General features: G+C 38.7%; 7 protein-coding genes across 11 annotated transcripts; 4 read left to right on the forward strand and 3 right to left on the reverse strand.

Annotated features, from left to right (window-relative positions):
• The first annotated feature begins 47,195 nt into the window (after positions 1 to 47,195).
• gpx2 (glutathione peroxidase 2) lies at positions 47,196 to 48,240 on the forward strand. Its single transcript, XM_059521108.1, has 2 exons — positions 47,196 to 47,424; positions 47,641 to 48,240. Exons 1-2 carry the CDS (start codon positions 47,203 to 47,205, stop codon positions 47,992 to 47,994), a joined length of 576 nt encoding a protein of 191 aa, XP_059377091.1. The 5' UTR covers positions 47,196 to 47,202; the 3' UTR covers positions 47,995 to 48,240.
• Positions 48,241 to 55,263: 7,023 nt separating this feature from the next.
• On the forward strand, positions 55,264 to 56,164 carry LOC132113300 (uncharacterized). The gene is made up of 2 exons (XM_059521109.1): positions 55,264 to 55,430; positions 55,548 to 56,164. Exons 1-2 carry the CDS (start codon positions 55,303 to 55,305, stop codon positions 56,071 to 56,073), a joined length of 654 nt encoding a protein of 217 aa, XP_059377092.1. The 5' UTR covers positions 55,264 to 55,302; the 3' UTR covers positions 56,074 to 56,164.
• Positions 56,165 to 56,549: 385 nt separating this feature from the next.
• On the reverse strand, positions 56,550 to 58,281 carry LOC132113336 (uncharacterized). The gene is made up of 4 exons (XM_059521133.1): positions 58,064 to 58,281; positions 57,448 to 57,571; positions 56,650 to 57,189; positions 56,550 to 56,561 (listed from the first exon to the last, which is right to left on the reverse strand). The coding sequence occupies exons 1-4, from the start codon at positions 58,279 to 58,281 to the stop codon at positions 56,550 to 56,552; spliced, it is 894 nt and encodes a 297-aa protein (XP_059377116.1).
• A 5,998-nt stretch (positions 58,282 to 64,279) lies between these two features.
• Positions 64,280 to 111,360, forward strand: orc3 (origin recognition complex, subunit 3). The gene is made up of 20 exons (XM_059520840.1): positions 64,280 to 64,440; positions 64,544 to 64,598; positions 64,682 to 64,773; positions 64,872 to 65,004; positions 65,779 to 65,883; positions 66,069 to 66,217; positions 66,583 to 66,722; positions 68,437 to 68,596; positions 68,683 to 68,796; positions 72,997 to 73,130; positions 73,215 to 73,278; positions 79,884 to 80,000; positions 81,558 to 81,637; positions 82,215 to 82,342; positions 89,396 to 89,481; positions 108,424 to 108,518; positions 108,606 to 108,747; positions 110,584 to 110,700; positions 110,794 to 110,873; positions 111,054 to 111,360. The coding sequence occupies exons 1-20, from the start codon at positions 64,405 to 64,407 to the stop codon at positions 111,157 to 111,159; spliced, it is 2,133 nt and encodes a 710-aa protein (XP_059376823.1). The 5' UTR covers positions 64,280 to 64,404; the 3' UTR covers positions 111,160 to 111,360.
• A 1,128-nt stretch (positions 111,361 to 112,488) lies between these two features.
• tfb1m (transcription factor B1, mitochondrial) lies at positions 112,489 to 138,452 on the forward strand. Of its 2 annotated transcripts, none has more exons than XM_059520847.1 (8): positions 112,489 to 112,579; positions 113,399 to 113,553; positions 113,704 to 113,855; positions 115,008 to 115,116; positions 116,161 to 116,312; positions 121,743 to 121,862; positions 137,029 to 137,156; positions 137,718 to 138,452. In XM_059520847.1, the coding sequence occupies exons 2-8, from the start codon at positions 113,421 to 113,423 to the stop codon at positions 138,001 to 138,003; spliced, it is 1,080 nt and encodes a 359-aa protein (XP_059376830.1). In that variant the 5' UTR covers positions 112,489 to 112,579; positions 113,399 to 113,420; the 3' UTR covers positions 138,004 to 138,452. The 2 variants fall into 2 exon arrangements, with proteins under 2 accessions (XP_059376830.1, XP_059376829.1); XM_059520846.1 differs by lacking the exon at positions 112,489 to 112,579 and adding an exon at positions 112,613 to 113,186.
• LOC132113049 (claudin-20) lies at positions 129,683 to 136,961 on the reverse strand. 2 transcript variants are annotated; one of them, XM_059520848.1, is made up of 2 exons: positions 136,765 to 136,961; positions 129,683 to 132,824 (listed from the first exon to the last, which is right to left on the reverse strand). In XM_059520848.1, exon 2 carries the CDS (start codon positions 132,718 to 132,720, stop codon positions 131,989 to 131,991), a length of 732 nt encoding a protein of 243 aa, XP_059376831.1. In that variant the 5' UTR covers positions 132,721 to 132,824; positions 136,765 to 136,961; the 3' UTR covers positions 129,683 to 131,988. The 2 variants fall into 2 exon arrangements, with proteins under 2 accessions (XP_059376831.1, XP_059376832.1); XM_059520849.1 differs by lacking the exon at positions 136,765 to 136,961 and adding an exon at positions 133,207 to 133,789.
• A 193-nt stretch (positions 138,453 to 138,645) lies between the features above and the next one.
• On the reverse strand, positions 138,646 to 219,370 carry tiam2a (TIAM Rac1 associated GEF 2a). Of its 3 annotated transcripts, none has more exons than XM_059520841.1 (28): positions 219,201 to 219,370; positions 188,580 to 188,664; positions 186,576 to 187,683; positions 181,338 to 181,818; positions 181,044 to 181,213; positions 179,821 to 180,045; positions 177,497 to 177,682; positions 176,626 to 176,772; positions 175,903 to 175,947; positions 172,238 to 172,282; positions 171,054 to 171,221; positions 169,882 to 169,986; positions 169,683 to 169,761; positions 169,509 to 169,598; positions 169,118 to 169,330; positions 160,551 to 160,642; positions 146,752 to 146,937; positions 144,799 to 144,867; positions 144,143 to 144,268; positions 143,396 to 143,504; positions 142,259 to 142,438; positions 141,822 to 141,940; positions 141,620 to 141,728; positions 141,253 to 141,311; positions 140,837 to 140,933; positions 140,657 to 140,738; positions 140,411 to 140,568; positions 138,646 to 140,060 (listed from the first exon to the last, which is right to left on the reverse strand). In XM_059520841.1, the coding sequence occupies exons 3-28, from the start codon at positions 187,674 to 187,676 to the stop codon at positions 139,459 to 139,461; spliced, it is 5,043 nt and encodes a 1,680-aa protein (XP_059376824.1). In that variant the 5' UTR covers positions 187,677 to 187,683; positions 188,580 to 188,664; positions 219,201 to 219,370; the 3' UTR covers positions 138,646 to 139,458. The 3 variants fall into 3 exon arrangements, with proteins under 3 accessions (XP_059376824.1, XP_059376825.1, XP_059376826.1); XM_059520842.1 differs by lacking the exon at positions 219,201 to 219,370 and adding an exon at positions 200,261 to 200,529; XM_059520843.1 differs by lacking the exon at positions 175,903 to 175,947 and having other exon boundaries at positions 219,201 to 219,369.
• Positions 219,371 to 227,709: the final 8,339 nt, after the last annotated feature.

The following is a 227,709-nucleotide window of genomic DNA, read 5'->3' on the forward strand; positions in this document are numbered from 1 at the left end:
CAAACACACACACATACACTGATGTACTTTCTGCTCTCTGCAATGAAGAAAACGCTTGCTTTCCTTTGTGTATGTCTGATTCTGTTGATAAGCATCCTGACAAATGTGCTATTATGTTTAAGAGAGAAGCTTTTATGAAAATGCCTAAATATCCTATGCTAGTAGAGGGGATATTGATTGAGTTTTTAGCTGATTCTGGGGCTGCACGGTCAGCTATACGGCCATGTGATTTGCAATGCCAACCACAATTAACAGGCGAAATTAATGAGTCCATATCTGCATCAGGGCACGTAATTTGTGAAAGATTCACAGTGCCTCTGAATTGTGAAACAGAGGGGGGCGAGGTGCTGAGGCATGCTTTTCTCTACACCCCTGCATGTCCAGTGCCTTTGATGGGGAGAGATTTATTGTGCAAACTAAATTTGACACTGATTGCAGACTCTGGGGGAGTCCGAGTGGCAGAGAAAGAGCAGATTTGCTGTCTGCAAGCAGAACCAAAATGGGCATATGAATGACACATCATAAATTCTGATTGGGCTGGAATGATGTGTGAACTGGCTAAAAATCTAACAAAACCATTTGACAGAGAGATCATGTTGCCTGACAAATTGCATTGCTCGTCACATGTTGTAGTACAACGAGATTACCAGTATGAAAAAGACTGGTTTGAGGGAGGAAAAGGAGAAACTTTACGTTTTGAGAAAATGTTTTGGACAGAAAATGTGTCTGCAGTTTCAGTTTGCCTGACAGAAAAACAGCTTCAGTTTTACTTAATGGCAGAGGATTCGGTGCCTCACTTATCGATCTCCAAGGCCAGCAGACAGGGCCCAGATTAGAACTGTTTGTGAAAAGCTGTGTTTGTATTACAGACAGAGGAAGATAGGGGAGGGGGTGAAACACAGTGAGAGTCTGGGAGTGTTTATGTCAGAGTGCAAGCATGAATTCGAGGTAGAGAGAGTTGTGGTACCCATTGACAAAAAGGAAAAGGGAAAATCATTGCATGACAATTATTTGTGCCTCAGATATACATCCAGCATTAGCAGAAGTGCCATCAGAGTTATGGGCATAACACAAATATGATGTGGGTTTAATTAAAGGATGTGAACCAGTTGTGGTCACCCCAAAATCTGATTACAGACCAGATTACAGATCTAAACCTAGAGGGAATTCTTGGTATAAAACCAGTATTTGAGTCACTATTAAAAGAGGGAATAATGGTGCCATGCAATGATTCTCCAGTTCGCACTCCAATTTTTCCTGTAAAAAAAATAAGGGATGAGGGTCAGCCCACAGAGTGGCGATTTGTACAGGATTTACAGGCTGTGAACGCTGCTGTCAGGCAAAGAGCTCCATCAGTACCAAATCCATACACAATTTTGTCACAAATACCACAAGATCCAACATTCTTCTCAGTGGTAGATTTGGCAAATGCATTTTTAGCGTGCCAATTGATAAAGACAGCCAATTGTGATTTGCATTTGAATTTGAGGGCAAAGGTTACACCTGCGCTCGAATGCCACAAGGGTATTGCAACGCCCCTAGCGATTACAACGAAACCCTAAGAAGGAGTTTGGAACCTTCGACCCTGACAGCAGGTACAGCTCTGTTACAGTATGTGGATGATCTTTGCATTAGTGCTCGTGATGAGCTTAATGTGTTGGCTTCTAGAGAATTCGTAGGTTACTCTGATCTGACATTGATGGTGCCTCATGCAGTGTCCATGATTTTGCAGGAACAGAAAACATCACACTTCTCAACAGCACGATGGTTAAGATATCATACTATTCTGCTTGATATGCCTAACATCACTGTTAAGCGATGCACAACCTTGAATGCTGCTACTCTCCTTCCAACAGAAGAGGATGGGGAAGAGCATCATTGTTGTTTAACAGCACTTGAACAAGTGTGTACGCCACGTCCAGACCTGTCTGACGTGCCACCCAAAAATTGTGAAAATGTCCTCTTTGAGGATGGCTCAGCTTTTAAAGATCCACAAACAGGCCTGAATAAGGTTGGTTATGAGATAACTGAATTTGAAATTGTGGCCTCTGGCACATTGCCATCGAATTATTCAGCACAAGCAGCTGAGCTTGTGGCATTAACAGAAGCATGCAAACTAATGACAGACGAATGTGTAACGATTTACACAGATTCACGCTATGCATTTGGGGTTACTCATGATTTTGGGGCGCTGTGGAAACAGAAAGTTTTAAAGTCAGATGGGCGACCAATATTAAATGCACCCTTCGTGGCAGATTTGCTAGACGCTATTTTGCTGCCAGAAAAGATAGCCATTTGTAAATGCGCAGCGCATACTAATAACAAAGATTCTGTATCTACAGGAAACGCCAGAGCAGACGCAGCGGCGAAGGCTGCGGCATCTCAGGAGACAAAATCATCAGAGTGTACTTTGTTATCTGAAAATAACCCTGACATTTCTTCATCTTTACAGGGCATGCAGACATTTGCGACAGGGCAAGAGAGAGAGAAATGGAAGCAGTGTGGTTGTACGATGGTGAATGGAGTATGGATGAGTGGAGATGGCAAGCCTTGTTTACCTAAAGACTTCTTTCCTCACTATGCTAAATCGATGCGTGGTCTTTCCCAGGGGAAATGATTATGCAAATTAAAGAATTGTGGTTTACAAAGGGGATCAAAATTTATGCAGAAATTTTTTGCAAAAGATGTGTCATTTGTAATACACATAACGTGGCAAGAGGTATAAAAATGTCTCAGGTATCCCAGCCAGCCCTGATGGATTTCATTGAACTGTTCCCATGTGAAGGGAAGGAAAAATTTGTTTGGCAGTTGTGGACATGTGGTCCAAATGGGTAGAGGTCTTCCCAATGTCCAAACAGGATGCAGCAGCAGAAGTAAAATCTCTGCTGACTGAAATAGTCCTGAGAGGGGAAATTACATGAAAAATCAGTTCAGACAATGAAACACATTTTATGTAGGGGCAATAAAAAAATCAAATTGGCTAAGTGTTTTGAGGAAACTGGACTCACATGGATTAAGGTGCTCCCAATCGTTCTCATGTACATGAGAATGAGAAAGCGATCCAGAGTAAACCTGAGCCCTTTTGAAATTCTCTTTGGCAAACCACCATTTGTGATTATTGAAGGGGGTAAAACAACAACTACCATCAACACAGCTGTGTGAGCATGACACGTTGGTCTGGTTTCATAGACAGGGCTTAGCCTAAACCAGGATTAGGCCATAGTTCAATTAGGACATTTAAGTAATTTTTATAAACATGCCTTAGAAAAAAACATTACTGTTGTGCATCTTGAGACAAAACAAAGGCACTGATATATTTTAAGATCAATCAGTACAAGTTTCTTTCATTTGAAACAACTCAGACTTGCATTTTAGTCTAGGACTAGGCTTAAGCCTTGTCTGTGAAACCGGGGGGTTGAGTTATTGCAAGGAAATGTCTTCTCTGTTGTCTAATGTCTGTGTTCAGGTGAGAGCTGCTCAGGGGAAGGTTGCTGAAACACCGTTGCATGACCTGAAACCAGGAGATTTAGTGGTGGTACGTGATCTGAGGAGGAAAAGCATGAAGGCGAAAAGGTGGCTGGGATTGTTCCAGGTGCTTCTGACCACTCACACGGCTGTGAAGGTAGTAGAGAGAGCAACGTGGATCCAGGCCAGCCACTGCAGAAAAGTCCCACCTGCATCTGAGGAAGAGGAGCTGAGGGAGTAAAGATCTGGAGCCACACACGTCAACAAGGCCAGGAATCCAGCCTAAACATCAAGCATCCTTATCAGCGGGAAGAGAAAGGTTAAGACTGAAAAACAGCATCAAAGTAGTCTGCGCACAAGTGAAAGATAACTATGTGCATCATAGTTGGGTACATCATGTTGTTTTCATATTTCAGACTACAGTGACAACGTTACCTATATCATCACCCAGATGAGAATGGCCTTAAAAGAGCCTGAGCATACACATAATGCTGCTAAATGATTTTTGCTGCTATTATGTCTACCATGTATTTTTCCTTTGATATCCAGCTCAGTACAGAGACTGGTGAAGTTTAGCGTTTAACATCAAATGGTTCAAATGACTGTGTACAATGAAGACGTTATCATGGATTTGAATAGGGAGAAAACTATTGATGAAGGGACAAACAGTAGCGGAAGCTACAGTGAAATGTGTTAAATGTATGAGATTTATGATATTTTTTTCTTTGAAGTAAGTAATGTACAGGCCTATCTGAATCTATACTGTTTGCTTGCTTGAAATAGGGTCTGTCCCCATATAAAAAGCCTTTTTCTAACTTCTTTTAAAAACTTGAGAGGGTGGTCATTTATGAGAAAATCGGAGATGAAGAGATAAATGTGATGATATGCCTTAAGTTTGCTTTATTTTGAATTATGCTTGTATTCTTGAATGCGAATTTTTTATTTTGGATTGTGTTTGTATCTGTGACGTGACTGAGGGTCTGACTTATGTCAGGAATGCAGTAGCAGTGACTTACTCGTTTAGCCCAGCGACCAGAGCAAACATAATGTTAAGTGTGTAGTGAAAATATAACCAGTAGTAATGAATTTTTATGCTTAAGTGATCAATGAATGATAAAAAGGGGGAAATTGTGGTGGAAAAATTCATTTGACATTGCTTCCGTATACCCATATATGCATGTGTTTTTCTTTGAATTGTTGTGTGAATTTTTATGGCCTAAGAGCAATGGCAAACAGGTGGTTCACGGAGACGTGTGGGCTCAGAGGGATGACACCTGGGGGGGGGACAGATGTCTGAGCGTCCTAAATGTGTGAGAAACCGCCCATAGAGAGTGTTCCTTGTTATGTGTTGAAATTTACAGCTGCTAAGACTTTGTAACCTTGAAGCAGCAAAGGGATATAAGTTTGAGGACTGCCCTCTTCCTGGGTCGGTTTCACTCTGCAGAAATCACTTGTATTCTGTACGACTGTCTGACCTTCTTTATAAAGAATAAAAGCTTTCTTTTTAATTATACCTGAGAATGAGTCTGTCTCTTATGCAGATGAGAGTTGATTTAAATTTTGCCACGACACCAACTACCCCTATAAACGGCTGAGAGAGATACAAACCCAAGTCAATTGCTTTTGGAGATCCTGGAGCCAACTTGCTGGTCCAAACCTGTTTGTGAGGAACAAGTGGCATACAGCAGAGAGGAACGTTGTCGTTGGAGACATCGTGTGGCTATGTGATCAAAATGCACTAAGAGGGCAGTTTAAGCTTGGAAAAGAGTCATCAGTATAAACTCTGATCAAAGGGGCATCGTAAGGGATGTAAATGTTCGGGTGTCTCCAAACTACTATGTTCCTGTCCAGAATTCAACGGTCAAAGAATCTGCATCCTGTGAAAGGAAGAGGGTCTGTCAAGGTACTGTGCTGCATAGAGACGTTAGACGCCTTGTCGTTCTTCTCCCCATCGAAGAGCAAATGAGGATTGAGTAAAGGCTATAAATTGGCACGGTTGCTAAGCTGTGCGATCTTTCAAGTGGACTCTGAAAGGTCGAGTGGGAGGTGTTGCGACAAACCGCCCGTTACCCCACCTTCCCTCATTAGTACCAGGTGAAATGAATCCGCAATCTGTTGCACGTGCCTGGGCTGGATAAAGCAGCGCACCGGTTTAATTATTGTATACACGGGGAACTGACGCTACGCAAAGAGCAGTGCTGACTCAAAGAAAAATTAGTATTCGAGCTTGATATCGCTGTGCGGGAGCTGGTACTCACCAAAGAACTCTGAAGTGACAGCCGGTAAGTTGAAGCTCTGGTGGTTGAAGAATGCTGCGTGTTTCCTGCATGCTGAAATAGTAACCGCTATCAGAGTAAATGGATGCATCATTCAATGGCACTCTGTAGATCATGCTGTTGGTTTGAGTAGCATATCTTTAATTCATGAAGTGGTTTTATAGTGGGTAAAAATGTGTTGGTATCTGGTATATTTTTGTAACCCAGTAGAATATAATTATTCATTTTATGGGTTATCTCAATTTATTAGTTTTATTTAGTTCTAATCCAGAACTAAAATGTGAATTAAATATACATCTCAATATAATGTGTGTATAAGGTGTTTGTTCCTTTAAGAGCGGTCGTGCATATTACAAGTTTGATTGTTGTGTACATGTGGAAAAACGTGGCATTAACCATCATTACATTTACATTTATCCATTTAGCTGACTTACAATTGCTATATATATGTCAGAGGTCACACGCCTCTGGAGCAACTAGGGGTTAAGTGTCTTGCTCAGGGACACATTGGTGTCTCACAGTGGATTCGAACCTGGGTCTCTCACTCCAAAGACGTGTGTCTTATCCACTGCGCCAACATCACCCCATCATGTTAGGTGTTTCTTATTTTATTGGTTAATGTGAGTTAAGTCCCATCCTCGCTGGTGTTTTTGTGTAACTTGAGTGGTTGTTGTAGAGACAAGGGTTGAGTTTGTCAAGTGCGGGAGTTGAGAAGGAGATAACGTTAGAGTTGTGAATGTGAGAGACGCGTTTGCGTTAAAAGAGAGTGATTTGATTGATGATTTACAAGTTAAAAAGATCTTTAACTCTAATGTAGATCAGAAGTGGAGCACTGACACAGAGATGAATCGCATGTGTGTGTTTCTGTGAGATTGCCGCGAGGGTTTTACGGAAGGTTCCAGTGTTGTTAATCTGCCGTGTCAGGCGCGAATAGACTGTTTGGGTGAATTATCCGCGCATCTGAACGCGTAAGCTAAAACAACAGTTACCAGACTAAAGACAGTTATTTCCTTTTTCATCGACGGAGACATTGAGGACCAGATAGCGCCCCAAATACCCCAGTTATTTGGGGTTCCTCTGGTGCCGTGGGAGCTGCATTTCGTTCGGCTGACGAGCGAGAGAGAGGACGAGGATCGGCGCGGGTGCGTTTCATTCAGCTGACGAGCGAGAGAGAGGACGAGGATCGGCGCGAGGCCTGCTTCAGGATTCGCGGAGTGCGGTATTGTCTCACGTGGAATTTGAGGTATCTGTTTGATTTGTTTTGTGCTCAGGAGAGTGAAGGGGCCATTTGTCAGTTTCCCGGCCACCACGAACACGAGCCACGTTTCAGGTCTGCAACGGGGTGGGTTGTGTGAATGACTGGTATGTGTGGGCCCACAGCATTGTATATTGGTTAATTTAGTATTATTCAGTGCTCTGAAAATAATATGTGAATACTCAGAGTATATGTTTTTATACTCTGTGAGTTATTGTATGGATTCATCCTATTGAGTTCATTTGTTCAACCTATACTGAGTATATTTGACCTAGAGATTAATTTCAGTACGTCTGGCATCCGAGATATTGCCCTTCAAGGGTTAATTTGTGTCAGTTTTAAATGCAGTATGATTGTGTGAACAATTTACATTCTGAAATTCTGAAATTCATTGTTTGAGCCAGTTAACATTTAATAATTCTATTCTAATTAAATCCTCTATTTGTTTTGTACTTCTAACAGTGTGTTATTCTTTCAGAAGGGTTTATGTTGACTTCATCAGTTAACAGGCGTAGGGATTTATTTTGAGTAAATCTCCCAAAAGAAAAGTATTTATTTCAGTGACATCAGAGGGGCCTTGTAATACAACATCTCTTAGGCACTAGTTTATTGAACCTGGTGCTGTCCCTTATTAGACCTTTAGAAAAGGAGGAAGGGGGCGCTACATAATTTGGGGGCTCGTCCGGGATCTCCCTCTGCAAGTCATGAAATAGTTTGCTGAAAGAAAAAATAAATAAAAAATTAAGGTCAACACATCACTGTAACATCATAATTAACGGAAAAGTGCATAAAGTGTCATCATGGCTCTAACAAAAGACACCAGTCTCCAAGTAGAGTTGGCCAACTGGTGCAAAGATGCTAGCATTGATGAGACTCATGCTTTAATGCTGTTAAACGTACCTGTTCAAACAGAAGTGGCCGAAATTGAAGAGGTGATGGAAGCAGTAAAAGCCCTAGGGAGAGTTCCTAGGGAGAGAAGGACCTACCTCACGTTCTCTGTTGGTGTTGTGTGAGTGCAGACAAGCCATTGATCACACACACCTTCCTCCAGAAGTGTTACCTGGCTTATGATAACTGAGGGTGATTGCTCTGGAAAAGAAAAACAATGACGGATTGTAGAAAGCCTGAAGGGGCCTGCATTGGAGATCATAAGAGCAGTCCGGTTTTCTAATACTGAGGCTAGTGCAATTCAGTACTTGGAAGCATTAGAGAGCACATTCGGATCATCTGAGTCTGGTGAGGACTTGTACTTCAAGTTTCGTCTTATGCGCCAGAGCGATGGAGAGACTCTCTCTGAATTCCTGAGAAGGATAGAGAAGATACTCAGCAAAGTAGTAGAACGTGATGGATTGTCTTCAGGACTCATGGATAAAGTACGAATTGAACAGCTTATTCGAGGGGCAGTGAACTCGGACATGATATTGCTCCAACTGCGACTAAGAGAGAGAAAGAACCACCCTCCTTCTTTTCTGAGTCTGCTGAAGGAGATACATGAGGCAGAGGAGAGTGAGGCATCTCGACATGAATTACTATGAAGATGAAAGAGCCAGCACCTCTGTCATCCAAGAACTCAGGGCCGAGATTGAAGAGTTAAGAACCCAGATATGTGGAGGTAAGTCCAAAACAGTGTCTACTTCATCCCTGGTAATTAAACCTAAAGAAAAGCAGATAAAGCAGAATGAAAGAGCTGACAATGCTGAAGTCCAAGAGTTACGAAAACAGGTCCAAAACCTGCAGCAGCAGTTGGTCATGATGAGTGTTAGCTCTACTCAACTCTCACCTCAGGTTCCAGACATGCGGCCGAAACCCTCCACTTCTTCCACCTCCCTGAAATTCAAGTTATCAAGAACAAGAGAGGATTACTTTTGTTACAGATGTGGAGAGGACAGACATATTGCAACGAAATGTCAAGCTCCACCAAACTCTGATCAAGTCATTCAGAAGCTGATTCAATCTTTGCGGCAAGCAAAGAATGAGAAGTATGAGATTCACGACAACAGCAGAAAGGCCCATGATCAAGTCTGTTTCTCCAAAAAAGAGTCACTCGGACATCAAGGGGTTCAGCAGTCTTCCCAAAGGCCTAGTTGGACCGGCATCAACCGTGGAAGTGAAGCTTAATGGACAGGTATGTCAAGCCCTGTTAGACACTGGATCACAGGTGACAATCGTGTTTGACAGCTGGTTTTCCAGAAATCTTCCAGATGTGCCCATCCACCCCCTGTCTGGATTGTCAATATGGGGGCTCAGTTCAACTAGTTACCCATATAAGGGGTATATAGTTGTCGACGTCACCTTCCCTGCTTCTGTTAATGGTGTGGAAGAATCACTGTCCATTCTGGCCCTCGTGTGCCCTGATTCTCAAGGTCCCCCCCAAGTCCCAGTTATAATTGGTACCAATGCCAGTTTCTTCAAACGACTATCTGTGCTCAGTCAAGGTATGGAGGGATCAAGTGTTGCACATGTTTTGAAAACCCAGACCCGACACACTGCTATTCATCTGCCCCAGCTGCGAGAGAATGAGAAACTCTCTGACAAGCCTGAAGGAAAAGTGCTGTGGAAAGGACCTGGTGATTGTGTGGTTCCACCCAGAGGGGAAGTACATGCCGTCTGTCAAATGGAAACTGACAAGCCTCTGGGAATTGAGATCTTCATTGTAGACACAGCTGAGGACGACAGTCTTCCAGCTGGAACATTCATTACCCCTCTAGTACTTCCATCTTCCGCAGTAGATGGGAATACTATCCAAGTCCCAGTCCATAATGAAACATCTAAGGAAATTTCTATTCCTTCAGGAACAGTAGTCGCTCATGTGTATCCTACAGACACAGTCACAGTGCCTTCCGTAGACTCCAACAGTTCCAAAGTCATAGATCCAAAGTTATTTGATTTCGGCGAGTCATCTATTCCTGAGGCCCGGGAACAGAGGCTGCGTCGGAAGTTGTCTGCCAGAGGAGATGTGTTTTCCACCAATGAGTGGGACGTTGGACTACGAGACAGCAAGCCATTCAGAGAACGATCCAGACGCATTGCTCCAGCGGACATCGAGGATGTACGACGCCATATTAAAGAACTGTTAGCTGCAGGAATCATTAAGGAGTCAAGGAGTCCATATGCATCGCCCATAGTAGTTGCACGGAAGAAGAGTGGAGCAATCAGGATGTGCATTGACAACCGCACTCTAAACACTCGTACAGTCCCTGATCAGTACACCACTCCCCGGATCGATGACGCCCTGGACTGTTTGGCTGGTAGTAAATGGTTCACCGTACTGGACCTCCGCAGTGGGTATTATCAAATAGCCATGGCGGAGGAAGATAAAGAGAAGATGGCGTTTATCTGCCCCCCTGGTTTCTTTCAGTTTGAGCGGATACCGCAAGGGATTACTGGAGCTCCAGCCACATTCCAGCGGTTAATGGAGAAAGCCGTTGGTGACATGCACCTTCTCCAAGTAATAGTCTACCTCGACGACATCATTGTGTTTGGACGCACCCTTGAAGAGCACGAAGAGAGACTATTAAAAGTCCTAGACCGTCTGTGAGAGTGTGGCCTGAAAGTCTCGATTGACAAGTGCCAGTTTTGCCAGTCCCAAGTCCGTTACATGGGGCACATTGTGTCAGCTGCTGGAGTATCACCGGACCCAGCCAAGATTGAAGCAGTAACTCGCTGGAAGATGCCCACTGACCTGAAGTCACTCAGATCTTTCCTGGGTTTTTGTGGGTTTTATCTGCGTTTTATTAAGGGTTATTCAGCCATTGTGAGGCCGTTGACCAAACACACCAAAAGATATCCGCCAACATCAGGTCACAACAAGAAGGCATAGAATGGAACAAAGTACTTCAATGAATTCGAACCATTTGGAGAGCGCTGGGATGACGCATGTACATCAGCCTTCCACAAGATCATTCATTCCCTCACACATGCACCAGTACTGGCTTTTGCCGATACAACCAAGCCATATATCCTTCATGTAGATGCCAGCATGAATGGGTTAGGTGCTGTACTGAATCAGGAACACCCGAATGGTTTAAGACCTGTGGCTTACGCAAGCTGAAAACTGAGTACATCCGGACAGCGTTACCCCATTCATCAGCTGGAGTTCCTGGCACTTAAATGGGCTGTTGTGGACAAGTTCCATGACTACCTGTATGGTTCCCAGTTTGTGGTTAAAACGGACAACAATCCACTCACATATGTCTTGTCCACTGCAAAGTTGAGTGCAACAGGTCATCGCTGGTTAGCTGCTCTATCAACCTATAACTTCAGTTTGCAGTACAAGCCCGGAAGTCACAACATCGAAGCGGATGTGCTGTCCCGTTATCCCTGTGAATCCAGCCATGATTCTGACTGGAAAGAGATAACTAAATCCGGGGTGAAGGCCATCTGTCAATTAGCCATAGCTGAGGATAGCGAAGAGTCATCCGTGTGATTGGTAGACCAGCTAGGAGTGTCACCTCAGAGCATTTCTGAGGTTTTCTCTTGTCCTACAGCCCTTGGTATTTGTCCTATGGAACAGCTGACTCAGGTTGAGTTAAGGAAAGCACAAGAGGAGGATGCTGTAATTGGTAAAGTGAAGAGAGATGTGGAGTGTGGGAAAATACTAAACGTTGCTAAGAGTTCCGATTCCACCTTTGTGCTGCTACAGCGTCAAGGTCCCAAGTTGAGGATCCAAAACCAACTTCTGCACCGTGTCACAAAAAGTTCCTGTGGGAGGGAAAAGAAACAACTCGTCTTACCTGAAAAGTACCGGTCTCAAGTCCTGCGTTCCCTGCATGAGGATTCAGGCCATTTAGGAGTAGAGAGAACTACAGAACTCCTGAAGGATCGCTTCTATTGGCCTAGAATGTCTGCGGACATTGAACATTATGTCAAGAATTGTGGCCGTTGTAAAGCCCGCAAGACATTACCCAAGAAGGTTGCACCTTTACATCACGTGACCAGCAGTGGGCCTTTCGATTTAGTGTGCATTGACTTCTTGTCTATTGAACCAGATTCAAGAGGCCTGGGTAATGTCTTAGTAGTCACAGATCACTTCACTCGTTACGCCCAAGCTTTTGTAGCAGTGGTGAAGATACTGTGTGACAAATTCTTTGTTCATTACGGCCTACCATCCCGTATCCATTCAGACCAGGGGCGGGATTTTGAAAGTGGTCTCATAAAGGAGCTGCTGAGAATGCTTGGGATACGAAAATCAAGAACTTCACCCTACCATCCCCAAGGCGACCCACAGCCTGAAAGGTTTAACCGTACGCTTCTTTCCATGCTTGGTACGCTGGATCCTGCAGAGAAGAGCAGATGGAGTCAACACGTTAATCGATTAGTACACGCCTACAACTGTACTAAGAACGAGGCTCTGGGCATTCGCCATATTATCTACTCTTCGGAAGGGAGGCTCGTATGCCAGTGGATCTGTGTTTCGGGACGTCACCTGATGGGGTGGGAGCCAGTAACCATCACCAGTATGTGGAGAGAATGAAGTCAGAGTTGCAGAGAGCATATCAGTTAGCAACTGAAACTGCCGTGAAAAGTGAAAAGAGGAACAAACGGTTGTATGAAAAACAAGTGAAACATCATACTCTGGAAGTGGGAGATCGGGTGCTGACAAAAAATCTGGCATTGATGGGCAAGCACAAACTCGCTGACAAATGGAATTCTGTACCATACCTGGTGATAGAAAAGCTGATGAACTTACCTGTATATCGTCTGAAACCTGAATCAGGGATGGGAGGTGTAAGGACTTTACACAGAGATCATCTCTTACCTGTTGGGGGTGAAGTGAGGTTGTCCGTTCCTGAAGTCTCAAGGAAAGTTTCTGCGCCACAGGAGACCAGGCCAAGACCTGTGGGGAGAAAACATAGGAAAGAGTTAAGAGGAAGGAATGTGACACAGAGTGAAGTTGCACCCAGGACTGAGTCTGACAGTGAGGAGGATGATCTGTGGTATTGCTACCCGGATAGGGTAGAGAGACTGCCCATGCCAGAGAGTGATGCACATGATGGATCTGCTGTGGAGGAGGACACAGTTGACTGTGAAGGTGAATTGAATAGACCCCATGAAGAAGCTACAGAACCGACGTTCACTGAAGAAGGCCATGGAGAACTACCAGATCAGAGTCCAGAAGGAAGGGGAGATCCCGGTACAGTTAATGCTGCCAGAGAGGTAGTACAGCCTGTCCATTCCCGCCCCAAAAGAAATAAAAGACCTGTAGTCAGACTGAGCTATGAAAGTTTGGGCCGGCCCATTAACCAACCTTTCACCCTAGTTCATAGAGGAATGGTCATAAATGTTGAAGGGGGGAAATCAGAAAAGAAACCCTGTAGCAGAGTTTGGTGTCACCCTATGGCACAATGTACTCAATGGGCACGTGTGAGTGCTCATATGGAGCCCAGAGTCACCGTCAAAGTGTAGAGCTGTGATCTCATGGGGTCATGAGATGTTTAAGAAGGGGGAGCATGTAACCCAGTAGAATATAATTATTCATTTTATGGGTTATCTCAATTTATTAGTTTTATTTAGTTCTAATCCAGAAATAAAATGTGAATTAAATATACATCTCAATATAGTGTGTGTATAAGGTGTTTGTTCCTTTAAGAGCGGTCGTGCATATTACAAGTTTGATTGTTGTGTACATGTGGAAAAACGTGGCATTAACCATCATGTTAGGTGTTTCTTATTTTATTGGTTAATGTGAGTTAAGTCCCATCCTCACTGGTGTTTTTGTGTAACTTGAGTGGTTGTTGTAGAGACGAGGGTTGAGTTTGTAAAGTGCGGGAGTTGAAAAGGAGATAACGTGGACTTCCGGTTTGAACGTCATCGTGATGGCAGCACTGTGAACGGGCTCCCAAGGAAACCTACGAAATGTAAAACTCTACCCCGTTAAGACAACGCAATTTAATTCCTGGAGGAAGAGAAGTGAGGGGGTAAGCGAAATACACCTAAACTAACGTATTGACGGAGCAACATAGTGGGTGCTTAAACCTGAAAATAGCGCTAGCTTCCCTGCTAACGTTAATGTGATTCACCGCTCGACACGAGGCCGTATACTGGTGGACTGTTACTGCTCGGTGGGACGATATGGCAAGCATAGACGTGGTACTTCAGGAATTGATGGACTTTCGCCAAGAAAACAGCGTGAGTTTGGCGGAAATTAAGGAAGAAATGTCTAAGATGAGCGCGAGAATGGACGAGGCTGAAGGGCGGATTGAGAAGACGGAGGAGAGGATTCAGAACACGGAGGATGTCATGACGGAAATAATAAAGTTACAAATAAGGATGGAGGATAAATTAATGGACTTGGAGAGCCGTACAAGAAGAGAAAACGTCCGCATCTATGGTATACCCGAGACAGCAGAGCGGGACTCTCCAACAATGAGTGATTTTGTGGAGAAGCTGCTGCGTGACGGTTTGGGGCTGTCCCAGGACGAGCTTGACATAAGCATCGAACGGGCGCATCGCTCTTTAGGTCCACCACCGCCGGACGATGCACCCCCGCGCTCGATTATTGTGAAATTCCTCAGCTTTAAGACCAAAGAACTTTTGCTCCGCAAGGCATGGCAGAAAAAAGGATTCACATGGAATGGCAAACAAGTAAGTTTAGACCATGACTATCCTCCTCTCATCCTAAAGAGATGAAGAGAATATGCGGAGGTGCGCAAGATTCTGAAAGAGCAGCAGATCCCCTTTCAGACTCTCTTTCCAGCTAGGCTGAAGGTGAAATACACTGAAGAAACTAAAATTTACAACACAGTGGCGGAAGCTACGGCAGATATGTCCAGGAGAGGCTATGCGGTGAAGGTCATCGGATCGCCAGAAACAGCGTTGGAGCAACTGAAGCAGCTGACCTGGACCAGAGTTGGTAGAGGAGCGGGGAGCAGCGCTACGAACAAGAGGCGAGACCCCATTTACAAAGAAAAGCTCAGAGCCTTCAAGAGCACCTCACCTACGCCTTCGGGAAATTGAGGTCTACCCACTTTGTTGTTCTCTTTAATCAAAAGCAAAAAAAAAAAAAAAAAAAAAAAAAAAAAAAAAACTATTACTTAGTTTAATGGTGTGTAAAAAGTGGATAAGTAAGGTTTTTTGGAGGGTGCTCTTCTCTGTGAGGCCTCAGCCATTAAGGGTCTCCTCCATTGACTGATGAAGAAGTTGCCTTTAAAGGCGAAGCAGGGTCCATCTCAGGGACCCCTACCTTGGAAGTTAGAACTACTTCAGTTTGATTTTTGTTTGTTTTTTGTTTTCATGCCTTTTGTTCACGTGTTTCATGTTCAATGTTTACATGGGTGTGCGGGGAGCCTATTAAAACGCGCGTACTTGACTTATAATTTAGATGAATAGCAGGTCAGTGAAAATGGTATCAATCAATATTAATGGCTTACATAATCCGGTAAAAAGGTGGAAAGCCTTATCTAAATTCAAAAGAGATAAAGCTCAGATTGTTTTTATGCAAGAAACACATCTGTCTGATAGCGAGCATAAAAAATTGAACAAACTTGGTTTTAAGCATGTTTTCTATTCTTCTCACAGTTCGGGAAGGCGAAGAGGTGTGGCGATCCTGGTGCACGGCGCTCTAAATTATGAACATTTATCAGAATATAAGGATAAGGAGGGTAGATATATAATGGCAACTGGTAAGATTGATGGTATTATTCTGAGTCTCTTAAATGTGTATATTCCCCCAGGAAGCAATTGGTCCTTGTATAAACAGATCCTAGAATTAACAACAACAAGGAGTCAGGGAATTTTACTATGCGGGGGGGATCTAAACCTCACATTAAATGCTAAATTGGATTCTTCGAATGGGAAAGGTGATGCGAGAAATATCGGAGGAAAAATGGTACATCTTATGGACGAAATAGGATTAGTTGATGTGTGGAGAGATTGTCATTCAACGGATAGGGAATATACCCACTATTCCTGCGCACACAATGTCTATTCAAGGTTAGACTATATCTTCATGTTCAGAAATGATCTCTTTAGGTTAAAAAATTGTGAAATAGGTCCCTGTACTATATCAGATCACAACCCAGTTTATGCTAACATCTGCCTGAACAGAAAGATTAGATCTACCCTATGGAGGTTGAACACAAACATTCTAAATTACCCTGATATCAAAGAGCGTTTGAAGAAAGAAATAGAGGAGTATTTAGAATATAACGATAAGGACGATATGTCACCGGGAATAATATGGGACGCACTTAAGGCAGTGATTAGGGGGAAAATAATTGGTATTTCCTCCCACCTGAAAAAAATAGGTCAGCAAAAACTCCGGCACTTAGAAGAAAAGTTATTAGATCTGCAACGCCAACATTCAAGGTCTCATAATGGTAATACTAAATCGGATATAATAAAATTGAAAAAAGAAATAGATGATTTGAACACAATAGAGGTACAGAAAAAACTCATGTTTATAAAGCAACATTATTATGAGGTAGGGGGGAAATCACTGAAACTCCTTTCCTATAAGCTTAGGAAACAGCAAGCAGAGAGATCCATTCATAAAATTAAGAATCCCCTAAATGATCAAATAGAAATTGACCAGGAAAAAATTCAACAATGCTTTCTTGATTACTATAAGACATTATATTCTCAACCTCATATAGACAACAACCAGGACATCAATAGCTTTTTGTCTGAACTTGAGTTACCAACAGTGACGGAGGAACAAAATAAAAAGTTATTATCTACAATAACTAAAGAAGAAATCCAATTAGCAATTAAAAGATTAAAGGGAGGGAAGATGGCAGGGGCAGATGGATTCGGTCCGGAGTGGTACAAAACAATGCAGGTTTTTCTGGTCCCAACGTTGCTGAAAACATTTAATTGGGTGATGGCAAATAAGATAGTCCCAACATCATGGAGGGAAGCAATAATCTCTATCATCCCAAAAGAAGGAAAGGATAGATTGCAGTGTAGTAACTATCGCCCAATTAGTGTTCTGAATATAGACTATAAGTTGTTCACCTCTATTATGTCAAGAAGATTAGAAACTATTTTACCAGGATTAATACATAAGGATCAGACGGGTTTCATTAAACACAGACAGACTCAAGACAACATTAGGAGGGTTTTACACATAATGAGGTGGGTGGACAAGCAAAAATTAGAGACCTTAGTTTTGAGTTTGGACGCCGAAAAAGCTTTTGATTCAGTGAGGTGGTCCTTTTTATATAAGGTGCTTGGAAAATTTGGTTTTGATAAATCTGTAATTGAGGTTATCTCAGGGTTATACAATAACCCAACTGCGAGGATCAAAATTAATGGAGACCTCACTGAATCATTCATATTGGAGCGCGGGACTCGACAAGGGTGTTGCATCTCGCCTCTCCTCTTCGCCTTGTTTATCGAACCTTTAAGCCAGTGGATCAGGCAGAGAGAGGACATAACTGGAGTAGGAACAGTAGGAGGGGAGCAAAAATTGGCACTTTTTGCTGATGATTTACTTTTAACTATATCTTACCCCACGCCGGTTGTTCCTAAAATCATTAAACTACTACTAGAATATGGCTCTTTTTCAGGGTACAAGGTTAATGTAAATAAAACACAGGTATTAACTTTGAACTATGTCCCTCCAGAAGAAATCAAGGATAGGTACAAATGGAAATGGGAGGCAGACAGTATCAGATATTTAGGGGTGGTACTGCACCGAGACTTCACTAAAATGTTTGAAGTTAATTATGGCCCTCTGAATATAGCAATAGAATCAGATATTCGAAGATGGAATACAATTCCTTTTTTGGACCTACATTCTAGGATTGATTCAATAAGATTAAATATTCTCCCCCGAATGCTCTACTTATTCCAGTGTTTACCAATTTTCATACCTCAAAAACAATTTGCAGAATGGGATAGAATGCTGTCAAAATATATTTGGAAAGGGAAAAAATCCAGGGTTAAGTATAAAACCTTACAATTGAAGAAAGATAAAGGAGGTCGTGGTCTCCCATGTCTTCGAGAATATTATTGTGCGGCACAGTTAAGACCATTAATTTGTTTATGTTCTTCATATTACACCGCAGGATGGAAGGATGTTGAGGGGACAACTATTGAAACAATACCAGTCGGAGCTTTATTAGCAGATATCAAACTGCAGAATAAGACTAATTTATCAGACAAACCCATTTCTTATGTAATGATAACAGCTTGGAATCAAACAATTAAGATTTGTGGTCTGGAAGACACTTCAAAAATCCTAAAATGGTGTGCATACGATTCAGATTTTACCCCGAATCAGCATGACGACAGGTTTAAGAACTGGATTCTAAAAGAATTGACTGATTATCACTCATTTGTCCACAAGGGGGCATTCCCATCTTTTGAATCCCTGCAAAGAAAACATGGTCTAGACTCTGCTGACTTCTTTAGGTATCTTCAGATCAGGCACTACTTTAATCAGGAACTGAAAGTGAACTTAAACGACCTAGGATTTGTGGGTACATTTATATCATTAACCACAAACTCAGGAGCACACAACAAAATTATATCTAGGTTATACAATAGCATCCTGCGGTGTAAAAAAGACAACACTCATTATGTTAAAGAGAAGTGGGAAAAAGAGGGTAATTTGATAATCACTGAGGAATGTTGGGAACAAATATGCAAGATACAATGGGTTACAACTGGATCTAATGTATGGCGTGAATTTTGTTGGAAAAATATAATGAGATTTTTCATCACCCCTGTACAGAAGAGATATTGGGGCATTGGAGATGCTTGTTGGAGATGTGGGGGGGGTGGTGCTAACCATTTCCACATTTTTTGGGACTGCAAAGTTATCTCTCAGTATTGGTCCAGAATTCATGAGCATATACAGAATATTTTTGCATTTGTTTTTCCATTGGCTTTTGATACCCTATATCTCAGTAATATATCATCGGATAAACTGGACTCGAAGGACAAGAAACTTCTGTACATCTTATTGGCAGCAAGTAAAAAGGCTTTAACAAGGAGATGGCTTAAACCAGAACCACCAACAACTGAGGACTGGATAAACATTGTTTACGAGATCTTCATAATGGAAAAACTGTCCTTTTCACTCAAAGTGCAGAGGGACACTTTCTATAAGATGTGGTCCAAGTGGACGGAATATGTTAAACCGGTTAGATCTGAATTTCTGTAAACACTGCTGCTTCTTACTAATTGTACAATGATTTAAAAGTTTAAATGAACAACATAAATAGTATGGATGTAATTTGTTTTCCCCGCCACCCGCACTTGAGTTCTGTTGTTCTTGTGTTAAAAAGTTAAAAATGGTAAAGCAATGTAATGTACTTCATGTGCCCAACAATGTGTGAAATTCCACATGCTTTTTCAATAAAAGATAATATAAAAAAAAAAAAAGAAAAGGAGATAACGTTAGAGTTGTGAATGTGAGAGACGCGGTTGCGGTAAGAGAGTGATTTGATTGATGATTTACAAGTTTAAAAGATCTTTAACTGTAATGTAGATCAGAAGTGAAGCACTGACACAGAGATGAATCGCATGCGTGTGTTTCTTTGAGATTGCCGCGAGGGTTTTACGGCTGGTTCCAGTGTTGTTAATCTGCCGTGTCAGGCGCGAATAGACTGTTTGGGTGAATTATCAATGCGCATATCCACGCATCTGAACGCGTAAGCTAAAACAACAGTTACCAGACTAAAGACAGTTATCGCCGTTGTTTCCTTTTTCATCGACGGAGACATTGAGGACCAGATAGCGCCCCAAATACCCAAGTTATTTGGGGTTCCTCTGGCGCCGTGGGAGCTGCGTTTCGTTCGGCTGACGAGCGAGAGAGAGGACGAGGATCGGCCTGCTTCAGGATTCGCGGAGTGCGGTATTGTCTCACGTGGAATTTGAGGTATCTGTTTGATTTGTTTTGTGCTCAGGAGAGTGAAGGGGCCATTTGTCAGTTTCCCGGCCACCACGAACACGAGCCACGTTTCAGGCCTGCAACGGGGTGGGTTGTGTGAATGACTGGTATGTGTGGGCCCACAGCATTGTATATTGGTTAATTTAGTATTATTCAGTGCTCTGAAAATAATATGTGAATACTCAGAGTATATGTTTTTATACTCTGTGAGTTATTGTATGCATTCATCCTATTGAGTTCATTTGTTCAACCTATACTGAGTATATTTGACCTAGAGATTAATTTCAGTAGGTCTGGGATCCGAGATATTGCCCTTCAAGGGTTAATTTGTGTCAGATTTAAATGCTGTATGATTGTGTGAACAATTTACATTCTGAAATTCTGAAATTCATTGTTTGAGCCAGTTAACATTTGATAATTCTATTCTAATTAAATCCTCTATTTGTTTTGTACTTCTAACAGTGTGTTATTCTTTCAGAAGGGTTTATGTTGACTTCATCAGTTAACAGGCGTAGGGATTTATTTTGAGTAAATCTCCCAAAAGAAAAGTATTTATTTCAGTGACATCAGAGGGGCCTTGTAATACAACATCTCTTAGGCACTAGTTTATTGAACCTGGTGCTGTCCCTTATTAGACCTTTAGAAAAGGAGGTAGGGGGGCGCTACATTTTGTTTAACAATTTAATATGCCTGGTTTAACTTTGGTTATTCACGATTTTGATCGTTTAGATACTTTTAAATACTGTGAAATATTGCTTGGAATTAATTTGTGTATACATGACTTAAATTCTCTGACTACATGATTAAAAAATAAATTGTTTGATTATTAAATGGCAGATATGGTTAAAAGCACAGGTTAGTTTATAGTCTCTGTGTTAGAATCCAGTAAATTAAACTACAAATGTGTTTAAAGTTATTAAAATCTATTTATTCTGTATTTAAAATGTAAAGCTAATGACATTTGAACGCATTGTTATTGAGCTGGGTAATATCCGCCAGCTTTAATGTGAGATTTAACAACTGTGCAATATAGTAGGTCTGGTGAAATATTCATGGTTTAAATTCATGGTTCATTAACTTAAGCTACTGATATTTGTGTAAAAAAGTTATAATTGAGTCATGTTAAATCTGTTAAGTTATGCATTGTATTGGGTTTGTTGGGAATGGCCTTCACCCCGGATTTAGTTATCTCTTTCCAGTCAGAATCATGGCTGGATTCACAGGGATAACGGGATAGCACATCCGCGTCGATGTTGTGACTTCCGGGCTTGTACTGCAAACTGAAGTTATAGGTTGATAGAGCAGCTAACCAGCGATGACCTGTTGCACTCATTTAGTGGATGAAAGAAATTCACATGGCCTATTCATTGAGTCGAATCCAGTTTAATTCTTCAAATAGTGAGACCTATCTTTTTCAAGTGTGGGAGAATGCACAGTTAGAGAAAACACTTGACACAAACCAATATCCCAGAGTAATTAATTTACTCAAACAGTACACTAACTGAACTGCTGTGAAGAGAGAACTCAAGATGAACACAGAGCCGAGCCAGATAATGAACGAAAGATGGATTCTTTCACAAGTCAAGAACCAGTTGCATCGGTTTTCGGATCACCAGTAGTTCTTTCGGACAGTTCGATTCAATAAACCGGTTGAAGAAAACAGTTCACCGGTTCTTTTGCGCTTGACATAATGGCATCATTGGCGATGATTGCCCTTGATTCATGCCTTCTGTTTACCCGCGCTCATAACATTAGCAAAGAATCAGTTCAGAATCAATCACCAAAAGAACCAGTTCGGTTCAGACGCTCTGTGTGTCATTCTGCTTCACGCTGAATCACACAAAACATGCGCAGTATCATCAGCTCCTCGGTTCTCAAATCGGACGCGTCTGACAGAAACGGTTCTTGACTCGAAAACGAGTCAGTCTTTTGTTCGTTATCTGGCTCGGCTTGGTGTTCATCTTCAGTTCTCTCTTCACAGCAGTTCAGTCAGTGTACTGTTTGAGTAAATGAATTACTCCAGGATATTGGTTTGTTTGAACTCAAAGGGAGTGTCAGCCACATTAAAAAAGTTAACAGCTTAAGTCATTTGTGGATTAATGCGTATTGGAGACGCGAACCGTGTAAAACAATTCAGTTTGATTTGGTGAACTGGTTCAAAAAGATCGGGTTAGGACTTCCGCTTCCGCCCACATGGAGTGAGTAGCAGAGGCAGTAGCGGTTTTAGGCACGGGCGAACCGGGCAGCCGCCCGGGGCGTCATTTTTTCGTGACACATTGGGGGCAGCAGCACGAGCAGATTAAAAAAATAAATAAATCCTCTGCGTCGCGAAGCAGTTTTTCATCATTTATATCATTTCACTGTGTGTGGAATTGGCAAATTGGCGCTCCCTGCAGCTGCCGGCGCCCCTGCTTGCTGAAAATGTACCATGCACAGAAGCTGTGTGTTGTGAGAGAAGTGTAAAAGGGGGTGGGGCGAGGGGTGCGGGCGACATTTCACCTCTGGGTCTCTCTCAAATGGAACGGACAGGTGGTGGTGGTGGGTATAACTCTTTGTTAGCCTTTTTGCTATGATGCTTGCTATGCTTATACAACAATAATTTGGTTTCAACTCAATCACGAGATCTAATTTATAATATTGTGCTTTGCAATAAAACTGTTACAAGTTCAGTAATCATTTCCATCAGTTGGTTTAACGTTAGGCCCTGTAAATAACCAACGGCATTTTCAAATACGTAGGTTAAAGACGAACATTTGCTATTTATTTGCTACACAGTATGCTAAGTATAGTTTCCTAAGTATAGTTTTACAAGTCATAACTAAAGGTGTCATGCATAGAATTTGAGGCAGTAACCAAAGAGCTAATGGTTCCTCCATGAAGGTTAGATTAATATACAAATTTTGGTTGAAAAATATCCTGAAACCCAAAAAGTTTTTGGTGATTAAAAAATAAAATCCCATTATTTTTGCCTATACATATAATTAAAGTCATTTTATTTTTTAAACAACTGAGTCCCAGTGACCATAGCATAACATGAATAAAATATAATTTTTCAATAATTGTTTTTTTTACCATTTGTTTCTATGCTCTAAACAATGTGATGAAATGGGGGGGGGGGACTAAAACTAAAAATAAAATGTTTTTTTTCCAGGTATAGGAGGATACAGCGTATAATGACAGACATTTAGTGTGTAAGAGCATGAAGAGTAACCCTTCTATTATGTTTTGAGTCAATTTGACCCCAGGCTGTTTTAGCTTTATAAAACATTATCCTATGGTCTTTTGATTTCAAATGCAATTCAATTGCAATTTCAGGGGCACTTCTAAAATATTTTGGAGCATCCTCTGCCACTGGTCAGGATGAGCCAACCACCTCCCCCGCTACACAGGCCTCTTCTGGAATGGTCTCGACCCTTCAGGATGAGCCAACCACCTCCTCCGCTACACAGGCCTCTTCTGGAATGGTCTCGACCCTTCAGGATGAGCCAACCATCTCCTCCGCTACACATCTGATATTGAGGATGAAGACCTCTTTGCCTCTACTTCTCCCCAGCATGAGCTTTCAGGTGTGCATATCATGTGTGTGTGTGTGTGTGTGTGTAGGCTACAAGACAACTGGACAACTGCAATTTAATGTAATTTTAATATTTCTGATCATTTATGAGTAGGACTATGTTTTTTCACTGCTATGTGTTTTGAGTAATATGCCAATATGCTGTCTGATAGAAATGCCTGGAGCTGAACCCCCACTGAGCCCCACTGGTGAGGATGAGCCTCTGTCAACCGACCCTGCTAACTGGCCCTCACATCTGACTGACAGGATTCGGACTGAGCTGGTTCGCAGAGGACCAAGTAAGGTGCCACCTGGCTTTGTTTTCTGTAGGAATGAGAGTGATGGGAGAAGTTGCCACCACCAATATTTTAAGAAGACATTAGTAAGTGGTGAAAAGATGGCAGAAAGTTGGCTGATTTATTCAATTAAGAACAACAGCCTCTTTTGCTTCTGCTGCAAATTGTTTTCCAAGAGGAACATCAATTTAACAAGTGCAGGAATGGCAAATTGGAAACATGCAAACAATTATCTCACATCACATGAAAACAGTACAGAACACCTCAATTGCATGAAAGCATGGAAGGAACTGTCAGTGAGGTTAAAAAGTGGGACAACTATTGATAAGCAGGAGATGGCACTTCTGGAGGCTGAAAGGGTGAGATGGAGAGCAGTGCTGACACGTCTCACTGCTATTGTGCAGTCACTTGCCATTCGAAATTTGGCTTTAAGGGGACACACAGAAACACTGTTCACACCATCAAATGGGAACTTCCTCAAAGAGGTCAAACTTATGGCCAGGTTTGATCCCATCATGAAAGATCACCTTAACCGTGTGGAAAGAGGAACAGCAAGTCATAACAGCTACCTAGGCCATCATGTGCAGAATGAGCTGATTGATTTGTTGTGCAGCAAAATCATATCTGCTATAGTGGATGACATCAAGCAGGCAAAGTTTTTTTCAATAATTTTGGATTGGACCCCAGATATAAGCCACACAGAACAGTTGTCAGTGGTCAATAGAGTGGTGTCACTGATGGAGAAGCCCCATATCAGGGAACATTTTATGGGATTTTTGGAGGCAGAGGAGTCCACAGGCCAGCACTTGGAATCCATGATCCTGACGAGACTTGAGGAGTTGGGAATTCCTTTTGAAGACTGCAGAGGACAGTCATATGACAACGGGGCAAACATGAAAGGCAAAAATAAGGGAGTTCAAGCCAGACTCTTAGAAAAGAATCCCCGAGCTCTGTTTGTGCCATGTGGGGCACATACATTGAATTTAGTTGTGTGTGATGCTGCTAAGGGATCTGTTGATGCTTTAAGTTACTTTGGTGTCCTGCAAAAGCTATACACATTATTTTCAGCCTCCACCCAAAGATGGGCCATACTAAAGAACCATGTGAGCATCACCTTAAAGATGTGGGCAGAAACAAGGTGGGAGAGCAAGGTCAAGAGCGTTGAGCCCATGAGGTACCAGGGAGCTGCCATGAGAGAGGCTTTAATTGAGGTGAGAGACCACACCAAAGACCCTGCTATAAAGGCTGAGGCCCAGTCTTTGTCTGAGGAGGTGGGGTCGTACCGCTTCAGCATCTGCACGGTTGTTTGGTATGACATGCTATCTGCAATACAGCATGCCAGCAAACTCATGCAGTCTCCTAACATGCATGTGGAGCTAGCCGTGAGTCTTTTGAAGAAGACTGAGCGAGATCTCCAGAGCTACAGGGCAACTGGCTTTGTGACTGCACAGATGGCGGCCAAAGAGATTTGTGAAGATATGAATGTGGAGGCTGTATTAAAACAAAAAAGGCTGAGGTCCACAAAGCGCCACTTCTCATATGAATCACATGATGAGCCTTTCAGTGATGCACTTAGAAAGTTGGAGGTTGAATTCTTCAATGTTGTCGTTGATGCAGCCACGTCAGCCATCAAAGAGAAATTTTCCACATTGGAAAATGTGGGAAAGAAATTCGGAGTTTTGACCAATTTCCCAAGTCTTGCAGACGTGGAGCTGACAGATCAATGCGAGGCACTTGCCACCACACTGCACTTTAAGGGGCACTCTGATTTGGACAGTAAAGAGCTTGTGCAGGAAATTTAGAACTTCCCTGACCTGCCATCAAAGACCATGAGCCTCCTTGAGCTTATCACTTTTATGGATGATAAGGATCTATCGGAGATCTACCCCAACTTTTGGACTGCTCTCAGGATTGCACTTACTCTGCCAGTCACTGTGGCTCAAGCAGAGAGGAGCTTTTCAAAACTGAAGTTGATCAAGTCATACCTGAGGTCCACCATGTCCCAGGATCGGCTCACTGGACTTGCCGTCATCAGTATCAATCACTTAATAGGGGAGCAGATTGCATACGATGACATCATTGATGATTTTGCATCAAGGAAGGCAAGAAAGGTCAGGTTTTAGTTTGTTTTCTGTTCTTTAGTTTGTTTTCTGTTCTGGGCCTATGCCCTCTTTAGTGTTTTTTCACATTTGTGTGATGAAGAATTTGTGTTATTTAGAATATTTATGCTATATTTTAGTTGTATAATATTCTTAATATTTTTTGTTGATAATAATATTGTTGCTCTCTGCTTTTGTTACTTATATATCTAATTGTATATATTTTTGGCATATTAATATAGTGTATATTTATTTAAGTTCTGATAACTTATACTCATATTTTGTGCAGAATGGTGTTCATTGTCCTTTGGCAATGTTGGAGGTGGAAATTGTGCACCTTAAAAAGTGTGTTTGCTGTTTAAATTGCAATAGTTAATAACTTAAGTCTGGCTTTCTAATGAAGGATTTGTGCAATTGAGAAATTACCACTTATGTTGTTATAATAAAATATAACTGTTTGTGCAGAACTTTGTTTGTTATTTTTGTGTGTGTGTGTGGGGGGGGGGGGCGCTCGAAAGGGGTCTCGCCCAGGGTGTATTTCAATGTAGAACCGCCATGAGCAGAGGTAATGTAATTTATTTATAAAGCACAATTAAAAACAAAAGGTAGTTGACCAGTGTGCAGATGGGAGTTTTACTTACTCAAACATGTTCTGAGGGCAGAAAGGAAAGTGATTGGTTTACAGATTCAACCAATGAAATTTTACATCAGTCAGTTAGCATTAGCATTAGCACTGCTCTCAGGGCAGGAGTACTCGATATTACTGTTATTTTTAATGAACTCTGTGCTGCTTTCAGGGCAGGAGTACTCAATATTCATATTACTATTATTTTACTAAACTATGTGCTGCTTTCAGGGCAGAAGTAATCAATATTCATATTACTGTTATTTTTAGTGTATGATATGCTGCTCTCAGGGCAGAAGTACTCAATATTCATATTACTATTATTTTACTAAAATATGTGCTGCTCTCAGGGCACGAGTAATCAATATTCATATTACTGTTATTTTTAGTGTAACGTATTGCTCTTAGGGTAGGAGTACTCAATATTCATATTACTGTTATTTTTACTGAACTATGAGCTGTTCTCAGGGCAGGAGTAATCAATATTCATATTACTGTTATTTTTAGTGTATTATGCGCTGCTCTCAGGGCAGGAGTACTCAATATTAATATTACTATTATTTTACTAAACTATGTGCTGCTCTCAGGGCAGAAGTACTCAATATTCATATTACTGTTATTTTACTAAACTATGTGCTGCTCTCAGGACACGAGTAATCATTCATATTACTATTATTTTACTAAAATATGTGCTGCTCTCAGGGCACGAGTACTCAATATTCATATTACTGTTATTTTTAGTGTATTCTGTGCTGCTCTCAGGGCAGAAGTACTCAATATTCATATTACTATTATTTTACTAAAATATGTGCTCCTCTCAGAGCACGAGTAATCAATATTCATATTACTGTTATTTTTAGTGTATTATGTGCTGCTCTCAGGGCAGAAGTACTCAATATTCATATTACTATTATTTTTACTGATCTATGTGCTGCTCTCAGGGTAGGATTACTTAGTATTCATATTACTGTTATTTTACTAAAATATGTGCTGGTCTCAGGGCACAAGTAATCAATATTCATATTACTGTTATGTTTAGTGTAACGTGCTGCTCTCAGGGTAGGAGTACTCAATATTCATATTACTGTTATTTTTACTAATCTATGTGCTGCTCTCAGGGCAGGATTACTCAGTATTCATATTACTGTTATTTTAATAAACGATGCACTGCTCTCAGGGCAGGAATACTCAATATTCATATTACAGTTATTTTTACTGATCTCAAGGCAGGAATACTCAATATTTATATTACAGTTATTTTTACTGTTCTATGAGCTGCTCTCAGCGTAGGAGTACTCTATATTCATACCACTGTTATTTTTAGTGTATTATATGCTGCTCTGGGGCAGAAGTACTCAATATTAATGTTACTGTTATTTTTACTGAACTATGAGCAGCTCTCAGGGCAGGAGTACGTGATATTCATATTTTTAAGAGTAATCAGTTTTTTTTAATCATTACATTTATAAATCAATTGACAATTTCTTCATTATTGAATGATCTTTTATTTTGTTTTCCAGTTACCTGGAGGAGCTGGCAGAAACAGGACAAATCATAGGAGCTAACACTAAAGAGGCATCTGATGCTGCTGATTGCAAAATGATGCAAAAATGGAGATGAATGAACATGAAATAACAGCTGCTCAATGTGAAACCACGCACCTGAGGGAATTTACCGCTGATTAGCGAACCGGCTTTACTGATGAGATGCACATTAACGATCGGCCACAATCGACCCCTAATATATATGTATATATATATATATATATATATTAGTATGTTGAAATACTAAAATGTTTACAAGAATACTATTTCAGAAATGCTCCATCACAGTGATTGGATGCTTAATAAGAACAAAAAGACCAGAAAAGCACGTAAACATTTGAAATGGGTCATTATTATGGCAGTAACAGGTATGCAACACAATTTTTTTACATTTATAGGCCTACAATTACATACTTAAAAATGCAAACCAAGTAGCTTTGTTTGCCTCGTGTAAATAAGAGATTGCATTTACTTATTAAAGCTAATCTCCACATTTTTAATAACACCCATCATTTTGAGAGATACAATTTAAGAAAACCATTTCAGCAATATTGGGTCTATTTTTCTTTTAAACCAGAGATTTAAATAAATGATAAATATTATATTATTACATTTAAATATATTATTCCAAGAGTATGACATTTTATTTAGAGCAGACAACCATGCAACTGCCCATGTCTGCAGTGCGTTCCTAGGTTCACACATCTATCTTCTCCATTGTGAATAAATCTTCAAATCCATGAGTTATTACTGAGGTGTCATGTAAATAATTCTTTACATATGTTCATATGAATAACAATTGCCATATGAATTGTGAGAGAAGTCCTGAGTTGACTTGGTGATACATAAATGTGATTTCAAAAGTTCCGGGTGTCAATCTATGTGCAACCACTTAATGTTCTCATAGGCTGTTGCAGAGAAATTAAGCCCTGTAATTCTAAAAATAGCCAAAATGTTTATTTATATATATATATATATATATATATATATATATATATATATATATATATATATATATATATATATATATATATATATATATATATATATGTAAATGTTGTTTCAATGTCTGTTGTACAGATTATTTGTGTAAGAACAAAATTAAATGTTGATTGAAAATAATCAGTTTACAGGTCCAATATTACAATAAAATAATCAAGCATAATTATGACTTCTTTCCTTTTTTAAACAATTACAATTACAATCAAATCCAGTGAATTAAATGCATGTACAATACACAGGAAGAATTCGCTGCAAAAGGTAGGTGCATCATTAAACTGCTGCAGTTTGAACGTGCTCCCTTTAAACCAGGCCCTAGGTCGCCTTGCAAGATATCTTCTCAAAGCCAGTTTCTCAAAGTCTCCAGAAGTGTTTGCAACATTCAACCTCCATTTGAAATGCATAAACAGTCTGGTTTCAATTTACACTGATGATTATGAAAAAATAAGTAAAAATATAAAGGTAAAAAAAACCATTATTTTACCTGAAGTCTTTAGTTTTGGACATTGAATCATGAACATTCTCATTTTCATATATTTCCCGGACCAATTTCTTTTGTGGAGCAAACTTGCAAACCAGGAACATTACATATAGAAATTTAGCAATGTAAGCAAACATAATTACTAGTAAAATCATAAAAATCACATTTCAACTGCCTCAAAATTGACAATTTCTTAATAACACATAATACATCCTTAAACCCTGCCATTTCTACAGCCTACTGTACTCTGTTTGGCCTCAGCTACAACTACATTGTATTTGATTGAGGGCAGATTAGAGTAGTAGACGTTTGAAGGACAGCCGATGATGTCCATAGGCTGGCATTATGCAAACAAACCTAACAGGTAACTGGTAACATGCAGTGAGATTGGAGTTTCTGACAATCATTTCAGCACAGTAGTACTTTTACGAGACAAAACTTTATTTGTTGTGCAATTTGATCTGTAAACCTTTGCAGACCTTTTTACATTTACAAACAGCTATATTGCAATTCATGAAAAATAATATTTGAGGGGAAAATAATATGGGCACTTATATCAGCAATAATATGGGCACAAATATCAGCAAGATTCTCAAATAAAACTAGAGGAGCTTACAAAGAAAGTCCAGAAATTTCCTTTCTCCAAGAAGGGACCACTGATGGCTTCTGCCTTTTCCAAGAATTTTATTCTACAAAGAGAAGAAAAACTACATGAAACAGTCACAGCTGTAATAAAAACAAATGCATGGGCCCTGAGAGCAGCATATAGTTTAGTAAAATAATAGTAATATGAATATTAAACAATCTCGCCCTGAGAGCAGCATATAATACACTAAAAATAACAGTAATATGAATATTGAGTACTCCTGCCCTGAGAGCAGCGCATAGATTATTAAAATAATAGTAATATAAATATTGAGTATTCCTGCCCTGAGAGCAGGGCATAGATTATTTAAATAACAGTACTGTGAATATTGAGTACTCCTGCCCTGAGACCAGTGCATAGATAATTAAAATAATAGTAATATGAATATTGAGTATTCCTGCCCTGAGAGCAGCACATAGTTTAGTAAAATAAAACTAATATGAATATTGAGTACTTCTTCCCTGAGAGCAGCGCATAGATTATTAAAATAATAGTAATATAAATATTGAGTATTCCTGCCCTGAGAGCAGCTCATAGTTTAGTAAAATAATAGTAATATGAATATGGAGTACTCCTGCCCTGAGAGTAGCACATAGTTTAGTAAAGTAACAGTAATATGAATATGGAGTACTCCTGCCCTGAGAGCAGCACATAATACAATAATAATAACAGTAATGTGAATATTGAATACTCCTGCCCTGAGATCAGCTCATAATTTAGTAAAATAATAGTAATATGAATATTGAGTACTCCTGCCCTGAGAGCAGCTCATAGAACAGTAAAAATAACAGTAATATGAATATTGAGTAATCCTGCCCTGAGAGCAGCTCATAGTTTAGTAAAATAATATTAATAAGAATATTGAGTACATCTGCCCTGAGAGCAGCACATAGTTTAGTAAAATAATAGTAATATGAATATTGAGTACTTCTGCCCTGAGGGCAGCACATAGTTTAGTAAAGTAACAGTAATATGAATATAGAGTACTTCTGCCCTGAGAGCAGCACATCGTTTAGTAAAATAACAGTAATATGAATATGCAGTACTTCTGCCGTGAGAGCAGCACACAGTTCATTAAAAATAGCATAAATTTAAATATTGAGTACTCATGCCCTGTAAGCAGCACATAATTAATTAAAAATAACAGTAATATCAATATTGAGTACTCCTGCCCTGAGAGCAGTGCTAATGCTAATGCTAACGCTAACTGACTGATGTAATGTCAAGGAGAGTTCTTTTTTCGCTCATATCCGTTTCACAGACAGCATGGAAGCATTGGAAAAGCATGTTTTACTCCAGTTACCTCATAACCAGCTTTTGTGTAATCAACTGATGAAGCAGTCAAGTCAAAATGCATGCTACATAATATTTAGTCCATGATTACTTGTTCTGTGCATCTTTGTTTGCTAATTATCTTATTAAATGTTAGAGATGTTCATTTTTTTTTCATGAAAACACATGGTAAATGAACTTACCTTGCAATAAATGCCTCCCACGAAGCGTCAGTAACGTATCTGTCTGAAGTATTCCTTCCACACATTCAAATTTCCTGACTCCGCCTCTGCTTCAATTTCATTGGTTGAATCTGTAAACCAATCATTTTCCTTTCTGCCCTCAGAACATGTTTGCGTAAGTAAAACTCCCATCTGCGACCAATGTGCTGTACAGTTTGAAAACATACAAAAGCAAATGTGCAAAACATTTACACAATACTATACAGATATCTAGCTACTCTCATAAAACAAACAATAAACTTACTCAGCTATTTGATTTAGACAGGAAAGTCAGAGAAAAAAGATGAGTTTGTAAGAAAGATTTAAAAGATACCACTGTGGAGGCAGTTCTAATATGCGAAGGCAGACTATTCCAGAGTTTCAGTGCCAACACAGAAAAAGAACGATCACCCCAAAGTTTGCATCTAGACCTTGGGACAATTAACATTTTCTGGTCAGAGGACCTAAGTGATCTTGATGGAGAGTATATCTGCAATAGATCTGAGAGATAAGGTGGTGCCAGACCATTTAGAGATTTAAAAACCAACAACAAAATCTTAAAATCAATTCTATAGCGAATAGGCAACCAATGTAAAGAAAAAATAATCGGAGTGATATGGCTCCGCTTCCGAGATCCTGTCAGCAATCTGGCTGCGGCATTTTGAACAATTTGCAAACGTCTCAAAGTCGACTGATTAATTCCTGCATACAAATCATTACAGTAGTCTAAACGTGAGGTCACAAAAGCATGCATTACTCTCTCTAGATCCTCAAATGACAAAAATGACTTGACTTTTGTCAGGGTTCTTAATTGAAGATGAGAAATGCATCATTTAGATGCAGAAAATTTACATCCAGCCAGGTTTTCAAATCATTCAGACATGTTAAAAGAGGCCCTAATGAATGATTATCTTCCTTTTTTACAGGCATATATATCTGCGTAGCAGTGAAATTATATTTTGTGTTTTTGAAAAATAGTATCAAATGCAGCGCTCAAATCAAGTAACACCAAAACTGCTGCCTTTCCAGAATCCACAGTCAACAAAACATCATTAAGAACTTTTAAAAGTGCAGATTCTGTACTGTGATGTTTCCTAAAGCCAGACTCAAATTCTTCAAAAAGCAAATTTTCATTTTAAAAAGATTCCAATTGAATAAGAACTGCTTTCTCTAGTATCTTTGAGAGAAATGACAATTTTGAAATAGGTCTAAAATTATTTAACTCATTTGAGTTCAGACTAGTATTTTTAATTAAAGGCTGCACCATAGAATGTTTAAAAATATCAGGCACAGATCCTGATACCAAACAGCTATTTATTATATTTAAAACACTAGGACCAACTGTATCAAAAGCCTGTTTGATTATCTTTGAGACTATATCAAGTGGGGAGTCTGATGGCCTTAACTGATCTACTATTTTTTTTCAAACTAGGAAAATCAAGAGCATCAAAGTGATCAAACACCACAGGAACAGAGAAAGGGAGCTCCTCAAATAAATAAGTGATAATTGCTCAATAGACCAGTCAGTCGTCGAGTCTTTGCTGCTTATATTTTGACATGAAACCGATCTCGTGCAAAAAAGTTACATCAACGATCCAGCGTAATACGAAAACGGAAAGCGGCGAAAGAAAAATGGATGAATATATACAAGACGATGACTCTACTATCTCACTGAGAGCACTTAGAACAGAACTGCATACACACCGAGAAGCTGTGATTAAGGACATTAAGTCACAAATTGAAAACCTACATCTGGAAGTGCAAAAGTATCGAGAAGAAATGAAAGAAGACATGCGCGCGCTGCGAGAGGAAATCTTTCCTGAGCTGGCCGCCTTACACAAAGCGCAGGCCGAATCGGCGAGTGAGTGCATGGAAATGGGTAATGCGCTGAGTGACACGATGGACAGGGTGGCAGCACTAGAACAGTTCCACGAAGTCATGACCAAAGAACACAAGAAAATGTACGAAAAATGTATGGATTTGGAGAATCGAAGTCTGAGAGAGAATTTACGATTCGTTGGGGTTCCAGAAGGAGTGGAGGCGGGAAACCCGATGCGTTTCATTAAAGACTTGCTGTTGGAGTTATTCGGAGCCAATGACTTGGGGGATTCCAGTATGATTGAAGACCGTGCGCACAGGACTCTCGCGCCAAAACCGAAGCCGGGAGAGAGGCCCCAAGCAATACTTGCTTGTTTTCACTATTATTCTGACAAGGAAAAATTTTGCAACTGTGGAGAAATAAAGGCCGTCTTTACTACAAGGGATCACCGGAACACATCTTCTCCGATGGGATTGGCAAATCTGGGGTTGGCAAACTGCGCACCGTGTTCAATCCAGTGAAGGCCAAGCTGCGAGCTGCCGGGATAAACTACAGTTTGTTCTACCCAGCCAAACTGGTTCTGATTCATCAGAAATCTTTTTTTTGTATATTAGAAGATTATTAAATATTATATACACACCTAGTCCCAATCCCTCCCAACCCGAGGTACTTATTTCTATGGATGCAGAAAAAGCGTTCGATAGGGTTGAGTGGGATTACCTCTTCACCACTCTGGAAAAATTTGGGTTTGGTTCTAATTTTATTTCATTTATTAAATTGTTATATGCCCACCCCCAAGCTTCTATACAAACAAACAATAATAACTCTAGTCATTTTCAATTAAATTGCTCTACAAGACAGGGATGCCCTCTTTCACCCCTGCTATTTGCTTTAGCAATAGAACCCTTAGCAATTTCTTTACGTGCGTCTACAACCTACAGTGGAATATAATGAGAGGGGGAAATGAACACAAAGTTTCATTATACTGTATGTTGACGACTTGTTAGTTTACATCTCCAACCCCTTACAATCAGTGCCAACCATTATGTCAATCTAAGATAAATTTGGGAAAATCTCAGGGTATAAGATTAATTTTTCAAAAAGTGTTATGTTTCCGATCAACCCTAAGGACCAATTTGAAGCAATTTCCTCCTTTCCTTTTAAAATAGTAAACTCATTTAAATACCTAGGAATTACCATAACTAAATGTTTTTCTATGCTTTATAAAGAAAATATTCTTAAGTATTGTAAAATGAGTATTTTACCCAAATATGTATTTGTTTTTCAGTGTATCCCAGTTTACATTACTAAATAATTTTTTAGAAATTTGGATAGAATAATTATCCAATTTATTTGGAATAATAAAACCCCCAGACTCAAGAAGATATATTTACCGAGGATCAAACTGAAAGGAGGGATGGGTCTGCCACATTTCCAATTGTATTATTGGGCATGTAATTTAAGAGCACTCTCATTTGGCTTACAGGAGGGGTCAACAGAGTGGTGTGATATGTAAAATAAATCATGCTCACCTTCCTCTTGGCCAGCTTTAATTTATTCAGCTTTGTCTGCCCCCACTCTAACTCGACTAAATAATCCGGTGGTTTCCAACTCTCTAAAAATTTGAAACCAGATAAGAAAACACCTTAAATGGCGATGTGCTCTATTTTAAGTCCTTTAATGGCTAATCATTCATTTCCCCCTTCCCAAATTGATTCAATATTTCAGACCTGGTTCAAAAAAGGAATATGTTCCTTCCAAAATGTGTTTATTAATAAATGCTTTCCAACATTTCAACAGTTACAACAGATATTCCATCTACCTAATTCATATTTTTTTTTATATCTACAAGCTCGCAGTTTTGCTCAAAATAATTTCTCATCATTTCCTAATGAGCCAGTACTCTCTCAGATGGACTCACTGTTTTTACAGGATCCATTTATTAAAGGAGGAATATCCATTATATATAATAAATTGTCACAGTTGGAATGCGATGTTTCATTAGAGCATTTAAGAACAGCATGGCAAGATGATCTTGGAATAGACATTGCAGACTGGCAATGGAAAGAAGCACAGGAACGGGTTCACTCTTCTTCTTTGTGCATTAGACATGGTTTCACCTGTCTAAACTAAAGCTCTCAAATATGTTTTCTTTGGTGGACCCAATATGTGATAGATGCAGTCAAACACCAGCTTCACTAGGACATATGTTCTGGAATTGTCCTAATATTCAGAATTATTGGATTTCAGTTTTTCAATTACTATCAAAGGTATTGGAAAAACCACTAGATCCAGACCCAATTCTGGGTATTTTCGGTGCCAGTAGTGACATCGTGGAGCTCTCTAAAAATCAGTGTATTGTGCTTGGAGTTATTACACTCTTGGCACGTAGATTGATTTTAATTAATTGGAAACAAAAAAATCCACCTCACTGCTCTGTCCTGATTAAAGATATTATGCACCACCTTTAGCTTGAAAATATTAGATTTTCTTTAAAAAACAAGACTGACCAGTTTTGTGCAGTATGGAAACCGTCTCAAGGTTACGCATGTAACCCTGGTTCCTTGAAGGAACGAGACGCTGCATCAAGCGCTTTGGGGAACGTCCCTGACGAGACCGACTCTGAATATCGTGTGCAAATCTGTCCATCGGAAGGGCGTGACATCACGGGCGGGGTGACGTAGCGACCAGGAAGCTATAAAAGCACGTGCCGTGCAGCTGGCTTCAGCTTCGAGTAGGGAAGCAAGCGCCGGCAGGGGTGCCGGGAGTATGGCTCTGCGACGCAGCGTCTCATTCCTTCAAGGAACCAGGGTTACATACGTAACCTTGAGACGTTCCTTTTCAGGAACTCGAGCTGCGTCAAGCACTTTGGGGAACGATGTGCCCATGCTGCCAGACTTCCAAATCCCTGCCTAGTGTGTATCCGAAGAGCACAGCTAAGGCGAGAGAACAGAAGAGCCTGGAGTGGCTCACATGTCAAGGTCATAAAATCTGACAAATGTAGAGGGCATGGACCACCCCGCAGCGTTGCAGATGTGCAAGAGGGATACACCTGCTGAGAAGGCCTTAGAGGCCGCCATACCCCAAGTAGAGTGAGCCTTGGCTCCCAAAGGAAGGGGAAGACCAGAGGACTCATAGGAGATGTTGATAGCCTTGACTATCCAATGACTTAGGGTCTGCTTGGAGGCAGGAGAACCCTTTTTAGGAGGACCGTGGCAAACAAGCAATTGGTCGGATTTTCTCCACAGGGCAGCTCTGTGGACGTATGCGTCCAGTGCTCGCACTGGACACATACAATTTAGCTTTTCCTGGTCTGGGTCCCGAAAGGGAGGAGGACAGAAGGCCTGCAGTACGATAGGTTGTGGTGTAACAGAGGGAACCTTCGGAACATAACCCGCTCGAGGGTATAAAAACTCTTTGGCCATACCAGGGGCAAAGTACACCTTTAAGGTGGAGTGGGTTAACCTTCTGGAGTCTAAGGGTATTTTTGGGGCCTGGAGAAGTTTTGTCATGCCCTGACATTTGTGCTTTTTTCAGTTTCTTATCAATATCTGAATGGGTAAAGTCTAATCTCACTGTAAACAGCACAAACTGGGCTATAATAATATGTAAAATGCATGTATGTACATGATTGTGTTTTTGAGAAAAAAAAATATTATGCGTGGTTAGTGAAAAACTAAAAATGTTAAAACACTTGAAAAAGGCAAAAAAACAGATAAAGAACAATGGTTCCCGGGATTTTTGAGAACTGGAGCTTGTAGCCTAGAATTTTTCTTTCTAAATTATGTGAAAATCATCTTGTTTACTCACTCACAGAAAACAATATATTGATTTACATTTTCTAAGACACTTTTTGTTGGTAAAAGTCATATGCGAGTAGGCGTCAACTATCATGAATATCATTGTGATTTACACCTGAGAAGACAAAGGCCTGCATAATGAGCTGCATAATGAGCCTTTCAGTCATCTGTGTGGCTGAGAGGGAAGATTTACAAGAAAGAATGTGAGAACAGAATAAATCTATATAATTTTATGTTTGTAGTTTATTTAGAATATATTTAATTATCCCACAACATAATTTAATATCCACTTGGGGGAGCAGTTAAACAGTTTATAAGGAACAATCAAAGCTGACTTTCAAACAAATTTTTTGGCATCAATACTCCAGTCACACAATCCTTCAGAAATCCTTTTAACAATCTTATTTTCTACAAAAAAAAAAACATTTATTGTTGTTATTATTATAATTATTATTATTAATGTTGAAAAGAGCTGAGAATAATTTTTAGGTTTTTTTAGGGGGAATAAATTAAAAGAACAGCATTGTTTTTACATTTGTTAGCCTACAGTTATTTATTTGTTACATTTATATTATTTACATCAAGCTTTTGAATGGTATAGTAGTGTATATTGTTATTGAAACTTCATAATGTTTCACTTGATTACTATATATTTAGTCAGGAATTATAGTTTGGAAAAAGTCTTTGGAAAAAGTCTAACTAGTAAAATGTTTACACGTTATGTGAAAACTAGTACAAGTATATAAATAAATAAAAAGAGACTTACTCATGTTTATGATCTCTGCTGAATAAAGTGCTTCATTATTTTTTTTTCTGAGGAAATCCATTTCTCAAATCCTCAACCACATGACATCTTTTTGGGGTGAATTATGTCTTATTCCTCTTAACGCGAAGCAAACAGTAAAATAAAAACTTGAAGAACAGACTCGCTGCTTTTTCTTCTGTTATGGGCGTATTCAAGCCGCGCGCTTTAGTTTGAATCTGAATAGCGCGTTCGGCACGGGGGCGTGGTCACATTAGATATAATGAAGGGAGACATGAAAAACAGACATCGCGTTGTTTTCATATGGATTACTTTATCACAGAAAATCTGTTTTCGGCGGCACTTGTTTAGTTTAAAAGTAGACATGTCAAGCTTTCTATAGATATCTCTCTCATGTCTCTTCGTTGAGTATTCACGGAGTTACAGTTCATTTTAATGACGTGTTTGTAAATAAAGATCAGCGCAGACAAAGGCTGCAGACAGCACACCTTGTTTGTTATCTTTATTTTATAAGTGCACAAAGTTTGTTGTTATTATGTCTGTATCCAAAAAAAAGTAGACCCTTTAAAGATTCGATTGATGTATTGCTCTTATCTGTACGATTAAAACTGAAAGTGTAATTTAAGATCTTTTCGGGGGTTATCAGGAGAAAATGACTCAAAACGCGTATCCGTGTTAATCGACTTCAAAGGGTTAACCCCGCAGAGAGCCTAGCTTGTAGAAACTCCAGAACTGTACCAACTGGGCAGTTAACAGGGTCAAGCTGGCGGTCTCTGCACCATGAAGTGAAGAGTTTCCACTTCAGGGCGTACAGTTTCCTCGTAGAGGGAGCTCTGGATTGGAGGAGGGTCTCAACAACCTCGGTTGAGAGACCGGATTCTATGAGCTGTGCCCCCTCAGTTTCCACAGCTCCGGGCGAGGGTGAATTATCGTACCCTGCGCCTGTGAGAGTAGGTCTGTCCTGATCGGTATCTCCCACGGAGAGCCGTCGAGGAGCGAGACTAGATCTGCGAACCATACTCGGCCCGGCCAGAATGGGGCTACTAATAACAGATGGACCCCGTCCCGGCGTACTCTCGCCAGAACTCCCGGGAGCAGAGCGATAGGGGGAAATGCGTACAGACGAAGCCTCGGCCAGGTCTGTACCATAGTGTCTAGTCCCAGAGGAGCTGGATGAACTAGAGAGAACCAGAGGGGACATTGCGATGTCTCCTGAGTAGCAAAGAGGTCCACCTGAGCTGTTCAAATCACTCTCCATATCTGCTTCACCACCTCGGGGTGAAGTTTCCATTCCCCGGGCCTCGGCCCCTGCCTCGATAGTGTGTCTGCTCCCATATTCAATCTCCCAGGAATATACACTACCCTGAGCGAGAGGAGTTTGCCCTGGGACCACAGAAGGATCTGGTGTGCCAGCTTGTACAAAGGGCGTGAACGCAGACCCCCCTGGTGATTGATATAAGAGACCACTGATGTGTTGTCGGTGCGCACCAACACATGGTGACCTCTCAGGTCTGGGAGGAAATGTTTCAATGCTCGATAGACTGCTAGCATCTCTAGGCAATTGATGTGCCATGTCAGATGGCAACCACTCTACAGACCGCGGGCAGGGTGGCCACTCATGACCGCACCCCAACCGGTGAGGGACGCGTCTGTCGCTAGCGTTACACGGCGACAAGGAGCTCCCAGCACCGGGCCCTGATTCAAGAACCAAGGTTTCTTCCACATGTCTAAGGCACGAAGGCATCGCCGCGTGACCTTGAAAACTCGAAGTGGATTTCTCCTCGGGGAAAAGCCCTTGGACTTGAGCCACCACTGTAGGGGTCTCATGTACAGCAGGCCAAAAGGTATCACGTTGGACGCAGCTGCCATCAGACCTAACAATCTCTGGAATTGTTTGACAGTGAGTGACTGGCCTTCTTTGACTCTCTCGGCTGATGTGAGGATCGACTCAATCCGAGCAGGAGACAGACGTGCCTGCATCGTGGTCGAATTCCACACTACGCCTAGATAGGTGGTTCTCTGAACTGGAGAAAGTACACTCTTCTTGGCGTTTAGTCTCAAACCCAGCTCCCCCATGTGTGCGAGAACGACCTCTCGATGTTGAACCGCCATCTGCTCTGATTGAGCTAGAATCAACCAATCGTCGATATAATTTAGAATGCGGATGCCCTGCATACGGAGGGATACCAGAGCTGCATCTACATATTTCGTGAACGTGCGGGGTGAGAGTGCGAGGCCAAAGGGAAGTACTCGATATTGATAAGCTTTGCCCCCGAAAGCGAACCTCAGAAACTTCCTGTGTTGTGGAAGGATGGATATATGGAAGTATGCGTCTTTGAGATCTATTGTGACAAACCAGTCCTCGGATCTGATTTGAGCTACAACCTGCTTGACAGTGAGCATTTTGAACTTCAGTGGCATAACTGAGCGGTTCAGGTGACGTAAGTCTAAGATCGGACGTAACCCCCCATCCTTCTTTGGAACTATGAAATACCGGCTGTAAAACCCGGATTCCCTGTCTAGAGGAGGGACCACCTCGATGGCCACCTTCCTTAATAGGGTATTCACTTCTTGTTCCATAACCAGAGCCTGCCGGGGGCCGACTACTGTCGGTGTAACCCCGTTGAACTTCGGTTGTGGATGACCGAACTGAATGCAGTAGCCTTTTTCTATTGTACGCAGGACCCAATGAGATACATTTGGCGGTAGTTTCCATGCTGCTAAATAATCTACTAAGGGAATTAGTCTCTCGAGACTGACCTCTGGTATAAGAGGCCCCCGAAGGGGCGGCGAGGACTTCCGGGCTTCAATAACAGATCTTAAATCGGGCTTAGCCCTGGAAGCCCCCGACTCAGAGCGTCACTGAGGCCCTCGGTCTCGGTCTCTGCGCTTCCCGGTATGAGGAGCCGGTATGTGGCGTGGTCATCTCCCGCCCAGATGCACCACGAGAGCGACGAGAGAGGAAATTCTGGAACGCCGCCGCCTGTTTACGTGCCTCCTGGAACCTGTCGACGACAGTATTGACTGTGTCGCCAAACAGGCCAGAAGGCTGAAGCGGGCGTCCAGGAAGCAGACACTGTCTCGTTCTTTTATCTCTGACAGGGTCAGCCACAAATGCCTCTTCGTGGCCACTAAGGCTGCCATAGACCGCCCAATTGCGCGAGCGAGTCTCTTTAGTGGCGCGGAGGGAGAGATCAGCGGTCTTTCTAAGTTCTTCAACATCTTCAGACTTAATCCCCTCTCCCTCATCGATATCTCCCAGCAGGTCAGCTTGATAACCTTTAAGGACTGCCATAGTATGAAGGCAAGCCCCAGCCTGACCTGCTGCCACATAACCTTTGCCCACCAGCGATGATGTAACTCTAAGAGGCTTGGTGGGCAATGTCGGAGCCTTTAGAGACGATGCCGATCCGGGTGACAGATAGCCCGCGAGCGTCTGTTCAACCCGTGGCATAGCTCTATAACCCCGCTCTCCCAGCCCCATCACGTTGCCATAATATAGTGAATCAGGGCCAAAGAGGCGGGTCGAATATGGGTGATTCCACGATCTCGATATCTCATCTCATCGACAGGGATGGCGAATTCCCAGCAACCGTCTCCACATCGACCTCCTCGGAGGAAGAGAGGTGAAGAGTTGATCCCTCACCCTGGGGGGAAGAAACCGACGAGCGTGCTTCCGAACCCAGGGTTTGGGCGCCGGATCTGGCAGATGAGGAAGGAGATAAGGACTGGCCCGTCTCCATTCCCTCTGACAGATCCACCTGCGAACCCCACGAGCGCAGCAGCCGCTCTGCCTCGGCAGAAGCGGGGCCAGCACCGCGGGGAACGCTGGTGAAGGCTCCCTCCTCGAAGAGAGCCCTCCGGGATCGAAGCGTCCGCATTGGCAATCGTTCACAATGCGGGCAGTCGGCCCTCTCGAGAGCAGACTCAGTGTGCTTCGATCCCAGGCAAGCCATGCACAAACTGTGTGTATCCCCACATCGTAATGTAGCGAGGGCAGGGAGGAACACACAATCTATAACGTGGCTTGGAATCGCCCTTAATATGTTTGGTCTTTGCTTTTACTTTTGGCATATTGAGCTGTTTTAGCGATCTTTTAATGGCTAAGGGACAGACAACAATAAATAGGACCAACGGGACAGACTTTTGACATGCACACACAGAGCGCTTGCTGACAGATGCGAAGCTGAAGCCAGCTGCACGGCACGTGCTTTTATAGCTTCCTGTTCGCTACGTCACCCCTCCCGTGACGTCACGCCCTTCCGATGGACAGATTGCACACAATATTCAGAGTCGGCTCGTCAGGGACGTTCCCCAAAGCGCTTGACGCAGCTCGAGTTCCTGAAAAGGAACTTTTATAAATTATTTTAATAAGACAGCAATAATTAAACCCTAATCTCACAATCCCCCCCCCCCTTTTCTCTCTTTCTTCTTTCCTTTTTTCCCTTCTATATCATTACCTGAGTTCAAACATAAATCATTTACATATGGAAGAATTTTATTTCACATTGTATCAGCAAAGTGAATTTTTTTGGATTTTTTTCTTTGTGCCAATGTTAAAAAACCAATAAAGAGAATGATCAAAAAAAAAAAAAGATCTGGTTAGATCAAATGATTTGTTCGCGAACCGGATATCACAAACTGCTTTGTTTTGAACTCTCTCACAACAGACAAGGAAGAGAAGACAATGCTGAATTAAGTCGTAGTTTTTGCTATTTTTGGACCAAAATTTTTTCGATGCTTCAAAAAATTCTAAATGACCCTCTGATGTCACATGGACTACTTTGATGATGTTTTTCTTTCCTTTCTGGACATGGACAGTAGACCATTCACAGTTTCAATGGAGGGACTGAGAGCTCTCTGACTAAATCTAAAATATCTTAAACTGTGTTCCGAAGATAAACGGAGGTTTCACGGGTTTGGAATGACATGAGAGTGAGTTATTAATGACATAATTTTTATTTTTGGGTGAACTATCCCTTTAAGGAAAATAACTTTCTTACTGTACAATACTACTCAGAGAATGTAGCTAAAATCTGCATGATTAGGGACTTCAGTAATGAGCAAACAATGAACAACTTCAAGTATGATACAAGTAAGACTTTATTAACTACATAAACGCTTAAACTAGTCTAACATACATGTACGCATACAGTGAGCATAGGAAAAATGGTTCAAGCTTAAGCAGTAAGAAAAGCGAAATAAAGACATGAAGCTATGCTACAATTTGATATTCAGCAGATCTACAGTTTGAAGGAAACATCAATTTCCTAGTTCAAACACACCTTTGTAAAAGGTGCATATGATACTTAATGTATTAATTAATAAGTGGAGGGAGTTTTACAACCTTTTTTCCTCAGACATATGTTTCACATCTGGTCTTTGGTTGGATGTTGCTGAAGAAACTATTAAAGATTCTGGTAACACAAATACCTTCCATGGATACCAACATACAGTATAATATAAAATTAACATTTAGACCATTTAAAATGCAGCCAAAAGATACCAAACCCGGTATACCTCTGACGTCTGTTAAAAATAGTATGCAATTCTAAAACGTTAAGTCTTCTTCACAAACAGGACTTCGCCAAACCAGGATCCAGCAGCCTTAATGAGTACATCCAGGTCAGTCATGAACCCAGTAGCCCAGCTTATGTGTTTACGTCAAGGAGATCGGCCCATCGAGGACTATGTGATGGACTTTGTTGAGTTGGCGCATTTAACCAACATGGACGAGGTATGCCTCATGATCTTTTTCAGAGAAGGGCTGTCTGAGTCACTCAGTTTGATCATGCCATTGCAAACACCTCACGGGACACTAGAAAGTTATATAGATCTGGCACTTCAACTAAGTGGCTCTGCATTTACTGTGGTTGTTGTGGATGATGAGATGGCCAAGATGGCCACCAGCCCAGCGCCGCTGCACAAGATGGCCACCAGCCCAGCGCAGCTGCACAAGACGGGCGCCAGCCCAGCACCGCTGCACAAGATGGCCGCCAGCCCAACACCGCTGCACAAGATGGCCGCTGCAGTTGACTTTCCAGAGTCAAGTCAGGTCCCCATCGACTTTCCAAAGTCAAGTCAGTTCCCCATCCCCGTCGACTTTCCAGAGTCAAGTCAGGTCCCCGTCGACTTTCCAGAGTCAAGTCAGGTCCCCATTAATCAGGTCCCCATCGACTTTCCAGAGTCAAGTCAGGTCACCTTTGATCAGTCCCCGTCGATTTCCCAGAGTCAAGTCAGGTCCCCGCTGATTTCCCAGAGTCAAGTCAGGTCCCCGTTGATTTCCCAGGGTCAAGTCAGGTCACCGTTGATCAGGTCCCTCTTGAGTTCCCAGTGTCAAGTCAGGTCATCATTGATCAGGTCCCCATTGATTTCCCGGAGTCTAGTCAGTTTACCGTTGACCGTCCAGAGTCAGGTCAAGTCACCACTGACCGTCCAGAGTCAGGTCAAGTCACCATTAACACCCATGAGTCAAGTAAAACCACAGTTGATCTTCATGAGCCAAGTCAATTCACCAATGATCTTCATGAGCCAAGTCAAGTCACAGTTGATCTTCATGAGCCAAGTAAAGTCACCATTGATATTCATGAGCAAGGTCAAGTCACCGTTGATCTTCATGAGCAAAGTCAAGTCACCGTTGATCTTCATGAGCAAAGTCAAGTCACCGTTGATCTTCATGAGCAAAGTCAAGTCAACGTTGATCTTCATGAGCAAAGTCAAGTCCCCGTTTATCTTCATGAGCAAAGTCAAGTCACCATCAATCTTCATGAACTAAGTCAAGTCACAGTTGATCTTCCTGAACCCAGTCAAATCACCACGGATCTACCAGAGCTTCATCACGTCTCAGCTGAACATCCAGAGCCTCATCACGTCTCAGCTGAACTTCCAGAGCCTCGTCACGTTTCAGCCAAATTTCCAGAGCCTGGTCAAATCTCAGCCGAATTTCCAGAACTCTCGTCCCATCCTGTCATGGCCATGGAGGCCATCCATGAACTCACCGTCTGCCCTGGCATGGCTATGGAGGCCGTTTGGGAACTCCTTAACCACCTCATCACGGCCACGGATGCTGCCATTAACCTGTTTATGATCTCGGTTTATGTCACGATCATTAGCTGGAGTGCCCATGAACTTCAGTAGAGGGCACTCCACTCAGGGCTCACTCAAGACCCATCATGAACTCCATTTCCCACAAGGCCTCATATCTGGGACTGATTGCACTCCCACCTGCACCTCATTTCCATACACATATAAGCTGCTCTCACACATGGAATCATTGCAAAGTCTTGTTTAGCCCCATCTAGCATTTCAGAGCGTTTTCCCTGTGTTTGTTCTTCCCGTGTCTGATCTTGGATTGTTTAACCGACTCTGATTCTCTGCTGCCTGCCCTGATCTCTGCTTGTTACCGTTTATGATGCTTGATATCCCTGACATACCTGACGCCGCTCCTGAATTCTGCCTGTCCAACCATTCTTAAATAAAGCACTGCAATTGGATCCAAAAGACTCTGACTCTCTTCGTAACAGGAGGTCCTCATCAATGTCCCTTTCAAGGAAAGTTTGTTCACTCTTCGGACATGTTTGCAACACCTCCGGGCAGCTTATTCAAGACCAAGTCCTCATATCTAAATGAATGTGGGAGTCCTGAAATCTGAAAAAACTGCTTGCTGAACTCGCTATTAAATCACATATTTCAAATGAGCAACAAAATTGGAAATTACTTGCCTCATGAATGTTGTTTGATATGCTCAAATAGCATTTAAACAATTTTCAGGCTAGAACAGCAAAATGTCATAACATGCTTTGATTTATTTCATACAATGAAACTATGCTGTGGTTTATTTGTACATTGGATTACTTCCGTTTCTGTATAGTAGGCTATTATTATGAAAAGCTTCAGTTTATTTCTTTTTTTATATATTGTATTTGTTTTATTGTTAGTTTTCTGTTCTGTTTTTATTGTATTACTGACTGTTTCAATTCACTGTTGTTTGTAAAAGTGAATTTTACAAAACACTGTTGCACTAGTAAAAGTGCTCTGAAAGAACAGATTAAGGGGTTGAGGGTCATTTCAGGGTTTTTATGAACATACTGACAAAAAAACCCTGACACAGTTACTAGAGATGACACTGAATATTAAAGTACACAGAAATGCAAACCACCTGACTTCACCCTCGCTTTCTGTCCACACTACTCTCTTACACAGTCACAAACACTGAGATATATCATTTGTGTTACATTATTGCATGATAACAAAGTAACTAATTACCTAATCAGTTTGCCTTTACTTTGTATTTAAAGCAGTGCACCATGACTTATTGCTATACGTTAAGAGGTGTTGTTTTCTTATGTCACATGGCAAACATTATGTGCTCTCTTGTTTTGGTTTTTAATTAATTTATTTATTTATTTTCACTTAGTAAATAACTGATTTTGTTAAGCTGTTTTGATATGTTGTTTTGACATACTGCCAGCATGCCACCTTTAAAGAGAACATTTTTTAAGAAAAATAAGGGTTTTGGAAAGTATCCAAATGCTTTTTACTTACAAGTGATACTGTAAGATGTTCTGCAGGTGTCTTGGCTTTGTCTTCTCCAATAAAGTTTGTGTTTTGAGAGATCTTTTGCAAAGAGAAGACTTTTTCTCCAATAGCAGTTGGTTTCTGTATGCAGGCTGAATGTAAGCACTTATTCATACAAAAGATTAATGAAACTGAAGCTGTGCATGTATGCATATTTGCACCACACTTGCACAAAGAAATGAATGGTACCAACTAAAAAAAAAAAAACATTTAAGTGGCACTATACATTGCATGAAAATTTTAGACATACAGTGTAGGCATTCTAAAGATGAACTTGTGTAGTCATCCATTTTTAATAACATTCAAGGTAATGGAGACAGAGATTTATAAATAAACCATGGCCCAGAAACTGATACACTTCGTAAAAAATCTACAGAGCTTAATAGAGTGTTATTTATTCTGTAGCAGGCTGGGTAATAATCTTTCCATTATAATATTAACATTTTGTTATTATGCTTATATTGAATAGTTCAGGAAAAACTACATTGTTTCATTGCTACAGTCTTTTATTCCAAATTCTGAGAAGGGTATCTTCTCAAAGGTTGATGTATCACATATCTGTCTAAAGCACCTGAGATGCATTATACATGTGATCATGTGACCTGTATTGTCAAGATTAAAGTAGAAAAAGACACTGCTGATGTCATTGTGACAAGGAGAGCAATAGTGAACAATGACATTTATAGCGAAGACTTTTTATGATCTGCGTGCCACTACACTGGAAGGGGAAACAGTAGATTTCAATATTTTCAGAGGAAGAGTGGTGTTAATTGAGAATGTGGCATCACTTTGAGGGACAACCACCCAGGACTACGTACAGCTTAATGAGCTCCAGAGCAGGTATCCTCACCGGCTTGTGGTCCTGGGCTTTCCCTGCAACCAGTTTGGATACCAGGTTTGTATATGATTACGTGCAACTCACTGTTTCGATTACATTTAGTTGTAGTTTATCTAAAAAAGTAATTTGGTTCATACATGAGTTTGGTGTCACATAAATGATAAATATATCTGTTCATGAAAAGTTAGCAGTGTTTCAGAATTTTACAGGACTATTGTACATAATTTGGATTAACATAATAATTATTGCATTGTCTTCTTTCTCATTTTCCAGGAGAACTGTTCTGATGCAGAAATTCTAAATTCCTTGAAATATGTACGTCCAGGTGAAGGGTATAAACCTGCATTCACCATTTTTGAGAAGTGTGTTGTAAATGGGAGTAATGCACATCCTGTCTTTTCTTACTTGAAAGACAAGCTTCCCTATCCAGATGATGACACTATGTCATTCATGCAGGACCCTAAATATCTGGTCTGGAATCCCATCAGTCGGAATGATATTTCATGGAATTTTGAAAAATTTCTTATTGGACCAGAGGGTGAGCCCTTCAAGAGATACAGTAAAAGGTTTCAAACTATCAATATTGAACCAGACATTCAAAGACTACTGAAACTGACGAAGAACTAATCAAAAACAAGTTAACTGATCATGTTTCATATTTAGTCATGTGTTAATTCAATGTGGCAATATTGGCAATGATTTTTGATTTACATTATCTTCCATGTTAGCAACATTGTGGCATCATCTTAATTTCTTTTATATTCCTTAATGAGAGTGACACACCAAAATGTAACAGGGTTTCACTTGATATTGTAAATATGAAAGAATTATGGATGGTGCCATTAACAAATTCTCTGCAATGGAAGTACCTTAATAAAATATTGATTGACACTTTGTTGGTTCTGGCTTAGTCTCTGTTCTGGGGCAGTATGGCATCTCATGAATTTGCTTCACTCATTTTACAGAATGTCTCCTCTGTCTTATTAATGTGACATCTGCATGTGCTTTCACATTGTTCATGATGAGGAATGTGACATGAGCAAGAGTAGAGATATACTGTGGTACATACTGTATCTATACTGTAGATTACCTTTCCCAGATAACATGGTGACATTGATACTATGGCTACGTTCACACTGCAGGCTGAAACGACCCAATTCCGATTTTTTTGCCCGTATGCGACCTGTGTCTGATCTTTTCATGACAGTCTGAACGACACAGATCCGATCTTTTCAAATGCGACCCAGGCCACTTGGGTATGTGGTCCTAAATCCGAAAGGTATCCGATCTTTTGAAATGCGACCTCCGTCTGAGCGGCCAGGTCACATGTATCCGACCCATACATCATTGATACGCTACAAACGTCATAATTCTGCATTGAAGTAGGCGGGAATGAGAAAATAAACAACAACTATGGCGGACGATGCTGCTTAAATAACTTTAATATTGCTAAACGAGCTCCGCTGTTGACTACACTGTTGTTGACATCCATGTTTTTTTTTTGTTTTTTTTTTATTTTATTTTTTTTTTATTAACATTCATTCAAAAATACAAGTATGACAGAACATATGCCAAGTAGAAGAGCCAGGGGTTCAAGGATGACCAAACAATTACAAAACAAAAAAGACAGAGTAAAAAAAAATAAAAATACAATAAGCTAAAATAAAAAATAAATAGGAAAACAGATTACACAAACAAAATCTTCCTCTTCCCTCAAAACATAAAATGATAGTCAGATAGAAATTATACAAAAACATCAAAAAGTGAGCATACATTCAAAGTTTTTGTTGCCTTTTTGTTACAGGAGGTAGATAAAGATTTTATATAAATTTTAATATCTTCTAGAAAGTAAGAGAAGTGGGGCGTGACTTTCATAACCTTACATTTGTGGATAAAATATTTTGCAAGCAAAATAATTAAGTTGCAGAGAAAGTAAACATTTCCATATTGCTTCTCAAAAGTGAAAATTCCAAACAAAACATCTTTAAAGAAAAGCTCAAAGTCATTGTGTATGAAGTTTACAATGAATTGGCAAATATCTTGCCAAAGTTTTCTTATATAAACACAATGCCAAAAAAGATGCAGGACAGTTTCCGGTTGTGAGTCACAGAAAGTACAGTTCACATCTATGTTTAATTTGAATTTCGACACAATAAATGTTTTAACAGGATAGTACTGATGAATAAGCTTAAAAGAAATCTCTTTAACCTTATTTAACAATAAATACCTGTTAGGAAGCGCCCAACCTTTTTCCACAAAATATTTTTCACTGATCTATTCCATTTTGAAATAGCTTGAGGAGTGGAAACACAGTTATTTAGAAAAAGAGAGCGAATATTTCTGTTATTTTTCAATGTAGATTTAAAACATATCCCACCTACATACGTGTCAACTGGGTCTGGGAGAGGCATTTCAGAACTTGTCAAAGCACTGTTATAGCCCTTAAATAACATGATTACACCATTCGGGATAGCACCAAATACAGTGGCAAACTGTTTTGGAGTAAAAGGAAACTTATAGTGAGAAAGAAATTCTTGATAAGTAAACAGGTAACCATTCTGATGAAATAATTGACTAATTCGATTGATACCATTCTTAAACCAGTTTTCAAAATATAGGGACTTATGTTTATAACAGATATTCTTATTATTCCAAATGAAGTAACTAGTTGGAGAAAAATTGTGTTTGAAAATCATAGACCATGACAAAAGTGCTTGTTTGTGGAAATTAGAAAGAGCAACAGGGATCTTCTCAATACTGTAGTCACATAATAATAGAAAATTCAAACCTCCCAACTGTGAAAAAATATACTCTGGTATAATATTCCAAATACTAAATGGATTTTTCAAGTAGTTCCTCAACCAGTTGATTTTAAAGGTATTATTTAATGTTGAAAAATCAACCAAATTAAGACCTCCATTACTGTAGCTGTTGGATAGAACAGATTTTTTGACGTAGTGCGTCTTATTTTTCCATACAAAGTTACATAATTTTTGATCAATCTTTTTACACATCGCTTTATCAAGTTCTAAAGAGATAGCTGCAAATGTTAGACGTGAAATGCCTTCTGCCTTGGAAAGGAGTATCCTTCCTTTTAGAGACAAGTCTCTCTGAAGCCACTGATTGAGTTTTCTTTTAGTTTTCTCTAAGATGGGCAAGAAGTGTAATTCACATCTAAGTTTAGGATTTTTGGATATTACTATTCCAAGGTAAGTTATTGCCTCTTTAACTTGGATATTACATATAGTGGAAAAAGAGAGTTGCTTAACTGGCATCAATTCACATTTGTGCATATTATGAAGAAGCCCAGAAGCATTGGAGAACATTTTAATAATATTAAGAGCTAAAGGAATCTGGTCTGAATTTTTAAGGAAAAGGGTAGTATCATCAGCCAATTGGCTGATGATGATTTCCCTCCCCATGATACTAATCCCTTGCAAGGTACTATTCTTAATGTGACTGGCTAATAATTGAGTAGTCAATATAAACAAATATGGTGAAATAGGGCACCCCTGACGTATTCCTCGTTGCAGATCAAATCTTGGAGAAGTACCATACTTAAGCTTAATTGAAGAGTTACCATGTGCATACAAAGTCCCCGAAACCAAATTTTTCTAAAGTTTTAAATATAAAATCATGTTCTATAGAATCAAAGGCTTTGTAAAAGTCCAGAAAAAGCATATAACTATCATCCTTCACTAACTCTGAATAGTCTAACAAATCAAGAACCAACCGAATATTATTTGAGATGTGTCTGTTTTTTAGAAAGCAAGATTGCGTTTCGTCTATTATATCCTGTAAAATAATTTTTAAACGTTTTGCAAAGATTGTAGCAATAATTTTATAATCACAATTTAAAAGACTGATTGGACGCCAATTGTCTATTAGTACTAAGTCCTTTTTAGGCTTTAGGGATGAGAGTTATTAAACTTTGACTTAGGGTAGGGGGGAGAGATTCCACCCTAATGCTTTCATATATAACCTCTAATAAGAAAGGGGCCAAATCTTTTGCAAAGTTTTGGTAAAATTCTGAAGTAAGGCCGTCTATGCCTGGTGATTTATTAACTTTTAAATATTTGATTGATTCAAGGACCTCAGCTAATGTAATGGGTCGATCACAAAAATCTTTGTCAAGAGCACTAATATAATTAATATTGTCTATAGAGTCCATAAAGGATATAGTGCTGTCATAACAGAATTGACTGCTATAAAGATTCTTATAGAATTCAGAACAATGTTTCCAATTTCTTTTGGGTCTTCAGAAATAGAATTACCGATTTTCAATTGATGAATATTATTTTTAGTTTGGGATTTTTCCAACCTAAAAAAGTAAGCCGTATTTTGTTCTCCTTCTTCAAGCCAGCGTCTTCTGGACCTTACGAAAGCACCTTCAGCTTTTAATTTATAAAGTTCATCCAATTTGTGCTGATGCTCGAAAAGACTATTACTTTCCTCCACAGATAAGCTATCAGGGCATTTGGATGATAGGTATGCAATGGTTGAAATTATATTCTCTTCTTGTGCTCTTTTGAGTTTAGCAATTTTACCACAATAACTTCTGAAAAACTTGCCCAATTCAAATTTAAGCAACTCCCAATGTTTGCCATAAACGCGTTCCGCTTTAGCTTTAGTCCAAAATAAATGAATTAATTCATTTACCTTAAGAGTAACGGTTTCATGCTTAAGTATAGAGCTATTAAGTTTCCAATAGGAATTAAAAATTTTAGAAGACGATATTGGCTGTAAATCAATATGGATTTGTATTGCTTTGTGATCAGTTAATGGGGTAGATAAGATATCATTATTCAGATTGCCTTCATGTGTACGGGAAACTAACCATAAATCTATTCTCGATTGCTTAGACCTTGACTTATTACACCAGGTAAAGGCTCTGGAATGAGGGTGTTTAACTCTCCACGCATCAATCAGATCAAATCTTTCCATCAACATTTTTAGCTTTATATTTGTATTAGTGCAAGAACCAAGAGGCCATCTGTCAATTATATTATCTAATGTGATATTAAAGTCACCACCCAAGAGTATATATGCATCAGGGAATTTGGCTAACCAATGAACAATTTTCTCTTCTAACTTATCTAAAAGAACATCGAAGTCCGTATAAGGAAGTTTACCAACAAATACATTTTTGTATTATGTTACTACATTCAGTTCTCAGTTCCTTTTTCATTGATGCTGTAGATTCTGCACAGTGTTTTATATACCATTTAGATTTAAATAACGACAGTAACCCTGATTCTGCAGCAGCACAGATGAAAGTAACCAGTTCTTACAATCCAGTTGCTTTGCCCCAAGAGATATTTTGTGAGCCAAAACAGCAAATGCCACCCTGATTTCACACATCATCTCAAAGACGACCACTGCCAAACGTCTCTCTTAAACTTAAGATATTCTTTTCCTCCCCTCAATATACAACATAAGAGACAGCTCCAAGTCTACATTTTTGAGTGTACAAACCCCGGCAGACCGTTGAGAAGCATGACAACAAAAAATGTCATTTCCCCACTGGGATTTCCAAAAACGCATATCCTCAGAGATGCTGTGAGTCTCTTGAAGAAAACAAAAATCTGTTTTATATTGTTTGGCAAATAAAAAAATGGCTTTCCGTTTTAAATTGTCCCTTAGTCCCCTGGCATTGAGTGAAGTTATTGAAAAAGACATCAAAATAACAAGATTGAAAAAAAAAAAATAATAATAATAATAACTTGAACAAGTTCCTTAGAACAAAAAGTTTAAAGACAGTCACTGACTGTGGTGAGAACATAGCACCACATCAACTATGACTGCTTTGGAGAAAAACGGACGAAACATGACTTTTGGCCATCGACTCAAAACATGACCATATAGTCCTGGTAAAAAAGAAAGAAACCAAGAACATGTATAGGCCTACATAAGCAAGAATATTAACAGGAAGCCTGAACTCAAAAAAGATCAATCAGCCTGATGGAAAAATCTCCTTTTTCTCCACGAAGGCACGACCAGCTACAAAGTAGGCAATTTTTCCTGCTTTCAGTGCCTCATCTACTAGTGGCCACAACTTCAATCTGTTTTCTCTGTCGGCCTTACATAGATCCTCTCTGAAACGCAGACCACTTTCCCGTAGAAACGCGGAATTTTTGGCTGCCGCCCATACCGCTGCTCTGAGTGTACGCGAAGAGAATTGAATGATTATACCACGGGTAGAATTCACTTTCTTCATACCAACACGATGCACTGTGTCAATCACATCCGGTAGATGATCACTGTGTTCTGGCAGTACTTTCTGACAGATGCGAATCACTTCTTTCCTTACATTTTTCTCATCGATGTTTTCTGGCACGCCGTGTAATTTCAAATTCCAGCGTCTAGAGTATCGCTCTAGTTCAGTGATGCGTGACTCCAAAACGCCAATGGACTATATGCACGGCCACTTCCTGGTTTAGATAAGTCAGCTCAGTCATTTCCGGTCAACTGTCCAAAATCAAGCGGCCGTGAAGATGTCTTTCTACACTCGCTGCCTTCAGGATTTACCTCAAGTCAACATCAATGATGTACACCGCCTTATTCAGGAAAACTCCAAGGCTTCGTCCAGTAAACGGGAAAAAGGATTTAAGCTGTACATATTCAGTTATATTCATGACTATGAAGGTAAGTTATCGATTATTAATACTGCTGTTATGATGTTGTTTACGAGATAGGATCGCTAGCAAACATCCAAACAGTTAATGTTAGTTGTCAGCATTTAAATGTACAATTACGTGTCTAGGTACTCTCCCGTGATTGCCAGGCTCGACATATACACTAGTATGTTGTTATATAACATGAAACTTTAAAATACCACAATGTTACTTCGCTGCTGTCTGTAACTTTTTTATTTTCAAAATTTACACAATTTATATGAGCGAGTACACCATGCATCAATTTTCTAAACCGTGTTTTTGTCTTATCCTGAATCACTACGTTATACACCTATAATAGTGTTTATATTGGGACTATTTTAGTCCAGTCGGCTTGTATCACTATGTATGGACTGGAGTAAGTAACCACATCCCTGCGTGACTCGCCATAGACATAAACGTAGAGAAGTAGCTCCGGCTACAATGTTCTTCCGCAAGACGCATGCATTTTTATTAACCGCTTCAAGTACGAAAGGTTACAGATTTTCCCTTTTGAATGATATTCTCTTATCTGTATGACTATAAATAACAGCAGGCAGTATAAGATGTTTCCACTGCTGAGGAAAAATCCAAGTGCATGTGTATTGATATTCCTAGTGTTGTAATTGTTTTGTTTCTCAGTTTCTGACAAGAACGAGGCAGGAGAGGTTTCCGTGAGGGCAAGATGCTTCAGGTCTATGAGGAAAAATGAGAGACCACACAACTTGAGTGTAGGGGAATGAGATCAGATTCAATGTAATAAGGTTTACAGTGTCTGCTCTCTAGGAATTAAATGAAAAAAATAAAATAAATTAATAAATAAATATATATATATATATATATATATAAATAGGTAAATGTAAAATACTTTTTTTCAGAATGGTTTATGATCACTGTAATCGACACATTACATGAACCTTTAATTAACACTGTGTGCATGTCTTTTATGTATGTTTTCAGGAGCAACCTGTATAATGCTGCCTGTAACCTGACCTGTTGCCTTCCAGACATGTCAGTTCTACGGGTGAAGGATATTTACGAAGGCATGTCGAAAGAAACTGCTCCTTTAATAGCCACCATGGGGATTTCAGGGGATGTGCCTTTAGTTGACAGCGCTTTTGGAAAAGTCCAAGAAGGAAGTTTACTGTCCTATCAACTTCCAGCATGGAGCCCTCCAAAGACCTGTCCACATAGCACTGCACCACCACGACCATACTTACCCCTGGATGGCTACTGTCTAGGTCCCTCAGAGTGCTGTTTTGTGTTGACTCACCATCAGCAGATGCACATGACTTCTCTAGCAACAACAGAAGTCATGGCACACGAAATTGAGATGGGCACAAGACAACAAAGCACAATGAGGGAATGGCATTTATTGAGAAAGCCACGTGTAACCTCCTCTAGATTCAGGTAACTGTAAACTATACTGTGACATTCAGCACATTTTGTTTTCTCATTTAAATACTCATTTATTGTCATCTAATATAAATACTAAAGTTATTTTTATGTGTATCAATTTATTTCTAGAGAAGTTTGCCATGTGAGAGGGCAGTCCTCAGCGGCGAGTCTAGCGGTGAGAATTTTGAGGTCAGGCTATCAGTCTGCAGAAATGAAGAGGGGCCTTCAGATGGAGCCCAAAGCTATTGAGGAATACTGCTGCATTCAGGAGGTAAATCACTACCCTTGTGGTTTTATCATCCAACCCGATGCACCTTGGCTTGGCTCATCACCAGATGGGTTGGTGTACGACCCTAAAGCTGATCCTGTGTTTGGACTGGTAGAAGTGAAGTGCCCAAATTTGAGAAGCTATGTGGACTGTGCCTACCTTAGGGTCTCTGGTGGAGTGCTACAGTTCAAACAGTCTCACACTTACTACTGGCAGGTGCAGGGCCAACTTTTCATTTCCGGGATGAAGTGGTGTGATTTTGTTGTGTTTACTGAAGACGACATGTTCATACAAAGAATATACAGAGATGAGGGAGTCATTAAAACAATGAAGCAAAAGGTTGATTACTTTTACTTTTACTTTTATCTTCCAACACTTTTGGCTTGAAACTTTTCAATCCATTCAATCAGTTTCCATCAATTTGTACATATTTTTTGGCCCATGTTTTATTTTGAACTGTTTCCACAAATGTACTGGATCTGTTGTTAACTGATTAAATTACGTATTTTCATAAACATGTTATTTGTTTGTGTTCTGAATTTATACTTCATTAGTTAACAAATAATGAAAAGTTAAACACAATTAACAAAGAGTACAAAACAGAAATAATGTAAAAACAACAAAAGTAATTATAATACAGTTAATCAGATTTTTAGTGAATAGATTTTAAATTTAAACTATGAGATGAATGATATATACAGAGAATAAATCTAGAGGCATGTTTAAGATATATTTACAAGGATTAAGAGAGGATAAAAACAAGAGGCACTTTTACTTAGCCCAAGCTTTTACAAGTGGCCCACTCTGATAATTTAACAGTAGGCATGCAACTGCATAAAGCTGATTTATGTTACCAAACATGTTTAAGGGGATGACTGTATCAAAGAATTTAAATTCCTTCAGTCTACGAATTAGGCGCTCAATGTGCACTCTAAGATGTGCAATAGATTGGGTCTCCCTGACCTCGTGCTTTGGCATCTGAGGTCTCCCAGCGAGGAATGCTGGCCTGTACACTTCAGCCACAAGGAAGCCTCTGTCGACCATAATTGCCATATCTGGCCTAAGCAGAGTAAGAATACCTGACTCTACAAAGATCTGTTTGTCACTTACTGAGCCGGCAAAAAGGGAGGAAACAAAGGTTACAGCGCCATGGGGGGCCATGCCAATCATTCCCTTCAGGGTACAGTGGGACTTATAGTTTGAGTATACCTCACTCTGAAGTAAAGGGGAGGAGGGTGTTTGACACCGGAGCTCTGTGCAGTCCAGAATTGTGGTGGTGTCTGGGTAGTCTTCAAACTCTGATGGCAAGTGTTCCTTAATTTTGTCTTGAGTCATCCAAATGCATTGTGAACCAAGAACAGAGAACAGAAAATTGCTCCAGGTCAGAATGATTCTGCTTACAGTAGACTGATGCACCCCATACCGCTCAGCTAGGTCCCTCTGCTTCAGACCAAGGGCAAGGTAGTTCAGGAAGAGGAACAGTTCATCTATTGCCTGTAAGGACTGACAGATCACAACACAATTACATGTATATGTAATTGTCAAAACTAGTAGGTGTACAGTACAACAACAGACATCTGATGGTGTGGAATTTATTTCCATTCATTCTACATTCGAATTCTAAAAGTAGTGTTGGTCATAATGTGAACATCCTGGCTTCAGAAAGTAAAAGTCCAACCATGTATTGAACAAGTATATGATAGGATGCATAAATTCTGTAGCTGGAGAGTTTGGTCATAATAGCACAGACAACAGACTTACCATGGAAGCACTTTGCTTTTCAGATTCAACGTTTGCAGTTCCTGTTCTGGTTACCCGAACCATGAATCTCAGTGGTGGTTCAATCACCTGCCAAAACCGCATCAGATGATCATAAGATGAAAACCTGTAAATAGTGAAATGTGAAAATGTCAAAGCATTGACATTTCTTGCATTTAGCACCATACGTATTATTACATTTATACACACCAGGTCAGAGGTGAACCTGAAGTAGGAAGTGACTTGCACTGGTCTATTTGACATGCTGATTATATTTAATCTTCAATGTTTGTGGTTTGGACACCCTAGTGCAAAAAAAACCTAAACCAAAATGTTTTTAAAATAATTTATTTCATACTAAGTATACTACAAATCGATATTTACTGACATAATGCTTGAAGCTTAGGATATAAATATTACAATTAAACTTTATTTGGAGTACTTCTTTAATGCACGATGCACATTAAGCCTAAAAAGTGTTTTAATATTAAATAATTTTATTTTAAATATAATTAGTAAAGATAGTATGATCACTGTATAATATCAGTCTTTAAATGCAAGATATTTAAAGTGTTCTTAAAGTATAATGCGTTTTATTAAATTAAATATGTCTACATACCTGGTGTAGAAACGGATGTCACTGTCAGAACCTGTAAATCGCTGCAGCCCAAAACGCTGTTTGAGTGACATCTGTTCCATCTGCTGCCTCACATGGTCGATTTCTTCGCGAAGCCTTTCGTTTTCTTCCAGAACCGAGTCAACAAACGCGGACTGTGGTGCTGTGCTGTAATAGTGGTCGTTGGTAGATATACGTTCATAATATTCCCCAGTTTCCATACTCTCTGGTCTCGTTCTCCTTTCCCAAACCCCAAGCCTTCTCTCTCCAAGAGAGTAATTATTCCAAGGGAACAGTACAGGTACGGCACCAGACTTCAGCCTTCGCCTCCCGCCGACTTCAGCAGGCTCCTTGAGCTCTTCTGGCACAAAGTTCCGACTACACACACGCGTGTATGGTGAGATATAATAAAATTGTCTCTTCTTATATTTATTATCCATTTCTTTCGTTGTTGTACGTCTGAAGGTAAAGTGTGAAAACTTATGACTGAATTGAATTTCGCTGAGGATGAACACTGAGGGACACAACAGTGCTCAGCTGACGTTCCCTCACAGCGCTGAAATTTAAATGCCTTTTTCATTTCTGTTAACCTAAGTTATTACTTTATTTTCACGTAGATATTGAATAAATAATAAATTAAATAAATAAGTTCTAGTTCAAACTTTATCTATAAACCACTAGAGTCTCAAGGAGTTGGATTTGAAGGTGCTGCCCACTAACCTAAAAGTACCACAACATCAAATGACGTTCCACCGGAAGTTCACGGGCTGACTTATCTTTATGCGGAAGTTAAAAAGAACGCTCTGTGGATATAGTCCATTCGATTGCTCTCCTTCAGAAGCGATGACTCGACCTGGGAAACTTTGGTCTTCACCTCATTCACATCTTCACATACCGAGTTCAGCTTTTCTTTTAAACCAGCAATGTGAGAAGTATTCGCCACAAGCATTGACTCCAGTTTATCAGACCTCATGTTGATTAGCTCAGAAAGTTTTGTGATAATGTCGTCAGTGGACTCACCGCGGCCTTTTTTGGGGGGAGGTTTCAGAGGAGTAGAAGGAAGCGAGGGGAAATCTTCTACTGACAACATTGAAAATTCCATCTTCTCTTCAGGCCCATAATAGTCGTGACAACTGTCAAGTAAAGTGTTACAGGCAGCAGCAGAGTTAGTCATCTCCGTGTCAGCAGCCATTTCTTTCTTCTTCGTCGCAGAATTCTTTCTTTTCTTATCAGCTGACTTGTTTCTGAATAGACTGTGGTAAACGAATAGCACTAAGCTTCAAGTTAAAACGTAAATTGATAAATAAATGTCCGTTTTATTGCTCAGATTTATTTTTGTTGATGGGTGCTATAACTCAACACCTGTGCTCACGGCGCCATCTTGCGCGCCCCCAGGTTGTTGCTTCTCAACGGCCTGTTGACATCCATGTTAAGCTACTTCCGCAAACAACGAGTGACGTCGTTGGCCGTTGAGTACTCTTCTGCGCATGTGGATCACTTCTGGGTCATTTCATGTTCACAAAGGAGATCACAAAAGGTCGCATTTAATTGGAAATGTGAACGGCCTTGCAAAAAAATCTATTTTTTTTTAAAAAATCGGAATTGAGCATTAAGCCCTGCAGTGTGAACGTAGCCTATGTTAAGCTTTCATCCAAACTATCATCTTGGTTGAGATTGACATTTCAGTACACACACAAGTGGAGAAAAGGATACTGCGCTAACATCGATTTGTTGTTGTTACAAGATCATGTAAGTATATCTATGAGTTACCCAATTAGTGGGGTATTTTCAACTGCTTACCCTGATTAGTTTTTGATACACTGGAGGCTTGGTTTAAGGATGGGACTTTGAGTAAAGCAGCAAAAAATAAAAAATAAATTCACCCATTGTGTTGTTGAGCTTGGTTTAAGAATAAATAAATGTTTAAGGTTCTATATTGTATTTCTTATTCATCAATTTCTATGTTAATCAAAACATTTACAAATTAGCAAGTTAGCATTTACTGAAGAAAGTTGTTATTGCTGGTTAAGTTTCCATTACTAAAAATATTTAAATTAAAAAAGATAATTGTGAGTTAAAGGTATTATTGAGCTTACTCAAATATTTTAAATTATTAACAAACTTTTTCCTTCACTTTCCCATGGTACACAGTAATCACAAATCAGGTAACATGGTTGAAAATGCCCATCTGATATGGCCTTGCCCACTGATCCTATTACTGTCTTGCAGAGAACTACTGAATACTTAATACAGTAAATGTGTTTCCCTATCACTCATACTCTCCTCGTATGCTTTGGAGAATTTTTTTTTTCCCCGAATACTGAAGCCAATGGCTCAGCAGTGGAGCCCACCAGAGCTGGCAAGAATGGGCGGGCATCTGGCTATATAAGCGGCAATTCACCATTGGATCTTAAGATTTCTTCTCCTTCAGCAGAGATGACATTCTACATTGATCTATGAGACTCGAAGCCTCACACTGTAGAATTGCCTTCACAACGAATCAAGATGAACCAGCGACCCTCTAATCAGCTGATTCACCGCCTCCACTGCCTTCAGCAGCAGCAGCAGCAGCAATCCCAGTTGCCTTCAATAAGACAGCCCCGCATAATCCTGCTAGGCAGATCGATGCAGAATGCTGGCAGCTTCGCACTTGTTTGTGCGTCACTGAGCCCTGCCTCCCCGGCTCTTGTGTTTATCTCCTCCCAGTTACTAGGAGAAAGAAATGGTGAATTTGTTTATATGAGTGATCAACATTATGGGCCTGGGCCATGCCCACCCTGAGGCTGCACTCACTGAAACAGACCGCTCTCACTACGAGAGTTCATGTCTCGCTCTGCTTTGCTCACCTTCTTCATTGACTGCGGCCTGTCCCCTCCCCTCGTCCGCTATGATCTGAAAGAAAGCACACAGCACTTTTGATCTTCCTGAGTGTTCACTCATAAAGATCATCAGTACTCCCCTTATAATGAGCAGTTTGATTTTTTAGGCGGATTAAAAGAGAATGCTGTTACTAATGATTATTATCACTGACAGCTTAAAATTGGATGCGTCTGGGCCACACCCACGCTGAGGCAGCGTGCACTGGGGCTGATTGCTCTCGCTATGAGAGCATTAAGTATAGTAAAGCTTTTTTAAAGCATTTTCAAAAGAGAACAAAATTTCCTCTTTTGAGTGTGGGGTCCCCATATGGCAACCAGCCACTCAAATTAATCCAACCATTTGTCATGAGGGCTGAGCCCTGGCAGGCCATCCCCGGAGTGCCAGGCTGGGATTTGGGGATAATAAATTAGGTTATTCACTGGAATTCGCTCGAAGACCCGCATGATTCAGCAGCATGGTTCCCTGCTCGGTTTCCCTCCCTCTCAAGGCATTTCATTAAGATGCTGGGCCTCATGGCCTCTGCATCTCTGGTACTTTAGCTGGGACTGCTTCGCATGCGGTCCCTTCAGTGCTGGCTTAAACCATGAGTTCCATCCCATGCCTGGCTTCTCGGACGCCTTAGTGTCAAGGTGGACCTTGCCTGCACAGTAGCTCTGGCCCCTTGGAAAGAGTCTCAGTGGATGGAATGGGGTGTGCCCCTAAGAATAGTCTGCAGAAGAAAGGTGGTCTCAACAGACGCGGGTTTAGGGTTGAGGAGCGCTGTGCGATGGCAAACCAGCTTTAGGAGATTGGTTGAAAGAGGAGGGTCAGCTTCACATCAACTGCCTGGATATGCTGGCAGTATGTTGGGCTTTCACACCTTTCTGTCAGACCTAAGTTCTCCGCCTGGTGTGCAGCCCGTGGAGCAGACCGTGGCGCAGACCCAATCTGCTGAAAAATATCTCTCATAGGCTCAACCAGCCTCGCCCCATCACTGTCCCAACATAGGATCTGCCCATGGTGTTGAGGGCTCTTAAAAGCCCTCCATTTGAGGCGCTACAGTCCATTGATCTTAAGACTGCTCTGCTACTAGTTCTAGCATTGGTAAAGCATATGGGAGATCTGCAGGCGCTATCTATGAGCCACATGCCTCGAATTCGGGCCCAAAGTCTCTAAAGTTTCCTGAAACCAAGGCATGGTTACATACTTAATTGTTCGCTTATCCATTCAGAGCACAGGTAGTAACTCAATCATCACTTCCTCCTGCAAGACCAAGAGTTGAATTTACTCAATACTTGATTTACTCAATACTTGATTTACTCAATACTGAATACTTAAATTTATTTACTCAATACATTTTACCAAATACTTAGTCCCTCTGGTTCCCCCTTGGGGCCTTAGGACAAGTTCAAGTATTAGTCGTTGCATAGCACGATGGGATTGTATTGGCTACCTATAGCATCATAGCACACCCAGAATGAGTGAAGTATCCATAGGGAAGTACTTGATTACTAATGTATCCTCGGTTCCCTGATGGAACGGAACAAGTACTGAGTACTTTTCCATGCTGTGTAGCTGCATGACTCAGTTGTCGCTTCATTCAAAGTAACCTGAGGATCCTATGGCAAAGTGCCAGATGTCAGATATATTGTGGCAGGCTCTGGCGGGCCATTGGATCATATTTTAATTCACTGCATGAACCAATGGCCATGCAGTTACACTGCATTATTGAAAGGCTTCAATATTCTGATAAAAATTTGTTTTTTCCCCAAAAGCGAGATTACATTAGTAACCAAGTACATTCTTCATTAGAAGGCAGCATCTTAGGGAGGCTGTCAACCAGTCCATCTGAGGCTTCTATGATAGACTCTTTCTAAGCTTTAAAAGCTTTAATGAGATGGTCTAATAAGTTCACATGTCTGTGTCATGAAGGTTTTCATATTATACTTATGATAAATGTTTGTATTGTCTGCAGTGCAAAACAGTATAACAACTGTCTCTGGTCTCACAGTGGTATACATCATGGTAAGTTTAGCTTTTAGGTAAACTTTTTAGGTCGCAGGTAACATTTTGGTTACCTGCGAAACCCTGGTGATCATCATGACACTAAACATCTCTCACAAATGTGTGCGATGATGCCCAGCTCACCGAAGTATACATGTCCTGAATAGAAACTCCCCTGAACACTGCTCAGGAAGTAGCCATTTCCTTTAGTTGGGTCAGCTCAAAAACCTGGTGGAGGTAGTAAATTTGTGTCTTTGTAACACATTGCAATGACAAATACCACCCAATGTTCTGATAGAAGGTTTTTGGCAGTTTCTTGGAGTTGCTTGGTGGGCAAAGACCGGGGGAGCTGAGAGGTTGGCTCTGAATATATGAATTATAATGAACTAATACTATTAACACTTGATTATGGATGTATAGTATTTCAGTTCAACAAAACTGAAGGTTATTAACAGCTGCTATAAGATCCCAACTGCAGTTGCAACAGGAGAAATGCCCTTAGAATACAGAAGCCATAAATTACTAGGTCAGGAAATAATCAAAATCATTCAAAAGCCATGAAACAATGCTGAGAAAAATAAAAAATTGAAAAAAAAGTACCTAAAATAAATGTATATTCCAGCAGTACCTTAGTAATTCACCAATCGTTAATACCACAACCCACTTTAGACATGAGACTGTTCATGAGAAATTCAAAACAATAGTTATGTTCATGTATATTAAGATGCTGTAGACGGTGTGGCATCCACAGGGCAAGATTTTAATGTTAAAATTAAAGAATTTCAGATAATCCCTATCAGTAAAATGGAGAAATGATTGCAATCCCAATGGCATTCGGTGTGGGTTGAGCAGACTAGACCACTGAGAACATGTTCTGACTCAGGTTAATCTTTAATGACATTAGAAACAGGTACAGAAAGCAGAGCTGATGTGCTGACTGAGATCCTTCAGGCGTTTTTAATTAAACAACATGTAAAGGAAGATGACGGTTTTATAAAGAAATGTTTGGAAAGGTAGAGTAAGGAGAAATATAAATGATTTTTTTTTTTCATTCAAGACATAGATTTTCACATACTGCACTTAATAATACTCCAAACAAAATTGGGATACATAAGACAGGGCAATTTAAAAAATGTAATCAAGACGAAACCATAGAGCACTTTATGATAATGAAGAAAATGATTGATTTCCATCTTAAAACAAAACTGAGCTGACAAACATTTCACAAAGGAGTTCATATGATGAATGATAAAAATTTTCTGAAATAAATAAATAAATAAATTAATTAATCAATTCAGAAATAAGAATTAAGGAGCAGATATGAATCCTTGAGCCACACTACTACACAGCAGGAGGCGCTAATGCTGCTGAAAATTGTGCCATAAAATATTAAGAAGAAGAAAAAAGCGGCAGCGTGAACGCGTGGTGTACTGTCTTATGGAAGTTTGTTCGCTGTTGATTTTTGTTTTTGAAGGACAGAAATGAGCGAAATTCCTCTAACTTCATCGGTGTCAAAGGTAACGTCGAGCAGGCATTCATTAATGCATACGTGGCTGAAGTAATTTGTTTAGAGTAATGATATGATGATACTTATTCAGACTTATAGATTATGTTTTTCAGGGATGTTTTGTTTTTAAGTCAGCCTCTAAAAAGAGAAAGCGACATGTGGGAGTGGGTGAGTAATTATAATCATTATTATCACTTCACAAATACTTATCTCCATTATCAAGCATTTTCGTCTTATTTATTGGTATGTAGGTGGATATTTGGTGGATGATAGTGACGATAACGCCAGCGATCGCTTTAAGATCTGTCAGAAATTGTGGGAAACTGTTCAAATGAACACAGAGGTAACTTACATCCTCCGCTTTATGCCTCTTTATGTAACCTTTTAATATGCTCGTCTATTAATATGTTTTTTCCCCTTGATAAATATATATTTTCACAGGTAATACAAGATCAGTTGAATAAAAAGGTGCTTGACAGTCTTGCAGAGTTCATTAAAAAGCATGGCCTCGGCCGCTCATCTGATAACTGGAGACAGAGAGCCAGTGAAATCCCCACAGCTGCTTTAATGCTGGGTATGTCACGGTTTTATTTGACTTAATTATATGTTTCCCAGCACAACTTTTGTATAATGCACATGGAAGCTCCAAGAGTTGAATATTTAGAAAACAGATGAAGCGTGATTTGTGAAAAAGTTCACAATCATATATGGTCACGTTTGGTTAACTGCTTTATCCTTTGATTCTTTTAATCTTGGCAATATCATATATATATATATATATGTGTGTGTATATTTTTTTTTTTTACTAAAATATTCTCTCTCTCTCTCTATACACATACACAAGTCATGCAGAGTATTATGATGATATTTAAATAATTTGCCAGAAAAGTGTTGTTGTTCAAGATGACTCTTATAAAAAAATGAACCTGATACATATTTCTGTATTTCTTTATTGTATTTAAATGTTATAAGCAAACAAATGTTTCAAATAGATTAGTTGTTAAAAATGCTACTGAGGTTTGTTAGATCCATTAAATTATACCGTTACAGTCTGTGATTTTTGAGTGATAAAAAAAAAACTGTTCACTGTATTTTGAAGTGCGCATGATAACAATAGCATACATGTTGATTATTGTGATATGTTTTTGTATATTTCACATTCTTAATTAAATGATAGGTATTACAGGAAGTTAGATATCTCGAGTCATCCTCTCTAGTGGTAGGCACAGGTGGGTATAATAGTAATTTAAAGAGCTGTAATGGGGAAAACAAAATACAGCACATGCAGCACAGCCCCACTATTGGCTTTGTCTATTATTGAACTGTAAAACCTTTTATTGTCATTTAGGGGTAAATGTGCCAGATCATGCCATGACATTTCGAAGTCTGTGTAATCTTCTTCAGGATTCTGTCACACCCTTTGTGGTGTCTGTTCATGCCAAAGAATGTGCAGGTGTGTATTTTTTGCTCTTACTGTGTATAAATGTTTGCTCTTATATACATCTCAGTGGAAGATTGGATAGACAAGCTTTATTCTCTACCCATCTATGCAAAATAACCATTTATGAAGCTTACAATGACTAGCCTTATCTGCATATAATTTGCATATTTTCATTCAAACGTGACCCTTTTTGACAGCTGTAAAGTTCTTGATTCAGAAGGTTCTAGAGCAGCTGATGGAAATAGGAGTGTCTGTGGATGAAGAACAGGAAGATGATACAGCTTTACCTCAAAGGACACAGTGTACAATAAGTGCTTTATGTCAGTGGTACAAGACTGTTGCCAAGGTAGGAGAAGACGAAAACATAAACTTTGCTTACCTACATTAGAAAGACAGAAGGTTTATATTTTGAAACAATGCATTTGGGGTACTACTTGCTGAAAGATCCATGGTAATGTAACCTCAAGATGATGCTCTTTTGATTAAATTTTTTTCCTTTTGTATTATTTATATTCTTTTTAATGCAATTGTACTGTATTGAAGTTAATTGAAGTTCTAAGTAGAATAAAATGCTTATTTCAGATTTAAAATCTAAAAGCAAACAATGTTTGGTTAGTTGTAGTAGACTTTTGAAAGAGATCCTGTGCTACTATTTACCTAACTTTGGTGTGGCAAGGTACTTTGTCAATCTGAATAATTTGTCTTTTGTAGAAATGCACCCAAGTTTCTCCTCAAAGGAAAGAAAACTCGACAAATAGTGACTTGCCTCAGAGTTTGCCTGTTGTCGTGATCTTCAAAGACTTTGAGGCATTCAACCCACAAATTTTGCAGGATTTTATCCTTATTTGCAGGTGGGACTAGTAAAATGTGCATAAGCAGTATGTGAAGGGTGATAGAATAATATTGCCACAGTGCTTGCAAGGTGTTTTTTTTTCTTCAAACTCATGCCCTCAACTCTCCAACTCCATATATATACAGGTCCTTCTCAAAAAATTAGCATATTGTGATAAAGTTCATTATTTTCCATAATGTAATGATAAAAATTAAACTTTCATATATTTTAGATTCATTGCACACCAACTGAAATATTTCAGGTCTTTTATTGTTTTAATACTGATGATTTTGGCAAACAGCTCATGAAAACCCAAAATCCCTATCAAAAAATTAGCATATCATGAAAAGGTTCTCTAAACGAGCTATTAACCTAATCATCTGAATCAACTAATTAACTCTAAACACCTGCAAAAGATTCCTGAGGCTTTTAAAAACTCCCAGCCTGGTTCATTACTCAAAACCGCAATCATGGGTAAGACTGCTGTCCAGAAGGCCATCATTGACACCCTCAAGCGAGAGGGTAAGACACAGAAAGAAATTTCTGAACGAACAGGCTGTTCCCAGAGTGCTGTATCAAGGCACCTCAGTGGGAAGTCTGTGGGAAGGAAAAAGTGTGGCAAAAAACGCTGCACAACAAGAAGAGGTGACCGCAGTCAGTGATGGTCTGGGGTGCCATGTCAGCTGCTGGTGTTGGTCCACTGTGTTTTATCAAGGGCAGGGTCAATGCAGCTAGTTATCAGGAGATTTTGGAGCACTTCATGCTTCCATCTGCTGAAAAGCTTTATGGAGATGAAGATTTCATTTTACAGCACGACCTGGCACCTGCTCACAGTGCCAAAACCACTGGTAAATGGTTTACTGACCATGGTATTACTGTGCTCAATTGGCCTGCCAACTCTCCGGACCTGAACCCCATAGAGAATCTGTGGGATATTGTGAAGAGAAAGTTGAGAGACACAAGACCCAACACTCTGGAAGAGCTTAAGGCCGCTATCGAAGCATCCTGGGCCTCCATAACACCTCAGCAGTGCCACAGGCTGATTGCCTCCATGCCACGCCGCATTGAAGCAGTCATTTCCCGACCAAGTATTGAGTGCATAACTGAACATAATTATTTGAAGGTTGACTTTTTTTGTATTTAAAACACTTTTCTTTTATTGGTCGGATGAAATATGCGAATTTTTTGAGAGAGGAATTTTGGAATCATCAGTATTAAAACAATAAAAGACCTGAAATATTTCAGTTGGTGTGCAATGAATCTAAAATATATGAAAGTTTAATTTTTATCATTACATTATGGAAAATAATGAACTTTATCACAATATGCTAATATGCTTCCGCTACAAACAGTAAAGCAGTTTTCAGTGTAAGCCTTACAAAGCAGTTTCAGTTAATGGATGACCCATTTTCGTTTTTGAAAAGCTGCACAGATTCTCCTTTTTCTCTCTCTCTCTATTTGAAAGTTTGTTGGTTGAAATGTTCATTGTCAAGGCCATGGCAAATCTCTTAAGCATCATTTAAATAGAACCTAATACCTGAGATCACTAAATTTTAAGATGATTTTCTTTTGCATGCCTTGAAAGCAGTGGTATATCTTTTTGTTTGTTTTTGTTTAGCAGAAAATGCTAATAATGTTGCATGCCTGAAATTGAAAAGTGGATATAATCATGGTCTGAAAATCCTTACATTTGTAATTTTTTAATTATTTTTTTATCTTAATCTTATTAACAGTCGATACACTCAGGAGCTTCCCTTCATCTTTATTTTTGGCATTGCCACGTCTCCAAGTGCTATCCAGCACAGGCTTCCCCACTCGGTGTCGTCATTGCTCTGCATTGAGGTCTTTCATTCTCTCTCATGTACTCAGCATTTAGCCTCTGTTTTTGAGAAGGTAAATAACCATTGAGATTTGTAATGCAAGTTAATGTCAACAATTTTATTCCGTATGTTCTTCTGATGTCAGTTTTTTTTTCATAGCTTATTCTGAACTCTCAGTTCCCATTCAAGCTCAGCAGTAGGGTGATCCAGGTGCTGGTTGGCATCTTCCTCTATCATGACTTCTCTGTTCAGAATTTTGTTAAGGGCCTACAGGTGAGCTGACAAGTTTTTTTTTTCCAGATGGCTTTCCATCGTGCCATGTGTAATGTTTCTTTATTGGTTTGGAATGTTATTGAGAAACAAACAGTGGTGCTACTTGTTTGGCTTTTTTGCTTTCTGCTATTGAAGCATACCTTTTTCATTATTATGGAGACTGAAAGAAGCCAAAACAAGTCCCATCACTGCAGTTAATTTCAAGAACAAATAGACACATGGCAGTTGCATCAGTTGATCTATATGAACAATTTATGCTTGGACACAGATGATTGAAACTCAATTTTGGATTTAAAATATGACTTATGTAATTCAGTTTTTCCGCTGTAATAATTACTACCAGGTTTTCAAAACTTCTGCAAGCATAAAGGACAGGGGTGCATGATAAATATCAGCCAATGATTAATGCGCATCTCGTCAGTAAAGCCGGTTCTCTAATACCATCAGTTGCGTGATTTCACATAGAGCAGCTGTTACTACACGGAGCCATTGTTAACTGACAAGCTGCACATCCACACTGGTAATGATAACTGGCCGATATTTATTTATTTACCCCTTATAAAGGATGATGCATTCATGTGATCTAAATAAAAATGTAATTTGATTGTTACAAATTAATGTTATGCTGTTTAAAACAATTAATGTGAATGTGATGTGAGAATGTTTAAAGGAGACCTATTAGGCTCCATTTTACAATATACAATAAAAGTCCCAGGTGTCCCTAGGATGTGACTCAAAATACCCCAAAGATAATTTATTATATCATTTTGAAAAAACCTATTTTGTGGAAGCTGAAACACGTTATTTTCGTGCAGATCTCTTTAAAGGGTTAGTTCACACAGATAGCAAATTTATGTAATTAATAACTTACCCTCATGTTGTTTCAAACCCGTAAGACCTCCGTTTATCTTTGGAACACAGTTTAAGATATTTTAGATTAAGTCTGAGAGCTCTCAGTCCCTCCATTGAAGCTGTGTGAATGGTATACTGTCCATGTCCAGAAAGGTAAGAAAAACATCATCAAAGAAGTCCATGAGACATCAGAGGGTCAGTTAGAATTTTTTGAAGCATCGAAAATACATTTTGGTCCAAAAATAGCAAAAACGACGACTTTATTCAGCATTGTCTTCTCTTCCGGGTCTGTTGTGAGAGAGAGTTCAAAACAAAGCAGTCTGGATATCCGGTTCGCGAACGAATCATTCAGTTCACCAAATCGAACTGAATCGTTTTAAACGGTTCGCATCTCTAATACACATTAATCCACAAATGACTTAAGCTGTTAACTTTTTTAATGTGGCTGACACTCCCTCTGAGTTCAAACAAACCAATATCCCGTAGTAATTAATGTACTCAAACAGTACACTGACTGAACTGCTGTGAAGAGAGAACTGAAGATGAACGCCGAGCCGAGCCAGATAACGAACAAAACATTGACTCATTCACGAGTCAAGAACCGTTTCTCTCAGACGCGTCCGATTCGTGAACCGAGGAGCTGATGATACTGCGCATGTGTGATTCAGAATGAAGCAGACCGACACACAGGGCGTCTGAACTGAACTGATTCTTCTGGTGATTGATTCTGAACTGATTCTGTGCTAGTGTTATGAGCTATAAGCTGTTAAAAAAGTTAACAGCTTAAGTCATTTGTGGATTAATGCGTATTAGAGATGCGAACCGTTTAAAAAGATTCAGTTCGATTAGGTGAACTGAATGATTCTTTCGCGAACCGGATATCCAGCTGCTTTGTTTTGAACTCTCTCTCACAACAGACACGGAAGAGAAGACAATGCTGAATAAAGTCGTCGTTTTTGCTATTTTTGGACCAAAATGTATTTTCGATGCTTCAAAAAATTCTAACTGACCCTCTGATGTCACATGGACTACTTTGATGATGTTTTTCTTACCTTTCTGGACATGGACAGTATACCGTACACACAGTTTCAATGGAGGGACTGAGAGCTCTCGGTCTAAATCTAAAATATCTTAAAGGAACACTCCACCGTTTTTTGAAATAGGGCTTATTCACATTATTTCCTACATTTAGATAGGTGGGCAAATGCATTTTTGTGTTAGTGCATGCATTGTTTTAGTTTGACTGGGTCGGTGTTAGCTTAGCTTAGCACAATGAATGGAATCCTTTGTTGCCAGCTAGCATGGCCTGAGTAAAAGTGATCAAAAAAAATAAAAAACCCACCTAATTACTTCTTGTGGCCTGCGTATTCACAACGAGTACAAATAGCGATCCAGATTAACACTAGGCGATTTCCTAGGCAGATATTGACTTGGGACTATATTATGGGGAAGCACAGGCGAAGCACTGCTACTTAGGCGAAGCACTGCTACTTCGGAGCAGAGATATCACGCAACACATGAAATCCCACGAATTCCGTCAACATACCGGCGTGAATAGTAGCTGCCTGGCTATTTTCCTTACAGTACACGAATGGCGATGAACATGGCTGATTTTGAAAGAGACAAAGAGGGTGACTTCTCAGACAGTCAAGAACCAGAGAGAGTAGGACATGTTTTTGCCATTGATGACCAGGCTCAACACGTCAGATCAAAATGAGCGTGCCCGAAGTTGTGTCACATCTACAGAGGATTTCACGACGCTGATCCATTCTGCAGTACTCGATTTTTTTTTTCCCGGTGTGACAAAGTGAACTGGAAAAAACGCCCCACGCCGAATGGACCAAATGGACGGCTGTCCACAGAGTAAGTGATTATTTTAATCATGACGCATGTATAGATCAACCCATATTATACCTGTATTCACATAGAGTTGATGTTTTCAGGCAATATAGGTTATATAGGAAGAGAAATAAAAGACAACTTACATGTGCACTTTGTTCTTCCTGTGCTTTGAAAATAGATGGGACGGCCGTATCTTTCAGACGTATTACCGTCTTTCTCGACCCATATTCCATTTTTTCAAAGTAGTCCTCTGGTGCAAAATGTTCTTCGCAAACACGATACTGCTTTATTTTGTTGAGAGGTGTTGAACTACAGATCTCCAGAGCTGCTAGCCATTTATTTCTCAGTTCCACATTAGATGGAATTCTGTGAAACATTACATTCGTGTATGTCCTTTGCTTGTTCTCACAACCTTTTGCTATGCAGGTAATAACCATGTTTGCTGTAACTTCTCAAAATAAATAATCCAAAAGCGAAGACACTCGGTGCAGGTCACGCCCGTATGTTCTTCTTCTGTTTTTTTGACGCGTTGCACGCCGCTATGTTGACGGAATTCGTGGGATTTCATGTGTTGCGTGATATCTCTGCTCCGAAGTAGCAGTGTTTCGCCTAAGCAGCAGTGCTTCGCCTGTGCTTCCCCATAATATAGTCCCAAGTCAATATCTGCCTAGGAAATCGCCTAGTGTTAATCTGGATCGCTATTTGTACTCGTTGTGAATACGCAGGCCACAAGAAGTAATTAGGTGGGTTTTTTTATTTTTTTTTGATCACTTTTACTCAGGCCATGCTAGCTGGCAACAAAGGATTCCATTCATTGTGCTAAGCTAAGCTAACGCCGACCCAGTCAAACTAAAACAATGCATGCACTGACACAAAAATGCATTTGCCCACCTATCTAAATGTAGGAAATAATGTGAATAAGCCCTATTTCAAAAAACGGTGGAGTGTTCCTTTAAACTGTGTTCCAAAGATAAACGGAGGTTTTACGAGTTTGAAACAACATCAGGGTAAGTTATTAATTACATAAATTTGCTATCTGGGTGAACTAACCCTTTAAATGCAAATAAGCTGCTGCTCCCCACTCCCTTTTCCAGTATAGGGCTGTGCCTTTACAGCTCGTACCTCAGATTTTCTGCCAAAAACATCTGTTTGGTTTTGATTGTCATCTCTTTCGCATTGAAATCATGCGTTTTAATCCAAATCAGTTTAATCTTCTTGTATACGAGTACCACAGTCTATTGACGGTTTATCAGCATTCCTCCTCCACCCCATGTCCCCACTTTGAGTTCACTTTACAACAAGACGGGAAAAAAAAAAAAAAAAATCGCAAATCTGTATCGGAATCGGCCAAGTTTGTTTGTAAAAAAATCGGAATCGGCCATGAAAAAAATCATGATCGATGCATCCCTATGTTTGATTAAAGAGACATGCAAAAAGTGCAGTGTTGGGGTGCCTCCAGAATCAGGGTTGGGAACCACTGCTCTAATGAAACCCTTCTTCTTACAGTTCTCCATGTTGGAGCACTTTAATAGCCAGCCTCTCAGTGTGCTTTGCTGCCAAAAACAAGAGGCCTTGCTTTCTGCCAAGACATTGAGCAAGAAAAATGTTGAACGAATCCGCCATCTACCCTCGTTCATGAGGTATACACATAAATGTTCACTCCAGTAAAGGGATTCAGTAACCGTTCTGTAGCTACACAATTAAGTGAATGTATGTCTTTGTAGGTATGTGGAGACTCAGGAGCCCCAGGAACAGGTGCAGCTCCTTACCGATGATGAACATGTCAAGGTAACCTTATCATTCCACAGTAATCCATGTAATTGACTAAAATATCACACATCCAAAACACACTTTTTTTCTGTTCCTCTTACAAATTCTGTCCAGTATCAGCTCAGACTAGCATAAAACTATGGCATCTTTGCAATGTAGCTTTGGGTAAACAGGATAACTTTAGGCAATGTCAATGGCTAAACTACCTTAGCATGCTCATTTTTCTGAATAGTAGTAACTAGGGCTGTCACTTTTTATTCGATATTCGAATATGCATTCGAACATGACGTGAAATATCCGTAATCGAACTATAAATAAAATATCCGGTTTTTAAAATGCCATGTGTAGCGCATTAAGTATATTAGACCGTTTGTTTTTTCTTTCATTTTTTGCCATCTTATCCAGTAGAGGGCACTCTAGACGTATTGTAGTGTAAGCCCATGACCAAATCAAGCGAATAAGAGCTAATAGCCAGGCACGTCTGTGCGCTCCGAACATGTGTTCTCCACCGCGAGGAACATTGTAAATAAAAAGAGACCCGCACTTAATCCAGATCAAGTTGATAGACTGGTGTTTCTTGCAAACAATATTAACCCTATCAAGTCGATTAATGCGGATACGCGTTTTGAGTCATTTTCTCCTGATAACCCCGAAAAGAACTTAAATTACACTTTCAGTTTTAATCGTACAGATAAGAGCAATACATCAATCGAATCTGTAAAGGGTCTACTTTTTTTTGGATATAGACATAATAACAACAAAACTTTGTGCACTTATAAAATAAAGATAACAAACAAGGTGCGCTGTCTGCGCTGATCTTCTTTTACAAACACGTCATTTAAATGAACTGTAACTCCGTGAATACTCAACGAAAATACATGAGAGAGATATCTATAGAAAGCTTGACATGTCTATTTTTAAACTAAACAAGTGCCTCCGAAAACAGATATTCTGTGATAAAGTAATCCATATGAAAACAACGCGATGTCTGTTTTTCATGTCTCCCTTCATTATATCTAATGTGACTACGCCCCGTGCCGAACGCGCTATTCAGATTCAAACTGAAGCGCGCAGCTTGAATACGCCCATAACAGAAGAAAAAGCAGCGAGTCTGTTCTTCAAGTTTTTATTTTACTGTTTGCTTCACGATGAGAGGAATAAGACATAATTCACCCCAAAAAGATGTCATGTGGTTGAGGATTTGAGAAATGGATTTCCTCAGAAAAAAAGAATGCAGCACTTTATTCAGCAGAGATCATAAACATGAGTAAGTCTCTTTTTATTTATTTATATACTTGTACTAGTTTTCACATAACGTGTAAACGTTTTACTAGTTAGACTTTTTCCAAATTATAATTCCTGACTAAATGTATAATCAAGTGAAACATTATGAAGTTTCAATAACAATATACAACACTATACCCTTCGAAAGCTTGATGTAAATAATATAAATGTAACAAATAGATAACTGTAACAAATGTAAAAACAATGCTTTTCTTTCCATTTATTCCCCCTAAAAACCCAGAAAAATATTCTCAGCTCTTTTCAACATTAATAATAATGATGATAATAATAACAACAAACTTTTTTTTTTTGTGTAGAAAACAAGATTGTTAAAAGGATTTCTGAAGGATTGTGTGACTGGAGTAAGGATGCCAAACAATTTGTTTGAAAGTCAGCTTTGATTGTTTCTAATAAACTGTTTAACTGCTCCCCCAAGTGGATATTAAATTATGTTGTGGGATAATTAAAAATATTCTAAATAAACTACAAACAAAATTATATAGATTTATTTTGTCCTCTCATTCTTTCTTGTAACTCTTCCCTCTCAGCCACACAGATGACTGAGAGGCTCATTATGCAGCTCATTATGCGGCCCTTTGTCTTCTCAGGTGTAAATCACAATGATATTCATGGTAGTTGATGCCTACTCGCATATGACTTTTACCAACAAAAAGTGTCTCAGAAAATTTAAATCAATATATTGTTTTCTGTGAGTGAGTAAACAAGATGATTTTCACATAATTTAGAAAGAAAAATTCTAGGCTACAAGCTCCAGTTCTCAAAAATCCCGGGAACCATTGTTCTTTATCTGTTTTTTTGCCTTTTTCAAGTGTTTTAACATTTTTAGTTTTTCACTAACCACGCATAATATTTTTTTTCTCAAAAACACAATCATGTACATACATGCATTTCACATATTATTACAGCCCAGTTTGTGCTGATTACAGTGAGATTAGTCTTTACCCATTTAGATATTTATAAGAAACTGAAAAAAGCACAAATGTCAAGGCATGACAAAACTTCTCCAGGCCCCAAAAATACCCTTAGACTCCAGAGGGTTAAGAAATGAAGTAGGCTAGGCTATATGCCTTACTCCTGCTGCTGTTTAAGTTGTCATGTTATTGTTTGTGCCTGTTCTTTATCTTTTTTTCTTTTCTTTTTTAATTTAGCCTAATGTTGTGAAATATGCATAGTGGCACTTCATATAAATTGATATTCTAAGTTGATAATCTGCTGTTTCAAACATTAAAAAAAAAGATTAATCCAGATAGTCCTGTTCATGACTCACTGTTAAACATTTGTGATTCAATCTCCATTAGGGGCCGTTCACATATCGCGTCTTTTGCGCGCTCATGTTCGTTATTTCCAATGTAGGTGCGCAGTATGCCCGCTCATTAGGGCTGCAACTAACGATTATTTTGATAATCGATTAATCCGTCAATTATTTTTACGATTAATCGGTTTATGTACTTAGATTTTAGTTTTTTCCATTTTTTCCTCCAAGTAAATTATTAATAAATGGTCTTTATCCTTCAGCATAGATTTTTAAGAGATTTTAACCATTTTGCACATATCCATTTTGTCATATCCTCATCAAAAATATACCTGGAGTTGTTTTATTGTGTTAGTAATCCTTTGTCGAACTCTTCTGCAATCAGAACACTGACCCATACTCTAGCAAATTTCACAAGGAGATTTCAAATAATGTTTTCACCATGGCAGTCCTTAGAGCTCCTAAAGTAGTTTAACATCCCGAACGAAGCTTATTAAGGAATCTTTCAGAACATATTTTCACGAAGAATAAGGATAAAACAGAATAAAATTGCAGTGCATTGTATTTTATTATTTACTGGGAAACAGCTTTATAGCTTTTGCTGTGAAATTGTAAACAATCCTTCGAAAAAGGTGCCAATGGCATGAAACCTGAATGGAACTCACAATTTAAAGTAAAATCCATCAGAAGGTTGTCCAGAAAAAAAATTGGACACACACAAAAAACCTGCTGTGTGAAAAAGAGCAGTGAATACTTAGAAAAAAAGTGCATTTCAAATATCTTTAAACATTTACCTCTCTCATTCAGTCATAATTAGGCTGCACGACTGAATTTTGAACTGGTAAACGACAAACTGATCACAGAACATGTTTGTAAAGCTTTAAATGTTAACTGTTAAAAAGCAATGTTATCAGCTTTTACGACAAAACATTTGCAAACAACATTGTACTGGAGAATCTGCACAAATGAAAGTCTTAGAGGCCGTTCACAAATCGCACCTAAAAACGCGTGGAAAACGCTAGGCGCACCGCTTTCTCCTTCTTTCCAAAGCGCTCGGGCAGAAGCGCCCCTGAGGCGTCTGCCTTTGCTAAGCAACCATGATGTGCTCTCTCCTTGAAGACGCGGAAATTTCAGCAAAGGATAAATGGATTTGCAGCTCAAAAATCGCTTGCAGTAGCTCTGCTACTAAATTTATTTCAAAATGGAAATCCATATACAACTATGATCAGCTGTTCCTTTCATCTTGACTGAGCTTTTAACGTTGTTACGGGAAAGGATGAAGCTGATTGGTTAGTTCTTGTCACATGACCCGCGATGCGCTTGCAGCATTCTGAAAAGTTGAAATGTTTTTAACTCGATGCGGTGCGGTGTTAGAAATAACGAACTTGAGCGCGCAAAAGACGCGATATGTGAACGTCCCCTTAAACAGTTCAGTAGTGCAGAGTTTACAGGTTACTCTTCTTTTTTGAAGGCTCAAAGTAAAGTACTCCAACATCACGCTGAATGCTGCAGAGACGCTGTTCGGGAAGCACGTGACATAAAACGAGGCTATTGGCTATTCGCTACTTCTCCTGCTGTACTGGCTGAGTAAAACCTCCGGTGGCTCATTACTGCCACACTTTGGTCACCGCAGATTTGAAATATGCACGAAATGAGCCGCTTACGGCAAATAAGTTATTTAGCAACGAATCGATGACTAAATTAGTTGACAACTATTTTAATAATCGATTTTAATCGATTAAATCGATTCGTTGTTTCAGCTCTAGCGCTCATAATGGAAGCGACGCGCATGCGGTGCATGCGTTTTTTTCCAGGCACCGCATTGAGTTAAAAACATCGTGTTCGAATTAATATTCTAATATCGAATAAAAAGTGACACCCCTAACTGCAAGCAATTTTCAGTGCTGCAAATCCATTTAACCTTTGCTTCCGCGTCTTCATTGAGAGATCAGGTCATGGTTGCTTACCAACAGCAGACGCCTCAGGAGCGCTTCTGCCCGAGCGCTTTGGAGAAGGAGAAAGCGGCACGCCTAGCGTTTTCCACGCGTTTTTAGGTGCGATATGTTAACGCCCCTTAGGCTACGGTGTTTTGTTTTGTTTTTTTTTCTGTGGGGGAGGGGGCGTGTGGTTGGAGTGGGCACGTAGATATTCGAATATATTCGAATACATTGCAAGATATTCGATATCCGTTCGAATTAGATTTTTCTAAAAAGTGACAGCCCTAGTAGTAACTAATACTTGTGTTCAGTCTCACCTTAAAAGATTTCCTCTGCATCAGGTCAAGCGTGTATTCTAGGCGGCAACCAGTTGGTAACCCTCTTAGAAAGCAAGGTTATTATCCGATTATTAAATCGCAAGATCAATGTCAATAAAATTTCACTCAACATCTAAAAACTTTAACACTGTGTTTAAAGTCTGAATGCCTTGTTTAATGTAATGTCTATAGATGAGATCCAAACTGTCAATATTTGTTGAATGTGTCTTTAATATCAGTTATGTTACTGATACTCAAGTTTTTAATCAAAAATAAAAATAGCATTGCTGTGATGCAGTGATGAAACAATAAAGTGACTTCTCTATGCTTAACTGCTTCTTAAAAAGGCAGTGGGGTTTATGACTTGTTCTAAATCTCACCCAAAAACTACTGGCTTTAGGAATTTGTTCCCTCATTTTATCAGGAAACATAGCACTAATATTAATGTTTAAAAGCATTGCTAATCTTTTTTTTGAATCCTATTTTGAATATGCACATTTATGATAAATGGGTAGGTTCTGTTTCAGAGTTAGCTTACTTTAGCGCATGTATATCTACTACTGTGGGCATGGCTGATTGTGCTCAATATTATATATTACAAAAGAATTATGTAATATACTGTATAAAGATAGATATATAGTTGTATGATATGTTAATTATAAAGCAGCACTAATATAAGTAATGCGTAATGTAATATATTATTTTAATATGAATAGTATATTTATTTTATTGGCATATATAAGTTATCTGTATATTTTTGTAAAACCCCATGACAAGGTAATGTTTAATTTACTATTTTATTTCATTGTATCATCCCACACATCATGGATCTGTATTTTCTATAATTTATATGATAAAAATACATATCTGATATTTATTATATTATTAGCATCAAACAAACAATATAATTCTTATTCTCAAGGATTAAATATTACACAGAAAAAAAAACAAAAAAATATTGCACAACCAGCAGTTAGGTGGCGATATGAACCATGTAAACAGCTTTTGAACAGTAGAAGTGCACTTTTTCTAAGTGTCCATTTCCATAGTGACTTGATTCATCACTCTGTTGAGAATGTCTTGCGTGTTAACCAGGAACTTACTCTGGGGTGAATGAACTTGCTCCCAGATGCATTATTGAAACCAGCATACCACAAGTAAGCAAGGTTTGGGTTAATCAACCAAGAGTTTAGGGTTTAGCAGATGGTAAGTTAACCTTGCTTTCTGAAATACACTCTGGGTTGTGTATAAGAGTTGTAAGTTATAATAGGTCACATGAGGCTCTCTCATTCATATTTATTGAAAGGGGAAGAAAAAAAATTATGTAAGAATCTTTTGAGTATAAAACATTTTTGTAGAACGTAATTTTTTTTAAATGAATTTTTAGTCCTATAGTAAGTATAGGAGACCTGTGCGGCCTTGCAGAGTTTTGCTTAGTGTCTTCAACACACCTGAATAAACTAATCAAAGATTTGAAGGGTTTCTAGAAAGCTGCAGGCAGGTTAGTTTTAATTAGGTTTGGAGCTGAACTCTGTGGGACTCTGGCCCCCCTAGAACCGGAGTTTGCCACCCCTGCTCTTTATAATTATTACTATTTTGGATATTATTTTGTATATGTTTGTATTTTTAGTTATTTTCATGTATTTTATGGTGACTTTTTTTTAAACAAAACTGTTAAATTATAGTAAACATTATATTGAAACAATATTGATTGAATTGTTTGAATGATGCAATTGAATTGTTTTTGATGCTGTTGACGACATTAAATCGTAAATAAATACTCATCTTTTTTTGTGATTCATATCTTTTCAGGACGTATGTCAAACATTACTGAAAAACCTTCATAAATACCACAAGAATTACTATCCCATTCTACAGTGTCTGCACTCTTTGACCTCATCACTGCCTAAGTTTCCTCTAGGAAAGCATGTAAGTACACCTTTTGATAACCCTATTTTACACTCTTTACATTATAGTAATAACAGTAAAATGTGCATGATTATATGCAACTAACCGTAAACCAAACCCTATAATCATAACCATAACAGTTTAGTAGAACGCCAACAAAGATTTTTAACACAGACCATTGCAGTCTGTCAGTCTTATAATGGAGGTGGATAGGAATCACGGCTAAAACATACATTTAAAAAATAAAAAACATACACTAACAAAACCAAATTAAACCCTGGGGCTTGTGACGATACACTGATGTGTAAAGACATAAAACGATCAGTCTGTGCAAGAAACTGAACATTTTTTTTTTTGATTGCACTTACTTGTGAATATAATAATACAGTTGGGTTGAGTATTCTCAATTATTTGAAATGAGTGGACCAGTGCCCCCACCCCACTAACCTCACGTGGGGTGTGAGAGAATGCAGCGGCACGATTGGTCTTAAACGAGCCCATGTCACACCTCTCTTTATCTCCTTGCACTGGCTACCGGTCGCATCTCGTTCAAGACATCGATGCTTGCATATAGAACAACCACAGGCTCAGCACCTGCCTACCTCCGCTTATGAGTGATGCCTCATGGTGGCACTAAATCACTTTCCAGAACAAATTAGTTCACTGTTTCTGACTGGTGGAGTGATTTACCCACCCCTATCCGGAATGCTGAATCCCTGAGAATTTTCAAGCTCTTTCAAAACTATTTGACTTAATCCTATAAAAAAAAAAAAAAAAAACTTTGTCTTTCTATTATTACGAGCACTTCATGTGTCTGTTTGCCTCTTAAAGAAGAATTGTTTTATGTATTCTCCAATAGTAATTTGCTTTAAATAAAAGCATCTGAAAAATGACTTCATATAATGTAATTAATGTGGGACTCTCAAGGGAAACCCTAACCAAACATGCACAGCACAAAAACTCACTAAAGCTTATAGAAACATAGCACTTTAAAACCATTCAGGTATTTCTTTGGCATTCTCAAATAAACTTCTGTGGACTTACGGATTGATAAAGTGTCCACTGGGTGTGGTTTTTAAAGTTTACCCGTAAGAATATCCCCAGAAGTAGTTGGTTATCTTGGTATGGCTGACAGCTGTCTTTTTTTGTGCTGCTTAGTTATTTGCATAAAGGTAAACTTTGTGTCACACTGCCGGAAACACGCATTGACAAAGCAACCTGATGGTGGTTTTCAGTGGAAAGCTGGTGACTACCGGCAACCAAGTGAGCGTGACTCACATTTGCATTCATGCCTCATGAAAAATGTAAATGACAAATAATTTAAAATGTGATTCTTCATCCCAGCTTTCAACTTGCTGGTGATAAGACGTAGGCATGACCAGTGACTTGAGAAAGTTGACATGTTTAACTTTATACAATAGAAGATGTATATTCAGTTAAAATGAGTAGGATCATGCCACTTTGCCGTGTGAAAGTTTGTTCGTTTTGATCATTGATATAGATTTTTTTCACTGTATTTACAGTAAAAAAAAAAAAATTGCCAGTGTTTGATGCTCAGCACATATATTGTGCTTATAGATACGAGAACTGCATGTATCCTGCATTGAGAAGAATTTGTGGGAGACAGAGGAGTATGACTCGGCCTTGCAGCTTCTGAGGTAACTTAGTCTACTGTCTGGTCAGAAATAATTTTATAATTTTTTTTAATGATGCACAGAATTTTTTACAGACTTTTAAATAAATTTTCCCTCCTGGTGGAATGACCTTCCCAACTCAATCCAAGCAGCTGAGTCCTTAGCGATTTTCAAGAATTGGCTTAAAACACATCTCTTCCATCTCTATTTTACCCTTTAACTCTAGCACTGTCTATTGTAATTCTGTTCTTAAAAAAATTTTTTTTTTTACCCTTTTAGACTTGTACTCTATTCATTTGCTGCTTGTTTTCTTAAAAAAAAAAAAAAAAAAATATTTCAAACTATTCTAATTTTTTTTTGTGTTCAGACCTCTAACACTAGCTTACTGTTTATATTACATATCTAGTTTATATTATAAAAAACATTGCTACGTGTACTGCTTTAAGCTAACTGAGACTAGTTATGGCACTTACATATCATTGCTCTTTTGTTGATTTTGATCATTCTCAATTGTAAGTCGCTTTGGATGAAAGCGTCTGCTAAATGATTAAATATAAATGTCAGTGTCACTCTTCACTCTTAGTTCGTATTTTTTTTGCAGGATTCTAGCAAAGGATGAGCTTGTTGCAGCTTTACGGAAGTGTGCTGAAATTCTTAAATCTGCCAAGCGAATGCAAAATGTTCTGCAACAATTGGAAGATTTCATTGGTAGATTGGAAGCACTGCAAAGTAAGTCAGACACACTGTTTTCTCCAAGTTGCTTTTTTGTTGATAGGAAAAAAATTATCATCACTGTTTGTGATCCCATCCAGTGTGTTCAAGAGAACACTTCTGGAGAAACTGGTTAAGAATATAAAGTCAGCAGCAGATGCCTTATGTTTGGGATCTAAACTAAGGCAACGTTACACGACAACGATGTAGTCAAAAACTTAAATGTTTTCCCCTGGCATTTTAAACACGATTTTAAAACAATTAGCATTTACACATTTCTTTGAAAATGGCAAAAAATGCTGTATTGCCTATGCCAGGCCAGTAGTTGGCACTAGTCACCTTGTTAGTTAACAGTACCTGTAGGAAAGTGACAATATGTTGTCTATAATATGTCTCTGCTGTTGGTTTTCATATTGGTGAAGTGAGTCCACTCTTTGCAGAAGAAGCATTAGCAAACTCTTAAACCGCAACAACAGTACAGTGTGCTCTGCCATTGTTGTGTATGTTTGTTCGTGCTTGCCTTTAAAATTTTTGAGAATTACATAAATATTGGAAATTGGAAAAGTTGCTGCTTAAGTTTTTATAATAGCAATTTGCATATACTCCAGAATGTTATGAAGAGTGATCAGATGAATTGCATAGTCCTTCTTTGCCATGAAAATTAACTTAATCCCAAAAAAACCTTTCCACTGCATTTCATTGCTGTCATTAAAGAACCTGCTGAGATCATTTCAGTAATCGTCTTGTTAACTCAGGTGAGAATGTTGACGAGCACAAGGCTGGAGATCATTATGTCAGGCTGATTGGGTTAGAATGGCAGACTTGACATGTTAAAAGGAGGGTGATGCTTGAATATTCTTCCAAGATTGCACCTAAATCAACAATTTATAGGATCATCAAGAACTTCAAGGAAAGAGGTTCAATTCTTGTAAAGAAGGCTTCAGAGCGTCCAAGAAAGTCCAGCAAGCGCCAGGATCGTCTCCTAAAGAGGATTCAGCTGCGGGATCGGAGTGCCACCAGTGCAGAGCTTGCTCAGGAATGGCAGCAGGCAGGTGTGAGCGCATCTGCACGCACAGTGAGGCCAAGACTATTGGAAGATGGCCTGGTGTCAAGAAGGGCAGCAAAAAAGCCACTTCTCTCCAAAAAAAACCATCAGGGACAGATTGATCTTCTGCAGAAAGCATAGTGAATGGACTGCTGAGGCCTGGGGCAAAGTCATATTCTCAGCTGAAGCCCCTTTCCGATTGTTTGGGGCATCTGGAAAAAGGCTTGTCCGGAGAAGAAAAGGTTAGCGATACCATCAGTCCTGTGTCATGCCAACAGTAAAGCATCCTGACACCATTCATGTGTGGGGTTGCTTCTCATCCAAAGGAGTGAGCTCACTCACAATTCTGCCCAAAAACACAGCCATGAATAAAGAATGGTACCAAAACACCCTCCAACAGTAACTTCTTCCAACAATCCAACAACAGTTTGGTGAAGAACAATGCATTTTCCAGCACGATGGAGCACCGTGCCATAAGGCAAAAGTGATAACTAAGTGGCTCGGGGACCAGAATGTTGAAATTTTGGGTCCATGGCCTGGAAACTCCCCAGATCTTAATCCCATTGAGAACTTGTGGTCAATCCTCAAGAGGTGGGTGGACAAACAAAAACCCACTAATTCTGACAAACTCCAAGAAGTGATTATGAAAGAATGGGTTGCTATCAGTCAGGATTTGGCCCAGAAGTTGATTGAGAGCATGCCCAGTCGAATTGCAGAGGTCCTGAAAAAGAAGGGCCAACACTGCAAATACTGACTCTTTGCATAAATTTCATGTAATTGTCGATAAAAGCCTTTGATACGTATGAAGTGCTTGTAATTATATTTCAGTACATCACAGAAACAACTGAAACAAAGATCTAAAAGCAGTTTAGCAGCAAACTTTTTGAAAACTAATATTTATGTAATTCTCAAATCTTTTGGCCACGACTTTACATACCCAATACGTACAACGTACGAACATGACGTCACCGTTTTCAAAGATTCCCATATTGGGTGTTTACACGGAAACAATAAAGGTGGTGTTTTCAAAAACTTGCACTTTGAAGCCGTTTTCAAAAATATGCGTTTTCAGTCCTCAAAACGCTGTTGTCGTGTAAACGAAGAAGAAAAATGTATAAAAAGTTTCCTGTTTTTGGCTGAAAACGTTGCTGTGTAAACAACCCCTAAAGCATGTCTGTAAATTTAGCAAATTGTTTTGATTGACAGTCTTTGTACATCTTGGTGTTTCCATCCAATAATGCATTGCAAAAAAGCTGTTTAAGACACGAAAAATGCTTTCAAATGTATGTGCACTTGTATTATCAGCACATTCTCAACTCTAGTATGCATGGCCGTTGGAACTAGGGGTGCTGAGGGTGCTGCAGCACCCTCCGCTGCAGGACCAGGTCTGACATTTCCTTTGTGCCCCTCAATCTTCCCCAAGATACTTAATTTTTGTGATCTTTTTACGATTAATTATATATTAAACTGAACAGAAATATAGCCTAGTGTGTTTGTATTTTATTGGGCATCCCTATTTCTCCCCCTCACAATCGCAGAATTTCATGTGAAATGTTCACACGATATTACCGTAATTTTACAATTTGACTTGTAAAAACCATTCAAGTCCTCGTCCTTTTTATGAGCCATTTTTCACTTCTCAAGACGGACCCCGGCAATCACATAAGCACAGCTGTTTAATTGCGCTCAAACCCCTGTAGCCTAATGTAATCTATTAAAGGGGTCATATGATGCTTTTTAAAAGTGTTATTTTGTGTATTTGGTGTAACAGAATATGTTGACATGCTTTAATGTTCTAAAAACACATTATTTTTCAAAAACTGTATATTATTGAAGGTCCTCTATGCCCCACCTTTCTCAAATGTGTCATTATCTACAAAGTCCCTCCTTCCGACAATCACAGTCTGCTCTGATTGGCTAACTGACCCAGTGCATTGTGATTGGCCAAACACTGCAAGCACTCGTTGGAAATGTAACACCCCTTTCCATAATCGTGTGCTGCTGCTTTCAAAATAAATGTAAAGACTGTTAATAATGTCCTTCGTTTAACCATCAGTTCAAGCTGAAAGGGGAACAGAGTGGCGTCACTGACACATTGATGAAGCTTGTATGTGTTTGCAGCCCACACAAGCCACGGACGGGACAAAACCACTGACTCCTGACCTCTCTCTCTCTCTCTCTCTCTCTCTCTCTCTCTCTCTCTCTCTCTCTCTCTCTCTCTCTCTCTCTCTCTCTCTCTCTCTCTCTCTCTCTCTCTCTCTCTCTCTCTCTCTCTTTCACTCACACACACAAAACTCTGCATTTGAACAGTCAATAGCAAATACTTAAACTAATGTCAAAGCATGCTTACTAGGGGTGTAACGGTACGTGTATTCGTACCAGACCGTTTCGGTACAGGGCTTTCGGTACGGCGCACATGTGTACCGAACGACCGAATGCAATATTTTGTGTGCGGAACTAAGGTACGTTTTCGTGTTTCCAAACGAACATATTTAGTGACGGAAGTCTCTGCGTTCAGCGCAAATCCCGCCCTGCAGCTGATTCTAAGGCCGGTGACACACTGGCTGCGTGGCGTGAGCGTGTCGTTTCTGCTGCGTGTCAGTTGCGTGACAGCTGCTTCGCGTTTTCTGTGTCTTTACCAGTGTTTGGAATAACGCCGTTTAAAAGAACGGCGTTAGGTAACAACATTATTTTTTCAGTAACGGGGTAATCTAATTACTTTTCCCGTCGTTACAACGCTGTTAACATTACTGGACGTTAAATGTGGTGAGTTACTATGCATTGATTGAATAAACTGTATAATCCAAACGTGGGTTAATAACGAGATAAGCGATTATGATTGGCTAAGGCAGAGTCAATCAGAGCCAGTGTTTTTACACACATGCCAGCACATGCACCAGCGGCGGCACACACACACACAACAGCTAAACAGAGATTCGCAGCAGCAGCAACAGGAGAGGCGGGCAGCAGAGATGGCGAGTCAGGAGCAATCCTATGAAAAGTTGCTATTTTCAAGGTGGAGATATAAGTACGTGCATGTAATGTGTACATTATATCCAGGAGCGAAGACTTTGTCGACATCCGTTGTAAGCAATCTAATTTAATGAGGCATCTCACAACGACACGCACATCTACAAAGCTAGTGGCCAAAAACACTTTTCTTACAAAGATAATACTTGAAGTGCAGGATAAAACTCTGGCTGTCTTGTTAATAAATAACAAAAGTTATGTATGTAACACCTGTCTGTTTTTTTTTACAGTAACGCAAATAGTTACTTTCCCTGGTAACAAGTTACTTTTATTATAGAGTAATTCATTTACTAACTCAGTTACTTTTTGGAACAAGTAGTGAGTAACTATAACTAATTACTTTATTAAAGTAACGTTCCCAACAGTGGTCTTTACACACCAGAATCGTGCCTGACGCGGCGCGCTGCTGCTACTGTAGGTGACATAGAGGGAGGCCGCCGACAGACCAGGATCTTGTCTTCACTACAACAATATCTATACTTCATGTTGAGCATAAATATAAAGCCTACTGATCAAGGACACCGTCAACAGTATTGACGGCAAAATAGACTATGTTTGACAGGTGCAATATGCCAGTGTGTCACCGGCATAAGGTTTTCAAAAGGCATCACGCGAGTGTGAACATCACTACAACTAGGAAAAAAACGTCGGCATTTAAACAGACCTTTGCTCTTAATTCTGATCGGTCCAATGCTATAACGAAATTTGAGCAGGTCTAAAAACGGAAACTGTTGATGCTGCACTTTACACTTTGGAAAAGTTATATTTTTTAAATATGAGCAGGTCTACAAGCTGGGATTGGTAATGCTGCACTGTAATCATAGTTATTTAGTTATATTTTTAATTATATTTTATTATATGATATTGGTTTGAGGCTGAGAGTATTTTATTTAGTGGAGAACTTTGCAGCAGTATTTTATTTCTTATTCTTTTTTTTTATTTTATATATACTTTATTAAAAAGTATTTTTTTTTAAAGTGTAAACAAATTGTTAAAAAAAAGTTTATAGTAATAAACAACCTGCAGTTTAATGTTTGCATTTCTTTCCCTTACTGTACCGAAAATGAACCGAACCGTGACTTTAAAACCGAGGTACGTACCGAACCGTGATTTTTGCGTACAGTTATACCCCTAATGCTTACAGTAGCTTATTCAAAAGTGTCAGATTGTTGTAGCAAAGTCAGAATTACCTCGTCTCCTAGGTTCATGAAACGATCGTCCATAAAATGCTTTGCTGTTTTGTTGTAAGTAATCTTAAAGATTCCTACATCTACTTTCGGAAGGCCAAATAAAGTCCTTTAGCCTTTAACCCAGATACATACAACATCTCCCTGACATGACTGCTTCAACACTAACTGCGGTTACTGAAACCATGCCTTTTTTCCTCTGTTTTAGGGGGGCGTGGCGTGGCAGAGTCTTAACTTTGATAAAGAACATACCTTATTTTCCGCACTATAAGAAACTAAAAAAACGAGAGTGCGCCTTATAATCCGGAGCGCCTTATATATGGATCAAGGCGCTCTGTCAAAATGTTGACATTCCCTTTAGCACAGCTCCATCTAGTGGATGCATAACGCAAACCCAGTCAAACATCTGACTGCAGTATCTTCTATTCTATGCGCCTTATAATCCAGTGCGCCCTATGTATGAAAAGAGTTCTAAAATAGGCCATTCATTGAAGGTGCGCCTTATAATCCGATGCGCCTTATAGTGCGGAAAATACGGTTAGTCTTTGCGACTTTACAGATCTTCATACACCAAGAGCTTGTTACACACCAAAGAGAAAGGAAAAATTAAAATCACATTATATGACCCTTTTAACTACATACATCATATTGTTTTAGGCAAGTAGCCTCCATATTATGACAAAAATATTTCATTAAGACTGAATTTGAATTTAACCTGATCACATTTAAAAAATGACTTAAGTTTAATAACACAGCATGTCCTTGGTTATTCTAACACAAACAAATTATACAGTAAAAAGAACATTTACATTATCAAAGAATATCACTGAATTCAATCTAGCATGTGTAAGCACTCTAAAAAACTGTTATTAGTAATGTCTGTGGTGTATGATGAATTAATCTCTTATTTACATCACATGTACATCTGCACTTTGTTGTTTCTGAGAGAATTCACCAAAGTGCACTGACCAAAACTTTTGCTTATCAGTGTTGATAATATTTATTAAAATCCTGTTAAATAATAGAAATAATAAAGAAAAAATTATTGAACTAAAATCACAAAAGCACATATATATATATATATATATATAGGTTTGCATATAACTCTGTCTTCATTTGTGTTAACTTTTGTCTTGAATTTGGGCTGTTAAATATTAGGATTTTGTCAAAAATCCCCCACCATGACCCTGCAATGCAACATCAGGCCCCACCCCCAGATAAAATATGTTCCCACGGTTATGCTAGTATTTTGCAACGTTAGTAAGCAGCTCAGCTTTTTCCCTGCCAGCTGATTAACATTAAAAACATGGACAGCTAATCAGAATCCATCCTGTTTTAAGTGGCAGATCTGCAGTGCACACTTATAATATTCAGAACATTATTAATTGGTATTATTATTGTTATAGTATTGAGTAGATATAAAGGTTTCTTAAAATTATAGTGTAACAATAAATTAGTTTTTTTTGCCTCTAAGTTGGTGGGCATTGTCATGTCTTTCACTGGGGAGCATGTTTTATATTTTCTGAATGTGTTTTTTGCCATAATCAGTTTTCTGCATTATTATGTAAATTTGGGGTGAAGTTTTTTTTTCTGTAATAAGAGGGGATGCAATAATGCACTTTTATTTCCTGTAGTTGTTAAACTTTGTAAAAATGGAATTTACTTTTAATGCTGCAATTGGTTTATTTAGTATTGTTCATAATGTTTATAATTATAATTTGTTATAATTTGCAAAATAATTGCAAAAAAAAATGCATAAATCCATCACTGGATACAATAACCTTAGTAATACATTGCTTTGCCTCTCAGGTGTCTCTTCAGAAGATTCCTCTGGAAATGGGATTGTCTCAGGAAAAATGGAATATCAGAGAACAGATCTCTTTCAGCTTCAAAAGGCATAGTATTTGTGGTTTTGCTTGGCTAATTTGGATGTTATTTACCACTGATTTATGTTTTATGAATATTTTGAGTGTAGGGGAGGCCAAGTGAATTGACAATTGCGGTGCTTCATGGGAGTGAGTGGAGCTAAGAGTGCTTTTGGTGTGCTTGATTCAGCTTTGTGATTGGGGGAATTTTTTGAACAGCATCATGAGTAATGTACTTTTCACCCCAAATTCCTCAGTTAAAGATAATTATATTAATGTTGATGTTGGTTTGCTTTTGTAATTACTGTAGCATCTCTGGTTAAGTCTGGAATTCAGCAAGTGCATAACGTTTAGCGTTTTAAAATCTGATCAGTTTTCAAAAGTTGTGTAGTGTCTTCCAGTCTTCCAATAGAATCCAAAGATGCTGTTGTTTCTTTTCAAAGTTTTATTCATCGCATAATCATTGCAAAATAATGATATTAATGATTATATAAACAACAGCCATACCTAGTATTGTAAAACTTCAGTGTTAATGTAGTACTGTATACTAGCAATTCAACTAGCTGGAACATCTACAGGTGCATCTAAAAAAATAGAATATCATGGAAAAGGTCTTTATTTTTTGTAATTTCATTTTAAAAAAGCAAACTTTCTTATATTCTAGATTCATAGCACACAAACTGAAATATTTTAAGATGTTTTTTGTTTTGTTTTAATACTGATGGTTACGACTTAAAGCTTAGTAAAATTAAAAATGCAGTATCTCAAAAATTTGAATTAAATTTTTTTGCTTCATTAATTTGATTCATTTTGAGTATAAATACTGGGTACCTCTTGGGCTAGTTTAAAACATGCAACCATAATTATGGGAAAGACTACTGACTTTGCAATGGTCCAGAAGACAATCATCAACACCCTCCACAAGGAGGATAAGTCACAGAAGGTCATTGGTGAAAGGCCTGTCTGTTCACAGAGTGCTGTATCAAAATATATTCATTGATAGTTTACTGGAAGAAAAAAGTGGTAGGAAAAGGTGCTCAAGCAACAGGGATGACCACAGCCTTGGGAAGATTGTCAGTAAAAGTTGATTCCAGAACTTGGGAGAGCTTCACAAGGAGTAGACTGAAGCCGGAGCAGGAAAAGGGCTATAGCTGTCACATTCCTAGAACCAAGCCAATCCTGAGCCAGAAAAAAATGTAAGAAGCATTTCACCTGGGGTAAGGAGAAAAAGAACTGGACTGTTGCTCAGTGGTCCAAAGTCATCTTTTCAGATGAAAGTAAATTTAGCATTTCATTTGGAAATCAAGGTCTGGAGTCTGGAGGAAGAATGGAAAGGCACAGAAACCAAAGTCCAGTGTGAAGTTTCCAAAGTCAGTAATGATTTGGGGTGCCATGATGTCTGCTGGTTTTGGTCCATTGTGTTTCATCAAGTCAGAATCAGAATGAGCTTTATTGCCAGGTATGTTTACGCATACAAGGAATTTGTTTTCGTGACAGAAGCTCCGCAGTACAACAGAATGACAGCGACAGAACATAAAACACATAATAAAAGAATATAAAAATACAAAAAATACAAGTAGATAAGGAATTACAATATACAAATTGACAATTGTAGGCAGGTATATTACAAAAATGCAGTTATGTATGTACATGTATATTATGTGCAAAATTTAAGTGTATACTAAGTATGTGTGTTAGATAAATTAAGTGTATGTGTATATAAATATAAAGTGTAGTGTGTTCAGTGTGTATCAGCTGTTCATAAGATGGATTGCCTGAGGGAAGAAACTGTTCCTGTGTCTGGCCGTTCTGGTGCTCAGTGCTCTGTAGCGTCGACCAGATGGCAACAGTTCAAAGAGGGAGTGTGCTGGATGTGAGGGGTCCAGAGTGATTTTGCCAGCCCTTTTGCTCATTCTGGATAAGTACAGTTCTTGAATAGATGGGAGAGTTGAACCAATGATTCGCTCAGCAGTCCGGACTACCCAATGTTGTCTTCTGAGGTAAGATTTAGAAGGTGAGCTGAACCAGACAGTTACTGAAGTGCAGAGGATGGATTCGATGATGGTGGAGTAGAACTGTTTCAGCAGATCCTGTGGCAGGTTAAACTTCCTCAGCTGGCGAAGGAAGTACAACCTCTGCTGGGCCTTTTTCACAATGGAGTCAATGTGATTGTCCCACTCCAGGTCCTGAGAGATAGTGGTGCCCAGGAACCTGAATGACTCCACTGCAGTCACAGTGCTGTTCATGATGGTGAGTGGGGGGAGTGCAGGGGGGTTTCTCCTGAAGTCCACAATCATCTCCACTGTTTTGAGCGTGTTTAGCTCCAGGTTGTTGAGAGTGCACCAGACAGCCAGCTCTTTAACCTCCTGTCTGTAAGCAGACTCGTCACCGTCCTGAATGAGGCCGATGAGTGTGGTGTCATCTGCAAACTTCAGGAGCTTGACAGAGGGGTCCTTAGATGTGCAATCATTAGTGTACAGGGAGAAGAGCAGTGGGGAGAGAACGCAGCCCTGAGGAGCTCCGGTGCTGATAGTACGGGTGCTGGATGTGTATTTTCCCAGCCTCACTAGCTGCTGCCTGTCTGTCAGGAAGCTGTTGATCCACTGACAGACGGAGGTGGGCACGGAGAGCTGAATTAGTTTGGGCAGGAGGAGGTTTGGCATGATCGTGTTAAAAGCCGAGCTGAAGTCCACAAACAGGATCCTCACATAGGTCCCTGGTCTGTCTAGGTGTTGCAGAACATAATGCAGTCCAATGTTTACTGCATCGTCCACAGACCTGTTTGCTCTGTAGGCAAACTGAAGAGGATCCAGCAAGGGTCCAGTGATGTCCTTCAGGTGGGCCAGCACCAGTTTTTCAAATGACTTCATGACTACGGATGTTAAAGCCACAGGCCTGTAGTCATTTAGTCCTGTAATTTTGGGTTTCTTTGGGATGGGGATGATGGTGGAGCGTTTGAAGCATGAAGGGACTTCGCACAGCTCCAGCGATCTGTTGAAGATCTTTGTGAAGATGGGGGCCAGCTGGTCAGCACAGGATTTCAGACAGGCTGGTGTAACACAATCTGGGCCTGGTGCTTTTTTCCTTTTCTGCTTCCGGAAGACCTGGCGCACCGCATCCTCGCTGATCTGTATTGCAGGTGTGGGGGAGAGGGGGTATGCAGGAGGTGTGAATGGTGAGAGTGCTTGATTGGAGAGGTGTTCAGGTTGGGTTGCAGAAGTTGTTATTGTTGTGAACGGTTGTGTGGAGAGGTGTTCAGAGCAGGTGATGGGTGTTCTTTCAAACCTGCAGTAAAACTCGTTCAGATCGTCTGCCAGTCGTTGATTTTCCACAGTGCTGGGGGGTGGTGTCTTGTAACTGGTGATCTTTAGACTTTTCCACACTGATGCTGAGTCGTTGGAAGTGAACTGAGTCCTTATTTTTTCAGAATAATTCCTCTTTGCCACTCTGATCTCCTTTTCCAGTGTGTATTTAGCCTGTTTATACAAGACATTGTCCCCCTTCCTGTAAGCATCTTCTTTGGCCTGACGGAGCTGTCTGAGTTTTGCAGTGAACCACGGTTTATCATTGTTGTAATTTAGTTGAGTCTTGGTAGGAATACACATATCCTCACAGTAACTGATATATGATGTTACGGTCTCTGTGAGTTCATCCAGATCGGTGGCAGCAGCTTCAAAAACACTCCAATCAGTGAGGTCAAAACAAGATTGTAAATCCTGCTCTGCTTCATTAGTCCATCTTTTTACGGTCCTTAATACAGGTTTAGCTGATTTTAGTTTCTGCCTGTAGGTCGGTATAAGATGAACCAGAAGGTGATCAGAACGTCCCAAAGCTGCTCGTGGAACAGAGTGATATGCATCCTTTATTGTTGTGTAACAGTGATCCAATATATTACCGTCTCTGGTGGGACAGGTAACATGCTGTCTGTATTTTGGCAGTTCACGGGAGAGATTGGCTTTATTAAAGTCCCCGAAAATGATTAAAACAGAGTCCGGGTGTTGTTGTTCTGTCTCTGTGATCTGCTCAGCGAGTTTCTGTAAAGCCAGACTTACTTGCGCTTGCGGAGGAATGTAAACACTAACCAGAATGAACGAGTGAAACTCCCACGGCGAATAGAACGACTTGCAGTTGACAAACTGCATTTCTAGATCAGGACAGCACATCTTCTTTAACACAGTTACATCTGTACACCACCGTTTATTGATGTAAAAGCATGTCCCGCCGCCTCGCGATTTCCCCGTTGATTCTGCGTCGAGATCCGCTCTAAACAGCTGAAAGTCCGACAGATGGAGCGCGCTGTCCGGTATGGCGTCATTCAGCCAGGTTTCCGTGAAACACAGAGCAGCAGAGTGTGTGAAATCCTTATTTGTCCGAGAAAGCAGAAGGAGTTCGTCCGTTTTGTTGGGTAGAGAGCGTAGATTTGCCAGATGGATGCTAGGCAACGGCGTTCGAAATCCGCGCTTCCTGAGTCTGACGAGCGCGCCAGCTCGCTTTCCCCGTCTGCGCGTCCTGAAGCGTTTGATCAGCGCCGCTGCTCCTCCGATAACAATATTCAGTAAAACGTCTGAATAATTGAAATCCGGGAAAACATCTTGTGGTGCGTTCTGCCGAATGTTCAGCAGTTCATCCCTGGTGAAACTGATTGCAGGAATATAACTAAAGACAGGACAAACTATCAAAAAGACAAAAACATATGCAGAGCACGTCACGGAGGCAGCCATCCTGTACCGGCGCCAAGTTCATCTCCAAAGTCCAAAGTCAATAGTCATCTACCAGGAGATTTTGGAGCACTTTATGCTTCCATCTGCTGACAAGCTTCATGGGGATGCTGATTTCATTTTGCAGCAGGACTTTAGCGGACCATTTAGCTGAATTTTTAATTTTCCTAAGCTGTTAATCATAACCATCAGAATTAAAACAAAAAAACTCTTGAAATATTTCAGTTTGTGTGCAATGAATCTAGAATATAAGAAAGTTTATTATTTAATTATGTAATATTTTAATTACAAAAAATAAATAACTTTTCCATGATATTCTAATTTTTTGAGATGCACCTGTACTAACAAGGAATGTTTGGCAACACCAAGCAACAAGCCAGCAATTCCTATTAGTGATGGCCGATGTAACTCAATTGCCTTATCATTTTATCGTCAGCCTGTGAGATTGCGGATCATTTTTATAAATGATTTACTTAGTTTCATTGCCGGAAAGTGAACCAACTCCAGTGTAAGGCTAAAAGCAGCTTAATGTATTTAATATGAGTGAATTTGTATTTAACATGATGATAATTTAATAAAAACTTAATGCTTACATTTCCTCACTTATTCAAACAGCAGCTACAGAAAACAAGCAAAGAACATTTACATTGCCAAAGAACCTTATCACTGACTTCAGTCTAGCACGAGTTTATGCACTTTTAAAAACACTTCGGTTATAATCAGTGAAGCTATCGACACTGTGATGAATATATCTATTAAACATACAAACCTACATCTGCACTTTATTGTTTATGATGAGAGAATTCGCAAGATAGCTGAATTCAGGCAGCTAGTGCACACAATGTACAACAGAACTCATCTGTTTCAGCAATGATTCATCTGAACTCCTCTGATTGGCCACTGCAATCATAAACACATCAGAATTGTGTGTGATTGGTTAAAGTGGGGAAAATATTTATTCGATCTCCTGCTGATTTTGTATGTTTGCCCACTTACAAAATGAAGCATCTATAATTTTTATGATAGGTTTATTTTAATGGATAGAGACAAAATACCAACCAAAAAATCCAGTAAAAAATTATATAAAGGTTAAAAATTGATTTGCATTTCCGTGAGTGAAATAACTATTTGATCCCCTAACAAACCAGCAAGAATTCTGGCTCCCACAGATTGGTTTTGTGCCCATATAGAACACTGATTATTTCTGTCACTTTGAGTTACTTCTAATGTCAGCTCATTAGGTGTATAAGACACCTGTACACACAATATTTATCTCCCATTCCAGCCTCTCCCACCACCATAGGCAAGTCTAAAGAGCTGTCAAAGGATGTCAGAGACAAGGGGGCCTATTTTAATGATCTAAATGCAAAGTGTAAAGCACACGGCGCAGGTGCAGTCAGGGCGTTTTAACTTTTGCTATTTTAACAACGGAAAAAACGGTTGGTTATTTACATGGCGGAATTTAGCAAGCGCAAAGACAGAACACATCTCCAGAGAGGAAACGGAGCTGCTCGTGTGCGAGCAAATAGATAGCCTAATTCTGATACATGCAATGACCAACCATTATGACATGTAGGCATTTATTTATATATATATATATATATATATATATATACACAACCCGAATTCCGGAAAAGTTGGGACGTTTTTTACATTTTAATAAAAAGAAAACTAAAAGACTTTCAAATCACATGAGCCAATATTTTATTCACAATAGAACATAGATAACATAGCAAATGTTTAAACTGAGAAAGTTTACAATTTTATGCACAAAATGAGCTCATTTTGATTTCTGCTACAGGTCTCAAAATAGTTGGGACGGGGCATGTTTACCATGGTGTAGCATCTCCTTTTCTTTTCAAAACAGTTTGAAGACGTCTGGGCATTGAGGCTATGAGTTGCTGGAGTTTTGCTGTTGGAATTTGGTCCCATTCTTGCCTTATATAGATTTCCAGCTGCTGAAGAGTTCGTGGTCCTCTTTGACGTATTTTTCGTTTAATGATGCGCCAAATGTTCTCTATAGGTGAAAGATCTGGACTGCAGGCAGGCCAGGTTAGCACCCGGACTCTTCTACGACGAAGCCATGCTGTTGTTATAGCTGCAGTATGTGGTTCTCTTACGAGAGCTCTCTCGTACTGCGTCTTAGCTAAGACGCTACGGGAAAAGTCTCTTTTCACGAAATACTGAAGCAAAAAATTATCCTTAATTTTGTATTTTTGTAAAGCGCATTTGCAGCAGTACACAGCCATAGGCGAGACGGCTCGTTCGCTCATTGGCTTGTTCTGCGGCAACTGCACAGCCTATCGAGCGCGGGCTGATGCAACATCAGACCAATAAGGGCGCTTCGCGCCCTTCTTGCCACTTCCCGCCGAAACGGGTGTGGCCCAACCTATAAAAGGAGCTCGAAAAGGCTGACTCACCTGATTTTTCATCTCTTCAGCGAAGCTCACGCATCGCTGGATCACGGAGGAAGCAAGCGCCGTCTGAGAAAGCACATCAGCAGGACGAGCCATTCTGAAGCTGCTGGCATCGCCGCCTTCCATTGCCGTTCCTGCTGCACTATCCGGCGCCTATATCCTTTCAATCCTGTTATATACAAGCTGTTCTTTATGTGTGTGTGTGTGTGTTCGCCCTGCGACACACACTCGTAAAAGAGCTCGCGTCTTTTTTAAGATGCCTTCCTGCGGCTCGTCAGAGCCCCACTCAGCGAGGGAGACCGATACGTCATCTGTGTCTCCTGCCTGGGTGAAGATCATGCAGCGCTCGCTCGCTGACGGCGGATGCCCCCACTGCGAGCTGTTGCCATGGTGACTCTGAGGACTCGCCTGGCCTTTTTCTCTGAGCCTGCATTCTCCGCTGCGCTGAGGCGCCGTAAAAGCATCGCTTCCAGCGGATTCCGGAACCGTCTTCAGCTCAACCGAGCTCGCCGGTTCGCCCTGCTTCACCGGCCCCCACTGCATCGCTTCCCGGTGGGCAGCGCCCGCTGTTTGCCGGCGCGTCGTCCGAGGAAGTCGATCTCAGGGCCGCGTCGGGGGAAGAGGACACGCGCTCTCTGCTAGCTTCGGGCAGTGAGGGCTGGGCGAGCTCCGAGGATCTCGCGCCTTCTGCTCAGAACCCCAGCAGACGAGCTGACATCGAGAAGGAGCCGGGGCGAATGATCGTGTTGGCCGCGATGAGTCTCGGCCGCGAGTGGTTTGCACCAGCACCCCCCCTCTCGTTCCCGGCTGGATGGTATTTCCCTTTCGGATGAGTGTACTTCTCAAAGCCCGCCTCATTTCTTCCTGAGCTTCACGAAGAGGTGGCGAAGGCTTGGAACGCTCCATATTCAGCACGAACTCGTTCGTCTGTCTCACTAGCATTCTCCACACTGATGATGCTAAAAACAGGAACTACCACTCACTTCCGCCGGTGGAACAGGCGATAGCGACGCACCTTTGTCCGCCCTCTGCTGGACGGCGGCAAAAGCGGTGTTGCCATCTAAAGCCTCCTGTGTGACGCTGCGTCGGCGCTACTAACGATGGCTGCTTCATCGAAGCGCAGGTGTACGAGTTCCGCTGTGGCCGAGCTCTCACCCAAGCGCGCCGCTGTTTCAGTTCCAGGAATTGTGACTGTCTCAGCGTTTTCTGCAATGCGCAAGCCTGCACAGTTGCCCGCTTGCCTGCACACAAAAGCCGTTATCACAACAGCTTCAGCAACGCAGCTCGAGACCCCCGTTCTCGCTCTACTGGCCGTCGCGCCGCGGGGACCGCGGCAGAGGATTACGGTGAGGCCGGGAGCCCCGAAGCCATCCTGGAAAAGCCATCTACGCATGCTGCATGACGCTGCGTCGGCACTACACACGATGGCTGCTTCATCGAAGCGCCAGTGTACGAGTTCCGCTGCGGCCGGGCTCTCACCTAAGCGTGCCGCTGTTTCAGTTTCCAGAGATTGTGACTATTTCAGCGTTGTTTGCAATGCGCAAGCCTGTACGGTTGCCCGCTTGCCTGCACACGAAAACTGTTATCACGGCTACCCAGATATTTCCCGAAAAAGGTGTAATTTCTGGTGTCCCGGCCACGGCCGATGGTGCTATAAATGTAGTGACGATGCCCACTGCTCAGTGCCCATCTCCGCATATAAGCACAGCCCTTCACACAGGGCTCGCGCCTATAAAAGCGACTCAAGTCGATCACGCGCACTACATAGTAGACGTGCCCACTCCTCAGTGCCCACAATCACTATGTCACACGCGTCATGTGGTTTCTGTAAAAACGAAACCCGTGCACGTTCGTCCGGCCACGGCCGATGGTGCTATAAATGTAGTGACGATGCCCACTCCTCAGTGCCCATCTCCACATGTAAGCACAGCCCTGCACACAGGGCCTGCGCCCATAATGTCGACTCAAGTCGGTCGCGCACACTGTATAGTAAACGTGCCCACCCCTCAGTGCCCACAATTACTATGTCACACGCGTCATGTGGTTTCTGTAAAAACAAAACCCGTGCATGCTCGTCCGGCCACGGCCGATGGTGCTATAAATGCAGTGACGATGCCCACTACCCAGTGCCCATCTCCACATATAAGCACAGCCCTGCACACAGGGCTAGCGCACATAAGATCGACACAGATCGGTCGAGCGCGCCGCATAGTAAACGTGCCCACTTCCCAGTGCCCACATACACTATGTCACATACGGCGCGGGGCTTCTGTAAAAACGAGGCCCGTGCACGTACATTCTGCACAGGCAGACAGCGAGTTGAAAGTGGTAAAAGTGCACACATGCAGCCCACGGTTACTCGCAGATATATCGAGTCCCACGGGACCCGCTCAGCCTCCCTCCAGTCGGTTAAGCGCCGGAACGGGGTCGAGGAAGAGCGATCTGCCCGCTGTGATCAGCGCGCTCCCCGCCTCAGATGCGCAGCACACTCGAGCGCCGCCGTTGCCCAGTCAACAGAGCGCGTTTCGCATCCAGCCCTTAGCCATTCATGCAAATGCATGGTCAGTGCTTCCAGGGGTTTCGGATTGGGTGCTAGGCATTATAAAGAGAGGCTACACGTTACAGTTTTCTCGACGCCCACCGTGCTTTTCAGCGCGCGTCGAAACTACGGTCAAAACAGAAGTAGCACACATACTTCGGGCCGAAATATCAAAACTGTTGAGCAAAGGGGCTGTAGAGCCTGTGTCTCAAAGCGAGGGGGGGCTGTACAGCAGATACTTTCTGGTGCCCAAGAGAGACGGGGGTCTCCGGCCCATACTGGATCTAAGACAGCTGAACAGGCATTGATGAAACGCAGTTTCAAAATGCTCACGACCAGGAAGCTCCTCGCGCAGATTCGCAGAGGGGACTGGTTCATGTCAATAGATCTGAAGGACGCGTATTTTCAAATACAGATAGCGTCAAACCACAGGCGATATTTGAGATTCGCCTTCGAGGGCCAGGCATACCAGTTTGCAGTCCTGCCATTCGGCTTGTCCGTAGCTCCTCGTACGTTTACGAGGTGCATGGATGCAGCGCTCGCTCCTCTTAGACTCAGAGGCACACGAGTGCTGAATTATTTGGACGACTGGCTGGTTCTGGCCCGATCATGAGCGGAGCTCATGGACCACAGAGCCGTTTTACTCGATCACCTCGAGAAGCTCGGCCTCAGTGTCAATTGGGTGAAGAGTTCGCTGAACCCCAGTCAGACGATCCTGTTTCTGGGTATAGTTCTGAACTCGTGTTCCATGACGGCGCGGCTGTCACCACAGCGCGCGATGGGCATTCAGCGTGCAGCGAGTTCTTTCCGCTGTGGCGCGACTGTGTCGCTCAAACACTGTCAAAAGATGCTGGGTTTCATGGCCTCAGCATCTCCGGTTCTGCGGCTGGGCCTGCTCCGCATGCGCCCCCTGCAGTTCTGGCTGAAGGCTCGGGTGCCGCGCAGAGCGTGGGCGTCTGGCCGGCTGCATTTCAAGGTCGATCAGAGCTGTGTTGCGGCTCTAGCACCTTGGACAGCGAACGGCTGGTACCGATCAGGTGTAAGCCTGGGGACTTCCCCGAGTGTGAAAATGGTGTCGACGGACGCCTCCACTTCGGGATGGGGAGCGCTGCTCGAAGGCAGACCGTCCTTTGGCCTATGGTCAGAATGGGAAAAGCTCCATCATATCAACTGCCTGGAAATGCTGGCAGTGGAGAACGCGCTGACGCGTTTTTGTCCCCATATCAAGGATCACCACGTCATAGTCCGTTCGGACAACATGTCCGTGGTGTCCTACATAAATCGCCAGGTCGGTCTCGGGTCCCGAAACCTGTGCAGGCTGATGGAACGCCTCCTGATTTGGGCTCAGCGCAACGTGTGCTCGCTGAGAGCAGTGCATGTGCCTGGACTGCAGAATCTGGGTCCAGACAGGCTGTCCAGAGGCAATGTTCCTACGGGCGAATGGTCTCTACACCCGCAAACAGTCCGGCTGTTGTGGCAGAGATTTGGCATGGCGGAGGTGGACCTCTTTGCGTCCCACGAAGACGCTCACTGCCCCGCGTTCTTTTCCAAGAACGAAAGCGCGCTGTCACGGAGATGGCCGTGCTGCCCGCTTTATGCGTTCCCTCCCGTCTCCCTCCTTCCGCAGGTGATAGAACGGGTGAGAGAAACGAGATGTTCAATACTGCTTGTAGCACCTCTTTGGAAGAACCAACCATGGTTCCCAGATTTGATGCAGTTAGCAGATGTCGCCCCGTGGCCGGTACCATTGAGGAGAGACCTCCTCTCGCAGGCCAGGGGCTCGATTTGGCACCCTCAACCGGAGTTGTGGTCCCTCTATGTATGGGCACTCAATGGTTACCCGCTGATCTCGCAGTGAGAGTGCTAAATACCATCACTCAGGCTAGAGCTCCGTCGACACGACGTCTGTATGCCTCGAAGTGGTCGGTGTTCTCCAGCTGGTGCACAGCTCGAGGTTATTCACCCCTTAGTTGTGAGGTGACGGAGGTCCTCTCCTTCCTTCAGGAGCTGTTGGATAAGGGCAGAGCCCCATCCACGCTCAAAGTTTATGTGGCTGCCATAGCGGCGTTTTCTGAAACGGCGTCTGGTCAGTCAATAGGAAGGAATGATTTAGTCATCCGGTTCCTCAGAGGAGCTAGGAGGCTGAATCCTCCCAGACCTCCGTCAGTCCCTATGTGGGACCTCGCGGCGGTTTTGGAGGCCTTGAAAGGTCCCCCTTTCAAGCCTATCCAATCGATTAGCCTTCAGCATCTGTCGTTCAAGACAGTATTCTTGTTGGCTCTCGCTTCTGTGAAGTGTGTGGGTGATTTGCACGCGCTCTCGGTGAGCCAGTCGTGCTTGGAGTTTGGGCCCAATGACTCAAGAGTCATACTCAAACCTAGGCACGGTTATGTGCCGAAATCCCTCAACACACCGTTTCGGGCTCAGGTTATTGCCCTGTCTGCCCTGCCGGTGTCAGGGGAGGATGGAGACTCGAGTCTTCTTTGCCCTGTCAGGGTTTTAAGAGCTTATGTGTCTCGCTCTGCTGCTTTTCGGCAGACGGAGCAGCTATTTGTCTCGTTCGGTGGGCGTTCCAAGGGAATGGCTGTTTCGAGACAGACTCTATCCAGATGGATAGTTGACGCCATAGCGTTAGCTTACGCTTCCAGGGGCCTTCAGTGCCCGTTGGGCGTCAGAGCACACTCCACAAGAGGCATCGCCTCGTTGTGGGCGTGGTCTACTGGGATCTCCTTGCAGGATATATGTATGGCGGCAGGTTGGGCCTCGCCGTCTACATTTATCAGGTTCTATAACCTGGAGGTTCCCGCCTTGCAAGCAAGGCTGCTGTCGGTATAGGCGAATCAGGGCCCTGAGGGGAATTCTGAGTTCACGAGCGCTATGCGCTGCCGACTGTTATATGGGCAGTATTGCGTAAGACCCGCATTGCCACATTGGTCAGGCCTTGCCTCGGCTGTGTGACGTCATATTGCCGCATCTACGGATGCTGCTAGATATGGGACGGAGGGCTTTTTCCCTTTTCTGTCCTGGACTCTCTGTGAGTCCCTCAGGTGACTGTGCACTGTAAATCCTGGGCGTTGCTTCAGGTTTATTGGTGTGTGATCCCTGCACGCACGGCGCTTTACATTGGGTTCCCGTAGCGTCTTAGCTAAGACGCAGTACGAGAGAGCTCTCGTAAGAGAACGTACTCGGTTACTAAACGTAACCTCGGTTCTCTCTAGAAGAGCGAACGAGTACTGCGTTCTCTGCCGTGCGCACGATTCACTCTGGTTCGCTTCGGCGATGAAATAAATCAGGTGAGTCAGCCTTTTCGAGCTCCTTTTATAGGTTGGGCCACACCCGTTTCGGCGGGAAGTGGCAAGAAGGGCGCGAAGCACCCTTGCATCAGCCCGCGCTCGATAGGCTGTGCAGTTGCCACAGAACAAGCCAATGAGCGAACGAGCCGTCTCGCCTATGGCTGTGTACTGCTGCAAATGCGCTTTACAAAAATACAAAATTAAGGATAATTTTTTGCTTCAGTATTTCGTGAAAAGAGACTTTTCCCGTAGCGTCTTAGCTAAGACGCAGTACTCGTTCGCTCTTCTAGAGAGAACCGAGGTTACGTTTAGTAACCGAGTACGTTTTGCATTGTCCTGCTGAAATAAACAAGGCCTTCCTTGAAATAGACGTTGTTTGGAGGGAAGCATATGTTGCTCTAAAACCTTTATATACCTTTCAGCATTCACAGAGCCTTCCAAAACATGCAAGCTGCCCATACCGTATGCACTTATGCACCCCCATACCATCAGAGATGCTGGCTTTTGAACTGAACGCTGATAACATGCTGGAAGGTCTCCCTCCTCTTTAGCCCGGAGGACACGGCGTCCGTGATTTCCAACAAGAATGTCAAATTTGGACTTGTCTGACCATAAAACACTATTCCACTTTGAAATAGTCCATTTTAAATGAGCCTTGGCCAACAGGACACGACGGCGCTTCTGGACCATGTTCACATATGGCTTCCTTTTTGCATGATAGAGCTTTAGTTGGCATCTGCTGATGGCCAGGCGGATTGTGTTTACCGACAGTGGTTTCTGAAAGTATTCCTGGGCCCATTTAGTAATGTCATTGACACAATCATGCCGATGAGTGATGCAGTGTCGTCTGAGAGCCCGAAGACCACGGGCATCCAATAAAGGTCTCCGGCCTTGTCCCTTACGCACAGAGATTTCTCCAGTTTCTCTGAATCTTTTGATGATGTTATGCACTGTAGATGATGAGATTTGCAAAGCCTTTGCAATTTGACGTTGAGGAACATTGTTTTTAAAGTTTTCCACAATTTTTTTACGCAGTCTTTCACAGATTGGAGAGCCTCTGCCAATCTTTACTTCTGAGAGACTCTGCTTCTCTAAGACAAAGCTTTTATAGCTAATCATGTTACAGACCTGATATCAATTAACTTAATTAATCACTAGATGTTCTCCCAGCTGAATCTTTTCAAAACTGCTTACTTTTTTAGCCATTTGTTGCCCCCGTGCCAACTTTTTTGAGAACTGTAGCAGGCATTAAATTTATTTAGCTAATTAAGTGGATAAAAGTGTAAAATTTCTCAGTTTAAACATTCAGACATTCAGGGCTGTAGAGGTCCTTTCTAGGTGCTGATATACCATCTGGGCTGGTTGCATACTGGATCCGGGTGACTGCAGTGACCATCTGATCTGGATACAGACTAGATCTGGTGGTTACAGTGACCTCGGGATAAAAGAGAAACAGACTAATATTAGCATAGATGCCATTCTTCTAACAATGCAGCAAGTACATCAGGTGTTAGGGGAAGTTTTCCCGGTTCCGGTTTTCCTAATTAATGCAGCCTACGGATTTGAATATTAGAAATGTGTTAGTGAGTTGTGTGTAAGCCAGGTTGAAGAGATGGGTCTTTAATCTAGATTTAAACTGACAAAGCATGTCTGCGTCCCGAACAATGTTAGGTAGGTTATTCCAGAGTTTGGACATGAAATAGGAAAATGGCCGCAGTTGATTTTGATATTCTATTTATCAAATTGCCAGGTGTTAAACCATTCAGGGCTTTATAATAATAATAATAATAAGAAGAAGCAAGATTTTAAAATCTATATGTTTAATTAGGGTGCCAGTGCAGTGTTGACAGAACCGGGCTAATATGGTCATACTTCCTGGTTCTAGTAAGAACTCTAGCTGCTGCATTTTGGACTAGCTGGAGTTTGTTTATTAATCATGCAGAACAACCACCCAATATGTAAATGCAGTTTTACAAATGCTAGAAATGTGACTTTCAAAAGAAAGATTGCTATCAAGTAGCACACCTAGGTTCTTAAATAACTAAGAATTGACAGAGCAGCCACAGAGTCTTAAGCCTGGAACACACCAAGCCGACGGTAGGCCGTCGGGCAGTTTTTGTGCGTCGACCGACTAAGTTTCCTCAATGTGTTCCTCACCGTCGGCTGAAATTGGTCCTCGTCGGCTTTTCTTCTGCCGATTCGACATGTTAAATCGGCATCGGGCCGTCGGTGAAAGAGGCAACTCTGATTGGCTGTTCAGCTTAGTGAACGAGTCAGTGGACGAGAATAATAGCAAAACAGCGAGCAAAGTCAAAACGGTACAGATAGAGGCTGTTCTAATGATATGTCATCTTACCTGATTGTTTCTTGGTGAATATTTCAATATTAACACGAGAGGAGTGGAATAAAGAAAGTGTTTAGCAGGATTAATATTCAAAACAGTAAGCAGGCACTGCTTTGTTTACGGTTTGTATAACTTCAGCCGGCAGCATCAGTTTCCCTTTTTGAATGACAAATATAGACGTATATATCTGCAGAAATAGACAGTTGTCTCATTTACACGCAGGTGCAGAACGCGCATTCTTTTTACCCCGACGCGAGGCGACAACACAGTTGGCTTTCATCAGCGCTAGTTCGTCGGCGTCGGCTTGGTGGGTTCCAGGCTTTAGACAGTGTTCTAGGTTATTAAATGCAGAATTTTTAGGTCCTATAATTAACAAATTACTTAACCTGGATGGGAAGTAATTTCTTTTTTATCTTGACTATGCATTCCATTAGTTTTTCAAATTGGTATGTTTCTCCGGGCTGTAAAGAAATATAGAGCCGAGTATCATCAGCATAACAGTGAAAATAACACCATGCTTCCTGATGAAATCTCCCAAAGGTAACATGTAAAGCTTGTAAAGTAACGGACCTAGTACTGAGCCTTGAGGTACTCCATACTGCATTTTTGATCGATATATCTCTTCATTCATTGCAATGAATTGATGGTGGTCAGATAAATATGATTTGAACAATGCTAATGCACTTCCATTTATGCCAGCATAGTTTTCTAGTCTATTCAAGAGAATGTTGTGGTCAGTAGTGTCGAACGCTGCACTAGTTTCCAATAGCACTAATAAGAGAGATAATACCACGATAGGGCTGCACGATATTGGGAAAAAATGACATTGTGATATTTTATTTTTCTGCGATATATATATATTGCGATCTAAATCTAAATCTAATCTCTCGCTCTCTCTCGCGTGCGCTCTCTCTCAGGCGCGCTCTCTCTTATGGTAAGCCAAAGTGGTCACAAACGCCTGCTCGGGCATCTGATTGCACATTGACACGTCAAAAGCGTGCGATTTTACTGCAGAAACGCGCGTCTTTGACGCGTGATTTACCATAAAAACGCGCGTTCTTAGCGTGCGCTTTGGAGTCACCAAAAACGCGTGTTTTTGACGTGCGTTTATCATAATAGAAACGTGTAAGCAGGTCTACCAAACTGGCGGTGCAAACGTCTTTTGAAGTATCCAAACAGGCGAAAGAAACGTGCGCTGAAAGCGTGTGCTCACTTCATAGGGCAGAAGTCTGTAATGATTCGTCCGCTATATATGGGCTATCACGGTAAGGCATTGCTACAGCATACATATTCTTTTTTTCCACTCGGTCATAATGAGGGATGTTATGTCGTTTAAATGACACATTTTAATTTAATGTGGTTAAGCTTCATTAAAGAAATGGGTCTGGTACACTCTTTATTATAGATCAGTGGTGTGGTACAGTTTACACGAATGTTGTTGATTTTAGCTGCTATCTAAAGTTACCTCTGTAGCACCAGCACAGATGACCACCACGACATAATAACTCTTGGGAATGTGATATTATGTGGTGGCCACGAGTTTCATGCGTAAACAAACCTGCGAGACCATACCAACACGGGATTGTCAGAGTTGGATTCATTAAAGGCAGGGTAGGTAAAAAATTTATAAACAACTTTCTTCCAAATTTGTTTAAACTTTCTATATATATCAATGCATAATTAAAATGTAAGTATAGTATAAAAATCGAGTGACTAGACCGTTTAATCTGTATTAAACACAGCTCATTTTTCCATTCGGGACGAAACATAGGATTGGCTTAGGCGACTGTCACTCTATCGCAACCATGGCAACCACCCTTTTGCTACACATGACCTGCCCACTTGCGCGCGCACGTTTGATTTGAGGAATTCAAGAGGCACGGATCCTAGGAATACCAAAACAATGGCAGAGAAACAGCAAGCAAAATTCACAGTACCGGCCTATGCAGTTAGTGAAGGCAAACCAGGCAAAAAAAGGAAGACAGTAACAGTACAAGAAAAGGCAATGAACAAAAAGTCTTTGGATAAACAAAGAAATAAAACGCGAGTTAATATCGGCATGGCTTTCCAGCGATGGCGAGAACTGAGGGAACTCAAGGGGCTGAAAAGTGACTCCTTGATGGCTTTATTTCTGCTGGACAGGTAAATCTTTCTTTTTGTATTTTGATCATACATCAAAATATTTTTGTTTATTTTTTCATGAAGCATGTGTCATTAGCACACTTAGCTGCGTAATATAGCTAACATAACATTACATAGCGAGCCGTAGTAGAGGCTTTGGAAGGAGCCCAGAAGGGAGGGGGTGAGGTGAATGGAAATAATGAGCTGTCTTTAAAACAGTCGTGAGAGATCTACAGACACTCGATTTTTATACTTTCTTTTTCAGAGTACTTACATTTTAATTATGTATTGATATATAAATAAAGTTTAAACAAATTTGGAAAAAAAGTTTTTTATACATTTTTTACCTACCCTGCCTTTAATGCTTTATTTTGAATTAAGAGATTATTATATTATTTATAATATAAATTATTTCATTATTAAATTATTATATTAACCATAGGCCTTGGCTACCGGGCTGTAGCGAACGTCAGCATTCAAATGAAGTTTATCATGAATAAATATTACATAAAGTGTATAATATAAAATAGGCCTACAAGAAAAATATTTGATCATTGTGTTGTGAGTCTGTTATTTGATCGTCTTTTCCCCGTAATATTTGTATATTATTATTTTCCTATAATTATTGGTTATATTTTTATATTATATTCATTCATATTCATCTTTTCCTTTGATTTCGATCTCTTTACTTAACGTTCTGAATGCTTTTGTAAATAATAGCGTACTGTAAATGGTCGACATGCAAATCATGCTTTGATTATGCTGACTGGAATTTTTGTTGGTGACCTGGTGACCAACAACAACAAAGAAGTCTTACCTCTGTGCTTGCCAGCAAGTCATGTTTTGCTTGGGGGTCAAATACTTATTTTACTCACTGAATTCAAATCAGTTTCTAACCTTTATATATATATTTCTTTCTGGATTTTTTGATTGATATTCTTTCTCTATATGTTAAAATAAACCTATCATAAAAATTACAGACCCTTAATTTCTTTGTATGGTGGCAAACTTTCAAAATAAGCAGGGGATCAAATATTTTCCCCACTGTATATAACATGCAACTCTGTAAAAATGCGGAAAAAGAAATATGATGGAACAAGTAAGCTTTTATATTAATTAGATATTATAATTTTTATTGTGTTGGTCATACTAATAATCATCCTGCTATCTCTTACTGTCGTCTATCGACACAACCATAATGCCTAGCAAGATAACTTCATGTATTATTGCTTTCAATAATACATTTTACACTGGATGTGGCACAATGCGTCTCAGACACATACAGTAAATAAATACCTCATTTTTTCTGACGTACTCCATGTGATTGTGCTACGTTCACTGTAGATTGCCTCAAATGGCAACACAACATGGTATTTAATTTTTTATCGAGAATCCACTAGTATATGTACCGGACTACTGAAATTTTGGTATTGTGACCACGCAAAATACTAGATTATAGAACCATGCTATAAATGAAGTATTTCATTTGGCAAAATAACATTGGTGAATTTAAAATTAACCATGGCCATTCTGTGCGCAGACTCTGCTTGAAAAAGAGTCCCGAAGAACAAAGAGAATGAATCCATTCGAAGTGCTTCGAAGTCAGGTGATAGAGTTTATTGACAGCCTTGTAAGGTGAGTAGACAACATAAATGAGCAAGATTTATGTACTTCTCTCAGAAAATCCTGTATGCAGTATAATATTTCTAATTCTCTCTTCAGAGAATACTTGACTCCAGCAGAACTCCAGCCACTCAGTGAAGTGTGCTACTACAGTTCCTCTGGGGTCCTGAGACAGCGACTCAATGTCACCCCACGAACATCCATTCAAGCTGCTCTCAGTCATCCTTTCTACTATTTGCAGGTAACTGACCACTCATTTTGACTATTCAGGGTATTCAGTTAAGGTATTCATATAAAATTGAAAGAGACACAGTACATACAATTCTACACTTTTTCATGAACCATTATGTTGCATTGCAGAGCTTCCCAAACTCAAGCATAAAGCCCAACCCCAATAAGTGGGCATGCATAAATGTTGCATTCAAATTTTAGGTATGCATCAGGCTGCCTTATCAGTGGCGCACGAGACGCCATGACAATGAAGGTGTCATTGAATTTGTATGTTTTTATTAGCTTATCCAGTTGAACTCACTGGATATGATGCTTCTACATACTTCATTCAAAATATTGCGGGAAAAGAGAACATCAATGTGGAGATCTTCTTTACATAAAAACTGAAACCACATTTATCGCATTTTGTAGAGGGACATCTATCACATCTATAGCCATGTAAAATAAGTTCAACTTTTTAAAAAAATGTCTCGAGATTTTATGGCCATTTTTCCCCATTCCACATGCATCTCATATTTAAATGAAAAAGTACTCTTAGTGATTGGTTTTCGGTCCTTTGTATTAAACTATACATGCACACATTATGCTATTTTGTATCTAATAGTTTAAGCAAATTAATTAATTATGGAATTGGGCAGAATATCTGATGAGAAACTGAAGTGCAGAATGTTTTCATCAAAGTTTCTGATCGGTATTGAAGGTTAAGAGAGACTAAATCTTGAACACGCATACAGTGCCTTCTAAATGTGAATTGTGTCATTGTTTAGGGTCACGTTAGCTTATAGATAACCTTAAAAAGTTAGTTCACCCAAAAATGAAAATTGTGTCATTAATAACTCACCCTCATGTCGTTCCAAACCCGTAAGACCTCCGTTAATCTTCGGAACACAGTTTAAGATATTTTAGATTTAGTCCGAGAGCTCTCAGTCCCTCCATTGAAGCTGTGTGTACGGTATACTGTCCATGTCCAGAAAGGTAAGAAAAACATCATCAGAGTAGTCCATTTTGGTCCAAAAATAACAAAAATTACGACCTTATTCAGCATTGTCTTCTCTTCCGTGTCTGTTGTGAGAGCATTCACAACACTGCAGTGACGCTGCTGATGTACGACGCTGCTGACGTGTTATCTTTGATACTGGGTGCACCAGAAAACACGTCAGCAGCGTCATACGTCAACATTCACAGCAGTCGAACTTACAACAGACCCGGAAGAGAAGACAATGCTGAATAAAGTCGTAGTTTTTGCTATTTTTGGACCAAAATATATTTTTGATGCTCCAACAAATTCTAACTGACCCTCCGATGTCACATGGACTACTCTGATGATGTTTTTATTACCTTTCTGGACATGGACAGTATACCATACACACAGTTTCAATGGAGGGACTGAGAGCTCTCGGACTAAATCTAAAATATCTTAAACTGTGTTCTGAAGATGAACGGAGGCCTTACGGGTTTGGAACGACATGAGTGTGAGTCATTAATGACATAATTTTCATTTTTCGGTGAACTAACCCTTTAAGGCCAACATACATAAAGCTTTCAACCATCAATTTAGATTCTATGAGGACTTGAAAACACAGATTGAAAGTGATGCCTTTGTAAGTCTGCCCAAACCCATGTATTAAAGGGAAAGTTTACCCAGTAATATTAATCATTTAATCACCCTTGATTATTTTCAAACCTGCATGACAAATTTTTTTTCTGTGGAACATGAAAGATCTTTTGAGAACAATTCTCAGTGTTTTTCCTCCTCCATGCAATGAAAGTATTGTTAGGTGTCCAACATTCCTCATATACTGTATAGTGGTCTATTTGTTTTGTTACCGTTCTGTTTTTGCTGCAGGATGAAAGCCTGAAAACTAATTCTGGGACCATCTCCAGTGCTGCACCAGACCTCTGCATTGTATACAAGCTTCATCTTGAGTGTGGAAGACTCATAAATCTATATGACTGGCTTGAGGTATAAACATGCTTTAGCAAAATCACATGTAGAGGTGGGATATCTTTTTCTAACAGCGTGGATTGAACCTGTCATTGTGTTTGACATTTTCAGGCTTATGTAACTGTGATGTCAGCTGCTGAGGACCAAGGTACTAATTCTGAGGAGGGCGGCAAATATGACAGTCTTAAGCAGTATCCTTTTAGCTCATTCATGAAAAAGTGTTTCTTATTTAATTGTCTTTTATAAGAGGTAATGTTAAAAATAAAAGCTTGTGACTCATAAATGTACAAATTGTTAATTGTACACTGTTACTTGCCTTTAAAGTTGTTTATAAAACTATTTTTGTTATGTATTGTTCTTAACATTGACAGTGCTCGTTTCATTCAGGCTGTTTCAGAGATGGAATTTCTTGGTTTTGTTAAATCAACAAAACAGAAGACTGACCATGTGGCAAGACTGACTTGGGGAGGTTGTTAAAGAAATGCAAAGCAAAGCACTGTTTCCTGTGCAGAAGAGACTGGTCTGACATGCATGAAATCATTATGTATTTTGCATCACAACTGTATTTTGTACTGTCAGCTGTATTACACATGCTACTATAACCCCCACCCTCCCCCTCTTTTTATTTTTTACATTTGTTACCGTTGTGGTTATTTGGAATAAATATAATGCAGTGTTTTAATGTCTCTGTCAAATTGTAATTCACTAGATCTGGTAAGTTTTTATTTTATCAAACCTTAGCTATATGAGATAAACATGTCAATTAGTTTAAAAAGCTTTTTTTATTTTATTACAATATTTGAAAGCGACAGACATGATCATATATTATAATTCACAATTTAAAGAAATGAATGCATAATGAAATAAATGCATAAAGATCCACACTGTTAACAGTTAGTAGTAGCCATGACACCACAGAAATGCTGTAGTGCTGATTTGAATTATTTTATTCCGAAATTCATTTTTCATTCGGATAGAAAAGTGAGCAAATTATTACATACTCAGAAATTATATTTTCATTTTAAAGTGAAAATTCATATGCTCCAGCACTTAAAAGCTGCAATTAAACCATATAACCCCAGAAAGCTATATTTTATATATATTATTTAAAAAATATATATTTTTTTACAAATACAATTGGCTATGGTGACTAAAAATATCTGTACTCCCCTGTTTAAATGGCAGCTTTTTGAGATTTAAAAAAAGTAAAATCATGTCAGGTCTTTTCCCATCTGTAATGTAAAATAGAAATTGACAGGACTCTTTGTGAGGGTTGAGAGGGTTGAAAAAAAAGAAAATAAGAACCTAAAATTACTTGGCTGCACACCCTTTTATAACATGTCATGTTCTCTGGAATGATCAAGTCACTTAAAATCTTACTATAAAGTAATTATAATTCTCCGGTAATCATTTAAGTGAATTAAAAAATAAAGTTTCTGTAGGAGTTTCTTACCATTGTAATTGAAATAAATAATCACACAGTCAAGGTAGAAGAAATTGCTCCGTCAGAGCCCAGATTATTAGAAAGTCTGGTTCCAAATGTCCATGATTTTGAATGATTTCATATGATTTGTGACAGATGATGGGATTATTTAAAACTGTACACTAAGGTTAATTAGTCAAAATATAATTTAAACCTCACCTGATCTATGAATCAGATAATAATAATAAAAACAAAAATAATAATAATGTTTTTTAAGTGTTCTGTGATTCTACATTATTATAATTATCACGTTTGAGGGTCAAACGACGTCGATTTACACATCTTCAAGGGCACCAACACATCCCCGCCCCTTATGAACATGATTGGTTAGTTGGTTCGTTGTCGGCACTCCATTGGAGGAAATCATCACAGCGTCAGGGTAACCGCCTCCAATGTAGGAAGACATCTGCGCTGGTGAGGAAAACGTGTTTCCTGTTTGTGTCGTGTTTTAGCCTTAAACAGTTTTGTTCTTATCGAAGATAGCCGTTGTTTAAATATGTGGCTGAGTAAGAAGTAAAATAAAAAAAAAACTTTTTCCACGCGATTTAAATATGTGTTAAACAAAGAGTAACATTGTCTTGTTTATTAGCATGTCGCAGTCTTCAATGCTTAGAGATTAATTCTAACATGTACAGTCTTTATTATATATCTCCACCAAGGGACGTGTGTCTTAACTTAAATACAATTACATTGTTATTCACTGTTTCATCTCTAAGTGCTCAGAGCCAGGGCAGATAACGTTAGGCACTGTTGTTGAATTTACGTTGCTGAATTATATTCTGTATTTTAAAATTAAATTACAAATATTTTCATAAATTGGATAAGTCCTGCACACGCTATGCTTTTTACGTTTAACGCTAAAAGTATCAGTTTTGGTATACAGTGTATGAAACCGACAGTTTGATTCAAAGTAACTGCAGGTCAGAAGATTGACCACAAGGTGTTGTCCTAATATCACGAATCTCCTGTTAATCTCTAGCTCCAGATATTTTGGGTGGTAGTTGACAAATAACATAGACATGTGAGTGCCATGTGTTGTTGCAGGACTGCACTCTCTCTGCTCAAATGTTCTGTAACTGAGGAAATTGTTTTTCTTCCTTACACTATGTATTGAAAATCTATCTTTGTACTGAGGCATTAAGAAGTGTTATTACACTGAAAATCTGGGATATTTTATAAGTAAACAGCAATATTTTAAAAGACAAGTACTTAAAAGGCAATTCTGTTTTTCAGTTGTCATTTTAACTGAAGGGAGATGGCAGCTACACAGAAACTGTCCTGTTTTCGGTTACCTCCTCTGCCTACCATAAAGGAGATTATCAAACTATATAATCTGAGAGCAGAGAAACAGCTCTCTCAGAACTTCCTCCTAGACATGAGACTCACAGGTCAGTCCAACTGTTGTAAACTCCCTTCAAAATTTGTTAACAAGACTATATAGATTTCAGTGAAGTAGCACACTGTTTATGTGTGTTTGTGAAGTGTGGAATGTCCGGAATGTAAACAGCAACCTTAAACAAAATGCTTATGAATTTCAGATAAGATTGTCCGGCAGGCGGGAAACCTGAAGGATGCGCATGTGTGTGAGGTGGGACCTGGACCTGGGGGCCTCACCAGGTCTATTCTGAAAGCTGGAGCAGCAGACTTACTAGTGGTGGAGAAGGACACACGCTTTATTCCAGGATTACAGGTATACAAATAAATAGACTATTCTATAGAGTGATAAATTGGCCATTTCAAATATTAGACTATTTTGAGATTATTGACATTGACCAATAGCTGCTAGACTGGCAAGCAAAAGTGTTTATTCCACTTACTATAAACCGGCTGATCAATGAATATTGTATTTTTTCTGTTTTCAAATTATTATTTTGTGAATTGTAAAGGAATGTATGTAAAATAAGTGGTAACATTAAATTTGTTCTAAAACTAACTTTCATTACATATTGCGGCATCACGCTAACCATTAAATTGTTAAATACTGGTATCGGCAGTGGTTTAAAAAAGAAAAGAAAAGAAAAGAAAAAGGAACAAAATGGTGCATAAAAATACTGAATGCAACTTCACCTATATTAGTCTACCAGGTACTTTATAATGACAGATGCTTTACACTAAAGCAAAGGTTTTTAGTTACTAGTGGCTGATATCCAATAAACACTATAGGTTTTATCATTATTATTATTTTTTTTAAATAACTATATCTATAATAGCTATTTTTAATTCTAATTTGTAATAATATTTCAAAACATTGTGAGCCTTGGTGAGCATTTGCCAAGAGACATCCCTCAGAATCTACTAATCTACTATGTGAAATTATTTGTATGAGCATAAAAATATTAACAGTTGATAAATAAACTGAACAAATTTCACAGATGTTTAACAAATGGAATAATGAGTACAATATCAATATCAAAAGAAACAGTAAGTGTGTAGTGTGACCACCAGCTGCTTTTAGTTCTACAGTGCATCTCATCTTAATGGACTGAGAAAGATTAGACAATTCTTGCTGTGAGATGTTACTTGACTCTTCCACCAAGGCACTTGTTTTTTTGTCAGAATTAGCTTTAGCTTTATTTGCCAAGTGTGTTATAGACACACAAGGAATTTTTATTTATTTATATTTTTTAGGAGCTCTTGGTACATTCATACAGTATATGACATGAGAACAGAAAGAACATTTAAATAAGATTAAAGAAAAATTATAATAATGTGGTATGAATCTGGAACAGAATATTTTTTTATGTATGTGTTTGTGTGTTTGTCTGTTTCTAATTTTATATCATATAATTAGGCTGAGTAAGCATGTATATTGAAGTATTTGTGTCTTCTTCTGTTTGTTCAGCTCTTGTCTGAGGCTGCTCCTGGAAAAATGAGGATAGTACATGGAGATATTCTCACATACAGACTGGAAAAAGGGTTCCCAGCCCACATTGCTAAGACATGGGAAGATGGTAAACATTAAAAGTGATCTCAAACACAGTTCAATAAATAGCTAGTACTTCACTGTGGAACGATTTATGTTATTTCACCCTCGGCAAATACGAGCACAACACACTTGTGTCACAAAATGTCTTTGCTGTTTATCCTCTATGGATACTGGTGGATATTTTGAGTTAAATAAAGACTTATTTTTCTGAAAAGAAATTTGTGACACAATTATTGGCACCACTTAATTCAATACATTGTTCAACTTACCTTTGTATAGATAACTTTGAATGGGACCAGTTACCCTTGGCAAACTGTAGGCACTTGAGCCAATATGTTGGCACAGACAGTCATGTCTTACCACTTGCTGTAAGTTTTCCCAATCACTCAGGGGAACATGGAAACATACCTTTTCTTAGATGTTTATTTCTAATTGTTTCTAGGGTTGCCAATAATTTCAAGACACATTTTTTAAGAAAATTAATATTTATTTATTTCACATTTATTTATTTTATTGGTTATAATTACCAGGGGTGCCATTTTTATGTGTTGTACATATTAAATATGTTAAAATAATTTGTTGGACAAGTCTAATTAAAAAATTCTTATTTGAAATAATAAATCATCAGAGAAAATAAGCCTCTTTATGTTTTCCCCCTGAACATGTCCAAATGCTGCAGCTTAACTTGTTGGTAATCTCCAAGCTCTCGTTTCACACCTTTGTTCATGTCTTTGTGTTGGTTGCCAGTTCTTCCTAGAATTCAGTTTAATAAAATGTTCTTATCTGACACAACTGCAAAGGGCCTGGCAAAGCATTAAACCCAGAACACCCCAGACCTTGCCCCTCTGTTTAACACCTATTGCAGCAACTGTCTTATTCACAAACAAACAAGCTTAAGACAACCTGAATGTACTTTATTCAGCCTTTTCTGGGTGATCAAGGGCCATCTTAACAAAGGTCAGCTGCCCGACGCTGTTTGGCAGTAACATAATTTGTGTACTTTGTTGTTATATGTGCGGCCGTAAAGAACATGAAAGGTTCTTTATGAATATGTGTGTTTGTATTTCAGTACCCCCCAACCTGCACATCATTGGAAATCTGCCCTTTAGTGTGTCGACTCCTCTCATTATAAAGTGGCTGGAACAGATGTCGAACAGAACTGGGTGCTTTATGTTTGGACGTACAAGGCTTACACTGACCTTCCAAAAAGAGGTGGCTGAAGTAAGTTTGTTTTAAAGAAGTAAGGTCTACAAATGTAGTTGCTGTCCAACTGGAGTTTTGTTGCTTGTAGTCAATCGTAGACTAACTAGTACCGCCTTATTTTCTCTTTTCCATTTTAGTTTATGTTCCTCATATTCTGTACTGTGAAAACACACTGTACACACTTTCTTAACGACCAATTATAATGTTGCCTTGACAAAGCCAACATGGATTACTGTTTTACAGATATTTCAATGTGCTATAATTCTTCTAAATCTAAAATCTCATGCATGCTGGAGTAGAGTTTCTTTTGGGAGAAAAATGGAAATATGGATGTACTACATTCATCATGTAAGCTACCAGTGTCAGATATGTCACTTCACTGCCATTTCCATGGCCTGATAGGATAATTCAATTCAATTAAAGTATTTTATAGCGCTTTTTATGATACAAATCGTTGCAAAGCAACTTCACAGAAAGTTAAGTTTCTACAATATTTAGTAGTAGGTGACTTACAGTATAAGTGGTGACTGTCAGTTTATGTACATTTGGCAGAAATGTACAGAAAAATCAATTAAAGACATAATCAAACAGACGGTGAACAATGTTAACAGCAATTATTATATGATGCAATGAAACTTCTTGCAATATTTGGTAGTTCTGTATGTTGTTTCAGGGTTGGCATCATCTCTTCTCAGGTGTTCTGGATCCAGACTGAAGCTTGTGTAAATCCTAGTTACATATTTACATCCTGTGGCAAAAACAGAGAAACAAATAGAGCATAATAAACTATTTCAGAGTTTGGGAGCCAAATTCGAAAAAGCTCTACCTCCTTTAGTGGACTTTGTTATCCTAGGTACTACCAAAGAGTTTTGTGACCTTAGGGTGCGTGATGGATTGTAGCGTGGTAAAAGGCTCGTTAGGTACGCAGGAGCTAAACCATTTAGGGCCTTATAGGTAAGTAATAATATTTTGTAACTGATACGGAACTCAATAGGTAGCCAGTGCAGAGACTGTAAAATTGGGGTAATATGATCATATTTTCTTGACCTGGTAAGGACTCTAGCCGCTGCATTTTGGACTACCTGTAGCTTGTTTATTGAAGATGCAGGACAACCACCTAGAAGTGCATTACAATAGTCCAGTCTAGAGGTCATGAATGCATGAACTAGCTTTTCTGCATTAGAAACAGGTAACGTTTCGTTGCTTGGCAATGTTTCTAAGATGGAAAAATGCTGTTTTTGTAACATGGGAAATATGATTTACAAAAGACAAGTTGCTGTCTTATATAACACCCAGATTTTAGAAATCCGTCTAGTTGCAATTGTAATCTATGAGATTCTGTGTACAGTTTTTTGGTCCAATAAGTAATATCTGTGTCTTATCCAAATTTAATAGGAGGAAATTATTGGTCATCCAATCTTAAAATTTTTTACATTTAGCTTAGATAATTTAGAAGTTTCCTCTGGTCTTGTTGAGATATATAGTTGAGTATCATCAGCATGATTGTGGAAACTAATCCCGTGTTTTCAAATAATATTACCAAGGGGCAATGTGTATATTGAAAATAGCAGAGGATCTAGGACAGATCCTTATGGCACTCCATATTTTAGTGGTAATAAATGAGATGACTCATCATTTACATTAAATAAACAAAGTGGCAGTGATCGGACAGTTGAGCGAACACAACTTTTTCCAAAATTTTAGACATAAAAGGAAGATTTGAAATGTGCCTATAATTTTCCAGTACACTAGGATCTAGTTTTGGTTTCTTAATAAGAGTCTTAATAACCGCCAGCTTGAATGGTTTTGGGACGTGACCTAAAGATAACGACGAGTTAATGATATTGAGAAGAGGTTCTTCTGCTACATGTAACAACTGTTATGCAGAGATAAGTTTATTTAGCTCTTCCTGTCCTATAGTTGTAAAGCACTGCAGTTTATCTTTGGGTGTGATGAATGAAGCTGAAGTATTAGACGCTGTAGAATCTACTGGTTATTTTCAATGAGTTTTGTTTTTAGAGCCTGTCTATAGCTGGGCATACCGTTTTTCCACGCAGTTTTAAAAACTTCCAAGTTAGTTTTTCTCCATTTTCCCTGAAGACTACGAGTTTCTTTCTTGAGAGAGTGGGTATTACTGTTGTACCATGGCACAGTATGTTTTTCTCTAACCTTTTTCAGTTTGATGGGGGCAACAGCTTCTAATATATTAGAGAATATAGTGCCCATGTTGCTAGTCATTTTGTCTAGTTCACATGTATTTATGGATACACAGAGTAGTCGAGATATATCAGGCAGGTTGTTGTGAATCTGTCTTTGGTGGCTGGAACAATAGTTCTGCCTGGACGATAACGCAAAGCCATATAGTTTATATCAGTAATGTGCAGAATGCACAATACAAGGAAATTATCAGTGACCTGTTTAACACTAGTAAAGTGTTGACTGGATGTTCACTTGTTGTCTGATCTGACAGCATAATGTTGCCAGAAGTAGCCTAGTACTAGGTCGTCCAGTTACTTTTTTCTCATACTCTTTTATGAATAGTGCCAATTCGGACACAATGAAATTTAGGCTTTTCAGGTTTGCAACAAAACATTGTTGTTCATTTCACATGCAAAGAAGACACAGAAGTCCTAAAAGAAAAGCAGAATATAAATTGTCATTTTATATTTATGTTGTCATCATGCAGCTTGAAATTGGCATGAAACATGCACACTTTCAGGCTCTCTCTCAAGCCACCATATAGGGATGCACAATCATGATTTTTCATGGCCGATTCCGATACCGATTTTTTACAAGCAAACTGGCCAATTCCGATACAGATTTCCGATTTTTTTTTCTTTTTTTCTTTTTTTCTTTAAGCAACAAACAAGAAAGAATGAAAATGTGCATAAACAAGATGTTTATTTGGTATTTAATAGGCCAAACTGGCTTTTGGCTATTGAAAACAATAACTGCAACCATCTGAAATTAACAGCAGTAACTGCACAGTAAGTAGCCTACATTCAATACAAACATAGATGGTACAGACACCAGCATTTAGCTTTTGTTTTTGAATTGTTGAAACTACAGAGAACTGGCCTTAAATGAAAAGATGAACTTTTTTAAAATTTAAAGACAATAACTGCATAGTTCTACAATCCAAACAACACAATCAACACACATTCAATAGGATGTTTCTTAATCAGCATTCAGTATTTGTTTTAGTTTTTAAATTTGGTTTTAAATAAAAAAACGTCTTTACCAGTTAGAGTAAATAAAAGTATGCTATATAAATACATTATTCCAAAATGTTAAAATCAAATAATGTTGGTGCGAATAAAACAAAGATGCAAAGTTTTTCATTCATCCAATAAAAAAAAAAAAATAGGGTAATGATTCACATCTATATTTTTTTTTACTTGAGACAATGAAAAATAAATAACTATTGTCTTAAGTAAAAAAAATATAGATGTGTATCATTACCCTAAAAAATTTTTAATTGGATGAGTGAAACACTTTTTTTCAGTGTGCTACAGCAGGTGATTTCTAAATCAAATTGAGTCGATGTAATTATAAGGTAAAATAAAAATAATTCTGGCTTTTCAAACATTTCAGTTTTGTCACAGTTTAGTCCGTTTCGTTTCTCATCCAACACGCGAGAAGTTGATCTGAAAATCTCTTCACGGTCTACTCGTGTTCGAGGCTCGGACCGGTACAGTATACGCTCGCGCAGCTTCAGTGCGCGCAGGAAAGGGACTCTTATTTGTGCGTCAGTACACCAACGGCTGATCGCTTCCTGCTATCTGTGCTCAGACCGGCTCAGACATGTAGCTCTGCCCTTCCAGTGCTGAACGGCTGTCCGTGTCCTGCGCACAGATTTCGAAATACTTCCACACATATGACATAACAATGATTACTATGTAGTCTGTGCACGCGGGCGCACTTCCGGAAAAATCGGCCGAAAAAAGACCAAAAACCAGCCGATCGCCGGTCAACTGGTGCATCCCTACCACCATATTAAATCCCATGCCAAATACAACATCTCAGATCTACTCAGAGAAGTTTTTCAACAGCATGGAGCTTGATTGTCTAAAACTGGAACACTCTAAAGCAAAAAACACCAATCAAATTTTTGTCATAATGTGACGGCCTGCAAACCAGAATTAACAACCTCTAAATCTAAAGATTTTATGTTACACACTATGCAAGAAATTATGTTTTATATGAACAGTAACTGTAATAAGATCTTTAAAAAGAGCTCTTAAATTTACAGGAAAAATAAATGTTATTAGATTTAATGAGTGAATATAGGTGTTCCCTCTGAACATTCTACCTCTGCTCTGTTAACAATCAGATTTCAGACTTTTTTCAGTTGTTATTTTCTGTCTTGCAGTTTTACAACTGTGGACGAACAAGCTAAAATCTGTTTATTTTATAGCATTTTTAGCAGTTTTGGCACACTGTAGCAAATACAAAATATTTTAAATATTGTTTTTTTTTTTGGTTTGTAAGAATTCTAGGTAGCTGGGTACCATGCAAAGTATAATATTACGTAACGAGTTTTCTGTAAAAAAAAAAGAAAACTAGAACAACATTAAAGGGGTGGTTCGGGATTTTTGACATCGGACCTCATTTTTAAGTCAGCCTGGTTGTTATTCATCAGTGGAGACATTTAAAAAAAAAAAATGATCCAGTCTTTATATTTGGATAGATAGCCGATGCTAGGCTAGCGCGAGTCAATGGGTATATGTTAGCCAGCCATTAAAAACCGTTTTACCCGCTCCACAGTGCACCAAACGCAAATCAATTATAACACTAGACTATCGATGCAAATGTCCGTTGATAGAATAATGTTAGAAATCAAACTTACCTTTCATCACATTGCATTAGTTATAATTTGTTCCCTGTAATCATAAGCCTTGTCGACAGCAGCAGCGGAGTGATATTGATTACCTAGGCAACCGAGTGACCGGTCCACACATGACGCAAGTGTATTTACCTGCCGCTGGCACACTGATTATCACTAACATCACATAAGCAGAGCAAAGTAAAATTCCGCAGCGGCTGAGAAACTAGTTCCTTTAGGATCATTGAGATGAAAGGTAAGTTTGATTTCTAACATTATTCTCTCAACGGACATTTGCATCGATAGTCTAGTGTTATAATTGATTTGCGTTTGGTGCACTGTGGAGTGGGTAAAACGGTTTTTAATGGCTGGCTAACATATACCCATTGACTTGCGCTAGCCTAGCATCGGCCAACTATCCAAATATAAGGACTGGATAATTTAAAAAAAAAAATGTCTCCACTGATGAATAACAACCAGGCTGACCTAAAAATGAGGTCCGATGTCAAAAATCCCGAACCACCCCTTTAATCAAAAGTATTTGAGTGTTTTTCTTATTGTTGTTATTTTGATTGAAATGGTTGGGAAGAAAAACTTGTCTTTGTCCTCTCTTTAATTTCTAGAGGTTAACAGCCAGCACAGGAAGCCGTCAACGCAGCCGTCTGTCTGTCATGGCTCAGTATCTCTGCACTGTCAAAAACTGTTTCACCATCCCAGGATGTGCCTTTGTTCCAAAACCTAGCGTAAGTCCCTTTCTTCTGCCATTTATGTTTCTGTATCTCTCTTTATTTGACTGCTCATGTAGAAGGATGTGGGTGTTAGCTCATTAGAAGAGCACAGAGTCAATGTTGTCTTAGATATGGAATCAGAGATGGCGACGCTTTGTGTGTAATAATGCCCACAGGGCATTTGGTATGCTGTTCTTTTGTACAGTTAGGGAAAAAGAGTCTGTTTGAAAATTTTTGTCTTGCTTCTTTACTCCACTGGATTTTTGAGTTTTGGGGAATGCCAGGGGTTTGTGGATAAGAGGGTCCTATAAAAGAATGTACCTTACGCACAAAGTTCTCTTGTCTGTAAATATTTTATCCAGCCAGAGTGCTTTAGAATGAAGAAGAGAAGAAAGGAAAGTGGGACGAATTGCACATTCTCTTGGATTAAATGGCATGGATGATTATTTCATTGCACACCAAGGCTTTTACACAACTGATGAAAGAAGTATATGATGCTTCATGAGGTTTCTCACAAGAAGTTACTGAAAAATTGTACAAGAGTGATGAGGTATTATAGACATACCCCTGAGAAAAATCTTAACTGCACTCTTTGAAAAAACATAGGCTAACCCTTGTAAGATATCTGAGGGATAAGTACTCACAGGACCTTTCTCCATCCAATGTATTCCTTTGGGTTTTACAAAAAACAAAATTCAAACTGTGTGATGATGGAAAATCTAATTTAATGAGGGGAATTCACCTTTAGACCTTTATCAGTATAATATTCATCACTGGTGTTTGTCTTCAGTTGTCTGATGTCAGGAAGATCAATCTTGTGGAAAAGCAGAATAATAATCAGGGTTAAATGAGAAATAACTGCTTGTTTGTATTTTGAGTATGACTTAATATGCAGTTCATGTTCTAGTGACTAATTAAGATTCACCATTACTGTTGTTCACAGCTTCAGCGTGTTTCTCTTCTCACAGTTTGTCCTGTGGATATGAACGACAACAAATTGTGTGGCTTGTTGAGGTCTAAAAAGGTCTTAGAAAACGTAATAAAATGATATTTATTATCAATTTTATTATATTTAATAAATAATAATAAAATAAAATTGGACTTGGATTGATGAAAAGACCCGAGTCATATCTTGGGAATCAAATCTTTTGATGGGCCAGTGATCAACCACCATGCAGGACTATCTAGCAGTGCCCTTATAACCACCCAGAAGACTCTTCCGAAATGTTTTTCAAAAATTTAGTTTACACAGTTTGTTGGCTATAGGGACAGATAGATATGTATGTGTTCTTTTATGCTTACATTAAAAGCAATGCATTCTCTTTGATATTAGTTCAAGATTTTATTACTGCAAATTTGCCTTTGCCAGTTTATTTGCTGTACAGAGCTTTGGTGGTTTGAATGCCATCTGTGTTGAAGAAGCTTACCCTAGAGGACTGCTCGCATCTTTTTAAATCAGCATTAGTTGTGTGTGTGTCATCTTTGAATTTGCTGTTGAGTCTGCATACTGCTTTTCAATTCAACCTGGTATCAGAATGATGTAGTTTGTCTGGGATTAACAATAAGAATAGTCTAGGTTTTAGGCAAGCTGATGGATCGGCAACTTGCCCCTTTGCACCAATACTGCATTGCCCCAGTAAATCTTATATTTGTTGATCTTGTACATCCATTTTTATGCCTTGCAAATTCGTCTGATTTGTCAGAATGTTCAGTAAGTGGCTAACTTGGATGAGGTTTTCCAGAAATTGTAAATATGGCTGGTTATGGTCTTGGAAGCATTAAACTTTGTGTGTTAATTTCTAGATTCATATTATAGCAATTTAATCATAACATTTTATATATATATATATATTCTTTTACTGTAGCAGTTTAGCTGGCTAGTCAAGTGAGTTTTAGATTACTTTGCGCCAACCAATTGGCAATTTAGACTAATCGGCAGTGAGCAAAGAGACACAGCTCTGTACCAATTAAGTCATTCCCCAGGTTCTCTTGATCCAAATGAAAGGTCACTTACCAGAAAATAATTAGAATTTGAAAAAGAATCAACACTAAAATTATTTTTATATAATTTTTTTTAATTATACCTGGTTCATGACACATTGGCAATTACAGTTTAACAATTAATATCAGCCTTAGTTTAATTATAAATTATATAGATATGTAATATGATGAAATATGTAATATAAATAAGACTCAATATATAAGGTTTCAAGTAACTGTATGAGCCTAATTGGACTGGTTTGGTTTTGTCAATTTGAAACCAATCCTATAACCCAAAGTTTGTTTCTTCCAGCCTCATGGTACATGCCTCTGTAGACATTGTTGATGTTTTTTTTTTTTTGGCAGAATATAGTTTTTGTATCTCCGTCAACCAATGCACAGTCCCAGTAAAAAAAATCTCAAATAAGTGTGTGTGAATTGGTCCGGAGATCACAGTACATGAACACTGTGAAAAGTTAATAGGATTTATTGAAGGTTTAGAGAGAAGATGCGACTGGGAGTATCTTGCCCCACATGGTGTATAATGCACAGCCTCCTGTTATGCTCTTGTCAAATTAACTGGATTAGAGAACTGAATATTGTGCAGCTGGTAATTAGCAGTAGCTCATTCACTGTATTTAGAGAACAGTCGTGATTTGCTCTGCACTACATTCACACTATGGCTTGAATTATTAGATTTGCCACGTTTCATTTCCCTGCAGAACCCCTCTGTAAGGTCAGAGAGAATTAGCTGCAGCATTTAGAACAGGACTGAGTTGTTCTATTTATAATCACGAGCATTAGCTGATATTGGCATGCCACTAGGGGTGGGGTTTTTTTTATATGTGGCTTTTTTTAAATGTCTGGCAGTCTTGTGTGGACGCTGCAAGGCACCTTGTTCTGTCACATTGAGTGACTATGGTTGTCCTTGAAGGCTTGTGTCCACGGTGATTGGTTATGCGTTGTATGTCCTCAGGCTTGATCGCTCATGGATCGCACTTGACACCCCCCACCAGGTGCATTGCAAGGCTTCAACACCAGCACTTGCTCAAGCGGTGACTGCTATAGGAAATGTTGAACTGTGTCATATTTAAACAAAAGTTCTCAATACAATCAGATGAACTTGTCATTGCCCACATTGTGTCTCCTGTAAAATGCTGCTGTTAGACAGAATAATTGCACTCCTTAGAATGAATGCATGAATACAATGATCATCTCTTCATCATCAGATGCAAAAGTGGTTCAGTAGCGACCCCCCCGCCTTCTCCCCATGTGTTTCACGAGCACGGGGATGGGCCGCCGTCCCTTGAGCTGACGCATGTACGGAGGCAGACATGGAGCCAGCTGCTACTGCAGTGTCCTTCCCACACACAGAGGATAGAAAGTATGAGTAAGAGGGAGACAGCTTGAGGATGAGCTCATGACAGAGATTGATCTGTAGAGAGAGTGAAGCATACCTCAAGCAGATGTTTGTCTGGATATTAAGAGTAATAGAAGCAATGGCACCTCCGTTCCTCTACGATCTCTGAGGTGATGATCCTACACAGCTTCACATGTGGATGGATGACATTTCATCATGAAAATGTGTAGGAAAAAAGCATAAAGAAGATATTAAAAATGATAGTTTTGGACACATATGGCCTTTGAGGATTTATAGTATATGACAGCTGCAGTTTTGTCTTTAACTAAAGGAGTATTTTTAAAATAAAAGACTCACGAAAGACTGGAAAAGTCATTAAATTAATTGTTCAAAAGGTGTAGGATCTTTGCAGAGCACATCTTATTTCAGTTCTTATAATGCTTCAGTAACAACAAAAAAATGAAATACATGTCAACTTATCCAATGAATTACTATTATTAGTATATTTAAACTATAATTTTTGAATGTTGCAGCAAATGGTTTTGGATCACACAATGTTATAAAAATAATCAGAATATAATACTGTAGAGACCTGCTATTCGGCAACAGCACTGTTCTGACATTATTTTCTTATTTCTTAAAAAAAGAGGGCTTTTTTGAAACGACATCCTGGACATAAAAAGGTGTCATTTCGACCACCCATACATAGCAAGGCCAGTCGCTTTTTTCTTTTATGTCCATTTTAAGGATCATTAAACTCTTTTTCTCCATTGACCGTAGCACCATGGGACCATCACAGAAAATGAAACCTCACAGAGTGAATAATGGGGTCAAATTTAGTATAGGTAGTGCTCCATTTTAATAAATGGGGTCAAATGAGGTATCAGGAATAAAGGAAGGTTATTTCAATGTCTCAGAAAGCCCACAACCTTACTCTCAATATATTATGATTTCACATCTAAAAATATCCCATTTTATTATTAAATGCTTTGGACTTTGACCAAAGTTGATTAGTAGTTTTCAATAAAGATATTTAAGAGCTCCTCCAAATGTATGGCTCTAAGTCCACTGTAATTATCTGCTGTTATTCTACTTATAACAACGGTACTATTTTTGCAGAAGCTCCTCACACATATTTATTTAATAAAATTATTCTGCCCTTTGTGTGATGTTTGAATTCACTTTATTAAGTCTTTTCAATTTAAAGATAAATCAGTGCTGAAATTTTTGTTCCTTAAGACTTACTCGGAAAGGAATTTGGCGTAGGATTTACCTTTAAATTTCATTCTGAATTTGCTAGTAGATTTCACAAATTACAAGTAACACATTCAGTTAAATGTGAAATGTTAAAGTTGACAGACTGAAATAGTATTTTCCAAAGCATACTCCAGTAATCTTTTTATTTACACCTTTGAAAACAAAACAAAAACTAAACAAAAGAAAAGTTGTTTTCATGCAGGCTCTGTCTTGGCATTCTATACTGCCTTTCTCAGCAGTTCACAATGCACCAAACAAGAGCAGTATCATCATTTCATTGTGCTCACGGAGTGTGTGTACAGACCCAGGAGTGTTTCCAGCAGGGCAAGGGCAACCACAGTGTCTGACAATCTTATTATATCTTCCACATTGCTCATACTACAAAAATAACACACTGCTTTTAAAATAAAATAATACAAATGTTTGCAATGAGGGGTGCCAGTACGGACTGACTGACGATCTATGGACTTGACTCGCCATTACTTTTGGAGTTTTGATGACCAATGAAGTATGACACTTCAGTTTTAATCTGTTTAGCTGGTGTTACATGACTGAAATGCTTTACCTTACATGAAGACATGTAATGCACTATTTTGCCATTGTGTAATGTAATAATGGTAATGGTAGTTGGGGTGTTCTCATCACCATATTCAGTATGTAATGAGCCATAATAAGAAAATAAGCCAAGATAAGAAAAGTTCACCTAAAGAACCAAGCCTACTTTGATGGCAGAAAATCTTTCTTACACTTAATGGACTATGACTTAGCACTATGATCAGTGCATACATTAATTAATAATGGATAGTAAATCATTTAAGCACTGTATGTAAAATAGCCACACCAATGAAAATTGCTACTATTCTTAATAGTGAAATTCATATGCATTTTAAAGACAAATACTACTATGGTGTATACAAATGTACTTTGTAATTTAAATGCAACATCCTTTGAAACTAATTAGGTAAAATGTTTAAACACACACCTGATAATGATATTGATTTACAGTACTTCTCATTCAGTGGTCTTCTAGGAAATAAATGAATGCTGATTTTATTTATCCATTTTTAATGTTAACTAAGTATTCAGTAAATGGAACTGATGAATGAATATGTTCCATACAGCCTGTTCTATTCAAATATTTGCCATTTATTGCTGAAGTGTTGATCTCAAATAAACAATACAGCACAAATTAATGAAAATAAGACTGTTTTTAAGAACATACTGCTCACAACAATGTTTATTAATAAAAATATAACTACTTGCACAAGCACATTGAGAGAACAGTACAGAAATATTTGAACAGTATCCTCTGCAAAATTAAGAAGGTGCAGAAGCATCCACCAAGATATAAGCTGCATTTACCCAACAAGAAATAATTATATTAGCCACTGAACAAAAACAAGGGCCTGTTTGTTTCGTCTGGATCATATGAAACTTATTTTTTTCTTTCCATAGAGTGCTAATAAACAAGCTGCACCATAACAATATGAATAGTTTGTCTTTATAATTACAAAACCTCTTCTGGTAATACTATCTACAGATAATCATCTTCATTTCAGTGTATCTTTTACCATGTTAAGCTAACAAAAAATAAATTGCTTTCGAATGTGGTTACACAATAAAAGGTGTAAATGTGTGTCTTCTTATGAAGAAGATTTGCTGTGAACATGCTTGGGTGTTGAACAGTGCTCTCAGTAAATGAATAATAATAAATGCAATCTTTGCAGAGCTTTGATAAATATGAAATCCCAAAGCACAATTTAAAAATCAGCTCAGTCCTTTAACCCCTTAACTGTCACTCACGTTTTTGAAGATAGACTTGAATGTGCATGATACAAACCTAAATTTTTATAATTCATGACTGAAAACATTTTGTAACATGATTTTGATGTGCCATTTACATGGTAATGCAATGTCTGATTTTAAAATGGGTTTTAAAGGATGAATTTTGAGATTTTATGTTTTCAAGTGATATATAACTTCTGATGATTTCTAAAACATGATAGAGAAAAAGGCAACGAGGAAGTCTTTTTTTTAAACAAAGGTCAAAACTCATTTTGTAATGTAGATTTCTGAGGGTGCACTCTTGTCATAAATTAATCTATTACTTTTCCTACATAATTTTTAACAAATAATATTGGAAAAATATATATTTGGGAGTCTTGAACCTTTCCAACGATATATAGTTTGTCAGGATTAGATTAGATTTGATTGTAATATAGTATAGTCAACGTAGGCGTCCCGTATACGGGACGGGGTGACAGTTAACAGGTTAAAGCCTGTCCTAGTGTACTTGAACTGCTTATCTTAGAATTACTGTGCTTTGGAATTTAATATTAGCTCATATTTAAGTTGATAAACATCATATTTATAAACTATGTCCCAGTACAGATGACAGTCTTTCAAAACTTTAAATCATCTTGCTTTTGGCAAACAGAACAGTACACCTGTACATACATTTGCAAAGTAGTCAAGAGTCATGAGTTTGGCACATTCACAACTGTAACGTATCAGAACAACGTTACTTTTGGAGGGTAGGAGGAGTGCTTATTGCATTCGGTAATGGTGCATGGGCAGTCGTTATTGTCCAGAAGCTGGCATGGTCTGCTGAGGAAGGCGTAATCTGCCCTAGAGGGGCAGCACAAAACCTGGCTGTGCTCACGCAGCAAGCCCGCCGCCGCCTGCAGGGGGCGAGCTGGGCCCAGCCATCTGCTCGCCTATGGGAATCTGCTTGAGAGGAAGAATGCGCTGTGCTATCCATCACTGCCAAAGCTTTTTGTCAGAGCTGAACAACACTGAAATTGCATTCCTCCCTTCAGCAGCATAGAAACGCATGGCTGCGTCCAAGCACAACACACACTTACTCCACTTTTGGCACAAGTTATATACGTAGGGGAGGGTGCATGCTAATGAGGGGGTGTTTGTCTATACATGCATTGGCAAATTTGCACGTCATGCAACTGTTCTGGCTGTCAGAGGCAACATCCATAAGCGCTCAGGAAGAACAGGATGGTGAGCACTGAGGGAGCTAGAGTATGAAGTTTCCCCTACTTAAATAAATAGTTAAATCTCTATGGCCAGTATTTGTGACATGTTGTCTGTTTAACAGAGACTAGAAATGTACTAAAAAATTAAGCTAATCTAAAATTGCATCAGTGGCAAGCAAGTAAAGTGGAAATGCATTTCCTTTTTTTCATAATTTAAAGGGGTCATATGATGTGATTTCATGTTTTAAAAAGAGTTTTAAAAGATGTTTGTGCGTACAGAAGATTCATAAAGTCAAAAAGATTAAAGTCTCAAACCCAAAGAGATATTATTTATAATAGTGAATGCTCAGCCACACCTTCCGAAAAACGCCTAGTTCAGACAAGCCCCCACATATCTACATCATTATCACTGTGTGGGAAGATTTGCATCATACTATCCAAATGTATACGCAAAGAAAGAAACTTATTCCCGCTGTAGTTTCGTTGCCTTCGCCGCCATGTCATGGAGATGCTGTTTTGTTGCAAAAGCCAAACTACTTTGTTTGGTCTTCCAAAAGAGGACAGTCTCAGTAGTTAAGTTTTAATTACAACACTATTCCAGAACAGTATAACCCAAATATTCGAGTGTATGAAGCACATTTTATGTATGAAAGTTTCTTGAACCTGGTAAGGGGCGGAACATTTCTAACACGCTTGAGGAATTCGGCCAATCACAAGCACTAGATAGCTGACCAATCAGAGAACAGCACTCTTTTCAGAACGATGAGCTTTGTAAAAATCTACGCGTTTTAGAAAGTGGAGCAAAGAGGAGCAACACTAATATGGAAAATAATGTGCTTTTGAACCTTAAACCACATAAACACTGCATCACACCAAATACGCAAAATAATGTTTTTTTAGTGACGTCATATGACCCCTTTTAAGGTTCCAAACTTGTGTGTACTTCTTGAATGCAAAAGAAGTTCTTTTAAAGAATGTTGGTAACCAAACCGTTCCTGACTTAATACAGGTTCCAAATCTGTAGGAGTTCAAACTCATGAGGGTGAGTGAGGGTGAGTAAATTATGACAAAATGTTTTTTTCTCATAATCGACAGCATGCCACAGATGATGGCCATGAGTAACCGGCAATATTCCTTTAAGATGACGAAAAGAGCCCCTTGTAGGTGACAATCTTTCAGCAGATGTCACAGCTGATGCATTTTTAGACAAATGTGATTGCTTATTAAAATTTTGAAAAAAGTAAAATAATTTGGCAGAGATCTACTTCCTGTGAGAGTGGACCCAAGCCAATTATCAGGTTCCACATGCTTCCATAAAAACTGCCAGTTACTGAAACTCAATCTTATCTTTGTTAATGTTATGTCTGTTAAACAAATCTGCTGCACTTACATTGTCTGCTGATCATATTCTCAAGCTCGGAGGTGGTCAGCAGGGTACGGACCCTCCCATCTGAGAGACGGGTTGTTGCAGAGACTGTCTCTAGACACCGATCCTCTGCTGTTGGCTGGAGTGATTTATTACAGCCTCCAGCTCGTCACAGACAGGACCACTATCCTAGTGCAGAGAAACATGACCCTAGACAATACAAGTATTTGGGTGTAGAATCCCGTTTCCATGGCAGTGAGAGTAGCAGCATGAGTAAAAAGCACACATGCAGCACAATGAGTGTGTGCGTGATAGAGCGGCAAACAGCATGGCCTGAGCTCAAGGCAGCGTGCTTTTTTCTGGGGCAAAATGTGAAAGTGTTGATCAGCACAACATTACATCTTCCATTTGACGCAAGAAGGGGCAGTCTCCTCTCAGCCATATCTGACCCAGCAACCCCTATTCACTCTCTCCTCCTACTTCTCTCCAAACAGTTTCAGCGGTTTATGTACTACAGCTCTTTAGGCACAGGCTATATGGCTACAATTCAGTCTACATCAGGCATTCCACTGCATTATGCACAGGCTCCAGAAAGCATGCTTAGGCAGAATATCAATCACCCTATCAGCTACCAAAATAATTATATTTCATTAACACAAATTACTCAAATAGAAAGAAAAGCAAATAATCTCCCAAACAAGGGCTCTCCCATGCTGTTGCCTCTTAGAGACATATTGCCATCTTATTTTATCAGAGGTTACCAAACGATTGTTAGCAGCTAAACGATTGCTTCAGTGTTCAGATCTTTGGGAAGGGGGGGTGGGATTTGAAGTAGCAGAAACATTCCCTTGTTGCTAATCTGTTCACAGAGGAACACTTTAATACGATTTACTAGGATGCTGGATATGTGCATTTATTTATCGTCTGTCTTGCACACTGCTTTAGCTGTCACTACTGCAGTGTTGCTGCCGCTCGTCCTTCAGTATTCACTATCCGTCTGTTCGTAGACGTCGCTTGAGAGAATACTTCCACTGTTTTGTGCTTGCTGATCTTAAAAAGGGGAGAGACGAAAACGACAAGGGAAATTCTTTAAAGTTGTGGTACCTCTCTCCCTTTCATGTTGTAATCACGAGAGCCAAGAGGTCGAGTGGCAGTGCATTGCACTTGTCTTTCTCCAGAACTATCAGTCTCCTATACGTAGTCCTGCAGGCTGTAGCCAGTCTTGTTATCCAGCGGTGAGAGAGAGCAGTACTGGTGCTGGAGCTGGTCCTGTTGCTGCTGTTGTTGCAGCAGTTGCTGCTGCTGCTGCAGGAGGAGTTTGTCCGGAGGGAGAAGTACCAAATCCTGGTGGCCGTGTCGCTTCCCCGGGCAGGACAGACAGAAAATGGATCCGCCCACGAAAAGGAAACCAGATGAGACGAACGCTACATAGACGGCACCGCCTGGCTCGAACTTGTTGCTTTCTGGCACGTTGGCGTCCAGGAAACTGACAATAACCTCATTTGTGTACCAGGAGGCAGGAACAAGGCAGAGAAAGCCAGAGGCCAGAAAGCAGGTGCCGGCGGCCATGGCAGCGTGACGTTTAGCACGCCGTCCCCCACCCCAGCGAGTGCACTTTAAACCCACAGAGGCCAAACACAATCCCAGCGCTGCCAGCACACAGGAGAGCACCATAGTGGTGCGTGCCGTCTGGAGGTATGCGGGCAGCGCCAGCACAGAGTATTTTAGGGTACAGCTAAACATGCCAGTGCTGTACCAGGTGCAGTCCATCCACAGCCCCTGCATCTGCGAGATGGCAGTGATGATGTTGGAGCCAACATCCGCGCTCACCTTCCAGTTAGGCAGTAACGTGGCCACCGTGGCACCTAGGATGCCTAGCAATGCCAGCACGAAGGCGAAGATCTGCGTGCCCGTGGACGCCATCCTGCCACGTTCCTTAACTCGGCCAACATTCACACCAGCTTGCCTAGTCCCCTCTCCTTCGGCTGCAACTGCGACAGCAGAGACTCCTCAGCACCGCCGCCTGCCTGAGGAAATAAGTGAGAGAATTAAATGTGTGTCCTCCTCCTCCCCAGCGCACTGGGAACAAAGAGAAGTGTGCACACAGGATGATGAGGTTCGTGCCTCATACCCACATCTCTGGGTATGAACTGAGTTCTTAGTGGAGTGACAGAACATGCACGCATTGTTGCCATGTCTTATAACTGGAGTCTGATTCTGTTTTCCGCATGGTCAGGTAAAGGAAATAAAGTATTGTTTCAGACACACAAGCGCACAACTTGTCAGCACGTTTTCTTTTTCCTTTGTTTCTACCAAGGCAATAATCGAAATCTTTATGGTTATGACTCATAGTGGAGGCTGAGCGGATAATTTCTAAAACGGAGCGGAATGCAGAAATCCTGTCCTTACCTCGGCTGGTGCAGAGACGCGTCAGGTTTCCGAGCACACACACACACACACAACCGTACACACACTGCTAAATACAAAAACAGAGTATAAACGGCCGTAGTCGTGACGCTGGCGATCCGTTCATGTCATCCGTGTCTTCAACAGAAGCGGTATATTAGAGGACATCAGAGATGGAGCGACGATGCTGTTTTCAAAGCCGCACGAATGATGGTCTACGTCACGCAGCAGCGATCTCTCAACTTCACGCGCACGAAAGTCTCTGTTGTTTTCTCCATATGCTCTCACAGCAGATTTAAGAGCCGTCTATGTTATAATGTCCAAAGCTTTTTGATTCGATTTAACGTCGATTTTGGTTGCTTTCATGTACCCCGATTTTTCTCTCAGAGAAGTAAATGCTTAACACATTACATTTGAATATCTAATTCTCATATATTAATGCTGTTTATTAGCTGATTTGAGCTGCATGAATGTTTTGGATTTGAAATATATAAATTTAACGGGGGGAAAAAAGCATCTTTGTTTTCCAGTTAAAAAGAAAAAAATAAACGAGATATCCCTAAAATGTTCTGAAACATCATGAAATGCAAATACATTTATTAGAGAAGCATTAAGTCATTTTTGCTTATTGTCATTTTGTTCTACAGGCAGATTAGACAATTGTTTTATGCATTCATACACACATGCATGTATGTTTGTATATATGTATGTGTGTGTAATATTTATATGTATGTTTTGTTGTTGTTGTTTCTCAGAGCACATGCACATGGGTAGTGGTCTCATTGGATGGTGGACTAAGGGCTGGCCCTTTCACCTGCTTTTAAAGGAGTTTCACTAAAGTGGCAATGCCATGGCCATCACCCTAATCATAATATGACTAGCCACTGAGCAGGAACATTCACTCTGCAGGAGAATGAACTCACAGCTGCTGCCCCTATAAACCCCTACACCCCCCACCCCTGCCGTCCTCCATCCGTCCTCTCTTCGCTGCAGGGTGGGAGTGGCTATATGGCATTGGTTTAGAAATGACAAAGAGGGCAAAGAAGGACAAAACTGAATCTATCTGTCTGTCTGTAAAAACTAAAAATGATCAATATTGAAGCTGTAAGTCAAAATCAGTACTTTTACACACTTTTTACAAAGCTGAAGGTGTAGTCGTATACTCTTGTATTTAGTGGTGATGATCTTCATTTTAATGCATTTAGGCACTAGCAGCGTTTAAAATGCTGGTTTGTGTGTCCTCACTTTGTTGCTGCTGGGATTGTGCTGGAAAATAAATAATGAAAATGTGTAAACCGTGTGTAAAGGGGTCCGCTAACATGTACCAAGGGAACGTGTGTGTTGGGAACTGACGTGTGAAGGCACGGAAAGCAATTATATGGATGGTGCCTTGATTTTATCACCTCTAGCTATTGCGCAAAGGCCTGAGATGAACATCGAAATTGTCATTTCTTGAGGTATGGGGTGGGGGTGGGTTTTTTTCTCTATTTGCCTGTGTGCTTTTTATTGTTTAGGATGAGATCCATTTGTTATTCACAGTTGCTGATGGAAACATTTCATTATACCCTGCTGTAGCTGTTTGCCTGTAATGCAGATGTCAAAATGGTCTTAACGCCACTGCTACAGAAATGGCAGTTTAAATTCATGATAATAAATGGAAATTACTCTCTGCTGTGCAAGAGGGAAGTGCATGGGTTTCCTCACTACCTTGATTTATTGCCTCTGGGCTTTTTCTTCTGACTTTACTGTTCAATAAAATAGGAATGCTTTTCACTGATCTTGCATTCGCAAAGTGCCTAAACATAGGGCGACTGTTCATTTAGCCCTCTTAACTTGCTTACTGTTTATGCCTTCTGTCTTCAGCCAGACACCTTAGAAGCCTCTAGTCTTATATAGGCTGGAGAGAGTTTCCATGAATATCAATTCATATCTGATTCTCAAAGCACATCAGTAGTTTCTTTGGTTCCCATCAATGCCTTGGGCTGTTCATGAAGCGTAGGACGAGCCATTCCTACAGTAAAAACAAGCCTCCCTGGCAAAAGCCCTGTCAGCCTGCGCTGGTTACATTCTCTCTTTCCGCTTCCTTATCTGAGCTGAAGTAAGAGTGGTTGTCTTTTGAAAGTGCTGTCATGATTAATGTATCCCTACTCATTGCAGGACTATTTTCTCCTTTCCCCTCACTGTATGCATTTTCAGCTGCATACTCCATTGTTTCACTGGCAGTTATGTAAAGGAAATAATGGTTACTCAGATAGCCCTGAGGTACTGCCACCTCAGTTTGATCATTCTCCATTAGAAATGACAAATGAAATTTCACACCCTTTGTATTAGGGGGGCACTTGCACTTAGGTGCAAATAAGGCAACCTATACAATACAGTACGGGGTAAATATATAGTGTAGTGATGCTGTTGAGTTTTACTTGTAATGTGTGCAACTGTTACAAGTACAAGTAACTTTTACAACTGTTATTAAAGTCAGATTTTGCTGAAATGGCCCATATCTGTGTGTTTAGGCCATTTGTGTTCTGCATTATTACCAGGATTAAAATAACTTGAGGAAAGGGGGAGGGGCTATATTACAGGAAAGCTAGTTTGTGTATATTCATACATCACTCTGTGCAGTTGCTTGTAAACCCTGAGCTGTAAATATTTAATATTGCTTAAGTGTAGGGACTTGAATCTACCTGGTCAAAATTTCCAACGCCTTCACTGAGGGAAGGGATGAAGTGTCTCATTTTAAAACCAGCATCCCAAGCTGGGTAAATGACAGGCGGCCAAATTGATTCCTTGAATGTTGGTTCTCCTTCTGCATAGCTGAGGCAGATGAGTCAATGCTTTCTGAAAGCTCTCGTCACATCTTTCCTTCTCTGTCATCTCCAGTGTATTGCTGTTTTGTAGCCCTAAACATCATGAGGGCTCTTCAAAGCCTTGTATCCTGCTCGTAATTTATTTAAAATGAGCCCAAGTGGAAGAATCTAGCCGAAGTCTAGGAAGCCAAGAGTCCTGCATGACTGCAACACAACCAGATTGGTTTTCAGTAGGTTAAATCACAGTAAGGCATGCAGCTGAAATGCAGCACAAATCAATGTGTCTGACAAATCAATGATTCATTTTCTCTTTATCACCTAACTAATTACATTTTCATCCGTATCTCCGTGATCTTCATCACGTCTCCATTCAGTGGGCATTCCAGCACATTTCCTTAATTTAAGGAAAATTACTACTACGATATCCCCTAGCTGTTAAGCGTTGTGCTTTACTTGATTAAAAATCAGAATCTATACTATGGATTTATACAGATAAACAATTTGTTCTGCTACAGGTCGGTAACTGGTTCTGGATTTACTAAAATTATGTCTCCTGCTAGTGCTACTATTACACGAGAGAAACAGGTTTTAGCCTGGGCAGACGTTTGTGTCGATTTTGCATAATGAAAAGAAGCACCGTCCTTTACTGCTGATCGGCGAACCAGGCGAGATAGAAGCTGAATCATCCCCTACATCATCACTAGACGGTGGATATATGAACATTTAGGAAGCAACAGTGTAACAAGAGACTTACTATTCACATTTGAAGAGGCTTGTTTTGATGGTCCTTCAAACAGGTGTTACTGTAGCAACCGGAACTGGCTTGTCATCGTGCAGCATCACCCACCGCCTCCTCTCCCAACCCTCTGCTTTTCTTCACTCTATATCTCTGCGCTAGTTTCCATTCCGTGTCTCCCCCTCACTCGAGTGGGAGTAGCTTGTGAAAATGGTCTCCAGGTCTGACTATAACACTGTTGTGTGTGTGTGTTTTCATCTCGTCACCCCGCGGTCTACGTAGGTGGATGTGGGGGTGGTGCACTTCACTCCGCTGGCTCAGCCCCAGATCCAGCAGCCCTTCAAGCTGGTCGAGAGGATTGTCAAGAACACCTTCCAGTTCCGGAGGAAGCACTGCCGCAGAGGGCTTGAGTAAGCATTTCCCTGGCATTCTGTAAACAAACTCCTCTCTCTTTATCTCTTTTCTCATGGATTTTAGTCAGGGTGGATACAGAGATACAAAACACAGTATGCACAATTGCTTGTACTGTTGTGTATCTTGGTGTTGAGTGTTCATCCTGCAAAACATTAAATACATACATTGAAATTATTCCAGTCCCGCTCCTAAAGGCTACTGTCATTCAGAGATCAGTTCCAACCCTAATTAAACCCTGATGAAATGGAAGGGAATCAATGGGGTTCAGGATTACAAACTTCCACTCAGGTGTGTTGGGGCAGGTTGGAGCTCAATGCTGCAGGAAGCTGGCCCTTCAGGAGCTCGACAGTTAGTGTCAGTGAAGTGATGAATGTGAGGGAGAACATCTGTAATTTCAGCAGCAACATAAACTGTATGTGTCGCTGCTTTTCTAATTTGACAAGCGCTAAGCAAACATCCGCACAGACCATATAACGTCACTTCCATGCCACTTCTCAAGTTTTGTACATTAACTCATTGTGTCAGCGTGTGATGACTGTTTTTTTTCTTTTCTGCAGGATGCTTTTCCCAGAGTCTCAGCGTCAAGAACTGACGGAAGAGTTGCTGCGCAGTGCTGATGTGGATCCCACACTGCGGCCCACAGAGATCTCTATTTCTGAATTCAGGGCTTTAGCAGACGCCTACAGTAAGCTTTGCGAGGGGAACCAAGGCCTCATCGACTATGACTTCAGAGAAGAACTGAAACTCAGGCATCAGGCAAAGAGACAGTTGGGAACTGTAAAGAACTGTAAAGGACATAACCTTCACACCACAGTAGAGGAAAATGTTAACGACAGCCACTAACACAGCAGACTCTTAAAGGTGACCGTTACATCAGCTGGCATGAATTAGCTTTTTTTTTGTCTTTTAAATGGATGCTTGCAGTATGTAGAAGACTAGCCAACAGTGAGGTAAATGAAGCATCAGCTGAAAATATTCTGCTAAAAATAGACAAAGAAATGCTTTTAGAAAATGGAAGGAGATAAATTTATGGGAGATATAGTTTAAGAACACTGTGAATTATCACATAAAGCTGTTTTGTAGGAAGAATAGAAAAATTCCTTTAATCAATTCCAGTTCCTAGTCACCATCTCTGTTTTGAACTGAGGTATAGAGTGTTGCCCAGATAACCTGTCACATCATAAAGCAGCTATGGGAATGCTTTAATCATCTTACAGCTAGAGGCTGACAACCATCTCTCAGAGGGAAAAAACACTTGCCATTGTTACCTAAAAATAATTTGACTTTGATGAATACATTTTTTCCTAGACTTTTTTTAATGTGTGCTAATAAGATTTGAGTGCTATAAGTGTGATTCAGTTGTCTGTTACTTTAATCGTGCATTTTATTCCTTTGTTTTTGACAAACAACAAAAAAAATGTTGCTGCTTTTTTTGCAGAACACAGGAAATCATTAGGACAAAAAAAAAAAAAAAATCCAGCAATGTAATCAGACACCTTTTTATTACAGTTTTTGGCTCTGAATTGTCAACAGTATTAAACTCTTAAAATTAAGTTACAGTAATCCATGAAAAAAAAATACTATTTACACATTTCAACATTCTAAAAAAAGGACAACTGCAGGCTTTATTTCAGAGTTACATTTCCAGCATAGCACATTTAAAGTCCTGATTGATTGTTTACAACTGCCCATGTTTTTGTAACAAAAGTATGAGTACTTTGTCCATTGAGATCTCCTGCCAAAGTCTTAACCCAGCATTCTGGATTCCTGTAAAAAAGAAATATGAAAAGAAACTTGCTAATAAATAAAATATTTTTTACAAAGCAAACCCATGGCAAAATAGAAGCAATGTTTAGATTTAAAGCAAGAAGCATATGTAGTGTCCAAAACACAAGGCAAAATTAAAAACCTGACAGAATTCGGCTCTTGTAGCTGTAGCTCCTTCTGTGTGTGTGTGTGTGTGTGTGTGTGTGTGTGTGTGGGAGAGACGGGTCTTAGTTTTGTATGTAAAAAGAGTGAAGGCAGGTAATTTGGTTCTCTGGTGCAAAACAGTTGCAATGTGGCCAGTTCAGTGAATGTGTGCTGTGGATCATGGAGAATTATGAAACACAACACCAATCATTCTAAATGAAGGTCTGTCAAACGGTGGCTCCACAAATGGTGCAAATGAATCGTATGTCCGGAATTGGCTAATAACTTTAGGAAGGCTGTGTGGGATAGTGTTGCTCAACACCAGGTCAAGCATATAGGCTCTGAAGCCATGCTAAGCTTCGTCCTGTGGTGGCCAGGTGACAGACACTATGAAGTGGTCACATTTTTTGCCTCCGTGGTGTTGTCATAGAAGAAATCCTCATTGACAACAGAGGTCAGGCTCTGCACGCTGAACTCCTTCTCCAGTAGAGAGTTAAGGTCCATGCTATTTGCCATTGTCTCAGTCTGGCTGTCCAAAGAGTGGCTATGTCGACGCATGTTCAGTAGGGCCGGCCGGCTGCGTCTGAGGCTACTCGTGCCTCTGCCAGACTTGCGTTTTACCGCACTGAAGTGAGCTCGCCATTCTGGAGTGTCCACTTCTCCGCTCTCTGGAAGCACATGGGGTGCAGGCGCCTGGGAGGCCTCCTCGGTCAGCCGTAGCCTGCAGAACTGGGCCTCGATTGCACTGGGACAGTCTGGCCACTGCTGGTCATTGGTCTCACTGTCCTCGTCACTGATGATGTTGGATTCTCTGAGGCCGCTCTGCTGCGGGCGAGACGGCTGATCCAGGTGAGCGCTGGCACTGCTGGTGGTTCCACTGCTTACACTGGCTGAATCTGAATCTGGTAGAGACCGCCTCAGATGATCATTGTTGGGGTCGGAACTGGCATTTGAAGGCAGCTTGGAGAGCAAAAGGGGTCGAGAAGAACCTGTGGGGCACAAATGAATGCAGTCATGAATATTGAGATCTTGTTCTGTTGATGTGCAGTATCTCTGATGAAACACTGCATTGCGACACTTGACAGACACCCTATTTCTATTCTTAATTTGCTGCACAGCTACTCAATTTTTTTCTCCGCCGATTTAAAGGGAACTGATTGCTATGACATTTGTTATATATTTTAAAAGGGTTCTGACATTTCGAAGACAGCTTTCGATGTAGCAGGGGTTTTTCATCACTAAATTTTCCTTGGAAAATGCATCGACTCTGCCATGCGTCACAATGTTAGCCACTTCCAGTGTAGCCCAGACCTGTAAATAAAGGGGAGGTCACACTGACCTAGCTTAGCGTAAGTTGGCAGAGTTTTTTGAAGAGGAGTTAGTCTCTTTTTACAGGTTCTGTCAGGCTGTTGCTCAACTCTTTGCATGTTTCGACGCAAGTTCTCCCGCAGGATGGAGCGAATCACCTTGATGGTATTCACTTTGCATTCTGGGGTGCTGCAAATGAGAAAATATGAAATGTTAAGCTCTGTATGGAATAAAATGGGAAACTAAGTTTCGAAATGTCCAAGTAGGTAATTCCAACCTGCTACACAACTGGAACACCGTCTCAGGCCTGCCCTTTTTCTGTGATTTGGTGTGGATCAGCTCCCAGAGGCAGTGTGTGTCTTCAGACAGCATGAAAATGGAAAAGGTTGATTATTTGTAAATGTGGAAATCATCTATGATCATCTATGAGCTCAAACAAGCCAGATGTGTCTCTTACCCGCTGTGTTGCCCAGTCTAACCTGTAGTGCTGACAGGGGAATGAGCCAGCGAAACTTGAACGGATCCTGCTCGCCGTGGGATGATTTTGAAGTTGGCTGGCAAACAAAAGCATGAGAATTATTTTAGACTTCTTTTGTATTTATATCTATTTTTAAAATATTAAAACTGTATTATGTAAATGTGATGTCAAAACACTATTTATGAGAAGTAATCTGTAAAAACATTTTGTTCCAGAATATGGATGTTTATGTTAATGGATGAATATGTTAACCCATGACCGCCCGAATTTATATTTAGGATTGTTTTATAAACTTTTCACAATGTAATGCAGGAAAACAAAATGAAATGATAAAATAAAGTGACACTATTAAGGAACTGCCAAGTAATTAGACCGAATGTGAAGAAAAGACTTACCGTCTTCTTTCTCACTTTGTTGTTCTCCCTGTACAGCAGTATCACAGCTCTCTTAAAAACTAATAAAACAAATTAGAGATTCTATTGGTCATGCAGAAATGTTAATTTTAGAAAAATCACAGAGTCCTTTGTTTCTGAGGCTACAGGACTTCTGCCAGTACATCTGAGAAAAAACAACAACAACATACTTTCACAGATCTATTAAAAGCTCTGTGTGAAGTGTTGTGACAAAATAAATCTTAATATTTGCATTTAATATATTAAGATAAAAGGTTTCTTTTGGCAGATGAAAAAATAAGAATAAGATTTCATGGGAAGTATGTTTTATTTAAAAATATGGTTTCATGGGAAAAGATCAGAGCCTCACCAAAAACATTCAACTCAGGATCCTTTTTCATTCGGCCCAGCGATGGGAACGGGTTGAGCCAGATCACTGAGGAATGTATGAGGAACTGTCCCATAGAAATCTCTGTGACCTGAGACAAAAAAGGAAGAGAGTGACAGATGATGATTGAATATCCAGTTAAATCAAGGGATTACCCTGATGTGTTTTTTTTTTGCAGCTGTACCTCTTTCTCAGCGCCACTTTGCTCTGCTACCAGCTGGTCAAATACTGCACCGTAGTCTTCATAGATCTTCTGCATTTCGTTTATGTGGCTTGCGACTTTTTCCATTTCTTTCAGTGCCTCTGTAATAAGAAAAAAATACTGTGTGAACTCAAACTGGAGTTTACAAAAACCTGATCAGACCTTAATAACATTACTGGGAATGATCCTGTAATACATCTGTTTAGCTCACATAAATATAGTTACTTATCCTCATGTAATTCAAACCTTTTTGCACAACGCAATGTTTTTTTTTTAAACCTCTGCGCTCTGGTCACAACAGGCTTTTATAATATGTAAATGGACCGCTTGGGGATTTTGTGAAGACATCTTTTTTCAATTCTCAATAACCAACACACAACCAGACATCTACATGGTGAGCGAGTGCTGTGTGTCTCTACCTGTGAGGTGGTAGTGTTCCTCACTGTCCGTGTCCGTTAGAGACACCAGCTCGCGGAGCAGCAGGGGGTATTTCAGTACTCTTTGCACCGGTTTGATTAGGTAGGACTCTAGTGTGGTTGAGTGTTGCTTGGTTGGATTCCTTGCATCGAGGAACTCCTTAAACGACCGATCTGTTTTAGCTGAAGAGAAAAGAAAATCATAAATGCCAGCACCACCAACTGAGCTAGAAATAATGTTCTTAATGGCCACTCAGGTAAATGGCTTTAGGGCACAAAATCCATCCACAAGGAGGCAGCACAGGCTCTCTGACACCTCGTTAGAACCACTGCAGTATAAATGCAACACTGCAGACAATGAACAACACCAAGGTGAGTATCAACGAGTGTTTTGGCAGGAGTTTGTAAGGGGAGTTACCCATCACCACATCTACAGCATGCAGAATGATAAATGTATCACTCGCATTGCCGTTCAAATCAAGAGGAGCTATTAAAGCAGTAATTGAGGCACTCCTCACCCCAGATGGATTGACACTTCAGGGAGCAATTGGCAGGCAATTAACAAGGCGACACAAAAAGTGGTTTTCGCTTCGTGAACGGAAACCTTGGCACAACAGAAGCAGTGTGTGAGAATATATAATTACAAGCACTGCTGACAGACGGCTACGCACACTCCTGTTGTTGCATCTGCAGAGCGAGTGCCACGTTTCATGTCCTTACCCTGCAGTGGTTAAACAGAGCGTGCTGTTTCTTATAGCCTTCAAAGTGCAATTTCTGGGGCTGCTCTGAGGATTGCTCTCCTCTTGTAATGGGATGAATTAAAAAGGAGGCCGAGGTACAGTTCTCCATTTTAAATGTGGGCAGGGCAGCCCCTCATTCAGTTCTAACTGGGCAGTTTGCCCAAGAAGGAAAATCAGGCTAATGTTTTACACATAAATTATATTCAACATTTATAGTCGCTAATCACTAATACTCGGCAGGAAATAATGAAAAGATAAACCAACAACGGCTCCTGGTGTTGTGCCACTGCCAGCCTTAAACATTTCAGAAGCACCCATAAAGAATGAGAGAAATTATTCAACATGTAATAATCTTTTTTTTTTTTTTTTTTGCTCAAAGATGATGTGATTGTTGCTGTACCTCGTTTCAGAACCTTCTGCACTTTAATGTGGTTGGCACAAAAGCCACTGTAAAGTTTGAAGTGCTCTGCGTAATACAAAAACGAACCACCCAATGAGAAGAGCAGCTTCTGGATAAGACAAAAAGACAACAATGATGCACCATGAGTACAAAAGACTTTCATTTCAGCCTGATTCCCTTCAAGGATCTATATGAATCAGATACCAACACTTTATGAGAATCCACGCCTTGATTTTCTTCCATGGAGCACAAAAGGAGATATTTCACAGATCGAGCTTTAGCATAATGAAACCAGACAAAACTGACAAAAATCAGTCAGTCTATATATGACTCATGCTCTATAACCCAATTTTTAAGCTGATATTACATGAAAATCTTGCCCTCCACCTTCCTGTCAGATCTCATTTACGTTTGCCCATATTCAAACTGATTCGACTTAAAATTATTTAAGTACTTTTTTTTACCTTTTTTCGATTTTTTTTTTGTTTGTAGTTTTAGTTAAACCCTGTTAAATTACTTTAAAATTATCTGGTCATATGGTATACATTATTATATTAAATATTATAACCTATCCTTTTGTATTCCGTGGATGAAACAAACCTAAATGTAAAATGATTTTTAAAAAATCCCCCATTTTTGGGGGATGATCTATTCCTTCAACTTAAAAAAAAAACGTTATTCTACTAAAATGTGGTGAATATCTCAAATATTACAGTATGAAGAAAGGAATGCCTTTAGGATGTCCACCTTAAATTGTACAGGGGTCTCGAGCGTGTTAAAGTTGGGGAAGGAACTAATCTTCTCCTCCAGGGTCTGCAGGAAAACTTTCTGGAACTCCAGCATCTCTGGAAGGCTGCCGAATAGACTTTCCATCTGGGCAAAGAAAATCAGCCAAAAACAAAACAAAAAGGTATTACAAACAAACAAAATGCATGCAAGCTGCAACTTTATTATGTGATTGAAAATTACTTCACAGAACATGGATTTAAATCTGCAGCTCCTTCTATCACAGGCCCCTTGCTAATGTTTTTTTGCCACTCAGAATAACACTAGTAACTTAAGAAGCAGCGTTAAAGTCATTTTATGTTTAGACCTTGTCTAATTTGTGCAAGGGCATGCTCTAGTGTCCATTAACAGGGCTTTAATATGGCCCACTCTTCAGCACATATTGACTGATCTTTCCTCAGGGATATCCTGAGTCTTGTCAGGGTCATATCCAGTTCACCAGGCAGCAGGCTGAAAGCTGGCAAGTTGAATGTGCAAGTCTTTAGCATCAGTCACATTAGCGGGGACATGCAAGCTTGTGGCAAAAGACCCAAGATGCATCACTGACTGTGTAGTCTGTGAGAACTCAATCCAACACGGATCCCCTGAAACTAGCTCCAGTACTGGGTTTGATTTACCTCGTCTTGGCTGAGAAAGGTCTCCTTTTGCAAGGGCTTCAGGTAAATTTCAAACAGGCAGTTAAGGTCCTATATAGAAGAAACAGAGCACAATATTACATCATGAGCTCTCTTAGAATTAGCTTCTCCAGAATTATTTTACTACATTAAACCTTTGTTGGGTAATACGGTATCCTAATACTAGGTTTGAAAAACAAAACACGCAAGGTAATTAAAAATGTAAAACACTAAATTAAAACATTAGAAACAAGACTAAATCTGTCCTTGCACAGAAGGTTGTACCTGCACTAAATTATTGGTGTATTTCTACAAGTGACAGAAATAATACAAAATACAGTTCATTAATAGCTTAAATGAGTCAGTACTACATAAAAAAAAAAATATGAATGCTCTTGGTTTTTGTTTATATATAAACATCTTGTTGACTAAAAGAGGGTGTAAACTAGCACTGAGTTGAATATACAGCACCACAAGTATACTTTTTTTTTTGCAGTGCAAAGGCTGTGTTAATGTATTTACTGTAGGAATCTCAATTCCATGGTACAGTAGCTCTGTTACAAGACCCTGTGCATTACACTGCCCCTTAGCACATTTTAAACCCCAAATCACAACTGATTTTAATAATGTTTCACATTTCACAGTATATCCGAACTAAACTCTATTCAGAAATCAACAGTACTTCCTCCAGTTCATTTTCAGACTTGACTTGATTTTTTACTGAGCTCAACACAATTCATGTTTATGTCTTCTTCGTGAAAATGCATTCAATGCTGCCTTAGAACCTTTTGGTGCAGTCTTTGTGTTAGGAGCATGTTTTTGAAAGAGAGAGTTAGTGTGTCAAACTCAAACATTGATTTATTCTTGTGCACAGTGACTGACATTCTTTAGACATCATTTTAATCCAGCAGTGTAAAGATGCCTTCGCTTGCAAAATCATACTGAAGTTTCTCACCGGAATTGGACCAATTATGGATCATCCACGGTACTTATGAAAAATGAAACAAGGTCTTTAATTTTAATTGTTTACCGAAATTAAAGCTGAGAAATCTATATTGTCGGTCCAGCTAATACTTTCACAGCTGGCATGTTTACCTGTTGTAGCTTAACCTTGTGGGCACTGACAAGAGTCTAAATGCACCATCAGAGAAGGTCTGGAATGTCACTTTAACTGTTTCAGTTTCAATGATTTTGCTTCACCCTAACAGTTTCATTTTTTTTCATAGCAAACTTTAAGGTTTGAACTGAAAATTCATTCAAATTCAAAGCTGCTCCCCTGTAGCAAACCTGCACTATGTGCTGTGGCCATGTTATGGCATCGCTAGGCTGTCTGTGCATTAACCTGAATATTCTTATTAGGCTGATTTATAGCAGTCTGCCATTGCCGATGCAGCATATCACAGACAAATGGCTCCAGCACAGGACTCTGGGATGGCACTGTTCCCCCCTCCCACAAATCACAGAGCGCTGGAATAATCACACACCTCCATGACACCTATTAACCACGAGGAGCACATACCCATTACTGCAGAGTTTTAATGCCATCTAAAAGGTTCACCGTGAACATCAGCAGGGTAAAACTGACATCACATAAGCGATCATATGCAAGCCTCAGGATTATTCAGAAAACAGATGAGAGGGGAGGCATTTCTATTAGGCAGCTAGAGGAGTTAATTAATAGGCGGTCCTTCAGGACTCAATGAAGACTCTTCCAGCTATCCATCAAATGTGTTCTGTGAAAACAGCCATTTTCACCTCATAGGTCTTTCATTAAACCGAGGTTTAGAACTGAACTGATGTGACTTCCATATTAACACAGAGCTGAATAAATATGGAAACAGTTTGGTATTAATGAAGTCAGAGTATCATACAGATGACTGCATGGATCTACTCATGAGAGACCTCATTTCTTTCTGTCGAACTATGTTAATAGGGGATTACAGAGTCAGTTCTCACCTTTACATAGGATTTCTCTGTGTCCACTAATTCCTGGATGACCTTGCATAGTCTCTCTGTGGCAGACATATGACGTGGACAGGGCCTGAGCGTTGGAGCCTCTGGCCCAGTTTGCTCCTGGACCTCCATCAGACCTCCAGAGCCTTCCTGGAAGGAGTGATACAGCGAACACACTGTATCCACACTCTGCAGGAGACACATTTAAAATAACTGCATTAAATACCAATGTCAAGTAATCAATCAAAGGTTTAGGAAAACAATAGAGAATGTACAAAGAAAAAAAAGTTTTTTATGTCATTATAGGATGAATAAAACAGATTATATAAAGTGCACATTTTGCACTTTTAGAAATTTTTCGAAAGGTACGTTTGCACCAGTACTGCTGTCAGTTGCATGCTACTGTAATAGTGCAAAGTAAAAATCATATAATATATATACATTCACACACACACACACATATATATGTATGTAGATGTATATATAGTGCATCTACACAAAAAATAAAAAGTTCTTTATTCTTCCTGTTAGTAAATTTTATGAAAACAAGTATTTGAAAGCTTTTTCTAGCTGTTGTAGAGAAATGGTCCACATATGATGTATGCAAGTGTTACTTAATTTATGCTGGATCTACACACTACAGACATAGCTGCATCACATATTTTTAAACATCGCGATCGGTTTCCAAATAAGACGACACTGATGACTTGAAAGGTTTCATCTTGTGTCCAGCTCTGTCAGCACTTACAGTGGTGAGGATCCCAGCCAAATTCTTATTAAGGTGGTGCATCAATACAAACAGCGATATTGCTTACAGTGAAAGTCTCAAAATAAAGGCTGCAGCATCTCGGTTTCAGCTTTCAGAGAGCTGTGAACAAGTGAAACAGCTGACAGGGACAGATCTGTGACCGCAGGGGACAAAAACAACACCAAAGCCCTTTACTGGCATTAAACCACCCAGACTTCATATTGAACAGAGCACATACACCCTGCTGCTGCAAAAATATATAAACTCAGCACTTCTACCTTTTCCTTACATGTTAACTTGCATCCTATTAACCAAACCACCAATTAATATACAGAGACAGAGAACACATTACAATGCAAAGAGTGTTTTTGTGAAATGAGTCTGTGACTCAGCCAGAAGAGCAGCAAGAGAAAATGGGATCTCACAAGGAACGAGCAGATTGCTTCTGCAGTTCGGTTTACTAATTACAGCACGGCCACTCTAGAGACCATGTGCTTCAGTAGCTTCAAAATCAGTTTACTGTGCCGGGAGAGAGAGTGCAAGAGGAATAGGTAAGCTCAGCCGCAATCTTCTGACAGAAAGCTTAGCTATATTAGGACCACCCAAAGCAAACACTGGGGCTCCCAGGACATCTTCTCACACATTAGTTAAACAGAGATTAAGGAGCCTTAAAAACACTGCACTGAAAAATAAACATGCCTCAGCATGTAGGTTGCATTAAATATGCAGTGTGTAATTAGCATGAACTGTAAGTGCACAAGCATAGATGGCTGCTTTCAAACGCTCCTGTATTTGTGTGACACTATTCTGTGAACAGTGTCAAATGTGTTTTTGCAGCATTGAGCATTGGAGCCAATCACAGACATGTTTGTTGTGCATGTGAATACAATGGCCAATCAGATGCATGGAGCGAGGACTGTCTTGCTATACTTTCGGCTTAAGCAACTTTTCAGACAACTAGTGACAAATTCAGCATTTTTTTTTTTTTTTACCATAGCTACTTTCCAAGTGTCAAGGTTTTGCTTTCCTGGTACAGTCACAGCGCTCTACATCTGCTCGGCTCAGTGAGTGGCAGAGAGGAGTAGTGGGTTAATATTGAATAAATAGAAAAACCTACTGCTGCTCGATCATTTTACATGTAAATATAGCTGATATCACAGTACAGCAATTGTCTTTAACTTGTATGTATGTTGAGTTTGTCAAATGATGACACAGCTGTAAAGCTGAATATTTTAGAAGTGTAGCACAGCAGCCTTAAATAGTTTAAAAGTGACAGCTGGTTAACATGTTCATGTGTAAATGAGAACACATCACTGGGAACGCGGCTGTATTAAAGGGTTAGTTCACCCAAGAATGAAATTCATCCATCTTCTACTCACCCTCGAAGCATCCTCTGTGTATGTGACTTTCTTCTTTCAGAATAATCCAGTCGGAGTTATATTAAAAATTGTCCTTGCTCTTCCAAGCCTTTCAATGGGGTAAGCGGGTGTTTGTTGTCAACAGTTCAGAAGACGTGAAATAAAGTGCGCGAATCTATAATAAAACGTCCCTCACACGGCTCTGGCAGGTGAATAAAGGCCTGCTGTAGCGAATCCATACATTTTTGTAAGATAAATATTCAGATTTAAAACGTAGTAAACAGGAAGACGTGCAGGCGGAAGATGCGAGACGTATGCGGAAATGCAGGAAAGTTTCCTTACTTTAGTAAAGAAAACAGGTCTCCTCTTGGCTTTTGAAATCCTCTATCATTTTTCGTAAAAAATTTGTGACCAGTGTTTTGTTTTGTTCTCTCTCCGCACTCGTCACTAACCACGCAGCACTGATGTACTACGAAATCCACCTGAACATCTTCCAGTTTCCAACAGTCAGCAGAAGTGAGGAAAAAAACTGTTAATTAGAAATGTTAATATTTATCTTACAAAAACGCATGGATTCGCTACAGCGGGCCTTTATTCACCCCCCGTGTGAGGGACGTTTTATTATAGATTCGCGCACTTTATTTCACGTCTTTTGAACTGTTGACAAGAAACACCTGCTTACCCCATTGAAAGGCTTGGAAGAGCAAGAACAATTTTCCAACTTCGATTGGATTATTCTGAAAGAAGAAAGTCACATACACCAAGGATGCTTCGAGGGTGAGGGTGAACTAATCCTTTTAAATACAGTATGTGAGCACAGACAGTAGGAGAGAAGCAAACAGACGAAAAGGACTGACACTAGACAGACTGCAAATGTGACAATGATGCCATGAATATGGTAATTAGCATTTGATGCCATCTAGCGACATTTAGCAGCTTTTCGGAGCAGGATTTAGCTACTTTCCATTGAAAATACTGAGATGGTCCTCTTTGCAGAACACAAGATCCAGGGGGCGTGGTTGGATCCAGATCAAACTCCTCTCACCTTTCCATATACCTAAACGCACCCATCTCCACCCCCTGATCCCTAAACGCACCCATCTCCACCCCCTAGATGTGGATCCAACCACGCCCCCTTGATCTTGTGTTCTGCAGTGAGGGCTACTGAAAATAGTTGACAACATTGGAGAGATTGCAGATTCAACCTGCAGCAGACAGGTTTTTATTTTTTTTAATTAAAGTATTTTTACTCAGCCAGTGAGCTTGTGTTGTAGGTGAACTGAAGTGATATAAGCTTCACTGATTAAAAAGGGAGCACTCTTTGCTTGGTTTCTGCATATAACCCATTCATAATTTGAACACAATTTGTATTTTTCCTGCTGCACACACTGCAATGTTTTGGGAGCAACAAATGTATTAATATGCAGGACTGAATATGAATAGTGCATTAAACTCTTGCAGTTCAAGTCCAACAGGTCAAATAAGATTTTTTTTTCATGGCAAACTTTAAGGTTTGAAAATATTTTGGTTAAATGTTAATGTATAAAGCCGCTTAAATTGTGTGGCTAAAACTTTTGCCCCAAGATGGTATCTGCTGGGTTAAGATTAAGCTTTACCAATAAATGCAAGACAAAATACTGAACTATTTCACTACATTCAAATATACTGAGGACTAATTATTTTCTTGTCACTCAATCATCCTAATGTATGAATTTCTTCAGTGGAACACAAAAGATAATGTTTTGAAAGTCAGTGGGGTCTAATGAATCCAAATGAACACTGGAGCCCACTGACTTTCGTTATATGGACGAAAAAAAAAAATTAAATACACTGATATAGTAAAGACATTTTTCTAAATATATTCATTTGTTTTCCACAGAAGAAAGAAATGCAAACCGGTTTGAAACAACATGAAGCCTATAAATTGTGAGTCTCAAACATCCTAGATTTCAGGCTATAATAAAAATAAACTCCAAAACACATAGATAAGAGGCAGAGGGAGGCAGGAGACATCATGTGGACACATTAATCGAGCACCTTAGAGTCGGTGGGAAACCCCAGCCTGGCACAGACAGATAACAGTAATTGTGGCTAGTGCACGTGTCAGGAGGTTAAGAGGAGCACTGCAGGTTTTGAAGACTTCATACAGGTTCCTGTTAACCTCACGAAAGCACCTGAAAATGATGGCCTTTCTCACTACACACATACATTTACACGGAGTGTGAAATGGCTGTATAAATTCATGCCAAGTCACTGTGAGAATCATAACAGGCCAATACAGTATGTATGACACAATGGTACTCCATGAAATGTTTCTGTTTGCATGCTGGGTGACCCAAATTCTAATTAACAATGATAAAGGGACCATGTGGAGGTGAAAAAGACAGTAACACAAGAAATAAGAGTTGAAAGCTTCAGTTCTCGATTTCTTACTCTCAAGTCCCTAGATGACAGCTCCTTCAATGCTGCGATACCAGCTGTCAAAAAGCTTCAGTCTGACAATCCATCCTCCCTGACAGAAAATGTTCACAGCTCACTGTTTGTGGAGGAGCAAAACTGCTTGGAAGCGCAAGTTTGAGATCCGATTGACACATTGGACCCACTTACACCTTATTAACATCTGTTTTAAGTTAGATGAAGAATGTGATAGACAACACTAAATATAGCTTTAAGTGGGGTCCACTGCATCTTGAAAATGAATTACTATCCACTCATTAAATGGTTTGAAAGCAAAAAAAAAACAAAAAAAAAGGATAAATGCACACTATCAATCCCTCTGTACATACTACATTGGGAAGTGACAAGGTTTTTCCCCATCTTTTTCACCTCCCTATAAAATCCTGGCTTCTCAACACACATGCACACTCTAAAAAAATCTGCAAGAATGCCACTTCTGTTTAAATGACATGTAAACTACATTTTCCAGTGGAAACATTCAGCCATTTCAAACTGCTTTCTCTTAATCCCTTCAAAAGCATAAGGAATATGGTGTACTAAGTGTTTACATGATGTTTCGGAGTGCTGCTTTTTGCAACAACCCTGGAATAAGCGGTTTTCTGAAATGAATGTAACAGGGTCACAGCGGATAAAGTTTCAGAGAAATGCAGCTCTTCACTGACAGCCCTTGGTTTCACTGTATTCTTATTACACTAAAGCATGCCATGAATGTAAAGGGCATAACTACAAAATGCAGGCGAAATGTCATGTGAAAGGAGGCAGGTGCCTCTGCTGAACTGATTGACTCATTACCCTGTCAATGGCGGCTTGTGATGTTTGTAAATGGCCCTCACGTGTGCCTGAACAGGTCAAACTGGTGCAATTGGATTAACTATTTACAAAGTATTAACCCACTCACCATTTTCAGACATGTCTAAAAAAAGAATAATAATAAACTCCAGAGTCAGCTGGTCTTTAGTGAGCATTCAACTTGGTCAAAGGTGAACTACAGCATATTTTTTGATTTAAAATAAAATGAACAAAAAATAAATTATTGAGCAGTAAACCTCTAACCTTTCCCATGATTCACAACACTTTTAATAGTTATTCATAATTTGTGTTGAGAGGTCATATTTCTTGGAAAATGTCATCTTTATGTGGTTATTTCATGTCTACAAGCAAAAATAATACGGTTTGACAATTAGAGTGTGTGCAGTGGTGGGAAGTGTGTTAATAGTCCTGACAGCTTGTAGCCATATCTAATAAGCAACATCATTAACACAACGGCTCACTCAAAAAGGCAATCATCTAAAGGAAACGCCCATTGATTAAATAAAGAAAACTTGTTCAGAGAAGAGTAAAGGAAAAGTGACAGAGCCCATAATAAAACACGTTTACATTGGACTGGCTTTTCAGAGATGACGCAACTCTGACGCTTCGACCGGTATTTAGCAAGATCTTCTTGAGTAACTCCTCAATACTAGATGGCCACTTCTTTGATATTACACCTTTAAATTAATGTATAATCAACAGATCCGAAAAGAAAGTGATTTTTTGATGATACATATAATAATTGCAAGAAAATAGTTAGTGGTAACAAATGCTACACAAAATGTGCTTTTTACGATACTACTAAATGTATTTGAGGGGATTCTTAAGCCACATTTAAATAATGCAAATATTTCAAATAAACAAACACTGTGATACCATAGAAATTGAAAAGCGTTATACAATGTATTGCTTATTTCTGTGTTAAGGTACTAAGCAATTATTAACATTAGATAATTCATCTCTAATTGATCAGACTCTTTACAAATGACTTCAGTTCTTTTTTTCCTTTTTTTATTTCATTTATTAACATTTACTTGCTAAATAAACAATAATTCATACAATTAACCCTTAATAAAATTACCCTGTTAATAATTAATCGGGTTAATTGATCCTCTCAAATGTCAGTATCAGTACTTACTGTAAAGACTGATCTGCTCCAAATGAAATGCAATCAAGTGGAGGTCACTAGAGACACCAACGAGATGCTTTGTCTCCGTCCATAAATACACTCACCGTGAAAAGCAGCCTATAAAGTATCCTCCAGGCAGCTATGGAATGGAACTTGGTCCTTCTGGCCAGAGAACAGCCCTTCCTTCTAATCTTGCCCACTCTGAAAGTCGGCATGTTTGTTGAGTTATTCTTCAGCTTTGGTTTTGTCACACTCACACTCTCGCTCCACTTTAACTCATGTCTCCTTCTTCTTAAGTCAACAATCAAGCATTTTCAAAATCATTGATGTAAGGCCCATTACTGTATCTTTTTAAAGCTTAGGGCTTTCTGACAGGATCTAAAAATCGATCACTAGCAGGTTTTTTGGACATGGACGCTAGACTGAAACTGCTGCTGCCCACTGAAATCTGCATATCAATTGCTGGCTCGCATGACCCCGCTGCAATTTCCAGAGAGCATAACAAAGTGCTCAGACAGTTCGTAAACACTACCAGTAGCCTCACCTTTCAATAACATCAACACAATGGAAACGTTTCTGGATGGCCTGTGAACACTAAGACTGACATTACCACACATACTGAAAAGAGAACTACACTATCACAGAGGAGAAGGAAAAAGACAATGATTTTATTAGATTTTTTAAAAATAGATCTGCTTTTCAAACAGTCTCAAAATAGTCTGAAATCATCCAGCCTGAACTCTCCTCAGTTCTTTGCTCTGGGCTACCACACAGCTCTCAGGCAAAGATCCTATTCTTAGAAGTATTAATGTTAAAACATATTTAAGTAAACAGAATTACATCTGATGTCTGGTTCTGCGCAGCAGACAAAATAAACCAGTCTGAGATCAGAGATGCCTCTCAGAGCGTTGTTTATTTTTTAAATACAGATCTTGTAACAGTAAAGCTGGCTAGGATCTGAACAACACATTAAACATGCACCAAATACACACTTGCCAGTCAGACCTTTAGATCATAGGGTATTCTGTTAGTTTGTAAACAAACAATTGCAAGCAATTTATTTATATAAAGTTTATATTATTCCTTATATGCACATCCCTTACTCTGATAAAGGAGAAAAGCATTGTAATCCAGATAACTTTATACACTATAAAAATGATTTTGAGATTACTGGAGTGTGTTGCACAAGAAAATATTATTTCAGTGTTTCTACTTCAGAATTCCACGCTTGATTCATTGTTATTTTCCATTTCTTTATAATATTTACTACTGATATTTATTATCTGATATTTAATAATATTTTATTTCTGTGTGAAAATTATTCAAAAAGTAAATCAAGTTCAATAATTTTTCAGTAAATGACAAAAATATATTTTAATGCAACAAGTCATTTGTTCAGACATTACTAGTCATACAGTGTGTTTGTACAAGATTTCATCATTTAGTGGGTACAGGTCTTTATCTTGTAACATATCTGGGGCTTGTTAGGCAAGGCAATGCTAGACATGACAAGTCAAATTTATCAGTAACACGTACACACTGGTAATTCAGTTTCGCTTTCCCCTGCAACACAAAAAAGATTAATGTCTTGCTCATTTAGAAGATAAAATTTGCTCTTCTGACCTTTTACTTCCAGTGCAATTGCTTTAGAATATCAAGGAATAGCAAGACATAGTCGTCTCTACCCTGCTCTGTTTCCACAGTCAATTTTCCGACTACTCTCTTCCCTCCTAAAAGTGCAAAGTGGGATACGTTATGAGACAATACAGCATGGACTGATTATTTATATGTCGGTATCTGTACGTAACATTTACTGGTACAGAGCATTTTGAGTGATGCTGAAACAATTTTGACTGAAAATATGTATTGCTGTATTGTATAGCTCTATTGTAACAGCACGGTAAACACAATAAATATTACATAAGTAATGGTTGAACAATTATAGAAAGGTTTTAAAGTGTAGTCTTCTTTAACATTATGCAATCTGAAACAAGTTTGCAGCAGAAGTCGCATAGATAAAAAAAAGTAAAATATGTCATTAAGTAAAGGCTTAAACTGCATGCAATAAATGCGAATGATAAAAATGTAATTAATATCATATCTATATACAATATCATCAAAATGTCAATGCCATAATTCAATATTCATTATAATTTTTATTTTATTTTTGTCTGTGAAGTACTTCATATTTTACTGACTTTTAAGATACTGCCAATACATCAAAAAAGTTTGTTTTAGCATCATCGTAAATGTAAGTGAAGAACCACACTTTGCGTAAAATACACAAGAGATTACATTGGACAATACAATTATCTTTGGGGGGGGTGAATAATCTTGGATTGGGACCAACGACTTGCAGAATTTATATTGCTTTGCATATTCAAGGACTTTGTATTGTTTAAGAAGCATAATTTGACCATTTTTATTCACACATAGCACTTACTGTCTGTTAATGAACCCTGCTTAAAAGATCCTTAAAGGCTAGTTCTGCACCAAAGCATGTTTACAGCTGCAAAACATACTATTAGATTCATTAAACCAACATCACCCAAAGCAACGTGCACAAAAAAAAAAAGAGTCCATTTAACAAAAGAAAATCCTACGACTACAATCACTGAGAACTGGCACTTTAATAGCTGAATGAAACCATAACAAAGAACAAACAGTGGCGACTTCTCTAAGGTCACTGGAGAGGGATTATTGGTCTTGTACGTCTGCCAAGAGAAGGATTATGCTCATTTGGCATATTCTGTGGGCACTGTGTTAAACTAATGCAAACTCCCCTCTTCAACAAGTCACCAACAACAAACAGCGAGTAACTCTTGCAGCACTTCAATTCTGACATACTGGCTATATTGTGTTAATTCCTGGAAACTCAGACTAACTAGATCTTGCATAGAGTGCTGCCCATACAACATCATAAAATAAAAACGTATGGGAAGCCAAGAGGATGTGAAGTCCCTGGAGAAAGCACTGGCCATTGCTCAAAGGAAAATGTCCTGTCACGCTGTAGCAGAGCTTTGACAGGCTGTGATTCATCCCTTAGGATACAGCAATTGTGCCATGTAGCCATCTTCTTTTTAAAGCCCGATAAATAAAGACACTCACACATAAATCGACGTGGATAGCCAGGCAATCCAAACAGCACTTGCAGTTATATGCTCTAGTGCACATTTTAATCTATTCTTCTTCATCATCAACCACTTTCAAGCAAGTTTTAATATTGAAACCCAATCTGTCAAAATAATGTGCCCGATTACAGCGAAAACAAGAAAGTGATGTTAACTCAATGTTAATTAAGCAATGTCAATTCCTCTGATATCAACACCAATGCAATTAACAATTGGTCAAAACTGATTAGGAGTCAATCCCCCCCTTGAATAAATATAAGAGCTTTAGGTAGCATGTAAACCGATCCTTCTGCACCATTCTGGCAGGCCATGCAGGCAGCAATATCCTCCAGCAGTCGGGCCAGCTTGTTCTGGAGCAGCCGATGTAGAGTAAGAAGAGCTGAGTTAAAGAAGATATCCTTGCCTTCCTTGACACAGTCTGGGCAGAACCAGCACATGGCAAGGAAGGAACAGAGAACCTCGACCGGCGAGTCCTCACAGAGGCAGAGCTCAATGAGCGAGGTGAGGTAGATGCATGGCTTGGCATCCCGTTTGGTCTGCTCTGCCATTGGAGTGAACCTCGTCCCATGGGCAGTGATCTTAGTGTTAGTTGTTTTTCTTCTACGGATCCTTTCCCAATCTCTGGCTGTGTACAGAACTGTTAAATAAGCCCAGATTATTAGTCAGCTCACAGCCATATGCTGACTGACTGGCTTAGTCATTCCCCATTCCCATCCCCCTAGTTCAATGGTAAACACTGAGGGTCTGGTATAGTTAGAAATTATGTGGTAGCTCCCAAACTGGCTTTTGAGAACACTTTGGCTGCAAAAACGTATACACACAGCCACGCAAAGATGTATTTTGGGAATGATCAAGACTTTCCAACTTCAAGCATATCTTGTCAAATTCTTCTGCTAATGAAATAAACTTAAAAGCTGAGCTAGTTGACAGCTTGATATTAAAAGACCCTTCCCAGATACTACAGCCCGTTTGCCCATAAATAAGGTTAATTTCTTGATCTGTCTCTTTATGGCAGATGAAGACACAGTACCAGAATTTAGGAAACAGGTGCAACTGAAAGAATTGGGGGTGGGGGGTAACTGTTTTTAAGTGGATTGTTTCCGTCCTGGATGCCATTAAAGAGTCCATACAGAGTTTCAGACTAAAATACACTATATAGTTACAACTACAATGTTTTAAACTAGTGCTGTCAAGTGATTAACTACGATCAATTGCATCCAAAATATAAGTTTTTGTTTGCATAATATGTGTGTTCTGTGTATATTTAGTATGTATATATAAATACACACACACACACACCGTATATATTTTTTAAATATTTAATTTATTTACATGTCAATATTTATATTCATATAATTTATACTATAAATAAATATATTTAATATGTAAAAAATATTTTTCTGAAATATATACATGCATGTGTGTGTACTGTATTATAAATATATACAGTACACACACATGTAAACAAAAACTTTTATTTTGGTTTCGATTAATCACGATTAATCATTTGCCAGCACTATTTTAAACAGTAGGTACATTAACAGGTGCTCACTGTGCACCCACAGAGACTTCAAAACTAGGTTTACATGTCAGGGACTACATCTTTGTGCTGAAGGACAGCACTGAATGCATTTAATTACACACACGCATACACACATACACACACAAAATGTTTTAATAAAACAATTTACTGTATTGTACTGTAAGATGGATTTACATATTCCTAAGATTTACAGTGGAGGAATTTTGGAGGTTATGAAATGGAATGTCATTTTCCAGAAGTATAACACTCAAAACTCAATAGATCAAAAAGATGGAGAAGTTTGGAAAGTGGAAGCAAACACCTGGTCACACTTTATTTTAGGGTCCAATTTTCGCTATTAACAAACCATTAACTATGACTTTTGACTGAATAAACTCCTAATTTGCTGATTATTAATAGTAAGTAAGGTAGTAATATGTGCTTTATAAGTACGAATAAACAGCCAATTTGTTAATAGGCTTGCTAATAAGCAACTAGTTAATAATGAAAATTGGTCCCTATACTGAAATGTTACCAAACCTCCAATGGAGGTACTGATCTAGGGCCTGTGACAGCAGCCATATCACGATAAAATCAATTTACAGAAACTTAATACAAGTAATTACAAAGTGAGGAAAGAAATGTGTTTCCTATGGACTCTGATAACAGTTCACACAGCTCTCTTCACAGCTCTCAGCAATTCATAAAGGTGCAAACAGACCCAGATACAGGAGTATTATAAACTGCTATGTGCATAGGGACTCACAGTTGTTCATCTGCAAACAATAAAAATGATCCCTCCCCTCGTCTAATCCACCTCCTCAGAAGATCAATTATAGAATGATAACTGAAGTTTCTTACAGCCACAAGCAAAAAAGCTTTGCAAAAGAGGAGACTGCATTAACAAACTCAGTAAGACAGCTTACAATGTGTAATATATAAAAATCGCAACATTACATGCAGAACTGTCTTCCACTAGAGCAAAAATTCAAAAACATTTTATAACCATCTTTAAACATACATTTTTTAGTGTTATTTATTCTGGTGTGGGAAGGCAATAAGCAATGAGCAGTGCAGCTCATCAACATGAGCCTTTAATTAATACATTTGCACATCAGGAGCAGGCTTGCAACATTAAGAAAAATAAATCTTTATAGATTAAGGGGCCATTTGAATGACAACGTTTTCAGCCAAAAACGGGAAACTTTTTATTTATTTTTCCCCAAAGTAAAAGTTTTGACAACGCCAACGTTTTTGTTTCTGTGTAAACACCCAATACGGGTATCTCTGAAAACTGTGAGGTCATGCGCATGAGTAGTATGTGTTAGGTTTGTAGACATGAGCAGTATGTGGTGATTTTAAAGGCAGGTGTGTACAAACATACACAACAATGGCGGAGTACATGATACTGTTGTTGCAAGGGAAAAACTTTGTTTGGTTTTCGACTACATCATTGTCATGATAACATAGCATGAAATACCTCTTGTTTAATGTGTTCAGCTTAAGAAACAAGCAGAGATTAAAATATCTTCATGGGACAATCAAACAACCCAACCTTTTTATGAAAATATAAACAAACACATGGGACTTCGGAAACCAGGATTCCGCATACAACTTTGTACTTAACTTTTGTACTGTAAAGAAAACAGCAAAAAACATCAGTACACCTGCCTGTAACGAAAAGTGTCTAGTTAGCTAGTTAGCTAATAGAGAAATACAAGGTGATACGATTTTCTGTGAAAAAAAAAAAAAGGAAGGTTGTGAAATTCAGGGGCTTTGTGGGGGGGGGGGGGGGGGTTGATGTGTGATAGATTTAATAATCAATTTAATATAATAAAAAAAAATATTTTTAATAAGTTAATAACTAAGGTAAATTAACTGAGAAGTCTGCACTAGTTATATTAACAGCTCCAACACAATGACAACAGAGTAACGTGTAAAGTAACCAGTAAACACTTGTTTCAGGACTTCTTGTTACACATGTAAAGAGTGGAATTGATTTTTACTCTAAGAATTAAGGGTTTTGAGTATGACCATAATAGAATGTAATAAATGTAATAATATAAAAAAAACTCTATTAAACTATTAAAAGAATGTCAAAAATGTGGCCCTGGTCTGACATGGGGCGGGGGGGATTGGGGGGGGTGGGGGGCTAAATGAGATGAATGGATGAACTGAAGTGATTCAAGGAGAACCCATGTGCAGTGTTAAAGCATTGTCTGTACACATAGCCTTCAGCATAAATACAATCTCTTGTTCTGGTGACAGTAATAAGCAAGCAGTGTGAAGGCCAAAGATCCATGAAGAGGCTAATTACTAAGTGATAACGAACACTGGCAGACAAGCTCTGACAATGCAGCTGCTGCTCAAGATGTACATACATGCACACATTTGTTTTGGTATCTCCTTAAGGTATTTTTTTCATGTGCTTCTACTGTTTTATATTATGCTCATATGTTTCATAATAGTTTTATCCTATAACACTCACAGAAAACTTTTAGATATTAAAACATTATTTAACATGTTTATTGATCCGTTTTCATTGAGGGGATATCTGTGAGTTTCTCACGATGCAAGCGAAACAATAAGCCATCAGAATTTGTGGAATTGAAGAATTAGATAAAAACAGATTTGGATTATTCTTTACCTTGCTGTGCTGAACTGTACGATGTTTGCGGTATGGATTCTGAAAACCATCATCTATAGCCAAGCCTAAGTTTTCTGCCACACAGGACACATCTGAGGAGAAAGAAATTGTAGGCAATATGTCACATACACAAGTAAAGATGCTAATAGTAAAACTGTATGCAGCACTCTATTGAAACTGTAGAGATTTGGTAATTCATTAAGTAATGTACCACATACCAATTCACCAGTTCCAAAGTTTGAACTGGCAGAAATAGGGTGATCATATGCGCCTTTCATACGGGAGACGTCCCAGCCAGGATTTTAATATTGCCTAAAATATCCAGGTTTTGGCTATTTGCACGTGTAGGTTAATAGTTGTGTAACATTCATGAGAGCTATAAAGAGCAGAGCAGATGGCTCCTTATGCTTTCGAATCGCTTTCACATTTTTATTTCTTTCGTTTGACTTGAGGAATTGTGGCGCACTTTGTTTTTTGGGGGGTCAATTGAACGAACGAACAAACATGTGCGTATATTTGCATCGCTTTGATCGTTCCCTCTAGATCTCACCTTCGCACACGCAGCCCCACGATTGGTCGATTATATACAATACCTGCATGTTATTGGTCAAACTGCTCTGGATGTTTTAGGCATTATTAAAAATCCTGGCTGGGACGTGTACCGTATGAATGGCGCATATGGTCACCCTGCAGAAAGTGAACTACAGTATGTGGAGTAACACACACAAAAAAAAGAAGAAAAAAAAAGAAACACACGCACACAAAAATTGCAATGTTTAACCAAAAAGCAGAACCTGGGCCAAAACATGAAATTCTCTCTAAATGTTACGAGACGAATAATATATGGGATCTCTATGCAGGTCCCCTTTGCTAATGTCAAGTGTGTATTTTTTTTTGGTGAAAATCAAGCAAAGCATATTTTTTCAGTAATAATTATATAGTGCTCTTCTCACTTCAGTGCAGTTACCCAAAATCTTTATCTAATGACATCAACATATCTGGCACTACAGCGCCTCCACAGACAAACAGAAGTTCCTGCAGTGTGAAACAGTGTAATGTTTGTTTTATATAGTGTGTGTGAGTATATATATATATATATATATATATATATATATATATATATATATACACACACACACTAAAAATGTCTTGGTGTGATGTAAAAAGCTTCATTTTCAGCAGTCATTACTTTAGATTACTCTGAACTGTTACATATTCATTTAAAATAATTTTAAAGGTATAACTTTAGTACCTGATGGGTTTCTTTTTATTGACACAACTGAAATGGTTATACTGCTTAATGAAGCGCTGAAAATTTCCACATTGGCTGCTTAAGTATTCAGTACCCTAGAATTTCTTGAAAGTTATGTTTGCTTTTTGTATTTGACCAAAAATAAACTAATTATTCTAGCAAAAAACTGTTGTTCTTCAGAGAAAATAGGCCTATTCCATGCACTACTCCCTTGAAAGAAGAAAGCAAATCTGATCTAACCAGGACAGATCAGGAAAGTGAATGGCCCAGATCCACAACAACAGGAGGTGCAATGCAGAAAAAGACCCCTCAATAGTGCTCAACCGGCAGCTTAAGTGAACTGCACACACTAAACATATCTGACATTGGTACTGAGAAAAAGGTCATACAGACCAATAACACCAAATGACTTCATATTTTGTTAATACAGCACATGATGATCAAAATACAAACAAAAATGCCAAAACGCTTGCCGGTGCCTTGTCTAAGACAAAGTGAATAAGTACAAATATTCTTATTGCTGAACTTTTGATTATTTCTGTTCTAAATTTAACTGTGGAGAACATAATCTTCAACCAAAAATGGTCTCTGCTTTTCAAGGGGTAATTTATTTAACTTTTGAACATCTTGATGCCTCAAATTCTTGGTTTTGATGGTTGATGGTTTTGCAAGCTGTTGCTTTACCATGGCTGCACCCTGTGTTGCTAAATGAAGTCAAAGGGTGGTTTCAATGACATGAACAGAGGCCTGCTGCAAACAACAGGAAAACCATTGTACAGTATGTCTCTCTTTTGTGTGGAAACACACATATTATAGAAAATATAGAAGTCATGTGTTTTGATGTATCTAATGAAAGCCCTGATTATAAAAGATTATGAATTATTACTCACACTACAATGAAGATGCACTTAAGCATATGCAGTGTGCCGGTGTGGCCTAAGCGAAAGTGACACACAAGATTTTAAGTTTACGTTTTTTTTAATAGGGGTGAATTTCAAGTTAAAGGGTTAGTTCACCCAAAAATAAAAAAATAGGCTTTGTTTTACTCACCCCACAGGCATCCTAGGTGTATATGATTTTCATCTTTCAGACGAATCCAGTAATAGTTATTAAAAACTGTCTTTGTTATTTCAAGCTCTATCATTGCAGTCAGCAGGTGTTGCATTGTTTCAATCCAAAATTAAATAAAAAGCGCCCATCCATTTAAAAAATGGCTCTTGGCTTATATCGAAATCCTCCGTCATTCTTCTTCACAACATGGTAGCGGGGGGTGAACAAAGGCCTCCTGTTGTGAATCAATGTGTTTTTGTTAGAAAAATATCGATATTCAAAACGCGGAAACTCAGCGGAGAGAGAACGGTCACTAATCTAAAGTATAAAACAAGGATTTGTAAAGAAGAATTTCGGAGGATTTCGATATAAGCCAAGAGCTTGCTTAAACTTGCTTCTTTTCATCCTGTAAACAAACGTTGGTTTTCTTGAGACTCACCAGCGCATGCGCAGGGCCGACCTCATATGTCTTCCACCCCGGAACTGCTTCTGTGTACAACTGTTCGCGCAAGCTAGATTTAAAGTAATTATTACATTTTGAATATGAATATTTTTCTAACAAAAACACAACGATTCGCTATAGGAGGCCTTTGTTCACCCCCTGGAGCCATGTAACTCACTTTATTTTAAATGGATGGGCGCTTTTTATTTAATTTCTTTTGGACTGAAGCAATGCAACACCCAACGACTGCAATGATAGAGCTTGAAAGATCAAAGACAATTTTTTATATAATTTCGACTGGATTCGACTGAAAGAAAAAAGTCATATACACCTAGGATGCCTCGGGGGTGAGTAAAACACAGCTTAATTTTCATTTTTGGGTGTACTAACCCTTTAAGTATAATCCATAGGTAACTAACTGAATCCTAAGTAACTAATCATGTTTGTGTGTTGAAAATTACAGAGAGAAACTACACCTTTGTAACAAACTGGCTGTTATTAAGCCTCTTATTTAAAAAAAAAAACACAACTAGACCCCAAAGAACTAGTTAATTACAGACCGATCTCGAAATCTTCCTTTTCTGTCCAAGATACTAGTTATTATCCTCACAATTATATTCCTTCTTAGAGAAAAATGGTATATGTGAGGATTTCTTTTCAGGATTTAGACTGTATCATAGTACTTTGACTGCTCTCCTTAGATTTACAAATGATCTGCTCTTATCACCTGATCGTGGGTGTATCTCTCTATTAGTTTTATTGGATCCTAGTGCTGCGTTCGACACTATTGACCATAACATTTTCTTGAATAGACTAGAAAACTTTTCCTATTTAGCGCCCAAACTCTGGAATAACCTACTTAACATTGTTCGGGAGGCAGACTCACTCTGTCAGTTTAAATCCAGATTAAAGACCCATCTCTTAAACCTGGCTTACACATATCACACGAACACATTTCTAATATTCAAATCCGTTAACGGATTTCTAGGCTACATTAAATAGGAAAACTGGAATCAGGAATACTTCCAATAAAACACAATGTACTTGCTACATCGTTAGAAGATTGGCATCTACGCTAATATTAGTCTGTTTCTCTCTTATTCTGAGGTCACCGTAGCCACCAGATCCAGTCTTGGTTCCTTGCTGCTGTCGCCTCTGGCTTGCTTAGTTGGGGACACTTAATATCCAGTGATTTTGTCGACTTGATTGGATGATGACATCACTGGATTCAATGATGAACTGCTTTTTTGCATTATTGACATACTATTTTCCTATTTAATGCTGTTCAGTAAATCACACATGATGTAGCAGTTGTGTGATTTGGGTTGCAGTTGCACATCATCAATTTCACTAAAGATCTTACATTTTTAGAGCTGAAACAACGAATCGATTTAATCGATTAAAATCGATTATTAAAATAGTTGTCAACTAATTTAGTCATCGATTCGTTGCTAAATAACTTTTATTTGCCGTAAGCGGCTCATTTCGTGCATATTTCAAATCTGCGGTGACCAAAGTGTGGCAGTAATGAGCCACCGGAGGTTTTACTCAGCCAGTACAGCAGGAGAAGTAGCGAATAGGCAATAGCTGGCCTCGTTTTATGTCACGTGCTTCCCGAACAGCGTCTATACAGCATTCAGCAGGATGTGGGATTACTTTACTTTGAGCATTCAAAAAAGAAGAGTAACCTGTAAACTCTGCACTACTGAACTGTTTAAGGGGACGTTCACATATCGCGTCTTTTGCGCGCTCAAGTTCGTTATTTCCAACACCGCACCGCATCGAGTTAAAACATTTCAACTTTTCAGAATGCAGCAAGCGCACCGCGGGTCATGTGACAAGAACTAACCAATCAGCTTCATCCTTTCCCGTAACAACGCTAAAAGCTCAGTCAAGATGAAAGGAACAGCTGATCATAGTTGTATATGGATTTCCATTTTGAAATAAATTTAGTAGCAGAGCTACTGCAAGCGATTTTTTACCAGTTCAAAATTCAGTCGTGCAGCCTAATTATGACTGAATGAGAGAGGTAAATGTTTAAAGATATTTGAAATGCACTATTCACTGCTCTTTTTCACACAGCAGGTTTTTTGTGTGTGTCCAATTTTTTTTCTGGACAACCTTCTGATGGATTTTACTTTAAATTGTGAGTTCCATTCAGGTTTCATGCCATTGGCACTTTTTTCGAAGGATTGTTTACAATTTCACAGCAAAAGCTATAAAGCTGTTTTCCAGTAAATAATAAAATACAATGCACTGCAATTTTATTCTGTTTTATCCTTATTCTTTGTGAAAATATGTTCTGAAAGATTCCTTAATAAGCTTTGTTCGGGATGTTAAACTACTTTAGGAGCTCTAAGGACTGCCATGGTGAAAACATTTGATATCTCCTTGTGAAATTTGCTAGAGTATGGGTCAGTGTTTTGATTGCAGAAGAGTTCGACAAAGGATTACTAACACAATAAAACAACTCCAGGTATATTTTTAATGAGGATATGACAATGCAAAATGGTTCAAATCTCTTAAAAATCTATGCTGAAGGATAAAGACCATTTATTAATAATTTACTTGGGGAAAAACTAAAATATAAGCACATAAACAGATTAATCGATTAATTGTAAAAGATAATCGACAGATTAACCGATTATCAAAATAATCGTTAGTTGCAGCCCTATACATTTTGCACACTGGTTTATAGCCAAGTGCACACTGCAAGATCACTGAAGATTGTTCAATTTAAAGTTTTATGGAAAAAGGTGTCCCCAGCTAGTTGCAGACAATATGGCAGAAATCAACTTGTTTTAAATCTGACTAGTCTTATGGGGTAAATTCTCTGAACTGCCCCTCTTGTTTTCTTACTTTTCTTGGAATGGAATGAAAATAAAATGAGGCTGTGTGGGACAGACAGATCCTTGATCATGTCATTTTCACAGCTAACAACTTTCAATACTGTTTATTATGGTGTTTTGTCTACTGAAGGGTATTTAGCTGTGGCTTAAATTCATTAATATAGTGAGAGTTGAGAAAAGTAAACGTATTCCATTGTGTACAGAGGTAGTTTGATTGAAGGACGACAGCATTTTAAAATGTGGTTCCTAGAAACAAATAAAATAGCGCCTGAACTGACTTGGTCAAACAGGTTTGTTACTGTAGTTGCATAACTGCCCAGAAATGCTAAATGACTAAAACAAAGGTCTTCATTTTTAGCTTTTGCTGTAGATTTTTGTAGCAAGTAACTTGCAATTCCGTGTTACTCACAGTGCATGATTTATCCATCATGTCTTTCTAAGTAAGACATTTTGCTTGATTTTGTATAATCAATGATACAGAGTCAGCAGGTACTACTGAAGTAATCGATTCGGATTTAGACATGAACCAATAATAAGGAATTAAAGATATATAGCTGTATATTCATACATACTGTAATGCTGCAATACATTACCTTAGACCCACTTTTTATTAAGTGTCTTCAACTATTTATTTGTACGTAATTCTGTTACATTGTAGTTACAATCAAAGTACCTGCACATAATTACAAAATGTTTTCACACTATTGACCATAATCTTGCAATAATTTTCCAAAACATACACATTGCATCAAATGTTTAAAATGTACGTGCTAAGGAGTTAGCACTTAAGATTAACTTAATTAGTTAAGACACCTAATATAAAGTGGAACCCAAAACTTTAAACAGATATTATATACAAATAAATAAATCGCTCTTACAAAAGTAACCACTGAGTAACCACTGCTCTGCACATGAAACCATGATACTCACTGCTCATGAAACATTTTCCATAATTTAGAACGAATAATCACTGATAATACAATAGAATTAAATGTAACAACAAATGTGCTGTGATGTTCATTCTGTCAGGCACCTACCATGCAAGGACAAAAGCAGCCAGGGTTCAAAACCAGCACGCAACACCGTTCCTGCTCACAGTATACAGACTGCTTTCTGTTGATCACTTTTATAAATGACTGAGATAGTACAGAAACTCTGAGGAAGTCAGGGGGAGGAAATTTGGGGAGGAAGTTTACAAGTGAGGTGTGACAAGTGTCAAATGTTTTTAACAGTGAGTTTTGAATGCATAACAAGTAAAGAAAAAGTTGTCAAAGATGAAGTGTATTTAGGCCATGTTCAATTTAAAAAAACAACTGCTCCATTAAATTGGAAACTTGTATTTTTAGAAACAGATTTCATCTAATGTTCAACATTGCAGCCATGCAGAGATGCCAGATTTCTCAGAAATTTAAATGATATTAAAATTATTAACTTTTCAGCAAGTTGGTTTAAGTGCCTTATTGTGGACCTTATTGTTAACAGATTCTGAACAGTCAGAATCTGTTAGTAACAGCATCTCAACAGACTTTGTTTCAATTATCATGTTGAAAAGAAGTATAACCAGGGTTCCCACACCTTGATTAACTTCAAATTCAAGGACCTTTCAAGGACTTTCCAGGTCCAATCCCTCAAATTCAAGTACTTAATGTGTTATCTTGTAAGACACATTGTTACAGTTTTCATGTGTCAAACACAACTATGCAAAAACAGCTTCTTCTTTTTTTTTTTTGCATAAATTTTTGGCCATATGACAGAGCTCTGATATTCTATTTGTTGTATTTCTGTTTTGCATAAAACTTGAGAATATTCGGTACAATCTTATAATAAAATTATCTGATATTAACTTTTGCGTGGATTTTATTGAAAAGAGCTTAAGCTCATGTAACCAGAAGTTACAGGGTTTACATTATCTTAACAAGCAAAGCAATTCAACATTAATTTCCAGGTGTGTCTGTGAAACATAGAGGTACCATCCTATTAAGTCTTGTGCACGCATGAACGTCATGTAGGGTGACCGTATTTTGGTCTTCCAAAAGGAGGACAGTGGGTGTGAGCGGGGCGGGGCTCTGTTGTGTGGTTGGTTGGTGGTTAAAGTAGTGCCCAAAATAGTGCAATGACCATATCCTAAATATCAACACTGAAAATATGTCATTTCCATACCTAAAATATATATTTTACAGTCACTATTATGCTTATTGATCATAAACTCAGCTAAAAAGCTTCCTACCAGTGGCCTTCCTTCACAAAACTTTACATCTAGCACAGTTTTATCATTGGCAGAATGCAAAATGTTTCAATACAAGCATTTTAGTCTAATTGAATTAAACAACATTTCAAACCTTTAAGCCGTGGGAAAAATCAACCCATTAACAGTTTAAAAGTAGCCATAGGAGAAAAAAACAAGCAGAGCTGTAGGAGTCAGATTTGACTGATCGTGGGTTGAGGAGAGAGAGATGGCAGATTCAGAAGAGATTTAAATACTCTACGTATTGATAGCGGCTCCCTGATAAGTGAAATATTAGAATGTTAGCAGGGAGCGGGTGGGATTGGACACAAAAATCATGGGAGCGGCCAATAATGGTGAGAAATTCAGTGGGAGCGGGATTAAGAAAACAGTCCCTCACAGCATTCTTATACAAAAATGCACCGGTGACTGTAGAAAGTAAAAGCAGAATTTCCAAAATTTGGGGCAATTCCCAAAAAAAATTTGGTCCAAAAAGAGGATATGTCCGGGAAAAAGACACTCTAACGTCATGACAACATACAACACAAAGTACCTCACACGCGAAACACTAATGTAAACTAATATAAAACAAGCAAGCTTCTATGCATAGGTTAGTGCAGTTAGTGAAGATAGTGAATGCACTACCTAGTTGATCTTTGACACAAAACTTGAGCTCCATACAGACATCAAAATTTTTTCTGGAATAACATGCACCTCTGAATCGCTCATGTGTAACTATGTGTCTTGTACCTGTTGAGGACTTGGCCCTTTGGTGGTTTTGGAGGTTAACCCTGTGCAGAGACTGTGTGTTTGCAGTATCTGTACTGTGCTGACTGGAGGGTGGATGATGTTTCACAGTCAGTTGCAGACTCTGATCGTTGAATAAAGTCTGTATCAGAGCCAGGTCCAGAGAAGACACCTCACAACCATTTAAAACCATGATCTCATCACCGGGCCTCAGACCTATCAGTTATACAAAACAACAGGAGTGAAAGAAACCAAGGTTATAACACCCTTCTAAAGGCAATATGTGAAAACATAAAAAAGATATTTTGGTCTTTGTTCAAATATCAAAAAGGTGTTTCTAGCATCTCCAAATAAATGCAATCTTTAAAGGCAATAACTGCACGAGCAAAAGTACCTTTGCTGAAAGCCAGCCCATCAGGGAGAACCTCTGTAACAACGATACGGCTGTTTTCCAGCTTGTCTACATATCCTGTAACAGCAAAGCCTTGAGGACAAGAAAAAAATCATAACACATCATAAAGTGCCATCAGTCCCCACTTAAATCTCCGCTTTGCAATGATATGCTTACCAAAGTCTTCAGTTACACTAGGTCTAGACATGTGCAGAGTGTAGACATTTAGCTGGCTGACCTCCAAATCGTCATATGACTAGAGTGAGAAAGAAGTGTAGATAAGTGCACAATCATGCAGTTCAACAACTCTGCTTTTTATAAACTGGGCTGTGATCCAGCTGCTGCACATCAAGCTTAGCCATTATCAATATCTTACCATGTCCTGCAGGAGCTCATCAGCTGATGGGGTGGATACCTCCATCCTGTCTCCTACACATCTTCTCAGCCTTAAAAAGTGTAGGCTAGGATCCAGGCCCATGAGCTAAGAGAAGAAAATCTATTTTAAGATGCAGCTCTTTCCACATACAAAAAAATAAACTAAAAAAATGAAGAGCGTCAAGACATAAAAGAATAACAGCTTTATTGTACTGTATGACTTCAGAAGAGTTGGATAACAGTGTTGAAATGCATGTTAATGCATTTTAACTACTTCGGTCTTCCACAAAAGAAGGGGATTTTGGTGTGGAACAACTTAAGGGTTAGTAAATGGTGAAATAAATTATTAATTATTTTTGCTGGCAATTTTTGTAATCCTTTCCAGCTACATCCATGGAGATATGAGATTTGCCTTTTTCTTTTTCATGATTTTTATTATTTTCTACCGTTCAAAAGTTTGAGACCAGTAGTAAAAGCATCAAAAATCTAAATTTTGATAAAAAATAGCAGTGAATATTTTAAATTGTAACAAAAATTATATATAAAGCTACTTGTGTTCACTGGTGCTAAAAATAAAAAAAATGTTTCTTGAGCACCAGCATTTGAGAATGATTTCTAAAGAATTGTAAAAACTGATGAAATGTTAAAATAAAAATTGAAAATAGCTATTTTAAATTGTAATAATATTTAATTACATTTACTATTTTCTGTGTTTTTTTATAATCAAATAGATTTTGTGAAATGAATTTTTGTGGGGAAAGAAATAGCACAGCTGTTATGCAGAGAGCATGATGTCATCTATTAATTAATTTCCCTACATGCAGTCTATTATTTACATTTACTTTTAGCAAATGCTTTTATCCAAAGCGACTTACAAATTAGGACAAAAGCAGCAATCAAAACCCAAAACAACGGAGCAATAATATTATAATACATTATAACATGACACCCATAGCCTCAGGTAATCTCAGCAGTGAAGTATGCTAACACATACAAACATAATGATGTGTCTGCGTCTGTGTTGATTCAGACATAACAGGCATATGTGTAAAGTAATTAGAAACAATGCAACAGCAGACAAATGGGTATGTTGGTAAATCAAAGCAATTAACCTGAACACTATGCTGATTCTTTAAAACAAAGAGGTGGATTTTTTGTATGCACTGATCTTACCCTGCAGGTCTCAGCCAAGACATCAGTGACGGTGTGATGAGGTTTCAGAAGGACGGTGACCGTCTGGTAATTGGGCATATAGATGCACGTTGTGTTTTCTTGGCTGCAATCCCACTGGCTGCCTTCAGGTGGCACGACTGAGTAAACATTACCCAAACTACCTAACCTCTGAAAGAAAACCAAAGAAGAAACTAACTTTATTACATCTCCTTATTTATTTTTGGTGTGTTTTAATAGCAGATTTTATATATCCTTAAACACAATTCTCTGGTCATAGATAAATTTTAGCAGTTAAGTATAACAAATTCAAAGACTATGTAAAACTAAAGCAATTGACATTGACTTTATTGGCATCATTCTATGCCTGTCTGAGGATGTGTCACTAAAAACTCTTTCAGTGCAGAAAAAAAAGTCTTTGGTGTCGGAAACAAACACGCCTATCCACCTTCACACACACACCAGAGAAAACATGTCACATCTCAGTTCCAAAGGTACAGAGGTCCACACATTTCACTCAGTGAAGTAATGGCCTTTTTAGCAAGGGAAACAAAGTCACCTAAGACAAGTTGTATAACCCTATGTTTGTGCAGTGAGTGGTCTGAATGAAACCCTGACCAGCAGTGGAATGAGTCTGCATTCATTTACCACCACAGTAACGGTCAACTTTCCAAAAGAGCAGCCAAGGGCAACCGCCCAGGACACGCTCCTCAGTGTGTGTGGCTCTCAACTTCAGACTTTCCTCTCCGAAGTGGGAAAAATCTTTTATGGAAGCTAACCTCCACCCAGAATGCTAAAGATGGAATGCTGTCTAGAATAACCGCTGTCCTTTAACATGGTCTCTTAGCAACATCGGTGTGTTGGTCTCCGTGTACATACAGTGAGGAACCAGTGTTTCAGAGACGTACAAGCAATCACAAACTGTACACGTGGCTCAATCCACACTCTTGCTTTAAATTAACTAGTTCCATCTAAATCAAATCAAAATGTGAGCATCTATCAGCCACATATCAATTATTTTTATACATACACGATGGACAAAAAGACATCGCTAATGTGCTTTGTACATGTAAAATGTGTAGGTTTATTAATATTCATGTTTTACAAATTTTGTAACAAATAACCAAGTAAGCCTAAACTCTTTCCAGAGGCAGGACCCAGTATTTTGTAAAAACACAGCAACGTACCTCAAAACTACAAGGAGGAATAGTATTTAGATGCCCTTCACCGTCCTGAAACAAGAAGTAAAAAACAAATCAGTGCAGTCTCATAAAATTCTTAGTCATATTCTTTCAGACATTTTGCAACCAGAGCCATGGTTACAAACACTGCAGCAGACAAACTATCATTTCGTTTCTAAATAAAACTTCAGCCAAGCAAATTTGCTGTAGTGAATTATTTTGATCTTAAACAAAGGCTTCGAGACTTCACTGGAGGAAAAGAGCACTATGCTGGTTAGTAGGATGAAAGGTCATGCTGAATGTTTAATGCAAGACTTTTAATCTCTTATTTATACTTTTGTGGAGGCTTCTTCTGACAGATTGCTTGTGATGTTCCTCATCTGTAAGTCCTTTTTACAGCCAAGCATGGTCAGCTATAGAGGTCTTATACATTTGTTGATTTTTCCCTGAGGCCCACTTATAATGTGAGCTTTTCCTCATCTTTTTCAATCCTCTCCTTGGGCCTCAGAAACAGACTAGATTTTTTATTATTTTTTTTGTATTATTTTCTTCTGATCTGCCTCAAAGTCGTCTTCTATGTAAACAACCTCTTAGCATACGAAATGAGAACATTTTCTGAGGCCTTTTCACATCAAGCGTAATGCAAATAAACAAAATGACACACAAACAAATTGTCTATTCACACCAAGAGCAAAATTTATATTTAAAAAATAAAAAATAAATAAAAAGACAGTCAGTAAATAAAGATCATATACTATATCTATATAGTTGTATAGAATTTGTATATCAATTATATGCACATATATTTTTATGTTCTCAAACTGTATGCATGAATAAAAATCACATTGTTCAGAATTATTTTAATCTTTAGACCTACTTTTTATATTTTTATACAAATGAAAAAAGATAAAAATGTAAAAATCTTGATGGAGTAAATTAATGTAGTTCGATATGAATGAGAACAGACAGAAGAGAATAGATGATAAACGGGTATAAACACAGGGCAAAAAATAAATAAAATCCCTAAGAAAATGTATTTCCTCATGATACACACTAGCATTTTGAATGTGCTACAGTACGATTACGATTTAAATCTGTACAAGTTTTAATTTTATGTAAACATTTTTTCAATTTTTTTTTCTATTTATTCCTGTCATGACAAAGGCATTACTCTTCAGTGTCACATGATCCTTCACATGATTCATTCTAACATGCTGATCAAGAAGCATTTAATTATGATCAATGTTGAAAACAGGTGTGCTTCTAAATATTATTGAAACAGAGATATATTTTTGTCCAGAATTCTTTGGCGAATAGCATTTATTTCAGACAGAAATCTTTTGTAACACTGTTTAAAGCTTTACTGTCATTTTTGATCAATTTAGTGCATTCTTGCTAAATATAAAATTACTAATTTCTTAGGTTTAAAATAAAAAAAATCCTACTGACCACACCTTCAAACGTAGTGTACATATATAAATACATAATTTAGGGGAAGTCGTGGCCTAATGGTTAGAGAGTTGGACTCCCAATCGAAAGGTTGTGAGTTCGAGTCCCGGGCCGGCAGGAATTGTGGGTGGGGGGAGTGCATGTACAGTTCTCTCTCCACCTTCAATACCACGACTTAGGTGCCCTTGAGCAAGGCATCGAACCCCCAACTGCTCCCCGGGCGCCGCAGCATAAATGGCTGCCCACTGCTCCAGGTGTGTGCTCACAGTGTGTGTGTGTGTGTGTTCACTGCTCTGTGTGTGTGCATTTCGGATGGGTTAAATGCAGAGCACAAATTCTGAGTATGGGTCACCATACTTGGCTGAATGTCACGTCACTTTCACTTTCACTAATGATCAATATAGGAGGGCCTAGTGATCGGGGACCCAATTATAAAGTCTGAACAGGATTACTGTCAGAGATGAAGAACAAATGATTTGCTTCTAAGCAAGACCAAACGTAGGTTTAAAGACTTACTGGTGTTCTCAAACTCAATGAGAGACAAAAAAGACACTTTGACTTGATGGCTACCGCAGTGTCTTTAGCAAAAGGTTGGCCTGTTTAATATTTAGCAACTAGCATAGGGCTCTTATACCAACCATCTGTGTGTCGCTGCGGGGTAGAGTACAGCAGGCTGCAATTTACCACATATGGCTTTTAATAATTCATAATACATTTCTCCCTCTGTCTGTCTCCACACCTCTGCCTTCTGTGGTGTGAAATTAAATTGGAGCTTGTTAGCCATTTACATGACGCATGTCAGGGAGGGACAGGGACTTCGGAGACTTTTTTACCTTTCGCACACTTAAGACACTAGTGGATTCACTTAGTGACAGAAAAGAGCAATTTAACTTTTTATTAAGCACCAAAATTTGTTCTATGGAATTGATTTTCAGTGACTTTTTTTTGGAACATATAACAACAGTATACTATTATTTTTTATTGGTCACTGCAGTGTCTTAACTCATAACTATTTAGGCCAGTGTACAGTTGTATTATATATATTTAATGTACAAAACTAATAAAACAATATTTATTATGGGGCTTCAACATCTGTAACTTTTTTTTTTGTACTTTCTGTGCCATTTGCTCTTAATGCATAATAATGTGCATTAATTAAGATGGCACAACTACAGTTTGGGATCACTTGTTCATCACTTAAGAACAGGCTTATGAATTGTTATGCCATCTACTTTCTACATAGACAGCTCTGACTTCTAAAACGGAAAACCTAACTGCATATGAACCTCATTTGGAGACACATTTTTAGTGGTGAAACTGATTTCCCCATATAATTAATGTCCAGAAAAAGCAAAAACCAAAAAAAGTCATGCAAACCTTTCAGCACTTTCTTTTGGCACAGTAAGTCTAGCAAGCTACATTTTTATGATGGTTTCCCAGAAGCCACTGACCTCAGTTAAGGTCACCACCATGTACCAAGTGATTATCGGGCACAAAACTGGTAATTTGGACAGGAAATCATTTTCTTCTAAAAACATTTTAGTGGAGTAAATAAAATCTGTGCTTACAATGAATAATTTGATTAATCTAATTTCTAGAGGATGCAAAAATATTATCCTTCAAGCTTTTATCCTCATGAATATTTTAAATAATTACATAAAGTGAATTAAGGCATTTACAGATGTGTATAAGAACATGTAGAGCCAGTTTGCGCATTACAATACATTCTGTAATTGCTTTATATGAGAAGGGCATGTGCAATCTGTGGACCAAAATTAATGCCTTGAAGTGGTAGCTTACTAGTTTTTGGACCCATTTTATATTATTAAGTGTTTTTAACTACTATGTACTTACATTTAAATTATTCATTTGATGCAACGTACTTATTGTGCACATACATGTTAACTCCATTTCATTACAGCTGTGATAAATTTCTGTAAATACATCTGTAATGACACTATTCCTATTCCTATTCCTTTCCTATTAACCAACACTAACCATACCAGCAAATATGTCCCTAAGCGTATCCCACCTCGAAAGAAGCACTCAACATGAACACAATATGTACACTGTACCTATTTTTACTTGATATAAGGTGGCATCATTTTGGAATATAGCAGGATTTTTTGCTGAATGACAGGGGGTCGAACTTAAGATGTGTTTATATTTCGAGAAGGAGCCATGCTATACTAGCTGTGGTCTTGAAAACGAGTGTCCCTTACCTGAGGAAGAACACTGTAAGAACAGCAGCTCAAATCACTGAAATCCTTTAAATAAAAAGATCAAATGAAGGATCTACAATTTTTATACAGACTAAGATGGTTACTAGTTGGTAAAGAAGTGCAACAGACTCACAAAACAAGCATTAGTGACTTACTTAGCTGCCACTTCTTATTCCAAACAACACACAGTACTCTAATTGTAGAGACAGTCCCCCAGCAATAACTTGGCGATAAATGCCTTGCTCAAGGGCACGGTCATGACAGAAAATCTATCAAATTCTCCGGCTCATGGGTCAACCCTCTCCAGATTTAAACAAACAGCCCAGCGCAATTTCTTAAGTGCTAATTTACCACTATTATTAGCACAGTGATCTCAACAGGGAGGAAACATCATCATCTTCGTCACCGTCTCAAGGCTTTACACTTGGTAACCAGATACGAAAATCTACATCTGAAAATAGCTCTCTTATTATCTTGGTGCATTTCTGAGAAAGGAGGAGGAGATGGGAGAACGAACAACATTTTTAATCCTGCCAGCTCTGTAATTACTACCTTTTATCAAAGTTCTGTTATTTGCACCTGTGGGAGGAATTTCCCACCAGCATGACGCATGAGTTTCAAAACATAAAGGGTAGAAAAATTGATATGTAAATGCACTTTCCCAGCACTTTTGTTAGAGCACACAGTCACGACTGTTTAAATCAGACACAGTGGGTGTAGTACCTGTGAGACTGAAGGCTTTTTTTCATGACCTCGCTTGGTAAGAGTATCCAGGCCCTTGAGGGAGGAAAAGAGCCCTTTCTTACTGTGACCTCGGTGGGACAGAGACAGAGAACGCTTTCGCATTGTGGCTTCATCTCTGGAACAGATCTGTACGACCACAAAGAGACTGGCTGTAATGGTAACTAGGTAATTATTCAGGTTTCTTTAAATAAAATGTTCCAAATTAAGTGTAACAGCTTCCTCTCATAGGAATTTCAGGTTTCAAACGTTAAAATCACATTCAATTTCAGTAAAGAATCTATTTGACAGTAAACCTGTCAGAATAATTTCAACTTTCATAAAAAAAAAAAAAAGCAGTATAATAGCTGAATTCCCTGTCAACAACTAGACAACCCCACAGCCCTGATCCATCAGTCAGAGAGAGGGAGAGCTGTTGTTGCCATAGAAACGGTGAATTTTGCCAAAAGAGCTCAGCAGCAACCACCCACATCCATGAAGCACTGCGCATGACAGTCAAGTGAGTCTCCCACACTCTCAACCAATTATATGTGTTAACATTTTGCAATAAAACAACAAATACATCATATTTGAATTTTATTTGAACATAATATTTATTATTTAAATGTTTTCTGTTTTACTGTTTTTTTGATTCCATCACAGAATTTGCAATACTGCATGGGATGAGTTCACTGATACAGTTTTTGGCTTTTTCAAATTATATTAGTATTTTTTTTTTTTTTGCTTCAAACCAAGTTTGTTCAGTTTTGATTTCTTTTTGAGATCCTAATGGAGAAAATGAATGATACATACAGTATTTCTGAAACAACTCAAAAAGTGGGCCGTCACTGTTGTGTTCTTCAAGGCTACTAACCAGTGCATGGAAGGAGGACACGGAGAAGATTCCCAGACGGGCTAGTGCAGCTTTGGTCGGGCGGCTGGCCGTGGCTAGCAGGCTCTTGGGGTTGGGTAACTCGCCACCTTGCAGACTGGCCAAGTAGCAGCGCATGCGGAAAAGGTCCATGTTGAAGCGCTCAAGATTCTGTTCCCACTGTTGGATCTGTCCGCAAATTTAAAAAAGTGTTACTGAGATAAGGCATCTCATCCGCTAGGTGACAAACTACTGCTTCACACAATGATCATTTGCAGTTTTGGAAAGGAAACTTTGGAAGTTTAATAGGTTTCAGATTACAAGTAATTCTATTTAAAATGTAATAAGTAGTGTAACTATTTCAATTACTTTATTAATGTAACTGATTATATTTGATTAAAACATTTCCTTCATTTTTTTGCCCTAAACATTCATTCAACACATTCTAAACTGTTTTTTAAATCATTTGTAAATATTTTAAGCAGGCAGAGTTAACCTGACAGTGGTACTCAACACTGATTACTGTCAGACTCTCAGAATCCTTCCATCACTTATATTAAGTTTATAATAATTGAATTTTATAGCACAGCAACCCAAAAAAAAATTTTCTCCAATCTCCAACTGACATTATTATACGTAATAAAAAAACATACACAAGTGATTTAGTGCTATGCTCTTTGACAAAACAGATGAGGGGGGGGGGTGACATGATTATTAGTCACAGCTCTATGAACATCATCAGTTTGCTGATGAAACTTTATAACACTAGTCTCTTATATAGACGCATCTGACTAAACACCATTTGTCTGGTCCACATTGCAGCCAAGAACTGCCCACTTAAACAGGAAGAGATTGTGTGACTGACATGTGACAAACTAGAACTTGTTTTGTTTTGTAGTAATGTAATGTAACATTTTAAGGCTGTGCTTAATAAAAGCCTGTCTACAATAATGATGGGTTTTGTTTTCTTTTAACGGGGAAATCTATTATTGTATATTCTTTATTTTTTATTTTTGAGAAATAAAAAATACAATTATTTAATTTAGCGATAGATAATTGTCAACAATGGATTGTAGAATTGCACAGACTTTGCTTTTGTGCATTGTTTGGTTTGGGCTCCCAGCATAATTCATACCACTGCCAATGAGTTTAGAGACACTGTGTCATTAAAGTTTCTTGGTATTTGGTTTATTAAATTCTACCAACTCAACCTCACATCATTAAAACAAGTATAATGAGACTGGACAGACACTGCACTGTTAACTCATGGGAATCTTATGCTAGCCCAGGAGAGCCTTTCAGAAGAGTGACATTGGATACCAACATACACCTATTACCACAAAAAGAGAGGCATGTTCGTTGTTGTTAAGAGAGCCTTTTAGAAACACACTGGCTTGTCTGAGACTTGTTCTAATGGTCACCCATGAAATTTGAACCAGTATCAACCCGTGTTGAAAAACAAAACAAAACACAGTTAAAAGTTCTCACACAGTCTGATCAGGGATCATTTTCATTTCTTAGATACAGTATATGTGTGTTTACGCCTGGATGGGAAGAATTTTTGATGTGCAGTCATATGCATTTATCTTCAGTTTGTTTCTCTGACCTTTTCCCTGATTCATATAAAAGACATATGTTTAATAGTCTTAAAAAGCTATTATAATTCAGTTACAGGGAGAAAGGGTGAAGGGGGGTCAATGGAGACTTGAAACCGCCCAGCTGGCACTGATTTGTGGAGACAACACTTCAAAGTTACCCAGTTTCTCAACCTTTTCCCCTTTACCAAATCTCTCATCCAGCGCCTGGCACCCCTCTAACTCCCCCTTTTGACCTCCGCATCAGCTCCAGAGGTTCCCATGAAGCATTAACATGATTGTTATCAGGCAGTGGGAAAACTACTAATACCATTGGTCAAATAAAGCTATGTGGGTCATGCAACCTCTAAAGTGGTATGTGGCGGTAAGATTAACATGCCTTCTGTCAACATGACAAAGCCCTCAATGATTTATCCCAATGTTTCAGACAAGATGGAGAGCTTGGTACATTCTCAACCTTGTCAATAAATACACATCTCACTACAAAGCCTCAGACATAATGATATAGATAAAGCACTAAACTTCCAATGTCTTTATCTCACACATAAGCACATATCATGTTAAAAGAATAAATTAAAAAAATGGTCAGTCAAAACATGGTCAAATGGTCATGGTCAAAACAAATGGTCATTTAGAAACAAAAAGCTAATTTATTAAAAAATGGATGACTGGAGACAAAAAAAAAGCACTTCATTCCGTACTTCCAACAAACTGGATTAAACTGTTGCTTACCTGGTTTTCAATAGCCTTTCTATTTTTGGGGTCACCAACGATGGACAACTGCAGCTCTGCCATTTTTCTCATCTTGCTGTCCATGTCGATCTTCTGGAGAAGACCATGGATCTGTCCATGTAACAAACGCAGCGTGTCCTCTTTCCCGTAGCGTTTCGCAAATAAAGATGCGCTAGCCGAATGAATGGCAGTTACCCAGTTCTCTAGGTCAGTCTGGTTGGAGGCCTGAAGTGGAAAATAACATACAAGGAAGGAAATGGGACCTTTTATGCATAGAAGTTACTGTAAATATGGTCACTGTAAAAAAAAAAAAAAAAAGGCTATTTGATTAGTAACGTATAAGTCTTGTGCAGAATTTTGCATCACTTCATTTTAAATAACGTTACTTTGCCTACTTTCTCAAAATGTATGTATTTCCATGTTTAGATTACATTATGAAGCCTAGATTTATGCAATAATTTATATAGGTGATAATTCACATAAAATTTTTCAATCGGTCATCATTTACTCTTTTTTTCTGCTAATCACAAAAGAAGATATTTTGAAGAATGTGGGTAACCAAGCAGTTGCGGGTCCCATAGACTTCTATAGCAAGGGGAAAAAATACTACAAAATGGGGCTCAACAACTGTTTAGTTAATCACATACTTCAAAATATCTTCTTTTGTTTTCGGCAGAAGAAATTGGACTGAAGAAAATGTGTACTATGTGTTTTATTTTTTATTTAATACTAACTTCTATAACACTGCACTTATCAGCATGTGGAATCAACAGAGATTGTCTGGTTGACTAAGCCAGAAATTGTAGTAATTTTATTGGCTTTAGAACATAAAAATGGCAGTTGCTTACATTTAGAAAAAGGAAAGAAAAATCCATATGTATGCATCCATAACTAATCAATCTTCATGTTTTCTGCACCATTCAGTTTTATAACAGCAAGCATGTGACTGGTACTGATACAGAAAAGTTGACTTAACATTTCACATTAAGTCACATTAATCAAACAAAAACACACTTGAGCTGCAAACAACAAAAGTTTAACAATTTGTTAAACCAATTTAAAGTATAAGTGTTTTATTATATATTAAACTACATTTACATGACAGAAGCTTACACTGGAGACCAGAAGACTACACAATCATCTGTTTCCGCTCTGTACACATGCAGCTTCTGTGCAGCTCTGCTTATAATTTCAGCGTGAAGGGGTTTAGGTTTTCAACTTACCTGAAAAAGGTAGACATCGCCATAGGTGTTGCTTAGGCAGAACACGTTCTCTTTCTTGGGGTGCTCAGGAACTGCCTGGACTACACCATCCTCTGCTAACAAGGCATAGCATGGAGACTCTGGCTCTGAAGAGGCTTTTCCATAGGTCTCATAGAACAGCATTGTGCAGCCTACAAGAAAAAATGTAAATAATTTGGTCATCACTGATCACTTTAAGCAGTCATGGTGTGTCCTTACTGTTAAAAGGTGAATGGCACAGTAAATCAATCGTTAAAGCAATCATGGCTTACTTACCCTTTAGAGTGACCCAGAATTGTTTCCATTTTCGACGGCCCACCAACTCTAATTTGCGGTCCTTGTGTACAGTGAGCAAGGGCTTGAAAGAGAGCCATCCGGCCCGCCTAACGACACCCTTTTCTTTTTCAAACAGCAAATCTAGCTGCTCTAGACACCCGAGGACTTCTTGACTACTGCACTCTGTTTCTTCTGAGGAGCTCTCGCGCCAATCTTCTCGTCCACCTTCTGCTGGAGGCCGCCCGGTCTTCAGCTCCCTCATGAAGTTCTTGTAAATGTTCTGCCGCAATACATCAGTACCCAAATGAAGGGCACCGGCAGAGCCGCTGCGGGTATTCAGTGACAGAGAGTGAGAGCGGGCTTGAGGCATGCCGTTTGGTACGGTCAGAAAGCTGGAGACCTGAGAGGGAGAACTGGTATCAGCAGTGAGGCCATCCACACCACTATCAAAGCAGTCGACAGGCTCACTATGTCCCGGCTCCTACAACAACAGCAAAGAAGAAATATTGTAAGACTGAGGTTATATTTATGTTGAATTTATGTTTACTTGAATATTTATTTTTTATTTTTTGATATTCAAAAGAAAATGCAATCATTGCTCATTAAGCTAAAGTTCCAAGTGTTTTGGTGCTATTCGTTTCTCGGTGTTCCGAGTTAGTTTTTAGCACTATTCCTTCAACTCCCTCAACAAGTCTATGTGATTTTTATTTATTTATTCATTCAACCGAGACTATTGCAAATATGAATGATTTGAGACTTTTAAATATAACTAACACCATTTGTGCTAATGGATATGGAGTTTAATATCTCAGGTCATAGCACAAATGTTATGCAATAACTGTGACCCTGGACAACAAAATCAGTCATAAGGGTCAGCTGTTGTTTTTTAATTGAGATTTTTGTACATCACCTGAAAGCTAAATAAATAAGCTTTGCATTGATGTTTGGTTTGTTAGGAGAGCTTACGGTTTGAAAATATGGAATCTGAGAGTAAAAAAAATCTAAATATTGAGAAAACTGCATTTAAAGTTGTCCAAAATAAGTTCTCAATGCACATTACTAAATAAAAAATATGTTTTGGTATATTTACAGTAGGACACCTGCACAATATCTTCATGGAACATGATCTTTGTTTAATATCCTAATGATTTTTGGCGTAAAAGAAAAATTGATAATTTTAACCCATACAATATATTCTTGGCTAATGCTACAAATATACCTGTGCTACTTTCAGCATAGCTTTTTTGTGGTCCAGGGTCACAAAAGATATACAGCAAGGTACTTTAATACTTAAGGACAGAAACTTGAGCAACAATAACGCCTTAACCACAGTCTCTAATATGAAAAGTAAAACAAAATAACAAAAGTCAGTTATCGCTTTTGTATGAGAGTAAGCACAAATTTAATCGGCATAATGCTACACAAAATTATGGAAAATGAAAGCCATGGGCACAACTCTTTACCCCATTCCTCATTCACCATGGAATGCACAGTATGTTCTTTAAAGGAGTGTAATTAGAAAAATTTCATTAAGAGCATCGATTCCCTTCTGCTCGCAGCGAGGAGTGCACTTCAAAAGAAATCGGAGTATGAGGGTCCTTCTCGAGCAGCTTTCTTCAATGTCTACACATATCCAGCAGCTGACACTAATTACACAAGGGTTCAGATGTGCCAACAACACTCTGTGTAAAACTACAGCTGATGTCTAGCACTCAGTGGAGATCTGAATGTAAACTTCAATATTTCTCAACAATAACTGCTTACTAGTTACATGGTCACATGAGTATGCATATCCACTTTGAAGCCATCCAGTGATTACCAGGGATCTAGCAGTTGGACGGTGTGTATCTTCATAATAATCCATTTTTGGTTTCCCAGTTGTGATTATGATAAACCTGACAGCACAAAATTCTCATAAAATGTGATTTTCACTGAAGTTAATAATAATAAATATGGTATAAACAGCACACACAGTCCAGAGCCAAATCTTTATTCAGCAAACGTTCCAGGGGTCTCATTTATAAACTCATCTATGCACAAAATAGGCATAGAAATTGCATACGCAATTTTGTATGCACATATCAGGATTTATAAAAGATAAATTTGGCGTAAATATGTACGCACCTTACGGATATTCTAGACCAATGCGTACGCACTCTTTTTCCTGGCGTGAGAAAAGTAATGAAGTAAGGAACGATTTTAAAGTCTGTTTTTATTTCAATATACATATTTACTCTCATTAATGGAGATAAGCACTGAAAATACATAAAGTAATTACGCAGAAGTTAAACAAAAATGATATGAATTTAGACATATTTAGTGGAATGCGCTTGATCACTATTCTTGTGGCATGCTGTTTTAATGACAGCGAGGAGTGCTATAGATGCACAATACTTCATCTTTAAACTAAACTGCAGATCTCATGCAATGCGAAAATATTTTAGTGAGAACAATGATGATGTGCAGTTTGATATTATGGGGGACACTGCTGGATTTAGTCGTCGAACGGTCCATTGTCTGGTTTGAATAGGACGAATGATAATATTTTACTGTACAACTGCAGCTGCACGGAGGTGTTGATGACGTGTGAAGTCATCTCTACAACATTATAAAAAAAGCCACTGTATTTGAAGGATACAACTTGAAGAAAATTACAATTAGCATGTTTTCTTTTTAAAATAGGCTACTTTGTCAGTGACTCGCAGAGTCAGAAATTCTATTTACACTGCAATAAATATAAGCTAAAATTAACTAAAAAGGTGTTCACCTTATCAGCAGAACTGCATAAATTAAATTCGATTTTAATTATTTAAAACAATTGAAATACTATTTGGCCAGTGGAAAGGAATGAGACAAACTATATTCTAAAATATTTATCCGAGAACTATTTTAAACAGTTTTGTTTTTAGGGATTTTTATTTTTATATATTTATGCTAAAAAATAACAAGGATACTTAGCAATAAAATTGTGTATGGCACAAATAGCATTTATAGTCCATATCTCATATTTCCTTAATGTCTTGAACCTTTAACGGTGTTAAATATGGTGTCACGTGGATGGGAATATGCATAGAAATGATATGCAGATAAGGTTATTCATAGTAAAACTAGGTCTTGTAAGCTCCATATATGGTGATTTGGGGAGGAGTCGGGGTGGAGAAGCACGTACGCACAATCTTCCTCTGACTAAGATTTATAAAAGGGATTTTTGCACAGGTTCTGGCGTACGCAAAATCTAGCTTTTGTGCCTACGTACACGTTTAGGATGAAATCTACGGAGAGTTTTATAAATGAGACCCCAGGTCATACATTGGAAAGTGGATGACTAAATAAAATTACCTATCTTTCATTCTCTATAATATATTTGCTTGAGTTTATTACTGTATATGGAACATCTTATTTCAGCTCATGTCACAGTAATTAGTATAAAAGGCCACAATTTCCAGGAATTTTTTGCCAGAACTTTTTTCAATTTTAAGGAATGCCATTCTCTAGCCTTTAATAAATAGAATTCTGATCATCATACTGGGGAGAAAATCCACAAAGAAGTTTTAATGAGGTATTAGCAGGGTCTTTAGAAGTCCTGTTTCACTAATACCACTCAGACTTAACACTTCCACGTCCTCTAATCACAAAGTAAAGAAATTAGGAAAATGTAACTCAAACCATCTGATCACTGGGTTCATTCAAGCATTCACAGTTAAAAGTAGTATTCTGGATATTTGCAGTCTACAGTTAAAACTGTGTTATAATTCATTAGCATGTTAGCATGAAATTCATCAGTGACATGAATGCCCACAGAGATAAAACAATACAAGGTAACTGAAAAGACTTAAAAAACACATTTCATGACTGCATCCTCTGTTTTACAAAAAATGACTACTAAATTGTTTAAAAATAAGTCACTGCTTTCTTCTGATGTAAGCAGAAGAAAGCACAGCCACTTTAAATTACTCCTTTAAGAAGAAATAAACTGTATCATATCATATTGTAAGTCTAAAGTGAGTAATAGCAGAGTAACGCTTGTTTTCTGTGGAGTCCGTGTCTGTGGAAGGTTTCGCAAACATCAAAGAGTATTCAACTCTTTCTCATTAAAAGCAGCATAAAAGCCAAACAACAGGAATGTCTAACTAATGGTTAAACATTTTCACACCCATGAAATCACAAAAGAAGACTTCAAAAGATACATTCCCAATTAGCTACTAAAACAGAAAGCAGAAATACTAAATCCTTATTTTATAAGTTAAGGTACTCATCATTGGTTTTCCTCCGATGCAATCTTTAATGAATCAACTCCTTGTTTTCTTCAACACAACAGAATTTATCCCATGCTTTCTTTTGGTACCCACCAAATGCCAGACACTGCCTTTGTGAGGAATGCATCGCCCTGTCATCTTCAGAGCACTAAACCTAAACATTTTTATGTATTTTATTTTTGCATTTTTTCAGCTTCAATGCATCCTACCCTGATATTCATTTGTTAGAGCCCCAGGGGTTCCTTGTCTTATTGAACCGGCATGGTGTAGATTTCAATATTGTACCCTACATGTGTTCCTGGCAAAGCAATCATCACCTGGCACAAGAAACAACAGTCAATAACCCAACGGACTGATGCTTACATTTATCAGTCACTCTTGCACTGATATAAGGCATGTGGCTAAAAGTGACAAAATAAATAATAATAATAATCTGTGTTGATTCGTATCTTGTCCTTAAGCATTTCCCCTTGAACGTTTTGTTGCTGGCTAAGCGAAAATAAAGTCAGATTGCTTATACTATGACACTATCCTCAACAAGCAACACAACTTCAGGAATCATACACATCCACAGCAGAAATACCAAAATCAGCCATTGTGAGTTCACAGGAGCGCAAGTGCACATTAAGTGTGCCATTTGGGACAATGTTTACAATTTCACTTTCATAACTCGCTTAGTAAAGATGAGCAGTGAGGTTACAGGGAGAGAGAGAGAGACACCATTTGCTAATCCTAACAATGCCCGTTTACTGACAAATCTTCTACAAGATACAGTTTTTTGCAATTCCTAGCACTGAGAGTGAGCAATAGTAATGGCAATGCTTGCCTAAACAAGCACCACTAATGCTTTTAAAAAGGAACTGTAGATGGGATGTAGATTTGAACATAGGGTTCAAATCCAATTACATCATACAACTTTTTAAATAAAATAAAATTGAATGAAAATGAAACGTAAGAAACCCACCAAAAAAATGGTCCTTACCTGAAACTTCCTTTTTTTTTTGGTCAGACTTCCAGTCCAGTCACTAATACGCCTAAATCTGTTCCTGATGGACACTTTCTTTCCATTATTGTCAAGAAAATGCTTTGGTTTCCGGCTAGGCAAGGTGAAGGAAGAATATTCCTTTTCCTCTGGGCCTACCTCTGACCAGAGTTCCTCCATCACAGACACAAAGGAGGACCTATGCTTTAAAAGGCTGTCATTTGAAAACTGCAAATCCTTAACCGTGGGGAAGGTGGCAGCAATTCTGGGATCCCTGTAGAGGTCAGCTGTAGTAATGGCAGGCAACTGCTCAGCAAGAAAATCCCCTTTTCTTGAAATACGTTGTCTTTGGCTGTTAGGGGATCCATTGTCTGAATCGTTAACTTCGACACTGGTCCCCCAGGGCAAGTCGTACAAGGAGCCATCTGAGCTCAGAGAGCTACCTTTACTGCTCTTGAAGCTGGCAACTGGCCGTGGAGCTCCAAAATGGGCTTCTAATGATGGTGTTACACCAGATAAGCAAGAATTGGAATCTAAGGTGGGAGAAAACTTGAGTAGCTGAACTGGTCCAGTGCAATCATCCAAAATAAGGGCGCTGTTGGAACTGTTGTTGAATTCTACTCGTACACTACCATCTTTCTTTATAACGACCCTGGGGCTGCTCTGATCCTCAATTTCTGCAAGCCTGGGACTTTTCTCTAGTGTCTTCATTGTGTTAATAGCATAATTAGGGTTCCTTTTCTCCTTGTGACTACCATACAAGCAGCCATTTTCAGAAGGCAATGTCAAACAGCCACCAGACAACAAGTCCTCAGAAACCCCATTCCACTGACTATTGGCCCCACTCTTTAGTTTATGGGTGATGTAGTCATATTGGCGGGACATAAAGGTGCGGTTGCTCTTTGATGGGGAGGAGCTATGACCTATGTTTGTGGGCTTCAATCCAGAGTATCCCGAACCAGCATTCCAAAAGCCTAGAGGTGATAAATTGTCTTCTTTGGCAGAGTGGCCCTTCAAAGAATAGGGTTTCTGTCTACCAGGAATGATACAACTGTTGCTTCTAGAACACTGGACGCTATAATGGCTTTCAGAGTTACCCATCCCGGATCTAGAAGAGAAAGAAAATTATTCTGTAAGTGACATGCAATGCTTCCCTTATGGAGACAATTTATCATTGATCTCAATGTAAAAGCTACAGTAATTCATTTGAATCAGGAGTCTCCAACCCTGCTCCTTGAGGTCCCAGACAGTCCCAGAGTTCAGTTCCAACCCCAATCAAGCATACTTAAAGCAGCTAATCAATGTGTTTGGGGTAGCTCGATAATTACAGGCAGGTGTGTTGGAGCAGGGTTGGAATTGAAGCAAAGCCACTAGAAGGCAAGCCTGCAACCTTTAGCCAAAAAAGCGTAATGCTAATGCTTCTGCTTTGGTACTGTAGTACGTGGGAAAGGAGAACAGAGGGTGCTTCACTACGCTTAATAAACAGCTTTTTAGAGAAAACAACTTATTTAATGAATCGAGAGTCTAGTAGCTAATCTTTATGTTTTACTCTAAACAATACATTTGGATTTAACTATTTTTTTAGAGCTTACATCAATAAAAAAATTCAGTTTTATGAGAAAAGTCACTGACTTTTTGTGAATCAGCTTACTGAGTTTCTTATTCATTCCTAGTGTCGCACAACTCTGACTGAAATTCAGTGGTGTCAAGGCTGTAATGTGATTGGTTATTAAGGCACACGTGATCCAAGTTATCCATTACGCTTTCTCCAATACAGACCCCTCTCATCTCCAAATCTCTGACTGAAGTCTGGAAGGTATCCCTGAAGGAACAGATTTGGAGACCCCTGCTTTAAATTCAGTTCTTATAGACTATGAATACTGAGTATTTTGATTCTGTTTATTCATGAGATAGTTAAGAGTCTGCAACAAGTGACTGAGATTGTCCAGGAAAGTACATAGTAAAGCAATCCATAGGGCACATGGCAGCGATGTACAGACTCACCAAGGCAGTTAGGCCTGTTATGGCTTTGTTGTCTTCATAGTCACCCTTCTGTCCTTCTATTTCAGTTCAACTGTTTTGTGGTTATCTGTGGGGGGAAAAAAAACATACTGGTCTTAGAAAGATATGAATCACATCCATTAGTTTTTAAAAGGTGAAAACGGTTCAGAATACAGCAAAAAATCAAATGACCAGATTCCAAAATCTTAGGAAATGCAGTTAACATACTGTAACATGCTAAGATTTAGAGGGGTCATGAACTGAGAAACCAAATAATTCACAAATAAGAGGTCATTGTGCTATAAAAACATCCTGTAAGCTTTAAGAACTCATTAGTCATTAGTCTAAAGCAGGCAGTATTGAAGGCAGTCTGCCAAAATGACGGCTTGTGGAATGTTCTACTCTATGATGTAATAGTTTGCATAAGCACCGCCTCCATAGAAGAAGATGGACATCACTGTCTGTTTAGCCCCTCCTACCAATTCAATATGAACATGTAGTGTTTACGAGAGATGCGAATGCTAAGAGAGGTCTACGCAAAAACCAAACGATAAAGACTGCTGTAAGGACAACAAAATGTTTCCAAGTTGTGGAAAGAACTGTTTGCTTTGCCTTCCTTCTGATCCCAAAGTTAGGAAAGAGTGAATGAACTTTATTTTTAATGAAGATCCAGACCGCATCAATAAGACATCACTTCTTTGTTCTCTTCATTTTAAAGCAGATTCACTTGCAAACAAGGCACAATTCGACACAGGATTTTCAAAAATATTGAAACTAAAAGACAATGCTGTGTCCACTACTGTATATTGGATCCGGCAGTCATGTCGTAACACACAAGTGTGAGTAATAAAAACAATTACATGATCACATGATTTCTTTTTGTCTTCTTCGCCCGAAAACGGGCGAAAACTTGAACGTTTTGAAATGTTTAATTTTTTTGCTTCATCGGATGGGGATGAAACTTGGTGACTTTTGTTGTATTACCTATATGAACACACAAAAAAATCAAAGAGATGATTCTGATATGTTAAAGGGTCGTAAAAAAAAAAGTCACACTTAGCTTCCTCCCGCCCGAAAACGGGCGACATAGGAAATGAATGGGAAATACGAAAAAATAGGAAAACTCAGAGAAACTTTTGGTGGTACAAGCTACAGATCAGCAACTGTGCTGAAAAAAAGTGTACAGCAATGAAGGGGTGACACTCTAGAACATCAAGAGTGCAAATAAGATCCCCCCCCCCCACACACACACACCCACGCACACAAACACACACACACACACATACACAGATAAACTGGCGACTGCAACAGCAAATTTGTAGAATATTCCACATAAAATCAATAAATGAAAAAAAAAAACTTGCTCAAATGCACACACACACACACACACACACACACACACACACAGAGAGAGAGAGAGAGAGAGAGAGAGAGAGAGAGAAAGAGAGAGAGAGAGAAAGAGAGAGACTGGTAAGACTGCAACAGCAAATTTTGAGAATATGCAAAAATAAATAAATAAAAAATACAAAAAGAGACTCTCGCTCAAATGCAACACACACACACACACACACACACACATTCACTCACACATACACACACACACACACATTGTGTTCCCTTTCTAACCAAATGCTATAGTTTGATTGTAATCATAATGCAAAACCTGATACTTATCTAAACATTTTTGTTAAGAAAATAAAGTAATCATCTTTTAGAATATCTAAATGTATATCTAAATAAAAAAAAACGAATAAGATAGAGAAATCATGTCTAAAACAACAAAAGGAATCAAAAAGCCTTTCTATATAGGATATATAGGAAGCTATAGACAGCCTACAGGCTGGTACAGGACATTACACAAAAGTGGCTATTTTTTAAAGCCACTAGATGAATTTCTTCTCCTGGAACATTTTTTTTTAGGCTGGCACTCTATTTTGATGTGAAATGCTGCATTTATTGAATTTTTTTTTTTTAATAAATATAAAATAAAAAATGATATATTAATTCTAATGGAAAAAATAGCTCATAAAAATTATATAATTAATGCAAAGTATCATAAAAAAATCTAAAAATTCTAAATAATAATCAGAAAACATTATAGAACAAAAATATATTTGATTGGTTATCCTGGGAAAAAGTAAAGTACAATTTTAAAGCTTCGCCCGTTTTCGGGCGGGAGGAAGCTAAGTGTGACCCATTTACGAAGAAGCCCAGAGGGTTAAACAGATCGTTTGATATGTACTGAGTATTTATGGGTTTTTAACCTAAATCACAGCAGAGTCTATCTATGAAGTACGTGGATTGTCAAACATACACAAGCCAGTCATAGCAGTGGGTCATGTTTACTTCCAAATCTGCGATCCGCAACACCTATTCAAACAGAGCCTTACGATAAAAGAGAAATCAAAAACAAGGCAGCAAAATAGCCTAATATTTCTAAATTATGTTTTTGATGTAAAAATCTTGATAACATTATAAGTGAACCTCAGAGAACAGAAAAAAATAATAAAAGAGGCAATTCAAGACCCCTTTAAAGAATAACCTCAGAAAACCTTTGATTTTAACCTTTAAATCAGTGACTTCTGAAGGAGCCACTAGTATTCTCTCCATATCCTGTTGAAACCTTCTACTTTTCTCCTGAGCTGAGTTTTCACATCTTGCTCAGTCAGTTGGGAACGTTTTCCAAACAGATTTCACTTCATTCGCTATTTATTTTTGACGGACAAATTCCAACAAGATTTTTGGTCTGCACTGCTAAAAAAAGCTGGATACTAAAAGCTGTGGTCAGAATTACTATCCACAGGACCATACTGACCATACTACAAATCTTTACAGTTCTCTCCCAGTCTGTAACCACCCAATATGAAAATGCAGCTATTTAATCACTTAAATGCCATTAAGACTACATGAAATACGAGACTAAGACTACATGACTTTAATTTGGTGGAGCATAAAAAAAAAATTGACCAAAAAACAGTCATAAGGGTCAATTTATCGAAATGTATACATCATCTGGAAGCTGAATAAATATATAATATATATAGTTTTTCATTGATGTATGGTTTGTTATGATAGGACAATATTTGGCCGAGATAAAACTATTTGAAAATCTGCAATCTGAGGGTGTAAAAAATCTAAATACTGAGAAGAAATTTGTCCAAATGAATGAAGTTAGGTTAAATTAGGTTTTGATATATTTATGGTAGGAAATTTAAAAAACCTCTTAATGAAACATGAATGAAACACATTTTTTTTTGGCTATTGCTAAAAATATACCCCAACGAATTAAGACTTGGTCCAGGGTCACATAGCATTATTTTTGTGTAAACTTTTTGTGTAAGAAAACAGTGTTCTACACAACATATTTCCAAGAACACAAACTAGCCAAAAGATGCCGTAACATAGTCAGGAGAGGTTAAATCCTAATTAGCTTTAGCAGGAGAAGAGATCAAGTGATTTCATCAGGTGACTCCAGAGATCACTGGAGATTTACAGAGAGCTGAGGGTAAACACAATGCATTTTGCAAGTTTATTTCAAAAGTAACATGTATACTACCATTCAAACGTTTAAGGTCAGTAAGATTTTTTTGGTAACACTTTATTTAACTGTGTCCTTGTTTCTTACTATTGAAGTAACAATAAATTATACATAATTACATGCAAGTAACCATACGCCAAAGGCTATTCCTAACCCTAAAAATATAGAAAGTACATGTAGTTAATTAATATTACTCACTCAATAATTACACTGTAACAAGGACACCTTAAAATAAAAATATAACTTGCATTCAACAAACTTGCATTCAACTTTGATTCAAAGACACCCTGAGCAAGCAAATCAAGTGTTGTATTATTAACGCTGAGGCTCCCAGGAAGAAACGTATAGGTCCAGATTGAAGGCCGGAATTAAGTGGACATCTGTCTTTGCCTAAATCTCCCCTCAGTGACCGCCCATTTCACTGCTTAACATCAATGCCAATTAGAGTGTTTGCTACAAAATAGCTCAGGAAGGAAAATGCTTATTGCATTTACACACAGAAAGAAATAAAAGGTTTGAGTTTGAAGAACAAGCCTAGTGCAGTAATGCAACTGTGAATTAGAATTATAATTTTCTTTTTAAACAGTAGAACAGTAAGGTTTACAATTAGGTGGTTACGGCTGACAAAAACATAAATAAAAAAAAATCAAGCAGAAAGAGTAAGCAGACAAATTACAGTATTTCAGTGACTACTAAATGCGGTTTACAATCAATAAACAAAGAGTTGAAAAAAAATTTAACAAGGTTTACACAGAACTTTACATGCCAAAAGGTTCATGCGATAAACCTTGAAAACACAGTTGATGTGTTCCCAACATCCAATGCAAAGGCACATTATTTATGTGTAGAACATGGAGCGTCCAACACTGTCACTACCCAGTCATATCTTTCTCTGTCACAGTTCGTGTCCTGCTGTTACATAAGAGTATTCTTTATTATTAGACATGCAGCCCCCTGTTCACGTTCTCCCTCGTCATATTACCATTCCCATGACTTGACAGCAGCAGCTGAGAACAGCGTGTAGATACAGGCAAAGCATTTCACTTTTGTCCTTAAGGGGGCAAAACGGGGGCCCTATCTGAGGCCCTGTCCACACGAACATGGTTATTTTTAAAACTGCAGACTTTTCTATGCTGATTGGCCATAGAAAAATACTAAATCGTCCACACAAAAATACTGCACAGGTCACTGAAACCAAACATTTTTTTAATTTTTTTTTTTTCAACTTTTCAATTAGATTGTGTTTTATTACAGTCTACACTGATCCTAAGCCAAAATCCACCCTTACTGTAATGCAGATAAATTAGATGTTGTTTAGCATGAGGTAAAGGACGCACTATTGATGTGCACATGTGCAGAAAACCCTGGTAGGAAGATCTGATGGGCAGGAAAAAAATTCAGGACACAGGAGTTTTTGGCTTGTGAAGTCGGAGCCCTACACTGTTATCTCCGCCTACTAGAAACTTTTTCAGGCTTCTGATTGACCAACATGACTTTATGGTTGAGATTATATTGCCACCTGTTGGTTTGGCATGCTCTTGACAGTGCTTCATAGCATGCGTTTGCATTTTCACTTGGACGGAGATATTTTTTAAAAAACAGAAGGAAAACCTTGGTTTATAGGTTACGTTGTTTTTTTGCAGCATTATACATAAACCCAGGCTACGCTACCTCTCATAAAACCATTGGATGATATTGGATGGTATTTGATGATTGCACAAAATATCTACATTTTGGATTGGTTTCCTTTAGCACAACTGATAAAATAGAGTTGTTAATACATGTTCTATTTGACCCTATGAATCGCTTAAGAGAGGGTGGCCAGGTCCACCTTTTTCCCTTCACCAAACATAATTTTAAAGGGGTCATATGAGGTTGCTAAAAAGAACATTATTTTGTGTATTTGTTGTAATGAAATGTGTTTATGTGGTTTAAGATTAAAAAACTATTTTCCACATAATGCACATTATTGTTTCTCCTCTATGCCCCACCTTTCTGAAACGCATTGTTTTTCACAAAGCTCATCGTACTGAAAAGCGAGGTGTACACTGATTGGCCAGCTATCCAGTGCATTGTGATTGGCCGAATACCTCAAACGTGTGACGGAAATGTTATGCCCCTTACCATACTGTGATGCATGTCCCAGTCAGAACACCGGCATGACAAGACAAAACCAATAAAACCCATTACAAATGAGACATCCAGTGGGGTCATAATTATGAATTATAATGACTTATACTGTCTTTTTATTCATTAAGTTGCATCGTGCCATGTAAACATGAAACCATGTCTGCATTTGGGATCAGAGAAATGAAAAACAACAAGTGCTACTCTACACTGCTCAAAATTCACATTTGAATCATCAGTGGCAAATCATTTAAATAAGAAAATTACTTACTGACTGTGAGTCAGAACGGCTGAACTGTTCAGGTACGGTTTTGAATATACAACTTAACCACTGATTTTTAGTCGTGTCCTCTCTGGAAGGCCAAACAAAGTAGTTTTGCCTTAACAACAAAACACAGTGGCAGCACAACATGACGGTGGCAGCAACAATACTACAGTGAAAATCAAAGTTATGCCTTCTTTCTTTGTGTGAACATTTGGGCAGCGTTATGTAAATCTCCCCACATCATGACATAGACATGTGGGGGCATGTTTAAATGAGGCCTTTTAGGAGGGTGTGGACGAGTCTTGATTTTATTAAAGAATATCTCTTTTGGTTTGAGACTTTAGTTTTTGCAACTTTACGGATATATCTATTCACAAATAGCTTGTAACACTCAAAAGAGAAAGGAAAACTTGAAATCACATCATATGACCCCTTTAAGCACCTTTCATCCAATTCACTTTCAAGAAACAGAATTTTTAGAAGCATTTAGTAATAAATGGTTCTAAATGGTGTAATTACTTGGTCCAGCAGAGCACGCTCCATTGTTTGCTACTGGTGACTCAGGTCACTGTAGTGTAGAGATGCGTGGATGAGCTTAAACTTCACCCGAGTCCGCGGCTTCAAATTATCCGCCCGCCACCCACCGCTCTTGTATTTGATCGTTACATTACAATAATTCGAAATCTTAGTTTTGCATGATGTTATGATGAATGGATAGCTCATTTTTAACAGCAGATTCATTGACGTTACAGATGAGAGTTGATCTGTGCATCATAGCAAGCGTCTGCAGCACATTAAAGCTTGTGTTACAGTCACCAGAGCTGATTCGGCCACTCAGTCAATGCTGGTGTTTGTACTGGCCACATTGCAGCTCAGAACTCATGCTTATAACATCGGTCTATTGTATTTTGTCATGCCGCTCACGTCCGGTCTAGAATAGAACCCATTATAATCAGTGATGTTGTCTACATTGGATGCAGTAAACTGATGCCTTGTTCTATTTATGATGTGCTGACAGAAGTTCAAATGATTTTCAATGGTCGCTTTGTCATGTCCTTTTGAAATGCAGAGATGGTGTCAGCATAGTTCGTCAGTACAGTCAGTAACGTAGCAGATGGAAAAGTTTGTATCTTTCTGCAGTCCAACAGACGGCAGTGCAGTGATGGATTGAGTCTGTTGAATGGTGTTTTAATGCTACATTGCTACATTGAGTCCTGCGACGGGTCGGGTACCCGCGGATACCCGCATAAAAGTGGCTGAAACAGGTGGATTTTGACATTCCCAAAATTCACGGGCTGGGATACGGGCGGATAACACAACTACGGTATGACATTTGACCCATCACATCACCACCACTGCGACAGTGCAAAAGCGCTGCGAGAGAGACTTTTCCACAGCTGTATTTGTAATTTAAGAACGGAGAACGCAACTTAAACCTGGGACTGTGGACGATATCCTTTTCCTGCACAGTAACCTTAAGGGAAATTAAATGCATAGTTTGTGAGCGACAGGCTCAGGTTGTATTTTTTCCTTGTTCTTTTTTTTTTTTTTTTCATAGGTCTATTTGCGTATAGTTATCAGGTTCCATAGCCTATTTAGGTGCCGATGGTAGGCTACTTGAATGGCGCAAAACAAAGCATACTTTAGTTTCATTTGCACATTAATGACACTGTCGTGATGTTGAGAGAGGTGCGAGATAAAAAAAATAAAGCACTTTAATTGGAATGATTTTAGCGTGTGTGATTTATCGCGGGGCGGATCGGGTAACGGGCCAAATATTAACGAGTCTGGGCGGGTGTGGATTTAATTTTTATATTAGCACGGGTGACGGGTCGGATCTGGTGCTGAACTTTGCCGGTACGGACGGGCGCGGGTCTCCAAAAAGGGACCCGTGTAGGACTCTACTACATTGTCACCTATGTAGTTGGAGAGAGTGCTCTCATATTAGTTTGCTAGGGCCAAAGACTATAGAATACCCAGAATGCAGTGCTCAATATGGCTGCTCAATCTCAGGAAGCCCTGCCTTCTGAATAGAAGAGCCTATTGCCAATTGGTGAAATCAGCGTCACTGCAGCTGACGTTAGAAGTCATAAGTATAAAAACAGTTAGCATTCTAAGATGTGCTCTTAGGACCGAGAATGCGCACTGGCTGATCTAGCCTGAAAAATAAGCTTTTTATAAAGCTATTTGAGCAAAAGTAACAACATTTATGACACAGTTGTTGTCAGATTTATTTGGTGATTTCAAATATGAAATTTAATCGTAAGCTTAGTGAACAGATTTGGATAATTTGATGTTTCCCGATTCAAAGAGAAAGGAGTTGCCCTTGCATGCCCGAGAAGCATTTCAAAGATGGGCGCCGAGTGAGATGACTTGTCTTAAAAGGACTTTGATATGGCCCTATGATTTCCGTGATGCAGAAAACATTGACTGAATCGCGGAATCGAGTCATAAAAACAAAATTTACTGTATAACGCAGAATTTCATGGAATTTGTCAAACTGTCCTATATAAGATTTCTTTTCAAACTGAAAGCTGGCTGAAAAAAATAATGTGCACCCCTGTATGTGTACATATATATATATATATATATATATATACACACACACACACACACACACACACACACCATTTTTGTGAATATTAAACTGCAAAAAAGATGATTTAGATATGAAAGGTCTGCATGTTCATTTTATTAGTCAACCTTTTTTATGTTTACTTTTGGAAAAGCTGTGCTTCCTGCATAAACCCGACCCTGTTGGTTTGGCAGTAGCTTGCTGGCTGTACACAGTTACTTTGTTTAATTTCTTAATTCAAGCTATATATTTTTTTGTTCTATTTGTGTTACTTAAGTTATTTATAATAAGTGAAGGTTACTGTTAAGTGCACTGATGTCAGACTCATTTGAATAATAAATTTTATTGTTAAATACCCTGCCTCCACTACACAGTAGGGCTGGGCGATATGGCTGAAAACTTTATCACAATATGAGCGTTTCATATCGGTCGATATCAATAATTACTGATATTTTTATGACCTATTTAAAATAAGGACCAGGAGAAAAATATATTACATTTAAACATTTTTATTTTAAACTTAAAGGATTAGTTCACCTCAAAACGAAAATTTCCAAATAATTTACTCACCCCAATGCCATCCAAGATATCTATGTCTTTCTTCAGTGGAAAAGAAATTAAGTTTTTTGAGGAAACAATAGCAACTAGCTGAGTTGGTTGCCATTGAAGTCCATTATATTAAGAAAAAATCCTGAAATGTTTTCCTAAAAAAACTTAATTTCTTTTCCACTGAAGAAAGAAAGACATGGATATCTTGGATGGCATTGGGGTGAGTAAATGATTAGGAAATTTTCATATTGAGGTGAACTAATCCTTTAACCTTCCTCTGATTGGCAAAGGACAAAAAAGCAGGAAAATATAAGGCGCACCTATCACGACGCGGCGACAGCTTGTGTGATTATCCCAGTATGGCGAAACCAAACAGTTACATGATTGGCTGGTAGCGTGTCACTCCCTATGTTGCTAGGTTACCAGAGAGTGAGTGCCTTTGTTCATGCAACCAAACTTGCTTCGCAACCTCTGGTTTCTTCCGACAAAGAAAAAAAAAAAAATCAAACGTTTTATCGAACACATTTTTTATTGATATCGATTACATGTCTATCTTGATGCATATCGTTAGCGTTTTATCTCCCAGCCCAACTACATAAGTTTATGTTTGTCACATCATTATAAGTGTTGGATCACCACATTTTAGTTATCATTGCAAAAAATTTGTTTATGTTTTATATATATATATATATATATATTCTGTTTATGTAGGCTATATACTGTATTCTATGTACAGTACCAGTCAATAGACTTCTCATTCATTTGCCAAATGATTTTACTATACTGTACTATAATATAGACTACACAAAGAATATTGTCCAATATATCGATATCAGTGTTTTTTTTACTCCCTAATATCGGTATCAGCCCCTCCCAAAAAACATATTCTTCAGGCTCTAGTAAAAAATTATTATTTTTCATAGCAGTATTGGTGGTAGTCGAGCAATTCATCTAGTAAAGACATGAATACTCAAGAGACAAACAATCGTTTAACTTTTCCTTCATTCAGTTGTAGTACAAGTACTAGAAAAACCCCTTCTCCACTGTGATTGGACAGCTGAATAAAAAGTGTCAGTGATGTGTGTTGTTTTACCCAAAGTTGAACATTTTCTCCAGATGCTGAGAAAGAACAGAGTAAGGAGTTTTTATGGAAACTACACTATTTGCAATTGAGCTGTTTACAATCATTTTCTCTTTTTTCTAGACTGGGATTATTTTTGGGTTCCTGTTGCTAATAAATGGCCATTGGTATCAACACAGAATTTAAGTATGGGTGTAGCCCTAGTTATAATCAGCTGATCATTAACCGATTAACACTTTCCAACTGATTTCACCTGGCATATAAACGCCTTAACCTGCATTTAATTAAGTGCATGTGCATATGAAAGGAAAGCGTCCTTATGACAGATTTAAGCACATCAAGCCACTGCGAGTGTTTGTCTCTAGTGGAGAAGGAAATATATTGCAAACTCAGACTCTTCCTTGACTCAAGAAACTATAAAAAATATATAAACATGAGTATGTTGTCTTGACCTGCTAACATCTCGTAATACTCTGGGGTTAGGTTTAGGTTTCATTTAGTTAAAGACTAAATGAAAGATAAATATTAATTATTCCTTCACTGAAAAATACATGAAGCGAAAACATGAGAGTATTCAGAAATGTCATGTCTATAGATCCAAAAGAACGAATGCAAAATCCAAAAATCCCATCTCATTTTGCACCACAGAAGTAAACTTATTTATGTTAATGTCCGAGAATTCATGACCTGCTATTGGTTAATAACTAGAATAAAGACGTTGCACCACAAACCAATATGTTTATGATTGTGATAATACATTAAAATGATATGATAACAAATGCCAGTTTGCAATATCACGCAGCATAATGGAAGTTTTTTGTACAGCTACATTAACCTGAAGCAAATGACACCAGAAGCCTTGCATATTCAAAAATAAAAAATAATAAATCACTACAGCCGCACCCACTCTTACATAAGAAATAACGTGGACAACAGTTATAATATACTTCATGTTTTATTTTACATTATGGCTTAATAAGTAAGTGATCAGACTGGGTTCTCCTAATCTCAGTACAGATGGATTGACCAAGTCTCAATGACCATATGTCTCTGCACTCAAGACACCCCTGTCAAATGTAAACTGATGGAATATTTCAACACCATATAATACTAATGTTGACACTCTGTGATCATCACCAAAAGCACATTTTTCCATCTCAATCTAACCGACATACTGACAATTCAATCTGAACACACTGACCAGAGTTCAATCAATCACAGACCTGCCCTCTGTAGAAGGCTTTAGTTTAAAATGAACTGTAGTCAAAGATGTTTCAATGATTCAGACAGCAATAAGATAAAGTTACCCAGCAACAGCAGTAAGGCACTAAGCCTACACCTGCAGCCGTTTTTTTTTTTTTTTTTCCTTTAATCCAGTTAGAGGCAACAAAGGCAAGAATGAATAAGACAGACAAAAACACCTTTCTCTTACCTTTGTGGAAAAGCTTTAATCTATAATGCTTTGAAATGCAAGACGAATGCAGTCCGTCTGATCTCAACCTCAGTTCCCATAGAAAGACGCATACTTAAACAAGACAAAATGACTTACACAAAACCACACGCGCACACGTGGAAACTCCCTTCCAGGCTGTGAGTGACTCCTGCTCTGCTCCGACATGAGGGGAAACTCTGATGTCTCCTGCTGCAAACAAGCCAGTGTTTTTTTGTTTTTAGGTAGCATAAACTCTTTGAGAAGTGCACCTGAAGTTACATCTCACACATTCTTCAGGCAAAGCTGAGGAGAGAAGCTGAACCTCCTGCAGTTTTCATTGGGGGTTTAGCGCTAACCGAATATTACCATGTCCACAGTGCTATCTGACCCTGAACAGCACCATCACCCCCACACTTAGGGGCAGTCTCCAGCCCGCCTGAAAGACGAGGACAGGAGGAAGGGCAGATGGAAAAAAGGGGGGAAGGACGGGTAAAGGAGGAGGGGTTAAAGCGGGATTCGTTTTCAACTCCATGAGGAACCAAATCCCAAAATCTGATTACAGTGAGGTTTGATGTCAGTATACATACTGTTTGTTTGTTTGTTTGGTTTTTTTTGGGGGGGGTGGCATAATCTCAATTCTAACCTGCTCCCTCAAAACACTCTTCATTCCTTCTCACCTGAGATCAAACAAAACATTCATTCAAACTGTCTCAATTAGAAAACCACAATGTAATGCATACAAAAATAAGATCACCAACAAGACAAGTTTGTTGTAAAATACCACTTGTTGGTGCTATAACTTAATGAATGAATGAATAAATAAATAAAAGCCAAAACGTATCCCAAGCAAGTATATATAAATGAAAGGCATCCTTTATATTTTATGAGCAGTGCTATAACTGATCTAAAAATAACTAAAAATTTCAATTCTATATTCATATTCGTTTCTTTGAATTATTAAATAATGGCATTTGTAATTAAAACACCACAAGACAATTTGAAATCTGATTTAAATTTGTGACCTTTTTGTGAAACTTAGTGACCCAAGATATACATCTTATATGCAAGACAGCTTTATTTAATTATTTATTTATTCACTTTGGAGTGGAATCACTCTCTTTTAGGTTTGACCACACTTGATATTGAAGGAGGGGTAACTAGAAAGTTACAGTGAGTTTTTAATGCGAGCAGTGATACAAAGCATGTTGCTGCAGGAACGTGTTAATTTGATAAAATAATTCACTTTATCACACCTGGTTGAAACGTGTAATATTTTATTATAAATATCTACCAAGTTCAGTGTGCAAGCCAACAAAAACAGCAGTTCAAGACTGTTTAGCATTTTATTTTGATTCAGAATTAAATGAAAAATCTTTGTGGGTTCTGCAGTGTGATGTTAGTAATGACACGCTCAGTAAGACTTTATTCAAAAACATACACTTTGCTTTGCTTGTGTTTATTGCAGATAAGATAAAACATTTCTGTACAGCCTCCACAATTTACTATTTTCATAAAGAGAAGAATCAAATGGATGATCCGAATGAGTAGATCATGTTTTAAATGTCTTCATGTAGTGACTGGTGATTAGTTCAACACGGAAAAAGCACGATGAGTAAAGAGGATCAGGGTGACAATAAAGAGTCGCTATTGTGAATGGTGAGCTGGTGCCTTTGAAATGAGAATGTCTTTGTGGGGATTAGGGACACAAGGTCATACATATTCTAAAGACATGATCCTGCTAATTACACTCAGAACAATACATTTTGTCCTTTACTGGGCTGTGCACAAAGCTAATTAACAGCATCTGTCAGTACAATCAAAAGTGCACTAGCTAACATTAAAGAGAGCAAGAACTCTTCTTCACTTCCATGAGTTTTATTTAGCTTTAGTTTGACAAACACAAGCTTCACAGATCAAATGATTTTATTAGCTTCAGCATATGGAACCTTAATTGAACAAATAGAGACTGAAAGGTCTGGACAGCCATCCTGACCACCATTAATCGTTAGTCTGGTCTTTCAGCACAACAGAGGATAAAAACATCAGCTGTGTAAAATTTCAATACATTTTTATACACTAAAACTAAAACAAGGATTTTCAATGTGATAAGGCCTTTTAAGTAAAAATGCTTTTACACAACAAATGATAAATAAAATGTCTAACTTTACTGTTTTATGCTCCGATCCACACGGTCAAAAAAAGTGCAAAAGATGTACCTTTAAAGAGATACTTCACCACAAAAATGTTTGTCATTAATCACTAACCCCAATGTCATACCCCCACCGTAAAAGCATCTTTCATTTTTGAAAAACAATTTAAGATATTTTGGAAGAAAACCGGGAGGCTCCTCGGTGTCCGTTGCGCCACAAGGATGTTTTCTTTCAAATCAAAGCATAAATACACGTAGAAACAGCACATCCTTGTGGCGCGGCTGATACAGAAGTGCGTAGGCAGTTTGAGTGATGTGGAGAGACACAGAGGAGACTGTTGACCAAGGAATTGTTTAATAAATTTGTTATTTTTGTTTTATTCTCATACAAAAAGTATTCTTGTCGCTTCATAGCATAACGGTTGAAACACTGATGGCAGATGGACTATTCTGACGATGCTTTTCATAGGCGGAGCATGTGTAAGGCTGGGGAAGGCTTAGCCACGTATGGGTACTTGGGGAAAAAATGCCACTTAATTTGACAAAAAAAATGCACCTGCACAAACAAATATAATCTATTACGTCTGTTGCTAACAAAGTGAATATGAATAGTGTCGAATGCGGCATTAAATTAAGATCTTCTCATGTTGCGCCTTATTTTATTTTAGCTGTTTTTACAGTGTTGCGCATTTTAACCAGTCACACACAATTCTGTTGAGTTCAGGAATGCAACGGCAAAACAGAAGCGTTCAGATGGCTCCTCGCTGAAACTCATCAGTTTTGTTGAGCGCGTGCACGTTCGCTGACTGAATTCAGAACTCTTGCGAATTCCCTCATCATAAACAACAAAGCGCAGATGTATGTACAAAGTACTAAGAGATTAATTTCACAGTTTATACAGCTTTAGTGATTGTAACGATAGTTTTGTTTTGTTTTTTTGAGAAAATCAGCCGAAACAATAACTATAAAAATAACTTGAATCTTTAGAGTGCTTAAACTCGCGATAGATCAATGTTAGTGATAATGTATAAATAATTTATTCGCTGTTTGAATAACCGTGGAAAGGAAACATTATATAATTATACATTTCTGATGCTATTATTAAATTCTCTAATAATAATCTAAAATCTCGTTAAATATAAATTATGTCCCTTTAAAAAAAAAATTTGATTTACCCTTCATGATACCCATATCTGGTTCTTGCCAAAAAAGATGCATTTATGATATTTAATATATTATTTCAATATAAAAATATGTTTGATTTTAATGTACTGGACTGTTTTAGTGCCTAAAACACAACAGAGTACAATTAATTTCTACTTAACTATAATTGAGATATTTGTAAATTAGATCAAGTAATACTGGGTGAATAGTTTTTTTGTATTATTCCTCACCTCCAGGTATTTTAATAAAGGGACTCGCTATGGCTTTATTGTTTATTCAGCTTTTAGAAACTCCCTAATGCTTGCTCTCTTACACTGCATACTCCTGGATGAGGCATGCGCAGTGATAAAAATATGAAAAATGCCTAAGTAAACAGTCATAAATGCCAGAATATAAAATGAGTTATTTTATGCATTTAAATGTTTTCATTTTTGCATATTTTCTAGTATAAGTGCACTGTGCTCACATTTATTAGTGTGTTAAATTACAAATAAAAAATATATATCATCTTGTGCCTTATATGGTAATCTGGAATTGCAGAATATATTTTATTAGTACATGCATTTGAGAGACGTTCTTCTGTGCTGCGTACATGCAGTTTGCAGTTTTAATCCCCTTTTTGGTGATTTCATGACTTAGCTGACGACAGAACGAGGTATGTAGCCTATGCTCAAAGTTTCTTGTGCAGTTTATTTATGAGGTTTATATATGTGGCGTGCGCCACATATCTGCGTACTGTTGAAGAGTGTGCGCTGTGAGCACAGTAAAACGGCTGGTGGGACAGGCAAGTGTGTTTTACTGACAAATAGTCTAACAATATCTCATCAAACTGCAGTTCACAGTTGTTCTACTGAAGCTCATTTGGCTGCTGTAGATTTTCTGCGCTCATTTGACTCACGCCTGATGCTGAGGTGAAGCTTAAGTGCGCATCTGAAAATTCTCCCGTTTGATGTGGTCATAGCCTAAAGAGATATGGCTGTTCCGCATCTAAATTAGGGATGGGCGTTTTCCACAAATATCCCATTTGAATATATGAGCTCACAAAAAACGAATATTCGAATATTCGTTTATTTAAATTAGGTTTAATGAGTCAGACGTTATTTTTCAGCAACATTTGTTTTCGTCATTTTGAACAAGCTTACAATACGCTTGTACATTACACATCATGTTTTGTAGCTGAAAACCTTTAACAATGCGTGCAAACAAACAAAAGTACAGATTAAAAGCAAAAAAAAAAGTGAACAAAGAAAAAACGTAAAGCAGCCTGCAGCAATTAGGCTATTGTACAGAATGTAGCTTACACTTAACTTTTAAACTGTCAGCAAATCTTTTTTGCGTTTTTTCTATTGTTTCAAATGTTCTTGTTAAGAAATACGGGCATGTAAAACATGATTGGGGGAAAGTCGGCTCCTTAGTCTGTTAACAATAAGGCCGGCCGCGGAGAAAACGCGCTCTGACGGCACAGACGTTGTCGGGACTCACAAATAACGGTGTGCTAAGCGAATACGTTTTGTGAAGCGCTTCGTGTTTTCGTTTCACCACTGAATGGGATCCTCATCTGGTGGAATACATGGCTCCAGCAAGAACTGTTCCCACTCGTCTCGGCTGGACTCTCTGTAATCATCGCTGGAGAACTTTCCAACGAGTGGGCATTGCATCTTCATCGTGGCGACTGCATCCGCACCACTCGCATCAAGGAAAATGTTCTGATAATGTTCAAAAAAGTTTTTTTTTCTTACTTCTTCTCTCATGTTTTCATCGAGAAACATGAGATGTTTGTGCCGAGGGTCTAGGCTAGACGCGAGAAGAGGAGTTTTCACTGCATTCTCCAAGTTAGCAATGTTTATTCGTTGCTTGAGAGATGCTGCAACAATGTTCTTGGATCACTTTCTGTGATTCTCCACGGCATATTTGAAGTAGCCTACTGTAGAAGACCGCAGTTCTTTTAGGGGGCGTTCACATATCACGTCTTTTGCATGCTCAAGTTCGTTATTTCCAATGTAGGCGCGCGGTATGCGCGCTCATAATGGAAGCGGCGCGGTCGCGATGCGCACGCGGTGCGACGCGGTCCCGTTATTTCCAGGCGCGTCCGCACAGCATCGAGTTAAAAACATCTCAACTTTCAGAATGCCACAAGCGCACCGCAGGTCATGTGACAAGAACTAAACATTCAGCTTCATCCTTTCCCGTAACAACGTTGAAAGCTCAGCCAAGATGAAGGAACAGCTGATCATAGCTGTATATGGATTGCCATTTTGAAATAAATTTAGTAGCAGAGCTACTGAAAGCGATTTTTTTTGTGCTGCAAATCCATTTATCCTTTGCTGAAATTTCCGTCTTCGTGGAGAGAACGCGTCGCCTCAGGAGCGCTTCTGCCCGAGCGCTTTGGAAAGAAGGAGAAAGCCGCTCACATAGCCTTTTCCACGCCTTATTAAGGCGCGATATGTGAATGGCCCCTTAATCATTCATTAATTATTTTTTGCTTGCATACACCTTCAAATATGCCGTGGAGAATCACAGAAAGTGACCAAATTAGGTTTTATTGTGAACATTTTTTTTTTTTTTTTGCGAAATTCGAATATCATTTTTATTTATCGAATAATTAGAGCAGAACGAATATTCGAATGTTCGACTATCCGTGCACATCCCTAATCTAAAAAAAACCATTTCTTGTCAAGAAAAAAAATGGACAAAAGCTGCAGTTTTGAGTGGGGTGGCCAAAGGAGTGGCCACGCTTTCGTTAGTGGTGGCCACCCTGTTAATACATTTGTCTGCTTTTAGCCTTACCCTGGAGTTGGTACACCCTCCACCTATGATGTTTTTCATACTTTTCTGGACCTTGACCGTGTAACTTACTTGGCAGTCATAATCCTTCCGGTTTTCATCCAAAATATCTTAAATTGTGTTCCAAAGACAAACAAAGCTTTTACAGGTTTGGAACAACACGTGGGTAAGTGATTAATGACAAAATTTTCATTTTGGGGTTGAGTATCCCTTTAAGGTCATTTAGGTACTTCCCCAGTCATTAGCTGTTGTACCTTTAAAGGTACCATTTTTGGATGATGTATAGTTTAGTCAGCTGCTCATATTAGTAACTTATTTACAGTATTCTCACCCATAGTGACCACAATATTTTAATAACTCCACAATTATACAGTATATACAGTACAGCCCTATATTAAACGTAACACTTTCCTTTAAAACATAAAATATCTAATGGACTCGTTTTATACATTAAATCAAAATGGACTTTAAGACCAAGCGAAATTTCATTAAATGTTGAGACTTAATTATGTGCGATGCATAAAAGGCTTGCCACAGTATACAGTCATACAAGGGACATAATCAAACTTAAGTAAAAACAACGGTTTATGAGTAGCTCCAATGAAGTATTTGCAACCCATGATAAAAGAATCTAAATAAACATTGAAATTCAGATGTACTTTGCTGACATATCAAAGTTACACATGCAGCATAGCAGAATTACATTGACACCTGACAAGAACAACTGTGTAGTTCAGGAATTTTGTGGGGAAGCACAAAATGGTCATGATAAGTGTGTCAAATATTACGACAGTGAACCAAACACCAAAGGAGTATAAGTCTAGACCGAGCGGCAACCTCCCGCTCTCTCTCGTGAAGCCAACAAGGAAGTGACTAAAACTGTATTTCATCAACTGCCCGCTTGAGGCTGGCTGCAAAAGGGAGTCAGTCCCATAGACTCCCCATGTTAAAAAGCCCAACTTTACAGCCTGGTTCAAAAAATTATTTTGGTCTATATAGATTTTGCCCTTCATGACAACTGTGAGGGGGGTGACTTTTTTTTTTTATAACTCATCTGTTTAAATTATATTAAGCCATAAAGTTCAGCAAAATTAAGGGCATGGCCACTTGAGTGACAGGTCAAGTCAAGTCACCTTTATTCATATAGCGCTTTAAACAAAATACATTGCGTCAAAGCAACTGAACAACATTCATTAGGAAAACAGTGCGTCAATAATGCAAAATGATAGTTAAAGGCAGTTCATCATTGAATTCAGTGATGTCATCTCTGTTCAGTTTAAATAGTGTCTGTGCATTTTTTTTCAATCAAGTCAACGATATCGCTGTAGATGAAGTGACCCCAACTAAGCAAGGCAGAGGCGACAGCGGCAAGGAACCGTGCGGCAAAGTGGATTGTCACTGCAGACACTGCCTTCGAGCTAGGTGGGCGTGGCTTTAGCAACCAGATCCCGCCTTTTTGCCCATTTTCGATTGTCCGGGAGAGTTGTGTGGTGAAGTGCTGCCAAGATGGCGACAGCCCGCTCTACACACTTTGAGCTTCAAATACGCTCTTCAGGAGTCTACGGGTGACGTCATGGACACTACGTCCATGTTTTTATACAGTATTAACCAGTATTACATCTGTTTGACATTTCAGTCCATTCAAGTGTATTCAGTATTGGCACTAGGTTTCCTTCCCCAGGTTCTTTGCTTCAATCAGCTTGTATTCTTGTCAGTCTGTGTAGTTCATGATAGCTGTCAGACAGACACTGGAGAGACAAATCACACTCTTCACTCAACTCTCTAGCTGGAATTTGCTCTTTAAAGACCTAAATGTCAGCAGTGACCCCGAGAGCTATCATGTAGTTCCAGTCAGTCACTGACACGCACACAAAAAGCAAAATGACAATGGCTATAAACATCGGTGTGTCAGACCACATCATCAAACATCTAGAGTATCTCTTTTGATAGTTTGAGACTGTTTGTAACCGAGAAAGGATGAACTATGAGTAAACAGGAAGAAAGAATATGAAAAGCTAACATGCTTGCTAATTAATCACACTGCCAGACATTCTGGCCTCTGAGAAACAACGAGTGCCACAAAGGCAAATCTGTTACAGATGTGTGTGCACATATCACTTGAACCAAAAGCCAAATCTGTGATGTTTCAGTGATGGCTCAGAAGACCAAATACTGACAAATGAAGAGGAAGAGACATGAACACGAATGAATGTACTTCTTATGAAGTGAACCTTGTTTTGAAATTAATTGGGTGTAAAAAATTGTGCCCACAGACATGAGCCCTCACCCACTGCAATCTATCTCCACTGACACACTTGCTACACACGAAGGAACCTAAATCATATTATCTAAACCACTAAATGAATAAGGTTGACCTGACTTGCTCTGTGTTCTTTGTCGAGCAATCTGTCACGTCAAGGTGCTAGAGTCCAATGAAATCAATGTGGTCTGGCTGCTGGCTTTTCTGTCAATTCTCAGCAGTAAACCCCACTGAACCAGAGGGAGTCACTGAGCATGGATACAGGAGCATAAAATGGATACTTTACCCAAAAGTTAAAGTTCTTCCAAATCCATAAGACTTTGGTTATGTTCACATATTTTAATAAATACCCAACATTTTAAATATCCAAAAAAGACAAAACAATATAAAATGAATCTATATAAATTGAGCAGTTTAAACTAAGTCTTGAAGAAGAAAAAAATAAAAAGATACTATTGCTTTATTTGGTGAACAGATTTAATTTAAATCGTTTATTCACATTAGAAACACACATACAGCGCATCACATATGGTAAACATGGAAGCTCATGTGTGTGTGTTACGTGTGCAAGAGAAATGTACTCTATTGTATGCTTGTCAACAACTGCTTAGATGTAAATAAAAGTCTAAATGAAATATGGGCTTTATATTAAACAATCGTATATATTTACAATTTAAGATGTGATTAAAATGCTTGATTCAATATGATAAGTTTGAAGACGCATTTAAGTCCTTTTGCGTCTTCTAAGTTTTGTTTATCTGTAACTTCAATGGCAGGACGGAAATCATAATCTTAATTAAAGAAATAAAAAAACTTTTGCGTCGAAGATTAACCAAATCTTATAGTTTGGAATCGAATGACATGAAGGCGAGTAAATGACAGATTCTTACATTTTGGGTGAACTAACATCTGCAGTTAAACTGTCCTCTTCACTTTTAGAAATTACTTAATTTGCCATTTATTTTGTCATCCCTCTGTTCTTATTGTGTGATGAGACCTCTGAGGGAGGATGATAAAACCAGTTGGAAATAGACATGAACAAGCAGTAAAGCACAGTAGGTAGCGTTTAGAGAAAGACAGAAATAATGTGGTTACCCCATAAACAAAACCTTTTGTTTGTGACACCACTTGTCATGGAGAAGACAGGAAGTCAAACATTTACATGTTCTTAAAGCAATTTCGATTTTTGAACTCTCTATGGTGTTTATCAATAAACACCAAATACTTAAATACTTTCTCAAAATGGATTCTTCTTTCTTGATATTTTATTTTATAGTTCTGAGTGCCCTTTACAGTTGTGTTCTTTTGAAATATTTGTTTAGTTTGAACATTTAAATAAACCAAAACACAACATCTATAGATTTTTGAACGACGTCAGACACAAAGCAGGTTTCTCCTTGAAATCATCACAGAATACTTTTCTTTTCTTAGTTGATTTTGTCTAAAGGTTAAGTTAATGGCACTTAGAAACCACCTGTTATTTCTTGTTAGAATTTGTAGTCCTTTTCATTCAGAAATGCTGGTAAAGTTTCAGAAAACTTCCAGCAACTGTTCTGGAATTGTGTGATTTTGTGATTCTCAACTGAGTGATTCATTGTCTTTATTGTGTCTGAAAGATCAGGCTTTGTACCATGTTCAAAATACTTTGCACTGTTCTTTTGTTTTTGTTCTTTTTACACACAAGAAACATGTGTTCAAGTTTATTAATTAATATTATTTTTATTGGGTGGGAGGGGGTTGTTGCAATACTTTATCCTTTCCCAGCTTAATGTGGCAAAAAAAAAAGCTATTTTTGTTGGCCAAAACAAGTATAACAAGAGGAATTTTTAAAACATTTTTGTTAAACATTCAAAAACATTTGTTTAAATGTCACATGTCACCTTGTAGCTCAACCAATGCTTTGAGAAACTACTGTTTTTTTAAACAGAGAAGCATTGCTTGCAGTTGCAGCTGTGTTTGAAAACAACTTGGCAACAAAAATGTGTTTTAGAATTTGGTTTGAAACAATAAGTTAAACATGTTTTAAATTACTGGGTCCACATTTACAAAAACAAACACACACACCAAAAGCAGCGACGAAGACGTGACCTTCTCACCCAGAACGCAAAAGGTTAGGTGTTATACTAACACTGCAAGATAACAGCATGCCATGGCCTCATCACTAACGACTGCTTGATGTGTTTGTAAATATTCTTTAGGGCTTTCTTCTTCAGCTCAGACTTTCATGCATCTTTGAAACAACTTAAAGGCTGAATTTGTAATTCAGTTCAGTACAACAGCCATAGCATTTCACTAGAAGCGAGGCTAATTAAAATCTCAGAGCCAGATCAGATATGAATCTTGGACAGCAAAGGATATTCCTCAAAGGATAAACAATTCCATTAACAAAGGCCTTCTGATGTTTATAGTGCCTTATCTTTGTTTATGTTGAAGATCTTGTTAATGGAGATACAGTCAGGAGAGTGGAGCAGTGTTTATTTACTTTTATTTTTTCTTCCTTTTGTTTGATAATTTTATGGCTATCAGTGTGTGATAGCAGAAGTCAGAAGACTGCTAACACCTCTCCTTTTCAGCGGTCCAAGGTTTTCCTTAACCAAACCGACACAATATAAAACACACAACGCACGCCTCAATGTGTGTGAGGAATCCTCAAATGAGAGCGCTGCTGAGGTTATGAGACATTGTGTTTGCCCTGAAATAAACATGGATCGAAAAGATTTTAGAATAAATACCTTTCTTTAATAACTGTATGCATGTGGTCCAGATACAAGTGGTGATCATTTAAAGCTTAATATACAACAGTTAGGTCTGCAAGCTTGTTTGACAGGTTCATGCATTAATTCAGTCTAATGAGGCAGGTTTGACTAAGTGGGTAATGAAAACAGCAATCTACAGCAATACTGTAGATCTAGCACCTTGTTTTGATTAATACAAGGTACCTATTCAACATTCAAGACTCCAGAACTAATCACTATACTAATTAATAAACATTATTTATCTGTCTGATATGCTTTTTAAAGTACATCAAAAGGTTTTTTTGTTTTGTTTTTTTTATTTACATCCAATTATGCTGACAAGCACGACAAGGACGACAAGGACTGAAAAAAGAAAAAAAAAGAACATGATTTCTTTTTTTTTCTCTCCAGTTGAGACTAAATTAAATTTACACAAAGCTAGTATTGGACTTGAATAACAGAACATAACTCCAGCAAATGTTGAATAATTATAAGCAAGATACTACTTGGAAAAGTCTTAGAGGCACAATATAGTAGAGACTCCAGTTCCAACCGGACAGTGAGAATTTTTTTTTTTTTTACCCTTTCTACAGTTTAGAGTGAGCCTCTGCATCAAAACAACAGAACTTTACACTACAATCACTCAGAGTTATTTATTGTATGACCTTTCAGCACAATATCTTCTAATATTTTTTATCTAGAGCCAAACGCATTACATTCAAGTTCTTTCTGCTCTGTGAAAGTTGCGTCTTTCTTCTTTTTAGTTGACACTTATTTTAAGCTAAATGTAAAAAAAATGGTAAAAATCCCCCTGAACTCCCAATACAATATATTTTGCTTTGGCTCTCGGGCCCACATCTCCGATGACTATTTTGACTGTTTAGAATTTTTTTTATTTTACAAAGTCCTGCTGCTGCCCAGATGGAAATTTATAACCATTCCAAAAAAGTATTGTTTAAATATAGAGACTAGACCTCTTGGAACAATAATTGAATACACCTGATATAGAGTTTACTGTTGCCAGGTTTTGTGATTTTTACAGAATGCTTCATACTTGATGTTCAACTATAATATAGCCTAGTTAACTTTTCAACTGTAATGCATGGTTTCACATCAAAGAGACTTGGGGACATGGAATTAACAGAGAGACATACTTGTGAATATATACGCACTACAACAAAACAGATATTTGTTAAGAATACATTGACATTCACCACCACAGAAAAACTCATTTTAGCTATATAAACCCATACGCCATGTTCCAAAACCTTTCTGCCTTATAAGTAGGACTGCAGCAAAAAAAAAAATTCGATAATCGATTAATCTAATGATTATTAGAATTATTAATCGACTAATCGTCTTTTTTTCCCAAAAATTAATCAGCGTTTAATATAATGTTTAATATTGCAAAGCTGCTTGATTTAAGGCTATCTATTGCATAAATAACTATGTAAATAAACGTCACGTGACTGAACTTTAATCAGATGCATTCTTAACTGCTGCTTTCTCACTGCTGTCATTTTTTTGCTATGTTTATTTCGTTATTGAGAGGAAAGTGTGCAGTATTTATATATTCACCCAAACGCAGCTAAGCAGCTTCAGATTTGCTCTGAAGCACTGTCTTCTTCTCTTGAATTGCATCCAAGTGGGCTGAATTACAGTCTTGTGCTACAGCACTCTAGTGGTCAAACCGCATCAGGTAATATGAGATCAAACAACAACATTTGTTGACAATTTTTTATATTGTCCATGACGTCGATAAGCCCTACATAAGAAACATCAAAAGTAACATATGCAGATAGGGTGCCACAGAAACCCCATGGATCACCGCTAATACGTTGCTATGCTTATGGCACAATATTACACACAAGCATACAACACTGATAACATAAGTTCTGGAGAAGTGCTACGGGAGTGCCATAATTTCTCATGGTCATTTATCTTCCTCCTGCAGGACAGGGCATCTGAGATGAAGCAGCAGTGATGCTGTTCTGCACAGGAACTGAGCAGACAAACAGATGCCTGAGCGCTGAGAGGTTAGGGCAGGTCAAGCGGTTCATTCACAGAGAAGAAGAGAAAGAATTTGCTCCATGTACCATTTGTTCACGCTTGAACAGGAGACAGAGACGAGCTTCACCCCAAAGGACCTGCTTTGACTAGAAAAGGTGACCTTCCTCTGCTTTCTATCTGCTTATCCGCACTCATGAGAAAGTGAGCATTCCTCAAGGTGAAGGGGACACACTAGGCTTTGCTTTTGAAAGGTATTCGGCTGTATATGACAGCAGTTATGTGGCAACCTGATATTGGAGTGCGGAAGAAATTTCTGAGTAATTTATGCATCTTAATGTGAGTGATTTTTTTCCAAATGTAATTTAAGCATAATTAAAGTAGGGGTCCTGTGGTGAAACGTCAAAAAAGACTATGGGGATTAGAAACAGCATGTTAATGACACTCACAATTGGCAGATACATTTATAAATGCTGCATTGTCACCTGCTCACAGCCATGGAAATGGAAAAAAACATGCAATCTTCCAGCAGAAACATGGAAAAAATGAGATGATTAAACAGCTTGTTGTTAGCCAAGAATAAACAGTGCAGACTACAGAACGAGATCAAATGGGACAAACCAGTTCATGGCTATAATGAACGACATCATTCGGAGCCATGCAGTGAATAATAATAATTGAGGCCAAAGTTTCCAGAGAGGCACAAGTCTGCACGTGCCATTAGACCACAGGGTTTAACAGCACTTTTTACAGGAAAAAATAAATCTTTCATTCTGAAAATTACTGAAAGTTTCCTGTCATATGGAGGTGATCCCAGTAAAAAAAGAAAAAAAAGTTATGAACCATTACCAAGGACAAAACTAAAACTTGCATGAAAGTAAAAGAGTGTGAAGATGAGGGTTAAATGGATGCCTTCTTAAGCCAGGCGGATCATTTGTTACTGTACAGGGTGTGTTTGGCACAACACTGTTCTAATTAAAGGACATGGACGTGGACTGGGGAATGAACTGAACGACAATACTCAAGCCTTTTGGGAACGTTTTTTTTAGTTCAAATCCTTTGCAAAGAAGCTCATATTTAAAAGGGGTGAAACGTGCACAGATATAGGGTAGCAACAAATGGTGGCAGTATATGCAGTGATACCCACAACCCCCTCGCATTTTTGTCCAAAATGTCCCATCTGGAGAGTGCAACAAAAGGCTTGTTGAGTCTGAGGCATGGTGGGACAGCGATGTCCCACAGAATCTAATCCCTTAGGGCAAATCACACTCTCAAACCAAGTCTTGAACAAGAGGAATTACAATCAGCACTACTTAGACAGCTGGAGGAGGGGAGAAGTCTACTAAACACTAAGGATTGTATCTCTCTCTATAACCTGTGCATCTAAGACTATTCTCCTGGCAAGTCTTAAGGCCATTAAGGCTGAGCTGACACGGATTAGAAGAAAGCTTTTCAAATGACAAGTGAATGTCGGCCAGGAATAGCCACAAACATACCACATGCATTTTCACGTTCACAGTTACATTAGGTCCTCAGCAAAATTGCAGTTAGCAATATCAGTACAATTTCTTGGTATCTATAACAAATTTGTTGCTATAGCAAAAGCTATTTTACTAAAATATATATCAAATAAAGTAATTATTATTAGCATGATTAATTAAACAACACAAATTAAGAAAACACTAGTATGTAAATTTCACATACATATATATTCTGACATTAGTTATCGGTTATCAAAAGTGTTTGAATTAGCAAAGCATATCAGCATGTACCAGACTGACTCTGTAATGGTGCGGCAAGAAAGCTGATCTGATAACACTAGTCCTCTAACAGAGCAACATTAAAGTAATACCTGAAGAAATGAATGAGTGTGTTTACTTTGAATTTCAGAATAGCTAATACTAGCCAGGTGACTGAAAACCATTCAGACAGCAATTTCCAGACATTCATGTCAGGGTGTCTTCGCTCTGCAGGAGCTTTGTCACACATTTACCAATTAAAAATGTCAGAAGGGATGACTGGATAATTGACTGCTTCTGATTTTTCTTGAAGCTGGCTGAAATTATAACATAAGCACTCACACAAACATGAACTACTGTAATGAAATGAACTGGGATAACGTGGGAATAGATTTGCAGTAGAAAGCATATGTTCCTTCACAGCTTCAGTAAGGTCTGCCTCCCTTATCTATTTAATAAGTGAAGCCCCAGAAAAATGTTTGGTTACATAATTATCATGAGTAACAATCGGCATGAAGGATGCATGGTTTCACGTTTGATCAGATGCAAGCAGAACAGCAGCATGTCAGTAATTTTGAAGCTATTTGGTCACTGTCCGAGTGCATCAACTGACTGCCTCCTTTAATTAAAATAAAGAAATAAATAATATAAAAAAATAAGAAATGAGAATCACGTCTGCGTCAGACTGCTGTGAGTCTCTTGACAAAGCACACAAGCAATCAAAAGGAAAAACTGTATTTATGTAATCACAAAAACCTAGTTCTCTGTAACTTCATGTTGTTCTTGAGCCAGTAGATAGAAAGACATGATAAGATTGTTTAGTTCTTGTATTAAGATGTATGTCCACTGATCTGGGAATCCTCAGCCTTTTCATTCGCTATCTTTCCCTCCAGCAGCATAAAAGGGTTCATTCATGTAACAGCATTCATCCACCGCACGCAATGCTCCCAAGAATGTTATGTAAAATGTAAAGAAATATGAGAGTGTTGCACTAAAATCCGAAAACAAGTGGTCACAGAAGACACATTTGAAACACGTGATAATTCCAGTCGGAAACGGTAACGAGTCTTGACTGACCACTGATGATCAGATCGCTGAAAACACAACTTAATACCAGGAGGAAACAGGCCTAACATCTACATGTGCTTTGAAGAAAGGTGTATTTAAGTCTAAGCTAGAACCCAGCCCACCAAGACATTCGGGTCTTTACTATCAGACCTTTTCCTCCAGTCGATTACAGCTCACTATCAGATGAGCTGTTCTTTAGGGTTTCTGAAGTCCGCACAGTCAGTCAAGGCTGTTTGAAGGGTGGATGAATGATCACTAGAGAGCACAAAAACTGAGATGAAAAAAGGGTGCTCCCCTCCACAAAGATTTTGAAACACTCGGGGCTCTGGAAACATATGTTGAGAAGCATGATCGATATATAAAAGCTGTCAATATGGTTTGATTTAGAGAAATGACAGGGAAAGGGATTGAAAGGGATGAATCTCTAGCTTGTGGCTTTACTCCTCACATCCATCAAACAGAACAATAGAGAAATGCAGCACTTTATTTCAGAGTTTCCTGACCCAGCTGTGTTTACTCTTATGATTAGTGTTAAAAGAACAGCTGCCGGACCCAGTGTCAGCTGGATGCACCCTCCTTCCCTCTCACACACACACACACACACCTGATCTGCACTGTGTTATAATAAAAAAGATATGATTCTCAAAATCGGTAAAAAAAATTCTGTGTGTGGGTTTGGAATGACATGACAGCAAGTAAAAAAAATGTAAAAGCTACTTTTTCACGTACTCATATTAGTACTCACAATAACTCTAACAACTAATTGTTCACATGAATTCAGCTTCCCTGGCCTGTTGATCTTCATTATTTTTATAAATCATGCTGGCAACTCCTAAGATTTGACAGATGTATTAGTATGTATTATCCTAAAGCTTTCAATTTGTCACCATTTCTTTTTTCATTGACTTGGACATAAAAAGCCATATGTTTAGCTAGGTTAGTCTCTCTCTGGTGAATCATGAACTGTTGGAATTTATATAGGGATTTGTGACTCAACAAGCCATCATTTTGTTGGACATGATGTCAGAAAACAGTCTAAAGGCGCAGGGAAAAAACATTATGTTTATTGTTAGAGGAACATGTCTGTGATTTGGCAGTCTGTCCTTGGACAGCCTGGAAAGATGGTTAGGAAAAAAAACATTGACTGGCCGCTAGACTGTGGCTCACTGCCTCCAGGACGCATTCAACACCCGTCTTACCTCACCTGCTTTTTATAGCCAACTCTAAAAACAGCCAGATACATGCACAGAGGCTGCCCTTGTGCAATTACTTTTGAACCAAATATAATCTCTAGAAGACAGAAACAAATCATCAAATTGACCAAGATTACCCGTTAATGGTCAGAACATAAAAGCCTTAAGTTTAACAGAATGACTAAAGCCATCTCATGTAGACCAGCTTGAAAAACAACATTCGACAAGAAGTGACTTACAGTTAGTGAACAATAAATTAATTTGAAAAGAAATTCATAATGACTGTCCCACAGAATCTACCTAAACAGTAAGAGACACACATACTCACTGTACAATAGAGAATTTACAGCACCTTATAAGGGGAAAATGCGTAAAGGGTGGACATGATATACGGTTTTCCAAAGAGTGGTTTGCTTCACAGAATTAGGGCCAGGAACTTTGAGGGCAAGTTGTAAAAATAGGTTTGTAATGTTTCTTGTGGAAATGAATTGAAGTAGTGTTTTAAAACAGAGGCTCAAGACATGTATCAACTCCACAACTTAAATAGGTACAGCATGATCCAGATATCACACGAAAACTATACCTTCCTTCTTCAATTTAGTTCAATAAGGCCCCAAATCATAAATTAGACCGCAGTAACCGCTCACACTTTATTGAACGTGTAAATCATGGATTTTACACTAGTAAAAAAAAAAAAAAACTGTGAAGACTCTACAATTAAGAACAGACTCTGTAAGTAAAAGTAAAACCTCTATAGCCCTTGAAAATGTAAAAACATTCATTCGACCACCCTTAGGAGTTACAAAGCAGACATCAGTCATGACAGAGAGCTCAAGCCTGGACCTTCCTTCTGAGGTCAGCTTGTGTTTGTTCTAATCCTGACACTCCACAGGGTTCAATAGCCCTTTTGTCATGATGGCATTCCTCTCAAATTTAACACCACACCCTACCACTACATCTTCCTACTTGAAGGTTAATGTTAATGATGCGATCACCATGTGAGACCAACTGTCCACCTTTCATGCAATCAAAAATTCATAAATGAGTAAAACAAGGCAGACTAGTTAATAAAATAACACATAAGGAATATACTACTTTATGACTTGTATATGTAACCTAAAGAGAACATGATCATTTTACCATCTGATTCTTTTCTTTGTTGGAAAGCTGAATAACAATTTCAATTTGTATTTTACAGTTTGCATATAATTTGCTTGAGAACAGAAGTAGGTCATTTAGTGCTTTCCTTTCATTGTTTATCAGATCACTTTATTTTCACATGCTATAGGCATAATATACAATGATAAAATTCTCCATGTCATCACCATTTCCTTGAGCGGGACAATTCAGTATTTTCTTCTACAGAGTAGAGAAGAAGACACAAATGATGCGTTTTAACTCTTTTCAACTACCAACCAATTATGATTTTATAATCTTTTAAAGTTAAAATTAAGTTTTAATCACCTCTGAAAACTAAAAATGTACTTTTCAGATAATTATTATTTTCTTAATTAGTGCAGTTAACTGTCAGCCGGTTTAATTTTTTAATAAAGCAATTTCTTTTTTTAAAACAACAAAAGCATTTATTTATATGTGAACTATTTTATTAGCCAACTTTATTTCAAGCTGACAACAAAAATAATTAATGAGGTGTTGAACACATTAAAATAGAGAAAAATATAGCCTAGTGTTTATACTTAAGTTACAAAATGTTAATTTTAGATGATACTTGGGCACTTTATAATAAACATTTAAGCATATAAACACAAAACAATACGAAACACAATTTCATAGTTTTAAACTTCACTAAAGGGGGGGGGGGGTCTAGTTGTAGCTTCCTATATTCAAACCAAAATACCGTTACAGATAAAGTCATATTAAACACAATGCACACAAAAACTATTTAGATATGATGAAATAGCCTACCGCAGACAAAAACACAGATAACTTTTACTTACCAGATATTACAAAACAGCCACAGGATAGGGAATCATAGAGCAACTTCTGTGTTATTTCTGAGAGCACATTCATTTGAATCAACGCTTTTTAAAGGACAAAGTTTTAATCCAGTTCTTTTCTCTAAAGATTGAGCACGCAAACTCCGACTGCTCAACTCTCACGAGGCTGCGTGGACAGATTGACACGCCCCTAAATTTAAAAGACACCACAGTTCACCAATCAGATTGAAGCTGTCGCAAACCTAATTAGATTATGCGCAGAGAAGAACCAATCCCGTTTCAGGAGGAGAGGACCTCACAGTGTTTATCCGAGTAACGCGTGTTTGGTTGCTGGGTTACATTATTAAGGTTATTTAAATCTCTGTTTGGTGACAGGCATCTACTCTTAAATGGACTCTTGTGTTTGGACCTGAAGGTTTGGACACCAACGGCTGTGCAGTTTTTATTAGATTTTTGAGAAAACAAACAAAAAAAAAAAGTTCTGAGGTTTCCAAATGGTGCATTTTAAAATCATTCTTCAGTTATTGCACATGAATCCTAAATTATGTTTGCTCCCATATATATCCGATGATTCACTCTCACATGGTAACAGCTTCAGTTTATGACCACATGATGGTTTATGAGGAAATTAAAGAAAGACATTACAGAAATATGTTGCTGTATTCAAGAGTAGGCCTACATTACACACTAGTCTACAAATATACACTAACATTATCATTTAAATACCCTCATAGAAACAATGACAACAGCTTGTAAGGTCATTGTGTGTTGATCTTGTGTTGAATGCTGTGGGCTTTCAAGAGTGTGCGAGAGAGAGAATCTTTGAGGATTTCTGCACAAAATGTGAAATGACACAATAAATCGATCTCAGGTTTCTCTGCCGCCTCAGTGCTGTCTCTTAGCAAACCTCAAACCACTCTCTAATCCACACAACATCTGAACAGCCACAAAGTTGAGCTCATAAATTATGTCCAAACATTTCATAATACTGCACAAATTTAATTAGCATGTTAAAACTGAATCTTTAATTCAGACCTAACCAAAGCTATTTCCTATTAATTAATTAAAAAAAAAAATCTACATACCCAAATGTGAGTAGCATTTATATTATCCTTGATTTATTAATTTCTGTGGTATATAATATGTATATTGTGCACAGTATGCAAACTTGCATGTATGGAAATATGGCCTTCCATTTCTAGCAGGATGGATGGGAGAGAATTACTGCACTAATTTGAAGCATCTCTTTTTGGCTTGTAAAATGATAAAGGAAAAGATAATCCAAAAATAAAAATTCTGTCATCATATACTCATCTAAACCTGGAACATAAGAATGTTGGCATCCAAAAAACATTGGACCCACCCCACTGACTTTCATTGTAAGACATTTCCTCTTTTACGTTCCAGTGTTTTAATTTTTGGGTGAACTATAAAAAAAAAAAAAAAAATTGGATTAAAAAATGCATAAAATCCACATTAGCCATTCCCTGGAGACTATGTGTGTGGATATATATATATATATATATATATATATATATATATATATATATATATATATATATATATATGTGTGTGTGTGTGTGTGTATGTATGTATAAAAGATTACATAACCATGTACTTAAAATAGACTGTAATGCAGTTAATCTATATATTCATTAGATTCACATACATTCATTTTAAATGTCCTCAGAGTTTTTGTAAGGTTAGGTAGCATAGGCATCCAGCTATTCATAGAAAAACAATACGCAATGCTTTCTTGTTTTAAATAAGTTTTTACGGTCAGGGTCTTTAAAAAAAATACAATAAATACAAGCAAACAGGTAATATATAAATCTTTCCTATATAAAAATTACAAGCTTTTAGCTTTTTTGTTAATTAAAATCTCTTTGCTTATTCTATTAAATTGTATTATTGCTTCCATTTTTCTATTTAATTCTATTAAAATGTGGCAAGTTTTGAAGTTTTGTCAATACTGTACATCAAACAGTATGTCTGTTCTTTGTAGATTCATTTGGTCATATTTGAATATGATGGATATTTCTTAATTGCTTTCCAACCCTGGGAAATGTGACTGGCATTGCTTTCACCAGAAAAGGCCATTTCTCGTGTGCTGAAGAGTCTGAAAATGTCTTCTTTAGAACGTCAGAGAAACGGGATGAATTCCTTCCAAACAAGCAGCCATTCAAACACAGATTTCATCAGTAATATGCTCTATCAAACATCATTCCTGTGCTTCAGCATTATCAGAGTGAGTATGACAAATGTTCATGTGACCTATCTGTTATTTGCGATGAAGAATGTTTCTCATTTTCACGGCTGTCCCCGAGGAAAAGCTCTCATCTCTCTGTGAGCATAGGGACAGAAAGGTGTGAGACTAGATTACGCATGCATGAGCTGTTGGGACATCCCCCTTTGTCTTCCCCCGATCAATAAAATAGCCAGCATGGAGACCTAGAGCCCATAGACCCACTCCCACATGTACGTCTCCGGAGCAGTGTGCAGGGTCTTTGTGTGTAAGATGTGTTATGCCCCCTGATGTTAGTCATTCTCCTTCAATTCTCACATGGTCAGACTGGTGTGAGCTGGTGCATTGCTCATGTAGGGTATTTTATGCATGCAGGATTCCCAGAGGAGAGAGAGAGATCACAGCTCAGATTTCATGAGCCAAAAAATTAGACTTTATGGGCAGGCAAAAAAGAGGAGCCTGGATTAGCTGATCTCAAAAATCAAATATTAAAATACATGCAGTACCAGCCAAATGTTTAAATGCACTTGACTCTATAAAGCCTGATTTATCATATTTGAAACACATTTCTAAGGCCTCTATATAACCTCAAGTTACATGCCTTCTGTCATCTGACTGATCGCAAATAAAAGGCCTTTTAGAATAATTCCAAAAATATCTCCCTTCAGGTTTTGGTTTTTGTGCTGTGAAATCTTTATTGAGTTAACACATTTCTTGTTGTTGGTAATATTTCACTTACTGTACTGAAGCAACATGTTTTATATGTTTTACCCACAAAATTTAAATATCAGATCTTTGATCATAAAACTAAGCATTTGGATATAGATTGATGACTGATATTAGATGCATTTTATGCAATTATATAAAGATTTTATCGAATTATATAACAAGCTATGAGAATTTAATTGTACTTTTATATAAATGTCAGCATTTTCCTTCTCGAATATGACTTCCATGTTTCCTTATATCATACTATATGCAGTTTTTGTTTTCAGATTTTATACATCTATATCCAACTATATACAGTTCTGTGCAAAAGTCTTAGGCCACTAGTATTTCTGCAGTAGTGTGTCAGTAGGTAATATCAGTTTACATTTCCAAACATTATTTTTTCCAAACAGGATTCTTGAAGTGTCTTGGAAACACTGCCACAGTTCTTCTGGATTGAGTCTGTCTCAGTTTCTTCTGTTTCTTCATGTTATTCCAGACAGACTGATGATGATCAGATCAGATCTCCGTGTGGAGCACTGGCTGTTGTCAGACAAAAATCTCACTGCATCATTACAATTAATTAATGGCAAAATTAATGTTTGGAAATGTAAACTGATATTTACTACTGACACACTACAGAAAAACAGAAATAACAGACTTTAAGACCATTTTTTGTTGGTGTCACCTCATGAAATTCACCAAAACATGCTCAATGGGGCATTGTGGGACGTTTTTCTGATTATTGTGGCTCAAAATTAATTTGTCTTTTCCCAACAAATGTGCAGATAATTGTGGGCTGTTTGTGTTTTATCAGACATTATAAGAAGCAAATATTCCTATCAAAATAAACGTGAACTAAATATAAACATGCTTGCATTGCCTCTTGCATTGTTTGGTGGGAAAGACAAGTGTAGGATTTAAAGAGATCTCTTGCTAATAACTATTTCCTGTATTTCCTGTACTACTTTCTGTAACTCAGATGGGCCTGTCTCAAAAGAATTTGTAAAAATGAAATACACCTAAGCTTTATTTATTAGTTTACTTTTTTTTTTTATCTCAAAATGTATTTTATCTTTCTAATCAGGGTTACAACATATCAGAAATATTCATACAAAACTGTGAATGTGTTCTGTCCCATGCAGGGTGAGCTCCCAGCAGACCATAGGCCATATGCATGCCAGGTCACAGACTTCAGTGCAAAGAGAGCTCGAAAGATATGGTCCCAGGCCACAAGGGGATCGAACCGGAAAAAGATTCATTTTCTTATTTCATGCTTTGATGAATCCATATCCAGGGACTTGTTAAATGATGCTGAAGCTCAAACTACGATCTCTAATCTGACCGCTTGTTTAGTTAGCAGCGTGTGGAGGAGGGCACAGGGGAGCACAGATGCTAGCCGTCATTAATAAGCATGATCATGAATAATTAATCTCCCTAACTGAGTGAATACTGATGAGGTAAACTGGAGGGCCAGATTGAAGTAACCACAGGGGAGGCTACAAGACTTAAAGTCATGAGAACATTGGTGTCCAAATGTTGGCCTCGTCAATGCTGCAGATTTGAAACTAAGAGGAAAACTTTGTAAGTTAAAATGCAATAGCAAAATGCTCGGAGGAAATATATTCAGACAATCCTTATTTTTTTGATCACACCTTATGGATGCAAATATATATTGATATCAACTCACAGTGACTCTTCAATATAAAAACCATTTCAGTTTTCAGTTATTGTATTTAAAAAAAAAATTGTATAATTTGGTAAATTTTTTAATAAATCATTGCATTTTGCAATTTGGTGTATGCATGTATACACACACACACACACACACACACACACACAGAGTGCTTAATTTTCACAAACAAGCACTACATGCCAAGCAAGTTTGTTACTAAAACAATTTTGGGTCAAACAGGAAGTCAAGTTAGCCCAAAGGCTGAAAACATGTACATCTGTTTAAAACAAACAAAAACCCTGGAGAGGTTCTCTAGAGGAAACAATAAGACTTTTGTCACTAAGCACAAAACCAGGTGTCAAAGCCCGAGGCGCTGCATTAGTCAGTGCGCCCTGTGATGGACTAGAACAGTTGGTGTCCTATAAAACCACCCAACTGGTGTTTGTCATAGGAACCTTTTTTTTTTATCATACAAGACCTTAAGGATTTTTTTCCCCCCTCTAAAATTCGGAGGAATTGTGCAATGGTATTAAGCTGCTGACATTTTGCTATTCCCCAGAGCTGAGAAACTTCACATCAAAAATATATAGTGAGTCCCAACCATGATTTTAGATTTGAATGTTTAGCACTTCAGTGCATGAAGGCCAGTGGACCGTCCTCAGAAATACTCCAAGGTCTGTAAAGTAAGCAGCAGAGGAGTCAGTCTGACCTCTATTGGTTATGCTCTGCATCTGCTAAAAAATACCTTCACTTGAGGAGTGACTGAGCTCCACCATTGTCATTTTATTTCAGTCTGTGTGAAGAAATAAAAGTAATAAAGTAATAAAAGTAAATTTAATTCAGATAGCGAATATATTGATTTGGACCACTAACGGTGGTACCGACAGCAAGGTCCGAACTCACTGTCAGTGTCAATGAGGACTCGCACGCTTGGAGCTGACACATGCAAGTTACCCTAACAATACATCATTTCTGAAAGCAACAGTTTTCTAACTTTAAATACAAATCCAATCTACAGACTTTGAATGGCTCACAGGGCTGTCAGATGCAGATATACTACACAATGAACAGCCACGTGAAACAATTCAACAGACATAAAACTAATGTACAAATTACAGTATAAGTGTGCATCCAGGTAGTTGCGATTGACCTCATTACTGTACTGACATATTTCTGAATAAAATTAACAAGAAACAACAACGTAGTGTGGAACTTAATGGTGTTTTATTCTTAGGCTGGGTCTATTCTTGGGTAAAGTGAGCTGCATGTCTGATGAACTGGTTTGACTGCAGCATGGCTTTACATACGTCGGCAGAGAGTTGTTGTTCATAGTGTGTGACAGGATGAGCAAGTTATGACCTTGTAATATTTAATTTGAAAAAGAATGCACGGATGAATCATTCATAATTAAACCTATGTTTTAAAATTTTAAGCAGACCAAGTTGTATAATGAAGATTAGAATGTCATCTACATTACAGGCAATATTACCGCGATCAGGCACATGGAGAATCAAGGTAGACCTTAATCTGATGGATATACGGACTCCACAATAACACTTTCACAAGTAACCTCCATTGCCTTTATTTGGCTCATACAGATTCTGATGCACTCTCCTCTTTCCTCTTCTTCCTTATCGACTTCATCTCTCTTCTAAATATTTTCTGCAGGTTTTTATTAAGGTAAATTGAAGACTTTAAGACCAAGTAAAGAAATTTAAAGAGCAAATTGATATTGAATTACAATGGCAGTAAGTTGTCTAAATGCAAGTCTCAGAAAATGAGTTAAGCAACAGTGTGAAAATACAACTTCCATCAGATCTCCATTAGTTTTTAATTCATTATTTAAAAAAAGCTTCATGAGAATAATTGAAATAACTTTTACTGTACCTTTTGATCACACTGCAAAAAGTGCTGTTCTTCCTCAGTATATTTGTCTTGTTTTTCCAGTGTAAATGTCTGAAGTTTTTTTTTTGTCAAGACGTGTGACTGATCAAGTGAAATTATGATTAAAATCTGGTATCTCAAAAAAAAAAAAAATCTACTTAATTCAAAGGGAAAAGTAAAGGATTTGACACTTTATACTAATATTTGTTCATCTTTTAAGCATAAGCTCACTTCATTTTGTCCAATTTCTCAAAAAGAAGACTTATCCCATAACTACATTTATAAATATGTTGATTTTGTATCTTTAATTAAGGCTGTTTAGATATTTGTACTGAAAAACAGATCAACAATACTGTGGAAGATCTTTTTTTTTTGCAATGTTATGCATGCAACATTTAATGTCATGGCTTTACAAATTAAAAGACTCTCTGCTTCGATTTGAGACTTGAAGGCCTTAAAGGGATAGTTGACCCAAAAATGAAAATTCCGTCATCATTGACTCGCCCTCAAGTTGTTCCAAAGCTAAATTAATTCCTTTCTTCTGCTGAACACAAAAGAAGATTTTGAAAACTCTGGGTTACCAAACAGAAACAGCTTGAGGCTGAGTAAATGATGACGGCATTTTCATTTTGGGGCGTACTCTCGCCTTAATTTGTGGAAGGGTGAATTAATACTTTTAAAACCATATTAAGACCTGCAAAAAGTCTTAATTTTGAGAAAATCAAAAAAAAAAAAAAAATTGAGCACTTTTAGCACTGCCTGGATAAAAAGCAGTGAATTCATCTGTGAGCTTATTTATTTACTTTTGACTGTTGACTTTTTTGCTTATCAGGGTTTAATATGGAATTGGTTTGGATTGGTTTAACTGAGTTGGAACTAATGTGAACAGTGTTTATAGTTTTGGGTAACGACAACGAGTGTCAACAACTGAAAAAAGAAGCCAATAAGCTGAGACAGATCTAAAGAAGGATCTCTCCTCAACCATTTCGATTGCAGCTTTGCAAGGTAGTAAATTTTTTTAGTTTCTATTTGTTTCAGAAATGAGAAGAATGCTATACCAGCGATTACAAATCTATTCACTTTGAGCACTGCTGAAGTAAGAGTGGTTATATTGCAAGATGGCTTGATCAAAAATAAATGTTTGAAGCAAGCACCTCCTCACATGCTCTGCTCTAAATCTAAAGGTTAATTTAAATAAAAATGCCAGGCTTTACATGTGTCACTGTACTTGGCTCAGTGTATCCACCGATATCTTTCATCGTTAATGTGGAAATCTTAAATCCTCCGTTTTCAATCAGTAGGTCATGGAGTGGTTATGCTGGTTTTTATCTGAAACCAAATGTAGATTTCTGCTGATTAAACAACTCTGTAGCCTCAGTGATTTTCTAGAGCTAATAAGACAATGCCTCCTCCTCCAGTATTCATGCCAGGAGCAGATGGCTGGATAAACAGCACCATCAAACTGCCAGGTTATAAACCGGAAGTATGTTTGTGGACATACATGGCCAGGTACATTATGAGAGTATTTAGTATCGCACAGACAATCTCATGAATCATGAGATGTCATTGACATTGGCTTACAGATTTGCCACCAGATCAAGATACTATTAAATCGCATACCATCATAGCAGGTACTACATTTGACAAGACTTACTTTGTTCTATAAAGAATCCATGCATGTAGTGAATGTAATCCAGCTGCAATTTTGGCACAGTCAAGAATCAGTTTCATTGCTTCACCACCATCTATGAATCATGTCCTGGGGCTTCGTGGAATAGTTAGGTGTCCACTGGACACATTTTAGATGATAGTTGTAGGTCACACAGGTTCACCTACAGTTTTAATGAATTCTTTAATGAATATCTATAAGAATAAAGTGGTTCAATCTTCTGAAGAGAGTTGACCGTTTTATATGATGGACAATTTGAATCTGAGCTTTTATTCACATTAACACTCATAAGCGAACATACTTTGAACACATCAAATATATTAAATGG

This window comes from Carassius carassius, chromosome 32 (genome assembly GCF_963082965.1).
Source record: "Carassius carassius chromosome 32, fCarCar2.1, whole genome shotgun sequence".
Classification (NCBI taxonomy): Eukaryota; Metazoa; Chordata; class Actinopteri; order Cypriniformes; family Cyprinidae; genus Carassius; species Carassius carassius.

Bases quoted from the DNA above. Each gene is read 5' to 3' on its own strand.
- tfb1m (XM_059520847.1), top strand. From the start codon at position 113,421: ATGGCAGCTACACAGAAACTGTCCTGTTTTCGGTTACCTCCTCTGCCT. The intron at 113,554-113,703 runs GTCAGTCCAACT...TATGAATTTCAG, and splicing joins CCTAGACATGAGACTCACAG to ATAAGATTGTCCGGCAGGCG. The intron at 121,863-137,028 runs GTAAGTCCCTTT...CGGTCTACGTAG, and splicing joins CCTTTGTTCCAAAACCTAGC to GTGGATGTGGGGGTGGTGCA.
- LOC132113300 (XM_059521109.1), top strand. From the start codon at position 55,303: ATGCACATGACTTCTCTAGCAACAACAGAAGTCATGGCACACGAAATT. The intron at 55,431-55,547 runs GTAACTGTAAAC...ATTTATTTCTAG, and splicing joins GTAACCTCCTCTAGATTCAG to AGAAGTTTGCCATGTGAGAG.
- tiam2a (XM_059520841.1), bottom strand. From the start codon at position 187,676: ATGGGTAACTCTGAAAGCCATTATAGCGTCCAGTGTTCTAGAAGCAAC. The intron at 181,819-186,575 runs GTAAGGACCATT...CTGTTGTTGTAG, and splicing joins AAAAAAAAAGGAAGTTTCAG to GAGCCGGGACATAGTGAGCC. The intron at 141,729-141,821 runs GTACAGCTGCAA...TTTTTGTCTCAG, and splicing joins AAAGTGGCGCTGAGAAAGAG to GTCACAGAGATTTCTATGGG.
- LOC132113049 (XM_059520848.1), bottom strand. From the start codon at position 132,720: ATGGCGTCCACGGGCACGCAGATCTTCGCCTTCGTGCTGGCATTGCTA.
- orc3 (XM_059520840.1), top strand. From the start codon at position 64,405: ATGAGCGAAATTCCTCTAACTTCATCGGTGTCAAAG. The intron at 110,701-110,793 runs GTATAAACATGC...TGACATTTTCAG, and splicing joins ATCTATATGACTGGCTTGAG to GCTTATGTAACTGTGATGTC. The intron at 110,874-111,053 runs GTATCCTTTTAG...TAACATTGACAG, and splicing joins AAATATGACAGTCTTAAGCA to TGCTCGTTTCATTCAGGCTG.
- LOC132113336 (XM_059521133.1), bottom strand. From the start codon at position 58,281: ATGGAAACTGGGGAATATTATGAACGTATATCTACCAACGACCACTAT. The intron at 57,572-58,063 runs GTATGTAGACAT...CACTATTTACAG, and splicing joins GACATCCGTTTCTACACCAG to GTTTTCATCTTATGATCATC. The intron at 57,190-57,447 runs GTAAGTCTGTTG...GTGATCTGTCAG, and splicing joins AAAAGCAAAGTGCTTCCATG to TCCTTACAGGCAATAGATGA.